Raw genomic sequence first — 235,510 nt, 5'->3', positions numbered from 1 at the left:
TAATAGATGGTTGACAGATATATGACTTTTCTTATTTTTAAAATGTTTACATGTCAATTGATACAAAATGCTGAAATTTTAATGCATTGAATTTATTGCAATATTCATTTAATGGTTTTTGCTTTTTGTATTTGCTTAAAGAAATACTCCTACCCTAAATTCACAAAGACATTCTGTGTTTTACTTTCTCTTCTTGACTCAATTATCCACTTGGAAAAGAAGTGTGTGTGGGGTTTTGTTTTTGTTTTTACCATCTGCACTCAGTCTTTCTAGGTATTTAGTAGGAGAATTTTCAGATTTGTCTCAGCCTTCTTTCTTACCTGAGCCAGAAACAGTACATGTCAATCCATAAACTACTCTGTGATATTTTTTTCATTACTTGTGATAAAAAGCTCCTTAATGACACAAGAGGCAAAAATACACAGAATTCAATAATGAATAAATTTAATTCAACAATTTAAAGTGCTACAGGAAACTCAAGAAATATAAAGTGGAAATATGTTAACTTGTCATTGGTGATAACAAATCCTGGGAGTTCTTTGCATACAAGCCAGATGTCAAGGAGTTGAAAAGTGTTCCAGTCATCAGTGCTATTTTTTTATTGTTTTCACCTCATAGTCTCCTAGAATCATGGTGAGGTTGCCCTTCCACTTCCCCATGTCACCATCTGACTAGTTTTGGCCAATGAATTGTGAGAGGAAGTCAAGTGCATCCCTTTGGGATTGAATATGTCATTGTAACGACATCCAGGGCTCCTTCCTTACGGCACGGCAACCAGCGAGTTTCATGGTATGCTCATTCATCTGGATGGGTCCAGGAGTAAGGAAACCTGCATAACGGAAAAGTGAATCTTTTTCATTATAAGCCATTGGGATTTTGGAATTTTATCACCACAGCATATCTTGACCCATCCTTATATAAATTAATACAAGAGGAATGTGAACTCATGCCCACAGCATAAGGATGGACTAGCTTATGCTATACTGACAAATAATGGGATAACTCAGCAGCTTTAAACATCAAAGTTTCATTTTTTTCTCATGCTACATGTCCAGCATGAGTTAACTGTAGGCTCTGCTCCACATTTTCCTCTCTCTAGGCCCTAGGCCAACAGAGCAGTCACCAGCTGGAGCACCGCCAGTCATCAGGGTAGAGGAAAAAAATAGGTGGCAAATTGCACATGAGCTCTTTAAGCCTAATTATGACACATGTCAATTCCACACGTATTTTATTTTAGTTTGGGTTCCCTAGAAATAGCCTCTGAGCTAATGGCTCATATGAAAGTAATATAAGTAATAAGTGTTCACAATTAAAACCAGGAAGACAGTGGGGAAGTGGGACCAAAGGTAAAGGAAGCCAAGAAATGTTGCAATGTCAAGCAAAGTGTCCTGAAATTTTGGCTCCATCATCAAGATAGCTCTGGAGACTGGGCCAGTCAAATTTGAAATTATCCTGACCCCGTTCACAGAACCTGCACTATTATACCCTGCTACTTGTCAGTTACTATTTTAGGGTTTCCATTGTGGTGGTACAAAATTCCAGACTTCTGGGGCTCCTGCGGCCCATAGAGAGTCGCAGATCTGGACTTTGGCAGTGAAAACACATGAATCTTTGTGCACAAAAAGGATGACATGTCCTAGGGGATGGGAAGGCACTGACAGCTCTGATATGCATTTCAAAGGCAAAGCACAACACACCTAAGCCTTAAGAAGGCAAGGAAGTGCAATTCTACCCCATTAGCAGAGGGAGAAAGAGCAACCACAATGAAATGAGACAGAAGAGAAAGACTCAGAACTGAAGCTTTCTTAGAGAAACATTTTTGGATGGAAACAATGAGGGCCAAATGAGGACCCAGATCATGAGTTCAAAATGAATCAATCCACACTGTTCCCCCTTCCACTGAGCCTGTCTAGTGCTGTTGTGCAGAAGGATGTTGTAAGGTGGAGCATGACGATGCAAGAGGGAAAATGGATTTGTACTTTTGGCCTGTGAGTAATGAAAGTGAGTCACTGTGTGGCACCATCTTGTAAAGAAACAAGAGAAGCCAAGAGAAGGCTGAAGGATAGGGAGCGTATAGGGTGTCGAGGGCTTCATTGGCCAGAGTAGAACTAATGCCATGAGAGCAAATATAGTTCCAAACTTTTTAATTCAGAGGTTCTATCATTCAGAGTGATAACAAGACTAAGTGTATGACATGAAGCTATCATCATGAAAATTATAGAATTAAGACAGGGTGTTGGGCACTTTATTCACATGTAGAACCTGACATAGGTGTTGGTTGAGATGATTAGGAGATCAGACACAGTGTTTTAATTTAGAGCATAAAATTCTGTAGTGCAAAATGCACAGAGTTAACTGTTGAGGCATCACTGATGGAATCCTAGATCTTTAGAATTAGTGTCTAAAACTATATATTGTGATTAATACTATCTGTCCTACCTATTTAACTAGTTGCTATTACTAATGGTTACTATTTCTCTTGAGCATTAAATACAGTAATGAAAGCATCTTATCTAATATGCAAAGTGTTGGGCAAATATTATGCTGCCAACCTAGATTGTATACTCAAAGTCTCATATAACAGCATGCATAGTACAGCACATCAGAGCTGTCCAGTGTGTGCTAAATTGAACTGAGCCAATATTTGAAAATGCCAGATAGCTTCACTTTTGTTTAAATGCAGTGTGATTAGGGAAAAAGAGGTACCTGGCCTCAGATCACATGGTATTGATCAATGTTCTCCTTAGATAAACAAGAATAATTTGATGTAAGTTAGTATCTGTCTTTGTCTAGGAAATACAATTGAAAAGTCAGCAGGAAAACCAAATTGCAACTCCATTTAAGTAATAAGAAACAGCAGGGTATGGTATTGTTACATTAAACACCCTGAAGTGAGTTAATGTGATTATAATGTGGCTTCTTTAAACAAACCAATTATAGCATGCGCAGGTAATAAATCATTATCAGTATTGGAATATGAAGCTTAATTTCATATTTCTGCTTACAGATATATAAAAATTTTAAATGCATCAATATAAAATATAAACATTCCTATTTTACTGTTTTATAGTTTGCCCAGCTAGAAATGTTTCACTACTCACCATATTTTTAATTCTTTCATTGATGTGTTTATCTTTTCATTCACTTACATAAAATGCTTACCAATTAAGGCTATAAAGGGGATTCAAATATGATATATGCTATATATATGTGTTTTATGATTCTTTTGTTTTAAAGAGTTACATGATAACCACATTAACTCACTGGGGGATGTGGAAGGAGGGGATTCTAATGTAACAATAACCTAGCCTGATGTGTCTTAATATTTAAAAAGAGATGTCTTCAAAGAGTTTATAATCTGATAGGGGAAAGAAATGTATTCAGAACAATAACTCAAATGTCAGGAATAAACTGTTTTAAGCTCCACAGAGAGAGCTGGAACATATGCATGGAGATTTAGGGGAGGGAGAAGTAGCTTCTTTGGAAAAAGGAGAGACAGTTTCTAGAGAAGAGAATATTTTGAATTAACCATGAAGGATAAGTAAAATTTCTTAATGAGAAGTGTTGTGCAGGGAGGGAGAAAGAGTATAGAATTGAGATCATGCTGAATAAGTTCATTAAGCAATGGGCTTTAAATTAGTGTTTGTTCTTTTTTTATGGTTCTATGATATTTTATGGTTCTTTAAATTATTTTTTTTGACTAAAATAAAATGGAATCATCTTCGCATACTCTTTCTATGAGTACGTGCAGACATACATTTCAAGCAATTCTTCAAGAAAAACATCAGTTCTTCACTAAGCATTGACTATGTCCATATGCAGCAGAAAGAGATCCGGGTGACCTGACTTAGCATATCTGTTGGGGAAAGGAGAGAAGAATAGGGTTTATCATTTATTCGAAGATAAAACTGACGAGCTTTGCTGATGGAGTGAAAGAAGGTAAGAGGAAAAGTCAAAAATAGCTATAAGATTTTAACTTTATCAAGTGAATGGATGGTGCTACTATTTATTAAGGAGAACAGGGACAGAGATCAAGATTTGTAGGCCTGTTTCACCCAAGACCTTTCTCTTATTTTAAAAATGCTATAATGAATGTTTCCTTGCATAGAAAGTTTTCCATAGCTAGGGGGCTATGGACTTGAATGGGTCTGTCTTTTTACCTCTAGTGAAGTAGGAACGGAAGTGAGCTAGTTCTTACAGCTTCTCTGCCATTCAAACAATCCTTCTTTCTCCAGTCTCCGTGCCATTCCTGCATTAGCAATGAGACAGGTCAATGTGCACCCTTTCTCAGTCTATATTGCAGCACATAAAAAGATATTGGCCAAATTTCTTAGAAATCCCTTCCTTCAGATCTGAGTAGTGAGGTCACCCATGGCTTCCTTTCTTTATACCTCTATAGGGAATGATAGCTTCTTCACAAAGTTTTTCTGATAAAAGGTGACTTCCTTTCTCTCACCAATTATCAAACCAGTTTGGTCACCCTTACACCTAAGAAGAAACTGGCACTCTCATTTTAAGAAATCAGCCTTGGTGAATTTAATAATTTTGTTTTCCCGTGATGCTTGCTATATTGTAAACTCTGTACTATTCAAGAATCTCTAAGAGAAGGAAAATATTTGTTATAGAATGGACTGGGTTTATTTCTCTGCTTTTAGAAAAAAGCAAATATCTCTGTTCAAAAGTTTACTTCATTAATTATTATTTACTAGCTACAATAATCACTCTAGACTACAGAGTAGCAAATTATACTACTTCCTCTTTTAAGGGTTGCTAGATTCATTGCTGTAGGCATAGCCTCCAGCTCCATTTACTCTCACATATTTAGAATTGATTATCATATCACCTTTGGCTATTATTTTCTATGTACACACATACATACACCAAAAACAAAACTTATTACTGGTTTAATTGAAGAAATCCAACTTGGTGAGATTATTTTTCCAGTAACTGCTACCAAGTGTGTTCTTTGGATTCTCTTTGGAATCACCCTTTCCTATGGGTTGTGATTTCTCATTTACAATATATCAATTTAATTGCATAACTTTTCAGTTTTATTAAGAAGTTTGAACTTATACTAGTTCATTCTAATACCAGTAGAAAGTTATTTATGAGTATTAAGCTAAGTAGTATTATAACATGTTTAATGCATTGGAAAATTACTCTGAGTCGATAATGGAGAAAGACCTACCTAGAAACATGGAAAAATGTTAGTTAAGAGATTTTTAAGTCATCACAGGGAGAGAGAACACTGTTATTTGATTTAATAATGTGCCAGAGAAAATGAAGATAAGTGGAAGGCTTTAAAATATAATTTTGAAGTAGGATCAACAGGAATTCAGGAATGTCTATGGTGTAAAGTGAGGGAAAGAGAGACACAAGGATGGTGCTGGGTTTCTTTGACAGCAGCCCAGATGATAATGTATTATCTGGGGCAGGATGTACACAAGGAGAACCGAGGGACAAACAGTTATCAGTTTTAATCATGTTGGACCTGAGCTAACTGTGATATATATAGTATTATTCAATTGGATATGAGTCTGAAGCTCATGAAAGAAATGGTGTCTGGCTCTCTAAAAGAAGGAATCATCAGAATTGATGGAAATTGAGTTATGAGAGGACGTATAAACTCTAATATTATAAGATGAGAGACAGAAGAGTGTTCTACAAGAAACCAGATAAACTGCAACAAGTTAGAAAGAGGGGAACTCTGGATGTATGGTGACAGGGAGGTTCTGTTAAGTGTATTTCCAGAAGGAAGGATATAAGTAAAATGCATCAGGGATTTGATAAAACTAAAAGTGTCCATTGTATTTCTTAAAAAAAAAAAAAATTGCAATATCATAGTACAAGTTTCAGGGAAAAAGTGAGGACTGAAGCCAAAAAACAGTCAATTGTGGCATGAATGGCAGTGGAAACATAGGGACACAAAGGAAGTAAAAATTTTGAAAGGTTTGGAGAGGGCTAGAATAGATGAGACCAAACAAAATGGTGAATATCAGGGATATGAGTATTTATATGAGCATTTATAAAGAGACTATAGTGGAGAGAGAACTTGAAAATACAGAGCATAGATGGGGAACAGGTAGTGTGGTTCCTTAGGAGCAGATGGTAGTCAATTTTGGTGGCCTTGTGCAAGGATTACCTTTAGTGTTGGAAAAACCATTTCTATTCCATTTTAGAGGAGAGTTGTAAAAAGAGCAAGATGAGTGAAATTATAGGCAACTGTTCAGTCCAGTACCTGAATTGTGGAAGAGAGCACATCTGACAATCCTTGTTGTATGTAAACCAGTAAGTCATCTCCAGACACTGACGAAGAGTGCTAGCAGTATCAGAGATTTAAGAGAAGTGAGGAAGAAAAGGAGAGGGAGCGAAGACAAATAGAGAGATTTCTAGACTGCCTAGCGGACCGAATTAAGGTTAAATAGCATGGATTTAGAAAGAAAACTAGCCACACAGTAGATTAGTGTTTTTCTCTCCTCTCTTTACCTTGAAGTGAAAGGTAACCTAGTTATTGGTTTATTAGCAGGTTGAATTGATTTGGCATTGGAAATTGCCCAGGTGGTGCTTCAAACAGCAAGGGAGGAGGATATTGGCCAGTGTTATAGAGGTGAACATAAAAAAATCAGAGATCAGATTTTACTTGTTAAGTAATAAAAATGCCATGTTATTGCACAAGGTATTGTTGGTTTTATAAATATAAAATGATACCTAAACTTCCCTCTAAGTGTGATCTAATTTTGCTCTCCTAATCTTCATAAGTTTTTAAAAATATCACATCATACGTATATTTTGCCCTAAAGTCATGTAAAAGCCTTACTGTTTGGCCTAAATTGACGATTACTTAAAGATAAGTTTTGTAAATGTCTAATGATTTTTCTTTGACAAGATACTAAGGGTTATGTCGTTATATTTTTTGTGCTGTATTTGAAATAAAATACATTTTGGAATATATGAACATTCATGCACAACTTTTTTGCCTAGTATTTCTACCATATCAAGTGTGATTAAATCTGTATCTATATTCCGGGATAAAATAATAATTATTAAAACATCTGCCACTTCCCAGAAATAATTACAATTTGCTTTGAGTAGATTAGTTTAGCAAAGTTTAAAAATCCATGTTACCCATCTTTGAAAGTGGATGGTTCTTGATATGTACGTATATCTAACACACACAAATAATTATTCTGTCAAATAACTATGTCAAACCATAATTGCCTTATAAAAACAAAGTGAGATGTCTTTTTAAAAAAATCTCTAAGTCTGGCCTTTTGTAATGCTAAGTGAGGAGCTGGTCCTTCCCTTTGATATGTAAAAGTTGATTTGAAGCTAAGCTTGGGTATAATGATTAGACAGAGCTGGATCCCCCAGCCAACAAAGTGAAAAGAATTTATACACTTTATAGTTCCAAGGAACAAGATCTATGAAATCTGACATACCTTTACCATTGATGGAGTAGTAGCCGGAATGACATTAAGAGGGGGAATATCTAATCTAATAAACTTTCAATAAATTTTTCACCAAAAAATATAGAAATAAAAAACTATAGAAATGAAAATATACACCTAAATTAATTTTCAAAGGACAAAAGTGTAACCAGCACCCTTGCTGGTTAGAACAATTACCAGTATCATTGAGCCCTTTCCTGGCGCTTCTAATCACTGATCAGAAATAACCACCGAGCTGAGTCCTAGCATAATGATGGATTTGATTATTTTGATTTTTGAAGTTTTTATAAATGGTATCAGTCAGTATAAAAGTCCTCTGTGTCTCATTTCCTTTGTCCATGTGGTTATGTGTAGTTTGCTTAATAGTTCCACAGCAGGGTTTCTTAATGTTGCACTATTCACATTTGGGGCCAGATGTTACTTTGTCATGCCAGAATGTCCTGTGCAAGGCAAGATATTTAACAGCATCTCTGACATCTAACCACTAGATGCCAATAAGACTCCCTGAAGTGTGACCACTGAAAGTGTCTCTAGACATTGTCAAACACCCCAAAATAATAATTGCCTCTAAACCAGAACCACTGCCTTATAGAATTCAAATGAATATACCAAAAATAGTTAATATTACCACTGATCGACATTTGAGTTGTTTCCTTTATTTTATTTGTTGTTTTGAACATTCTAGTATGTGACTTACATTAGCCATATGCAAATCTGTTGGGTATACACATAGGGTGGAATCACTGGGTCAAGAGGCATGCTTTAGTAGGTATGTTAGTTTTCCAGAGTTGGTTGTGCCAATTGATTCTCTCAAAAGTAAATGAGGGTTACAGTTGCTACACAACATTTGGAATTCTTGGCCTACTTAGCACTTCTGGAAAGTATGAAGTGTTATTTTGTGTTTTTCTTTTGTAGTTTCCTGTCAGTAATTAAATGGAGTGTTTTTTCATATGTTGAATGGATATTTGGATCGTGAAGTACACATTTAAGACTACTGTAGATTTTTTTTTTAAGATTTTATTTATTTACATGAGCGACACAGAGAGAAAGGCAGAGACACAGGCAGAGAGAGAAGCAGGCTCCGTGCAGGGAGCCCGACGCCAGACGCGATCCTGGGATCAGGCCCTGGGCCAAAGGCAGACATTAAACCGCTGAGCCATCCAGGCATCCCCCTGTAGATTTTTTTTTATTTCCTTGATCATCTCTTCCTTACAAATATGTGACAGTTTATATAATATATATATATATATATATATATATATATATTATATAGATATCCCATTTAAGTGGTATCATATAGTGCTTATTCTTATGTGACTGGCTTAGTTCACTCAGCATTAAGTTCTCAAGGGTCATCCATATTGTTACATATGACAGAATTTCCTTCTTTTTATGCTTATATTTTATTGTATGTGTATACCACATTTTCTTTATCCATTTATCTATTGATAGACATTTTAGTTGTTTGCTTATTATATATATTATGTTGGATATAGTTATGGCAAAAATCTTCTACTAATGTGTGACTTACCTTTTCACTTTCTAAATAGTGTTTTTTAATGACCAGAAATGTATAATCTTGATGCAGTGCAATCTATGATTTTTTCTCTATATGATTAGTATTTTTCATGTCCAAGTAACTGTATTTTGTTGACTGTAGATAGTGTCATATGTTTTCTTCTAGGACATCTATTATTTTAACTTTCTTATTTAGAAGCACAATTCATCTGGAATTAATATATAGCATGAGATAGAGATAAAATTTATTTGTTCTATACTGATGTCCAAATAATGTAATACTATATATTAAAAGACCACTCTACTCCTATTGCAATTCAGATGTATGCAATTCACTATGTTAGTATCCATGTTATAAACCAGGTGATCACTTAAGTGTGGGTCTGACTTTTGGTATATGTTCCATTGGTCCATTTGTCTATTTTTTTTTCTGATATCACACTGTCATAATTGCTGTAGTTTTATAGAAAGGTATGATACCTAGTCAAGTTCTTCAGGTTTGTTTTTTATTAACATCGTCTTGACTCTTTATATTTCTACAAGAATTTTAGAAGCACCTTTTAAATTTCTGTTAAATGGGACCTCTGGATGGCTCAGGCCACTGACCCTTGATTTTGGCTAGGGTCATGATCTCAAGGTCATATTCTCAGGGCAGTGAGATTGAGTCCTGCATCAGGCTCCACACTGAGCATGGAGCCCACTTAAGATTCTCTTTCTCCCTCTCCCTCTACCCCTCCCGGCCTCTCTCTCTCTCTCATAAATAAATAAATAAATAAATAAATAAATAAATAAATAAATAAATAAATAAATAAAATTTCTGTTAGAACTGCTAAGAACCTGCTAGATAATATGTTGCCCATCTCATAGCTGGAAAAATACTCACACTTCCAAGGAAATGGCCACTCATCTGCCCACAATTTCTACCTACAAAAATGAAGGAAAATCTTGTGAATTGTAAAACTGGAGCATTCTTTTTAATGAAAATATCTCTACTAAGATATAATGATATGCAAAAAACTGCACATATTTAATATATATAATTTGATAAGTTTGTTCATATGCATACACTTGTGAAACTTAAAGAATAATCAAAGTGATAAATATCCATCACCTCCAAAAGTTTTCCTGTACTCCCCATTTTTATGGTAAGAACATGTAACATGAAATCTTCTCCCTTAACAATTTTTTTATGTGCACAGTTTATTGTTAACCATAGATACCATGTTGTACAGTATATCTCTAGAACTTATTCATCTTGCATAATTTATATTTTATGCCCACTGAGTAACAACTCTCCATTTTACCTTGTCCCTAGACTCTGGCAACCACCACTCTACTCTCTGATTCTATGAGTTTGACTATTTTAGATATCCCATTTAAGTGGTATCATATAGTGCTTATTCTTATGTGACTGGCTTAGTTCACTCAGCATTAAGTTCTCAAGGGTCATCCATATTGTTACATATGACAGAATTTCCTACTTTTTATGCTTATATTTTATTGTATGTGTATACCACATTTTCTTTATCCATTTATCTATTGATAGTTGTTTGCTTATCTTGGCTATTGTGAATAATGCTTCAATGAACATGAAAGTCCAACTATCTCCTTAAAATCTTAATTTCCATTCTTTTGGATATATATCACATGAGATTATATGTATATACCATGTGGGATTACTGGATCATATACTACTTTCGTTGATGCAGAATTTTATATGCCCACCATTAGTGTATCAATTTCTCCAGATCCTTACCAATATCTGTTATCTTTTTTAAAAGTAATCATCATGAGGTGATATCTTATTGTAGTTTCAATTTTCATTTCATTCATGATTAGTTATGTGAATATCTTTTCGCATACTCGTTGGTCATTTGTATTCCTTGGCCAATGGAACAGAATGGAAAGCCAAGAAATTAACCCATATGTACACAGTAAACTGATCTTCAACAGGTTTACCAAGAACACACAACGACTAGTGGATAGGCTCTTCAGTAAGTGGTGTGCGAAAAATGAATATTCACATACAAAAAAAATCAAAACAAAAGAAATTGGACCCTTGTCTTACATTCCAAAATGGATTAGAAATTTAGACATAAGACCTAACACTGTAAAACTCCTAAAAGAGAACATAGAAGAAACCTTCTTGACATTGATTTGGGAATGATTTCTTGGATATGACATCAGAGCACAGACCACAAAAGCAAAATAAGCTAGTGGGACTATATAAATTAAAAAGGTTCTGCATAACAAAGAAAACAATGAACATAGTCTCCCTAGCATGCTAGATTTAGGATCCTAAACTTTTTGCTTATCAGCTCAAGATTCTTTAGACACGTTTTCTGAAAGACAGCCAGGTAGAAAATCTATAGGCTATCTGTCCTACATGAATAGGCATGGCATCACATCTACCATAATTTGTTGGTTTTTATATTAGTTTCCTAGGGCTTCCATATCAAAGTACCATAAACTGGGTAGCTTAAAAGGATAGAAATTTGTTTTTTCAAAATTTTGGGGGGCCAGAAATCCAAAGTCAAGGTGTTAACAGTGACATCCTTCCTCTGAAACCTGAATCCTTCCTTGCCTCTTCCTGTCTTTTGTTGGTTTTCACACTCTTTGATGTTCCTTGACTTATAGATGTATCTTTTCAATCCTCTATCTTCACATGGTATTTTCCTTGTGTGTATGTGCTTTCACATGGATCTTCTTATAAGGACACCAGTCACATTGGATTAGGGGCCCACACCAGTATGATTTCATCTTAACCAATTACATCCACAGTGATCCTATTTTAAATCAGGTTACCTTCTGAGGTACTGGAGGTTAAGACTTTAATAAATCTTTTTTTTGGGGGGGGAGCACAATTCAACCTGGAACAGTTGTGACAGTCACACAAATCTGCTCTGCTTCAAGAGGAAGGGACACAGACTTCAGCTTTTAGGGGAGAAATGGCAAACATATTGGAAGAAGGAAATGTGAGATACTGACTTAGTCCTTTTGGAATGCACATCTATTTCCAGAAGTTTGACCTCTGGCTTCCTCAATTTTGAATAATTTTGTAAATTATTTAATTTACTTTAATTTTCTTTGAGAGAGAGAATGTGTGAGAGCAAGTGAGCAGGGGAGAGAGGGAGAAAGAGAGGGAGGGGAGGGGGAGAAGAGGGAAAGAATCGCAAGCAGCCTCCTGCCCAGTGTAGAACCCAACCTTGGGTTCAATCTCATAACCCTGAGATCATAACTGAACCAAAATCAAGAGTTAGACACTTAATGGACTGAGCCACCCAGGTACCTCAATTTTGAATAATTTAGATGACATCTTTAAATAATATCACTTTAGGATATTATTAGGAAATCATATACATGCTCATATTTTTTAAAACTTAAATACATGATTATCTTTTTCATTTGCTCTTTAACATAAAATGACACAATAAGAACTTTTGAAAATTTCATACTATCAAAGGTTTCTTTCTTTTTCTTTCTTTCTTTCTTTCTTTCTTTCTTTCTTTCTTTCTTTCTTTCTTTCTTTCTTTTTGCTGGGTATAGTATACTTTATTGATGGTACATGACAAGGTAGGGCTTCCCAAGCCCCTCCCCTTCCTCAGGGTCTGGGATGTAAATTGGAGGTCAGGAGTTTCTCAGTGTGTTGGGGGATTAAGTGGGGGCAGGGACTCCCCAGCAGCTGAGGGCCTCTCTCTTCCTCTTATTCTTGCTGGGGCTGGTGGTCCAGGAGGCTCTTACTCCTCGAAGGCCAAGTGGACCATGAGGTCCACCACCCGATTGCTGTAGCCGAGTTCATTGTCATACCAGGAAATGAGCTTGACAAAGTGGTCATTGAGGGCAGTGCCAGCCCCCGCGTCAAAGATGGAAGACTGGGTGTCACTGTTGAAGTCGCAGGAGACAGCCTGGTCCTCAGTGTAGCCCAGGATTCCCTGGTGCCTGCTTCACCACCTTCTTGATGTCATCATATTTGGCAGCTTTCTCCAGGTGGCAGGTCAGATCCACAACTGACACTTTGGAGGTGGGACATGGAAGGCCATACCAGTGAGCTTCCCATTCAGCTCAGGGATGACCTTGCCCACAGCCTTGGCGGTGCCAGTGGAAACAGGAATGATGTTCTGGGTAGCCCTTCGGCCGTCACCCACAGCTTCACAGAGGGGTCATCCACAGTCTTCTGGGTGGCAGTGATGGCATAGACGGTGGTCATGAGGCCCTCTTTGGTGCTGAAGTGGTCATGGATTACTTTGGCCAGAGGAGCCAAGCAGTTGGTGGTGCAGGAGGCATTGCTAACAATCTTGAGGGAGTTATCTTACTTCTCATGGTTCATGCCCTTCACAAACTTGGGGGGCATCAGCAGAAGGAGCAGAGATGATGACCTTCCTGGCCCCACCCTTCAAGTGAGCCCCAGCCTTCTTCATGGTGAAGACCCCAGCAGACTCCACAGCATGCTCAGCACTAGCAACACCCCATTTGATGTTGGCAGGATCTCACTCCTGGAAGATGGAGATGGACTTCCCATTGATGACAAGTTTCCCATCTCAGCCTTGATTGTGCCGTGGAATTTGCCATGGGTAGAATCATACTGGATCATGTACATCATGTAGTTGAGGTCAATGAAAGGGTCATTGATGGTGACAATATCCACTTTGTCAGAGCTAAAAGCAGCCCTGGTGACCTGGTGCCCAATATGGTCAAATCCGTTTACTCCTTCACCATCGTGTCTTGGGGATGTGACTGGCACTGCACCAGAAGATGCACTGTCTGTCAAATGGGGAGGAGCAGAGAACTTCAAAGGTTTCTATTAGCTATTGATCCATTAGTGTTTTGATATTTAAATGTTTTGTTTCCCATTGATGACAAGTTTCCCGCTCTCAGCCCTGACCGTACCGTGGAATTAGCCGTGGGTAGAATCATACTGGAACATGTACACTATGTAGTTGAGGTCATGAAGGGGTCATTGATCATTGATGGTGACAATATCCACTTTGTCAGAGTTAAAAGCATTTAGGCATTTATATGATTTAGGCATTTATATGATTTTTAATCATAGGCCTTAATTTAGACATTTATATGATTTTTATGTCAGTAATTAAGCTACCTTTGTTTTCTCAGAAAATTAAAGGCTATTTTTAATTTAATTTTTTTTTCAGGGCAGCCCTGGTGGCTCAGAGGTTTAGCGCTGCCTTCAGCCCAGGGTGCGATCCTGGAGTCCTGGGATCAAGTCCTACGTCAGGATCCCTGCTTGGAGCCTGCTTCTCCCTCTGCCTGTGTCTCTGCCTCTCTCTCTCTCTCTCTCTCTGTGTCTCTCATGAATAAATAAATAAAATACTTAAAAAAATAAATATATATATTTTAAAGAATCTGGTTTTTATAAGTTTAAGTTTGTCAGTTGTGTCAGCATTTTGGTCTTTGGATGACTTTCTTTTTCTAATATCAGGAAATATTTTATATTTTCTTATTTTCATTTAGATTTCATTGATTTCACTTCAATTAGCAGATAATGTTTATTATTTGTGTTTTGTTAATGCATCATGTACATTCATGCGTGTTGGGGTTTGCCTCCTTTAGGAGCTATTATTACTTGAATCTGAACATCTATATTTTTTCATCCATAGCAATTATATTCCTTCCTGTTCTTTTTGCTTCTTTAACTGAATTTTTCACAATTTTCTTTCTTTGATTTGTTTGCTTTATTGAGCGTCATTTTTACTATTTATTGCCTCCAATGGTTTTTAAAACTTTTTTTATATTTCTCATACTTCTAGCAATTTCTTTTGCATCTTAGCTTCATTGTTCTGTGAATATAAGAATCTTTGCCATAGCATAAATAAATTGAACCTTGGAAAGATCAATAAGTTTCTGATATTTTATTTATGATAATATGTGATAAAGTATCCTCAGGACCACTCAGAAATAAGAAATCCTATTAATTTCAGCGATTTGCTGATTTTTCTTCACAATGAGAATAAAGAAATTAATAATGTAACAAGCATTTTTAATCAAGGTAGATTAAATCCATGATGTGTAAAATCTTAATTTAAACAATGTAAAATATTTTAATTGTTTGCACTGGGAATGAATGGATAACTTATTCCAATTCTAATTTAACTATATGATTTCTTGTCCTATTTAGAGAGATCTTTAAACTAGCTCTAATTAGTCTTTGCCATGGTCAGGGGTTTAATATAATTACATTATGAGTGGACATTATAATTTTACCACACATATCAGAAACTAGGAAATGCTAGGGGAGAAACGATAAGAATACCCTTCTCCTTGCAACAGCAATAGCCCAGAAATTTCCTGTGGATATCCACCAATGTCCTAAAAGCAAGCCTCTGTCATTTGTCTTCAATGGCTGCAAATAATGCTAACTCTGGTATAAAGATGTCTTGATATATTTGAATTGAGCTTTAATTCATAGGGACTTAAAAGAGTCACTTTGAGTTTAATTCATAGGACCTCAGGATATGTTTGAGTTATTTGAGAATTTAATGCATGGGAACTTAAAAGAAATGTAAAACCCTGACCATTTTCTTTAACCATTAAATCTGTATCTCAATATGATAAAAAAGAAGTTAGAAAACTGTTCAGCCCATAAAGGGAAAGTGTCCCTAATTTGGGTAGATGATAAAATATCTTGGAAATCTGAAAATCAATTAAATTAAAATATTTAGGAACCTCAAGCTAAGGAAGATTACCTAAATCTTGCCGTGATTATTACCAGATAGAAACTAATTTATTTAATAATAATTTTTAAAAGTATGTGTTATAGAAATATAGAATGATCATTTTGGAAGTGACCTCAAAAACAATTATATAGCCATTATTTTGTATCTGGAAAAAAACAAAAAAACAAAAAAACAAAAAAACCTGAGGCCAAGTCAAGCTCTTAAAAGATTTGGCTAAATTCATACAGCTGAAATTATAGCAGCCCTGTGCCTATGTCCTGGGTCTACAGCAAGTTAAGTTCTTTTAAGTATACCTATTTTAGCACATATTATTATATGGGATTTAGCACATCCCATTATATGAATGGGATGTATATTCCAGAGTTTCTTTAAAATATGATTTTTTCTAATTAAAGGAGTGTGAAGATTCAGCTGTCTCAGTGGGAATCATTATTTGTGTCGTAGCAAGTCATGTTACAATGTCTCAGGTTGTTCAATAAAAACATACTGAAAGATTATTTTTTCAAAATATTATTATAAGAAACACATCAATCTCTGGACAATCAAAAGAAATAGATGTATCATGTGTGTGGATCCTGAAAATACCTTAAGAATTAAAGAAAAGCATCCATTGTTCTAAAGTTTAACTCCTAAAATAAGATCTGTAACTACTAGTTTTTTCAAGTTAAAAAACAAAGAAAGATGCATAAAGGAATAAAATTAATTGACCATCCGGGATTAATAATTAATTGTGAGTCATTATGGGTCACTTTTACTTAAGATTAAAAAAGAAATTAAAAAACCAGATCATATTGTTTAAGTCACTTTTTTGTCTTCTCAGATCATCTACATTTATTTTTGTTTTTTCAAAAGGGGGAAAACAAAGGGTCATCTGTGTGGTGCAGTTGATTAAGTGTACTCTTGATTTCAGCCCAGGTAGTGATCTCAGCGTTGTGAGATAGAGCCCCATATTGAGCTCTGGACTCAGCAGGGAGTCTGCTTGAGATTCTCTCTCCATCCCTCTGCCCCTCTTGCTTCTGCTCTCTAACATAAAAATAAATAAATAAATAAATCTTAAAAAAAGAAAAAAGAAAAAGGACACCTTTTTCATGGTGGCTCAGTGGTTGAGCATCTGCCTTTCACTCAGATCATGATCCCGGTGTCCTGGGAGGTAGTCCAGCATTGAGCACCCTGCAGGGTGTCTGCTTCTCCTTCTGCCTGTGTGTCTGCCTCTCTGTGTGTGTATTTTATGAATAAATAAATAAAATCTTCAATAAATAAATAAATAAATAAATAAAATCTTCAAAAAATAAATTAATTTTTAAAAGGGAAAATAAAAAGTTGACTACTTCAGTAAAGTTTAATAAAATACTTTTAAACATTTGTAATAATGGCCACTGAACGACCTTATATATAATTTTTTTATAGTGCAAAAAGAGATGGAGAGGAACAATAGAGGGCCACAATCTGAATTTCCAGACTTTGTTTTCACCCAATTTAAAATAGCCCCATGTGATTGTATCATTAACCAGCACAGCAAATCGTTCCCATCAGACTGCTGCTCAATTATGTCTAAAGTACACTGGGTACTCGTTTTAAAATAGGTGACTGTTTTAAGAGGTACAGGGACAGCATGCAGAAATGGATACAAGAGAAAACAAAACGGAAGATTTAAGCATTGGTCGCTATAGACAGGAAGAAGAAAACTCAGACCACAGCTGCACCAGATTATTTTCTTCAGACCGACAAAAATCTTGGCTAAATATTGTGGATACAAAAATCAAGTGAATAAGTGCTCATGATTCTTTCTGTTCCAGTTCTATAATCACTATCCAATAGTTAAAGTCAAAGTTTATGTCCGGTGCAAAGACTGCCATGAGACTGTGGGGCAGTAGGTGTTTAGCTCTTTTGATGGGGGAGAGGAGAACTGTAATTGAGCGGTTTACAAAATAACGCTCTAGAATTTTTGGGTTAAAATATTGTAAAGGTATATAAAGGCATATAAAATACTGAAGGATTCTTTTTCTTTTAAAGATTTATTTATTTATTAGAGAGAGAAAGAAAGAGAGAATGAGCAGGAGGGGCAGAGGGAGAGGGAGAGAGATCTCAAGCAGACACTGCACTAAGCCCAGAGCCTGACTCAGGGCTGGATCCCAATACCCTGAGATCATGACCTGCCTGAGCCAAAACCAAGAGTCAGATGCTTAACCGACTGAGCCACCCAAATGCCCCAAATACTGAAGAAGTCTTTTAACTTCACATATTGGGAGATTAATTGCACAGTGCTGGATGTAACTGACAAGTAAAAATTCTTAATCCCTTGTTATCTTTCCTCAAGAAGGTAATTATAGAGTACCCACTGACTCTGTACATCTCTTGGGAGACTAGAGATGAAAATAATTTTATCTCACAAAGTCAAGGAAGAATTTTTGTGGATCAAGTACTCAAGAAAGACATGCACAGAATATATCGATTGATATTACATTGATGATATCTTCATAGATTTAGGAAATATAATTTTATATTTTCAGTTAAGTAACATCACAGAGATAAAAGACGAGGCATAATATTGCACTAGATATGAATATGGATGTTTTAGCTCAACACTGGTTTAATAAAACAGAGTATCTTTTATAGTCACTCTTGTTAAAATTGTAACTCCAGAGGCCCCTGGGTGGCTCAGGTCATGATCTCAGGGTCTTGGGATTGAGCCGCTTGTCAGGTTCCCTGCTTATCAAGGAGTCTGCTTCTCTGTCTCCTTCTGCCCCTCCCCCTAGCTCATGCTCTCTAACTCAAATAAATAAATAAAATATTTTTTAAAAAATAGAATAAAATTATAACTCCATAATCACCTTTAGGAAAAACCCAGAAAATGTATTAAGTTTTTTTTGTAATATGAACAATATGATATTTTGTTTTCTACTTGTATATTTGTTTTATTCCTTTTTGTAATCCTTGCAAAATACTAACATTTAATCTTTTTCAATAACATTCTAAAGGCATGGATTTTCATAATAAACATTTCCAAAGGTGCTTTTGTATCACCATCATATATTACTATTGTAAATTTACCTTCTTGGATATGTATTCTATAGATGCCAGTTAAACTGACAAGTTGGTATAAATGAAGCAGTAAATGAATTAATGACACATTCTCCAGATTGTTTCATTTATCAGACTAGACAATTTGTGTTCATTGAGCAGCCACCATGTGTTTGTTCCATGCTTACTATTTTATAAATATTACCTGATTTATTTTCCCTTACAATTTCAGAAAGTATATAATAATATTCCTATTTATTTTAGGTTGAGGAATTGGGGTTCAGGAAGGTTAATTATTTAGTCCAAACAAGCAGAAAGTGATGAAGCCTTAATTTTCATGTAGAAATTCCTTTAACTACAATTTTCCTTCTTTTTTCCATAGGAGGAAACAAATCTCTTAGAATGTATAGTCTTCAGAATGTATCTGTAACACCTGTCTCCTAGCATAAACAATTGATAGAATTTGATCCATATGCAAAACAAACTTGGAAGAAATCATTTATTTCAGTTGAAAAACAAGCTTCTCTTTTAATTTGCTTCTTCAGAAACATTATGGGTTCTTGGTTAATTTTTTTTTCATATGACCTGGATTTTAGTTATTCCTTTCTGGAAATTTCCAATATCTGTCATAGCGTTTTTGTTAAATAGTTCAATTTGGGAACTTTTAGCAAAAAAAGCTATTTATTTAACTTTTTTTGCTAAGTAGGAAAATGATGAGGTGAACTAAAAGAAAAAGTAGAGCAGATTAATCACCTTAAAACTTTATGTTCTATAATGACTGATGAGATTCAAGAATTTTCTGAAGCAAAGAGTATAGTTTCTCAAAAACCTGACTACTAAGAAAAAAAAAAGATACAAAGCTCAGTTTTTCAGCTTCCTCTGTTATTCCTTTTTTTTTTTTTTTTTTGTTATTCCTTTTTTGATCTGGCACTAGCTAGTGTCCCTTTTTACTCCATTCATATTTGTTGAAGATTCCTGTCCCCTCAGGGAAAATATTCTGCTAATTGGAAAGAACATTGTGATTATAGGGTTTAATATATTCTGTGGAAATATTTTCGATTATGTTTTGTAGGCACATGTTGGCCATACTCAACACATTGTCATGACCATGTGGAGAGGTGAGTGGGGAGGATGGAGGACAATCAATTAAATGCTTTAGGGATACCAGACATAAATTAATTGTTTGAAAGCCAGTAAGTATTCCATAACATGTTAATCAATAGCTATAACATCAAATTTGACTTTCAAATATCTGGTATGGTATTAATTAGTATTCCTTTGTTATTTAGTGAATTATTTCAGAAAATACACCAGCATGATCTGTTTTCAAGTTACAACACAGCCTAGGGAAGGGCGATGGAAATTTACCCAATTAAATGCATTAGAAAATCGTATGTTTTTTATGTAATTGCCCAAAATGATGACAGCACAAGGTCCATTTTACTCTAAGAGATATGGATCCCAGCATACTTTGTAAAGTAGAAAACTCCACGTATTTTGTATCTTGTTTACAAAAGTTATGTAACCTCTTTTCACAGTTATTTTTTGTAATGCCCTTCTCCATTCCATTCAGCAATATATTACATATTCCTTGAATGCATGTACCTTCAACATTTATATACCTTTCTACAGAAAACAAGAGTCAAGATTCTTCAATATATGGTTTAGTCTCCCGTTTGGAGGCTGATTTACTAAATATCATTGAAGGAAGGACTAACCATAAATAAAATATTTTAACAAATGAAGCCAAAAATATTTGTTAATATTGGCTTATTAAAAATCTATTTAAGAAAAAAAATCTATTTAAGTTAGCATAGTTTATCAATCTTTATTGTGCATTTCAAGTGACTCATCTTTAAGATCTCATAGAGGAGTAGTTTTGCTCAAAGTTCGGCATCCACTTACAGTTTTTTTGCTTGATGATTATTCTTGCTAGTGACTATGCTTTTATTTGGATGCATTGCTAAGTTATGCCTTTAGCTGTGCTGCTATTATAATTTTCCAAAATTACACTATGATGGTCTTGGCTTACAACAGTTTCTTTTTCTAGTATAAGCAATTAATAAACTTTTAATGAATATCTAGCTGATGATGCCTATCTTATATAGGCTATTATACTTGAAGGTATATACTATCTTCTGTAATACTTTACCTTCCATAGGTACTCAAGAAAATTTGTTAAAATATATTTCATTCTTTTTATATTTCATAGTTTTTCACAATTAGCTTTTCCTGTGCCTTGAATCAATATATTAAATAAGTGTAAGGAAATTCATAAATGTATACAAATTTGTGAACACTGATTTTTATTGATTTAATCTTAACCATTATATAACCCATAACATATATAATTCTGTTCAGCTATGTAACAATATACACTTGTTCACATTTTTTTTACACAAGTTCAGTGTCCTCTGAAAGGTTCCCGCTCAATTTATTCATTTTGTCCTATTTTTACTTGCACTATTTATTTTACTACCCCATTATCCTTTGGCCCCTATGCCCTTGTTTTACATTTATGAGTTTCTTTCTTCCAGAATAAGTTTAAAAAATTCCAGTACCATGAATAGTCTGTTGTACCTAATGGTTCCAAACCATTGCTGCTTTATTTACCAACTTTTCCATTACCCTTTAGGCATTTCCTCAATAGTTCACAATCTCAATGGTACTTTTGTTGCATAGCTTTTTTTTTTTCCCCTCTAAGCACTCTACTCTGAAAAGCAATTCTTCCATATACCGCTGCTTTGTTTTCACCTTTGAGATTGAGTTGAATTTGGTATTAAGTGACGAGATAAAGTTAACACTAGAAAAACATATAAATACACTGTGCAAAAGAAAATCTTCTCTTTAAATATTGGTTGAATTGCTCTGTTCATATTAATAAAATACCTTCAGCCAATTATTATTTGTGTATCAAGTCCTCTGTTACACATTGTTGAGGAAATACAACTAAGAACATTTCTTCCCAACTGCAGAAAAATGCTCTGCAAAGGTAAAAGAGAAAGAAAGCACCTTTTTTGTTGTTGTTGAGTGAGCATTAAAGTAAATGCTACCCACATCATGGGCAAATGACTGAGATAAAAGAAATCCCAGGCTTTATATCGCTGAGCAGAGACCACCCATCAGAGACGTGTTTTCAAGATAAACAATCACTAGTCCCCAAGTAAGAGGAATTACCAGCACCATTTGTCATGCAAAGTTCATCCTAAATTCACCTGTAAATGGATGACGATCTGTGTTACCTAATTGGTTTTATTCAAGGGGAAAATAAACTCATATCATTATGACAAGAGGTAATTTTGGAGCAAGAAACTCACTGGAGTTAGGCTCTTACCCTCCTACAGAAACTGAGAGAAAGGGATGATAATATTTCAAAGAGATGGCTCCCAGGACCTTGAAAAAGACATTTCTGGTTTGTAAAGCTGACAAGAGGCTTATTTAGGTTTCAGAAAGATTATACACATCTCCAAGGGACAGAGAAAGAATTTGCAATTATAAATTTTTTTTTTTTAATGAAATGCTCTGAAAGAAAAGGGGTAGGAAAAAGAATCTCCCTTTTGGTGTCAGGGAATTTTTTTTTTTCTGATTTCTATTTATCCTTCCAACACCCTTGGGCTCTATATATGGTTCTTGCCAGAGAATAAATGTTGTCGAACTCACGTGGATGACTTTAACAACATTTGTCACACACACCTACATGTGTCTGCTCTCTCTCTCACACACACACACACACACACACACACACACACATATCACTGGGATCTATTTGGTGCTGGTAGATTATCTTATTTCTGACTTTTTTTTTTTTTACCTCTTTAGATTTGTTCATCCTAAAGAAAGAACCATTTATATACTCTACTTAGTGACACTTTATTTACACAAATGCATTTTACAAGTGTATTGGGTTTTTTTTTTGTTGTTGTTTTTGAAATTTCTGTTCAACAAAGAAAAATGGGAGCATTTCTTTGTGCAAAGTATTGTCCTAGATGGTATGGGCATGTTAGACTTCATATCAGTGTTATTTAAGGTATCATACAATTATTCTGAAGTTTGAAATAGATTTTTTAAAAGTCATGCATATACAACAAGTCTATTTTTACATTAGGAAACAAACAAATGATCTCTTAAAGAGTTTTTGAATAACTGTACCATCGCCTTATTAATGCAGTTATTGTGTAAGAGTTCATTTGTCCTGAGAATAGTTTAACATTTGTTCTTTTCAGTTTTCCTTTCTCCTTTAGTGAAAGTATACTTTTTAGTGACAATTAACAGTCAATGTCATTGCTACTTCTAGATAAATTTAGAACATCTGATGTAAAATAACTCACTACAAAGAACATTCTGATTCCTACAATCCATGTATTGTGAGCATGTACTGTAATTTCCTCTCTCAAATCCTGCAGGATATAGAAATCCTGGCACTGGCATATTTACTAAGATGCTCTTTTTACTGTAGTTTGGGGTATTTTTCTTGATAAATGGGTTGATTTATAAATTTAGACTCTCCATTTGTTAATATATTCAAATGTCCTAATTATAAATTAAATTTTGTTTTTCGATCTCCTCATTCTTTTTCACATCTCACGTCTTTTCCTCTCTTCTCTTCCTGTCTCACTCTTCCAATCTACCATTTAAACATTTAAAGATAGTTCTTAAGCACCAATGGAAAACTTGTATCTTCTAAGGGTTATTTTACAGTAGTCTTAAGAGGTTTCAAAATCCTATCTGCTTTGTATCTATTGCCACAGTTTGGGCTTTCATCATTACTTAATTCAGAGATTTAATTGGATTCCATATTCTTTGTGTGATCATCAATTTTTTTGTTCACTATTTAATTACATTTGTAGTTATCGGGAAAATTATTACTTAAAGTTATTTATTTTACTAAAAGGAGTCCAGTTGGGTGGGATTGCCACTATTATGGTATCAATGGAATTGGCTGCAATCATTCCTCCGGTTGGGAATTAGGAGGTAGCATTTAAAACTTTTTAAAATAGGTGAGAGGGGAACCCTGGGTGGTGCAGCAGTTTAGCGCCTGCCTTTGGCCCAGGGCGCGATCCTGGAGACCCGGGATCGAATCCCATGTCGGGCTCCCAGTGTATGGAGCCTGCTTCTCCCTCTGCCTATGTCTCTGCCTCTCTCTCTCTGTGTGACTATCATAAATAAATTAAAAAATTAAAAAAAATAAAAAAATAAAATAAAATAGGTGAGAACCTCAGATATTTACAGGCAGTAAATCCTAGAACTTTTGAGTAATTTATAAGAGGATTCAGTTAATTATGAAAACATTATGCCAAAACATAATTTAAAAATAGCAAGTCTCAGGGCACCTGGGTGGCTCAGTCGGTTAAGTGTCAGATTCTTGATTTTGGCCAGGTCATGATCTCAGGGTCCTCGGGCTTTGCGATGGGCGTGGAGTCTGCTTAAGAGTCTCTCTCTCCTGCTCCTCCCCACCCCTGCTCAGATACTCAATCTCTCTCTCAAAAGAAAGAGCGAGCGTCAAATCAAGCTAGACTCCTCCAAGTACTGGTACTTTTTCAAATTCTTGACTAGAGTAAGTTGTTTTATTCTTCTGAAAGAAAATAGTAGCATAGTCCAAAACAAAACAAAATAGTTATCAACTCTCCAAAGCAGTATTTCCAAAAAGATTATAGTTTTTATTTTTTGTTTTTTTTTTGTTTTGTTTTTTTTTTTGGTTAAAAGCATCACTAAATTGCCTAGGGCATTGGCCATTATTAACAGGTTCCTATGGAGTGTTGGTTTGTTTTTGTTTGCTTTTTTTTTTTTCCTACATTCAGATGCAACAAGTTAGGCAGAAAGGGGTAGACACTAAATAATAAAATTAAAATTACATGATGGACAATTCCCATATTATTCGAGACCCTGATACCTCATAGTAAAAACTCATACATTTTATAAGTCATCAAAATGCTTCCTTCTTTGGGATTTACAATCATAGTACTTTTTAAAAACATGTTTCTTTTGTCACCTGATGTCGAAGTTTTTACTTTAGTTCACTTCAAAATTATAAGACTAAGCACAACCTTCCATTCTGGTTAAGAACTGTAATTGATCCTACAAGATCCTACAAGACAAAACCAGGTTATTTCCTATGTGATGTTATCAATATCAGGGAAGATTCCAAAAATTTCTATGCATGCAACATTAGAGGCAGTACTTTTCAAATTTCACCTTACATCAGAATTATCTAGAAAGCTTATTAAAAACTGGGATCCAGGGATCCCTGAGTGACTCAGCGGCTTAGCACCTACTTTGGCCCAGGACATGATCCTGGAGTCCCAGGATCAAGTCCCACATAGGGCTCCCTGCATGGAGCCTGTTTCTCCTTCTGCCTGTGTCTCTGCCTATCTCTCTCTCTCTGTATCTCTCATGAATAAATACATAAAATCTTTAAAACAACAACAACAACAAAAGCAACAACAACAACAACAAAAGCTGGGATCCCAGGGCTTCTGAGCCTCAGTCCCAGAGGTTCTAAGTCAGTAGGTTTGAGAGAAGCAAGGCAATAATTTGCATTTCTGACAAGTTTCCAGGTTATGTTATGCTGCTGGTCTAGAAGTCACTCTTTGAAAATCACTGCATTATGAAACTGAGTGACTTGTCTTGAAGTGTCATTTGCATAGTAACTTCACTGTTATTAATTAGATAGCAACATTTTCATAAACACATTTTATTTATATTTTACATTGAGAAAATGTCAAATGCCCATGCTAATTTTTTTCTTTAATTTGAGGTGACTAGGGGAAATGCAGAAATAATGTGGGAAATGAAGCCCACTTTGAGGATAACTGTGGATCTACACTATAGTTTTTAGGGTACTACATCACACTAATGTTTGTAGAAAAAATTCATGTTTGATGGAGTTGATGGAAAAGTATTAAAGGAAGAGAAAACTATAAAAGACTCAGTAAACAAAACAGTTTTGGATATTATGGAGCTCATAAATTCTGAAAGGCAAGTGTCAGCACATTTCTTTATCTCTATTCTGACTTCTTTTTTCTTTTCTTTTTATTTTTTTCTGGAAAAGAAAAGAATAGGCTTTGCATTTTATGGGATATATATGATTTATAAACAAAATTCAGTGAGAATTTTTTTAAAAAAGTCTTTTTGTTGTTGTTCCAAGGAAATTACTTTTAATAGAAAATCACAATTTCACATTTTATCTGAAATAGATAGAAAGGTTGCACAAACCACAATAAATAAAACAATTTAAAGGAATAGTCTAGCTTAATGAAAAAAGCTTCTTCCTATTATTTTCTATAGTTATTCAATGATACCCTGGCTTTAAAAGTCAAGTCGTAAATTTACAGTAATTTTCAAGAAGGTTAATAACGTTAGAGAAGACCTTTCTGTGGTCTCATTTTTTTCCTTCACCTCTTCACTATAGATTCTGTACCTAGCTTTCCTACCATGCTACTTTTGTATTGTTTTGAATAATCATTTGATAATAATTGTCTCTCTCCATTTATAAATTCTCTAGTCTTGCTTTATTTATTATGTATGATGCATATAATGTTAAACACAAAAAGAAATCCCTTATGATTTAATAACTTGCAGCAATATTAACAGATTATTTTCTTAATAAAGAAAAGATGAGTGCTCTATACATAGATTACTAGTATGTATTGTTCCAAGGAACAAAAGTGATAGGCAACCTTTTTTTTTTTTGTTATTTGTAAAGAAGACATGGTACCAACCATGCAGTCATTTCAGAAATGGCCTGATTAGCAAACTCAATGCTTTCAAAATCCCCTAAAATTCATTCATTGTTTATTTATTTTTAAAAATATTTTATTTATTTATTCATGAGAGACACCTTTCCTTCATGAGAGAGGGAAAGGCAGAGATATAGGCAGAGGGAGAAGCAGGCTCCTCACAGGGAGCCTGATGTAGGACTCAATCCCAGGACCCCAGGGTCCCAGGATCACGCCCTGAACCAAAGGCAGACGCTCAACCGCTAAGCCACCCAGGAGTCCCTCATCCGTTGTTTATAAATATTTGCTTTAGGTTCCTCTGGATCAGAAGTTAGAAAAATCAAAATACATGGAAATAGTGCTTTTTATAAGATTTTTATTTATAATCTTGAAAATAAAATAATCTTACTAGTAAGGAAACTTAGAGCTGAAAGAAACGTTAAATACCACCTGGTTGAACATGTACTTGATCTGAGAATTATTTCTTTATCACTAATACATTCATTAGTATAAAAATATATTTTGAATTCCTACTGTTTGAGGGAAGGAACTGTTCTAGATACGAGGTCCATAAAAATTAATATATAGTTTGTTTCAGTGAATTTGCAGACATGTAGGACAAAGAGTTCAAGCAGATAATTCACTATAGTATAAAGTGTAAAAGTTATAGGGCACAGAGGAAAAGGTATGCACTTGACACTGTTCACTCTCCTCTTGTTTTTTATATGAAAACTCTACTTTGTTTAGTTTATATTGGAGATCTCCTGATCTTGAGGATACCTCCAAGGGGTGATGGTTGTGACTGATGTAGCTTAGTCCTGGTGATATGGTTCCCTTTGACCAGCCGTATAATCCAGTTAGACCAAAAGAAATCCAGGCAGAAATAAACTGGGTGGGCTTTCTAGGAAAACTCTTGGTTTCCTGATAAAATGAGAAATAACCAATTGGCATTGTCCCCTTTTGCCTCCTGCCCATTATCCTATTTCCTCTCCAAAATGTAGGTTGAAAAGGACCATTTTATGACAAGGGGACAAGAAATATCTTAGAGATTTGGAGATATATGGTCCCTGACTGTTCACCCATTGTATCAATCTTATAAGCTGGCTATCTCTGGACTCCTTGGTATCACATAACAAAATGTCTATCTCCTTAAAGTAACATTAATCAAGGTTTCTGTTATATGCAATCAAACTCATAATTCAAATAGAGAAATAAAGTCCAACATATATCCTGTAATCTCTGAATAAATGCTATTTGTTATGTCTTACTATGATAAGGAGCTATGTCTGTTCTAAAGATCAAATATTTTAGAGAGTTATTTCATTAAAATTAAGTAAAATCTGATGGCTTGAATATCCATTTAAAATATCACTGTAAATTCATAGCTTTTCAGAGCCAACAGTAGCTTAAAAAATTTAAAGATACATAACATCATAAATTTTAAAGATACACATACCATGGACTGGCAATGGATCTGGGTGGGCCCATAGGGTTTTAAGTTCAGATACAAGTAGCAGTAATCTTGTTTCTGTCAAAACCTATGTGGTATTTGAGACACTAAGTACTTATGTCCCCAAATGAAAAAATGGGAAATAAACATTCTCTCTGTACACAAGCAAGGAATTTCTCTAGATCATATACAAGAAGTAAAATACCTGAGTATACAGTGTGCTTATTTTCACACTTAAAAATTGTTGGTTACATTCCAAAGTTGTTATGATTTATACAGTGATCAACAGTGCTTAAGATTTTCTACTTCTCTATATATTCATAAATAGTTCATATTGTTAGATCTTTAACATTTTTTCCCTATCTTATGGGTGTAAAATTGGGTCTTGCTGCTGCTATAATTCACATATCTCTGATCACTACTGGGTTAGATAGCTCTTTAGTTGTTTATTAGACATTTATATTTTATTCTCTTTGAAATATATACATATTCTTGATTATTTCCTCACTTTTTATTATTGTTAATGTTATTGACACTAATATTTTCTCTATTAGATTTGTGGAAAATAGCTTGTTCCAAACTTCCCTTTTATTTACCTTTGCATAAGTAATATTTTGTTGTAAAAATGTTTCACACTTTATATAATCAAATATATTAATTTTTTTCATTTTGATTTTTGTTTTATATTTTGCCTAGATACCATATTTATCCTAAGTGTCCTAAGATATATATATCTTATATATATATATATATATAATTTCAACACTAATAAGTATCTGTATATCATTTTAGATGTTTATCCCAACTAGAACTTATTTGATGCCTAATATGAGAAAGGAATTTATTCTATTTTTTTACAGAAGGTTGTTACTTCAATTCAGTTCATTAAATAGTACACCCTTCCTCACAGATTTTTCTTTTACCAAGTTGACATGTATTTCTTTGAAAAACAACTGGCAATATTTACCCAGTGAAAAATTATCATATTCAATGATTTGTTATGAGAATATCTCAGGGCCTTCAATATCTTTTCTATTTTCAGAACTGTTTTGGGTAATGATGATATTAATTTTATACTTCTGTAAGAATTTTAGAACCAATTTATCAAGACTCCTCCTCCTAAAAAGCTATTGGGATTTTGATTGTAATTATATTATCATTATATTTAAATTTGGGAAAATTTAATACTTTCAATATTGGGCCTTACTATTCACAAACAGGAATATTTTTTTATTTATTCAAACCTTCCTTAATGATTTTCAATAATATTTTATAATTTGCTCCCTAGAGTTCTTACAGTTAACAATTTTTAGCAACAATTTATTCAGTACTTAACTAATTTTTGTTTGATATAAAAATATACATAAATATGCAGAAATTTTAATGAATTATGTGATATTTTTTAAATAAAGTGTATAGTACCTTTATATAGAGTTAATGTAAAGACAGAGTGTGCACTCAAATCAAATAAAAAAACACCCAATGGTGGTTTCCTCTAGAGACAGAAACAAACAAACAAACAAAAAACCACAGGAGCTATGTAAGGAGAGCATAGAGGATTTCAGCTTCATCTGTAAGTTATTATTTCTTTGAAACAAGAGAACAAATGATCTGAAGTAAATATGAAACTTTTTCTTAACTTTTGAATAGTGGACATATGTGTATTAATTGTATCCTTGTAGTTATACCATCTTTACATATTATCTTTATTTAATTTTCCATATAATTAAAAAAGAAATACAGCGATGCAAGACTTTAAAAGAGACACATAATAAAATCAAATAAGCAAACAAGCCACTAGAAATAGAATATACAGCTATGTACTAGCCATTGATTTATCCAAGAGGAGTATTCCCTGGTCATCAGAGGAATCCTAAGCAAGTGCTGTACACTGCCAGGTGTCAGCAGATCTCCAGTCAACCTGATAATAGCACCATACTTCACAGTCTTGTAAATTTTACACAACTGATATTCTTATATGCTGGCCTATGCTTCCTCTCAACCGCCTCAAGAGTGATCTCTAAAACCCTTTACATTATAAAGAGATCCTCCTTTAACCTGATACTCTTCACAGAATTCTCCTTTCCTGTCCTTTCCTGAGGCTAAGACCTGACTTTTTTTTTTTTTCCCCCTCCCTGAAGCTTTCTTAAGGGAAAGAGGATGTTCATTCTCCCATACTTTATGTATCTCTGGACAAGGAAATAATCTTGTTAGTATTCTCTTAGTGTTTCATTGTCACTTTCAAGTAATTTTTTCCTTTAAAAAGAGCATGAAGGTTAAGTTTAAAGACTTTTGAGAGATCAGATTGCCTGATCCTGAAGTCTGGCTCCACTTTTTCTATAGTTATTTGATCTTGGGAAATTAGTAATTCTTTCTGTATCTCAATGTCTTTATTTAAAAATGAGAGATTAAAAAAAAAGACTTAACTTCTAGACTTGTGCGAATTAAATCAATTAATACATAAAACACATAGAAAGTGGTTTTTGAATAAACTAATTATAATTTTTTTCACATACATTCATTACTATAATGTTTACTAGAAAAGTCCAAACTATATCTTTTAATTCCCATTATTGCTTTTATGTATTACCTCTATAGTAGCACAAAATCTCAAATATTTCAATATTTTTAAAATAAAATTCTGATATTTCCCTTTAGTTTTCTCTGTGGAGAATTCTAGTCATTTATTTCATGTATTCTCTTATGAGATGATTCCAGACAACTTGTAAGCTTATCTGCTCCATATTTTATAGACGATTGATAGTGATTCCCTCCCAAATTTTTAAAAGGACATGCAAATATAAAAATGCTGGCTGGATGTACGTAAGTGAACTAAGAAAAAATATCTCATAAAATAACAGTTTAAACTATATAGCTACTAATTTTCAAATGTATTGAATCCAAAATAATCAAGACAAATACATTTAACAAGATATGAGAAAAAGTCAGACCTAGATGCATTGCATTACAGGTGAACACCCCATGGCTCAAGTGAATTAATTTACATATTGGTCAACAGGATAGAATCTCCTCCCATGGGAGCTGTAGCATACTGAACAATTTTGGTGGTCTCGGAGCCCACTAAATCAGAATAAAGACCAAAAATCAATGAAAATATAATTATGGCTCTAGAGATTTATATCTACAAATTTATTCTTTACTACAAATAGCAAATGCTTTAATAAAAGTTGAAAAAAATCTCATTTATTAAGATAAGTAGCTTGGTCTAAATCTTGATTGCTCCCCTTTCAATGGTATAATGAAGATAAAGTACACATTCAAATCATTATAGAGTTGAAACACTTGCACAACTTTCCCCAATTCTTCAAGCAAGAATTCCAGGCTTAAAACAGCCCTAATTGGCACTAATTCCATGACCAAAACATGAAAAATTAAGTTGGGCCAATGTGATGTGTTACATTTGTTTTGTGAAAGTCCAAATTTGCAGACTGATGCTCTGAGTTTCTTTGTCATTGACCACTTTAATAAAAAGTACTCTATCCAACAGTACAATAGCAGCATTAGTCTTCAAGTCTTTCATAATTTAAAAATTAACATTAACACTTCTCAAAGTATAGTCTATAGACATCTAGGTGGCCTCAATACTGTTTGTTCTAGGTACATCCAGGAGGATAAGACAATTTTCCTAACGATGCTATTTGCTTTTTTGCCGTGATGGCATATAGTTTGAAAGCAATGGCACATAAAGCTCCAGGCCTTTAACCATGAGTCAAAGTAATGGCCTAACAGTGCCAGTAATCATTAAATTCTTCACAGCAACAAACCTGAAGTAAGAAGAAACCAAAACAGAAAAGAAAAAAATCATTTTAAGAATATCTTTGAGCAGTGAAAAGTATATTAAATGTCAACTGTCTAGCAGTATTTTTTCAATATTCTATATGATGAAATGGAAAGTAAGCATAAAGCTTTTTAATTCAGATTTGAATCACTGTGGTCATCTGGAAGAGAAGCAGTTGTGCAGTTGTTTGAGTTGTGAGCAGATCCAGCCTTTTTTTTTTTTTTTTTTGGTGACATACCATTTTATTTGAAAGAACTATGTAGAAAGACCAAGTATATTTGTTCAGTCTCAGATATTCAACAAACATTTTCTTCAATATGAATTAAACAAATCTATTCCTTCAAAGACAACAATTGAACTTAATGGTCAATGATAAAATTTGAACTTTTCAGTAAAACATTAGGAATTTGGAAAACAGAGAGCTATCATCATGAGCTCGATGGCTTCCCAACATAGAGACTTTTCTGATGAGATTAGTAATGATAAAAAATGAATGATTTAATTTTTAGTATTTTTGAAAAGAAATATGTCATTATTGGAAGATCTGCATCATTCAATGAAACATTATCCAAATGATTAATCACATAAAAAGTTACATTCAAAATACAAGATGGACCAATGGGTTTCAGTGTAATAGAGCATGAAAAGTTCAAAGATGTGACTTCATTATCAGCATTATGACTAACCTTTAAGAAAGTACCACTTCTCCAGTTTGAGCATAGTAACAAAGAAAAATATTCTTAATTATATAAAAAAACTATCAAAACACTCTTCAGTTTTCTAACATTTGTGTTTGAAGCTGGATTTTCCTCATATATTTAAATCAAAATAACATACTCTGCAACAGATTGAATGCGGAGCAGATATGAGAATCCAGGTGTTTTCTATTAACCCAGATCGTATGCTGATTTGCAAAACTATAAAATAACATCAATAATATCTTTAAAGTTTTCTCTTGTTTTGGAAAAATAGTTATTTTTTGTTTTTAAAAAGTTTTTTATGTTAACATATGGCAGGCTTATTATTATTCTTTTTAAATGAAGTAATACATTTTTAAAAAATTCTTATAGGATGGATATCAATAGATTTGACCTTTGTAAACAAAAGCTTTTTAGGTTCCTTAATGATTTCTAAGAATGAAGAAATCCCGGATCAAAAACTTTGAGAAACACTGATCCAGATCAAGGATCAGTCCCTTTCTCATCTGGGTTTCTTCTCTTGGAATAGGAAATTTCTGTCATTCTCTGCAGCAATATTAGGGAAGGCAGGTTCCTTTACAATCTGCCACAGCACTGCCTCCTAGTGTCTAATTTATCATTCAACGAAATGATTTTCTCAATACCTCTCTGTTTTCTTTCATGGTAGGCCTGGCTCGTCAAAATATATTTTTCATAAAACATTTTCAGCCACATTCCTGTAATAAAATTGCTACTTTAAAACTAGTTTAAAATTTTGTTTTCACTTCTATTAATATCCACTTTAGATCTGGTTCATTGTTCAAATCCATTAACATTTTGTAGCTGAATTTTCTATTGGAACATAACTCTGTATCACCTGAAAATTTAATTTAGAACTCCTAAACTTTATTAATAAAAAGTATTTGATAGAGTACTGATGACAGCAAACTTTTTTCACTTTATCAGAGTGTGAAAGATTATCAGTAATTAACCAATGTTATTGGTATATTTTTAATCAATAGTAGAGCCAATAACAATGTTATTATCAATTTCATATTCAATCATCTTATGAAGAAGAAAAGAAGAAGAAGGAAGAGGAGGGGGGAGGAAGAGGAGAGGAGGAAGGGGAAGAGGAGGAAGAGAAGAAACAGATTTCTCTGTTTCTATTTAGAGAACACATGATGGTTTCCTTGTGATCTCTGTTATTATTTCTGAATTCTTCAAATATTTTAAGAGGCATCAATGTCAAGCTTTTCAGTATCTTGTTTCTAGGAAACTTCTATACTTATTGCATACTTTAAAAAAATAGAACATTTTCTTGTAGCCTCCCTCCAGAACCTCCCATTTTAATTTTTATTTCTTAACAATTAACAGTAATAATTTTTACAGCCTCTACAAACCATTCAGTAAACTTGGATATAATATTTAAAAGAGTTTATAATGTTCATGTTCTTATTTCTTCCAATTTGGTCAGCCAAGTTATCCCATTGTGACTTAGTATGATGTCATTTTAAGTCTCATCTAAGAGTATAAGGCAATCACTAGGGTAAAGAACTTCTAAGATGGTCCCCAATAACCTTTCCTTCCTGATATCCATGCCCTGTGTAATTCCTTCTTCTTGTGTGTAGGCTTGACTTAACTGTATCGCTTGTATTGAATAAAATGTAGAAGTGTTGGAATATCACTTCTAAGATTAGCTTATTAAAAAAAGACATACTGTCCCACAATTTCTCTTGGATTGCTTACCCTTGGGAAAATCGATGACCATATTATATGACAACCCTGTAGATAAACCTACAGGGTGAAGAGTCAAGTCCTGCCAACAACCACATGAGTTAGCTTGGAGGCAGAACTTCCTCCTTGTGATGAATCTTTCAGGTAAGATCATAGACACAGCTGACAGCCTGAGAACAATCTTATGATAGACTTTGAGCCTATAGTTCTCAGCTAAGTCACATCCAGATACTTGACCCACAGAAAACTGGACAAAGACGATAAGATATCCAGGCAGGAAAATATAAAATTCTCTATGCCAAGAACTACAGCATCAATAGTGTTGAAGTCATGTCTTAAAATTTATATATAAGGGTATTAGTCAAAGTGATTAAAGGTAATACCTTAAAGTAATTAAGGGTAATAGTCATTGAAGCACATACAAATGCTGCAGGGGTTATTTTAATATAGTTTTATCCAATTTCTGAATTTTCAGTGGCTTCTTGTCCTAATGGATACGTCATGGGAACACTAGACTGAATAATATTTAATTTATTAAATATTATTTATAAGGATTGTTTTTACAGAGACAATAGTGTTTTCTTGGAGTTATTTTACTAATGACAAAACTGAGTCCTCAAGAAATAAATATTGACACTACTGCTATTTGGTTTGAATCACTGTTTATAGCCACACTAACTACACTGATATATGTGTCTCTTTTACTATCCACTCAGTAACCTCTGAGGTAGTTACCATGGCCACTTTTTTTTTTTTTTATCATGGCCACTTTTTAAAAAGATATATTAAGATTCAGAGAGATTTAATAGCTTTTTTGGGGGGGAGAAATATCTCAGCTAATAAGTAGCGACCTAAAGAGCTAACAGTCAGATTTCAAACCTCATTTAAACAATAAGATTACAATCCATAATTTCAGATTTATTTTTTTTCCATTTTTAAATTGGGTTATGTGTATTCCTATTGTTGAATTTTAAGAGTTCTTCGTATATGTTGTATACAAGTCCCTTATCAGATATTTATTTTGTAAATATTTCTCCAGGTATGAGGCTTGTCTCTTTACCTTCTGGACAGTGTCTTTCACAGAGCAGAAATGTCTTATTTTAATAAAGTTCAACTTGTTGCATTTTTTTTCTTTCATGGATTATGTTGTTGCTGTGGTTTGTATCTAAACTCATTGCCAGGAGCATTTGAGTGGCTCAGTTGATTAAGCATCTCCCTTCAGCTCAGGTCCTGATCTCAGAATCATTGCCTGGGCTCTGTGTTAGGCTCCCTGCCCAGCAGGGAGTCTGCTTCAACATCTCCCTCTGCTCCTCCTGTGCTCCCCCTTTTGTACACACTCTCTCTCTCTCTCTCTCTCTCTCCCTCTCTCCTCTCTCTCTCTCTCCCTCCTCTCTCAAATAAATAAATAAAACCTTCTAAAAAAAAATAAACTCACTGCCAAACTCAAGGTCACTTAGATTTTTCCTATGTTGCCTTCCAGAAATTTTACAATTTTACATTTTATATTTTTGCTTTAGTTTTTTTATTTCTAGAATTCCCTTTTGATTCTTTTATAGAGTTTTCATTTATCTGCTTATGTTATCCATCTATTCTTGTATACTGCCTACTTTTGCCATTACATATCTTAGCATGTTAATCATAGTTATTTTGAAATTATTACATCTGGAATTTAAAATCTTTGCCATATGTGGGATTCTAATGCTGTTCTATATCTTCGCACAGTGGTTTTTTATTTTTTTTTTCATTTTCCTTTTTGCCTTTTAGTATTCCTTATAATTTTTGTTTAAAGCTTGGTATGATGTTCCAGGTAAAAGGAACTGAGGTAAACAGGCTTTTGATGTGAAGTTTTATTTATCTGGCCAGAAGTTAGCCTGTGTTTACCTTTGTTGAAGCTATGTCAGAAACTAGAATTTCCTCTGGTGTATTAGTGTTTGTCTCCACTGTTGTCTTTGGGCTTCTCTAGTGACTTCTTAAATAAGGTCTAAGATTTGTAGTTCTTTCAGTTTTAATCATCTATTATTGTACAGATGCCCCACTGATGTGGATATAAGTGTTGGGAGGGAAGAAACAAATCTCTAAATTTTTATTATTAAACCTTGGCCTTTTAGTGTGCCTATATCCCTGAGATATGACTTTCACAAATGCTTCTTTGCTTCCTCATTCCCTCCTGGGTAAGAAAGAAAGACTACTGGGGGCTGCCCTTCCCCCTGCCAGTTAATACTTTAGGAAAACTTTTCACCTTGAGGTCTTGTCTCTGTTACAGGAATATAATGAGGGAAAGAATACTCTAGACTTATTTCAAAATGATATCTTTCCCTCCCCTGTTGGACACATGAAGATTTTCTGCATTGTTCAGAATGAGAATCTGGTTAGGTTTCTGGAGATAAAACATAGAGAAGGCTGGGACCTCTGGAGTTTTCAATTCTTGAGCTAGTCCACACCGAGTCTCCAGTAATTCCTCAATTGCAGGAAAACATTTCCATGTTATTGGCTCCAGGGGTATGAATGTGTGTGCCTATTGCTGGGTTCCTGAACATGGAGAATTGGTTCCTGGGCCATGGCTGAGCAGGCTTACAGCTGGGTCACAGGATTGCTACAGGATATACAGTTAGATTGAAGCTGGTGAATTAGCCAGAGGCAAAATCTTAAATGTAGATAGAAGAAGATATATTACCTTCAAAAAAAAGATTGATGCTTATTTTTTCAGTATAAATGTTCAAAAACTAGACAATAACCTATAATTTAAGGGATTGAAGGAAAATGATACAAAATTCTAATTCAAAATTCTATAACCAACAAAGATATCCTTCAAAAATAGAGATGAAGTCTTCCAAAGCTAGCTTTGATGGGTAAGGAACTTGGAAGCCATCATTTCTATCCTCATAAAAAGAAAAAAGCTGAAGAAACTGAAAAATGATAAATCTTCTTAAATCCATCAGAGAATTAAGGTCACAGGACAAACTAGTGAGAGAAGCATACATAAAATAACAGCTTACCGGGAACAGAATTTGAACACTGGAGCCAATACTGTCACTAATCAACATCACTAATTATGAGGGAAATGTAAATTAATGTAAATGTAAATTCAAAACCACAGTGAGATATCATTCATACCTGTAAGAAGGGCTGTTAAAAAAGGCAAAAGATAACAAGTGTAGGGAAGGATATGGAGAAAAGGGAACCCTTGCACATTGTTGGGGAATATGTAAATCAATGCAGCCATTATGGAAAACAGTATGGGGGTTTCTCAAAAAATAAAAATAAAACTACCATATGACCCAGCAATTCCACCTCTAGATTTTATTTGCAAAGGAAATGAAATATGTACCTCAAAGAGATACCCATAATACTGTATGGCATACTTGAAATTTGCTAAGAGGGTAGAAGTTAAGTATTCTTGATATGCACACACACAATGTAAGGTGACAGATTTGATGATTAGCTTGATTATGGTAACATTTTACTATATATATATATATAAAATCATCACATTGTGTAGCTAAGATACATGCACATTTTGTCAGTTATGCCTCAATAAAGTTGAGGAAAAAAGTTTTGCCACTGATTTGATTTTTAGCAGTCTTATGATGTTTCTAGATTGATTATTCTTTATATTTATCTTGCTAAGGGCTTCAGAGTTTTTTGAATCTGGATTTATTAAATTTTTAAAAAATGTATGCTCATTAACTTTTGTTTCTGTCCCATTCTCTTGCTTTTGTCCTGATTTTCCCATTAACTTCTGTAAGACTTTTCACTTTCTCCCACCTTAATCTAATGCTTTCAATTTGTCCTTTTAGTTCACTTATCTGTGCTTCAGTTTGTATATTTTCTATTTTCTGTCAATTCTTAATTTTGTTTTGTTGTTCCCAGTCTGCTGTTAAGTCAAAGTAACAAGAGTTTCTGATTTTACATATTATAATTCTCAAGTCTAGAATTTTAACTGTTTATAGTTTTCTAATGAAATTCACCAGTTTGTCTTTTTATTATATGTTTATCTATTTTTAAACATAACAAATATAGTTATTTTTAATTTTTTAAAAAAATCTAATTTATATTTGCATATCCATGGTGTTTCTATTTATTTATTTTTTTTCTCATACTATCTTTTGATATATAAATCTGATATAAATCTTCTGATAGAATAATTAATATGTTGTTTAAAAATGTCAGCTTGACTGAGTTCTTATATTAAGATTCTGGGGAAGAATATATTTGTAAGTTCATTCTTATTGACAGAATTCAGTTCCTCATGGTTTTAAGACTGAGGTCCCCATATTCTTGATGGCTGTTGGCCACAGGTCAGTCTCAACTCCCAAAGGCTGCACTCCCAACTACATGCATCTTGACATTGGCCATGGCATATTGAATCCTTCCCTTGCTTAGAATGTCTCCAATCATCCCTTCTGCTCCACCCATGATCTCTTTAACAAAGGATTTTCCAGCTACATCTTTGTTCTTCTCTCTAGAATATGCCTTTTTTTTGTAATATAAATAGTATTTCCCAAATCTTCAAATTCCGTTTCCTTGAACTTATCTCTTTCATCTTGCATTTTACTAGAAACAGTATGGAGAAACCAGGCCATACCTTCAACACTTTGCCTAAAAATCTCTCAGTAAGGAGGGTCTTCAGAAGGTTTGTTTGTTATTTCTGGGTGGTGATTATTCTTTTTTTTTAATAATAAATTTATTTTTTTATTCGTGTTCAATATGCCAACATACAGAATAACACCCAGTGCTCATCCCATCAAGTGCCCCCATCAGTGCCCGCCACCCAGTTCTCCCCACCCCCCGCCCTCCTCCCCTTCCACCACCCCTAGTTCGTTTCCCAGAGTTAGGAGTCATCCATGTTCTGTCTCCCTTTCTGATACTCTTATTTAGTTGTTATAATCCAAGAAGAAATATTTAGGCTACTGTTTTGTCTGCCCAATGGTGACACTATCTTATCCTCTCTCCCTTCTTGTCTTGTTAAATCCCTTTTTTACAGAAAGTTTATATTTCAGATGGTGTAAGGATGTGTTTCAGGCTAACTGGAGATTTTTCTATGATCTAGGGTTTTTAAGAAAGATTTATTTATTATTTATTTGTTTGTTTGCTTGTTTGAGATAGATAAAGAGAGATAGAACACATGTGAGCTGGAAGGAGAGAGAAAAAAAGCAAATCTGAAGCAGACTCTGTCCTAGGGCTTAATATTATGACCCTGAGATCATGAACTGAGCTGAAACCAAGAGTCAGCCACTTAACTGACTGAGTCACCCAGAAGCCCCTATGATCCAGGAATTTTAACCTAAGAGTTTTGAGATTCTACTCTTTGTCAATGATAATAAGCAACAGTATAGTTCTTTCCCCATCACTCCAAGCAAACATTCTTTTTCTTATTCTCACAGATCAAATGACTTCCCGATTATGGTTGTAGATATTTCTCATTTAGTCCTGTGTCATCTGCTTCTAGCCAATTCCCTCTTGACACCATTGTTGTAGTAAAGATATTGTTTTTGCACCTTACCTTAAGTATTTTGCTTTTTCCTCAAAGACTGCTTTTTTGCTGGACCTTGTGAGCTGCAAGTGTGGTATTATCTGTTCAATACCTTTAAAAAAAGATTTTATTTATTTATTTATTTATTTATTTATTTATTCATTCATTCATTCATTCATTTGAGAAAGAGAAAGTGCACACACAAGTGGGAGGAGGGGCAGAAGGAGAAGCAGGGAAAAAAAAAAAAAAAAGGAGAAGCAGGGAGCCCAATATGGGACTGGATCCCAGGATGTGGGATCATGATTACCTAAGCCAAAGGCAGATTTAATCAAATGAGCCACCCAAGTGACCCCATTAGATACCTTTTAACTATTTTCACCCTTACATGCCATCCCTGATGAATATCTACTGTTATGGACATTCTTTCCAACCATTTTGTACTTTTGAGTGTTAGCTCCTCCAGCTTTCATTGAATATAGAGTCTGTGTTCATTTCTCATAAATCATGTGGCTATGGGATGATTTCATGGAAAATAATGGAGGAAACTTCTGAAACACTGAAGTTTCTTAGGAAATGATTTCATCTTGAATAATTTATAGGAAAAAATTCAACATGTTAACAAATAAAACAACAGGTAATTGTTATATACTTGAAACAAACTTGAACAGTATGTATGCTACGATGTACTTGAAAATTGATATTTGTAATTACATACTTGGATAAATCATTACTCTGACTAGTTTTTTGAACTATAAAATGTTTTGGAGAGACCTAACATTTCTAAGGTCACTTTCTCTTCTAAATATTTAGGGCTCTATTACTTAATTCATCAAAGTTCTGGCTTGCCAAAGTTTAATTATAGTAAGACCAGTTTTGCAAGTAAATGCTCCCTTTAGAGTAATGAATTTGGATTATATAAATATTATGTACAGGACATGTTTATGTTAAGAAAGTTAAATTTCCAACTTATTTCTTAAAACCTCTTAATTTACAATAGAAAAAGTACTTATATTTTCCAAAAAAATTATAACATATGATTATTATTATAAATGATTCAAACTCTCTTAACATGAAAACACTACTGTATTTTCTCTTTGCTTTGGTATGTTAAAAGAATGGAATAAAAATTTTTTCTCACTTCTACAGAAATTTTTAATATTAAATTTTCCCTTTTCCTCAAAGAAAGAAGGACTGGTTTTAGGTTTCGGATGTTTCCAAATTTGGATTTAATAGATCATACATAGGATGCCTGGGTAACTCAGTGGTTGAGTGTCTGCCTTTGCCTCAGGGTCTTATCCTGGGGTCCTGACATTGAATCTCGTGTGGGGCCCTCCATAGGAAACCTGTTTCTCCCTCTGCCTGTCTCTGTGTGTCTCTCATCAATCAATAAATAAAATCTTAAAAAAAAATAATATGCCATACATGTCTCTTGTCAAACAAGAAGAAAATATATTTTAAGAAAAGATAAAATATAGGATTCTCCTTAGAGAAACAATAAAAGAGGAATACTTTCCCCTGTAAAAAAGCAGTTCAGATAATTGAGAAGAGAGCTGCCTAACCAAGGAGTTGATTGTGGTGAAGTTCCACAGGACTCAGCCTGGAAAGAGTTGAGTAAACAGACCAAATAGCCATTTTAAAGAGCTTTGTGGGACAGCCCTGAAGCCCTGCTGGAATGGAAATGTTGCCCTAACACTTCTCAGTCTTTACTTTAGAGAGAACTTTTCATTGTCTTAGTCCAGAAGATTATTATTATCTTCAAATAGTCATTATCAAGACCCACTGAATAAAAAACTACTAATTATAGCATATTTCCCAAATAACTTTACTAATACATTCACTCAGATTGAATGCACTTTAAATGTACAAATTAAATCAGGACATCTGGAACTTTCAAGATTATTGCCTAGGGATCATGTATAATAGCTATTTATTCAGCACATTATTACTTTTTCAAGGAACAATTAAGCTCATGATCTTATTTACTCTCCATAATAAAAACTGACAGTGAAGTACAATTGAAAAATTCTGGCCCAGGACTCAGAGATCTAAGACCTAATTTGGCTCTGTTTCCAAAGTCACTTAATTTCACTGTAAAAAGTCACTTAATTTCAATATGCATCACTAAATTCTGCTTTTTTCGGTAACAAAACACCATTTTTTCAATCTATTAAGAGTTTATGTTGTTCAGATGAGACAAGTGCCTCCACTGGCATAGGAGTTGAAGCCATTGCCTGAATGTCAGTGATTTATTCATTAATGGACATAGAGACCAATTATGAGACAGCAACACTAATTCCTGGGACTTTTGTTAGAAAAGAGACTTTCGGGGTACCTGGGTGGCTCAGTGGTTGAGTGTCTGCCTTTGGCTTAGGGTGTGATCCCAGGGTCACACCCCGGGATCAAGTTATGCATCAGGCTTCCCACAGGGAGCATGCTTCTCTCTCTGCCTGTATCTCTGCCTGTCTCTGTGTCTCTGATGAATAAATAAATAATAGCTTAAAAAAAAAAGAAAAAAGAAAAGAGACATCCTTTTCTGGGGATTACTAAACTGGTAGAATTAAGGCCTGGAGGTCTAGAAGTCCCTGTGTTAGACAATCTTCCAGCAAACAAGGCCAATGCAGAGGAAAATAAAATAAATACTGAGAAAGACAGAGACCTCTTGATTCAACATGAGTTTGTGTATTCATTCAGCCATGTTTACCCAACACACTCTTCTTTTTTTTCCTTTAGTCAGTTTGTGTTGGAGTTTTGACATTTGCAAGAAGACAAGTATGACTCATACATTATCTTTAACTATAAAATTATATAAGTAACTACATTATAATTTCCAAAGTTAAATCACTATAATGCAAAACGTAAGAGGAAGTAATTAAATACAGACTCTAAAGTCCCTAAGTGCAGGGATCTTTTCTTCCAATGACAATTCATCAGCGGCAAGAACAACACTTGAACATAGTATGCATTCAATACATATTTGTTGAATGAATGAATGGATTTTAATAATAAAATGGGGAAGCCATTTTCTAGTTCTATCCCCCTTATTGGTCCTACTGGAAGAAAGAAAGTACAATATCATTTACTTGCCATTGAGTATGGTGCAGTTCAGAAACGCTGGAACCTTTTTTGTCTTCACGAAATTGGAAAACACGGGACTCTCCACAATTCTTACTTGTATGGCTGACCATGAATACAGTTATTGTATCCATGAAGATCTAAAACATCTATTTTATCATAATTAAATCTTTATTTGAACATACATTTTTCATAGGTTTATATAATGAAAGAATAATTCCATGATTATCAGGTGTTTTCTGATCATTTACTATGTGCTAGGAATTGTGTTATTACAATATTATGGTAGAAATAGCAAAATAACTCCTAGATGTGTTTCCCATTAGCTATGAATAAAATGTTTACCTCATAGAGTTTGTGAGGGTAAAAAGATAAAAATGTAATTCTACATGTGAAAATACATTATAAGCTAGAAAAATTAATACGTACATCTAAGGTGTTTCTTAAGGGCAACCCAAATTAGTACTTAAAATTGGGTCAAAGATCATGGACGTGAGCAGTTGCCCTGAACCATGTCTATAGAATACAAAAAATATAGAATAATGTAGAATAGAAAGTAGAAATTGGCAGAATGGTCCCTAGAACACAACTCTAGAAAGCATCATTCATACTAATCATACAAAGTTGCCGCCCTAGGTCACGAGTAGAAATGGCCCATTTATGACAATTGGTCTCTCATCTTGCTGTCAGTGACACTTCAGTCCCTGTTAAAGTATCTTAAAACATACCTTTATTCCCAAAGTTACTTTATATATACTCATGGCTAAGGCCTATAACCAACCACATGGATTCTACATTCTACCCTCCTTTCATCTCCAGATTCAGCTTCCCACAGGGATGCCTACTGCCAAGACCACTCTGTTGGAAAACTGTAGGAAGGCACTTTGATTTACATTCTGTTCCCCACGGATGCACTGTCTCCATCAGGCATTGGCAAGACTTTTTCCAATCTCTTCTGCTGCCGCTGGCACTTTTGTTGGGCATTGTTGCTGCTTCTTCCTCTGCCAGAAACTTGCATCCCTGCTGAAATGGATACCTCAGAGAGCCAATGTGGTTCTTTGTGGGAGAAGAAAAAAAAGAGCCATTAGCTCAAGCTTTTTATTAAAATATAGAAACCTGGAAATAGCCGTGATGGTTTTGCGGACAGCAGGACACTTAAAACTTTACTAGAAAATTTGAGGATGGCCAGGCGAAGTCCATTTTTTGTTTCAGAGAATTTCCATTGTCCAGATTCTTGAAAGGATTAATGAATCGAAGCTGTGTTAATCATAAAACATGATTCAGGGCCCACAGGACTGAATCCATGGTTTATCAGCAACTCATCAACTAACTGGATTTAGCAATAGGTAGGGAAAGAACTGCTGAAAGCTAAGTCTTTTCCAGAGTCAGTGGAATTTTTTTATTCCTTCAGCATCTCTAACATTCTGAACCCAGTGCATTTTCCACAGGCACTATGGCCAATGTCGAAGTATAAATGCTTCCTTCACTTCTGCTGTTCTGTTTTATCATAGGGCTATTATAGCACCTCATAGTCTTAATCTCTCAAACCCTCCAGAGGAATTCCATATAAATCTATGTGCATCTGGGTCAGGGACTAATTTTTTGACAAGTACAACATTGTGCTTAGAATCAGCTCTCCTATTGGGAGTCGAATTGTATCACCCCCAAATTTATATGTTGAAGTTCTAACCCCAAGGACTTCAGATGTGATTGTTTAAAGGCTTAAGGTAAAATGAGGTCACTAGGGTGGGCCCTATCCCAATACGATGGATGTCCCTATAGGAGGGGGAAGCCTGGTGACAGACATATACAGACAGAGGACCACGTGAAGGCACACGGAGAAGACGGCCGTTTACAAGCCATGGAGAGAGGCCTCAGAAGAAATCAACCCTGATGGCATATTGATCTCAAATTTTCAGCCTCCAGAAGTTTGAGAAAATAAATTTGTAGCATTAAGCCATCCAGTCTGTGTTACGTTGTTATGGAAGCCTTAGCAAACTAATACATCTCCCATTTTAGAGCCAAAGTTTTGTTAATAGAGGATTCCAATTCTGGTGTCCCCATCATTCCTTAAAATAAATTCTCCCTCAGAAGCCTCTCCAGTCTTCTTCCTCCTGACATATATAGCAGGTAGAATCCCAGTGCTGTATGCAGCTGAAGCTTGAGGTGAGCCACACAGGCCTCCTGCTCAACCCAAACACTCCTATTTTACTTTTAATGAACTGTCACAGCCCTATTGTTGGTAGCATCAGTATAACAGATGCCCCTTTTAAAAAGGTAAGAATTACTTTGCCATACATCAGTCTCATTAAAGTTCACAAATATGAACAGAGAGCAAAAGGCAAATTCTACTTAAAAGAGAGTAATGCATTTGTTCATCTGCTTCCACTTTGTAATAACATCTTTAGAAGAACCTCCCTATTGCTCTTCTATTTACAAGTTTTGGTCAATACCTGAAGTAATGGTCTTGTCATTAGGCTCGCTTAAACATAAAAGGTTTGTGGTGTCAGAGAGAACTCTCATTGAAAAAGGAATTGACTATATGGCACACTTGAATGTGCTTGCACTTCTAAATGAATTTGTAAGCTCATCCTGATTGATGACACATTGAGCAACATCTTGCAGGGTTGGAGAAGAAAATTAAATATATATAGATTGCACACTGGTAAAGGATGAGTGTTCTTTTCTTTGCTCGATGTGAGTTAAAATCTTGTTATATGTTAGAATAACTCATTTTTTTTCTCATTATAAATTAATAGGTAGACTATAAACACATGAGTTAAATAGATATGTATTTAAATGCTTATTTTTCTACTTAATATTATAAGACCCCTCCATGTCAATAGAGATTAGAACGTCCCAACCTGTAAACTAGGGATAATAATGCCTGTTTCACAGTAGTTGCAGGGATTTATTAATGCATAGTGCCTGGAAATTCAGAAATGTGCAATAAATGTTTGTTGCTTTCTTTTTTGTTTAAAGATTTTATTTATTTATTCATGAGAGACACACAGAGAGAGGCAGAGACACAGGCAGAGGGAGAAGCAGGCTCCATGCAAAGAGCCCAATGCAGGACTTGAACCCGGGAATCCAGAATCACCCCCTGAGCCAAAGGCAGGCACTAAACTGCTGAGCCACTCAGGCGTCCCAATGTTTGTTGCTTTCAATAATGTTTGTCAGCAGAAACAAAAACTTCAGCATTACCATAAAATTAAGTTGACTATAAAAAAATGCATATATGGCATGTTTTGTTTGAGAGAGTATAATAATTTCCTGGGGATGCCATAACAAAGTACCACAGACTAGATGGCTTAAGACAACAGAAATTCATTCTCTCACAGTTCTGGATGCTAAAAGTGTGAATTTAAGGTGTTGGCAGGGCTGGTTCCTTCTGGAATTACTGATGATGGGGAAATGGTCTCATGCTTCTCTTCCAGCCTCTGGTTACTGGCAATCCTTGGTGTTCTTTAGTTTCTAGATGTATCACAGCAATCTCTGCCTCTACCTTGACATGACTTTCTTGTAACTGGATTTAGGGCCTACCCTAATCCTATATGGACTCATTTTATGTTTACCAATTATATCTGCAAAAATCCTACTTCCAAATATTCACATTCTTAGGTTCCAGGTAAACATGAATTTTGGAGGCAGATGCTACACAACCACATATAGTGTGCTCTCTGTCTTTCCCATATTCACATCTATCCCACATGTAGACATTCATCCCATCCCAACATCCCTGAAATTCTTAACCCATTCCTGAATGAGTACTACCATCCTAAAATATCAACTCAAAAAGTTTCAAATCCCATCATTTAAATAATCTGGATCAAGTATGGTTGAGACTCTAGATATGATCTATGCTGGGGCAAAATTCTTCTCTAGTTGCGGACATGTAAAAATGGAAGATGAGTTGTCTGCCTCCTGTAGGCAAGACAAGCTCCAATAGACAGTCCGATTCTGAAAGGAAGAACGTGGAAGGAATAAAGTGCTCACTGGTCCAAAGCAAGTTCACAACTCAACAAGGCAAGTTCTATTAGGTTTCAAGGCCTGAAAATAATTCTCTGTGTCCAGATGCTTTGCTCTCTGGGTTTGTGGAGGTCTCCCACTGCTCATGGTCTCTGGACCATGCTTAGAGTCATTCTCCCTTCATTTCATCCCATCTCTGTCCCTTTCAGTCCAAGTTGGTTAAAAAGATCTCAAAAATGTCATTCTTTCATGCACGTCAAGAGGATCCATACCATTAGCAGGATTTTCCGCAGGTCATTCCTTTTCTTGGATAGTTTTCTACAGGTTCTTCCTGGATAATCCTGTCTCTCCTCCTGGCTTCTTAAGAGAAGCCATTGAACCCCTGAGTCACACACCTACTTTCTTCCCAAAACATTCAGCCAGTCCTGGAGTTCTCTCTAGTGAATCCTTCTTTTTTTTTTTTTTTCTTTTTTTTTCTTTTTTTTTCTTTTTTTTACAATAGGAGTAGGCTGAGGATTTTCCAAATCAAACACTGGTTCCTTTTTGCTTCATAGCTTGTTTCTCAACTTACCTCTTTCCTCTTGCATTGTACGATATATAGTGGGGACAAATCAAGCCACACTTTCCATATTTTGCTTGGGAATCTCATCAGCTAAGTACCCAAGGTCGTAGCTTGCAAAGTTCTACCTTCCACCCAACACTAGGACACAATTCAACTAAGTTTTCTGCCCCTTTATAACAAGAATCAGGAATCATCTTTCCTGACAGGTCCACTAACATGGTCCTCATCTCCTTCTGAAAACTCACTAAAGCACTTGGAATATTCATACATCTACCAGCATTCCCTTTATGATGAGCATTTTCATGTATTCTCTAAAATGACAGACGCTTTCTTGCCCGTTCTTTTCACTTTCATCTGTGCCTTCACCAGAACTACCCTTTTCAGAGGTCTGAATTCAAGGTGTTTGACAAGGTTAGTTTTTTCTGAAGACTGTGAGACAGAAAATGTCTCATGCCCCCCTCCTTCCATGTGGTAGTTGTTCCTGTTCTTTGTCTTAGATACATATCAGCAATCTGTGCCTCCACGTTCACATGGCTTTCTTTTCAGTACTTCTCCCCATGGCCTTCTCATTTCCAAATAAGGTCAAATTCTGGGGTTCTAGATGATGAATATTGGGGAACATCATTTAACCCAGAAACACATATCACAGGATATGTGTTTCAAATCAGGACATTGATCCACAGTTAGTGTCCATGATGAATGGAGACCACTTAATAAAGCATTGATTAGATCAAAATTTGCCAATAAGAGGTATTATTTTTTCTTCTACTTCCTGCATAAAAGCATTTTTTCAATATAGTATGCTTTAATAGCAAAATTTAGTTGTTAGTTCATAGGGTTTTCAGGTTTCCACAGAAAGCTGGCATGTGACATAAGTCACAAATACATATCAAGCAAATACAAAACAACAAAAATTAAAAGCATTTGTTTGCCTTTAATTTCAAGACTGGTAAAGGCAACACATGCTAAAGTAATTTAGAAAAACAAAATTAACTATGGAGGCTGAAATTATCACTCCATCTAATTCTTCATGTTTTGCTTCAACCTTAATGTAGTGTTTACCTGATAGGGAATTAATTAATTTCAATTTGTTTATTGTTTGATTTTCCAAACTAATAATCCTCCAAGGCTACTGTTTGTTTTAAGCCCTAATATTATGCAGACTTAAGGTGCAAAGGGACAGTGGAGGACTGTGCTGCTCCTGTGGAGCTGGGCAGCTTTGAAGACACTCCTTCAGCTGCCTGTTCTGGATCTCTAGCAAGCAGCACTTACTAAGAAGAAGGGCTCCAGTGGCTCTTGGCAGCCACAGTCCTAGGGCAAAATGACTTTGAACAAGGACTCAGAAGAATAGTATGACCGAAGCAAGGAGCATTGGGGTGGGTAGAAGAGTGAAGATGAAAGTAAAATAAAGTTGAATAAGTAGGTGGGAGTGGGGAGCTGATGAAATATTTAAATGCCATCTGTTTGTTTCCTGCAACTCCTACCACTAGCCATTCCTTCTTCACTGAAGGGGAGTTATTCAGAAACAACTCGTGTGGAACCGAGCATTTGGCTTAGAAACAATAATATCCTTTAATTTATCTTGTGCTTCTTTTGCCTGTAGGAGACATTTTTTTATTAATTGTATTAAAATCCTCTAATATCTCAGGACTTGGCCCCAAGCATGGGCTCCCAGACAATTCTGACATACATTTGTTATTGTTAAAAACTACTTGAAAATACTTTGCTATTTTATGTGCCCTACCATGACCTTCTATCCTCTGACCACACTAATGCTCAAGTAACACGAGCATTAATTTTATCCTTCAACTTGTTTTTGCAAAACCTCCAGTCTCTTGCCACATCTTGCAGAGGTAGGGTTATAGAGGGATTTCACACATGCTCATAAACAGTCTTGACAGCATTAAGATGAATTCACCTTCTTACCATTTTCCTGCTGAGATCCGTCTTTTGTGGAACCCACTGATGCATTTTTGGATGCCTAAGTAAAGCTACCCTATCATCCAGCCCCATCAGTCTCCATGTGGGCACATTTGTTGCAAATGTGCTACAATGTGCTACAATGGAGAAGCCTCCCTTCTCGGCACACTCAGTGTGCCTCTGCCCTCTGTCCACCTTGCAGAAGTAGAAAATGTTCTCTTGCTCCCCTCTAAGTTTATTGTGCTCCATTACAGTTCCCTAGTGAAACCATTAATGTTCCAATGCCTTATAGAGTTTTTAGTGAAACAAGCTCCCTTTTCAATTTCATTAAGATGAAGGGAAAGTAATAATAGTAATAATAATAGTAATAATAAATGTGTATATGTGGACAAAGAATTCAAAAGGGTTTGTAGCGGAAGGTACTTCTGTCTTCAAACCATTTAGTTAACCTCAGTAGCAATAGCTCTTACAGAGATCTTTTGAATAACATATCTATATGCTTTCTTGCTAAAATCATTGTATGAAAATCATACCACTGTGTAATCACTTTTAAATTTAACATACCTTGGACATTAGGACAGATCTTACTATTTATAACAGCTGCCTTCAAATATGTCCCTTTTTACTGTACCACATAATGGATATTTTAAAGATTTTAATCATATGCTATTTCCAGAAATAGCCAAAATGAGTAACCTCATACATATATATTTTTCCACTTATGGGAATATATCTGGAAGACAGATTCCTGGAAGTAGAATTCTTTGGTCAAAGCCCATATATGTTTAAAATTGTAATATTTATTTACATGGAGCCATGCTGCACTCCATTGAAGCTACACCCAAATAACTCTACAACAATGTTGTCTCCTCACAGATACACTACTTTTTAATCTTTGCCAATCTGAAAAGTGAAAAACAGAATTTCCTTAGAGTTTTAATATGCATTTATGGTAATATAATTTATGTTGAGCTTCTTTTCATGTATTTTATAGCTTTTTTCATTGTGAATTTACGTGTGTGTGTGTGTGTGTGTATAAAACACTTTTCCAATTATTTTTTTCTCATTGATTTGTTAGGGCTTCAATATTTAGGTTAATAACATTTTGTCTATGATGAGCAATCAAAATATTGTCTTACTTTATCACTTTTCTTTTGTCTATTGTTTTCCATTTCAAGTTTTTAAATGACTTTGGGTCATCAACTGTCCACGAGGGATCACCAGAAAAATCTTCTGATCAAGCAAAGCTGAATTTAATTAACTTACTATTATAGCAAAGGAGAACATGACCTTGAGAAACCTTGGTGGTGTCTCAAAAGGAGGATGTCAGGAAATGGTATTCAGAAGGTATTTTGGCTTATACTCAAATGATGTAAGGTGTGTTTTTCAAAGAAGAGAAGTGGTCAGAACTGGGCAAAGTCCATAATAGTATACAGCAAAGCAAAAGTATTATTGAAGCAGGTCTTGGTGAGCAAATTATTGCCCCTCTAAGTAAGTTGTTCATTTAGGTGAGTAAACTGTTTGTTCAGATGAATTGATTTGCAAGAATTTCCAAAAGCAAACAGTGAAGTTATTTATTGATTTTTAGTCTTATCTTCTTGAGTCAGAATTTCATGGAACAGTTAAATTATGTTGACACAGGTGATCTTAGTTTTCAATCCTAACAATTAATTATACTCACACAGGTGGTCTCTGTTCTTGTGATTTTTATGTAATATTTATAGAAGTCTTTCCCATTCCCAAATTTTGTTTTTGAATATAAAAAAAGAAAAGTCAAATTTTCTTCTAGTAACTTTATAGTTTTTCTTTCTCTTCCTTTCCTCTTTCTCCTTTTCTTTCCTATTCCTAATCTAATTATTTACTTCAACTGAAATTATGGTATAAGAAATGAGGTTGTTGTACAAGTTCATTTTTTAATGTGTCTAGCCGATTGTCCAGCACCATTATTAATCTACCTTTTCTCCACTGATACAAAATGACATTTTTATCATGTACTAAATACCCATACATATTTGTATTTATATCTGGATTCTCTTTTCTTTGTTATTATTCTATTTATGAATCAGTACTACATTATTTTAATTATTAAAATTTTAATTATTAAGACTATTTAATTATTCAGATAATGTTTATAATATGCTTGAATATCATTAGGTATCCAAGTCCACCTGATTACTCTTTCTTTTCAAAAATTTCCTATCTCATTTTAAACATTCATTTATCCATGTGAATTTTAGAATCAGTTTATCTAGCACTAATGAAAAATATCCTATTGGTACATTGCAGGAATTACCACTTGCACATTGATTTAGGATTTGTTGAGATTATTCTAATATTAAGTCTGTTTATCCAACAAGAAGGCCTTCCTTTCTAAAAATTCAAGTTTCATTTTAGATCCTTTAGTAACATTATGAATATCTCTTCATAAAAAGCTCCTGTATTTCTTGTTTAGATTATTTAGAGGTAAGAGAGTGTGGTTACTGTACATAAACATTTCTTCATTATCCTTTCTAACAACCTTTTTATAAATATTATATATATATATAATACATATATTATTTTGGTATATTGATTTAGCCACCTTACTAAATCTCTTATTGCTTGTGATAATTTCTTACATGGTTCTTTTGAGTTCAGTAGATATTCTACTATATTATTATAAACTATTTCAACTTTGTCTCCTCCTTTCCAAGTTTCATACTTCATTTCTTTCTCATGTAAATTTCAGTAACTAGTACATTCACAAAATTATTAAATATTAAGTGATAGTAGTCAATTTTCTTATTTGTTCTCAATTTTTATACTCTTTTTTATTATAAAAGACATATTGTATAATACACAGACATGTTTACATATTACATATATATACATTTATATACACATGTAAAATATACAAATATAAGGAGGAATTACCTTTATCTATATAACATATTAAGAAAGTACATCTCTTAGCAATCTTATCAGGTATAATGTAGACTTTGATCAAATTAATTTTCAGTAGCAATAGATATAATTTTTTCTCTGTAACTATAGTAAATTGTGCTTATTGATTTCTTGATATTGAATCAATCATCTTTGAACTATTGATATAAATTCTAGTTGGTTTTCTGGTGTTATCCTTTCAATTATTTAGAATTAAACTAGAAAACACATAATTGCATAGTTTTCAAAGTGACAGGATTGACTAAGGGACCCCATCAAAAGAGGCAATTTATCTACTCATGTCTACAAGGAGCAGTACCTTTTGTTGGAAGAGCAGGTTGCTAATAATACTGCCTACTCGGTGAGGATATTGTCAGGTCCTTCAGAAGTATTTCCTCCCTAAACTCCCAAGTAGGACTTCATAATTTCCAGAATCCTTCAGACTCTTCTGGAGACTGTGATTTGAATATCTCTGCTTATAATATACATGTAACTGACGACATCCCATGCTTACATTTCTAGGCATTTACTGAGAACTTTGGATTATGGATCCTCAATTTTCTAGGAAGATGATCCTTTGTAAGGATCTGAGGTCTAGTTCTGAAGCTATAGATCAACTAGATACACTTTATACATAACATAATTTTGGACTTCTAAAGCTGTATTTATTTTTGGCCTACTTGAAATGTCACCAGCAAAAGAGATAAATTAATTAAAATATCTTACTCTGAAAATGTTATTGAATATTTCTTTGTAGTTTTTAGTTCATGAATTTTGTATTTATTCACACATTGTTATATGTGACTATAAAATTTTTATGAATTGAAACTCTTAGTATTATAATGTTTTTGCCCTGAATCAATGTGATATTAATACCATATTCTTGGCTTCTTTGTGGTTGCTGTTGGTCTGTTTGCAGCTTTTTAAATTTTTTTAACTTTCACTTTCTCTATCACTTACTTTTAAACATATCTCATAGACAGCATCTTGTTCAATTTTACCTTGACATCCCGATTTTTTTTTAGTTCTTTATATTGGTTTAATTTTTAAAAAAATATTTTAATATATACATTCATTGCTTAACTTGTCAGGTTTAAAAAGCATCTCTTGGCTTTCAGCTATAAAACAAGAGGAAATGATCATAGTTTATAATACCTTCTCCTTTTTCTTCCATTTATTTTTTATTATAGTGATGGTTTGATATATTGATGGTTTGTGATAATCTGTAACTATAATTTCCACAAATGGGTAGATTTTAGTCCTGCAATTAAATGAACACAATGATCATTCTTTGTGGATTGTTTGCTTAGTGTCTATATTTACTACTATATAGGTCAATTTGTTATCTAGAAATCTCTTTCTCAGAACTCGTGAGGAAAAGATTCCCTGTGTTCGTGTGTGTTTGAAATTGTGTATCAGGAACGAAATTGTGTAACAGGAATGAGATTTTGACCGAGTAAAAAAGACTCCGGTTTTCTTTGCTTGAGAAATTGAAAAGAGCTGGGGATATGTGAGGTCTTCTGTTCTTTACCCACTATAGGCATCATTATCCTTTACCTCAAAAACTAAAGGATTATTCTTTCACTTGGAACTCCAGGAAGTATAATAGGCATTGTTGTAGTTTTACCTTAGACATAGTTTTCTCATTCATTGTATACATCAAAGTTTTTCTTATCAATCTCTAAGGTATTTTTAGAGTTCTAGAAACACATTGATTTATTTATTGAAATTCTTATTTTCTTTCAGTTTATTATTCAAGTATATCAATTAGATCTATTTTGGATATGCTTCCAGTTATTTATCAACCTTGTGCCAATTCCTTTCTTTTCATTCTCTTTTTAATTCCATTTAGTCTGTAATCCCAGTCTGACTTTCCACTCTCTTTCCAGCAGTCTATTTATTTCCCTTAGGTATTTTCTGTGAATATTTCATTTCTCTGAACATTTCATTTTCTGTTTTTCTTGTCTCTTGACCTCTGTAGGTTGATGCATGCATATCTGCATGTATGCATATATCCAATGTCCTCCTCATTTCCTTATTTCTCAGCTTTGAGCTTCTAAATTATTTATTTATTTATTTATTTATTTATTTATTTATTTATTTATGATTTTATTTATTTATCCATGAGAGACACAGAGAGAGAGAGAGAAAGGCAGAGACACAGGCAGAGGGAGAAGCAGGCTCCATGCAAGGAGCCCAACGTGGGACTCCATCCCAGGACTCCAGGAATACACCCCGGGTTGAAAGCAGCGCTAAATTGCTAAGCCACCAGGGCTGCCCTGAGCTTCTATTTTAAATTGTATATTTTCCATTAGTTTATTCAAAATTTTGTATTTTCTCCAAGGTGTCATTTGTTATGTCTTCCTAATTTTTCACCTCCTTTTTTGTTTGTTGCTTAATTTTTAACTTGTAAAAATATTTGTGGAAGTTTAGTTGAATTAAAAGTATTAATTAACTGTGATTAAGGTGAATTCTGTCTATACCACAATCTCTTGGTAGGAGGTTTCTGGCGATAAGAGTGAAAAGTTGATAAATTACCAGGATATCTCTCCAGTCCATGGAGAAATATCTTATGACACAAGGTTTTGAGTTTGTGTGTGTGTGATTATGATTTACATGTGGACACATACACACACACACAGAAATATACAGAGAAGGATTATTTAGCTTTTACGTCTCTCAACTGAAAAAATAAACAGTTGCAGGGCTGCTTACAGTTGAAAGGCTTTCCTTTATCTAGTCTCCCTGGAAGATTTTTTTTCTGTACATTTGCCATATTTGTGTTTTCTTCTTCAATCTCATCTCTGTATTTCTCTGTGATGATAAACAAAGTCAATAGAAGTTCCCATAGCCCATCTACCGTTGAAAACACATAATTATTAGTGACATTTTATTCCTCAGGAAGATCACCTACACTGGAGGTTCTCTGTGCCAGCATACCTGACAGTGTAACTAAGGTTTTGTTTTGTTTTGGTTTTTTCTCAGCCTTTTCTTGTATCTTATTATTGTAGGTAGGCATTCTTCATATATTTTTAGGGTTACAGATAGTTTCTAGGGTTATCAAAGATAGAGCTATGTTTCTCATCTCTTTCTTATAATTCTCATTGTCTTAGAATGATTTCAGAGAGAAGAGGTGAAGGCAACAGAGAAGTTATTATTATGCTTTGTAAATCACAAGTCAATTCTTAAAATTTTGTTGCTACCTTTGATGTCCATTATCAGCTGTGGGCTCAGTCAGTCATTAGTCTGCTGAAGGTTAATGTGGGGAGAAATCTGAGTAACATTGATATCACACCCTCACAAAAACTTAAAGTATTGCCTTTGAATCAATCAAATATCTTGAAGCATACCTGGGATATGCTTTTATCAGGAGACTCCTGATAACCTGGTTCCAGTATGGCATTGGTCATACCAAAACAGGAGTTCATAGTTCAGTTCAAAATGAGAAGATTACTGTTCTAATATAATAGACATGTGAGAGAGGAAATGTTAGAACAATGAAAATCACTGGAGGGGAGAATGAGGCATGGCAAAACAAACTAGAGTTGGAAGAAAGGTGTTTTGCAGAGGAGGGACTTCTAAACGAAGTAATGGGTGAGTTGGATCTTGAAGGATAAGTAAGTACCTACCAGGTAGACATGAACTGAAATTAGAATAATGAGTGAAAAGGTAAGGAGAATTAAGAAAGCATAATGTATTCGTGTTCTACTGCTGCATAACAAATTACCACAAATTTAGCAGCTCATAACAACAACGCCCATATATCTCACAGTTGTGTAGGTTGGAATTCTGGGTGTGTCTTGGCTGAATTATCTGCTTAATGTTTCACAAGGCAGCGATCAAAATGTCCGCCTGGGTAGGGTTCCCTGGAGTTTTGGGTCTGCTTCCAAATTTAATCAGGTTGCTGGCTGAAATTAATCCCTTGTGGTTACAGGACTGAAGTCTCCTGTGGCCAGAAGGGCGTCTGTGGCAGCTTTGAATATCTCTAGATTCTTCTGTCACTGACCTCCACATCCTCTTTTAAAAGAGCTCACCTGATTGAGTCAGGTCTACTCACACTCAAAGGGAAGCATTATACAAAATGTTCATGCCAGGAAGTAGGAATCTTATGAACCATCTTAGAATTCTGCCTACAATACACAGTTTGTTGAAAAATATCTGAGATTTTAGTTTGTAGTACATATTAGAGGCAGACAAGCTAGATAAGTAGGGAGAGGCCTGATGTCTACACACAATAGAGTATTAATTTGCTTCTGTAGGCAACACTGCACCATAGACAGATTTTTTTTTTTTTAAGATTTTATTTATTCATGAGACACAGAGAGAGAGGCAGAGACACAGGCAGAGGGAGAAGCAGGCTCCATGCAGGGAGCCTGATGCAGGACTCGATCCCAGGTCCCCAGTATCACACCCTGGGTGGAAGGCGGCACTAAACTGCTAAGCCACCCAGGGATCTCCATAGACAGATTTTAAGCAGGTAAGATATTTTCTGCTCTAACAGCAATATGGAAGGTGAATTGGTAGACTATGAACTGTAGAAAAAGATAATAGGGAGTATTAAAGCATTCCTGGAAAAAGCTAATAAACTAAATAAAGCTGTAATAATAAATGAGCACTGAGAAGCTCACCTTTAGATATTTAGGAAACACATTAGATAGATTGAATGTATCCATAATATATTTCTAAATATTCATTCAATATGCCAAACAATATTCCAGGCATTGGGTCAGAAATGAACATATAACAATGTTCTTTTTTCTTAAAATGGAGGAAAAGAAAGATTAAAAAAAAGGAAATGCATAAATAAGCAGGGTAATTCCAGATTTTATTGTCTGCAGTAGGACAACTGGTCAGAGTAATGAACTAGAAAACGTATCAATTAAGCTACTTTGGTCTGCAATTAACATGAGACCCAACTTTAAATCTTTAAGTGACTTAAGTAAGAGTGAGATTTATTATCTCATGTTAAAAAAAACAAACAAAACCTCCAGACCTCATGTGGTGTGAGAGTTATCTAACTCAACAAGGTCATTTAGATTCTGATTCTGTCTTTTTTTCTCTGTCATCCTGATGTTGGCTTTTATCCTCAGGTTTTCACCTTCTTAGGCATTAGAACCATACTTCACATTCTTAAGCAATGCCTGGCAGATTGTTGAAATGTTAGATCTTCTTTTACCTCCCTTTTAAGACAAAGAACATTTCTCAGAATCCCATAAATAATTTTTCTTGTGTTTTGATTTAGCAAATTGCAACCTATGGCCATTCCTGCACCAAATCACTAAAAATGTACTAAAAATACCATAGCAGATTTAAAAAATGTTTTTTAACCTCAGAACAATGGTATGAAGATTTCTGTGTGGGGGACTCAGTCCTGGTTGAAAACTATTGGGTTAGACTTATAAAGATTTATTTTTTTTATTTTTTTTTATTTTTATTTATTTACTTATGATAGTCACAGAGAGAGAGAGGCAAAGACACAGGCAGAGGGAGAAGCAGGCTCCATGCACCGGGAGCCTGATATGGGATTCGATCCCGGGTCTCCAGGATCGCACCCTGGGCCAAAGGCAGGCGCCAAACCGCTGCGCCACCCAGGGATCCCGACTTATAAAGATTTAAACCCATTAGATTTAGACTAGTGGGGCTGGAAACCACATCCTCTGAAACATGTTGCTATCCATGGTGAGTCTAAAAACTCAGAGTGTTAGAAATGAATAGGGTGAAGAGTTGTCTGTTATAGAGAATGACATTGAAGGAGAACAGATAAATTAAAGCTGGTATTTCCTGTAGAGGTGATATTTGAACTGTGACCTAATGCTGAGAAGGGAACCAGTCAGAAATGGGCAAAGCAAGAAGAACTGAGGTTCTACAATGACTCTTTAATTTTTTGAGGAACCTCCATACTGTTTTCCACAGTTGCCACACCAGTTTGCATTTCTGCCAACAGTGCAGGAAGGTTCCTTCTTCTCCACATCCTCACCAACACTTGTTGTTTCTTGTGTGTGTGTGTGTGTGTGTGTGTGTGTGTGTTTTATTTTAGCCATTCAGAAAAGTATGAGGTGATACCCTATAGTTTTGATTTTCTTTTTTTTCTTTTTAATTTTTATTTATTTATGATAGTCACACAAGAGAGAGAGAGGCAGAGACACAGGCAGAGGGAGAAGCAGGCTCCATGCACCGGAGCCCGACGTGGGATTCGATCCCGGGTCTCCAGGATCGTGCCCTGGACCAAAGGCCCGCGCCAAACCGCTGCGCCACCGAGGGAACCCTAGTTTTGATTTTCATTTCCCTGAGAATGAGTGATGTTGAGCATCTTTTCAGTTGTCTATTGGCCATGGATGCCTTCTTTGTAGAAAGATCTGTTCATGTCTTCTATTTTTTAATTAGAAAAATAACTTTTTTTAAAAAAGAAAACGTTGGAGGAAGATCTCAATGTATCATTTAAAAGAAACAACAAATATAATTAATGCATGTAAATCAAATTTGCAACATGACAAAACGACACACAAGTCTCTAGGTTATTACAAATCTAAAGTAATTTTTAAAAACAATCCCAAAACAAATTATGATGAATGCCAAAGATAACAACAGAAACTTGTATTGGTTGTTTCAAGACTAAAAAGTATCTAAAAAGTCCACAACATTTTAGGGAGATTGTTAATAACATACTCCATAAAACTAGTTAAGAATTCACCCCATATTATCAAATACAGAAGGTCATTTGTGATGGAAATATGAAAAACATCGCCTGGAGAAGAAATCAGAGAAGTTCTCAGTTCCATCCAACTCATCATCTTCCTTCATAAGCGCACTACTCCATATTCATGCATTATGCCTAACTACATTAAGATTATAAGGAAAAAGCAAATCAGATTGTACTCTATTTTCTTGCCAAGTGAACACTGTGAAATATATCGACCTCTGCCTCTAGCAACTTGTTGGCTGAAAGTAGGAAAAGTTACTAAAAGCTTATTTTTCTGTCAGTAGCTAACTTGGAAAAATTAGGAGTAATCATACAGTGGAAAATGTACTTTTTAGTTTCCGATATAGTGGCAATATCTGCTAGTCATTCAGACGTAAAAGGGTACCCATGAAATAGTTTTTTGCAAGCCCATTTTCACTAACTAAAAAAATAAAATACCAAAAACGTCATGCTCACAGAGGTATACAATAGCTGTTTACAATTAAAACAACTAACATATTCCAGGGCCTTGTCCTATGACATCACAATATTCCGTTTCAAGGGGTAAAAAATTTTGGATTTCATTCATTTGGTGAATATTTATTGAATGCTTATGTCCTACAGACTCCATTCTGGGTACTAAACAAATTCATAAAATTGTGTTCTCATATAATTTATATTCTAATGGTATAGAATGAAAAATAAGTAAACCCACAATGAAGAAAAAGAAAAGAAATATCCAACATAATTTCTATGTGGGAATTAAGTTAATGTGGTCAAGAGTAAATTTAGGTCTTCAGGGAAGATCTCTGGTCTGTCTAATTCCTTAATGAAAAGCAAAAATGAGACATAGAGGTACCCGGGGAAGCATTCTAGGTAGAGTGAATAGCCTGTAGACCTCAAGGCAAGACAATATTTCGTGTATTTAAGGATCTGAAAGAAAGCCATTGTGGTTGAAATGTCATGGACAATGCAAACTGTTATTAGTTTCCTAGGGCTGTCATCACGAATCACCACAAACTGATGCCTCAAAGCAAAAGAAATTCATTCTCTCATTGTTCTAGAGACCAAAATATCTGAAATCCAGCTTTCAGCCAGGTCCTGTTGTCTCAGAATGTTCCAGCTTTTCTTAGGTCACAATCCTAAATTGTGGGCAATCCTTGGCATTTTTGGCTCTTTTCTTGCCTCCCTTCCTAGCTCGTTGTGGTTGTGGGCAATCCTTGGCATCTTTGGCTGTAGTTGAATAATTTCAATTTTGTCTCCACCTTGCATGGCCATCCTCCCTTTGCATGCGTCTGTTGTCTGTGCCCAAACCAGCTCTGCTTATAAAAACACTAGTCATTGGATTTAGTGGCTCCCCTAACCCACTGCGACCATATCTTGAATTGATCACATCTACAAAGGCCCTATTTTCAAATAAGGTCACATTCACAAGTACCAAGGGTTACAACTTCACCTTATTCTGGGGAATTCAAATTAACCAACAACAGGAACTAATAAAAATCTTGCACGAACTAAATACTAAATGATGACATTGATCATGAGAATGTAAACATATTCACAGTTTTCTTCTGTGATATTGTAAAAAATACTTTTCTCTAAATAAAAAGAGTGATCATAAAGTCATACTATAACTGCCATCTCATGGGGAGCTTACTCCTATTACAGGAAACTATGCTCCCTATAACCCTTTGGTAACTTATATATCTCTGATCTATCATATTTAAAAACATGCATATTCGCTATTTTTATATATCATTAAAGGCAAATCAAAGACAAGGAAATAATCAGTTATATGAGGCTCTTGCCAACAAAGAGATAATATTCCTGTTCAAGAGACACATTTTCTACCCCCGGAGTTGCTATGTAAGCAGCTTCTCACTTGGAGATTCATACTGAGGGCACTTAAAGTGGATATTACACTCACTGTTGAGGTTTACATTTCACAGCAAGGTTCAATGCTTGTTTAATAAAGCAAGTCCAAAACCTGAGTGAAAAAAACTATTAGAAGATTAAAAGATCATATGATCCAACCTTACTTACATCAATGATTCTAATCTTTTTCTATCTCCATACTATTCACATTTGCCAGAAAGTCCTCTAAGATCTCTCATTAGAATGAGAGTTTCTAGACTTGCATCAGTACACACCTGGGATGCAGGGTGTTTAAATTCATAGGCCCCATTCTATGGCATCACAGAGCTCCTGCATTTCCTCATCTCTAAAAAAATAGGAATACAAAATAAATTTCATATTTCAGTAAAAGAAATTTTAAATAAATTATAAATATGATTATAAATTAGAAGCAACTTATAAAATCAGGATACTTTGGTGACTGTCGGTTAAGCATCTGCCTTTGGCTGGGGTCATGATCTCAGGGTTCTGGGATTGAGCCCCATGATGGGCTCCCAGCTCAGCTCTGCTCCTTTCTCACCCTGCTTATGCTCTCTCTCTCTCTCTCAAATAAATAAAATCTTTTTTTTAAAAAAGTAAATTATAAAATATGAATATAAACACTTGGCACAGTACCTGATGTGCAAATAATCACTAAATGGCTTATGTCAGTTTTAATAACCTATATATATATCAATCAGAAATAGGTTTTGGCCTTTTTTTTTTTTTTTTTTTTTTTTTGGTAAGTAGGCTCCATGCCCACCATGGAGCCCAACACAGGGCTTGAAATCACAACCTTGAGATCAAAACCTAAACTGAGATCAAGAGTCGATGTTTAACTGATTGAGCCACCCAGGCACCCGTTGGCTGATTTTATTCAGTACCAACTCTTAGGGTACTCTTTAATAGAAAATAGAAGAGTCTTATATTGAGATTAAATATAAGCATAAATTTTTTAAAGTAATTATGTATTATTATAAATGTATTATAAATAATACATTAACATTTTAATACAAATATAATACATTTGCCTCTCGTTATGGTTATGTTCTTTATCCTTACTTATGGTGCTCCTTTCTAAGTCCTGGAATTAATAACTTTTCCTGCCTACCAAAATTTAACTGTACTTCCTCATTTTCCTCCAAAACAGAACTCTTCTCTCTGCTTTTCAATTTTGATACTTAGTAAATCTGATGAAAATGTCCCTGTTAATAGTGTGATGGCAATGCATTCCAGCACCTATTTCTAGATCCAGATAATACATAACAGTTCCAAAAATACATAGCATGTATTTGGTAGCCTCCCGGAGACAATGATTTCACATCTGTTGTAGTTTCCAAAAGAGGGATTTCAATGGTGTGAATTTAAAGCCAGGAAAAAGAGGAAATGATGACAAGGTACGATGAAAAAGGCAATTCTCAGGGATCCTCCAATTTCCTCTCTATAAGTTCTTCCATTTTAGCAATAATCATATCTTTACACAAATGTGATAAAGTTCCCTCATACTTCAAGCATTGTCAATATAAAGTTTTTAGATCTTTAGCAGCAGATGACAGAGGTGCTTTTAATCACACATATAGACACACACACTTCACATGACCAGTATTTATTATGTATCCATTCAAACATACACTCTGAAAAGAATCCATGTGACTGCCACAGTGTTCAAGGTATCATAAGTTATTACATGCTCCAGACTATAATATACACCCTATGGGCGTGGAGCATGTCCAATTGAGAAAATAAAAGCAAAAAAATTAAAGTATTGACTTATGTAGACAGATATTAAATTATGTAACTCACATTTCCAGGATGCTAGATCGCTATCAATACCTTAAGTTTGATATATCCAAATGCAAATCCCATCACATACTTTATAAAAGATCATTTTACTTGTATCCTACATTTCTGCTCTTCCATTTGTGTTCCCTTCAAGTTCTCTTGCCTTCCATCCTTCCATCACAACTTGATCATCAAACAACTCCAAATTCAACTTCCACTATTCTGATTTTTCCTTTTCTGATCTTTTTATATTTTCTTTTTTTTTTAAATTTATTTATGATAGTCACACACACAGAGAGAGAGAGAGAGAGAGAGGCAGAGGCACAAGCAGAAGGAGAAGCAGGCTCCATGCACCGGGAGCCCGACGTGGGATTCGATCCTGGAGACCCGGGATCGCGCCCTGGGCCAAGGCAGGCACCAAACCGCTGCGTCACCCAGGTATCCCTGATCTTTATATTTTCAATCGAATCTCAAAAATCCACAGGCACTCATTCTTTCACAATGAGGCAGTAACTTTATATTAGTTTCTCTTCTTCAAATACATGTAAAATTCTTGAAGGCAGAACCAGGTCTCTGATCTTTGAAATATAACGAAGAACATCTTACCAAGTGTGTGTGTGCATACAATGCAATTTTGATAAACACATTAATTGAAAAAAAAATCAAAGAACAGCATTTCTTTTAGCATAACTGGCAAGCTTTAAATTAACTTTATGTCTCATGTTGCAATATTTTATTTCTCTTTTGGTAGGAACCAAAATTCACTCAAAATATTAAGGCTAGATTTTTAGGTTCCATAAGTTATCTCCAAAGGAGAATTTATTATTATTTGACTAAACGATATAAAATACATTTAGACTGAAGAATAAGAGCTTAAGTAAAAATGACTCATATCCATAATAAACCAGATTCCGCTGAAACCAAGTAGTAACCTAATTCCCACAGGTAATGAAGCACGTTCATATATCACACTTCAATGAAAATGATTGCAATCAGAATAACATGCAATTTAGCTGGCTTTGCCCAGATGATGACTATGGCTGACTAAATTTCACCAGATTTCAATGGATGGCCTTAGGCAAAATGTTGCCACCACTCGCATTTTCACATGTAACTAGAACATATTCATGTTGTGTGATATTTTCATTCTATGGCTTTTATTCCACAAATGGTATTTTAATAGAGGACTATTGCATTAGTAAATAGACTAGTCTTGCTGACACATCCTTCCTTCTAAAATATACTTTGGCTGAATTGTAACAAAACTATTTTGAATGCAAAGGGGATGCTTTTCAAGCCAGATGGTTTATCTAATAGGAATGTTTTCTGATTAGAGAAACAGCAGTAGACTCATGATCACAGCAGGTGCCAAACTGGTCCTGTAGTTTACATGAATTTGCAACTGAACAAGTCATGAACTAAAGGGAATCTATTTTATAATGTGCCACAATCTATTCTGAGAGGAAAGGGGAATGTAAAAGATGCTATCATATCAGATGGAGTTTCTTCTATGTATCATATATCATTTCTTGATATGAATGTGGTCATTATTACATTGTGATAACAAAATTTGCTTACTAAATTTCCTGAGTCTCTTGTGGAGACTATTAAGAAAATTCCAAAAGAATTAGGACTTGCAGAGTGATCTATGATAGGATAATCGAAAGCATATTTTTTGTCAAAAAAAGTAGGAATCTCATTATTTAAAAATGTATCATTATTTTTCATTCTTGTCCTTATTCCTTGCACCTGCATTTTCCCTTTGTTTCAGTAAGTAATTTTTTCATGTACTGGTAATCAGGGAAGCCTAATATTATTAGTATGATAGGCCCAGCTATGCCTAAGTGTGCATAAAAGTGAACCTCCTAGAGCTGCCTGAGTGGCTCAGTTGGTTAAATGTCTAACTCTTGATTTTGGCTCAGGTCATGATCTCAGGGTCCTGAAATTGAGCCCTGTGTCAGGCTCCACACTCAGTGGGGAGTCTGCTTGAAGATTCTCTCTCTCTTTCCTTCCCTCTGTCCCTCCCCCCTTACTTTTTCTCTCCCCCCCCCCCACTAAATAAATAAATCTTAAAAAGCAAAACAAAACAAAACTGAATCTTTTGGGCCCTGCAGAGATGGCTTGGGGATGCAACTTCCTGAATAATGGAATTACTGTCTTTTAGGATAATGTAATTTGCTTCTGGGTACTAACATGACTGTTAGAGGCATAAAAGGCAGTGAGCCCATAAATCTCCACTTTGTCTTAGCAGAATCTCATTTCTGGTGCTTTGCCAAGTCCACCAAACTTCGAAGCACCTTTGTGATGAGCAAGAGGCAAAGTATGTCACCATATCCATCTACTTTCCTATCTACTTTGAATTAGCTGCTCTATTTATTTGCTGCTTTCAAGGAAAAGAAAAGAAAAAGTAACCTAGAATTGAGTCCAAGTCATCATTCTTGTCATCCTCACATCAGACAAGTTCTATAGTCTATTCTGGAACAGTTGGCTAAACAGTAGAGATTGTTAGTATTTGGAACAAAATCAGAGATGCATCATCCAGAAGAATCATAATTTGCAAGTTGTTTTAAAATTCTATAATCTTGTAAATAACTATATAAGTTAAACATCTCTAAAGATGTTAATCAGCATCAAAATATGCCTCAGTTTAAGTTAAAATTTGATACTGACCCATTTTTATGAAATATAATAATTTGACCAGCTTTGTTATACATGGATTTGGGATTATAGTAATTAGAATTACTGATTCCGTGGCTCATTGTTACAAGAATTTTTGCTATAGCAAATTCCTTTACCTTATATCATGTTTTTCTAATTAATCAAACTTCTTCAGAATCTTAAGTATTGATTATTTTTGCCAGGTGTTTTCAGAGTTATTCACATATAGACTTGAAATCCTGTACTACATTGCCATTTAATGTAGTAATTTTTGTATATTTTTAAGGTTGGCAATAAGCATTTATAGTACAGGAAATATATCTTCCGTATTGTGTCCAATTCCCTCATAATTCTGTATAATGCAGAATTGACTGTTAATGTGCTTATTTTATTAAATTTGTTAGGTTGCTTATAGCAGGGTGAATTTTGTTGAAATAGACTTATTTTTGATTCTCTGCTTAAATTTTAGAAGTCTGAAGTCATTAGTTCCTCCAGTATTAAGTAACATTATAGCATCATCCATCCATGCTTTTCTGAATAACTAATAACCTGCAATTCCTTTCCTTTGAAATACTTTCACCATGGTGTGGGTCATCATTTCTTAGAATAAAAGTGTGTAAACATATTTGGCAATCTACAAGTTCTCAACGAGGATAGTTTAATTTTCCTTTGCATTCATTTACATGTAGTTTCAAACTACAATGTAGTTTCATTACATTTTAATATGTATAAAATAAAATATATAGTACAATAGTATACATACTTAGTTATATGCTTGTGCAGATATATAACAAAAGTAATTTAAGTCATTATTCATGGTGTAGGAGGATATTTTTCATCCCTGAGATTATTTACATATTTCAAATATAAAAAAATGCCACCACAGTCTATGTATACTCCCTATGGTTTCTAGGTATTAGTTTATACAGTGAAGGGACAGATGCAATTAATTAATTAATTAGGATCAGGAGTGAGCAAATGTTTTCTGTAAAGGTCCAGATTATCGGTATTTTAGGCTTTGCAGCTCACATAGTCTGTGTCGCAGCTACTCAATACTGAGTATTACTGTTGCAATACTGGTACAGACAAGAAGGCACAAACAATATGCAAACAAAGGCCAACAAGTCCCAATAAAACTTTATTTATAAAAATAGGCAGTGGGCCAGACTGAGTTGATGAATTGTAGCTTATCGACCTCTGAACTCCGAACTAGCTGACCCAGGATATGTTATTAATAAAATATTTCAAGAATAAGTTACCTATTACTCCAGCTTCTTAAAAGGGTAACCTAGTATCACTGGCATGGTACTCAAACAAATACAACCCTGAAAAACCACATAAAACTTTCCATTCCTTTCTTGCCTTAAATTAGAAATAGTTTAGTATTTAAAGAAATTGAACAAAATCTACCTGAAGTAAAAAAGATAAGCTTTGTACAGCTCAAGAAACAAACCAACCAAAATACTCACAGTGGCATACATGACCCAGCCTGCTAAATGTTGAAAAAGAAGTAATCACCATTCCAAAAGACAGTGTTTCATCTTCCTCTTTAAACACAAATTTTCAGAATTTCAAGGCTATGTTTTTATGAATGTGCCTACTTTTCTTGGATGAAAAAACATGGTAAGGTAGTGCATTTTAGTAACGGGAGTGAACCAGTTTTCCCTTGTCAGCATGGATTCATCTAATCATTCTAAGGATCCTGGGATCTGGACCACACGTTTCACATCTCTTGAACAATGATTACCTTGAGAAAGAATAAATGTAACCTATAAGGTACTGACCATCCTTGCCAACTAAAAGCTACTAATTGAAAAGCAATACATAAATAACCAAGGGAAGTGCACAGTTTTTAAAAAATAAGTTTTCATATTAAATTCGATTAGTCCAGATGTTATGAAAAACTGATAATTCAATTATTTCAGCAAAATAGTAATTTTTCTGCTCATGGTCCATCTGTAATTACAAGAAAATCCTAATGCTTTGAAGAAATCCAATGAATGAAATGTTATTATAATTTAATCAATTTTATAGCAAAGTTAATTTGTTGTATTTAATAATGTACATGATCATGTTCCACTTTGCTTGCAAAATAGACAAAATAGAAAATAATTTCCACCAATAACAGTTATTACTCCTGCCCAATTAAATTTCGATGCTTAGCTTACTCATCTTTTTATTTTAGTTTTCTGTCCTTCACAGGAGATGGTAGCTTTGTAATTACGTCATACTCCTTTTTATTTAACCCTCTGTTACCTTATGTTATTTTTCATTCATTCTTTCTCCTGCTAAATAATTTATTCACTCATTCTTCTTTGATTCATCTATTTGTCTAACATTTATTGATCATTTTACATTGATTTAAGCATTAAGAATATTTTGTGATCATAATATCCCTCCTGGCAATGGGTTACATAGAAAGCATTCATGTATAGAGTGATAAATGATACAACAGCAGGAGCATCTAGCCTTACTGAGGCAGGGTGTGGAGGGTCTCTGGCTTCTAGTAACACTGGCCTACAAATTAAAATAAGTGGCCTTAAAAAGATTGACTGCTCATTGAAAATATGAGATGTATAAAGTAAAAGTAAATTCATCATACCTATCCCTCAAAGAACTTACACTAACTAGCTATAATCTGTGAATGCACTGAGGTGTACAGTTGAAAATGTGTACATGCGAGTGTATATTTGTATTTTCACGTATACATCTATGTGTGTATAGGAAAAATACACAGGAATATATTTATTTTTACAAAATGAAACCTACTGAGAATACTGGTCTGCAGCTTTTTTCTCATCCCCACAAACAAAATGCCGTGGGTGTCCTTGCACACCAGAACATCTCATCCTTAGAGCAGCCACATACTCCAAATTGTAAATGTACCTCCTTTTATTAAACCGTTGTCATATTAATAAAATATAAAAAGCACTTCATTTTCTTTCTTTCCCCAAAATGATCTAATAATGAGCAGCTAACTGGGGAAATTTCTATATGCTTAAATTCTGCAAGTAGAATTTTTGAGACAAAGCATCACATTTCAAATGTTGGTAGGGGAAGGTACTTTGTCCTCCAATTTACTTTTTACTAATGGTGTATGTTTCCTCATATGGTCACATTCACTACTCGTTGCTTTTTTCTTTTTTTTTTACAACACAAAAAAGTTAACCTATAGAGAAATTTTGAATTTCATTGTTTCCAAATATATTTCTTTATCAACAAGGTGACTTTCTTCATGATCGTTGCTCTTATTTCTTCTTCTCTGAATTACTTTCACTTTTTTTGTTCATTGCTCTGGTAGGTTGTTTAAATATTTTCTCACCAATTTGATGATTTGCTAATACATAATGACCACTCTTCATAATGACCATTCATCCATACTTTACTATATTTTTTTTTGCTATTTAGCAACTAAGCATGGCTGTAGTTGTCCTTAAAGAAAACTCCTTCTTTGTATTATTTTAATTAACATAACTGTATAGCATGTTTGCTATCTGCCGGAGACATTCCGCAACTCTGAATAATTTGTTTCCAACATTTAACATATTCGTGGTTTTCCTTACACATTCACTCTTCCAGATAAATTCTGAAATATCTAATCAATTTCCATGTCACATTGTGCATGATTGTGATTAGAATTGTATCGGATGTATAGTCATTTGGCATATAACTGGTAACCTTGAACTTTTGCCTGTTTTATTTTAGTTCTTTAAAAAAGGTTTGTATTTTTCACAAAAATCTCAAGCATTTCCATGTTTAGAATATTTCCACATATTTTGTAGTTGTTTTTTCATTAATTGGACCTTTTCTCTTCTAATGTTTTCCTGAGTATCACACACACAACACCCACAAAAGATCGGTATGTATGTGGTAGTATTCCAACTAGGTCTAATAGTTTATTTAAATGTCTTGTATTTCCTACGTAGAGATCATATGATCTACACTTTACCGATGTTAGGTTTTTATTCCCTTTCATCTATATCTAGTTACTGATTGCACAGCCTTTACAATATACTTGATGAAGTTCTGGTATTGTTAGATTATTTTTAAGGAAACTTTACAATTTCATTAAAGTCTTCAATATGTAGAATGAAATTCCAAACTGAGTCATTTCAAAATCATTGCGGATCTTTGGTGAGGTCCCTTTGTAAGTAGTAAATAATTTTTTCCTTTTGTTTTTAATGAGAATTATTAGATGTTTTAAAAAATATTTGTCAAGGAATTTGTCTTTTGTTTTCAATTTCAATACTTTTATTTGAACATTGCTAAAATTAAACTCCAGACTTATTTGGAGTTCATCGGTTCTACTTTTAGTGTCTTCTTACTGTTCCAGGATTCAAACCAGGACACCCCATTGCATAAAACTGTTTCATTTCTTTTTAAATAACTTGGGATCCCTGGGTGGCGCAGCGGTTTGGCGCCTGCCTTTGGCCCAGGGCGCGATCCTGGGGACCCGGGATCGAATCCCACATCGGGCTCCCGGTGCATGGAGCCTGCTTCTCCCTCGGCCTGTGTCTCTGCCTCTCTCTCTCTCTCTGTGACTATCATAAATAAATAAAAATTGAAAAAAAATATTTAAAAAAAATAAATAACCTATTAGTGTTATTTTTTTTCTTTTTTTAAATTTTAATTCCAATATATCACATACAGTGTCATATTAGTTTCAGGATACAACACAGTGATTCGGTAATTCCATATATCACCTAGTGCTCATCATAAGTGCACTGCTTAATCCCCATCAGCTATTTCACCCATCCTTCCACCTACCTCTTCTCTGGTAACCATCGCTTTGTTCTCTATAGTTAGGAGTCTGTTTCTTGGCTTGTTTTTCTTTCTCTTTTTTTCCCCTTTGCTTCTTTTGTTTCTTAAACTTCACATATAAGTGAAAACATGGTATTTGTCTTTCTCTGACTGACTTATTTCACTTAGCATATATGGTCTAGCTCCATCCATGTCATTGCAAATGACCTATGGCTAGATAATACTCTATTGTATATATCATATTTTCTTTATCCATCCATCTATTGATGGACACTTGGGCTGCTTCCATACTTAGGCTACTGTAAATAATGCTGCTATAAACTTGGGGTGAATATTTCTCTTTGAATTAGTGTTTTTGTATTTTTTGTGTATGATACTGGATTATAGGGTAGCTCTATTTTTAACCTGATGATGATTCTCCATACTGCTTTCCAGAGTGGCCACAACTGTTTGCATTCCCACCAACAGGGCAAGAGGGTTCTTTTTTCTCCACATCTTTGCCAATACTTGCTTCTTGTGTTTTTCATTTTTTAGCCATTCTGGCAGGTGTGAGGTGATATCTCATTGTACTTTTGATTTGTATTTCCATGATAATAAGTCATGTTGAGCATCCTTTCACGTGTCTGTTATCCATCTGGATATCTTCTTTGGAGAAATGTCTGTTCATGTCTTCTGCCCATTTTTAATTGGATTATTTGTTTTTGGTGTGTTGAGTTGTACAAATACTTTATATATTTTGGAAGTTAATCTTATATCAGATAAGTCATTTGAAAATATTTTCTCCCATTCAGTAGGTAGCCTTTCAGTTTTGTTGATTGTTTCCTTTGCTGTGCAGTAGTTTTTGGTTTTGATATAGTCTCAATAGTTTATTTTTGCTCTTATTTTCTTTGCCTCAGGAGACTTATCTAGAAAAATGTTGCTATGGCTGATGTCAGAGACAATTCTGCCTGCATACTCTTCTAGGACTTTTATGGCTTCAGGCCTAATATTTAGGTCTTAAATTCATTTTGAATTTATTTTCATGTATGGGGTAAGAAAATGGTCCAGTCTCATTCTTTTGCATGTAGTTGACCAGTTTTCCCAACACTATTTGTTGAAAAGACTGCCTTTTTCCCTTTGGATATTCTTTCCTGCTTTGTCAAAGATTAATTGATCATATAATTGTGAGTTAATTTCTATTCTGTTTTCTATTCTGTTCCATTGATCTATGTATCTATCTTTGTGCCATTACCATACTGTTTTGATAACACAGCTTTGATATATCTTGAAGCCTGAAATAGTAATACTTTCAGCTTTGCTTTTCTTCAGAATTGTCTTTTGCAGTTCCAAATACATTTTAAGATTGTTGGTTCTGAAAAGTACTGCTGGTATTTTTATAGAGGATTGCATTAAAGCTACAGTTTTAAGGGCAGCCCAGGTGGCTCAGTGGTTTAGTGCCTGCCTTTGGCCAGGGCTGATCCTGGAGACCCAGGATCGAGTCCCACATCGGGATTCCTGCTTGGAGCTTGCTTCTCCCTCTGCCTGTGTCTCTGCCTCTCTCTCTCTGTGTGTGTGTGTGTGTGTGTGTCTCTCATGAATAAATAAATAAGATCTTAATTTTAAAAAAGCTACAGATTTAAAACTATTGTATTTCCAAGGGATCCTCTGATTTGGGAGAGTTTCCCAGTCTTTCTTAATTTTCATGACCTTGAAGGCCTTGAGGCATCCTGTTGAACATCCCCAGATATAGATATGTCTGTTATTCTCATGACTGAACGAGGGTTTTGGGCTTGGGGAAAGAATACCACAGAAGAAAGTACTCTTTTTATCACATCATATCAGGGGGTAGTGATGTCCACATGGCACCGGTGATATTAACCTTCATCATTTGGATAAGATTCTTCCACTGTAAATTTACCATTTTTCCTTTTTCCTATATACTTCTTTGAAAGATATTAGTCTAGCACATCTTTAATGAGGCTATATAAGGAAGGGACAAAAATTAAGCCTCACTTCCTGAGGGGTATATCCATAAATTTTTTGGAATTCCATGAAAAAGATTTGTCACTTCTAGCTCATTTAATTTTTTTTAATATTATGTATTTTCTTTTTCTTCCTCCTTTGAATGTTAACTTTCTAAATTGCCTCCAGAAATATCATCCATCAAGCAAAGCTTAGCTTATTAGATCTAATGCAGTAAAGAAGAATACTACCTTGACAGTATACTAGTATAGTGTCTGTGAAAGGAAAAGTCATAAGGAAAGAGGTATATTTGTTAGGTTTAGTGCCTGAACTGGATGATATTAAAATGAGTCTTGCTGGGAGGGAAACTGGTTGGAATCTGGCAGAGTTTAAGAAATAATAATTTTGGATTGATGGCCACCATGAAGTGAGGGTCTTGAAAGAAGTATTGATGAACAAACTATTAGTCTCCATTTAGTTGGTTCATAGTCTTATCTTCTAAGAGCAAGTAATTCCTAGAGCAAATGACTGACTTATTTTTGCCCGTGCTCTATATGTTTAATAGAGAAACAAGAAAGTATATTTAGATTCAGTTTATTTAACAAACTGATGACACATTGTGTTGGTTTTGGTTCACTTTTTCTTTTCTTCTTAGTTTATTTTGTTGTTTTGCTGGCCTCTTGGGGTGAATGTAAATTTTATTATCAGGCTTTTTAAAAAGTATTTAATGCGATAAAATTTATCTAGATTATGATTTTAACATGTGATTTGATATGCAGTGAGGTTAATTTTTAAATAATCTATAATTTCAGTTCTGATTTCCTTGTTAATGCAAATAATAGAGAAAAGTATATTTCTTTATTTTCAAAGCATTAATTTTGGCCATTTTGCTTTTAACTTCTACTTCTACTTTATTGTCTTCCAGCACTATAATTTACATAAATTTTGCTTGCATTTTATTGATTTTTAAGCTAACATATTGTATGAATATTTTGGAAAAAAAGTCCTATATCATTTGGTTACTGTAAATATTTCAATCTATTATTTTGTTAAATTCTATGTCTAATGGTTTTGCTTTATATGATTTGTAGCTATGTTTTCCAGACCATATATGCTTATGATGGCTACATACTCCTGGTCAATATGTTTTTTGCCTTTTTTGTTCCAGCGGTTGCTCTTCCAGCTCCATATACCACCTTGGTCACCTAACTCACCATGGCTTATACCTAGTGTCCCAGAAGGACTCTCTGGAAAACAGGTTCTTTGCTTTTGGTATTCAGCCTCTAATTTTCCATCAGTGAGTCCTCAGAATTCTCCACAGGGCAAGCTATTGTTTCCTAGAACAGTCAAGTTCTATTAACAACAACAGCAACAACAAAACCCCCAGAAGATATCAGTCTGTAGAGATACTACAGACTGTTCCATTATTACACAGAACATTTTTTACTACTTTTAATGAAGAGTCCAGAATAGCTTTTCTGATAGGGGAGTCTACTTTTTTACTTCTCTAGGTACATGGTTCATTCGAGTGATTCTCTAGAATGAAAGGTTCTGCCATAATGAGGTATCTGCAGCCTCTATTTCAGAATAGAAACTTGCTATTTCCTTTGAAACATCACAAGAGTATTGCAGGTTCTTCTTCCTTTCAGGTTTCAAAGAATCTAGGGGCCATTCAGAGTTCATTTTCAAAGCAACCAGTCATACACTCCCAGAGGTCTCTCCAAGAAAGAAGCTTGCCCCAAACTGCTTAAGCCCATGACAACAATTTAATATAGTGAGGTCATGTAGCATCTGGTCAAGTCCTTATTTTTCTGCCAGTCAGTGTCAGATCTCAAGCAATTTTCTTAATTTCTTTACAACTAAACTTATTTAGATTCAGAATAGGAATAATACTAGAACTTGCCATATACCACCTTTGCCAGGATCAAATGAGATAGGATCTCGAATGTGTTTTGCAAATGGTTGGCATAGAATGAGGACTGAACACAAGATAGATATTATTAGTAATGGAAGCTTAATCCTGAGATGATAAATATATGCCTGGCTTGCTTATCTTGTTCCAGGGATTATTACCTTCCCCCTGGGCAGAGATCACTGTTACACCTAGAAGCAAGGGCCAAGGATCTGTCAGTATCTGGGAAAGCACACAGAATAACAGAAGACAGGGTATAGGAAGCAGGTGCTGAGTGATCCACTTAATTCTGATGGATGGCATGTGTCTGACCGAGGGCTATTTTTAACAGGCCCAGCAAAACTGTGGCAGATTTTACTCTGTGGCCTCTTAAAGGTGATGCCAAAACCTGCCAGGCTCTACAACCAATGAGAGCCTTTGCATAAAGGTATTTGCCATTCCTTCTGGCCAAGAACTGTTTTTTATTATGACTTAAATCCCTTTCCACATTATTTAATAATATGCTTCATTTTCACTATCCATCTATCCATTATAAAACAAACAGTAAAAAATATATCACTAGTGTTAGATATTCATATTCTTTTCTATGCTTCCTAACTTTCCGAGAGCTGGCTGCTGCCTCACACCAGCAAGGTTAATCAGCAAATCAGTGACCACATGTGTGCTCTGCAAAAGTATCTCATTCCCTGCATTATCCTTTTAAGAATAAAAAAGAATATGGCTGCTGCTTTACTTTTGCCTTCCAAATCTAATGCAAAATGTTTTTTATGACCCATCTAGAACAATTCTAGGTTAGCTTAATTGACACACTACAAATCTCAATAACCTCTAATTGCGTGTCTTTAGGCATCTCAATTCAGTATCTCCAAACACAATCTCTTGATTCCTATCATTTTTTCTGCCCTCAACTTTATTGTCTTCCAGTATTCCCTATGAAAGAAAATGGTGCCACCACTTACCTAGTTGCTCAGGATTAAAAGTCTGCAATTGCACTTCATCCTTTTTGTTTTCTTAAACCTCATATCTGATCCCTTCGGGAGTAGTAGTCAGAGAAAGGGTAATCAGAGCTATCTGGATCGAATGTTCTTATTTTCATTCCTCTCACCCCCTCTATCTCCACCACCAATAACCCACTGAAGTCATCATCATATCCAACATGGACAACTTCTGCAGTCACCTAATTGTCCCATTGCTTACGTCTTTCATCCCTAATTCTATTCACACAGCAGCAAGAATGCTATTTCCAAGTGTAAACCAGATAATGTTACTCTCCTACTCAAAAGCTTTCAATGATTTCCCATCACACTAAGAATGAGTTCCTCAGTTCCTGTTATTGCTTATAACTCACTGCTTAGCCTTATCTCTAGCTTTCTCTGTGTCTCCATTTCCTATCATTCTACTAGTTACCTATTTCACCCTAGTCACAATGGTTCTCTTGCTATTCCTTAAATAATCTGAGCACACTCTTGTCTCAGGGCATTTGTACTTTCTATTCCCCTACCCCGAAATACTATCTCCCCGCATATTTGCATGGCAGGCAAATTTAATCACCTATTCAGATTTCTGTTTATATATCTTTTTATGGAGTAGCTTATCTTTATTTCCACTCTTAAGAGAAGTTTGTTGTTTTTTTTTTTTTTTTTTTTCTAAAACAGCATCCATTTCTATCCTATTATCCTGCTTTATTTTCCTTTGTAGGACTTATTACTCCCCAGTGTTTTGTCCTATCAATTTTCATTTTGTTATTTTCTGCTCCTCCTCATACTAGAATATAAGGCCTATGAGAGTGGGTTTCAAGCTGTACTATTCACTTTTGAGTTCGCAACATTTATAACACAGCTTGCCTACAACACAGAAGACAGTCATCAAATAAATTTTCTGTGTCTTGGCAGGTATAGGTTTATTTTCTCTTTGTAGTAATTAGAGTTTGTTCTGCGGAAGATCCTTAGAAACTCTGCTATATGAAACTAACACAGAATCATTAGATGTATTTTTGCAGCTTGTGCACTTCAAAATGCCAGAGGCACCCCTTGGATTTGTATCACATAGAAACTCTGTAGCTCTGGAAGGGGGGAGGCCCTGGGTGGCTCAGACATTTAAGCATCGAACTCTTGATTTCAGCTCAGGTCATGATCCCAGGGTTGTGAGATGGAACCTGCATTCAATGCAGTCTGCTTGTCCCTCTCCCTTCCCCTGCTTATACTCTCTCTCTCTGTCTCTCAAATAGATAAATAAAATATTTAAGAAAAGAAGAGAGAAGAAAGAAGAAAGAAAAAGAAAGAAAGAAAGAAAGAAAGAAAGAAAGAAAGAAAGAAGAAAGAAAGAAAAAAGAAAGAAAGAAAGAAAGAAAGAAAGAAAGAAAGAAAGAAAGAAAGAAAGAAAGAAAAGAAAGAAAGAAAACTCTGTAGCTCTTCACATTGGCCCGTAAATAAGAAAGAAATGACTGGACAGAGACCTAACCTTGAAGCTTAGCAAAAAGGACCAGGATAAACTGATAAATTTTAAGCAAATGGAATAATATCACCCTTAAATCCACTGTTGATATTATCATGCAGATGATAACAGGAAGGACATGATTTTTACAGAAGTGATCTTCTATTGAAGTCACTTCCCCCCTAAATACGTAAAGCATCAAATGCATAATTTTAAGCACTAGATTGTGTGTGATTAATATTAAATAAATAGGATGTGTCAGCTGAACAATATCATGTTAGCTAGATAAGATTAAATACATGAAATCAAATTTATTAAGTGTATTTGAGAGATAAAGAGAAGTGATAATAACTGATAAAAAAAACCAAACATGCTTGTTGTATTTTTTTTCCTCAATATCTTGGAAATTTTATGAATTTGAGAAGCTTCAGGAAGAGTTAAATGCTCTGTATGTGTTTTTTTCATCCATCCCCACGCAATGAGGTGATAGAGATTTCGAATTGAAATGTACCTTGAAGTTATCAGGACTGAGGAGTCATCAATTTTAAGATCTTCCCTCTTTTTATATCTACTGTTCCTCAGGTCATTTTATGCCCTGGACCATTTAACTCCCTTTTTCTTAGGTCTCTATCACTCATCTCTGCTCTTGCAAACTTCTCTATTCTGGCATTTCACCTCTGCTTTCCTCCCATTAAACCCACTATAGGGCCCACAAATCATGGCCTCTGGGGAATTATATATCTTCCATACTTCAGTTTCATCATCTATAAAATAAAAATACTACCAATCTTTTATGTATTTTACAAATATAGTATGGCATAAACCAAATAATATATGTGGAGAATGATGGAAGATGCTCAGACTATCTGAGGGTGAGGGAAATGGAGGAAGCTAGATCAACAGAGGATATGTCACTAATAGAGGAACAAAGCCAAGGAGGAGTCTAAAGAAAAAGATAAGCAATCAAAGGTTGGAAGTAGGTGAAAGGGAAAGTGACCATGTGCCATAGCTAAAGGGAACAATATGGAAATTAATGGGACATTGTGTGAAATCATAAAATAAGATCAAGTGAATATAATCTTTTTGCTCATCAAAGAGAGGCACTATGATAAGCTAAACATATGTTACTATTTGCATGCATTGGAAATTGATTAATAAAAGTGTGAGCTGGCTTATTTATAATGAGTTAGGAATTAGAATTAAGTAATGATTACTGCTACTCTGTTTGTGCTTAAGTGGAATTGCATTATGATTAGGCTAATAGAGTAAGACATAAATACAAAATCTACTGAAGGTTCAGCCTCCCACTTTTACAAAGGAGTAAGAAAATGGGCAAGAAATAAGAGCCAATTAGAATCTACCAACTACTAATCCCAAGAGATTCAGTGTAAGAGCCAATAGTAGAAGTTGTTCAGAACAGGGACATGTCTTTAAAAAAAAGGGGGGGGCACCTAGGTGGCTCAGTGGTTGAGCATCTGCCTTTGGCTCAGGGCGTGATCCCATGGTCCCAGGATCGAGTCCCGTGTCGGGTTCCCTGCGTGGAGCCTGCTTCTCCCTCTGCCTACGTCTCTGCCTCTCTCCGTGTCTCTCATGAATAAATAAATAAAATCTTAAATCTCGACATGGATGATCAAATAGGTTGTCTGCTGGCCTAAGGCTCTGACTTGCTCTTCCTACTCCTCAAATCTGAAGGGATCTGGTAGGCTGTATTTGAAGGAAATCCCGAGGAAAATTGAGGAAGGCTAAAAACATCACGTTAGGAGATAAGCAGATCCTCTGATTCTTGTAGAATTAGGCACTAATAAGACTATACTACTGGCCCTCCCCAGGGAAAAATATCACTAGGGTAATTCCTCTTATTATTTAGGGACTCTGAAGAGGTGGCTTGATGAGAAGAATTATTCTAACTATATTTGTGCACTCAGTTATCTCAGCCTCAGAGTGCAAAGAAGCAAATTTCAAGTAAATAAAGTAAAATCATTTTTCTATTTTGCACTTTGATTATATAAGAAGCTATATTACTATTACGCCAGGGATGCACATCCCAGATTCCTGAAAACTGGAGTTCTTTTGTTTTATTAACTATTACCTATACACATTTTCCTCTCTGGAAAAGGACTTGTAAACAGTTTAACAGTTAAAATCCAAACATGACATTAAAAAGTGAAAATCTCAGATTATTTTGTTTTGCAAGAACTAAATTATTCATATCAAAAGGAAAAAATCAAGTAACTATGTGCTTTTATCTGAAAATTTTATTTTATACTATTTATTGATATGGAGGAACTTACAGAGATGACGCAGGTGGTATAGAAATCAACTTATTTTCTATAGTATCACAAGATTGTGAATATTTTCCTAAGTCAATTTGACAGATTTAATTAAAAAAAGAAAGCATTAGTTTTTCTAAGAAATATATATTATATTAAATCTTAGGTTTCTATTTTTCTCTATAGTATAAAACTGAATTAATATTTATTTTCATTAGTTTTTTTCACTCAACAAATATTTATGGAGTGCCTGCTATTTGCCAAGCACTGTTACAAGTAATGGAGATAGGAGAGAAAACAAGAACAATGTCCCTGTTTTCACAGAACTTGTTCTAAGAGTGGGAAGGATAAGATGACAGATAGATAATTGATAGATAGATAGATGATAGATAGATATAAATGTCATGAGAAAAATAAATAGGTAAATAGGCTGGAGCTCTTGGTAATTCATAAACTTCAACCTAAATTACAAGAGCTACAGAAAAAAAAAATCCTATCTGAAGAGTGACAATGACAAAGTCTAAACACGGGAACTAGCTAAACGTAATTTAATTTAATTTATTTTTTTAATTAACTTTTTTATTTTAGAGAGAGAGAGAGGGCAGAGGGAAGGAAAGAGGGAGAAGTAGAGAAAGTTTCAAGCAGACTCCACACCGAGCGCAGACGTGGTAGCTGATGTGGGGCTCAATTCCAAGACCTGAGATCATGACCTGAGCCGAAACAGAGTCAGACGCCTAACCAACTGAGCCACCTAGGTGCCCCAGGAACTAGCTAAATTTTATATAACAGGAAAAAGTCAGAATTATTGGAACAAAGTGAGCACAGTGGAGAATAGTACGATATAAGGTTGGAGAATAGACAGAAACTAGATCATACAGGGCTTCATAGGACAGGATAGGAGGTTGATTTCATTCTATGTCATGTATCAATTGTTGATTCTGTATAACAAGGCCCTCTAAAACTTAATGACTTAAACCAAAATACTAATACATTTTGCTCAGAAATCTGCAGTCCTCCATGCAGCATCAGCATCAGCTGGAAGTGATTCCCTGGATGGCATGGTGTCTGAGTCAAGATGACTTCCTCACATGACTGCTGAGTTCACAGTGGCTAGGTTTTAGGAGCAAACATTCCAGTGACCGAGGAAGATATATCGTACTTTATGACCCATTCTCAAAAGTCAGATAGCATTCGTTATCACAATCTTGCCCAGATTCAAGATTAGGAAGAGTATCAAGTCATGATATAAGAAGAAAATGTGAGACAGGACATCTTGTTACGGTTATCTTTGAAAAATATAATCTGCCACAGTTTGTCTTCAGGCTACAATAATTTGTATCCGTTTTACATGCAAAATATATTCATTTCCTTTCCCAGGACCGAAAAGTCTCATTCCGTAACTTCATCATCTCAAAGTCAAGAATCTTATATCTAAATCAGATCTAGGTATTAGTGATACTCTTTATGTGCTGTTCTTCAAATACAGCTCTTTGAGCACTCTTTCTTATGATGTGATGATATTTGACACATTTGACCTAACAAGATAATTTTTCTAGGTCTCCAAACACTCAAAATAATATGGTGGGACAGTGGTTGGATAACTACGATAGCAGAAAATGGCAGGGAAATGGAAAGAACACAGTAGTCACTGATCTATATCAATTTTGAAATCCAGCCAGACATATGTTGCCAGTTCCTTGATTAGAATATATCCCTACTCTCTGGAAGTTAGTCTTTATGGCTCTTGCCTCAATTCAGTGAGCTTTTCTTGGTCCTTCTCTCTGAATCTACCTTCTTTTTCCCTAAGCCTCCTTAAGCTTATTTTCTGTTTCTAAATGTTTGAGGGTTCGCCCTTCTCAAATTGTACTGTTTCTTCTCTTTTTATTACAAGTTGCTACAATTCCTTTAACAATTTTGGTGTGCTTACTGTGTATTGATTTATAATTCACTCCATCAGACAAAACACTCTTAACCATAAAATAACCATCAATTTTTTCCAGATCAGCCATTCTCTTCCTTGAACTCACCATGACACTGCTGTGGAATTATGCCCTTAATATTCTTATAAGCCTTACTGTAAAATGGACAAGACTGTAAATTATACTACAATAATCCTTAAGAGGGTTTTTGTCTATTTGAAGGGCTTTATGAGGAACTACCTCAGATCTCTCTGAGATCTTAATATGGGTTTATATTGTACAACTGATCTTCTCCCTTAAGCCAGTCCTTAATATGAGCGCTATTTGCCACCAAGAGAGATTTGGGAAAAGAAACGAGATTATTTTGAAACTAAGAAAGTTCTGGATCCTTTATATTGAAGAGTTCATTTTTAGCTGACTACTCTCTTCTCACATTATATCATAGACAATGAATAAAATCCAGATGACATTTTGAATAGTCTGCCTAAAAATTCCTTTAGCTTGATCATTGAACTCATTGGAACATTTCCTATCTTCCATGTTACTTCAGGTAATACTGTTGTCAGAATTTCCATTACTACAAACATCTTCCCATCACATTTTCCTTATTTTCCCTTGAGCTGTCAGAGACAAATTCCTCAATACTCTTTAAGCTTTGCTAACATTTTGCCAAGGCTTCTAGCTTCCTCATATGGCCCATTCCCAAAGCCAGTACTGCATGGCTTAGGGTTTTTATAGCAGTGCTGCATGGCTTAGGATACCCACTTTCAGGTACCAAAATTGGATTAATTTTCCATTATAGTATTAAGTAAGAAACAAACAAAAATCTATCCCAATACGTAGTGACTAAAAACAACAACAACAATTTCCTATGTTTATGATTCTGTAATCTCAGTAGAGCTTGGTACGGACAGTCCACCTCTGTTCTAGGTGTCAAGATGACTCTCACATAGCTGGCAAATTAGCACCTGGCATTGGTTAGAAACTTAACTGACACTGGGGGGCCTCAGTTACTCTCCATATGGGCCTTTCCGTGGGTAGCTTGGGCTTATTCAGGCATGAGGACTAGGTTAAAAAGCAAGTGTCCAAAGACAACTAGGCATAGTTTTATCTGTTTATTACCTATGGTGTCACTTACACTGGAATTATAGGGCTATCCAGATTTAAATGGAGGGTACATAGACTCTCACCTTTAAGTGGTAGAAATATCAAATTACAAAAGAATAGGAAAATGTGGGGGATACCTAGGTGGCTTAGTCGGTTAAGCATCAGACTTTTAATTTTGACTCAGATCATGATCTCGCTATCAGGAAATCCAGCCTAACTTCAGGCTCCACACCAACTCTCTCTCCTTCTTCCCTCCCACCCCCCACTCATGCACTCTCTCTATAGAGATAGGTAAATAAATAAATAAATAAATAAATAAATAAATAAATAAATAAATAAAAAATAAATTTAAAAAAATAAGAATAGAAAAGAAGAGTACACTAGGGAAGCCATCTTTAGAAAATAAAATTTGCCCATATGAGAAGACATTGATTGGCTCTGAGCCAGACTAATAATGTCATCTGATTTTTGTTGAAAAAAACACTCATCATTTTGAAGACAGATTATTACATGGTAAGACTGGACAGAAGGAGACTGTTAAATAGGTTATTTCCATAGTCTAGAAATGCTATGATGGCAGCTTGCACTAGGAAGAAGTGGAAATGAAGAAAAGTTTGGAGATACATCATAGACGTATAATCAATGGAAATAGATTAGATGCAGTCATTAAAAGAAAGAGAGGAATCAAAATTTACTTTTGTGCTTGAAAAATCATGGAAACTATAATTGTATTTACTGAGATAGGGAAGACTAGGGAATGAAAAAGTTTTATGTTCTGTTTTACAGGGAGGAAAGATCAAGGGCTCAGTTTTGTGTTAAGTTTGAATTCTTATTAAATATCTCTCTGTTGATGTTAAGTAGGCTATTTTGTATACATACGTAGAATTTAGAGGATCCAGAGGAGACATCAGAGATAGAAATGCAATGTAGTGGGAGAGAAGATGTTATCTACACATAAATGCCATGGACTATGATGAAATAAAGTAATTTAGATAGTGTATATAGAAGAGAATGGACATCCCAGGAGCCTGGAAGGCTCTGATTAGAATGCTGGTCACACAGATGAATGGAACTAGAGGGTATCGTGCTAAGTGAAATAAATCAGTCAGAGAAAGACAATTATCATATGGTCTCACTCATATGTGAAATTTAAGAAACAAAACAGAGGGTCTTAGGGGAAGAGAGGGAAAAATTAACAAAATGAAATTAGAGAGAGAGAGATAAACCATAAAAGACTTTTAATCATGAAATGAACCAAGGGTCACTGGAGGGGAAAGGAACGGGGGATGGGGTAAGTGGGTGATGGACATTAAGGAGGATGTGATGTAATGAGCGCTGGGTATTATATAAGACTGATAAACCACTGACCTCTACCTCTGAAACCAAAAAGTACATTATATGTTAATCCATTGAATTTAAATAAAATAAATTAATTGAAAAAACAAACGAAGAATGTTAGTCATAGATATGAAAGCCAATGAAAGAGAATTAGAAGAAACTAGTGAAGGTAGGGAAAGCCAAACTACCTATTATTGTAGAAGTCAAAACAGGTGTCTCAATTACTATGACTCTGTAATAAAAATACTCCCAAACTTAAGGCTTTAATTTTATCTTGCTTTCTATAAATCAGCTACCTGAGCAGGGTAGCTCTACTCCATTTCTCATTTTACTAAATATCAGCTGGGGCAGTTTGGGGCAACAAGCTAAAATCATGTAAAAGTTTGTTTCCTCACTCATGTGTCTGGCGTCTGTACTGTTAAGACTCACAGTGGGGAGCGGATTTACTAGATCATCTTTATCATTTTTTTAAAGATTTTATTTATTTACTCATGAGAGACACAGAGAGAGAGAGAGAGGCAGAGACACAGGCAGAGGGAGAAGCGGGCTCCCCACAAGGAGTCTCATGTGGGACTTGATCCCAGAACCCCGGGATCACGCCCTAAGCTGAAGGCAGATGCTCAACCACTGAGCCATCCAGGTGTCCCTTTCTCTATCATTTGATGTAACTTTACATAATCACTCCAGAATGGCTTCAGAGCAGCTGGACTTCTTACATATCAACTCAGGGGTCCCAGGATATGTATCACAACCGTGAGAACAAGGTGGAAGCCACATCACCCTTCATTATGTAGCCTCACAAGCCATGCTGCATTAAATCCACCACATTTGATTGGCCAATACTCTTTCAAAGATCCACCGAGGTTTAAGAAGAGGAAACACAGACCCTATTTCTTGATGGAAGTGAGGAGATATAGACCTCTCTCAATGCCACTTTGTTGGAAGAGCACATGAGAAATATTAATGCAGCCATCATTGGATAATATAATCGGGCACAAAAAGTAATGTATATCAGGTAAGGCCACCAATATTTGATTTCAATTTACTAGGCAGCTAGTAAATTGGGACTACAAGAGTGAGCCCTGGATGTGGCCACTGTTAGAGGTCACTTCACGCATAACCGTGGCATGAGCAATGGCAGAGGAGGTAAAGGGATGAAAATCAGACTAAGGAAAGGTAGAAAAGGAGGAATAGAGAGAAAGTGAGAATAATGACTCTAGATGACATGCTTGAGAAAGTTGGCTTTGAGGGAAGTGACAAAATACAGCAGAAATTGGGAAGATATATAAGTCCAAGAGAAGTCTTTAAAGATAGAATACGTTTCATATGTTGATGCAAATGATTTAGAGACATTGATGATGCAAAGGGAAAAAAAAGTGGATACAAAGTATTTGAAAAGGAAAGCAAGGCAGGGGTTCAGAGTTTAGTTGAAGGAATTAGCATCTTTCACGGGACAGCGAACTCTATACCTGAGTGAAGTTAAAGAAGAAGTAAAGATGCACTATTTTCCAGTAGAGTGAAAACAAATTATGGTTTTGTGAATACAGTGAAAGAAAATCCAGCCCAAGAAATTAGCAACACCATTTTTGTTTCATGCGTTTTTATGTTTAAAATTAAGGTAAGAGCCATCATAGGTAAAATCATACAATTATTCCTTCATCTTAATCATGTCTCTCTCTCTAATGATCTGAAATGAAACTCCACTTTTCTCTCATTTGACTCATCTTCCCTCTACTAGCTCTTTAGTTCCTGCATTTCTGCAAAATTTAAGCTGAAGGAATACTACTTGGAACTTGGCCAAATTAGATTTTGGTTTTCAGCCTACTACTGATTTCGTTAGTGTTGACAACTCAATTTTGTTGATCTTAAGTTTCTTCTTTTGAAATGGGATGCTTCGGCTACATTTTAATAGTGATAAAAATATCTTGCATTTTATAAAGCAATGGAAACTTTTAACGTTTTTAGAAATATGTCTTTTGCTCTAAATTATTATGCCCTAAGAGAGGGTGTAAGTTTAAGATAAGACTAAACTCATATTTTTTAATTCTTTATATTTTGACCTCCTGCAATGTATTTTATACAATATCACTTTGTAATTAATTTGCGCTTTGTGTGACTGTGCAAATATTTAACTTTCATCATTAGATTGCAAGTCTCATCAAACTAGAAAAGCTCTCTCTCTTTCTCTCTCTCTTTTTCCCTCTGAAGTCCCGAAGCCCACAGAAGACACATAATAGATGCCACCCTCACTAATGAGGGTAATGAGGCAATGTGTCAATACACAGAGTTTCATTTTTTTTTTAATTTTTATTTATTTATGATAGTCACACAGAGAGAGAGAGAGAGAGAGAGAGGCAGAGACACAGGCAGAGGGAGAAGCAGGCTCCATGCACCGGGAGCCCGACGTGGGATTCGATCCCGGGCCTCCAGGATCACGCCCTGGGCCAAAGGCAGGCGCTAAACCGCTGCGCCACCCAGGGATCCCCAGAGTTTCATTTTTGATAATGGTGATATCACTTTGTTTATATCCAGTACTCTTTTAGGTATTTAAAATACATTAGTCTATTCCATGCTAACAAAATATGAGAAACCACTATTTCCCCTCTTATTTTGCTTATGCTAATTTATTTTGCAATTCGGCCATTTGCCATTGCCATAGTCCTAATTAATACAGTATGAAATCAGACAAGCTGAGGCGCCCAGCAAAGCAGCTGACAGTCCTAAAGTTAAAGTGGTATAAAGCTGAAAAATCTAATTACCAGCCAAATTCAAAGACCTAGAAAGATCTACGTCTGGAGATTAAGGACTAGGTCTTGGATCCAGGAATTCAAAGTGGGGGCCACATACATCAGGATTCTGGGCATTACGGAAAGAGGAGGATGCAGCCCCTGTATTAGGAGATCACAGTTAGCACTTCCCTGAGACATTAGCTATCAGGAAGTGAAAGGAAATGCCCACACATTTTTAAAATACAAGTGACAGGAGGCTGTCTTCATATCTACCTAGCAACGACACAGCAAATCCATCTGCAGAGAATGCAAGAGGATCTGGAATTGCACTAAGCTACTGTGATTCACTTATCTGTGGAAAAGAGGTAGCACTGTCAGTAAACACTTGTGCATAGTTCTGGGAAAGAGTTGAAATAGTAACAGTCTGTTATTTGTTAACATATATTAATGATTGCGTATCATTTAAAAAATAAAAGCAACCATCTTTGACCTCCGGATTGAGATTTTAAAAAATTCTCAAGAATATCATAAGAGCCAGTTGAAAATATACATCAAACGCCTTTGAATTGATCTCATTTTGGCAAACCCACTGGTTGTGAACGTGGCATAAAAATAATCTATATGCACTTACTTCAAAGCTGATAGACTGCTTCGAAATCACCTTTTTTTTACTTTCACTCTGATCACCCATAAGTCTCCTAAAAGCCTGATTTTGGCTCTTAATTCCCTTTTCTTGCTTGGCTCTATTGGATTTTGTGGCCAGTGTTCACCCTTCACAAGTATAGTAAACGTCAACTCTCTACCATGCTTTCTTATTGGGTCATCATCAGTCCTGATTCCTTACCAATTCAGGAGGCGAAGATTAAGTAAATGTGAATACAGATTTATAAAAAAGAATCCACACACAATACAAAAGCTGGAATTAGAGCTGGTGATTAGCAAGTAAGACATTTTTCCCCTCTTGCAGATAATAGCTTGAGAATCTACAAAAGAAAAATCAAAAGCACACAAATGAGACTATGCAGGGAAGGCAGCCATAGAGACAGTTCATGCTGTCTTTTCCTTCAAAATAAGCAAAGTGAGTAGAAATTGCAGCTGATCGCTGTTTATTTAAATTTAGGACTTTAAAGAATTAATAAGACACCAACAACATACTCTTGCTACCGGTTAAAATGCTTCTACCGGCATTTTGAGTTGTGTTCACTTTCAGTCCCTCTTGGAGATTACTGAAGAAAAGCAATGTATCTACAAGCTTTCAGTAGGACAAAGAGTGAACCTGTCACCTCTACCCACAATTTTAGGAATTGGTGCCTCTGATCATCAATTTTCCTTAGCTGTGCTCCTGACTCACAAGAATGTTAAATACTCAAGGGATTAAATTCTAGTCCCTTGGGGTTCTGTACACAAATAGGCTGATTTGGTCTAGTAATCAAATGAGATTTGCTCTACAAGCAGAGATGAGCACAATTACTGAAACTCAATACAAATAGGGGAGAAAGTTGCCAACCTAAAAAGAGTGTCAATGTTTTATAACAGGGAGATAAAGGCGATAATAGGGCATCCACTACGAATGAGACAAATATCTGCCCAATTCTAGAAGAAAATCCTTTTCTTCAACATAGACACTTTGTCAAGTGCAGTGCTACACTCCTATTGGAATGCAACTTTTTTTTCTTTATTCTCTACTAACAAATATAGCTATAGCTTAATTCAGTAGTATAGAGACCCCCAGAAGAATTTATAAGGAATAACAGTACATCCCAAATTGAGAATTGAGAATATTGGAGCAATATAAATAGCTCTTGTTTTTATTCTAATTATTTTCCTAATATCTTGTATTTGTCTAATTTATGTCCACATCTCAGATCTGTTGGAGGAGGAATGGGATAAGGTTCTATTTAACCACTTTGCACATGAATCTCATCCAGAAGCTAGATAATGTAATGTTAATTTATTCCTTATATTAGCCTAGTGCTATGTATATTGGAGGGTTTGTAAAATAATATATAATTTTATACGTGTAGTTTATAAACAGGCATACCTCTTTTTATTATACTTTGGTTTGTTGTGCTTCATAGATACTGTTCTTTCTTCTTTTTTCTTTTTTCCTTTCTTCTTCTTTTTTTTTTTTTTTTAATTGAAAGTTTGTGGCAACCCTTGTAGAACAAGTTTATTGGTGCCATTTTTCCAACAGCATTTACTCACTTTGTGTTTCTGTGTCACATTTTGGTAATTTTTGGAATATTTTGAACTTTTTTGTTATTTTTACATTTTTTATGGTGATCTGTGATCAGTGATTCTGAGTCACAGAAAGCTCATATGATGATTTTTTAGCAATAATATATTTTTTATAATACATACAGTTTTTATTTTATTTTTAAAATATTTTATTTGAGAGAGAAAGAGCTCAAGCAGAGGGAGAAGGAGAGAGAGAAGCAGACTGCCCACTGAGCAGGAAGCCCTATCCCCAGACCCTGAGATCATGACCTGAATCAAGGACAAATGCTTAACTGACTGAGTCACCCAGGTGTCCCTAAAGTATGTACAGTTTTTAGATATAATGCTATTGCACACTCAATAGTAGAGGGTAAATGTACCTTTTATATGCATTGGGAAGCAAAAAAAAAAATCATTTGATTTGTTTTATTGCAATATTTGTTTTATTACAGTGGTCTAGAACTGAACCTGCAGTATCTCTGAGGTATGCCTCTACAAAAGTTACATAAATAGTAATAAATGATGAATCTAACAGCATCAAAGTGTTTAATTTATATATATTCCAAACAAAATATAAATTTAAACATTCTTTTAATATATTACTATTACAATGAATTAGAATATAAACAGAAGTTACATATCTAAGATATATAGAGGAATTAGTTTTTCTTAATTTCTCCTCAACATTCTTTTAGGAATTTCGAAGTGACTATTTCTTAAACTCTGAAAATGAACAAAATCCATTCTAGAGTTTCTTAAAAGGGAAAACTTTAAAGAAACATGCTATCAATTTTTAAATCTCAACCAACAGCTCTACAAATATCTTTTGAAATTTGCCTTTTCATCCTTCATGATTTCAATTAGTTGTTCTTGCACACTAATAAGCTTTATTTACTATTTTTAAGAAATAGTTTCCTAAAACTTACTTCAAGTTTTCTTTTGGATGATTTAAAAAAAATATATTTATTTATTATAGACAGAGAGAGAGAGAGAGAGAGAGAGGCAGAGACACAGGAGGAGGGAGAAGCAAGCTCCATGCAGGGAGCCCGATGCGGGACTCGATCCTCGGACTCCAGGATCGCGCCCTGGGCCAAAGGCAGGAGCCAAACTGCTGAGCCACCCAGGGATCCCCTTTTTGGATGATTTTTTTTTTTAAAGAAATTTTATTTATTTATGAGAGACACACAGAGAGAGAGAGAGAGAGAGGCAGAAACACAGGCAGAGGGAGGAGCAGGCTCCATGCAGGGAGCCTGATGTGGAACTGATCCCAGGACTCCAAGATCACGCCCTGGGCCAGAGGCAGGTGCTAAACCACTGAGCCACTCAGGGATCCCTTTTGGGTGATTTTTAAACAAGTTAGATTCCTAAAGGCAAGGTTTGTCACTTTAAACTTAAATATATGTCAGTTTTGTTTTGTTTTGTATAGGTAACAAGCTTATATTTTTTTCCAATAAATTTCATGGTAACAAAACTTTCCAAACTTTAAATTAAAAAATGTGTATAACACAACTTTTTTTTTTTTTTTCCAAAAACATCTTAGTTTTGCACTACATTGAAAGGGCAGACTGTGATCATTTTTCAGAAAATATTTTCTACCTATTATACAACAAAAGCTACTTTCTGTGATATAAAGATCAGCAGATCTTAAACAATTTCATTTGTGAATTAGTAGCTCATTAAATTAGTGGGAAAAGTTTTTTGATACATTTTACCAGCAGACATCTAAATATCTACAATTGCCAGCCCACATTTATGCACTCAGCTGGCTGTTAGGGTCCTGATCCATCCATCTCATCACTAAGAATTCTTTTACTATTTAAGATTGTAGAACCTATAAGGTTATTTACTGGACAAAATTCACTAAAAGCCAATCAACCTTCTTTTGTTGTGGAATGCTCACTTTTCCTTCAGGCTAATCTATTTACTACTTAAAGGTATCATGCTGGGTCATCTGATAAATGGTCTAAGAAAGAGCCAATGTCAATTGGCTTGAGCCAGTGTCAATGTCAATTGTCAAGAGCCAGTGTCAATCCTTGTAGTCCTACATATCAGTAGGTATAAATGTTTCTTATTTTAATAAAAAATGAACAGAAATACTAAGACATTTTTTCTAACCCAATGGATTTTCTTATATGGAGACCACTAAATTAGAAAAAAAGTTCCAGGCTAATGGAAGGAAGATATACTAGAGAAGAAAAAGCAAGAGCTTTAGAAAAGTAAGAGCTGAGCAGAAAAAGAGAGAAAGAAAAAAGATATCCTGAATATATAGGTGACATTTTCTTAGTACCAGGCTTAATACAATATTCAAGTCCAGTACATAAAATTGGTGCATAAATATCGGAAATAAGGTTTATAAACAAAGGAGAAGGCAGGGACAATCACATTTGAGGAAAAAGGAAACAAAACAAAACAAAGCATGATATGGATCTTATTCTATCACTGTGATTAGATATGACACGGGTGGGTACATGCATATGTAAAATCCAAGCTAGATTTATTTTTATCCAGCTATAAATTCTCTTTCACTTAACAGGATGTTTTTGAAGTTCATCCACTTTGTTTTATGTATCCTATTGGTGTTGTAATAAATTACCACAAATTTACTGGCTTTAAACAACAAAAATTTACTATTTCACAGTTCTGGAGGTCAGGAGCCCAAAGTAGTCTTAATGCCCTAAAATCGAGATGTCAGCATAAATGGTTTCTTCTAGCGGTTCCACGGGAGTATTTATTCCTTAATGCTTTCAGAATCTAGAGGCTGCCAGCATTTCTTATCTTCTGATTATATCTTCAATCTCTGCTTTTGTGTGCACATCTTCCTTTATGTCTTCTTCCTTTCTCTGATCTTCTGCTTCCCTCTTATAAGGACCTCTGTGACTCTATCAGTCCCACCCAGAAAAATCCAGGATAATCTTCCCATCTCAAGAGTCCTAATTTAATCACATCTTCAGAGGCCCTTTTGCCACATAAGTAAACATTCATAGGAGATTAGGATTTAGACTTCTTTGGGGGAGACAGAAGGCATTATTTAGCCTGCCACATTGCATGTAACAGTGGCTAGTTCCTTTTAACTGCTGAGCAGTTTTTTTAGTGTATGGATTTACCTCAAATTCTTCATCCATTCACCTGTTGACAGAACTTTATGTTTGTTCCAATTTTGGGTTATTCTGTAAAAAGCTACCATAAACATTAGTGTATAAGTCACTATGTGGATATACTGTTTTCATTTGCCTTGGTTAAGTACCTAGAACTGAGGTTCCTGGATGGTATAGTAAGTATACATATCATTTGATATGCAACAGCCAAACTGCTTTCTATATTGACTGTACCATTTTCTGTTTCTCTTAGCAATGTACAACGGTTCCACTTGCTCAACAATTCAAATTCTCAGGGACTTTTTCCCGGTCATTTGTTTCCTTGCCACTCCAATTAAAGTGTGGTGGTATCTCATTGTTTTTTTGTTTTGTTTTGTTTGTTTTCTTTTGTTTTTATTTATGATAGTCACAGAGAGAGAGAGAGGCAGAGACACAGGCAGAGGGAGAAGCAGGCTCCATGCACCGGGAGCCCGATGTGGGATTCGATCCTGGGTCTCCAGGATCGCGCCCTGGGCCAAAGGCAGGCGCCAAACCGCTGTGCCACCCAGGGATCCCTCATTGGGGTTTTAATAGCATTTCTCCAATGGAGCTACTTGCACTCCATCATGCTGGGTGATATGCAAAGGACGACTGCTTGGAAAAAGCAAAATCAATAAAGATGAGAAATAGTAATGCAGAGAGAAAATGCTCAGAATTTTTTTCTAGCCATCTCCACCAAGACACATGTTTCAGCCTACTACTTCCCTTTCACTAAGAATTCTCAGTGATTTAGTTAAAATCAGTTGCTATAATGAATAATTTTTTTTGCTTGTGTTTCTTTGTATAAACTAGTTTATTGCCAGTTATGTTTCACCAAGAGCCCCCAAAATAATACCCCAAATTAGTATTTGTAGGGGTCAAATTATCTTAGTATTTAAAACATTATTTTGGTGGGAGATTTTTGATTACAGATTTAATTTCCTTACTAGTCACTGATCTGTTTGGATTTTCTATTTATTTATGATTCAGTCTTGTAAAATTGTGTGTTTCTAGGAATTTATCCATCTACTCTGGAATCAAAAGGAATAAAATGCTTATGAATAAATTCAAGCAAGGAAGTGAAAGATCTGTACAATGAAAACTATTTAAAAATTCATAAAATAAATTGAAGAACACACAAATGAATGGAAATATATTCCATGTTCTTGGATTAGAGGACTTAATATTGTTAAGATGTCCATACTACAAAGTGATCTACAGTTTCAATTCAATCCCTATGAAGATTCCAATGGCATTTTTCACAGAAAGAGAAAAACAATCCCAGAATTCATATGGAATCTCAAAAGGCTCTAAATAAGCAAATAATTCTTGCAAAGAATAAAGCTAGTTACCACACTTCCTGACTTCAAACAATACTATAAAGCAAAAGTAATCAAAACAACATGGAATTAGCATAAAAATAGACACATAGATCAACGGAATAGAATACAGATCCTAGAAATAAATCCACATTTTTGACAAAGGAGCCAAGAATAGGACAAGAATATTCTCTTCAACAAGTGGTGCTGGGAAAACCAGTTATCTATAGGCTAAGAATTAAATTGGATCTCTATCTTACACGATACACATAAATAACTCAACATGGATTAAAAACTTAAATGTAAGAGCTGAAACCATAAAACTCCTGGAAGAAAACAGGGTAAGAAGCTCCTTGACATCAGTCTTGGCAATGATTTTGTTTTATTTTTTATTTGAAACCAAAAGCAAAGACAACAAAACAAAAATAAACAAATGAGGCAACATCAAACTAAAAAGCATCTGCACAGTAAAGGAAACCATCAACAAAATGAAAAGGGAAACTCTGGAATGGGGAGAAATATTTGAAAATGGCATACCCATTATGAGATTAATATCCAAAATAAAGAAAGAAGTGTATAACTCAATAGCAGAAAAAAAAAAGAATAAGCCAATTAAAGAATAGGCAAAGAGCCATAGAAGACATTTTTCCAAATTAAAAATACAAATGGCCAACAGATACCTGAAAAGGTGGTCAACATCACCAATTATCTGGAAAATGCAATTCAAAACCACAGTGAGATATCACCTCATACCTGTGAGAATGTCCATCACCAAAAACACAATTGTACATTCTTGTTTGGCATGTAGACTGGTATAATCAAAATGGGAAATAGTACGGAGACTTACCAGGAAATTCTATTAAAAACAGAATTAACATATGACCCAGCAATCCCATTTCTGGGAATATATATCCAAAGGAAACAAAAGCATTATCTTGAAACAATATGTATAGTCTGTTGTTCATTGTAACATCGTTCACAATAGCCATGCTATAGAAACAAGCTAAGTGTCCACCAACAGATGAATTAATAAAGAAAATGCAGTGCATATATAAATAATTAATTTATTAGAGAGAGAGAGGGAGAGAGAGTGCACAAGTGGGAGGAGAGGCAGAGGGAGAAAGGGAAGGTCAAGCAGATTCCCTGCCAAGTGTGGAACCCAACATGGAGCTAGATCTCTTGACCGAGATCATGACCTAAGCAGAAACCAAGAGTCGGTTGCTTAACCAACTGAGCCACCCAAATATCCTAACGTGGTGAATATATGTAATGTAATTTTAGCCTTAAAAAAGAAGGAAATCTTGCATTTAATATAATATGGATGAACCTGGAAGGCAGTTAGCTAGGTGAAATAGACCAGATGAACACAAATATTGCATTATATCACTTATATGTTGAATCAAAAAAAAGTTGAACTCATAGAAACAAAAAGAAAAATGATGGCTGACAGGGACTGAAGCATAGGGTATTTTGTGAGAAGTCAGTAATTTTCAGTTAGAAGATGAATATGGTTGAGAATCTCATATATAATATGGTGACTCTAGTTGATCATAACTGTATTGTATAATTGAAATGTGTGAAGAGAGTAGAACCTACATGTTCACACAAAAAGGAAAAAAGGTAAATACGTGAGGTGATGGATAGGTTCATTAACTCATGTGGGAATCTTTTCACAATGTATACATATATCAAATCAAAACATTGTGCACTTTAAAATTTTGTCAAATACATCTCAATAAAGCTGAAAGAAATATTAATAAGGTACTCTAAATTCCCTAAATTTTACCTGTAAGATATAATATTATTTTACCTTTTGATTTTAAGGCTGTGAACCAAAACTCTGGTCACAAAGAAAGTAATAGGCTGAATACTGCAAGACTTTATTAATGATAATAGATAAAGAGATAACTCATTCTATAATCCCATATATTAAATATTTCCCAAGTGGAAGCTGTGAGGAACTTTGGAGCAAATATTGATGCTTTCAAGCAAATAGATAAAGATGAAATACATTGGAGTAATGTTTTCTTGAATATAATTTTGAACTGAAGTTAATGGTTTTAACTTTATACTTTTCTGCGTTTTCTTGTTTGCAATAAACACAATACTTTTTAAATAAAAATAGGCATACACACATCAACGCCTTTGTGGACATACACACATACACATGCGCGCACACATGAATACGCCATTAGCTGGGTTGCTATTGCTCTAAAAAATCATGAGCTATTATTATATGAACAAATCTCTAAGGCTCTTCACAATGTGCTACTGGGAGCTGCCCTTATTGCAAACAGTGCAGTTCAAAATCAGCATCTGCAATTTTGAGCATCTGCCTTTGTGTCTTTGATTTGGGGAGCTCAGATTTCAAACTCCTACTTATTTTCTCTGTCCCTGATTTTTTTCTCCTTAATTGAAGTATGATTTTTAGCAAGATGCACAAATCATAAAGTAAACATTTACATGAATTTTTGTATATTTTTCATATGTTTTTATTAACCACAAACTAGCTTTTTTAATATTTTCAGCTTCCCTGCAGCTGGGCTCCCTCACATTCTTTCCCAGTCAGTAACACTACCTTACTCTTGAGATAACGGTCATGCCATTTTAACACATGCTGTCACTCTTCCTAAATAGAAAAGGTTTCTTTGCCTCATATTTGGATGTTCACGTAAATGAATGACTGCATTTTGAGGTGCTTCCAGGCTTACCCTTCAAAAAAATTTTGTATACTTCACATAGCACATAATTTAATTCACAGCACTCTAAAAATATTCACTATCTCTAAAAATATTCACTAAATTCGATAAATATTTAGCTTCATATGTCAGTGCTATTGGGAGATGACTGTCTCTTCTTTAAGGATATCCTCGAGCTTCAAAAAACAAAATTGGGGTATGCTAACAGCCAGCTTTGAGAATAGCCCATCCCAAACATTCTCTTCAAACTCAATAACAATATATCAAGTTGATTTCTTTTTTTTTTAATTTTTATTTTTTCAAGTTGATTTCTAACCAAGTGATAGCACATAGTCAAGTTTACAGACACGATATATAATATGTATGTTATATTATATAATAGTATAAATATTATATATTTTATTAATTTTATTATATCTATACTATCTGTAGAACAGAAGTCAATCTGCAAAGGATAACAATTTCTCATAGCAAAGTTGAAATGGTAATAAAGTAATAAAAGGATTTAAAATCATCATCATTACCATCATCTGAAACTGAAACATGAGCATTTTAGGTTAGAAATACTTAAACATTTCTCACAGTGAGGACTGCTAAATATATAGAACCTCTCTTTTTAGAGGTCTATACAAGTAGAAAAGATACCAATTTGTTAGAAATGATTTAGTTGCAGTACTTTCTGGAAACTAGATAATGATCTCTAAGGATCATTATCCCTAGAATATCTCAGTTCATTTTTAATTAAATGTTTATATATACAAAAGTTTATCTTTAACAGCTGATATTTCAAAAATCAACTTATGCAATATTGAACTTTTTTTGCCTTGTTAGTACGGAGTTCATACTCAATTTATATGGAGCTACAATAAGTCAAAATTGGAAAAAAATCAAAGATTCAGCTTTTGCAAAACAAGAGAGATGCTTTTATTTGATAAAAAACTTAAAGTCAGTATATTATTCAAAGAGTCATACTTCTTATTAAATTTAGTAAAATAAACATGATACCCTTTGGGAAAGTACATATGATACTATTGTTTTGCCACACAAAAAAGTTTTATACAAAATGCTTTAGTAGTTATTGATACTAATAGATAGTAATCCTTAATTATGTAAGTTATTTCCTACAACTTTTGCAAAAAGGGTCTCAGTCATGATCTCAGGGTCATGGGATCCACTGCATTGGCAGCAGGCTCTGTGCTCAGCAGGGAGTCTATTTCCCCTCTCCCTCTCTCTCTGCCCCTCCCTCTGCTCAGTTAAATAAATAAATCATCAGGAAAAAAAAAGAATTTTCCTTTCCAATCAGAATTGTAATCATACAACTCGAATGTAAAAACAATATTCTTCAGACACTACTTAGCAATAAAAATGACTTAAGATAAACTGCATTTTTTTACTTAGATTTCAGAAGTTTCATACTGTTTGTGTGTGGCTGTTCCTCTGAGTTGTCTGTTAAGAGTAGAATTAATACAAATATATCCAACAACTAAAAGTCTCAATATAAAAATACATTAAGAGATATAAAAATATAATAAAAGAGAAACCAAATATTATGATATTCATCCTTACTTGGTTGCTAAAATATAGAATAGGAAAGCATTTAATGGATTCTTGGTATTATATGGTTCTCAATAGTAATTAAAATATAATAATGAGAAAAAATAATTCAGATTTCCACTTAGTATAAACTCTTTAAGGAAAATATTTCACATATTTGATAAGGCAGCATTGCAAAGAAAGACACATTCTTGGAAATCTCACTGGAAAAAAGAGAAAGAAACTGATAACAGAGGCTAGAAAACAAAAAGCAGAATGAAGTACCTAGCTTAAAGTCACATTGGTAGTTAATTACTAATCTGATAGTAGATAAAATGCTATCCTATTAATACTAATTTGTGATTGAATAATCATGAGTTACATATTTTACATATTTTGTAGCTGCAGGATAAAATTATTATTAAGATTCAAAATATGGATAATTGCATTAAGATTCAAAATATGGATAATTACAATAATGATTTCAATTGTAATATAAAACCGGTTTATGAAAACAGATTACAAAGAAAGAAAATGAGTAAATAATAAAGTTTGTAAGATAGATACATGCAAAAAATGTGTCAAAAAATTTCAACAAAACCTATTATACAAGTGTATTCTTATGCGAAGAAACACTGTGTAGCTCCTGTCACTGACCAGAGGGCAACAGCAAGACATCCTGAACCCAAGGAATAAAAACTAATTACAAAACTTTGCATCAAGGACTGATATGGCAGCATCAGAAAATGCCATCAGAAAAAGCACAATTTTCAGACAACACACAAAATAGAAATGATCACCTTATATAAGTATCCCTACACCTGGTAAAGTGGTCTATTAATAAGGGAATTGCCTGGAAATGTTCTATCAAAACACAACTAAAGTCACCTCTAATAGATGGACCTTCTGATAAATTCATGAACTGGAGGGAACTCCGTACTGAATGTATGTGTTTATGGGGATGCAGTTAAGGAACAGACTTATAAATGGGCCCCTAAAAACTGAAACTCTATATCCTTTGTGGATTGTTTCTGGGACTCCTAAAAAACAACACTTGTTTAATAAATATGAACACAGAAATAATTATATAATGGTTATTTTTGATGTATTATCTGTATATATCTTATTATTCCTAAATTGTATTCTTTAGTGTATACTGTACTAAGTATTTCCAGTAACTGGTGGTTCAACCCAAAGCCATAAAATCCTAGATTAAACATTTTCATTGACCATTCTGGGTTCGGTCAGTGTAGGGTTATAGGAAAGTATTAAAAGTTAACCTTCAAGGAAGATTGACGCACCTTCAAAATTAGTGGCAGTTCAAATAGGACATTTCACATAGTGAAGAAAGACGATACAAAAAAAAAAAAAAAAAAAAAAAACAACCCGTATTTGTCTGAAAGTAATGCTTTTAAAATTACCATTATTTTTATATTAGGAATCTCTGTATGTATGATCTGATCCTTAATGAGTCCCACATCATAGGAAGGTAGGCCCAAGGAACACGCTATACCCCTTGGTTCACAGTATCATCAAATTCCGTATGTGACATGGCCAATGATAGATGACTCCAAAGAAAATGCAGAAGCTCCATAATTCATACAATTTAATAATGCTAAACTACAGGGAAATTCCTTTTCAACTAAAGTTTATGCAGTAATCCCTGGAAGCAGAATTCTTACTCTATCCTAACTATAGATACAATTTTATTTTATATAAACCTTTCATCTCTTAAAATATTTTGTCTTAATAATATTAGAGTAGCTCTCAAGGCTCAAAGGTCTGCTTTAATCTTTCTAAGCAACATTCTATTCCCAAATGGTGAATTTAACTCAGATCTACAGAAAACTCTACCCTAGTAACAACAACAACAAAAATTACAAAGAAAGAAAAGCCAGAAGTGCTTTAAAGGCAAATACAATTATAAAGTATCAACTGTGAAACACAATATATATAATACATTAAGTCACATTTTTAACCCTATAACCACTCTAGGCATTTACAGCATTTCATGATAGATTGCATTGTTAACTTCTAGATATACCCTAATACTGAAAATGTGTAAAATTTGAATCACCATCATCAAAACAAGTTCTAAGTATTTTGAAGTACATACAAGAAATAAATGAACATTATTTGTTATGTAATATTTTTAATTTTTTTAAACCTTAGTAAGTTCTGAACATCAGTTAATTTATAGTAGCTAATTCACATTAACAAGATTGATAATCACATTTGCCCTACCATGCTTATCCTAAGATTTTTACAGTAGTAAATGAGCATCTTAAATTTATACCATTAGGCATAATGTACTTTCTGGCCATTAGTCCTGAAGAATGTTTATTATACAGCATCAGTTACAATGTAATACCCAATTGACTAGATCTACTCTACTCTGAATGTCAATATCTGACATAATCGTGAAACCAACTTACACATTTCACAATAAAAGCTTATACACTTTTTAAAAATCAAGATACCTGCATGATCACCCCTATTGACTAAACTTCTATTTTTAATATAAACAATTTAATTATATTTGACATTTGTAGGAGTTGCCCCTTGAAGAGCTGCTGCAAAAGAGCTAATCACTAAATTCTGTCAGTGGTACTACCACTACTGCCAACACACCAGTAACCCAGTCTTAATGGCATCGACCCTAGATATGGAAGTTTCTTAGATTAGGTGATGTGATGTGATGTTCTGTGTCTAAGACTAATATAGGCACATCTCTATTTGTCATATGAGCAGAGGCTTCCTAGTCTGTTGATTCAGTTTTTCCATTCAGTTCTGAATGTCTGTCTTTTTTTCAGTTGTACAAGGAGTCCTTATACTTTCAAACTGTTCAACATAAACCTTTAAATTTACAAACCCAAATTTCCCACAAAGATTTTTATTTTTATATTAAACTACATCTAGAAACTACAAATGTCAAAATTATTTCTACTCTGCTGAATCAGCCCAAGAGTAAAATTGCATTTTGGAGACAGAAAATTAAAATGATTCTTTTCTTTTAATACATTTGAAGTATCTTAAAATATGTTGAGTATATATACACATATATATATACACACATATATATAATGCATTCAATATGTTTTATAAAATCTAATTCACCCTTCAAATCTTCCTAGAATAATGAACTGACAAGTCATGTAATTTTCATTTTCATAATTTAGCTCTCTTGAAAAATACACATATCAATACTTTCAGAGAACTAACTTTTCAAATTGTAATCTTGGCAAAGTATATTTAAACCGTTTACTTCCCTACATAAACATGAAGTTTATATAAACATGTGAAGACCAGTTGAAATGTCTCAACTATTCTGACCAGAAATCAAAAACTATAATTAGCTCAGATCCCATGATAATATCTATTTGCGAATCAGAATTATATATTGTAATCAGAACCCTAGTATAGACAAACTACATTATACAAGATATGCTTTCCTCTTAGTTTTTGTTAGAGTGTATTACTAATTAATTTTGTATGGTGACAGATGGCAACTAGACTTATGGGGATCAGTTTGTAATGTATAAAGATATTAAATTGCCATGATGTACACTTGGAACGAATAGGATATTGTATGTCAATTATACTTCAATAAAAATATTAAAAAATAAAGTACAATACTATTTATTGGCTACTCTGATCAATGTCTGTTGTTTCTTCAGATTGATGCTCCATCCCCAGTGTCCTTGTTCTATCACACTTAGAGCTAAGTAAGTGGTTGCAAAGAGAACCTGAAAGGCATTTTTAAAAATACCTTGGCATCTAAAAAAAGGGTGAAAACAATGCAAAATTTAGAAGTGAATAAAATAGACACAGTGTTTCCTTAACAATTTTTTTATCCTGTGGCCCTCCCTGAACTGTGGGCTTTTAATTTGCTTCCCTGATTCTGGTTTCTTATTACAGAAAATCTCCCACAAATGCCCTACCTAAAACCACCATACTTAAGGTATTTCCCATTGTATTTGTTAACTATCATTATATAATAAATTTCCCAAAACTTCATTGTTTAAAACAAAACCTAAAAAATAAAATAAAATAAAACTTATTTATTATCTCACAGTTCTTTGAGGTCAGAAATTTGTGCACTACTTAGCTCAGTGGTTCTTGACCAGTGGCTCTCAAGAAATTGCACTCCTGGGCTACAGTCATCTCAAAGCTCCACTGGGGCAAGATCCCTTCCAAATTCAATTATATGGCTGTTGTCAGCCCTTAGATCCTAAGTGACTCTTGGCTGAAAATTCCAGTTCTAGGCCATATTGGCTTCTCACACATGGCAGCTGGATTCCCTCAGAGCAAGTGAGTGAGTGTGCAATAGAGAACATGCAAAACAGAAGTCATAGTCTATAACCTAATCTCAGATGTGACAACTCTTCACTTTTGCCTTATCCTATTCATTAGAAGCAAGTCAAAATATCAGCCACACTTAAGCAAAGGGAACTACACACAGCACAAATACCAAGAGGTGGGTGTATCATTGGGGGTCACTTTGGAGGTTGCGGATCAAACTCATGTTCCAAAAAGTAGGTTCTTTTTTTTAATATTTTATTTTATTTTTTTATTGGAGTTCAATTTGCCAACATATAGCATATCACCCAGTGCTCATCCTGTCAGGTGCCCCCTCAGTGCCTGTCACCCAGTCATCCCCACCCCCCGCCCACCTCTCTTTCTACCACCCCTTGTTCGTTTCCCAGAGTTAGGAGTTTTCATGTTCTGTCTCCCTTTCTGATATTTCCCACAAAAGTGGGTTCTTATTCCACTTTTCAATTAAATATTATCTTAGAATTGAAGTGGAAAATTAATTTATTGAGTGTCCACTATGTGCTATGTTTAGTTTTTAGTAAAATGGTAGAAATAAGTATAGCTTTCATTCTAGAGTGCAGAGAGCAACAACAAAAAAATCAGAAGCCAACAACATAAGTAATATAAAGAAAAGAAAAAATAGAGTAATAGATAAAAACTAATAGAATGAGCAGCTAATATTTTAATTAGGAAAATTTATCTGAGGAAGTACTTTTGAGGTGGAAATTGAATGGTAAGAAGGAAACTCTTGAGAGGTGAACACTAGGCATACAAAGAACAGACTGGTATAGAAGAGCAAAATCTGAGATAAAAGGTACAAATATGTCATCCAAAAAAGCCCAGAGAAGAGCGTGTATCCATATGTGGGGAATGTTCAGCAAGTTGAATGCTGCTAGGAGTTTTGAATACAAGGAGGACAAAGATGTGTGTTCTTTTGGCAACAAAATAGTTATCAGAGGCAAGTGGACAGGTTAACTGGGAGACTTATTTGAGCAAGATATGGCATAGATGAGATGGTAGGCAGAGAAAATAGGAACTATAAAGAGATTTTTTTTATATTAAGCTTTGCTATTAAAGGAGCAGAGAAAGTGGGTGGTAAGTTAGAGAAGTTAGAGATCTAAGGCAAGAGATATTTTTTAAGATGAGAATATTAAAATCATGATGGGTCACCTGGGTGGCTCAGTGGTTGAGCATCTGCCTCTGGCTCAGGTCATGATCCCGAGGTCCTGGGATCGAGTCCCACATGAGGCTCCCCGTGGGAAGCCTGTTTCTCCCTCTGCCTATGTCTCTGCCTTTGCCTGTGTATCTCTCATAAATACATAAAATCTTTAAAAAAAATCATGTTTATATGTTGATAGGAATGACCTAGAAAAAAGTGAGATGCCGTTAATAATGCAAGTTCGTTATTCATTTTTCAGCAACCATTTTAATTGATTAATTAATCAATTAATTATTTGAGGAGAGAGAGAGCACAAGGTGGAGAGGAGGCAGAGGAAGAGAGAGAGAGAGAGGATTTTCAGCAGACTCCCTGCTGAGCACAGAGCCCAACACAAGGCTTCATCTCACAGCCATCAGATTATGACCTGAGCCAAAATGAAGAGTCAGATGCTCAACCAACTGACCCACCCAGGCACCCCTTTTGGCAACTATTTATTGACTATCACACATCAGGCACTGTTCTGGTTTGAGGAGATATGAAAGTTATCTTTTAATTTGGATTAAAAAAGTAATAAATAAAATATATGATACATCAGTTTACTAAAGAGAAAAATAATGCAGGTAATCTTAGACAGGGTGGCCATGTAAGGTCTCACTGAGAAAATATTTGAGTAAAGGTCTGAAAAAAGGAACTACGTCATGTAGATATCTGAAGGAAGAAATTTCTAGAGCTGCAAGTGCAAAGGTCCTAATTCAAGAGCATGTCTTACATATTTGATGAAGAGTGAGAATGTCAATGAAGCTGAGGTTGAGTAAATGAGAGCAAAAATAAAACTTCAGAGAGACAGTAGGAAGCCAGATCTTACAGGCTTAGCAAGATCATTTAAAGATTTTAGTTTCTAGTGATAAAGTAAAATGGAAGGGAAACCATTAGAGGATGTTAAACAGAAGAACAGCTTAATTTTAAGATATTTTGAGAGTTGTTAATGTATCAGACATAGGCTGTGAGAGAAACGGAGTCCAGTATGTTGTATGGGTTTTTGACTGAGTACCAGAAGAATGGATCTATCACTTACTGAGATACAGAAGACTGAGGAGGATCCACTTGGGACAAATGTCATGAGATCAATATTGAATATACTAAGATAAGACACCCATTAGACTTTTAAGTGGCAGTATTGATTAGGCAGTTCTGTAAAGAGTTCTATAGTCCAAAGAAAATGTCCAGTATGGAGGTATAAATTTTGGAGCCATTAGCAGAGAGATCTGTGAACCTGGGTTTTTAAGGGCATAAGTGCAGATATTAAAAAGGATTCCAAAGCCCAAATCCTGAGGAATTTAACATATATATCAAGAAAATGAAGAGGAATCAGCAAATGAGACTGAAAAGAAGTTATCAGAGAAGGAGGGAGAGAACGATGTACTGGAAACAAAATAAGGATTTGGTCAATTATGCAGGATGAATGGACAGAGGGTCAAGGAAAGACAATGCTTCAAAAAGAAAGTATATAATTGTGTCAAATGCTGCTGATGGGCTAAGCTAAATGAGGAATGAAATCTGGCCATTGCTTTTAGCAATGAAGGATGCCACTGGTGATCTTGAAAAGAGTATTTGTACTGGCTTGTTGGAACAAAAGCCCGACTTTCAAGAGAGAATTGTAAGAGAAAAACTGAAAGCACTGAGAGAAAATTACTTTTTCAAGAAGTATTGCTTAAAGGGATGGGGGGAAAAACTGTGGCGAGAACTGGAGGAAAATGAGGAATGAGAGTAGGTTTAATGGAAGAAATATAAAACATTTGTATGCTAATAGAAATGGCCCAGTAGATCAGGGTCTCCTTTCTATACCTCCACCCAAGTCTTCTCAGTCGCCTTTTTGGTTTACTGTTTCAACACTATGACTTCTAAATACTGGAGTGGCCCAATGCTCTTTTCTTTTCATCTTTCACTAACTTCCTAAGTGATCTGCTCCAGACTCATGTTATCTATATGATGATGGCTCCCAAACTGATATGTCCAGCTCGATCTCTTCCCAGAACCCTAGACTCATAGACACAATTTTGTTTTCAGCACTACTAATTGGGTGTGTAAACAAACACCCCAAACATAGCGTGTCTTACTGAATACCTGATGCACCCCCATCCTGGATAACCCCTTACCGAGCTGCACCTTCCATAGTCTTATTTCCAATTATTTAAGTAAATAACCATTCAATTCTTACAGTTGTTTAGGCCTACATACTTGGAATTATTCTTGAAGATCTTGTTTCATAACCTTTATTCAATTCATCAGTGAATGCCTTTAGTGCTATTATTCAGTATATAAAACAATTATAAACTATTTCTACTGCTACCCTGGGCCCAACCGCCATTTCTAAATTGAATTATTACAATAACCTCCAGCTGGGCTCCTTTTATTCACTCTTACTCAGTGACAATCTTTTCTCAACCAATAGCCAGAGTAATCCCACTAAGACAAAAGTTATAGGGGATCCCTGGGTGGCGCAGCGGTTTGGCGCCTGCCTTTGGCCCAGGGCGCAATCCTGGAGACCCGGGATCGAATCCCACATCGGGCTCCTAGTGCATGGAGCCTGCTTCTCCCTCTGCCTGTGTCTCTGCCTCCCTCTCTCTCTCTCTGGAACTATCATAAATAAATAAAAAAATTAAAAAAAAGACAAAAGTTATATAATTTTATTCCTATTTTCAAAATTCCCCAATGGCAACCTATCTCATTCAGAGTAAAAGCGAAATAACCTGCAAAGGCCTGCAAGACCTTTCATGTTGAGAACTCTACTATTTACTATATCTTTTCCTCCTACTGCTCTCCTTCTCCCCTAAACTGGTCTCCTTGCTGATGCTGAAACAATCTACACATGCACACAACATAGGGTCTTTGCTGTTTCTTTTTCCTGTAATATTCTTTATCCAGATTATCTGTATGATTTATTTTTACACTTCCTTTGGCTCATTGCTCAAATGTCACCTTAACTAGAGATGCTCCCTTAACTACTTTACATAAAACAGTACCCCTGCTTCTCTTGGCATTATGTTTCCACCTGCTTTATTGTTTTCTATAACATTTCTCACCATCTCAGCTACTACATATTTATTGATTTTTTAAAAAAATATCCCACATTAGGATGTAGATTCTTTTCTGTCCTGTTGTCTGTTACAATTCTAGTACTTAGAAAAAGCCCAACTCAGAGGAACTCAATAAATAATTGCTGAATGAATGAATGAATTGCTCTCTTCAAATACTATCTCCATTACTTTGCCTTAATTGAAAATTGGCTTTCTGAGGAACTTGCTGATAAATTAAATGACACTCCATAGGTGAATATCATTCTTGACTGTTCTGTCTCATTTGGTACTGGTTTTGATTTTTTTCATTCTTGAAAGTCTTCTCCTTCCCATATTCCTGATGTATCTCATAACTTTCTCTTACCCATCATTCTCAGTTGCCACTGAGGGATCAGCCAATCTATTCAATCCTCTTCTTCAGGGTTCTACTCTTAGCTCTCATTATTTCCTACTCTGTCCAGATGAATTCATCTAATCCTCACAGTTTTGAGAGTATTATGTTTCAATTTGTTAATATCTTCTGTAAAATTTGTATAAACATGACTCAGGCTGGTCTATAAACTGCTTTTTGGTTCTTGGACATGGGCCTCTAGATTCAATGATTTAGGGAATACAGCTCTGAAAGGTCCATTTGAACAAGGTCTAGTGCTTTTATGCACACTAGGATTTAAAAACTACTGATCTATATCTTTATATCTGACTTCTTTTCTGAGCTTTACAATCAAATATTCAACAGACTGTTCCTGATATTTGGATATATCTAAAGCAGTCCAAATTCTACATGTCCAATACTAAACTCATCATCTCATCTACCTTTCCCCAATCCCTCAATTCTCTTCCCGCTACACTCTTATCTTGGTGAGTGGTAGAGTTACCTACCTAACTCAACTTAGCCAGAAATCAGGATATTATCATCTTCTTTCTTTCTTTTACCCCCACATTCAGTCACTCACAATTCCTGTTGTGTTCTATATTCTCATAGTATTTAAACTCCTACATTACTCTAAACTAAAAATATTATTATAATATTTAATATTATATAAGTTATTACTTCCATGGCCTCATTCTTGTCCACATTTATTTTCTTTTCTCCAAGGTGCCGCTAATTTGATTATGTCAAATTTGTTTCTAAAACCATTTATAAGGAAAATACCTGTTCCATGGAGGATACAATCTATAAGGAGCATTGTTTTTTATTTTTAATAAGGAGCATTATGATAATTCAACTGCATTATATCAGTTAACAACCCAGAATTCTTTGCATAACTTTCAAGAGAATACCAAAAGGTCTTATTGTAGTTTATATTGATCTTTATAATATGACATCAGCTGTTTCTTGCTCACTCCTTCATCTCTTCCCATCTCACATTATCAAAATTAAAATAAACTGAATTACTTATTGCTCTCTGAATGAGAGATGCTCTCTGTGGATCTTTGTATAAGCAGCTTCCTCTAACTGCACCTCCTTTTTAACCTCTCCTAGCTAGCTCCTAATCAGAACAGACCCCTCCTTTCCTGATGTCCATGATCTGTGTTCAAAGACCATATGGAATACTTTAATATTATCATCTATCTACCCATCTTGCTCTGAACTAGGAAATAAATGAGTAGTATAATGGCTTTTTTGATATGTCAACTTGCTATAGTCCCTAGTGATTCAATTAAACACTAATTTAGGTGTTGCTATGAAGCAATTTCTAATCACTTGAATTTAAATAAGGGAGGTTATCCTAGATAAACTGGGTAAGCTTGGCTGAATCATTCGGAAGGCCTTTAAAGTAGGCCTGAGGTTTCCCTGAAAGGGAAGAAATTCTCCAATGGAGAAAAGCTTCAACCTATACTCATGGAGTTGTGATCACAATCATACTTGTGATCTTTCCTACTGTCCTGCTTCTCTGGTTGAACCTTAACTGATATGCAGAGGTACTACCTTTTTTGTTGTGTTGTTATGCATGTCCTGTGCAAAATCCAGTGCCTGACTAATAATATGTACTCAGTACACTTTTAAATGAGTAAAAATGGAAAAAAATCAATTTTGAAACAATCAAGACTTCTCAATAATTTGACCACTGAGAAACCTTGGAGAAAATCATATAGGTCACTAATACTGCAAATCCACAGATACACACACACACACACAGACATGGTCTCTAACTTCAAGGGGGTTGTAAAGTTGCTTGAAAAATTTTTAACTGTCTCTTAACTGCTCCCTCTCCAATTCTGCTCAGTGAAAGTTTGCTTCATTTCTCTTATGTTCCTCACCAGTCTGTGACCCTTATTTAAACAGATAATTTAGCCTTCTATTTCACACACACAAAAAAATGGAGGACTCTAGGGCATAAAATCCTTTACTAAAAAAAGATATATTTTTATACTCAACTGCACTTCTTTGCCCAAGTTTCAAAGGATGTACATGTCTCTCTTTCAATTCAAGCCTAAATCCTAAACTTTGTCTTACATTACCTATAATTTCATTTTCTATATCATTTTGTTTCCTTTCTTTTTCTGATAATCTATTTTTCTACTAAAATCATGAATAATTGGCTCTTTTTAACTTGTCTATCCCCTCTATTACTTCACCAAAGTCTCTTACTGAGTCAAAAACAATGTCCCAACATGATGGACTTATTTCAAAAAAAAACATATGATTAGTAAGAGAAAACTCATTTCAACAAACATTGCACAGTATGTTCATTGTAGCATTATTCACAGTAGCTAAGGGGTGGAAGTAAATAAATATTTATCAAAGAATTAATGGATAAAGAGAATATGACATATACAAACAATAGAATATTATTCAGCCTTAATAAGGAGAAAAATTCTGTCATATGTTAAACCAAGGATGAAATTTGAGGGTATTAGGCTCAGTGAAATAAGCCAGTCATAAAAAAAGAAATACTTCATGATTAGATATGATGTATCTAATGTAGTCAGACTTATAGAGACAGAAAGTAGGATTAAAGTTGCCAGGGCCAGAGGGGAGGCGGGAAGGGGAAATTGTTCCATGAGCAGAGAGCTTTGGTTTTGCAAGATGAAAAAGTTCTATGTTGTGTATATAGTTAATATCGTATGCTTAAAAATGGTTAAGATGAGAAATTTTGCGATGTGTCTTTTTACCACAATAAAACAAAACAAAACAAAAACAAAAGAAACTAAGTCCTGTATTGTTTGTTACCACAATAGTTGATGCATTTAGAGAGGCATATTAATATGTGATTGTAGGTATGCAAATAGGAAGCTTTTAGTGTAAGAACAAATGTACTATTAGTAGCAGTTTCTTTTTGCTTAGTATCCTTCCTAGAAGTGATAAACCACCTTTATCACCTATTACAACTCTTGTTCCAAAAATTAATACCATAGATACTTAGAGGTTGAGATCTACTTCATTTAAAAGCCACGGTGATCCACACTCGATCAGTTGTCCCAAGTATCCTAATTTCCTAGATTATACCACTTCTTGAATTCTCCTATTTGTACCTGTGTTTAGTCAGTCGACTTCTTGGAGCATTATTCCTCAAAATATCACTCCATCTCCAGAGTCAAATCTTCTTTCTCATCTTTGGAAAAAATAATTAAGGCAACATAGCAATCAAAAGTGAGGATGTTGGGAGCAAATTCAGAAAGTGATGGCGATTTACCCATTGGTCAAGGACGTACAGCCTCCTTCAATTTCAGGCAAAGGTATTAACCAAAATTAGGCTCAGATAATTAATTACTATTGAAGCCTACCTGCATGTCGGTACACCAAAGGACCAGAAGAGCAAAGTATTTGAAAGAAATCCAAGCTTCAATAGCCCGTGAACAATAAATATGTCTGCACATAGTGATACAAGTTCTTTTCCCTTTCCAGTTTTACAGTTTGCATGCACACAATTAAATATACTTATTTAGAAGATTTTGGTGTAAGGTAAAGCAACATGTCTCTAAAAGGAAAGTATTTGTTTGCCTTTGTATTTTTAAAAAGTCTTTAAAATTGCTTTGATTCTTTACAGTCTAGAATTTTTATGATTACTTTCTCAAATAATTACTAGAGGAAAATTTTATCCATTTTTATTTTTGCCTCTGTTCTTCTGGCAATACAAGTATTGCTACAAGCTTCTTTTCCTGATATTTTGGATATCTCTGTGTGTGACTGACAACCCTCTCCACCTTGATCAATTATGATAAAGACTAGTAAAAACTGTTAGAATTCTTTTAAAAAATTCTTTATATGTGGCTCTGAGGTCTTTTTACTATTTACTGAATTCTTGAAAACTTAATTATATACCAAAATATTTAGAATCGTGGCCTAAAACTTTATTATATCTTCATTATCTCATTTTCCATAATTTCTGAAGTAAAATTGTTTTCTAGTAAATAATAAATTGTACTAGTGTTGGTTTATGTACATTTTGTGATAAAAAGAATAAATTCTCCCTAAAACAAGCTAAAGATGATTTTTAAAATTAAAAACAATTTAAAACCTTAGTTTATTTTTAAATAATAGGCAAAGAAATAAAAATTCTCAAAAAATATTTGATTGGCTTATTTTTACATTCTAAATGCATAAATTTTATGCTTATTCCAATTAGGAGAGGAATGCATAATAACCTTAATTGTAGATCTTTATGGTAAGTTACTCAACTGGATCATTGCTCAATCCTTGATCAAACTTCAATCAGTAGTAAAGATACAAGAGAAGGAATTTGTAGAAAGTTCATGAGGTTAGACCCAGGCTTCTAATTTAACTGACAATAGAACAATAAATACACACAGGCTTCATATATCCTAATACATGATAAATGTTCCTGATGAAAGCAACAGATTTTACATTTTTTTCTGAGGAACTTGTTTCAACATAACATTCATATAGCTGTGTAATAGTAGATCTCATCTGCCAAGAAGAGTTCATAAAAGGGATAGGAGATTCACTCCAAATCCCATACATAGTTCCTTTGAGACACAGTGATCAGTGATCATAATTGCGTTTTTATAGTGGCACTGTTTTCTTTTTTCTTTCTTTCTTTCTTTCTTTCTTTCTTTCTTTCTTTCTTTCTTTCTTTCTTTTTCTTTTTTTTTTTTTTTTTTTTGGCAGATGAAACTCAATTTTTCAAAAAGTCAGTGTCCATTCTCTAATCCTAAATGTAGGGGCAGCTTTATCACCGACATTTGGCACACAGGCTCTACACAAAGCTATTTGGCTGATTTAATTCACTTTAAAAAGGTAATTTTCTAAATACTCTCTTTTGGCCTGAAAGAGTTAAAGTTCTGCCAGTTGGGTAGTTTTTAGCCCTTTCTCGCTGGCACAAGGACACAAATGAGATCTTACTGCAGATTTCCTTGGACACAAACAAGCACAAAACCTAAATTTGTAGGCTTCTCAATCTCTGTAATCAGAATATTAATTCTAAAATATTTCTGTTGTAGTTAACAATCAGGATTTTAAACTGCCTGCATTATAAAGTATCACACACAGAAAAGTACACACAAAAAACCTACAGGACAACAAGCTATCAGAGGAAAACTATGGAACAATCATCCAGATCAAGAAATAGACCACAACTAGAGAAGTCCATTTACGTATCTTCACTCCCTTTGGCACTTTCCTCTTCCCCAAAAGTAACCACTAACCTGACATCTGATATTTTAGTTTAAATTTGTCAGTTTCTGATTTTTTTAAAATAAATGGAATGATACAGTATATATTATTTAGTATCTAACTTGTCTACTTAAGATTCATACTTTTTTTAGTAGCCATATTTCGTCCATTTTCATTGCCGCATTGGTTCTGTTGTATGCGAGCAGCTATGAATATGTTCTATGCATGCCTTTCTCTTACTTTATACCCAGGAGTGAAATTGTTGGTATGCAGATCTGCACCACTAGATGATGATAAATTGTTTCTCAAAATGTCTGTCCCACAAGGACCACTTGATAGCTCCTGATACTCTGTATCTTCTCTAATATGTTGTATAAGAGTTTTTAAAATCTTACCTATTCTGGTGGGTTAAAATATGGCAATTTATGAAAATCTATTTAACAATTTTTTCCTTCTCCAAATATCACGAAGATACTCTACTCTCTAACTTTCAGGCCATCCCTCTTGCATGTAATGATTAAGTATCAAAATAGACCTGTGATTGATTTCGGGCTATGGTGTGATACAGGGATCAGGTTTAATTAATTTATTTTTTATCAACTTGATATTCAATTGACTTACAAAAGAGATTACCCTTCCTCTACTACTCTTAGGTAATACCATAAATCAAGAGTCCATGTGTCTGTAGACTTTATTTCACTGATCCTTGTCTCTAACCTTGCCTTAACACTGTAGTTCCTTACTGTAGTGTGATAAGGAGACTTGCTAAAAGTCCTCCAATAATGTTTTAATTCATCAAGAATGTCTTTTCTAATCTTGGCTCATGGCACTTACCTACGAATTTTAGAATCAACTTGTCAATTTTCACAGAAATATCCATTGGAGCTTTCATTCAGGTTGTAGATTATCTATATAAAAATACGTGGGGAATTTGACATCTTTACCATGTACAGTCTTCCAAACTATGAAGAGAGTACATATTTATCTTTCAGTAATACTTCAAGCTATCTGGGTTCCCAACTGGCTTGTTAGTGAGGGTTCTCAACTATCACATCTGGTTTTGACTAATTTCTAAGTATTTGTTATATTTTACATGTTAAAAATTCTTTCTTTTAAAAGATATTTTATTTGGTCATTTGTATTTGGCATATAGATACACACTTTTATCTATTCCAGGTATTTTAAAATTATTTTTATTAATTGTAATTTTACTGACCCTTTGGCTGAATGAAAAGATTTCTAAATATCTAAATATCTATAATATCCTTGTAGTTTGGCTATTCTATATTATTCAAATGATGACTTTGTTAATTTCACAATTTTCATTTCTCTGGCTATATTTTTTTCCAGTGAAATCCATTTTAGGAATGTGATTAAAAATCATAATTTTAAAATTCCTTGTTTCAAACTAAAATACTAATTTGACATGTTAAACATGTATCTATTTGCATTAGTAAAGCTTTGATTTTAAACAAAAAATTTCCATTGTTGTCCACTGTTCCACAGTAGTTTTTGTGATATTTAGAATGGACTCCAGTTTCATATATTTATAAGTTTGTAGTCAAAGTGATATTTCACATAGCACAATGAGTAAAATCTTTATACTTACTATATCCCAAATAGAACAATGCAAATCTTTTTTAAATTTAACTTTAAATAAAAATTTGCATATATTTTAGGTGTACAACATGTTAATTTGATATACATATACACAGAAAATGAGGACTATTGCCATGCTAATCAATATACAGATAGTTCATGTTACCATTTTTATGTATGTGTGATTAGAGCTTCTGAAATTTCCTCTTTTAGCAAGTTTCCACTATTCACTACAGCATTATTAACTATAATCATCATGCTACATTTTAGGTCTCTAGACTTATTCATCTTACATAACCTGCTACTTTGTTTTCTTTGAGACACATCTCATTTCCCGCCCCCCCCCCCACTGTAACTATTACTCTACTCTCTGTTTCCATGTATTCCACATTTTTAGCTTCACCATAATAGTAAGATCATGCAGGTATTTTTTTTTTAATTTTCCTCATAGGGTCCAGCTCATTTCATTTAGTATAATGTCGTCCAAATTTATCAAATTGTTGCAAATGGCAAGACTTCCCTTTTCAAGGCTGGATAATATTCCATTGTTGTATTTTTTTAGGTCTGTCCATTTAGTCTAAATTTTAAATTTATTTATTTACTTGAGATAGAGTGAACGAGTACATGAGTGGAGGGAGGGTGAGAGGCAGAGAGAGAGAGAGAGAGAGAGAGAATCTCAAGCAGAGTCCATGCTCAGCACAATGTCCAACACAGGGCTCAATCTCATGACCCAAGAGATCATGACCTGAATCAAAACAATAGTTGGATGCTTAACCAACTGAGCCATCCTGATGCCCTTATTTTGTTTAAATTTAAAAATTTAGAGCAAAATTATGCATGATATCCTCTTGGTGTGTTAGTGTTTACAGTTTCTGATATACATTCTTTTGAGTGCTATTTCTCTCTCTTTCTGATTCTCCAGAAATTTTACTGAATGTTACCTAGAAGTGATTATCTTTTCTCATTTTGTTTGGCATTCATAAGGTCTCTGTGATTTGTTATATGTTGTGATCAGTTCTGGAAAATTCTTGAGAATTATGTCTTTCAAATATTGTTTCTGCTTCATTTTCTCTATCCCTTTCTGGGACTGCAGTTACATATGTATTTGATCATCTTGCTTTGTCCCGTTTATCTCTTCTGTATTTAACATATTTTATTTCTCTTTGCTTCATTCTGGAAATTTCTTACTAACCTATTTCAAGTTCTTTAATTATTTCCTTAGTATGTCCATTTTATTATTAAACCAATCTATTACATTTCTAACTTTAATGTTTTTTAAGTTCTGGAATATTCATTTAACTATGGACATTTTTTTCTTGCAGGCTTCCAAAATTTTTAATCTTATCAATTATCCCCCAGAATATAATAAAAATGATTGTTTAAACTCAAAAACACCTAAAGGTACTAGGTATCCAGAACTACTTTAATTCAGTTTGAAGTTTGAGATGATTTGAAATTAAGCATCAGTTTGTAGAAGAGCTACACTACACATTGCTCACCCAAGTTTTCCCTCTAGTCTTAAGAGAAATAAGACTGACTGCTTAGAGTCTAAAACACTGAGCTACCTCTTTCAGAGTAAGCCAATGTTCCTCAGGAGAGAGTGGCAACAAACACCAGCCATCTTTAGATATTTACCCTTCAAATCTTGACCTTGTAACTTTTCATGGCTTTGTCAGCTCTACATGTTTTTAAGCAATTTTTTTATTTCATCCAGTTTTTTAAAGCTGTGTTCAACTATGAAAATAGGGTCAAATGACCTAATCTGTTATAACCAAAACTGTAAATTTGAATCATTTTAAAACTCTCTAAACAATAACATCAAGACAAAAGATCTTTATAAACCTTTCTAATTTTCAGATGATACATTTCTAATAAATGGAAAAAAATATTTCTACAGAATGGAAAAAGCATGAATTTTTTGAATAAAATTTTAAAAATTTTCATCAAATAACTCAGAGGCTACTTTAAAGTGATAGCTTTTTCCCTGTTTACAAAGATGCATATTAAAATACAACTAAATATCAATATAAAGTTGTACCTCTTTGCTTTATTAGGTCTTGAGGCCTAAATTGTCAATGTAGCAACAGAACAATAAAAAACCTTGTAGTTTTAAGTAGGCTCCATGGGACTTAAACTCACAACCCTAAGAAGACCTGTGCTAAAATTAAGAGTGGAAGCTTAACTGCCACTCAGGTGCCCCACGAAAATTTTTATGTAAATTGCAGGGGATCCCTGGGTGGCTCAGTGGTTTAGCACCTGCCTTTTGCCCAGGCTGTGATCCTAGAGTCTCGGGATCAAGTCCCACATCAGGCTCCGTGCATGGAGCCTGGTTTTCTCCTTGCCTTTGTCTCTTTCTCTGTGTCTCTCATGAACAAATAAATAAAACCTTAAAAAAAAAAAAGAAAAAAATAATGTAAATTGCATACATTAAAAATATTGCAGTCATGTGCCCAAATGTATCTGTAAACATAACTTCTTTGTAATATCTATAATACACACATTTTAAATATTACATATTTATTAATAATTTTCTAGTCTCTCTGTGTCTGCCTAAAAGCTCTAGTAGTCACTAAAATTCATGAACTAAAAAAGTCTGAGGTTTTCCATATTCAAGTGTCAGAATCATGTGAGAGTATAAGCCTCAATCATTATCCTTTCCAAGGTATCTGGTGTGTCCTTGTTGTCTTTTGAGACAATAACTAAATAGGGATTAACCTTTGCAAAGTATATAGTCCTTTTATGGTTCATAGAAAAATCACCTCTGGTTGTGTTCAATTCCATCTTGGTCACCAACATACTGAGTCAAGCTGTGTTTAGTAATATACTCAGTGGCCCCGGCCTATTGGACAAAGTTCCTATGTTAGGATTTGGTAAAAAGGCCATACTTGGAGAAATGATGCTCAGCGTCTTTCACTTGTGGCTCTAGCCCTTGAAAGGAAAGGTATTGTTTCCTCTTTCTCTTTCAATGTCTAGGTTCTCTTTTTCCTTTTTTTTCTAATCAGTCACTCCATGTTCTCTTCTATATGCAGGTCCACTCTTATCTTAGGCTGCTCTGTAAGCATATGGCTGAATCTTTCATACTTAAATGTAAGCCTTTGTTTCTACTTATCTACAAACATACTGAAGGGAATAACATGGCTTTGGAAGATAATATGAAGAAGGTGAGGAAAAAAACAGAAAACACATATTAATATTTAGAGATATAATCCCATCATGGACCATATCATATTTATGCACCTAAAAATCAAAAAGACAGAAAAATAACCTTAATTTTATGCTTTTCTGTGCCAGACAACATAGAAAAGGTATTCACATTTGTAAGAACCACAGTCTGTTAAGACAGATGTTTATAGATGAGGAAACTAAACTTCAGCGAAATTCATTGATTTGCCAATGTCATGTAGTAAGTAAGAGAAACAGTCATGTTTTAAATCCAGGTCTTGCTGGCTTCTAAGCAACCTCTTTCTTCTATTTCATTCTTATACTTCTGTAGGAGATATAAAAATCCACATGTCTTAATCTTTGCCTTTTCTCATTTTAGATGTTATATATGACTTCCTTCTCACAGACTAAAATAATTCTCTACTGGCCCAAAAAACTGAAGATAAAAATTTTCCACAGGCAATTAGTTAATCTATAAAAAATTCAATAAATATTAGGTATTTAAATTGGGTTACATTAGGACTCTTTTTTCTTATCCTATTCCCTATGATCCAGCTATAAGAAGGCTAAATATGGGTTGGTCCTTCTCCTAATCCACTATGTCCATCATTTCAAATGATTACCTTCACCAGCATACCTAAGTTGCTGTATAGATGTTATTTAAATAGGATTGTTGGACAAGTAAGAAGAGAAAGTCTTGTGTAAAGGAATGAGCTAATAAAGAAGAATACTGATCATATTTACATTAATAAGCATTGATTATTGGCCAGGCAATTTCCAGAAAGCTATATGTGTATTACCTAATTAGTAATGATATAGGTCATTAAATCTTTGCCTTAATTTCAAGAAATAGGTATCATAGTGTTTTCACTTTATAGATGATAATAAAAAATGGAAAAGGCAGAAGAGTAGTTTTCCTGTTGTGACAACTTTAAGTAGTTTAAAATTTTAATTTGGCTACTTTCCAATTTTAATTGTTTGTGCTTTAGATGAGCGCTTCCAAAACCTCAGGGTACACCTGAATCATCTGGGGATCTTATTAAAATGCAGGTTCTGATTACCAGGTGGGATCTGAGATTCTGTATGCAAACACACTCCCCCAGACTGTACTTTGAAAAACAAAGCTTTTTGGATTACTGATTTTTCCATCAAAGTGTCATTCGTAAAGGGCTGACTTTATAACAGTTGAAAATTAACTGAGTATTAACATTTAGTTTATTAAATAAATGTTGATGACCAGATATATTCCTAAATCAAAAGACTGTTTTCACAAAGGCAAATGTTCAATGTAGACAGAAAAATTTAAGAGGACATAACTCCATTTCCCCCTCCCTTGGTATGTTTTATATGTACAAAAAGTACACTGGCATATGTACCCTATCTCAATAAAAATGGTCATTGTTTATAAAACATTTACTATGTGCCTCAGACTATTCTAAGAGCTTTAAGTAAGTATATTATTTTATTCAGTGCTGTAAGTAATATGAACTGCTATTATTATCCGAATTTTATAGAGAGAGGAATAGAAGCAACAACAGTTTAACTGCCCAATGTTGCAAGCACTGACTAATTTCAGGGTTTTCTGATTCAATCTTAATTTTGCATTTCATGTCATCTCTCTGAATTTTGCCTTATACCACTCTCACTGTGTATTCGTGCTCTGTACTTTGCCTCCGATGTGAAGCCTAGAGATCCTGCAGAATTAGTATCCAGGCTTGGAGGTCAAGGTGAGGGTTTTACAGTGTAGATTCAGACAAAGAAAAGAACTAGCATTCTGCAGGAACAGAATCAAAGTCATAGGCTCAGACAGGATTATGTCCTATCTAAGGTGACAGCTAAGAATGCCTTGGCAAAGGTTCAAAGAAGCAAAAATAAAAATAAAAATAAAAGAATGAGTGACAGGAACAGAATATGGCCGAATCCAGAGTGCAGAAAGGTCGAGTACATGAAGTTGGTTATAATAAGAATCAAGACACAAATAATAGAGTATCGGTGGCCCGTGTGAACTGGCTGCTGACTCTGTAATCCAACAGCACACCTGATGATTGATAACAGACTATAAAAGAATAGATAATTATGAACTCTGTACTTCATGACTATGAATCTGGCTTTCTATCCTATCAATATCTCCAGGGACTGGCTTGACGTTCTGGCTTTATACAAATGCTGGTCAATGTTCCCAATCAGACACTGCCCTATGAACTACTGAGTTGGTTCTAGCCTTGTCTTAGCTCTCTACAATCACGAATTTAGTGGCTTTAAATGCTAAACAAATGTATTACTTTACAGTTTTATAGGTCAGAACTCTGGTGGGATCTAGAGTCAGATTCCTTTTTCTTGCTCATTCAGGTTGTTAGCAGAGTTCAGTTCCCTTCAGTTGTAGAATTAAGGTATCAATTGCTTTGCTGTTTGTCAGCTGAGGGTCATTCCAAGCTTCTGGAGATTACCTGCATTCCTTGGCGCATAGCCACTGTCTTTCATCTTCAAAGCCAGTAACAGCAGATAGAATTAGTCTCATGCCTCTTCTTTTCTCCTAGCTCTGTCTCTCTATATACCTGGACCTTGCCAGGAAAAAGTGTTGCTTTTAAGGACTTAATGTGATTAGATTGGGCCCACCTGAGTAATCCAGGCTACCCTCCCCATTCCAAGGTCTGTAATCTTAATCACACCTGCAAAACTCCCTTTTTACTGTACAAGTTCGTGTATTCATAGGTTGCAAGAATTAAGACATGAACATTTTTGGGAGACAATTATTCTAACAGAAGCCTACTATGTAACATTGGCTTATTTTAGTTGGGTTTATTAGTTGCAAAAAGAGAATAAACTAGGTACATTGGAGTAGGAATTCATTAGATGAGATAAACTAGACCTCGGAAGTCCCAGGAGGGCCAGACAACTGAGTTTATAGAGTAAGCCAACAGAAACAATATCCAAACCACACCACCAAACTACTCACAGGTCTGATTCTAACAGAGGCATTTTAAACCATGAACATGAATTCTTACCCTTGGCAATCCTGTCACAGGTGCTTCTCAGACTCAATGTCTTTGCCAAACCCTGCCATACTCACCAGGTATGATTTCCTTAAAAAAAAAAAAAAAAAAAAAAAAAAAAGTCTACTTTTTCCCTGCTGAACTGAAGCATTGTGGAGATATATTTCACTAGGGGCATCTTGGTCAAATGTCTGTCTCTTAGCAGCCAAGAAGGTGGGGAAATTCAATCTTCTAATCTTTGGTGTCAGTTGTGCCAAGTATGGGGGGGAGGGGAACCTGGGCCACAAATATGACCCTACCCTACATACTACAATGATCCTTTTTCTCAGATGAAACCTAAAAGGGATAACATTGATACTTCCAAGGTAAAATGAAAATGTTTATCAAGGCCCAAAAATGCCTAAGGAGAATTCCATCTACACTGTGCTAATAATTAATCATGGTTGTGGTTTGAAAAGATCCCATCATCTAAAGAATCAAAAAAAAATCATAGAATCATAAAAGTTAAGTCACAAATTTTTTTTTTTAATTTTTTTTTTTTTATTTATTTATGATAGGCAAACAGTGAGAGAGAGAGAGGCAGAGACACAGGCAGAGGGAGAAGCAGGCTCCATACACCGGGAGCCTGACGTGGGATTTGATCCTGGGTCTCCAGGATCGCGCCCTGGGCCAAAGGCAGGCGCTAAACCGCTGCGCCACACAGGGATCCCAAGTCACAAATATTTAAGAGCTCCTATAATTCTGAAACAGAGATAATTTTGATGTTTTTTATATTTCTAGGATTTCACATTATTCAGGATGTTTTCCCCCCAGTTGCAGTACTCTAAAGCCTGGATTAAGTGGCACGAACATATTTAGCTTACAAATCACATTAATCCCACTAATATTTTCTACCACATTTGATGTTTATAAATACTATGAGCAATAAAATACTTATCATCATTTTTATTTTACTGCAGAATATGCACATAAGTGTATAAGTTGAGAATACCCAGGTCTGAATTCCCTCTGTAAGTCATTTTCCTCACCTCAAATTGGGAACTCCGTATCTATTTCATAAAATTGTTTTAATAATTAAAAGAGAACATATGTACATAATTTGAGTGCCATTAATTTAATATAAATTCAGAAACAAGAAGGAGTTTCAAAAACATCTAAGATAACTCATTAATGGCAGATCAATTGATCAATTGATGATTCAGGGTTGGAGATGGGCAAGGGCTGAGATTAGCTCACATTTGGTGCAAAATTTTCCCTTCAGACAGGACAGGCATTTTTCACTAGAGTTAGAATACAAACTCTGTGGGAAAAGAAAGTTTCCTTGGAAAATCTCATTTTCCCTCTGAGAATTAAATCAGTTGCCCTAGCCATGAACTATCTGGAATCCTGATATGCCATATAAACTGTAACTTAAAGGCATTTCCATATAAAGCAAACCATGAAATCATCTCACAAGAACAGACCAAGTGACTTGGTCAAGCTACTCAATATAACATAGCTTATTCAATGGTGATGTTTGAATTCACTAAGAAATACATCTGTGAATTTGATGCTTGTAACCTGTCACTTACAAATTCAAAATAGTCCCTAAAGCACTGCGCATGGAGTGAGCAGTTTAGGCCTGAATTCTCTTCCTTTCCAGTTACTAGCTGTGGGCCCATGTCAACCTTCAGTGAAGGTGCAATTTTTTTATTTCGAGATTGCCTTCTGTCTTATCTAGGGGTAGGGGCTATATCATTCACAAAGCATATATCATCTCAGTCTTCACAGAGTGCATCATCCTGAGGATGCAGCTATTCAACAACTCATTACACAATTATTCAATTATAGTTTGAATTAAAGCTACTAAAATTAAATAATACATTCTCTACAACAAATCTATTCCCAGCTGCAAAATCTGGAAAATACGATTTTCCCCAAAGGAAATCATGTCCTAGGCCGCTCATTGTAAAAGGAATAAAGTAGAAACTATAGTTTCAAAGTATATGTAGTATATTAAATTCAGAGGTGGTTTAAGGATGCCAAGTAATGATGAAATAACTTACTTTCCAATATTTTACTAGTGAGTCCTTTTCTTTAATATCACTTTTATTTTGAATGTAGCTTCTTTCAATTTCTCCTAGCTGGGTCAGAATTTATTCCATGCTGCATCACTACGTGACCTAAAACAATAGCTTCATTGAGAATGTGCAGTAAAAACTGCTATCTGATCAGCAGTGATCTATGAGAGCTGGACTCATAGTGTTATTGCTGGTGTTTCAAAGTTGAGTGCATCAATACTGATATATTCCAAAGAGCACAAGCCAATTAAACCTTTGGTGAATTTTATCCTATTTTGTGTGCTATGGATTCCATTCTTTTTCCAATGTCTTAAATCAGGGTCAGCCTAAAGCAAAACCATAGCAAATCTCTTGTCTTTGCTTCTGTCTCACTCCCTATTGAGGGCTGCCCTTTTCTCCTACCCTTCTCCTGCTACCATTCTGTGCCTCAGTGCTACACCCTGAGACCTTGCTCTCAGCTGTTTGATGTGTGATGGTTTGACCCCCATATGCTGAGAGCACACAGCAAGCCATGAAACAGTCTTGGATAAGGGGCAGGACATGACTCCAAGGGTTCATGCTTTCCGGACACCACTGAAGTCTCTGTGTGAGTTGGCCACAGATACTCCCATAAGATCTCCAGCATTGGGGCACCTGGGTGGCTCAGTCAGTTAGGCATCTGCCTTTGGCTCAGGTTATGATCCCAGGGTGGGATCGAACCCTGCTGAGCACAGAGCCTACTTTTCCCTCTCCTTCTCGCTCTCTCTGTCTCTCTTTCTCTCAAACAAATAAATAAAATCTTAATTAAAAAAAAAAAAAAAAAAGATCCCCAGCATTGGTTCTGCTTGCTTGGATTGCATTGTTTTAATTTCTCAATTGTTAATATATATCTCTTTTATCTACCTATCTTTAAGACAGCACTGCAACTTAAGATGCTGGAAGTTAACACTCTTAAATAAATAAGGTTTAGGATGACATCTCAATAGCTAAATTTGGATACTTTTGCAAAAGTAAATATGATTACTTATACTCCATTTAGAGTACTTCCACTAACTCAAGTTTTATTTTATGGCCTAGAACATTAATCAGTATACCCCAAATTTGTATTTATTAAAAAATAAGTTATCTGAAAACCTTTTGGGAAATTTTAATCTTTTAACTTTATTATGAGATTTTAGCTAAGTCCCTGAGTAAGAATGCCTGCTTCTTTCAAATTAAGCTGCTATTGTAAAAATCTAATCATTCATGTCATCACTTGTACTGATTCAACACATTAAAACTATAGTTCTCTGGCACTGACACCAAGAATCATATGCTCCTCTTTAACACCACAGCGTCTCCTTTTGAAGCTGTTACAATATTACTGGAAATGATTTAGCTTCTCTATGTGATACATTTTCATTAAAAATATCTCATTTGGAATAAATCATAGGGATTCAGCTGATGTCTGCAAAAGACAATAATGCACACAGCCAATGAGCATTAATATTATTTTTAATGCAGGGTGTTTTACTTTGCTGACAAAAACTTCCATTTATATTAAAGAAAAAGTGCATTATTATTTAGTGTCATAAATATTTTGCATAATTGAAGATGTTAAACACACCTTTATTTTAAAGGAATAAAACACTTGGCACTTGTGATTTTCTTAAGCATTCAAAATGGAATGCTTTTTCAAAATGGAAAACTGATTTAAGATTCAGCAAGCTACAAGAGAACAGGGTTAGCTTTATAAGGACATGTGAGAAAAAGTATTTTTTTTCACAACCTGGGATTACACAGAACTATTACACATACTTATTTAATTGCTGCAGATATTAGAGAAAAACAGTTAAAAGAGTTTTCTGTCACAGTAATCATTAATGATGAAATCTTCATCTGCTTAGCAATGGGAGTCTGTCCAATTAGTTTCTATGTCTCTCAAGTTCTGCATAAATATGATAAAATTTGCTTGTTTCCATCGTGATTTTTCTGAGGCTCTCTTTCCTGGGCGAATCTCCAGATTGGCAAACTCAAGCAGATTTTAAAATATCCTTTCCATATATCACCCACACTTGTCCTGCTTGCGGATGGATTGACGTCTAAGCTCAGAGGGTTGTAACTAAGCTGCTTTTCTCGGCAGAAAAGTTCATTTTGCTTCAGCTGTTGCAGATACATCCCTTACCTCCTACTAATTCAGTGTTTTCCAATTGTTCCAGTTGGCCTCCAACTGCTCAGGCTCACTTTTCAAGGGTCAGTGAAGAATGCCTCTTTTTCAGAGGGCAGGTCCAAAATCATTCTTCTCTCTTGACACATTACATAACTTGTCTACATGGATAAGGTATGATAATGTATTTTATTTGTCATTTCAGCTAAGACAGGGAACAATTGGTTGGTTGAGTTAAGGTGGTTTTTTTTTTTAGAAATTCAGACACTTAATTTCTTATTAAATCCTTGTAATAAAGCGTGAATAATTTTAAAAGATAAGTAAATTTTAAAATTTACTCAAAGACCTCTCTCTCTCCAGTCCTTGCACTTTAGTTCTTTTCTAAGAGCAAAGGTTTTTAGAAGAGCATAGAGCAGGAAAAGAGAATTTCCAAATAGAAATTAAACATTGGTTTTCAAATCCAACGATATCTGTCCCGTATAAAAAGCAACCTAATGTATTTCCTTTGGGCCTAATTTTGACGATTAACACACCACTAATGAGGCCCATGTCATAGAATCATAGAAGTTCAAATAGACCTAGAGGAAGGGATCCCTGGGTGGCGCAGCGGTTTGGCGCCTGCCTTTGGCCCAGGGCGCGATCCTGGAGACCCGGGATCGAATCCCACATCGGGCATCCCGGTGCATGGAGCCTGCTTATCCCTCTGCCTATGTCTCTGCCTCTCTCTCTCTCTCTATCATAAATAAGTGAAAATTGAAAAAAAAAAAGACTAGACCTAGAGGAAATCTTCAAATTTTTCTAGGTCAAAACCCCAACTTACCCACTTTAAAGGACAGGGAAATGATTCTCATCAAGTAAAGTGACTTGGCTAAAGCTAAATGGCTACTTACAAAGAAGAAATTAAACCCTAGGCCCCTGACTTCTTTGCTACTGCACTTTCTTCCAAGAATGATTATTATAACCTATACAATCCCTCATACTGAAAATCAACCCCATGAATATGTCCTTTAACAGTAGATCAATACCATCATCTTCATATTTATTTATTTATTTATTTACTTATTTTTAAATAAATTTTTATTTATTTATGATAGTCACACAGGGAGAGAGAGAGAGAGGCAGAGACACAGGGAGAGGGAGAAGCAGGCTCCATGCACCGGGAGCCCAACGTGGGATTTGATCCCAGGTCTCCAGGATCACGCCCTGGGCCAAAGGCAGGCGCCAAACCACTGCGCCACCCAGGGATCCCCATCATTTTAATATTTAAATATCAAACTGCCTTCCTCAAAAATTGATCAAGCATCACACTGAAACATGATTTTCTAAGTGATCACTAAATCACATCTAATAACCATCCACTGTTCTATGTTCATGGACAAAACAAGAAAAGCAGTGAAACAGTATTTGTACAGTCATAAGTCTCTGACAAATGTGCATGAAAATGGCTTAAACGTGTATTTACCTGTTTTAAATAGTAAGTAGTTAGGTGTTCAAAGTATATTTACTCTACAGAAGAATATAATGGTTGAAAAGACAATTATGGAAGCCAGAGTGAGTGGGGTCAGATTTCAGTTTCCTCCTATGTGAGATGGGGTAATAAAAATACCTACCTTGTGGGATTGTCTGGGGGTTAAACATATGTTTAATATGCCAATGTTAATAAAACATAAGTTAACATGCCTATGCTGTTGACATTGCTGTCATCGCCTTCATTATGATTATTTTCTTCAAAGATTTGTGATAATAAATTATTTTAAAAATCATGGCTATATTTTGTTCATAATAGTCTGTTCTCTATAAAGAATACATTCCTTTTCATAAAACATTTACTAGAAAATTGCATCTGAGGCGTTTTCTGAATTGAATTTAGATCCATGAGCAATAAGATTTCAACATTAAAAATGTATTGTATATAAATGACTTTATACTGAGTTCCAACTAAAACTAATTGCAGATTAAGGTGTTAAAAATGTAAAGTTAAAAAGTTATCTCATATATATCCTCTATTCTTCAGTCGATTTCATATTCTCTTCCTCAGTTTACTTGTATGGAGAAATAGTGTATTAGAGAAGATGACCCCTAAAAAACCTCTAGTCTTAAAGCTCTATGATTATAATTTTTTATTCTCTCATTTTCAAAGGGAGCTTTTGTAATCTCAGTACTAAGTAACCAACTACCCCAATTCTGGCTAAGAAGGATTTAGCTTCAAATAATAGGCTGATCATCTTTTAGATTATCTGTGATATTTTTACATCTTTCTGAAAGTTTTGGAGACCTAAGTCTTCAAAAAGAACACTGAAGTAATTTGCCATAAGGAATAGCTCTGTTGAAAGTAAAACATAGGGAACCTGCATAAAAACTAAGTAAATTTAGAATTCTAAAACTTGTTTTAAAATAGAGTATGAACTAAATATGGGTGTAAAATTCATAGGAAACAATGTTTACCATGAGATAAGTTGAAAGTGTCAAGATTTTTTTTTTTTAAGTGCATATACAACAACCTTCACAACAAATGACTAGAATTTATTGGTTGGAAAAGAAATGCTAGATGGAGATGCTACTTGTATGTAGGCAGTTTCCTAGAATATATAAAGGACAGCCTAAATGTAGAATTGTAGTAGATGTTGTTTTCCTACTCAAATCCCTTGAGATTGCTTTTACTACTTCCCAAGGGTGCTTCTACCTAGGCCTCACACTGACTGACATTTTCTGGAGGTTTCACTTAGGTTTAGAATCCATCTCTCACTGTAGTAGCTCGAATTCTATAGAGAAACAGAACCAATAAGGGAAAAAAAGAGAGATAAAGAGAATGATATATATATAGAGAGACACATATAAACTAAGATTTCATAAGGAATTGGCTCAAGCAATTATGGAAGCTGAAAAGTCCCATGATTTGCAGTTTGGCTAGCTGAAGATCCAAGCATATTGATGGTGTAGTTCCAGTCTTAGTCTGAAGTCCTGAGAACCAAGAAAGCCAATGATATAGTTCAGTCTGAGGACTGGCAGGCTTGAGATCCAGGAAGAAATCAAAGTTTCCATTCAAGGTTGAAGGTGGGAAAAAACTGGATGTTCCTACTGGAAGTCATACAGGAGGAGTTCCTCCTTATTCATGGGAAGGTGAGTCTTTTTGTTCTATTTAGGCCTTCAACTAATTGGATGAGGTTCACCCATGATAGGGAGGGCAATCTGATTTACTCTACTGATACTTAAGTAAATCTCACCCACAAAGATCCAGAATAATGTTTGGCCAAATGTCTGGGGGCTTGTGGCTCAGTCAAGTTGACATATACAATAAACCATCACACTTACTTTCCTAAAAATAGCTAGGAGTTAACTGGGGCATCCTACCCTCCCTCTGCCTTGCAAGTCACAGTTGATGATAAGCTGAGGTGTTGGAGATATACAAAAGCCCTGGTTCCTGATCCCAAATGATGACAGACCATCTTGACATTTATTTCTTAAAGCTCCTAGGGGATTAGAGAATCTAGACTTTATCTGGAACCACATCTTATATAGTGCCTTCTCCTTTTCTAAACTGCTTCTCTCATTTCCTTACTGATTTCTCCTAAAAACAATTCCTTAATAAATCAAAAACATAAAATTTCCCATTGCAGGTCAGCTTTTAGGGAACCAGACATTAATAACAGCTTTGCAGCCTTTAGGGAAACCTTGAGGGAAAACTGAGAAAGTAGATGGAGTATCTAAACTTTTTTCAACTTCTCACCCAGTATTCACCTCCCAATTTTTGTATTTATAAACCTTAATTATGAATATATATTACAGAAAAACAAATTAATGTTCACGGAAGTATGACAACTATTTATACAAATTAATATCTAGTATTTTTTAATTAATATCTAGTATTTTTTAAATATTTATTTATTTATTTGAGGGGAGGTGGAGAGAGAATGCATGAGGGGAGGGGCAAATGGAGAAAATCTTTCAAGCTGACTGCACACTAAATGGGGAGCACGATGACAAGGGGTTTGATCCCATTACCCATAAGATCATGACCTGAGCTGGAGCCAAGAGTTGGATGCTTAACTTACTGAGCCACCCAGGGGCTCCTAATATCTAATGCTGATAAACTATTTTGTAGTTATACTTCTCTTCTGTTTTATTTATAGATTTTTCTAAAAGTGGAAAACCATTAAAAAGCCCTTAAAATCTAAGATTATGTGAACAAGGATCATATGCAGAATCAAGTTGTGTAGTTGGATCAATAGGGAAAGAAATAAAATCTGACATTCTTTAAATATTACCATTTAAAGAAGAATCTTCTAAGTCTAAATTCAAATGATCTTTATAATCTCCTGTCTTCTGCTATGTCATGTTTATCTCATGCTGCCTCTCATATCCAATGTCATCTACTTTGTTTCCCTTTTTCACTTTGCTGAAGTAACTTTCTTTCCTGATAATGTTTTTAGTTATTTAACATTCCACAACCATGTCCATTCAAAGTGGAAAAGAGCAACACTTTCAAACTCATTTTATGAGGCCAGCATTTCCCTGGTACCAAAGTCAGACAAAGATACCACCAGAAATCCCTCAGCAAAATACTAGCAGACCACATTCAACAGCATATTAAAAGGATCATACAATATAACCAAGTGAGATTTTTCCCTGGGACATAAGGATGGCTCAACATATGAAAGTCAATTAATATGATATATCACATTAATGGAATTGATAAAAATCACATGATCATTTCAAAAGATGCAGACAAAGCATCCGACAAAACTCAGTACCCTTTCATAATAAAAACTCTCAACAAACTACAAATAAATAGAAATTATCCCACCATAGTAAAGGCATATATAAAACCCCCATAGCAAATACATACACAAAAGTAAAAAACTGAAAGCTCTTCCTCTAAGATTGAGATCAAGGCAAGGATGCTTGTTTTCACCACTTCTATCGTTCAGAGTCCTGGAAGTTTAGCCAAAACAAGTAGGCAAGAAATAGAGATAAAAGGCATACAACTCAGAAAGGAAGAAGTAAAATTTCCCTGTTTTCACATCAAATGGTGTTTTATAAAGAAAACCCTAAGGACTACACACACACAAACTGTTAAACACAATAAACAAATTCTGTAAAGTTTCAGGATATAAAGTTAATATACAAAAACTAGTTGCATTTCCATATACTAATAATGAACTATCTGAAAAGGAAATTAAGGAAAATAACTCATTTACAATACTACCAAAAAGAATAAAATACTTAGGAACAAACTTAATGAGGAAGGTGAATGGTTTATATGATAAAAGCTAAAAAACATTGATAAAAGCAATTTAAGAAGATAAAAATGAATGGAAAGACATCATGTATTCATGGGTTGGAACACTTGTCATTAAAATGCTCATACCACCCAAGGCAATCTACAGATTCAGTAAAATTCCTATCAAAATCTTGAAAAGTTTTTACATAAATAGAAAAAAAATACAAAAATGCATATAGAACCACAAAAGACCCTTAATAGCCAAAAACAATCTTGAAAAAGAACAAAGCTAGAGGCATCACACTTACTGGTTTCAAAATATGCAACAAAGCTACAGTAATTAAAATAGCATGGTGCTGGCATAAAGACAGACATATAAACCAACAGAACAAAATAGAGCCCAGAAATAAATACATGTATATGAGGTCAACTGACCTTCGACAAGGGTATGAGGAATATACATGAGGAAAGGATAGTCTCTTCAACAAATGGTGCCATGAGAACTAGATATCCACACACAAAAGAATGAAATTGACCTGTATCTTATGCCATACACCAATATAAATTCAAAGTGGATTAAAGACTTAAACATAAGACCTCAAACTGTAGAACTTTTAGAAGGAAACATAGAGAAAAAGCTTAATGACATGGTTCTCGGCAATTATTTCATCAATATGACACCAAAACCATAGGCAACAAAAGCAAAAATAGATAAGAGAGCAAACATCAAACTAAAAAATTTCTGTGCAGCAAAGGAAATAATCAGCAGAGTGAAAAGGCAACTTATAGAATGGGACAAAATAGTTGCAAACCGTATCAGATAAGAGTTAATATCCAAAATATATAAGGAAATCATACAACTCAACAGCAAAAAACCCCAACATCTTACTTTAAAGTGGGCTAGAGACTTGAAATAGACATTTCTCCAAAGATGATATACAAATGGCCTACAGGTATGTGAAAAGATAACATCATTAATCATCATAGAAATGTAAATTCAAATAAAAACCACAATGATTTTCCCCATGTTAGGATGGCTGTTATAAAAAACACATATACAAGTGCAGGTAGGATGTGGAGGAATTGGAACCCCTGTGCACTGTTGGTAGGAGTGAACAATGTTGCAGTTGCTATGAAAAACAGTGTAGTGATTCTTCAAAAATTAAAAATAGAACATCATACCATCCAGCAATTCCACTTCTGGGTATTTATCCAAAAGGAATGAAATCAGTATCCAGAAGAGCTATCAGCACTCCAATGTTCATTGAAAATAGTCAAAATGTGGAAACAACTTAAATGCCCATCAAAGGATGAATGGATAAAGAAAATGTGGTAGATACATACAATGGAATATTGTTCATCTTTAAAAATGAAAGAAATCTTGCAATATATGAAACATGGATAAACCTGGAGGACATTATGTGAAGTAAAATAAGCCAGTAATAAGAAAAACAGTGTATGATTCCATTCATATTAGATATCTAAAATAGTCAAACTTATAGGAGCAAAGAGTGGAATGGGGGTTGCCAGTAACTGGAGGGAGGCAAATCAATGGACATAAAATTTCAATTATGCAAGGTGAGATCTGCTGTACAGCATTGTCCCTATAGTTAACGATGCTGTATTACACATATAAAAAGTTGCTAAGGGGTACATTTCATGTTGTGTTCTTACTACAATAAAATAAAACTAAAGACAGTGGAAGAACCACATACAGTATCATAGAAACCAGTAAGACTATCAGGTCAGAAGTTTGCTAAACATAAGGTACACTCTAGTCCAGTATATCTCAAAGTGTGACCCACAGTACAGTAAATCCCTCAAGAAGTCTCATAAAAAAGAAACATTTTCTTCAGGTTGAAACAGATTAGGGAAATACTGCTTAGTGTACTTCCATTTTTAGAAAGTCACATTGCACACTGGCATATTAAATATTCTAAGCTGCTTTATATTTAAAATAAAGCAAATCAAAACCAAATGAAAAACAAACAACAAAACTTTAACTTCAACTTTAACCAACCATTACCTACATTGGACCTGGGACATTATTTTCAACTAATACGTATTTACAAAAGGAACAGTTTTGGCTATAAAGTTTTGGGTAATAAGCAAATTGAGTAATAATTTTTAGTTTTATACTAAAGAACTAAAAATGATTAATTAAGGATTATAGTATAACCATTTGTTTTTAGATAAGAAGGCCTACTAATAATTAGGACTAGAATCTCCTTGATTCAAAGAACTAATTTAACAAAACAGTAGACAGGACTTGTTCTCAGGTAGTTTTAACATTAGGTAAGGCAAATTCATAAAGCCAAAAAGTTTTTTTCTTTTAGTACGTACTTGCTTCAAATAATTGGGTATTCCACACAGTATATACTATTTTTAATTTTTTAAAGATTTTATTTATTCTTGAGAGATGCACAGAGAGAGTCAGAGACATAGGTAGAGGCCTAAGCAGGCTCCCTGCAGAGAGCCTGATTCAGGATTTGAACCCAGGACCCTATGATCACAACCTTAGCCAAAGGCAGACCCTCAACCACTGAGCCACCTAGGAACCCCGGTGTACTATTTTCAGACATTAATTTCATGAAATGAAGTAATGGTGTTTCTGGCTTTTAAATAATTATTTAAACACAAAAATTTCTTAAATAACAGTAATTTCTGATGCCTTAAAAAACCCTATTTTATTTTTAAAAAGGCAGAAGACCAATATGCAATCATATTTCCTCAGTTAATTTTGTATTTTCAGAAAACTCACTTGACCTTGGACAATTTAGCACGTACATTTATTAAAAGATAATACTTGCTTTATGCATCTTCAGAATTATTGCTGAATCAAATAAAATACAGAATATATTACTGAAAAGTATTCTAAAATTCAGTATAATGGAAAAAGAGCACATTTAAATTGTGGCTTTCAAGCTAGTGAATGGAAGAAGATAAATCCAATATGGGGTTAATCCCCAAAATATATAAGGAACTTATGTAACTTAACACCAAAAAAAAAAAAAAACCCCAAACAATCTGATTAAAAAATGGGCAGAGGACCTAAACAGACATTTTTCCAAATATATACAGATGGCCAACGCACACATGAAAAGATGCTCAGCATCACTAATCATCAGAGAAATGCAAATCAAAACTATAACTAGATATCACTTCACATCAATCAGAATGGCTAAAATCAGAAACACAAGAAACAAGTATTGGCAAAGATGTGGAGAAAAAGGAACCATATAAACTGTTGGTGGGAATGTAAATTTGTGCAACCACTGCGGAAAACAATATGGAAGTTCCTTGAAAAATTAAAAATAAAAATACCATACATTCTAATAGTTCCACTAGTGGACATTCACCCAAAGAAAATGAAAACACTAATTTGAAAAGATTTATGCACCCCTACATTTATTGTGGCATTATTTACAATATTCAAGATATGGAAGCAACTCAAGTGTCCATGATAGACAAGTGGATAAAGAAGATATAGTATATATTTACATATATTTTGGAATATATATTCTTTCCCTGCTAAGGTTTATATTCCAGTGCAGGAAATATAGAGATCCTATCTTCTTGATAAAGATTTTGAGAAAGAAATAGGAAAATAAAAATATGAAAAAAAGAAAATATGTAGCACATTGCCTGGCATGAAGTTGATGTTCATTAAATGGTAACTAAAAAGCAATTTTTGTATAAATTAGGCATATTTCATTATCAAGAGGAAATTTTACTGCTAATACTGATGTACACGCAAGATGAATAGTTTTATTAGTCATGAATTTAACACTGTATTTATTCAAATGTTATTAAGATTATTGGTGTAAAGCAGGGAGCTATTAGGTGAATTCATCAAAAACCATGTAACATTTTGAAGTTATAAAAAAATAAAGTCTTTTACCAACTGAGAACTTTGTGAATGGCAGCCTTTTTCTCACTATAGGGTTGGTGAATAATGACTGAGCGGAATGCATGGTGAGATCAACCATCCGCAGCAATGCAGGCAACATAACACTGCATCCAGGAACATACCAGTTCTGCAGAGCAAATTATTAAGAAAATGTGTTTCTGGTAGAAATTTTATTTGTATTGTCCAAGACACTGAAAAAGACCACTTTCCAAACATAGGCTGTTTAATTCCAGCTCTCCACAGGTGGAGGGAAAGCCCTGAATTACAGAATTTTCAAATTTCTGTGGTGTTCTGATTTTGTACTGTTCAATTATTCTAATGACTTACTTATTCAGCATTGCCAGGGAATGAAGCAAAATTATTACTGAAATGTAGATACACTTAAGAAAATATTTCACACATGCAGAAAGATAAAGACTATATAATGAAACATTCATGTATCCATGTCCTAGATAGAAAAATGTTAACTTTCTGCCCTATTTTCTTCAGTTAAGTATATATTAGGTTTTGGAAACTATATTCTCATAAAACAAAATAATTCATTCAAGGACATTGAGTCCCACATAAATTAGTCCTACAAATATATATTTTTTTAAATCAAGAAAAAAATATAACATTTGGAAATATCCTTATTTTGTGTAAAAATAATGTAAGCCTTAAAAAAAAGGTAATTTCATGTGATATTTACTTTTGCCTATGAGTCAAAAGGATAATAAAAAAGATATATTCTGCATTTTATATATTTGTATGTGCACATATATTTCTTGCTTATGAAATAATCTCTGATACCAACTACCCAGATTTGGGCTAAATCTTGCAAAAGAGTGCCCTTCATCCAATACCAGCTGCAGGTTCAAGGGTCTCCAGGTCTCTCACTCTTCTGAATAGTTATCTACAGGTTCAAGGGGTTCCACTACCCCCTCAGATTCAATAATTCACTAGATTGATTCACATAAGTCAGGAAAGTGCTACACTATGATTAGAGGTTTATTATAGCAAAAGGACACAAGTCAGAACTAGCTAAAAAGAAGAGATGCATAGGGTAATAATAAGCTTCCATTGTCCTTTCTTCATGGAATGGGGACATGCCACCCTCCTGGCACATCCATGTGTGACCATATACAGATTACTGCCAAGCAGGGAAGCTCACTTGAGCTTTGGTTCCCGGAGTCTTTATTGTGGTTTCATGACATAGGTGTCATTGGCTATATGGTTAAATACAATCTCCAACCACCCTCTGTTACCCAGAGATTGGGTTGATATCCTGTGGCTTAAAACACCCAACCTTATAATTAGTTAAGTGATTGGTCTTTCTGCCTTGGCCACCCCATATTCTGAGTCATCTCAATAGCACAAACTATGTAAGGGTCCCCCACTAGTCTCCTCCTCAGCATAAATTTATCATCAGGGACCACCATGAATAACAAACATACTTCTATCACTAAGGAAATTGCAAAGATTTAGAGACTTTCCTAGGAATTGGGAACACAGGCCAGACAAATTCTTTATTGGATAGGAGTTTATTTTGGACTTTTTTCTCCAATGAGTATACTCTAAAACATATTATTCTTCAATGCTATGTCTATTATTATTATTACTATTATTATTAATTGAGTATTGAGAAAATCAGAAACACTCACCACTACAAAGGTTATTTGTAGTGGAAAACCTCTGACTACATAGTCCATTGCACCAAGTTTATGATTCGAGATGGTAGAAAAGACAATGTGATGTTCAAGTCAGAGGTCATTGGTCTGAGTTCTGGGTCTGCTATTTAGGATGCTCTTAAATTAAATCATAGTGTTTTGGGGTTTCAATTGACTATTGTGAAATAGAAATAATAACAATGCTTGCTCTGTCTGAATAACAAAGTTGGTTGTGAAGTTTATAAGAAATAGCTAATGGATATAAAAATAAAATTGTAAAACTCTTTATAAATGCTTTCTCACTCTTTTTCCTGTCTAACCTGATGAAATTGATAAAGAACAAAGGGATATGTGGATGCCCTATGACCATAGAATCTGATTGGTTCATTTAAATGTACTCAATTTTTTTAAACAAACCTAACTGGAACATATGATGATCTGCATTTTTATAGTTAAAGGAAGTAAAATTAGAAAGATGAAATACCTTTGCTGAGTACACACAAGTGACTGCTAGAGTCTATTCAGGTTATGCTTTTCAAGATGACCTGTCTAAATGGTGGAGTTGAACTACATAATCCCTAAAATCTATTCCAGCTTTAAAATTCTGACTTCTTTTTCCTCACAAAGGAATTACAGACCATGTGGTCAAAACATACTTGAGAGGAGGGCCAAGGTTCTGAGAGGGGTTAGGAAACCTATAAGGCTCTGAAAGCAAATACTGTAATTGTTTTTTAAAGAAAGTAGATAAAGACTGCTTAAGAGGGTTATGTCACCAGTTGATATGGGCTAAGTTAGGCTAGGTTATATTATGGTAACAAAGTACATTAAAATCTCAATGGCTTAATATAACAAAAACTGATTTTTCACTCCTGCTCCATATAGAACAGAAGGGTTTCCACTCCTATATGTAGTAGCCCAATAAAGCTCAATCTTAATTCGAGCTTTCATGGAAAGGGAAAGTGGAAATCATGTACTGGTTTGTAAAGTTTCTATTTTGGCCATTTGTTTAGCTTCAAAGAAACAAGGAAGGACAATTCTTTTGGATATCCAGAAGAAGGAGAGCTGGACATATTTATTAAACAACTGTAATAATTACTATTGTCACTTACTTTCTGTTTTATGATATTTTATAGGTCACAAATCATTCTCTCTTACACATGATTTCATTAATGATGACAATAAGAAGCTATACTGGTAATGGCTCAGAAATAAGCAAACATCCCATATTGTAATTTTAATACCTACTTCCCTTTCTATTTCAGTACTATTCTCCTTGAAGATTAACTAATTTATCTGATCATGTAATTCAGAGTAGGCACTCAATGTCTTGACCTAAGTAAGTTAATGACACAAAAATTAGGACATTAGGTTTAAAAAAAAAAAAAAAGCAGTATTTTGAGGTAGAAACTGGTCATATTCAAATAGGAAACCATTTAATACAGGGTTCAGGAAAGACATTTAAAAACTGAAGCAAGTTGGACATTTCTTTATTTTTTCTCACAAATACACTTAAATGTAAGTAGAACCATGTATTTTAATTGCCCCGGGGCACATTTGGTAGTGAAAGGAGATATTAATAGTTGCAGTAGAAAAACAAGTATAAAGCAGAACTAACTGCTCCATATAAAGTAAAATGTACTTTATCCTAAAAGTTCAGAGAGAAACTAAAATTCAAAAAATTAGTTTATCTTTTCTTTTCCTTCCATGCCATAACTATAACAGAATAGTTCCTTTGGGAATGCATTTTGTCCATCTACTTGCTTATTTGATAAATATCTTTAAGTATACTCTAAACCAGGTGTTATTCTACTACAGAAGAGAGAAGTAATACATGAGAATTACAAAGGAATTCATAGTTAAGAGGAATTTAGCTAATATGTTTTGTAATACTTAAACGTAGGTGATAATGTCATAATTTAGTGAAAAGCTCTAAAACTCATGTCCCAAACCTTAAGGATAAATTATTTACTTCAGTTTAAAAGTAAAAACTAGTTTCAGTATAAATTTGAACCTAAGTATATATGTACATGTAATATATGTTTTTATGCTTAAAACTAATTTAAATATAAATAAGTTGAAATTTCATTTACAGATTTTGATAGTGATCCAAGTTTCATTAACTACTTTTTAGTTATTTTAAAGACCTAAGATTTATTGGGCACCTGGGTGGCTGAGTGGCTGAGTGTCTGCCTTTGGCTCAGGACGTGATCCTGGGATCCTAGGATTGAGTCCCGCATCAGGCTTCCCACAGGGAGTCTGCTTCTCCCTCTTCCTGTATCTCTGTCTCTCTCTTTGCGTTTTTCATGAATAAGTAAAATCTCTAAAAAAATAAAATAAAAAAATAAAGATAAAGATTTAAGATCAAGAACCATGCAATGAATAAGAACCACTTTTACAAAGTTCAGTAATGGTGGAATTATTTCATATTCAGATTTGAAATGTAATAACGTACATTTTAAGGCAGAATTTTACAGCTCCACCTTTCTTAAGTCTATGATACAGTTTTTTGTCCTTTTTTCTTTTTTTTTTTTGAAAGATTTTATTTATTTATTCATGAGAGACACAGAGAGAGAGAGGCAGAGATATAGGCAGAGAGAGAAGCAGGCTCCATGCAGGGAGCCAGATGTGGGACTTGATCCCGGGACTCCAGGATCAGGCGCTGGGCTGAAAGCAGGTGCTAAACCGCTGAGCCACCCAGGAGTCACCGTCCTTTTTTTCTTTTGAAAAAGTAACATTTTTCTTAAATTATTATAAATAATTTCATAAAATATTTTAAATTATTTCTGAATAATTATGTTTAATTCTAGTGCTGGTATTATTTGATGTAGTAAATATTTGAAAAATATTAGTCTATTTTAAAAATAGGAAGATCAATTCTTGAAAAAATAGTTTTGAGATTAAAAATGATTGTGATTTTTAAAAAAGACACCAGAATTTGGAATATTTTAATAATAAATCAGTTTTAGTTGGGCAGAGGAGAATTTAAAAGTTATCTATGGGAAAGAAAGAAAGCGAGAGAGGGAGAGAGGGAGTGAGAGAGAGAGAAAAATAATAGGCTCAAATGGAGTCACTTGGCTCCACAACATCAAATCAAGACTTGATTGCAGGACTGTAACCTTTAACCACTCAATTTGGAATTTCCTGGTCTGTACCAAAGATATAATCTGCATTTTATAAGCCTACTCCTCCCCCAGAATGAAGGTGACTTTGCCTCAAACAATCCTTTCTATTCTTTTTCCTGCCCCATTTCTGCCTAATAAAGTCTTCCATTTTGTAAGTCTCTTGGAACTCCTTTCCACCAATCAGATGGCATACTGCTCAATTCATGAATTATTGAATAAAGCCAATTAGATCTTCAAATTTACACAGTTGAATTTTGTTTTTTAACCTTTAAAAAACATGCTAAAGATAAATCCAAACACAATAACCATAGTGATTCCCCCCAAATAAATAGTATATATGAGATATTTTAAAAGCTAATCTAAAACAGCAATAATCGCTTGGCTATTCATTGAGAAATTTCTGCACTTAAACTTGAAACCAAAGGACCCAGCAAATATACAGAAAACCACTAGCATGTGAGATTCCCACAAATACAACTCCCAGCACACAGCTAAATATTAAACAGCACATGAGGAAATTCTCCTCGTGAGAGCAGACACCACAGTTGATTTTACCTTTTATCTGAAAATTATCTTTTTAATATTACCCTAAAAGATATTACAAAACCATTTTCAAATAGCTATTGAGGTGATTTGATAGCCAATGATAAGCAATCTGGAGAGATGACATTTTTTTCCAGAACAAAATTTCCAAGAAGTGTGACAAGGATGAGAGACATATGTAAGTCATAGGTGTTTGTGGTACAAACGGCACAAAATGTCAGAATGAGTAGAGGTCAGTAAAACAGGGAAGAAAACAAAGGGAAAGAAGGGAAGGAAAAGGGATGCTATTCAGTAAGATATTACAAAGAGAAGATAAAAGGAAGCTACAGATGTAGAGACTATGAATTAAAAAGAACGTTACCAAAGTGCCTGATAAGAAAGACAATAATATGTCTGTCAGTGACAACAAATGCCTCTGAAAGTTCTAAAGACACAGAGGAGAGTGAAGGACGGTGATAAGGCTCAATTTCCCTTTAAAGATGCAAGACAAGGTAACCACAGAGAAAACACCAGGTGAAGATGAATAGAAAGAGAAAAAAGTCACATTTCCTTTATCATTAAAATTCTTTCAGATTGCACTCAAACTATCAAATGTTCCCAATGCCTCTTCATCCTTTATCCATCACTTTTGCTTTTACTTGCTCCTGACTAAAAGGAGCATTTTATTTTCCCTGACATCACTCCACTTTCTTCATCCTTCCCACCGCTTTCTCCCTTTTTCCCCCATTGTTCTCCCTCCAAAAGAGATTCAATGCCAGTCAGCATTGCATTTTCATGCAGCAAACCTTTAGTTTTAGTAGTAGGAGTCTGAAAAAAAAGTAAAAGAAAGTATGAAACGAAGTCTAATACTTTAATAAGGTAGTTGTTTTCCATATTTTAACATTAATACAATCATGATTAACACAAATCATGAAAACAGTCCCAGGACTTGAAATAAAACTCAGCTGATACATATGGATTTGAGTATTGTTATATTACCTATGGTAATTTGCCTTATATAATGTTTAAGAGGACACATTTTAACACTTTCTTGGCTCTTACATTTAGAAGATAATGGTAAATTTTAGTGAAGTATAAGTACAGTACATTATTACAATAGTATTAGTAGTAATAATAAAATTAAAAAACAAGAAAATATCCAGATATTCTGCTAAGTGTTTGATTCATAAAGAATACAAGCAGAAAAAGTTAAACTCAAGTCCTTATTATGGTCATCATTCTCTTCTTAAGAATTAAGCTTTGGGATCCCTGGGTGGCGCAGTGGTTTGGCGCCTGCCTTTGGCCCAGGGCGCGATCCTGGAGACCCGGGATCGAATCCCACGTCGGGCTCCGGGTGCAAGGAGTCTGCTTCTCTCTCTGCCTGTGTCTCTGCCTCTTTCTCTCTCTCTCTGTGACTATCATAAATAAATAAAAATTTAAAAAAAAAAGAATTAAGTTTTATTTAAATCTGGTAAATTTTCTTTAAAAAAACATGGTTTTAAATCATGCATTAAAAAATTAAAATATCACTATTTCCATTGTGCTAATAAGAATTAGCTGGCTTTTAATTCATTTATAACCATTATTTCATATTTTCAGATAAACTGAGAAAAAGAATATTGGAGGAAATTTTCCTAGAATCTGTTTGTATATTTCTAATAATTTACTAATTTTATCTGTGTATGTCCTGAACAATTACTTTTGTTTTCAATTTTCATCTCTATCCTCAGAATTTATATGTTTTTGTTGTTAAAATTCAATCCAACCTAATTAAAAAATTGTGAAATGTTATATAAATCATCTGCGGGGACTCACTTGGACTCCAGAGTTAGTTTAAAAATTATTATAAAGTGAAAACATTTGACTAGAGGGTACAAAAGGAAATCTTATCTGAACTTCTTTTATCTGACTAAAGCAGAGTCTTCTGAAAATACAGCTGCCATTAACCCTCCTCTGAGGGAGTTTCCTGTGAATTCAGCTGCCACACAGACATTAGCATTAAAAAAGCCCAATAGAACCTTTCATATCTTCCCCATTGATGCCCTAAACCCTCCCCTCTTTTGTTAAACTTGATATATAAACCTTTATCTCTGGCTTTTCAGTGAGTTACTTATTACTGATCAACTCTCCAAGTGCAAGTGTAAATAAACTTTTCATTTCTCCTGTTAATCTATTTATTGTCAGTTAATTTGCAGGTCTTCATTAATGGACCCAACAAGAGGACAATTTGTCCTCCCAATAGTTTTGTTGGCATAAAATAGGATGGTTGGGACGACTTGCCTGCCCTCAGGGACTGTAGCTGAGATCTCTGGGCCTCTGAGCAAATCAGCAAAGATAAACTTTTTACTACTCAGACTCCTGGATCTCTGCTTGGGATCTGGATGAACGAGGGCAGTTCAAGAGACTCTCTTTTTCTTTCCTAGAAGGCATTTTTCAAAATTCAGATTTACAGCACAAAACTTGGCTTAGAACTAGTTCTTTGGGTATTGTGACTGATTCGTTATACGTACCATTGTCCCGTTTGTTTCTACCTTTTGTGTTATTGTTTGTCAAAAGGAGAATTCTCGGGTTTAGGTTTAGGTCTTATTTATAAGCCTGTTGTTGAAGCCCACCTCATAGGCTGGTGAGTTTGTGGGTCCCCAGTAAAACTGGATGAAGTTTTCCTTACATTTTTATTTTGTGTCCTAAGATTTTGTCTTGGGTCCAGAAGGAGTGTTCTCTAGTTTTCTGCCTGCCTGAGGTGGGGTTGGGGGCGAGAGATTGCCGGATCTGTGACAGCAGGCCAGCTTGGGGTCCCATGAATTTATAGCCAGCCAGGCAAAAATATGGCGGCCTGGACACCCCATTTGCAAGTAGCATCTTACTGATAATTCTCAGGACATTCATTTGAGTCTAAAAAATGGTCTCAACCCTTAAGTACTCATCTCATTCCTGTTGCCTTTGCTTACTGCCTGCAACAATAGCAGTCCTTGCTTTCTTTCTCCCTAGTTATTTTTGGGTATGGAGGCTGAAACTTCTGTGCCTTGTTTGGGGATACCTTTGTATCTATGATTAAGCCATAAAAAATGTGATATATTGATCTGGCTCACATTTAAAAGGAGTATACTCTCTGAAACTAGGTTATGTAATTCCAGGCTGCTTTGTTTGAAAGGTACCTCTATGGATAATTTAGGACTCCTCTGAAAAAATATAAATCTCCCAAGCTGGCTCCACTAAAATCATCCCTTCCTCCTCCAGCCCTCACCTTTCTGTAGTTACTGGATCTTTAATATCCCCTGAGGGTGTGACCTGGAGAGGATCTGAGTTCCACATCAGGCTCCTTGCATGGAGCCTTCTCCCTCTGTTTGTCTCTCTGCCTCTTTCTCTCTCTCTCGTGAATAAATAAATAAAATCTTAAAAAAAAAAAAATACGCCCTGAAACTCTTGAGGGGCTTAAGAGACTCAGAGACCTTCAAAAAAAGAAAAAGAAGAAAAAAGCTAATTGGGAACAAAATTTAGTCCACAGCCTCCGTAAGATTATATAATAGGACAAAAGAAAATCTTAAAAGTCTCCACAAATATTGTTGGAAAGCTTTAACCCTCATGTTCAGCAGGTAACAATGTGTTCCATCTGCCAGGAACAATTCAGATAAAAATATAAATGACAACTGGTGAGTTGTGTACTACTTTGCTTGATTCAATGCTAAAATTTTATAATGACATCCATAAAGATCTCTACTTGCATCTGTGTATATGTATGTATACATGTTATATATTGTGTGTGTGATATTTTCATATCTTTGGATGGTATGCTAAATTAATAAAGAAGCTCTATTCTTATATAAATTAAAGATTTCTAAAACTCTCAGAAATATAGGAACTGATCTCAGTTGTTTTTCAAATTTATATGATTTCAATAAATCTTTAGTGAATAAGAGTAGTTTGATATTGTTGCTTTTTTCTTAAAGGTTCATTCATTTATTTTATGAGGGGGAGGGGAAGAGGGAGAGGAAAAGAGAATCCCAAGCAGAACCTCCTCACTCCACTGAGTATGGAGCCCGAAGTAGGGCTCCATCCCAGGACCGGGAGATCATGAACCAAGCTGAAACCAAGAGTTGGACGCTTAACCAACTGACCCATTTAGGCACCCCTGATATTGTTGGTTTAATAAAATAGGCATGTCTTCAGAATTGTCAGCATCAACTATAATACTGTAATACTATGGGCTTATGAGTCAAATAAGCTAATATTATATCTATTAAATGTTTAAGAATATAAAACTCACAGAGCTGATTGTAATCAAATTGGAGTCATTATTCTGACAACTGAATTTCAACAATAATTTTGTTTTATATGTCTGCCTAAGAGTCGCTTCCAAAATCTTTTGGTAACTGGAAACCTTAGTTATTCTACATTAAGTAATTGATAATCAATAAGTAACTAGATTATTTCTAAATGAGACAAAATACTGTAACATTCATTACTAAATATAAGTTTAAATATATATATTTAAAAAAAATATATATATATATACACTTCTTCTGACAGAGAGACTAAGGATATTTGGGTCAGTTAATAAACTTGCTCTCTCTATCACACTAAAATATATACTATAAAGAAGTATATGCCTCTAGAATATGTGAAATGATACTTTCACAGAATTTGTTAATCTACTAAGAATGTTGGTATATGACAGGTGATTCATAAGTTTTTACTTTCTAGTTTTCTCTGTAAAACAAGGGTTACTAATGGCCAAAAATTATATATATATATATATATAAAATAACTACTATAATATACTATATATATTATATATAAATAAAATAACTACTATAAACAGTAAGGGTGAAATGAAAAAAAAACCTTGTATGAAAAGAATATTAATTAGTCAGGGTTCTCCAGAGGAAACAGAACCAGTAGGAGATTTCTGTCTTTCTCTGTATGTATCTATCAAGTTTATTATAAGGAATTGGCTGCTGCAATTATGGAGGCCAAGAAGTATCATGATTTGCATCTGCAGTGTGGAGCTCCAGGAAAGCCAATGGTGTTTGTTTTTCTAAATAGTATTAAATAATAAAGTTTATTTATTTGTTGACTGGCATGGAAAGCATTGTCAAAAAAGAAGAGATGCTTAACCTTCCTTAAGTTGTATTTGTAAGGGTAGATATTATCAATATAAATATTTTAGGAATTATATAAAATTTCAAGAAATTCTTCAATGCCTTTACGGTCTACTATGCTGCTGATGCTGTTTTGTCTGATATTAGAAAAATATCAATTGCATTATTTTAATAAACTCTATTCAGATCTTTAACCAGTCTCTTGTTATCCACAGATAGTTAGTTATTGTTTTACTCTGAAACCTTCCTAAAAGCTTTGCAGTCAACTATAAGCCAAAATGCTTCATCTTCAACAAAAGGAACTGTCTCAGAAACCCATGGAAAGGACTAAGACAGGTACTCTGTGGTAGAGGATTCTGATAGCATTAAGAGCTTTTAAATCCTACCCTGGACTGAATAAGGATTTCAAAACTCTGGTGGAGAAGATGATGCATTTGTGAAACTACTAACTCAAGATCAAGTGGAACAAGAATTAATTACATGGAATTAAATGAAGTGATAAATGACTATTGTAATTTTTTAATGAACTTTTTTTGAGAAACATGCTGGTTCTTTAATGTTCTATTTCTCAGATTTAAGGAACTCATTTTCTCTTTCATCTTAAGCTATCCATAACTTATAGAAATTTAGTAGATTATACTTTTGTAAACAGAAATGAAACATTTATCTTTTCTCCCTGCCTGATCCCTCTAGAATTCAGAAACTCTCATTAAGTATTCTTACATGGCAATACACTTATTAGCATAAATTCAATGAGAATCTGTTCTCCTTGTAACAGGGCACACTTGGGAAAATTGATCATATTATCAAGGCTTTAACTGGAATGTCATATTTGAGAATGATGTGCACAGAATCAGATGTAAATAGACAGTTTTAAAGAACTAAGATGGACTTTATGAGGCAATGCTTGATTATTCCCATACAGAAGCCTAACTTTGATGTGTACCATGTACCCACTGCATCACCACCTGCTTAAATGAAGCACAACCATTAAACTAGACTGATCTACCTATTTCCAGGTCTGAGACACTGGCTCAGACTGGGATTTAAGAAGTTTTTTGGATTTGTCCTTTTTCTGCTTATTCATCCTTGTTTTAATCAATGTTTGTTTTCCCTTTTGCAGATTTCTTACTTCATAATTTTTAACCTAAATCTCTCTCTACACCAATCAGTACAGCTTGGGTGTGTGGGTGCACTTGTGTAACCTCTAGGGAAGTTTCAAATGGCAAAAATGTAGGGACTCACTTGGATTCTAGGAGTTGGTATATAATCCTTGTAAAGTGAAAACATTCGAGCTATAGAAGATGCAGAAAGAAATCTTATCTGAACTTTCTTTATCTGACTAAAGCAGAGCCTCTTGAAAACATGCCTGTCATTACCTTCCCTTAGAGGGAGTTTTCTATGGATTTAGCTGATAGGGAGACAGATTGTCTACCATTTAGCATTAAGAAAAAAGCCCAATAGAACCTTCTATACCTTCCCATTGAAGCCCTTATTCCTCCTCTCCATTTCTGTTAATTTTGATATATAAAAGTTTCTTTCTAGCTCTTCAATAAGCTACTTATCACTGAGCAACTACCATTCACAAGCTTGAATATACTTTTGTCTTTTCTCCTATTTAATCTCCTTATTGTCTGTTAATTTACAGGCTCCCAAATACTGGACCTAATTAGAGAGGGGAAAACTTTTTCCTCCCAACACAGTTAACATATAGTATTTCAAAGATTTGCATGCAGTAAAAATGATATATTATTAAAACATATGTGTTTCTATTATTCAACTGTACGTTTAATAGTTTTATTTCAATATAATTCATAGAGCCTAGTCAAAACAAAAATAAGTGTTAGGTTATAGCAGATTAAATTCTGTTTGAAAATGCAGACTAAGCACAAATGTTTCCTACTTTCCATTCTTTTTATTTAAATGATAAAAAGATGTCGTAAAATAATAAATTAAAAAGTAATGAAACCACAATAGCACTGGGAAAAGGAGAATTACCATTAGAGGACTTGAAAGATAAAAGGCATATATATTTGGATGATAGAAGAATCATGACAATAAAATCTTAACCTGAGAAAAATAAGGTATGTACTAAGTCAGTTTTAAGAGAGCTCTGGGGATGCTGCAACCTCAGAATAAACAAATACACATAAGCAGGACTCTGAGGAATAACCAGCACTCAACTCAGAAAAGCTGATCAAGGTAGGTTTTGGCCCTGTTTCCTTCCAGCCACCAAAAGGAAGGAATGGACATTTTGCCATAAAGCCAAACTATGTTGAAGGAAGACTCCACTTTTAGAGGACTCCTGGTTAGAGCTTCTAGGCAAGAGGAAAAAATGGAGCAGAACCAAGTTACTAAATCAGTTTGGGGTGGGGAGGGGAGAAGAAAAAGAAAAAGAAAATCCTAAACAAAAAGCAAATGCATCCAAGAGCTAATGACATTTAAGAATACCATCTCACAAATCCATTTTAATTTGGAAATGATGAGTGTCAGTAACTTAATTATCCTTTGGCTGTCCACATATTCTATAGGAAACCCTATAGATTATAAAAATGTGCGATCTTGGGACGCCCAGTTGGCTCAGTGGTTGAGTGTCTGCCTTCTGCTCAGGGCTTGATCCCAGGATCCCGGGATCGAGTCCTGCATTGGGCTCCCCACAGGGAGCCTGCTTCTCCCTCTGCCTGAGTCTCTGTCTCTCTCTGTGTGTCTCTCATGAATAAATAAAATATTTTTTAAGTGTGCAATCCACTTACACAGAACATACAATCACCATGCCATGCAAAAACAAGATCTATTAAGGAGATATTCCTAATGTCACAATAAAAAATGCTGGTCCCCTACACAAATCTATACATTTTACCCATCAGTGTGAATGAAGAATCAAGGATATTTGGACTGGAGAAAAAAATCAAGAAAATTAGTGTGGAGGATAAAAATGAAAATGGAATAAGTGACACTAAGAGTACAAAAGATAAAAATTCTGATTACTATACTCAGTGAGATTAAGATAAAACCATAATTAAGAAAATGAATACTGGAAAAGGAACAATCTGAAATAGAAAGGTCCTGGTGAAGAAAATCACATAAAATATGTAGGTAGCCAAGATAGAACACGGAGATTTTAAGTGTTCTGCAGGGCATTATGAGGCATGACCATCCAGAATTTATATTGATCGGGCTCTTTTACAACTCTAAAGGGTCTGAAGTTAATGTGAATTTTTGACTGGTAGAAATGTAATTTTTTTTTCTGTTAAATATCTCCCCAAAGCTTAAGGTAATGGGCATTAACCAGTTTCAATCAAACCCATTAATTATATGCTATCATTTCCTAAAAATTCTAGCTTCTGAAAAACACCCCTTTGCATGTCTTTAGCATGGTGTGGGTTTCATTTTTCTTTTTCTTTTCTTTCTTTCTTCTTCTTTTTTTTTTTTTTTTTTTGGTGTGGGTTTCTTAATAAACAATTGGATTGAGTAAATATTTCACACATGTTTATATTTTGCATGAGAACCATGTTTTTTTTAACCTTTAGCAATTGTGGAGGTCATTTACTTTGATGCCCAAGTGCACTCGCCTGATGACATCAAGAAAAACTGCTGCCAAGAAAAACTGTTGCCAGAAAAGCGCACTTCATGGGCTGTTTAAGCCCAGCAACTCTTTTTGACTCAAAGAGTGAAATCCAGAACTTTGTATTTCTTGATGCTCCAGGGATGCTTTTTTATTATTTTTTTTTTATTTTTTACCCAGTGATATTGTGTTTTGATTTTGTGTCCTACTTGCAGATGGATAAGTTGTTCTCTTTGATGGCTGCATTAATTGGGAATTTGGTTTTATGGTTGACCATCCGAACACCTCATCAGATGGATGATGGTAATCTATTTTTGATGAGGAATGACAAAGAATGTTTTGCTACTCTTATTTTTTTTGTTGTTGTTATCTGCTTATAAAGTCAAATTTCTGTACCTACTGGGAAGGGAAATAACTTTTTGATATCTGAACTAATGGGTTTTGTTTATGGTTTACCTCTTACCTGTGACTGATCTTGCAGAACTAAAACCATAAGCTCTCTGTAATTCAGAAAAGCTTTTACCTTTCCTGGTGTGAGAGTGACATCTTTTCCTACCACCAGAGGGCATTAATAAATTGGATGATTAGGTTTCTTAAAGTAGCTCAATTCCTTTATGTTTTATAAACATAGATATACATAAGCCATAGATATACATCAGCCTGTTACTGAAATTCACAGAAAATAAGGAAAGTGAGCTTCTAATACCTCAAGGATGCTAGATATCACATCTTAAGAAAAATTATTTGTATGGAAACAGGTATCTCAGAAACATTAAAAAATCCAAATTCATGTAATTAAAGTGATTCTTTAGACAAATCAGGTTCATTCAATACTTTAAAAATATAAATAGCTCTATGTCTTTGGCTTGGGTTTGCTACTATGGGCATGATGTAAAAAACTGTTTTACTTTTAAAAGATGTGGATCTGTTTTTTATGAACAAGCTAGTTCATGTGATTTTCCTGGGGTCCTCTGGGAAAATTGAAAAATATAAACTTATATTGAGTTTTTGATCAAATAAGCTGATATTATTCTTACACAATACTTAAGATTATAAGCAATATATTCAACTAAGTTGAATATGATTATAAACTTTTTATAAATTATAAATAATGTGATTCAACTAAATTGATTCATAATTATACTTTTTTATAACAGTAATTACATTGGTACTATGTCAGACTAACCATAAATTTCAAGATTCTTTTTTTTTAATTTTTTTATTTTTTATTTATGATAGTCACAGTGAGAGAGAGAGAGAAGCAGAGACACAGGCAGAGGGAGAAGCAGGCTCCAAGCACTGGGAGCCCGTTGTGGGATTCGATCCCGGGTCTCCAGGATTGCGCCCTGGGCCAAAGGCAGGCGCCAAACCACTGCGCCACCCAGGGATCCCAAATTTCAAGATTCTTAGGCAACTTAAACCTATGGATAATTGTTGGGATGTTAAATTCAGAGCATGATTAAATATTGAGGTACTAAGAATCATTTTAAAATTACATACATTTTTCTCATTTTTATACACTATTTTTATATACTACAAATTTATATACTTTATCTTTGGGTTATGATCATGAGTGAGTTCATGTTTGCATCTTTAAAATGGTGTCAAATGACCTGTATGACTTCATCGAATCAGTTTTGGAGGTCTGGCAAAATGCTTACCTATGAGCGATCTCAATTATCAGCTTCTCAGTTTGCTGTGTGAAAAAGAAATTAGTTACTTTTGTTAAAAGTTGTAATTACTGTGGGTGGTTGACACTACACTTGGGACAATAACAGTCGCATGAATGTGTAGACAAGGTAATGGAATGTTTTAGTTCATCAAGATAAAAAAGAAAGTAGTTTCATCTTAAATGGTCTCCAGTTTAGAATGTGAAAGGGGACAGTAAAACACAAAACTGGAATAGCTGTAAAAGGTTGTAGTTTGCAGAAAGAGAATTTGTATTTGCCTGGTTTAAAATATCTGCATATGTTAAGGTCTGAAAAGAAGCAATGAAATGTGTTAAAATTTGCCAAAGATTGCTCTGTTTTGATGGACTTATTCATAAGGGGAAGAAAAGCTTATATTCTTTACTCCAAAATATTACATCTTACTTTACCTCTTTTAAAATGATAAATTGGTCTCAAAGTTATTAACATAGACTGGTAAAAATTACTCTTTGCCTTCTGTGTAATTTACCCAGATGGACATGAGGTTTCGGATCTCTTTAGAACAATTTTCTCTATTTCGTGTTAACATTATCATATTCTTAATTACTTAAAGATAATACACACACACAAAACAAATAATAAATATTTCCCCTTTGTAAAACCTTATAACACTGTTTTTTTTAACATTATTTTTTTTTAACATTATTATTTTCATCTATGTTTATTTTAAAACATTCCAACACTTCGATTATATAGGTAAACAAGTATTGTTACTCAAGCACTTAGGAACTTAACTTTATTAAATGACCTCTGATCATTTGACAATTCTTTTAGTTTTGCCTTGCCAAGATCAGAACCTAAGTTAAAAGCTGAAAATAAAATTTCCTGGTTTTCTTTTACAGCTAAAACTGTCTTTCAATTTTCCCAGAGAACTCTAGGAAAGTCACAAAAATGTATTATTTCACTCATAAAAAGGGGGTGGGTTCTAGAATGATTAGGTTATTTAGCAGGCACCAAATATTTTTATTAGCTCAATACCATTTTAAGAATTCCATGGGAAGAACCATCAGATTAGAAGAAATACTTCCAAGTCTCCTAAGTAACCTTTCCTAAGTTTACAGGAAAAATGTTATTAATGTTAATATTTCAGAAATTGTATTCTTCTTGAGAAGGCCTTGGAGTTTTGCTAATGTCCTCACTGTCCATAAAATATTCTTGTCTTTCATTTAAAATATTGGTCAAACTCTTATAAAACACTTACTTGCTATACCTCAATAGAGAAGTTTACTTTTCTCCATTCTGATATTTTTGGTTATTATAATAAATTAAGAGACTCATTAACAAACAAGTTTTTGCTTCCTGCTATTTGTGAGAAGCCTGTGCTACATATAAGTTGCACACTAGAACTAGTGTCTTCAACAAAGAAAGTTTCAACACCTAATAAAAAAAGAAAAAGACTATGCTAGATATTCTGAACTATTATTACTTCAAGAGCTCAAAGAATATACTCTTGGAAAACAGTTTTAAGCACCTACTGCTTAGAAAACCTTCAGATTGTACTAGTGGACTGAACCAGGTGGACCCTTATCAGTCTGGAAGTAGACAGACATGCTCCGTGAAAGTCCACTGCTAACTCAAGATTCAATAAAACAAGAAATTAATATAGGACTAAATAAATGGACAAAGAGGGTTTTATTGTGGTTATTTGTTTGGGATATTGTTAGAATTGTATTAATTTATGTGCTTTTATGTATATATAAAAAGGCCCAGTCACTTTATCCTTGATTTATTTCTAACCTTCAGTTTAATAGTCCACACTTCTGTAAACTGAAAAGACCCATTTCTAAACGGTATCTGACTCTGTCTCCTCCGAATCCAGAAATACATTCTTTTACTGAGTCTCAGTATTTTGCAAGGTAATATAATTCTTTGTGTAAGTTCAATAAGATTCTGTCCTAGTTTTCTGCCCAGGATATATTTAAACAAATTGACTGTGTACCTACGGCCATACCTGGAGTAATCAGTGGTTTATTGATAAGTGGATTCAGTCAAAGGTGAAGAAAAGCAACTTCATTCTTTTGCTCTACTCTCCCTGAGTATTTATTTGTGGACTTTTGTTTCTGCTTCCTGAATGTGGATTTTTCCATAGGTTTTTCAGTCACTTAGTGAAAATTATGTCTAATTTAAAACCTCCAAACTTTCATGTAATTAAAGCTTCTTACTTTTGCCAACTCTAACCTGCCTTAGATCAAATCATCTGTGATGTGAAACCTTGGGTGATTTTTTTTTTTTTTTCATTTTCTTCCTTTAATGTATTCTCGTTTCACTAACTGCTGTTTTAGGCTTTTCCGGGATTAGAAATGGAGCCACCATGAAAACTTTATAAAGATATTCCCAATGGGCCTTTCAACTTTCTTTCTTTTCTATAATTCAAGATGAACAAAGATCGAAAATTAGCTAAAAGGTCAAACAAGCTCTTACTACGCCCTGTATAGGTGAGTTGGCACCTGACTTTGGAATAAGGAGCCACTGATATCTACTATCACCTTATATTTTTTGTATATTTTTTTATTGGAGTTTGATTTGCCAACATATAGTATAACACCCAGTGCTCATCCCGTCAAGTGCCCCCCTCAGTGCCTGTCACCCAGTCACTCCATCCCCCCGCCCACCTCCTCTTCCACTACCCCTTGTTCGTTTCCCAGAGTTAGGAGTCTCTCAGTTCTGTCTCCCTTTCTGATATTTCCTACCCATTTCTTCTCCCTTCCCCTCTATTCCCTTTCACTATTATTTATATTCCCCAAATGAATGAGACCATATAATGTTTGTCCTTCTCCGATAGACTTACTTCACTTAGCATAATACCCTCCAGTTCCATCCCGGTTGAAGCAAATGGAGGGCATTTGTTCTTTCTAATGGCTGAGTAATATTCCATTGTATACACAGACCACATCTTCTTTATCCACTCATCTTTTGATGGACACCAAGGCTCCTTCCACAGTTTGGCTATTGTGGACATTGCTGCTATAAACATCGGGGTGCAGGAGTCTTGGTTTTTCACTGCATCTGTATCTTTGGGGTAAATCCCCAGCAGTGCCATTACTGGGTCATACGGTAGCTCTATTTTTAACTCTTTGAGGAACCTCCACACAGTTTTCCAGAGTGGCTGCACCAGTTCACATTCCCACCAACAGTGCAAGAGGGTTCCCCTTTCTCCACATCCTCTACAACATCTGTTGTTTTCTGTCTTGTCAATTTTAGCATTCTCACTGGTGTGAGGTGGTATCTCATTGTGGTTTTGATTTGTATTTCCCTGACAGCAAGTGATGTGGAGCATTTCCTCATGTGCTGGTGACATGAACAGAAATTTCACCGAAGAAGACAGACACATGGCCTACTATCACATTCTCGTCCCTAGAGACTGTTACCTAAATTCTGAGACCATAGAAAAGTGACAGAAACCTGTCACCCTACTAGATATTAGTACTTTTAATAAGCCAAGCATTTTTTTGAATACTTTATGTGTATTAACTCATTTAAACCTCAATCTATAACTAAATTGAAATCATTTAATCCTCAATTTTACTAACAGGTCACATAATTACCCCCATTTAAATACAATCAAACTGCAATGAAGAGACGTTAAATAATGTCTAAGTTGGGGCTGGGTGGCTCAATTGGTTAAGGGTCTACCTTCAGCTCAGGTCATGATCCCAGCATCCTGGGATTGAGCCCTGCAGCAGGCTCCCTGCTTAGCAGGGAGTCTGCCTCCCCTGTCTGCCTCTCCCCTACTCCACCCCTTTCAATCTCTCTCAAATAAATAAATAAATGCTTTAAAAAAATAACATGTCTAACTTAGTAGTAATGTTAAATTAAAACTTTCCCCTATTCTGAATATAAGGATAAGTTACCATATAACAGAAAAAGAAAAAATAAAATGCATCTATCATGATCTCCTATGGGCTGATAGAATAATCTTAAATATTTGAAATACTGAATAAAATTGGAACAAACTTATAATCCAAAACATAGTGAAAGATTTTAATACATGTCTTAGGAACTGACAGACTGAATACATTAAAAAATTAGAATACAAACTATTTGAACCACACTATTAACAAATTAGATATTATAGATAATTATAGGGCATACTTTCCTTTTTTTCTTTCTTAACCATAGTCCAGAAAGAATTGGATTCCAATTATAAGAAAGAATATATGTATGAGGAGAGAGAGAATAGGGTGGAGAACGGCAGACTTTAATATACTTCTGATGTTTTACTTTTTAAACAAGAAAAACAAAAAGGAAATAAATATGATAAAAATCTCACCGTGTGTTAAATCCAGGTGATGGGCACATTAAATACTGTAACCTCATGCTTTTAATTTTTTGACTTTACTATATATTTAAGATATTCACAATTTTAAAAATAATAATTTAAAAAATCTCCCAAGGCAATCATATTATCTTCAGTATTTCTGGCAGCAAGAAGAAAGTTTTAATTATAAAATATACTGCTTTTCTTAGACAAAGTGCATTTTGTCTGCTTGCTCAGAAAAGTTATAAGTTGCTAACAGTTGTTGCCCATGCAGTGGTCCCGAGGAAACTAAGGCTTTTACTTCTTTATTCCTAGTCACACAGCTCCCATTCAATGCTTTGGGTCCCACAGTAACTTCTCAATTTGTTGTCCTTTTTGCAAAAATAAGGGCATGTTTGTGTGTGTGTGCATGTGTGTGTGTGTGTGTGTGTGTGTGATTGGAAGGACAGATGTGCAGAGAAGGAAAACAAAATTACTCATTTTTGTATTTTTCTTACATTATACATGTAGGTATATAATAACCGATTCAAACTAGATTGTGATAAGTTAAAGATGCAGGTTTTTAATCCATAGAAAAATATCAATAGCTCAAAAGTCAGTAGAGTAGATAGAATGAAATACTAAAAGACACTCAATTAGCTCAATTAAATCCATAAAGATAAAAAAAAAAATAAAATATAAGTGAGACAAGTAGAAAACAACTAGAGGTAAATTCAAACTCATCCATATCAATAATTACATTAAATATAATGACCTAAACCTCTAAAAGACAGAGACTGACAGACTAGATAAAAAGTAAGACCCAACTATATATGGTTTACAAGATATGACTAACAATGTAAAAACTTCGATAATAGAGAATAAGAGGACGTGCAAAAGAGATATATTATGTAAACACTAAACATAAGCATCCTAGTTTAGTTATAATAATATAAAACAAAGTAGATTCAAAGGAAAGGATTATGAATGGGAAAGAGTCCTTAGTATAATAATAAAAGCTCAATTCACCAAGAATAAATAACAGTCCTAAATATTTAACTTTTAATTACAGAACTTTAATATAGAGTAGTAAAAACTGAACAAAAGAGAGGACTAAAGGCAGAAATTTACAAATCCACAATTTTTGATAATTTTTAAACATTTATTTATTTATTTGGGTTGGGGGTGCTGAGGGAGAGAATCTTTCAGGCAGGTTCCCATTGAGCATGGAGCCCATCACTGAGCTGAATCCCATAACCCATGAGGTCATGACCTGAGCTGAAATCCAGAGTCAGAGGCTTAACTGAGCTACCCAGGTGCCCCAATAATCTTGGCTATTTTTAACATCCCTCTCTCAGTAGATATCATAGGCCAAAAACTCAGTAAAGATATTGACAATGTGATTAAAAACTATCAAATCTCTTGACCTAAGTGTTATAAGGATAGCATATATAAAATGTTCCACCCAACACCAGAAGAGTACATATTCTTTTCAAGTGTAGACAGAGCACCCATAAAAATGAGTTCCTGGGTGGCTCAGTTCATTAAGTTTCTGGCTCTTGGTTTCAGTTCAGGTCATGCTCTCAGGGTCCTGAGATTAAGCCTCAGGGGGCGTTCTGTGCTCAGCAAGAAGCCTGCTGGAGATTCTCTCCCTCTCCCTCATCCTCTCCCTCCCCATCTGCTCCTCTCCCTACTCATACTCTCTCTCTCTCTCTAAAATAAATAACTAAAATATATATTTTTTTAAGATTTTATTTATTCATGAGAGACATAGAGAAAGAGAAAGAGACAGAGACACAGGCAGAGGGAGAAGCAGGCTCCATGCAGGGAGCCCAGGTGTGGACCTCGATCCTGGCTCTCCAGGACCACACCCTGGGCCAAAGGTGGCGCTAAACCGCTGAGCCACCTGGGCTGCCCAATAAATAAAATTAAAAAAAAAAAAAAAAAAGAATGACCACAAAAAGCAGCCATATGGTGAACCATAAAATCTCGATAAACTTCATAGCTCTGCGGTATACAGAGTATGCTCTCTGATCACAACAGAATTAAATTAGAAATCAAGAAAAACAAGACAGAAATCCCGAAATGGACATGATTTTTGCAATGTACTTATAAGAAAGAAGAAATTAAAAAGACCAGAAGTAAGTTTGAATTTATGTTCAACAGAATGATAATGAAAACACATGACAGGGCATACAAAGGCAAGAGTAAAGTAGAAATCAGTGCAATAGAAAACAAACCATGGAGAAAATTAACAGTGTCAAAATGCATCCATTAAAGGATTAATAAAACTGGCAAATTAGTAGAATAACTGAAAAAGGAGGAAGAGGAAGAAGGGGAGGAGAATAGGGAGGAGGAAAGTGGGAGGGGGGAGTAGGAGAGAATAATGAGGAGGAGGAAGAGGAGAGATTTACCAATATCAGAAAGGAAAGAGGAAACCTTCTACATATATTGAAGGAAGAATAATGGGACATTACATAAACTTTTTCTGATAAATTCAAGAATTTAAATAAAATGGACAAATATCTTGGAAAATGTGATTGAAAATCAACACAAGAGGGAGAAAAAGAGAAAATCTGAGATCCCTGTGCATGCTGAAGATATTGAAATTGTAATTAAAAATCTTTTCCAAAGTAAACTCTAGGCCCAGGTGATTTGACTGATGCCTTTTATCAAACATATAAGGAGAAATTGAAATCAATATTACACAGATTCTTTCAGGAGAGGGAGGAGACTATTTTCTAACTTTTTTTTTTTTTTTTTTTTTGAGGCCAGACTAACTCATATCAAAATCTAACAAGGATGTTTCCACAAAGAAACATAACATATCAATATCTCTCATAAGCACTTATGTAAAAATCCTCAACAAAATGTTAGTAAGTTAAATGTAGCAATACATAAAATAAATAATACACCATTAGAATATAGGTATTAATGGAGGGATGAAAGGTTGGTTCAGAACCTGGAAAACAACTAGTATAATTCATCACATTATCAGAATAAAAGTTAAAAAATTATATGATGATCTTAATAGAAGCAGAAAAAGCATCTGACATAATGTAACATTAATTCTTTAAAAAAAAAAAGTCTGTGTGATATGTTTTTATTTTTTTATTTTTTATTTTTTTAAAGTTAGACTTTATTTTTCTTTTTTTTTTTAATTTTTAATTATTTATTTATGATAGTCACAGAGAGAGAGAGGCAGAGACACAGGCAGAGGGAGAAGCAGGCTCCATGCACTGGGAGCCCGATGTGGGATTTGATCCTGGGTCTCCAGGATCGCACCCTGGGCCAAAGGCAGGTGCTAAACCGCTGCGCCACCCAGGGATCCCTGATATGTTTTTAGAAGGAAATTTAATCTATGAGGACACCTCTAACAAATCTACAGTTAACATTGAATAATAATTCATAAATTATTTTATGCTTCTACAAAAGGTTGGAAACAAGACCAAATATTCACTCTCATCGTTTCTATTTCACACTGTTCTGGAGTTCCTAGACAAAGCAACAAAATTAAAAAAGAGAAAAACTAAAATTTGGGAAGGAAGAAGCAAAACTGTTTTTATTTAAAGATGATATGACTTACACATAGAAAATCTTAAGGTATGTAAAATAATTAAGTGAATTTAGCAAAGTCTAAGGATACAAAAGGATAAGGATACAAAATCAGTATTAAGAAACAAATTGTATTGTTGTATGTTAACACTAAATTGGAATATAAACATTTAAAATACCATTTATTAGCATCAAAACCATAAAAAAAGAATGTTACGAACAAATATAATGAAAGTTGGACAAAGATTCAACAATGGAAACTATAAACTCTGCTGAGGATAATTAAGGTAGACCTAAATATGTCAGCAGATATATACCATCCTCATAGATTTCACAACTCGTCTTGTTAAGATGTCAATTTTATCCATGTTGATCCACAGATTCAATGTAATCTTACTCCTCTAAATCATAATAGGCTGTTTTTTGTTTGTTTGTTTACGTTTGTTTTTTTTTTTTTAATAAAAAAAGACAACCTAATTCTAAAATTTATATGGAAATGCAAACAAGCTAGGATAACTAAAACAATCTTGGGATAACAGAACAAAATAGGAAGATTTAGATTACCTGATTTCCAAAGCTACACTAAATAATAAAGAAGGCATTTTGGTATCTGATATGAGGATAAACAAACTGAGCAATAGAACAGATAAGCAAGTCCAGAAATAGATAAATATATATAAGACACGGCAATTTGGAAAAGAAATTCAAGATGATTCCATGTTGAAAGGAAAATATTTTCAACAACTGGAACTGAAATAATTAGATATCTGTACAAGAAAAAAAAAAAAAGTATATCAAGCAAGGAAAACCCAGTCTTTCCCTTCTGTTGTAGGGAAAAACCTTTAGTTATCTCCTGTGTGTTTCTTTAACTACTCACAAAGATTTCACTAGGACACTGACACTTCTGGTCACCAAGTGTGTGGGATTCTCCCCCACAACAAGGATGCCTCTGACACTAATTGGGAGTCCCACAATTTTAACTCAATTCTTACACTACCTGCCAAGAGATAGCATCAGACCCTATATATACAGGTTCAGTTCAATAACACTGCTACCCCTCCATCCCTACCTCAGACATAGTTGCAAGCCCACATTAACATCTGTGCTTCTAACTAACCAGTTTTAGATCAGATTTTGCAATGACATCTTCCTCAGATTTGATTAATTTGTTAGAGTGGCTCAAAAACTCAGTTATGTTTAGTAGTTTATTAAAGGATATGATAAAGGATATAGATGATCAGCCAGATGAAGAAAGACATAGGGAGAGGTCTAGGAGGGTCCAGAGTAGAGGAGCTCCTATCCTTGTGGAGTCTTGTGGAGTTGGGATATATCACCTTCCCAGTGTGGATGTGCTCATCAGTCTAGAACCTCTCTGAATCCTGGACTATGGGGTATTTATGAGGTTTCCTCATACAGAATGATGGTGAGTGGAGCCGAAAATTCACAAGCTTAAGAACATGGTTTGGTCTTTCTGCTTACCAGTCCCTATCCAAAAGCTACCCAAGACCCACTTAGAGTCAACTCATTGGAATAAAAGAAACTTCTAGTGCTCTTATCACTTAGGATTTTTTTCAAAGATTTTATTTATTTATTCATGAAAGACACAGATATAGAAAGGCAGAGACATAGGCAGAGACATAGGGAGTCTGATGTGGGACTCAATCCTGAGACTGCGGATCACGCCCTGAGCCACGGGCAGGTGCTCAACCGCTGAGCCACCCAGGCGTCCCACACTTAGGATTTTAAAAGAGTTTTAGGAGCCCTGTGTCAAGGGATGAAGTAAAAAACAAATAACATAACAAGAGATGCTCCAAGGGCTCTTATCACTTCGGATGTCACAAAGGTTTTTGGAAAACCTTTGTGTTAGAAACCAGCAGCAGATATCTATATCTAGATATTGATATCTATATTTATATATCTATATAATACTTATAATATAGAGGTATTATATATCTTATTATAAAAATATGAAGGCTTCCTCATGTAGAATGAGAGTGATATTATATATATAGATACAATATAGCTATATAATATCTATATATGATGTACATATTACACATTTTATATATTTTATGAAATATACATATTGTATATTTTGTTATATATAATATATATCATATATCTTATGATTTCACATCAAAATGTACTGCTCTTTATACAAACATTAATCTGAGATGGAGCATATGCTACATGTTAAAACTAAAGCTATAAGCCTTCTAGAAATAGGCATAACAGAATATCTTTGCAAGTTTAAAATTGGCAAAAAAAAAAAAACACAAAAAACTAAGGCACAAAAACCACCAACCAAAAAACAAATTGATAAACTAAAAATCCATAACAATTTGAAAATTTTGCTTGAAAAACGCATTATTAAGGGAAAAATTTCAGAGTACACAAAAATAAAATGACAGATCAATTTCATTTACAAATCTTAATGCAAATTTCCCAAATATTATCCAGTAGCACACTATAAGGTTTATTATCATAACCATGTGCAGTTTATGTCTATAAAGAAAGATTGGTTCAGTACTATGAAGTCTATTAAAGTAATTAATCAGATTAGCAGATATAAAGAGAAAAATCATATCATCTCCATAAATGGTAGAAAGAAATTTGACAAAATTTAAAGCTACTCTTGCTAAAAATATTGTATAAAATAGGAATCAGTGAGTGTATCTTTAACATCATGTCAGCCACAAAGGCAGGGTTTCATATAATGCAGAATGCTCATAAGCATTGAATTGGGGATATTAACCAAAAAATTAAAGAAGAAAAAAATATTAAAGTTATAAAAACTGGAATACTCTCAATATTAAGGAGACATAATATTCTCATTATTTGCATATGCTAACACTATGCTTGGAATATATCAGAGAATAAACTACTCAATTATTATAAGTGATAAAATAATATGATAAAGTATTAGGGTACAAAATATACAGAAATCAAAAGCCATCTTATCACAGGAAATCATTATCAAAAGGTATACTGGAAGATACAAACCTATTAAAATAGACACAAAAATAGGTAAAATACCTAAAACATACTTAACAAGATAAGATACAGATAACTTCATAATGAAAACATTAAAACATGAAAGGTATAAAAGTACATTTGAACAAACTGAAAGTCATATTCTTATATAAGACCCAACTTCATGAAGATCTCAATTTTTTCTTGGTTAATTTTTACATGTAATATTATTCACCAAACATACATACACATGCATATAAATTTGAATAAACTGCATCTAAATTTCACACAAAGAATTAAATTAGCAAAAATAGTAATATTTTGAAGATGACAACTGAAGAAGGATGTCATAGCCCACTTTCAATATGGCGCCCAGTGATCCTTATTGTAGAGGCTGTTTTTAGGCAGACAGGCTTGACCGATGGAATGTAGAAAGGGCCCACAGTGACCATGTGGCCGAATACAGACAGGCCCATCAGGCAGCCCGCCTCAAGGTATCCATAGGCCCTAACTGACCAATGGGCTACTTACAAGTAGGCAAAGTTATCAAAATATGGAATATTCCATATGTGTCGTATAGCCTCATCTTCCCCCTTTAAAAACAGCCCCACCCACTGCCTCATTACACACAGCCTCTCTTCTGCTGTCCTGCCCACTGCTCCCGTATGATGTATTCAATAAACCTCTCTTGCCTTTGATCTGCCTTGGGTGAATTTTTTCACCTCCTGTGCCACTGGCTTCCATCTCGTTCTTGCCCCATTTGGGGACCCCCATCCAATCAAGCAACACCCCTTTTAGGCACCATACTTATATCTTGGTATTCACGCTATTATGAAGTCCTCTCCCACACTGTATATGTATGGCTAATCTGTGCTATCAATCAAATATAGAGTTATAGTGATAGTCACATCCAAGGATACTTTAGGAAAGACTGCTACTTTCTGCTTGCTCTCCCTTGGATCATTCTCTCCTGGGAAAGTCAGCCAGCCACCAGTTCTAAGAGTACTCAAGCAGCCCCAGTGAAGTACAGGTGGTGATGAACTGAGGAATAACTGGTACCAACTTCCAAGTTATATGAGAACCCACTCGAATACACACACTTCACCCTTAGTCAAACTAAGAAATCTGTAGTATTGGCTGAACCTTGAGGGAAATCTTTTGAGACTCTGAGTCAACTAAGTAGCTCCAGAATTTCGGACCCATAGGAATTATGTGAGATGAAAAACAACAACAGTAAGCAAACATGTTCATTGTTTTAAGTCAATATGTTTGGGGACTAATTTTCTATATGGCAATAGACAGTTGATAAAAAATAGTCGGGGGAGACCTACTACAAATACTTTGCACCATCTCCATAATTAAAATGGTTTGGGATTTGCTGCAGCATTTCATAAATCTCTGAAATTTTTACATGGTGGAACAATAACAGTAACAAAAACAAACCCCAAACACTAAACAGTCAAAAAACAAATGATAGGACTTTGGGATTTAGCTCTGATATGTTTTAGAAGTTGTCACCCCCATCCTTACAATTAAGAAAAAATTGAAATGAACAACATTGATGACTATGTTTGGACCCATGAGAGAAGAGGTTGCTGGATACTTGCCGCTCAAAATCGGGTGAGGCAGATAAATAAAAAGAATCACAGCTGAGACTAGTTTATGTCGAAGAGAAGTGGCTGGAGCCATACTATAGTAAGAAAATAAATACTTTGACAAATCGTTGAAGGCCGAATGTGGAGTAGTATGAGTGGAAGAAATTTCTGGGGGCCACAGTTTTCGGAAGACCCCCCATGCTCAAGAACTCCACAGGATTAGCAAAGAAAAGCCAAGAAAAATTCCCTCAGGTCTCCTGCAGGAATGGGAGGGAATCATTAAAATATACCCAGAGCAATCTCCATAACAAAGTCCTTCTCTTCAGGGGAAAAGATTTCAGCAGAACCTCATTTTATCTGAGGAAAGGGCATTTATTCCATTCCAGCCCCTCTAGCCTTCTTGTCTCCCCTAAGGGGGAGAAAAGATCAAGAAATACTTGCAAAAGTCACAATGCAGTGATACAGACTCAGTAAAAGACAGATTAAGTCACAGTCCCATAGAATGCTTTCCTTCTGCCTTTCTTTCTGTGTATCAACAGTGGATTACAATGGAAAGATCTACAAGGCCAGATTACATTTAAGGAGGATTTCTTTTAGAAACCCAGAAACAACAGGAGAGACAAAAACAGGGACATTAAAAGAATTTGAAGCTTCTGGCAACTATAACCATAGCAAACATTAAAAACAGCCCACCCTTAACCAGATTAACATGATACCTTACCCTAAGGGCCCAATTAGTTTAGTTCCTGTTACCTCATAATACATCATGTTTGGTTTTCAATTAAAAAAAAAAATCAGCTATGACATAGATTTGGGGATTATCAGGGCAATTTTTTAAAGTTTTTTTTTTTTTTTTAATTCATTTGAGACAGAGAGAGCTCACAAGTGTGAAAGCACAAGCAAGGCGGAGGGCTAGAGGGAAAAGGAGATGCAGACTCTCCACTGAGCAGGAAGTCCAATGCAGAAATTGAACCCAGGACTCCAGGATCATGACCTGACCTGAAGGCAGACACTTAACCGACTAAGCCACCCAGACACCCACAGATAGGGATAAAAAAATATCATTAATATGTTACGGAATCTGATGGAAAGAGTTGACAACATATAATAGGTAATGTAAACAAAGACTAGAAATGCTAAGAAAGAATCAAAAGAAAACACTAAAAACCAACTCAAAATGATTGCAAATATAAATGTAAAATAGAAAATGATATATATCTTTTAGAAGAAAACATAGGAGAAAATCTAGGTAACCTTGTGTTTGGTGATGGGTTTTTAACTACAACAAAGAAAGTAAGAGCCACAAACATAAAATTGATAAATTAGACTTTAATGAAGTTAAAAACTGCTCTGTAAAAGATCCTTACAGAAATGAAAAGAAAAGCTTCCAACTGGGAGAAAATATCCACAGAATAACATCTGATAAAGGGCTGTCACCTGAAATATATGAAGAATTCTTAAAACTCAACAATAAGAAAACAACTCAAGTTGTAAAATGGGCAAAAGATCTCAACAGCTATTTCACCAAAGAAGATATAACAATGACAGACATATGAAAAGATGTTCAATACCATTTACAGTGAAGGAATTTCTAATTAAAACAACAGCCATAGAAAGCTACACACTTATTAGAATGCCTAAAATTAAAAAAATTAATAAATAAACTGACAATGCCAAATCCTAGCAAGGTTTTAGAGGTACTCCTTTCATTGCTGATGGGAACACAAAATGTTCTAGTCACTTTGGAAGATAGTTTACAATGGCAGTTTTTTACACATTATTCAGCAATAAAAAAGAAGTGAGCCACCAGGCTATGGGAAAACATGGATGGACTTTATTTGCATATTGTGAAGTAAAGAAGCCTGTCTAAGAAAACTGTATGCTATTTAATTCCAATTATATAACCTTCTGGAAAATGCAAAACTATTGTGACAGTGGTTTCTAGGAATTCTGGGGAGGAAAACAATAAACAGGTGAAGTTCATGAAGTTTTTTAGGTGATAAAATTTTTTAATGATGATATTTTGTATAATACTGCAATGTTGTATATAAAATTATGTATTTGTCAAAACCCATCAAACTTTAAAGCACAAAGGTGAATCTTAATGTATGCGAATTAAAAACAAAATCATTTAGGAGGTTGGGGAATCTCAGGAAACAAAGCAGATCATGACAAGAGACTCTACCATATTACAAATGTGTGAAACAACCTCACTAAAGGAGATGAGAAAAAATGTTGACCTAAGTAATTCTGGAAATGAATCTACACAACTAAAGGCAAAAGAAAACTATGCATAAGTGGTATACTTTAGTCCTTACAGACTGCTTTTGATAGCTCTATTGGAATTGAATGACCGAGCAAATGGAAGACGGATTGTGGAAGCCAAGTTTTTCACTGTGGAAGTGGGAATTTATAGCTAATTGAGGGGAGGGAGCTAGAATGATCCATGTGGTAATGAATTAGAGTTGGAAATACCTGTATGAACTCATGTTAAATTAATATAGATACAGAGGATTATATATAGAAATCACACACACACACACACACACACACACACACACTTGCCTGAGACTGTATACATGCATGTATTTTCTTATTCTTTCCCCCGATAAGGCCTGAAGATAATAACACCACATTTTTACCACAAAAATGTTGACTATTATTATGATTTTGCTGTAAAAAGGAAATGAAGACATTCTCTGTATCTTGCCGTGGAGTGACCTCCAAGATGTAACACTGAGTTAACACAAATAATATATGAAGCTGTGAATGGTCACAATTAAAGTATTAAGGGAAAAATAATATACATTAACTTATACTTGATAGTATTGCATTAAAAAACTAGAAGCAGGCATATATAGACAAGCAAATAAATGTGGTTATCTACAGGTAAGGGAAAGGAGATCATAGGGGTACTTTTTACTATATTGTTTCTTACACTGCTTTGACTTTTTAAAAACTATTTGAATGCATTACCTATTACAAAATTAAACTCAAAATATAAGCATTTATAAATATAAATATATGTGAATATATATAAGGCAGATAGCAATAAGTAGCCAGACACTTGAAATTCTGTATGTCATTTAATATTTTTACCAATCCAATGAGGTAGGTTCTATTTTCCCCTAGGTTGCTAAGGAACCGAGACACTGGGAATTAAGGAACTTCTCTAATGTTACAAAAAACAGATTAGGTTCAGGTCTAGATCCCTTTGACTCCAAAGTTTATGTTCTTAACCACCACCCTCTTCCTGATTTGAAAGGTACACATATAACAAGTCAGAATGACAGATCGGGTCACAGAAAATGCCCTGAATTAAGCTGGAAGTTTTGAAACAGAGGATCTCTTTTATCTATAATCTCTTGTAAACTCTATTTTTTGAGAAATAAGTTCCTTGACAAAAATCTTATGGAGAGAACACTAAGCCACTAACTTCTTTTGGAATATATATTGTCGCGATAGTGTTGTCTTATTAAATATCAAAATTTAATATCACAGGTCATATTTAATATTTCTTGATTTTAACAAGATTTCCAATTACTATAAATAAAACATTTAATGTGTATTTCTGAGTTACAATGCTTAAACTTTTAAGACAGTGCTATTTCAAAATGAATTTAACATAATTTAATTCTACTTAAGATTAATTGCAGTTATCTGCTTAACTAACTGCAACATTCTTAATTGTTAATTCTAGTTACTTAGAATGTTCAGGTAAAAATTTCTATGGAATATGGATCTATTCTGAAACAAATACCAGTATTTCTCATTCAAAAGGTACTTTTTATAAGTGTAGGTTCTGAGTCCTAACTCCTTGAGATTCTATTTCAGTAGGACTAGCAATGAGATTGAGGATTTTTCTTTAACAAATGATCTATATAGTTAGCCCTTGGAACAGGCTTTGAGCAACATTGTCACAGAATGCCTCAAAGATGGAAGCAGCCCAACAAACAATTGATATACTTCCACTTCAATATATGGTAAAATAGGAAGGTTTATAATTGTGCATCACATGAAATTATTTACAACATTGAGGTGTCACAACTAAAACCAAAAATTAATACTAAACTAGACATTGGTGTCTATCAAACCAGTTCTCTGGAGCATGATTATCCCTGGCCAGCTGATATTTGTATAAATAAAAGTCTTTCCTTTTTTTTTTTTCTTATATGATGTCTCACTTTCTTTTTTTTTTTTTAACAGTCATTGATTTTGTTTGGGTTGTTATTTTTAAATTGAAAGACAGATGAGGAGTCATATTGGATTGAGTGCAATTTCTGAATTCAATAGTGTTATAAATCAGATAAAAAAGACAAAATAAAGATTTCCGTTTCTCAGCAGAGATATATAAAACTGGATATTCAAAAAACCATAGTATATCATGTCAAATATAATCCACAAGAAATAGTGATTTCCATTCATATTGTCTGTCTTGTCTACGTTTTGATGGAGCTGGTAGACAGTAAAATATGTCTAATGGCACCATCAATTACTGAGAGATTAAAAAGAAAACTTTGTAAAGTTGAAATCTATCAACCCTCATGGCTGTCTGCTTTGTTGCTTTAATATTTGAGTCTTAATCTTTACCAAGGATTGTTGAGTGCCACTGTATACTGCCTTTAGAACTTTGAATTACATCACTAAAAAGAAAAATGAGAGGACTTACATTATAAAATGTTTTTTCAGTAAAGGAATTTAGCTTCCATGAATTTATATCTATGCTATATTTAGGTTTACTGATACTCTAAGTCCCTCTTTGCCAGGAACTTCAAAATGTAAGTTGAGACCCAAAGGTGGATTAAGGAGCAACCTCAGTCATTACACCGTATTGGAAAAATTAACTATATGAGATTTTAATGCTTTTTATTTTCAGATTGTATTTAATTCCTATCAGTTTATAGGTAACTCCTAGCATACAGGAGTATTTTCAAAATAATAGTAATAATAATATAATGCATTATAATGATGATTACTACTATTACAACAAATATATGCAACAAGAACACAATTTAGTAATCAAAATATGATTGAAAGCAATTTAAATCTTTAATGCAATTTATTTTCTCTTTTTTTCTTTTTTCTTTTCTTTCTTCTTTCTTTCTTTCCTTTTTTTTTTTTTTTTAAAGTAGGCTCCATGTCCAGTGTGGAGCCCAACATGGGACTTGAACTCAAGAGAGAAGCCCTGAGATCAAGACCTGAGCTGAGATCAAGAGTCAAGGGAATTTTTATGACATGTTGCCCTACATTTAACAAAATATTTTTTCCCTTGTCTTCTTTTATTGCTCTCTCTTCCCTCAACACAACCCCTCAAAAACATTTTCCCAAACTGCCTTGTGCAGACTCTAGCTAGTTTCTCTAGCCTTTTCCTTCTTTCTCTATTTGATGATGATGATGATGGCAGTGATTTTCTCCCACTTGCATCTCCAATGCAAGTCCATCTATTATCTACTCTGATGTAGACATAGCTTAGAATTAATCAAGTAAAGATGAAACTCTGCAGCTCTCTCCAGTCCTTTGTGTGGTGGGGCAAGCTAACAAGAGTTCCTGGTATAGAGAAAAGGAATGAAAGATAGAAAACCCGGAATAGATGAAAGCAAAAGTCTCCTTAGTGGTCATGGGAAGGAACAAAGCACTGAATACACGTGTGAAAACTGTTTCTCCTGTCATCTTTCTCTGAGTCAAATCGTTACAATACTCCATAAAGGGGATACAAGGCTAACCCATGATAGTGCTCATTTCCATCTGTAGACCAACACTGACTCCTTTGCATATCTTTTTCTGTGTGTAGGGTAGGATTTCTTTCTGATAACTTAGGGGATGATGTGTGGCTTCCCTTGGTTACATGTGTCCTTCAGGAACTTTTCTGGCTAATCTAGTTAATTCTGAAGAAACAGACACTTGGAAGTTAATTTATATTTCCTAGTCCAATAGGATGTGTCTATATCCAACCCGACTTAAAAAAAAAAGAAAGTGGCAAATTTTTCATCACTTCTGTTTCTCTTGGTCAATTCTAATTTCTTTTTCTCTTGCCTTCATTGGTTGGCTTGACATGCCAAAAACTGCCAGAGAACTCCACCTCCCTCTTCTCACCACTTCCATCTTGCCCTTCCCTCCTGTCTCCTCCTTTCTTCTCTTCTCCTCCCCTCCTTCCCTTTCTCCCTAGCAAAACTGAGGGGATCCCTGGGTGGCTCAGCGGTTTGGTGCCTGCCTTTAGCCCGGGGTGTGATCGATCGAGTCCCACGTCGGGCTCCCTGTGTGGGGCCTGCTTCTCCCTCCTCCTGTGTCCTTGCCTCTCTCTCTCTCTCTCTCTATCATAAATAAATAAATAAATAAATAAATAAATAAATAAATAAATAAACCTTAAAAAAAAAAAACTGAGTGGAAAGTCCAGGGTTCCCTCACACTCTTCCCCCACACATGCACAGCCTCTCCCATTGTCAACATCCCCTACCAGAGTTATATATTTGTTACAATCAGTAAAGTACACTGACGTATCACCCAAATCCCATAGTTTGCTTTGGGATTGTACATTCTATGGGTTTTGACAAATGTTAATGACACATACCCACCACTATATTATGAGTTCCACTGCATTAAAAATCCTCAGTGCTCTTTCTATTCATCCTTTTCTCTCCCCAAACCTGGCAACCACTGATCTTTTTGCTCTCTTCTTTGTTTTGCCTTTTCCAGAACATCATAGACTTAGAATCATAAGTTTGCCCCTCTTAGATTGACTTCTTTTACTTAGTAACATACTTTTAAAGTTCCTCAATGCCTCTTCATGGCTTGATAACACTATCATAAGCTGTAGTACAAATAGACAATGAATTATTTTACCCATTCGCCTACTAAAGGATATCTTGTCTGCTTCTAAGTTTTAGAAATTATGAATAAAACTGCTATAAACATCTGTGTGCAGGTTTTTGTGAGGAAGTAACTTTTCAATTCATTTGGGTAAATACCAAAGAGCATGACTGCCATATCATATGGTAAATATATATTTAGCTTTGAAAAAACTGCCAAACTTTCTCCCAAAGTGGCTTACCATTTTGCAACTGATCAATGATTAATAAGAGCTCCTGTTGCTCCTCATCCTCATCAGCATTTAGTATTGTCAATGTTCCTGGTTTTAGCCATTCCAACAAGTGTGCCGATACTTCATCATTTGCATTTCATTATTTTAATGAAAAATGTTTATTTGCCATATATTTATCTTTTTGGTGAGGTTTCTATTTAGATCTGTTGCCTGTTTTTTTTTTTTTTTTTTAAATTGGGTTGTTCATTTTCTTACTGTTGAGTTTTAAGACTTCTTTGTACAACAGTTCTATATTAGACTCTTGTTTTGCAAATATTTTCTCCCAGTCTGTGGCTTGTCTACTCTTACTTTTGAGAGACATTTCTTTTTGTTCCCAGTAAAAATCAGTTTCTCCACAAGCCAGAATTCCAGCAACTACTAAGGGAGCTAAAGAAGCCTAAAGATCTTTTCCTTTTTTTTTTTCCCCTTCTTGTTAATTTGTCACTATAAGTTATCCAGCATTGATGTCATTGATGTCCAAAAGCTTGTATTTCTTCCAACTATCCTCTTACCATCTGTGCTCCAGTCTTGCCAGGTCTCTCACATGGACAGGCCCCTGTGGAACATGATCTTTTCCTGCTAAATGCATGTCTGAACATTTTCCCCCTGTCTGTTGATGTATAGTTATGAATTCAACACGTATACTTCAGGTACTCTAAACTCATGTACTTTTTTTTCTTTTTCTTGTAGAGAAGAGAGAGAGGGAAAGTGGGACAGGGGAGAGGGTAGGAAGAGAGGGAGAGAAAGAGAGAATCTTAAGCAGACTTCATGCTAGACGTGGGGCTTGATCTCACAACCCTAATTATATGACCAGAGTGAAATCAAGAGTCAGGCACTTAATCTACAGCCACTTAGATACCCCTCAAGTAATCTTTTTTAAATGTAGTTTCTAAGCCTATTCAATTCCATTCTTCTGATCATTAAACTCCCAGTGACAGTAAATGAGTAGTAAAAATGGGCAGTGCAGAATTTAAATAAGAAAATTTATTTCTTCAAAAGCGGCTTGTGAATTCTTTATGAAATTGCCTATATTTATTATAACGTAGAGGGAGAGATTTTAATACATTATTTCATTTGTTCTCAAATGGCCCCTAGTATATTGAGTGTTTAAATGATATACCTAAGATATATTTTATATATTACTTCTCCACTTTTATAAATTGACTCTCACAATTATTTTGTGTATGTCTTAAAATTATGTCATCTCAAAAGCTTTTTGACAGTACAAATGGAATATAAGATATATGATGTATTATAAGCTAAAGAGGTATTTTCAGTTGTTCTTTGGTATTTTTTATTATCTGATAGTTTTAATTATTTTGACCAAAGGACCTTATTTTATAAATGAAATAATTATGTTCACAATGAATTAACCCATTCTAGTGAAAATTAATCCCAAGTGAAGTCATTATATCCATTGTAATTGACTTGGTTATGTGAATTTGCATTCAATCATATTTATATATATATTACTAATAAAATATCATTTACAGATTATAATCCATGATGCTTTAAGCATATTTAAATACAATGACAAGGTATTCCAATTGACTTTTGTAAAAGGTAATTGGGGACACCTGGGTGGCTCAGTGGTTGAGTGTCTGTCTTTGGCTCAGGGTGTGATCCCGGGATTTAGGATTGGGTCCAGCATTGGGCTCCTTGTGGGGAGCCTGCTTCTTCCTCGGCCTGTGTCTCTGCCTCTGTCTCTCTGTGTTTCGCATGAATAAATAAATAAAATCTTTTAAAAAAGGAAACGGTAGTGGTATTCAGGATGACTTTAATTCACCTATGGATTTATATTTACCTTTGGTGATTTTTTAAATAAAAATATATTATGATAAAAATGAAGTATACTAACATTCTAGGTATTGAATGTTTATGTGTAATATTTTATATAATGTGTCTATGTTCAATAATAAAGAGGGAATAATAAACTGAGAATACATTTTATTTCTGAAAGGTGTTTTCTACCACAGTTGTTTAAAATAATAATGAAAAAAGGAACCCAAAGACACAGGAGTGTACTAGAATTATTTTTATTTCCCATAAAACTAGCATTATTTAACTGTGATCAGGGAAAGTAAACCCCAGACTTGAAATATGTTGTCTTTACTAAAGCTCTTCCACATTTTAGTTTGGCCTAGTTTAACTATTTAGCTTTTGGTAAATAAAAACACCAATTCATTTTTTATATTCTAAAGAAATAAAATTTACTACTTACTACCATAGAAGCAATAAAAAAAGACATTTAACATGTAGTATACAAGCCATAGACACATTCCATACGTGTAGTATAGTTAAGAATACTTTTCATTCATCACACACTGAAATGTTAGAAGGTGAAGTCTTAAACTCCAAGTGTAGATTATTTCCAAGTGTCTTCTAAAATTTATCTCCCAGATCTTAATCACTTACCTAGAAATTGATTTTGTAAGTCACACAGTGATGAGAGCTATTATATCAACCAAGCAGAAAAGAAAAATTTAAAAAAAATCTACTTTAAAACCCTTGTACAGTGATTCTTTTGATTTTTTCAAATTTAAAATATTTCACATGTATATCTATACACACACATACACAATGGAATACTAGTCAACCATAAAAAATAATGAAACCTTGCCATTTGCAGCAACATGGATGGACCTAGACGGTAGCATGCCAAGGTGCATAAGTCAGAGAAAGACAGATACCACAGGATTTCACTTATATATGGAATCTAAAAAGTAAATGAGCAAACCAAACAGAAATGGATTTATAAATATAGAGGGCAAACTGATGGCTGCCAGAGAGGAAGCGAGTGGGGGGAATATATGAAATAGACGGAGAGGATTCAGAGGCACAATCTTCTAGTTATAAGATAAAAAAGACACAGAGATGTAATGTACAGCATAGGGAATACAGTCAATAATATTCTAACAATTCTATATGGTGACAGATGGCAACTAGACTTATTGTAGCGACCATTCATAAAATAGATACATATTAAAACATTATGTAGTCATGAGCAACTAATACAATATTATATGCTAATAATTCTTCAATTAAAAAATTAAAATAATCACTTTGAATGCCATTAGCAAGATCTACATTTTTGGGACAATCTCAGAGTTATAATACTAAGACTAACCTGAATATATATAAAGAATTATGCAGATTTTTGCTGCTTTTGATCATTATTTCAGCTAAATTGAATCAAATTTTGTTAAAACATTTTAGAAATTTCAGTCACTACTTGAATGTTTTGACATCAAAAACTTGATCATGCATATTCTGAACCACAGGAAAAGGAAGATAATTTGCTATAAATGTTAAAAGTGAATAGGAAATTAATGAATAATGATAAATAATGAAATGTCCATTTAAAAATACTAATATAATTTCATGGAAGTTGATAACATAATAAATAATAGTCTATAAAACCTATTACCAAAAAATAAAAAGAAAAAATAATAAAAATCTCAAAATGAATAGCTGGATTGAAATTTTTAAAAAAATATTACAAAAAATAAATGTGAAAAATGGAGTTAAAAGAGTAGAAGACCACTTTGTACATTTAGTGTTCCTTATACATGTATAAAGTGATTTCCTAATTCCATAAACATTAATTGAAGAAAGGCATAGGGTATTGTGGATAAAAATATTTAGGCTACACAAACTGTGCTGCCACAGAGAATAAAAAGAACCAAAATTTTTCACCTTAAATGTTCACTTACCTTATAATACTTAATTATACATTTTATAAAGGAGTTGGAGATCGTTAATTGATTATTCTTATTTTACAGATAAATAAAATGAAGGTTCTAAGAAGTTAACTGTTTTCAGAATAATAAGGCACTGTGGTTAAGAAGGTAGATTCTACGATCAAACAACTTGATTTTTTTTAAACATTTTTTAAATTTTTTATTTATTTATGATAGTCACACACAGAGAGAGAGAGAGGCAGAGACACAGGCAGAGGGAGAAGCAGGCTCCATGCACCGGGAGCCCGATGTGGGATTCGATCCTGGGTCTCTAGGATCGCGCCCTGGGCCAAAGGCAGGCGCTAAATCGCGGCGCCACCCAGGGATCCCAAACAACTTGATTTTGAGTTCCAGATTCTTCCGTTTATAAGCTGAGAAACTGTTGGTACATTTCTTTTAATCTCTTTAAGCTTATTTCCTCACTGGTAAAAGGAGGGTAACAGGAGTGTTTTTCATACGGCAGATGTATGGAAATCAAATAAAATTCTTAAGGCAAAGTGCTGAGCATATTGCCTGAACAGTTTTAAGTATTTAGCAAATGTATTTTTAGCATTAATATTATATATTAGCATTTATATTAGCATTTATATTAGCATTAGTATTATTAATATTATTGTGATTTATTACTATTGTTATTATTACTATTAGAACAAGAGTCAGGTTCTCCTAATGCCAAAGCCATTAAATTGATATCTTAGTCTTAATTCTGCAATTAGATTCAGTGGATATTTCCACTAAATATTTCCACATTTAAGAATCTATGGTCCAGGGGCACCTGGGTGGCTCAAGTGATGTAAGCATCTGCCTTTGGCTCAGATGATGATCCCAGAGTCCTAGCTAGGATTGAGGCTTGCATGTTGGGCTCATTGAAATCCCTACTCAGAGGGGATTCTGTTTCTCCCTCTCTCTCTGACCCTCCACCCTACTCATGCCCTCTCTCCTCTTTTTCTTTCTCTCTCTCTCTCTCTCTCTCTCTCTCTCTCTCGTAAATAAAGCTTTAAAAATAAAATAAAATAAAATCCATGGACACTTTATATCAAATATATCTTGAAAAAGAAAAGCAAAGTTGGAGGTATCACAATTCTGGACTTCAAACTATATCACAAAGCTGTAGTCATCAAGACACTATGGTACTGGTGCAAAACAGACAACACAGATCAATGGAACAGAATAAAAAACTCAGAAGTGGACTCACAACTATATGATCAACTAATCTTCAACAAAGTAGGAAAGAATACTCAATGGAAAAATGACAGTCTCTTCAACAAATGGTGTTGGGAAAACTGGACAGCAACATGCAAAAGAATGGAATTGCACCACTTTCTTACACCAAACACAAAAATAAATTTAAAATGGATGTAAGACCAAAATGTGAGACAGGATACCAGTAAAATCCTAGAGGAGAACAGAGGCAGTAACCTCTTTGACTTTGGCCATAGCAACTTCTTACTAGAGACATCTCTGGGGGCAAGGGAAACAAAAGCAAAAGTGAATTGTTGGGACTTAATCAAAATGAAAAGCTTCTGCACAGTGAAGGAAACAGTCAACAAAACTAAAGGGCAACTGATGGAATGGGAGAAGATATTTGCAAATGACTGCAATGCAAATATCTGATAAAGGGTTACTATTCAAAATCTATAAAGAACTTATCAAATAACATCCAAAAATAAATAATCCAGTTAAGAAAGGGCAGAAGACAAGAATAGACATTTTTCCAAAAAAGACATACACGTGGCTAGCACACTTGAAAAGATGCTCAACATCACTTATCATCAAGGAAAGATGGCTAAAATTACCAACATAGGAAACAACAAATGTTGGTGAGGATGGGAGAAAGGGGAACCCTCTTACACTGTTGGAGGGAATACAAACTGGTCAGCCATGCTGGAAAACAGTATGGAGATTCCTCAAAATATTAAAAATAGAACTACCCTATAACCCACTAATTGCACTACTAGGTGTTTACCCAAAGGATAAAAAAATACTGATCTGACGGGGCACATGCATCCTGATACTTAACAGTAGCACTATCAACCATAGCCAAATTATGGAAAGAGCCCAAACGTCCATTGACTAATGAATGGATAAAGAAGAGGTGGTATACACATATAATGAAATATTACTCAGCCATGAAAAGAATGAAATTTTGCCATTTGCAACAATATGGATGGAGCTAGAGTGTTTTATGCTAAGCAAAATAAGTCAGAGAAAAGTAAAAGAAGAAAATAGGGAAAGAAAGAAGAGAGTGAGGCAAATCATGAGAAAACTCTTAACTATAGAAAATAAACTGAGGGTTGTTGGAGAGAAGGTGGGCAGGAGGATGGGCTTAGATGGGTGATGGGTATTAAGGAGGGCACTTATGTGATGAGCACTGCGTGTTTGATGTCAGTGATGAATCACTGAATTCTAGTCCTGAAACTAATATTATAAATATATGTTAACTAACTAGAAGGTAAATAAAAGCTTGAAACATTAAAAAAAGAAAAAGAATCTATGGTCCCTTTATAAGTTAACAAAACTACCAAATATTTCTTTTTATTCTTCTCTGATTCTGATAACTTAGTTATTTTGAGGGTTTATATTTTAAAAACTAAGGCCTCTATCTGAAATGTTGATGTAGTCAGCATTTGGTAAAGACAAAAACAAAAACAAAACCCAAAACACAAACCAAAAACCCCCAAAAGCTATGTATAGTTTTATTAAACAGATTAAGTTGTTGCAATTAAAAAAACTATGCAATAAGAATGTATGAACCATCCAGAAGGATCTATGGATCCCTCTTCAAGCTATTTTACAAAAAATGCACTAGTTTACATTTAAATAAGTGTCAAGTAGACATATTTTCCTTAAAGAAATGAATAAACCTAATACTGATAAAGCATAGGTAGATAGGTTAGTAACGATGGATAGATAGATGGACAGATGGATGGACAGACAGATATAAAAAGTCACAATCCAAATTATGGCTTATACATGTTTACAATGGCAAAGCCACAAGCACTGTTAAGCCTACATATATTACTATTGCCTCTAAGGGAACATATTTTTAGGGAGATTTTTTAGAAGAAATCGTTTCAGTAAACAGTGGGATGTAGGAAAAACTCAATTACAAGTATATAAAATCATGGATGATTTTGAGTTTTCACTTCTTCACGAGCATAAAAAAATTAAATTGTTTAGACAATTTTTTTAAAAGTCTGAAATTTCAAAGAAGAAAAGATAGACCTTGTGCCCCTAATTTTCTGTTTCACATATTTAAATTTAACTTAGATTATTTTCAAATTTTGGCACTGTTCAAAAATGTTTTTTAAAACAGTATATTAAGATTAATATACCATTTCCATGACAAATAGTATTTGAAATTTATAACAATTATATAAATGCCTTTTAAGCGTATACACTGTAATATTAATGCATATAGCATGCTATGTATGGAATTTAATAACTAATGACATTTAAAGTAAAAGTTCTTTTATGATATGCAATAAAGAAGTTACATTTATAGACAATAAAATTTATACTGTCTTCTGAATCTCTTAGGGATTAATTTATGCCCTTTTTTTTAGTTAACAAGTTTTAGTTATTCCTGAAAAATTTGTCTATACACACACACACACACACACACACACACACATACTCTACTAATTTTAATGGGAAAGATATTATGCATTCTATTCTAACTCAACATACTAAAATAATTTTTCACAGTTAGAAGAAGTATCAATTGAACAGTGAAAACATATTTACATAAATAATAAATCATTTGGTTGTAAATACAGTTTGCACATAAAATGAAATTTACTGTGGAATAAGATTGTTTGGTAGGTGGTGGCTGGTGGAAGAGGGGTATGAAGGATTCATCTTTAGAAGGTGATGGATAGTCAGGTGATCCACCTTCTGGCAGGCATTTATGATTCCATTTAATGTCAGAATCAGATGTAATTGATGGTAATAGAAGTAAAAATGACATTCATTCCTTATACATTTTTTTAGTGAAAAATTTATTCAGAGTTAAAATTTTAGCTCTTGGCTTTCTGTTAATAGACATTACACAGAAGCAATGAAAAATATAATTCTAAATAATCACATAGGCAAACATCTGTCAGGCGTGTACGTGCCATATTCATAAACATTACTGTAACTGTGAATTGATGATATGCTGGTTATACATTTTATTTTATTTCTGCTATTGTGTTGGGAAGACTGTGAATTCAATGCAAATTTTTCCCAAGTAAAGATTATAAGGGGAAAAAAAAGACAAAAAGCTACTGAAACAAAACAAAATATTCATAGCCCCAGGGAGTTCTTGATTCAATACAGATGTCTCTTGGGGATTGGTTCACCCAGCGCTTTGCAGGAACAGTTTGACATATGTTCTAAGCATACTGGTACACAGTTTTTTAAAATTTCACAGTCATTATACCAGTATTGACAGACCAAAGAAAGGGATTTAAATAAGTGGTGGTTTAGTATAAAGGTTAAAGATATACTGCATGTGTAGTAATGACACTGAAAGACAAAAGGAGGTTTTTGCTGTTTGACATCCTTTCTCTGACCTTAGCAGTATGCATAATGAGATGGTTAGCTAGGGTGTAATAAAGGGTCTGGAAGAGATAAAAGAATCTGCTCCAGGAATAAAACTCACTTTGCCCAAGGAACTTCTTCAACTGGCCAGTATAAGAAAAGAAGAAGGGTGATACATAAAACAAAAGAACAATTAAGTAACTTATCCAAGGTCAGGTAGCTAATGGATGGTAGATCTGAAATTTGATTCTAGTCTCCCTTCAATAAGTCTTCTCCTTCAGAAAAAATGGTTACTGCATATGCTTATGCTTCTTGAACCTATTAAATTGTGTGTACAAACATATACACACCACACACACACATCAACTGAACAGTGAAAATATATTTACATAAATAATAAATGATGGTTTAAGAATACATTTATATAAATTTTCATCAACCATTAAATCTTCCTGAGGTTTAGAATATTAACTAGCTTTCCCAATGTCACTAAACTAATGAAGTGGCAGGCACAAATTTGACCACAGGTATTTTTAACCCCGAAGCTCATATATTCCCATCTCTTCAGACTACAAATAATACAAACAATTGAGGGTTTTAGAATATAGAATTATGTTCTCTCATTCTAAGCAATCATTTCAATACACAAAACTGAAGGCCTACGTCAGGGCAGGCCAAGAGAGTTGTTTTGTTATTCTAAATTATGTTGAAATGCGTTTTTCTACAGTTAGAGTGTCCTTGGACAGTACAGAGAATTTGACAAGAAAAGAAGCTGAGCGGTAGAAGGGGAGAGGTTATGAAATGCACAGAGAATAGCCTCTTTCTGCTTTTCCGCATTTATATTCCTTTACTTATCTCAGCAACAGCATTAATAACTCTAGATATGCTTCCCTTTCTGTATTTATATAATAAAGTAAAAGCTCTATGTTAGAGAAAAGTTAGAGTTCAAAGTTTACAAATAAGTGCTAAATCACTTAACTTATTTCTTCTGTGGATAGCACCAAAATCTTGACGGAAATTTACTATTTTCATATCTACTGGGTTTTTTTTTCCTCATTAACAGAATTCTAAAACTAAATATCTTTGAGATTTTTTTGAATAATTTTCTAAACTGCAAAAAAGGAATAGAATCACTTGATCCCATTTATATTTTTAATAGAGTGATAGTTGGAAAAAGACCAATATTATCTAAATCTATGTCCATAGGCTTCCAAAGCAAATTTATAAATATATAACAATGGATATTGTGTGAACTTTTAAAGAGAATATTAATTTAGCAATGTATAACAAAGCTGGAGAGAGAGAAATGAACTAGAGAGAATGAGACAGAGGGAAAATTTAGCCTGGAAATTTTGCTTATAGTAATTTATCCTCAGAAAGTAATTGGAGAAATTCACAAGAAAATATTTATATTGATAATTATCACAATTCCAAATAATAGTAAAAAAAAAAGAGGAAATTTAGAAATAGTATAAATAAGGGGCACCTGGGTGGCTCAGTCAGTTAAGCATCTGCCTTTGGCTCAGGTCATGATCCCAGGGGTCCTGGGATCCAGCCTGACTTCTGGCTCCCTGCTTAGCAGGGAAATCTTCTTCCTCTCTCTCTGCTCCTCCCCTTCACTCGTGCTCTCTCTCTCTCTCAATCAAATACATAAAATCTTTAAAAAAAAAAGAAATAATATAAATAATTCAAAATAAGAAATAGTCACTATTGGTATATTCATAGAAATATGTACTGATTAAGAATGATGTTAAAACTATGTATAATATGAACTGTATAAATAATATGTATAAATAGTGCATATAAAAAGTATGTATAAATAAAGAAATAATGGCAGAAAGGACACAAATGAATTAAAAAAGTAACTAGTAAATATTTTCAAGAACAGGGTCTTTAAAATTAATTAAGATAATAACATAACAATGGCGATTATGATTAGAAGAATGAGAAAATTAAATAAAATTAAGAAATGGACATAGGATAAAATAATGAGAGACAGAAACGATACTTTTAAAATCATAAAGTATATAATTCTGCTGTAATTTTGAAAATTCAGATGCTACTTAAACTTTCTATGGTATATAGAAAAGTAGAGAAATCAATTTAATCCATTTCCAGATAAGTATAGTAAAAGAAAGAAATGTCTCCTAAGTAAAATAGGTTTAAAAAAATAGGAAATAGAAAGCTATCAGATGAATTATATAATACATTAAAAGATTTATCAACCTGGGATGCCTGGGTAGCTCAGTGGTTGAGCATCTGCCTTTGGCTCAGGTTGCGATCCTGGGGTCCTGGGATCGAGTCCTGCCTCAGGCTCCCCTCTGGGAACCTACTTTTCCCTGTGCCTATGAATCTGCTTCTCTGTGTTTGTCATGAATAAATAAACAAAATCTTAAAAAAAAATTAATTAACCCAACCATTATAAGACTTAGTCTCAGACCACATGGATAATTTTTAAATTAGAAAAATACAGAAGGCCTTTTTAAAAATAACAATGCTATAATCTTAATGCTGAATAAGCGTTTGATAAGTTCAAAACTCACTCCAAGTATACAGGTTTTTCAAAATGGTGAATAATTTATCAGTGAGTATATAATTTCACAGAAATTTCCTTAGAAATTATATACTAGAGTATATAATATAACTATAAAATAAAAGAAATTGGTTGCACTTTGTTTAGAAATTTTATTAAGGATCCTAGATTTAAAATAAATGTGAAAATATTTTTAAACATTTTACTAATGGGTTATTTAATGGCTTGATCATTCATGCTAACAATTACAACACAATATAGGTAATTTTTAAAAAAAGATCTTATTTGTTCATTCATGAGAGACATACAGAGAGAGAGAGAGGCAGAGACACAGGTAGAGGGAGAAGCAGGCTCCATGCAGGGAGCCAAACATGGGACTCAATCCCAGGTCTCCAGGATCAGGCCCTGGGCTGAAGGCGGCGCTAAACCGCTGAGCCCCCCGGGGCTGCCCAATATAGGTAATTATATTAAAAATTCTTGTGCCAAACTTTTAGGTTGCTTCTGACTGAATATTTTTTAAAAATTCAAATGCACTTAACCATTATCCGCGTGCAAAACCAGGTGTACAAATGAGAGCAATCTGTGAATCAGTTGGTTCAGCCCTGAGTGAATTCACTAGGTTGTTTCTATCTACTCTGTCTCCTTTTTTTTTTTTTTTTTAAATTTATTTTTTATTGGTGTTCAATTTACTAACATACAGAATAACCCCCAGTGCCCGTCACCCATTCACTCCCACCCCCCGCCCTCCTCCCCTTCTACCACCCCTAGTTCGTTTCCCAGAGTTAGCAGTCTTTATGTTCTGTCTCCCTTTCTGATATTTCCCACACATTTCTTCTCTCTTCCCTTATATTCCCTTTCACTATTATTTATATTCCCCAAATGAATGAGAACATATAATGTTTGTCCTTCTCTGACTGACTTACTTCACTCAGCATAATACCCTCCAGTTCCATCCACGTTGAAGCAAATGGTGGGTATTTGTCATTTCTAATAGCTGAGTAATATTCCATTGTATACATAAACCACAGCTTCTTTATCCATTCATCTTTCGATGGACACCGAGGCTCCTTCCACAGTTTGGCTATCGTGGCCATTGCTGCTAGAAACATCGGGGTGCAGGTGTCCCGGCGTTTCATTGCATTTGTATCTTTGGGGTAAATCCCCAACAGTGCAATTGCTGGGTCGTAGGGCAGGTATATTTTTAACTGTTTGAGGAACCTCCACACAGTTTTCCAGAGTGGCTGCACCAGTTCACATTCCCACCAACAGTGTATGAGGGTTCCCTTTTCTCCGCATCCTCTCCAACATTTGTTGTTTCCTGCCTTGTTAATTTTCCCCATTCTCACTGGTGTGAGGTGGTATCTCATTGTGGTTTTGATTTGTATTTCCCTGATGGCAAGTGATGCAGAGCATTTTCTCATATGCATGTTGGCCAAGTCTATGTCTTCCTCTGTGAGATTTCTCTTCATGTCTTTTGCCCATTTCATGATTGGATTGTTTGTTTCTTTGCTGTTGAGTTTAATAAGTTCTTTATAGATCTTGGAAACTAGCCCTTTATCTGATATGTCATTTGCAAATATCTTCTCCCATTCTGTAGGTTGTCTTTGAGTTTTGTTGACTGTATCCTTTGCTGTGCAAAAGCTTCTTATCTTGATGAAGTCCCAATAATTCATTTTTGCTTTTGTTTCTTTTGCCTTCGTGGATGTATCTTGCAAGAAGTTACTATGGCCGAGTTCAAAAAGGGTGTTGCCTGTGTTCTTCTCTAGGATTTTGATGGAATCTTGTCTCACATTTAGATCTTTCATCCATTTTGAGTTTATCTTTGTGTATGGTGAAAGAGAGTGGTCTAGTTTCATTCTTCTGCATGTGGATGTCCAATTTTCCCAGACCCTACTCTGTCTCCTTAGTGTTGACTTTATCTTCATTTGTATGCTTGGAAAACTTATACTGACATATAATATAAAACACTGACAAAATACTTAGTATATGTAAAAGAAAATATGATCTTAGTTTCAGTTATGCAGTATATGTGTTGCTAGGTAACCTGGGGAGACCCCTGGCCCTGAGGCATCTGCCCGACCCACTCCTGGATGTCACCAGAGGCTCCTGGTCTCCTCACAAGATAGAATTCAAGGAGGGACCAGACACAGTGGTTGAGCCAATGCAAGTGAAGAGTTTATTAAAGTGAGAATATGCTCTTGAGGTGTGAGAATGGGTGAGCTAAGGGAAAGGTGTGCCCCATGGGGTATGGGTCTCTATTTTTTATTTACAGTTGCTAACTAAGGAGTAGAATATTTATTACTTGGAAAGGGGATTTCTTGGGGTGCAGGGTTTTGTGTCCTTTCTCCCTTGGTCAAAATCTCTGACCTTCTCTGTCTTGAGCCTATATCTGGTTCGATCTGGCTTCTTGTGGCTTTGTTTTGGAGTGCTGTCAGGATGGGCCTCTGACTTTCCCCATCGCTGACCATGATTTCCCCTTTGCTGGCTTCCAGGCATCCCATTAAAGCCTAACTAATTACCTACTCTAACATATGGTACACTTGGTTATTGTTGGGCACTCTCAGGCATTACAACATTTAGAATTACTAGACTCCTCCATTGACAACATGACAACAGCACCCTGCCATAACTGTAACCACTAAAATACATATTTCTCCTACATATTTCTAAAATAATGGTACTAACACTACTGCTGTGACATACTGATACGGAAAATCTGAGTCTGGATGGCAAAATTAACAAAGCTGGTCTAAAGGACACAGTACAGGGCGCCTGGGTGGCTCAGTGGTTGAGCATCTGCCTTTAGCTCAGGGTGTGATCCCAGAGTCCTGGGATTAAGTTCCACATGTGCACAGCCTGCTTCTCTGCCTCTCTCTCTCTCTGTCTCTTACAAATAAATAAAATCTTTGTACTTCCAAGTTTGTGCCTATTAGAATGGTTCAGCAAGTTTTCACAACTGTCCCCCTCAAGATAATTCTGTATGTCTATATTTGTAAAATCTTTGACTTAGAATAGTCAAAAATTAACCATATTAGTGGAAAGGAGATTAGTAGTTACCAAGGACTGGGGAAAGCACTGACTACAAGGATGATGTAGGAACTCTGGTGTGATGGAAGTACTCTCCATTTGGAGTGGAGTTAAAGATTATATGGTTGTACATATTTGTGAAAACATACCAAATTTTATAGTTCAAGTGGGGGAACTATTATTCTATATATATATACTCAAATATATTTGGTTTACAACTGTTGTATTTAAGTTGTCTAACTCTTGGAGCACCTGGGTGACTCAGGTCATGAACCCGAGTCCTGGAATTGAGCCCCATGTACGGTGCCCTAATTAGTGGAAATCTGCTTCTTCCTCTCCTCTTGCCCCTCTCTCCATCCCCAGTTTGTGTACTCTCTCTCTCTCTCATGCTCTTTGTCTCTCTCAAATAAATAAATAAAATCCTTAAAAACTAAAAAAATAAATTTGTCTAATTCTTATATTCTTACAGTAGTTATAAAAAAAATCTCAAAGTTATAAAATTTTCCAACATAAGAAATTAGAACAGCAGCAGAATAAACACAAAGAATGGAGAAGCAAAAAGACAAGAACAGAAATTAACAAAATATAAAGGAAACATATAATAAGGAGGGGACCCTGGGTGGCTCAGCAGTTTAGTGCCTGCCTTCAGCCCAGGGCATGATCCTGGACACCCGGGATCGAGTCCCATGTTGGGCTCCCTGCATGGAGCCTGCTTCTCCCTCTGTCTGTGTCTCTGCCTCTCTCCCTCTCTCTCTCTCTGTCTCTCATGAATGAATAAACAAATAAAATCTTTAAAAAAACACATATAACAGGGAAAAGACTTTAAGCAGACAAATCACTAGCAAGATTAAGCTAAGCAAAACAGAGAAGACACAGAGGACAAAACCACAGATGCTATGGAGATTAATCAGCTGAGAAAATTCATAACAAGTACATTTGAAAACTTAGATGAAACTAATAAGTTCTTAGAAAAATCTAATATATTAATACAGACGAGAAGAAATCAAAATCCTGGATAATCATAACTATTAAAAATGTAATTAACTAGATAAATGTCTTGCTACCATGAAGACACAAACCCAAACATATTACAAACAAGTTCTATCAGCATTCAAGAATAGTTCATTCTACTTTGTGCCAGTTAAGATTTAATCAGAGAAGTTAGGGTTTAATCAAAACAACTAAGGGTGACAGAGAATAAGGGATTAATTGTAGGAATTAGATAGGGCCAGCTACATAATTTGAAGGAGCCAGTACAAAATGAAAATGCAGAACTTCCTATTCAAAAAGCAGAGGAAAAAAAACAAAACAAAACCTTTTTTTTTGTTACTCTCTTATATTTGTTGTGATGTTTTTATTTCCTACTTAATGTTATACACCTTTGGGCAAAAGAAACACCTGTGGGTGAGTGTAGACCCTCACAAGCACCTGGGGCTCGCCCTGTGACTAGATATCGGGAGTGTATGTACCCAACCTCAATCCTTCCTGCACTTTGCCCAGTGGCCTGCTGGGTCCAGAGGACAGCAGCAGTCATCTGGCAAGGGCCAGGGAATGAACAGCCAAGCATTCCTCTCAGAAAGGTAGGTTCACCTGTTAGCCAAGGATGCAAGCACCCAGCTCATACTCTATTGTTCATCAGCCTTTACTTATACAACACATATTCAAAGATAAAATTGTTAAGAATTTCAAAATGGCAACAATTGGGCATGAACTCTCTTCTAAGTGTTGGTCCCTAAGTGCAAGGGTACAAGCTCATGGAGCAGACTCTGGAATCAGCTCTAACACAGCTGTAGGAGAAGATCAAATCATTTGTGGAAATGGAGAAGACTATGCATGTGTGGGGGCAGGGGATACATAGGAAATCTCTGTACCTTCTGCTGTGAACCTAAAATTTCTCTGAAAAATAAAGTCAAAGTACAAAAAAAAAAAATGGTTTATGGAAAGCTGTTACCTCTGCATCTTCTGGTGGGCCTAACGTCATTGTAAATCTACATTGGTGGCAATTAGATAACAGCTGGACATGAACAGAGAAGAATAAGGATCCGCTGGAACCCATGAGGATATCTCTCACTACCCTCAATTACCCACAGAAGGAGCTAGTGCCCTTAGCCCACATGCATCTGGTTCAAGAGTCAAAGCTGAAAAAGATCAAGTACAGAAGCAGGAAAGTTGAGGGCCTGAGATGAGCAAGTGAACCCATAAAATATGTGCAAGGTGCAATGGTACCTACTACTACTCTACACTGACCTTCAGAGAATGGTAACTGCTGCTTCATCTTCTGTTAAAGTTCACACAAATGTCTCTCAGGCTTGCTCTTTCATGGAACTAGAAAGGGAACAGAGTTTTGAGAAACACAATTCCAGCTTAACTAAGTTGACAAAATATAAAACTACCTCAGAGTATTACATTAACACTGGGAGAATTGGCTTAGAGGGATTACACCTTAACTCCTTAACTTGTTTTCAAACTTAAACATAGTAAGAGAAAGGAAATTTATCTCATGCATGAATACTGAAACAAGAATCCTAAGCAAAAAATTTACTAAAACAAAAGACAATCTTTAAAAGAGACCATGTTACATTTGTCCTATGAATGCAGTCTTATTTTAATATTAGAAAAGTAATTAATCATGTTAGCATGGTAAAGGAGAAAACAATATATTTACAAGACAATAGCCACTCCAAAAAACAAAACAAAACAAAGAGAAAAAGGAAGAAAAATAAATATATCTTTTAACTATAAATAGGTACAAACTTCTTTAACCTAGAGTGCATATAATTCTTAAGTAAAACATCACAAGCTTCCAAATTACCTGCAATATTTTTTATTTTTTCTTAACCTGGGAGATTAGTACAAAAAATATTCATTTATTATTATGATTTAAACTGCATAGATATATCTTCTTATTTATTTCATAGTAAAAAAATAAATGAGAGAACAGAGACCTAAAAGACTGATCCAGGAGGCACAATGTCTGACTAAATGAAGTTCCAGAAAAGAATAGAAAAAGGAAAGTATAAAACATTGTCAAAGAAATAACAGAATCAACTGTCTAAGAACTTCACAAGTATATGGCTTGAAAGGTCACACAATACATCAAAGCACATCATTATTATTCAAAATACCAGAAATAATGAGAGTACCCTAAAATTTTTCAGAAAACACATGTCAAAAACAAAGAAGTGAGATTCAGAATGGCATCAGATTTTTTACTAGCCATGTGACTCTGGAAGCTACCAAAGATATGAGGGAAAAAATAATTTTCAATATCCAAATGAAACTTAAATCAACAGTCATAAGGTACAATAAAAACATAAAACATAATTAGCCACATAAAGATCCATGAAAATACCCTCTTTTGTACCTTTTCTAAAATATCTTACTTAAAGATATATTTTGAGGAAACAAGAGAGTTATCAATCAACTAATCAATCAATGAATCAAATCAAAATACAGGATTCAAGAAATGGTGGATCTTATCAGGGAAAAAAGTGAAATAATGAACCAAGATTACAGAAGAACTACCAGCTAAGACCACAGTTGGAAATCGAAGGCAAGAAGGAATAAGTTTATGAAAAATAGGGACACTAATGAGTAGATCTTATCAAACATTTTAACAAATCAATTATATATGTAAAGAGAACATTATACAATTGAAAACTGATACAGAAAGACAGAGAAAAAGAAATGTTCTTGTACTGAACTACTTAGATTTGAAGTGGTCTATATTGGCAGTCATTTTGATTTAATAATGTGCATTGGGAAAATGTGGTAGAAAAGATATCATGATAGCACCTGTAAAGGTGGTTAATTAATAAATAATATTAGTTCATAAATAAAAATTAGAAACGCCAATAAAACTCATCATAGATTATCATATGTATTTAAATATCAGGGAATAGGAAAATAATTAAAACCATTGTCTATGGAGAAAGCAATTATTGGGTAAAAGTAAGGTTTAAGACTAGATATTTTTCAAGTAACATTTTTAATATTTTCAAAATTAAGATTTTTAATATTATGACTGATGTCCCATGTTGTTTTTTTTAAATAAACAAATCACAAATATATGTTTAAAAAATAGAGGCAACTTCCAGGTTTTTTTTTTTAAGATTTTTTTTTATTTATTCATGAGAGACACAGAGATTGAGAGAGACAGAGACAGAGACACAGGCAGAAGGAGAAGCAGGCTCCATGCAGGGAGCCTGATGCAGCACTCCATCCCAGGTCTCCAGGATCAGGCCCCGGGCTGAAGGTGGCTGCCCAACTTCTAGTTTAAAATATCCAATTCAATACACTGAGATGTTCTCATTCTATAAAGAAGTAAAACTAAGTACTTAACAATTGCCTAATAGGAGCTTTTTCTTCCAGTAGAAACAGGCATCTCTAGTAGAAATAATCATCCAAAAAAAAACCATAACCAAAGAAGACTCACACATCTCTTTCCTAAAAGACAAGTGCTGAATCACAACCTGGAAGAAACAAATGGGCCATCCCAAGCTCTCAGGTTGTAAATAATATAATAATCTGACTCTCTGACATATATCTCTAACCCTCACATATATGTATTTCATGGTCCCTGGAGTACTATAAGGATTCAGTGATTTCTGTTTTCTGCAAATATGTTTATTGGATTTCCATGTACAAAATCTTTCATTTATCTTTACAATAAACCCAAATATCTTAGCTTGTTATATAGGCTTTGCCATGCCCTGGGCCCTGTCTCTCTCCAGTCATAGTATTTGCCATGATTCCTCGCATAATCTATACTCCAGTCATGCCATGTGGCTTTTGATTCTCTATGCTATGTTATGATTTTTTGCCACTGCCCATTCTAGTCCCTCTATTTAGAATGCTAGCTCCTTAGGTTGCTTCTTAATCCATAGTCACTTTTCCCTGCTAGCCTATCTCATCTTTTAAGACATTTAGTGTTACTTTCTCTGTGAAGTCTTTCCTGACTTTATAGATAAAGCTAACAATCTTTAATTTTTATCCTTTTGTGCTTTTAATGATGTCTAAGAGGGAACCAGTTGATTATTTGGTATATATATATATATATATATATATATATATATATATATATATATATATATTTAGCCAAATTTACTTATTTCTACTACTGGACTAGAAGTTCCTTGAAGGCAGATACCTTATCTTAATCTCTTGTACATCTATGATACTTCAAGCAGTACCTTATATATAATAGGCACTTAATAAGTGTTTTAGGTTCAGTGTATGATACATGAATGAAAAATAAAAGTTCCAGGGCACCTGGGTGGCACAGTTGATTGAGGTCCAACTCTTGGTTTCAGCTCAGGTTGTGATCTTGAAGTCCTGAGATTCAGCTCTGCATTGGGTCCCACAGAGTCTGCTTATAATCATTTCCCTCTTCCTCCGCCTCTGCCCCTCCCCTCTGTGTGCTCTCACTCTCTTATTCTCTATCTAAATAAAGTAAATAAGTAAATAAATCTTAAAAAAAGAAAAAAGAAAAAGAAATGTTCCTTTAAAATGTCATCTGCATTTTGCAAAGTTGTCAACTTGTCAGTATAATAACAGGCTGACTATCATTGTTTCTGACTTAGGATAAAAACCGTGTAAGCACATTAGGATGAATGACACTGCTCTGTATCAATAGAAAAAATGACTGAAGAAGGAAAGTTGGGGGAAGTGATTGTACTTGATCTAAACGAATAACTGGATTAACAGAGACAATTCCCAAACATCTAAATGTTTCTTCCCCTACATTAATCCAACTTTAGTGATTAGTTGATGATATTGTATAGGAAAAAGATCAAATTTCAGGTGAGAAATTCATACTCAACATTTTCTCCATTATATGTGTTTTCATTTTTATTGACTAGACAAATGTACAATTCCCTGTACTACTGGGAAAAGAAGTATGGCTTTTAAGTAAATTAGATTTGAAAATTTATTGACAGGGTACCTATTGATATGAAACATTACATTACATATGTAATATATATAATTATCATATTTGAATTAATAGTAATTAAATAAAATATTCTCTTTGCTATGATAGCTGAACTAAGTCTGTAGCTACTTTAAAATATCAAGCAAGGAGGGTTTTGAGCAGAGACAGTAGGAAGCACCAGCAATCTTTCTCCACACCTACACAAAAATTACACTAGCAGAGTCTGTCTAATGTAATTATTTTGGAACTCTAGAAGCTGTCGAGGGTTTGCAACAGCCAGGGAAAGGCTTAGAGGCAAATTGGTTAACTTCAGTAAATTTCAGCTTCCAGCACAGTAGCAGCTATGGATGCTTCACCCCTAGCACCATGGCAGGAAGCTATGCAGGTGTTATTGGAGCAGCCTATACACAGTTTGCAGAAGCTAGGGGGAGGTGAGGAACAACCCTGTCCTCCAAAAATTGGGGATCTGTGTTCTCACAGCTGATGTTTGCTTTTAGTTTCAGAGATACAGACAAAGAGGCATGTGGTCATTGTTGTACTTCCAAACATCATTGTATGACCCTTCACTTCAGGCTAAAGTGACTTCCAGGGAACTTCAAGAGCTAATGGCTTTTTTCTCCTCTTTATTTTATCCTTTTAGAGGTCAGACATCAGGATTAGGATATTGAAAAGCAACTGAATATATGGGATAAATTAGAACATGATTATGCTTGGCCTGAGAAAGGCACCAGGTCAGAAAAGACCTTAGAAGACCTTCTGTTTCCACCTCAGGGTGGTTCTCAGTATGGAGACAGCCTATGGAAATTAAACAAAAACAAAAATGAGAAAATTCTGGGGAAAGTGGAGAATCAGATTTCTAAAGTTACTGCATTACTAGATTCAAATATCCAGTTTTCAACAACAAAAAATTATATGGCATGCATAGAGACAGAAAAATATACTTCATTCAAAGGAAAAACATATGGGGATCCTTGGGTGGCTCAGCGGTTTAGCGCCTGCCTTTGGCCCAGGGTGCGATCCTGGAGTCCCGGGATCGAGTCCTGCGACAGGTTCCCAGCAGGGAGCCTTCTTCTCCCTCCTGTGTCTTGCCTCCTTCTCTCTCTCTCTATGTCTATCATGAATAAATAAATAAATCTTTTTTTTAAAAAAGGAAAACATAAGTTAACTGAGACTGCCCCTGAAAAAGACCTGATGGAAGATCTACTAGATAAAGGCTTTAAAACATTTAATTTTAAAGATATTAAGAGAACAAAGTAAATGTACAGAAAGGCAAGAAAACAATGTATGAACAAAGTGGAAATACCAATAGATAGAAAAGGAAAAAAAAAAAAAAGAAACCAAAAAGAAATTACAGAACTGAACAATAAAAATGACTGAAATGAAAAATTCATTAGATGGATTCATAGACAGATTTGAGCAAGTAGAGAAGAGAATTAATGAACTTAAAGATAAGACAATAGATTTTATTGATTCTGAGGAACAGAAGAAAAAATGATAAAAAGCAAATAGAACTTAAGGGACCTATGGGACACCATCAGGTCAGTCAACATATCTGTTGAGGAGTCCCAGAGAAAGAGAAAGGGGCAAATGAAATATTTGGAGACATAATGGCTGAAAACCTCTCAGACTTGATAGAACATGAATCAAAACATCTAAGAAGCTCAAGAAGCTCTAAGACATACTAAAAACCCATATTAAGACAGCACATTATGACCACTTTTCCATAGACAAAGAGAAAATCTTAAAAGCAATAAGAAGGAAGATGACCACAGTTGATAAAACTGTACTGTATAATTGTTATTTGGTAAGAAAGTAAACTTAAATGGTCTCACCAAAAGTAAGCAAACAAATAAGTAAATAAAGTGATGGATGTACTCGTTAACAAGATGGGGAAATCCTTATAATATATATCATATATATGATATGATACATATATATCATATATATGTAAAATGTATACACACAATATTTGATAAATATATATATATCAAATCGCCACAGTGTACACTTTAAATATCTTTCAATTTTTATTTTAATTATGCCCCAATAAAGCTGATATTAAGAAATAAAAAATATCTTGTATAAAAAAGAAAGATCTCAAAACTTTACAGCTTACGGAACTAAAAAACGAAGAACAAACTAAACACAAAGCTAATAGCAAGAAGGTAATAAGATTAGAACAAAGATAAACAAGGTAGTAAATAGAAAAACAATAGAGAAGAGTCAGTGAAACCAAAAGTTTGTTCTGTGAAAAGACCAACAAAACTGACAAACTTTTAGTTAGATGGATTAAAGAGAGAGAGGAGGAGAGAGAGAGAAATCATTCAAATTAATAAAATCAGATATGAATGTGGGGACAGTATTACAAATGCTACAGAAATAAAAAAAAATATATGTGAGTACTATGAACAATTGTATACCAACAGATTAGATAAGTTAGATAAAAGGGACAAATACCTAAAAACACAAAATCTACTAAGAATAAATCACAAATAAATAGGAAATCTGAATGGACCTAGTATTGAATGGACTTAGTATTAACTAACATTGAATCAGTAGTCAAAAATCTCCTGATGAAAAAGAAGCCCAAGATCTGTTAAGTTCACTGGTGAATTCTACCAAACATTTCCAAATTTGTAGAAAATTAATACTAATCTTTCTTGAATGTTTCCAGAAAACTAAAGAGGAGAGAATACTTCCTAATTTATTCTATGAGGTAAACATTAGCCTGATACCAAAGACAGACAAATGCACTGCAAGAAGGAAAACTACAGACCAACATTCCTTAGAAGCATAAATTAAAAGTTCTCAACAGGGGCCCTTGGGTGGCTCAGCTGGCTGTGTCTGACTTTGGTTTCAGCTCAGGTCATGATCTTGGTTGTGGGATGGAGCCTCATGAAGGGCTCTGTGTTCAGTGTGGAGTCTGCTTTGCCCCTCCCTCACGCTCCCCTCTACTCCTCCCCCTACTCATGTACTCTAAAAATAAATAAATAAAATCTTTTTAAAAAAGTCCTTAACAAAGTACTAGCAAACCAAATTCAGCAGCATATTATTATTATTTTTTTTTAATTTTTTTTTATTTATTTATGATAGTCACAGAGAGAGAGAGAGAGGCAGAGACACAGGCAGAGGGAGAAGCAGGCTCCATGCACCGGGAGCCTGATGTGGGATTCAATCCCAGGTCTCCAGGATCGCGCCCTGGGCCAAAGGCAGGCGCCAAACCGCTGCGCCACCCAGGGATCCCTTCAGCAGCATATTAAATAGATTATGTAACATGACCAAATGGAGTTTGTTGCTAAAATGCAAAGACATCTCAACATATGAAAATCAAGCAATATACTATTAACAGAAGAGAAAAAAAATGATATGATTATCTCAATTTTTGACACGGAAAAAGCACTTGACAAAATTCAAATGCATGATAAAGACACTTAACAATTTAGAAATAGAAGTATTAAACTACTTCAATATAATAGAAACCATATAGAAAAAGCCCCAGTGAACTTCATGCTTGATTGTGAAACACTGAAAGATTTTCTTCAAGGCAAAGATACTCACTTTTGCTACCTGTATATCACATAATACTGGACATTCTAGCTAGAGAAATTATGTAAGAAAAAAAAAGAAATAAAAGGCATCCAAAGTGGAAAGGAAGAAGTAAATGTTCTTAGTTCTCAGATGGTATGATCTTATATGTAGAAAATCAAAAAGATTACACATACACGCAGCCACACACAAGTTGTTAGAACTAATAAATGAGTTCAGCAGTATAAATATTAGAGCAGAATATAAAACCAACATGCAAAAATCAGTTGCATTTCTAAACGCTAAAAAGAAAAAGGAAATTATAAAAATAATTCCATTTATAATAGCATCAAAAAGAATAAAATACCTAGAAATTAACTTAAGCAAGATAAGAGATCTGTAAAATGCAAAGCACAAAAACATTGCTGAAAAAATATTAAATAAGATATAAATAAATGGAATCACATCTATGGATGGGAAGACTTAATATTCTTATGATGTCAGTACTATCCAAAGCAATCTACAGATTCATGTAATTCCATCAAAATTCTAATGACATTTTGTGAAGAAATAGAAAACCCATTCTAAAATCCATGTGGAATCTGTATAGTCAAACAATTTTGAAATTGAAAACATACTTGGAGAACTCACTTCCTTATATGAAAACTTACAACAAAGTTATAGTAATCAAAAAAGTGTGGTATTACCATAGAGGTAATGGAATAGAACAGAGAACCCCAGAAATAAACCTTCATATATATGATCAAATGATTTTTTATAACATGCCAAACAATTCAATGAGGAAATAAAGTCTTTTCAACAAATAGTGTTGGAGAAACTAAATATCCATATGCTACAGAATGAAGTAGGACCCTTATCTAATACCCTATGCAAAAATCAACTCAAAATGGATCAAATACCTGAATATAAAATTAAAAACTATAAAACTCTAGGAAAAAACATAGGGGAATAGCTGCATGACATTGGATTTGGCAATAGTTTCTTAACACCAGAGGCACAGGAAACAAATGAAAAAAAAAATTGTACCTTATGAAAATTAAAAAAAAAATTACACAACAGAAGATACTACCAACAGAATAAAAATGAAAACCAAAGAATCAGAGAAAATATTTGTGAACTATATATCTGATAAGGGATTAATATACAGAATATATAGAAAATTTCTAAAAATCAACAACAAAAAAGAACAAACAACTCAATTTAAAAAATTGACAAAGGGCTTGGATATTTCTCAAAGAAAATATACAACAAATGGCCAATAAGCACATGAAAAGATATTCAACATCACTAATATTAGGGAAATAGAAATCAAAACTATAACGAGATCCTACCTCAGACCCATTAGAATGGTTACTAATCCATAAAAAAGAGAGAAAGAGACAGAGAGAGAGAAAGAAAAGATGTATTGGTGATGATGTGAAGTTGGAACCCCTGTGCACTGTTGATAGGAATGGAAATAGCAAAGCCACTGTAGAAAACAGTATGTTTGTTCTTTAAAAAATTTTAAATGAAAAAAAAATTAAAAAATTAAAAAAATTAAAATGAAAAATGATTCGACAATTCTAGAAGCAGAGTCTTAAAGAGATATTGGTAGTCATGTTTATAGCAGCATTATTCATAATAGCTAAAACGTGGAAGCAACCCAAGTGTCTACTGACAGATGAATATATAAGCAAAATGTGGTATATACACATGATGAAATATTATTTAGCTTTAGAAAGAAAGGTTATTCTGATATAAGCTACAGCGTAGATGAAACTTGAGGACATTCTGATCGTGAAACAAGCCAGTCGCATACAGATAAATACTGCATGATTCTACTTATATAAATATCTGAAGTAGGCGGACTCATAGAAACAGAAGGTAACATGGTGGTTGCCAGGTGGCTAGGAGGAGGAATGAGGAGTTATTGTTTAGTGAGTATAAAGTTTCAGTTTTTCAAGATAAAAATAGTTATGTAGATGGGTTGGTTGGTGGTGATGGCTACACAACATTATGGATATATTTATCACCACTGAACTGTACAGTTAAAAATGATTAAGATGATAAATTTTATATGTATTTTACCGAAACAAAAAGAAATGGAAAATATCAAATACGGTTTTCTTAAAGTTTCTTTTCCAAACTGAATAATATCCTCAAAGGGACTACAAAGGCCCTTTTCCCCAATCTCCGATGATCAGAAGCAATCTTTAGCCATAAGGCCATCTGGAGGGTTTAGGAACAGCAGCAAGGGACCATAGGTTAATGGGAACACATGTTTCTCCCAGCTGGCATATCAAAATTAGTATAACAAAAATAAACCAACAAAACTATCTTTTCATTATCTACCCTCTTTTCATGTGTTTCCTCTGGAGCAATATGCAAATTTACTTTCCTGATGAAATCTCCTGCCCCTCTCTTCTGTTAAAAATTTATCATCCCCATAAACCTGCCCACCCTTTAATATATTCCTTATTCTCCAATATTCATTTTTCTTCCAAAATCTCCAAAGAGTTTTTTTTAAATGTAGAATTATATTTCAATAATCACCCACTCTAAATTTTGGAATTATCAAAAAATATTGCCACTTAGGTAAACCTGAGGAGACTGCTGTCTCAACCTTTATGGAGATAACCATTTCGCATTGCTTATCAGGTCCTGTATTTACAATTAAGAAGGCTGTTGAAAGGTCATGGGGTTATGGATTTATTCATGAGATCTAAATAGAAGATATGACCTTTCAATTTAGATTTAATCCAATGAACTACATCTCTTCCATTGTTTTAAATGGCTCTTGTCAGAGCCCTGAGTCATCAATAAAAATGCAAATTGTTATTAGTATATCACTAATGCAAACAAGAATATATTTTGTAAATACAACTATTACATCTATGGATAAAAGATTAAGTCTGTAAAGTGAAGTGATCAGGGACGCCTGGGTGGTTCGGTGGTTGAGTGTCTGCCTTTGGCTCAGGGCATGATGTCCTGGGATTGAGTCCTACATCAGCTTCCCTGCAGGGAGACTTCTCCCTCTGCCTATGTCTCTGCCTCTCTCTGTGTGTCTCTCATGAATAAATAAATAAAATCTTTAAAAAAAAGAAAAAAGCTGAAGTGATCATATATACAAAAATTCTTACAAGACTAATAATTTTATATTACTAACATTGGAAATTAGATTTTGTGTGACAGTATTAGCTAAGCTTTTGTTCTATAGTATGTGATTAGATTCCTAGGTTCAGTTCCCATCTTTGCCACTTATATTTGTATGACTCTCACCAGTTAAGCCTTGCTGTCCTAATCTGTAAAATGTGTATTACACTTGATTATCTCACAGAGCTTCTGTGAGATAAAATGAAACATGATTTAGGAACTTAGCATAGTGTCTGACATAAGTGAGTGCTCAATGAGTGTTGGCTACTATTATTTTAATGAACAAAAAAGACATTTTAAGTCCGTAGTTTTCTTATTGAACATAAAAAATGTTATATTTTATGAAAATTATGATATGGATCTTACAAAAGTGTATAATTATGGAATTATAAAAGACACAAAATATTTCTACATTACTCTTATTTGCCTGGTATGTGGATGAAAATGAATAGAGGTGGCTTTAAGCAAAACTGTGAGGTCTCATACTCCCAGTTCTTTCTACAAATCTTGCTTTATGGCTTATCACACAGATTTAGTCTCGGACTCATTATTTTTCTTCTCACTGGTCGTAAAACAACATGTAAACCTGTTTTTCCTTCTTCAAGTTTATTTTTTAAAAAAATTGGGATCCCTGGGTGGCGCAGCGGTTTGGCGCCTGCCTTTGGCCCAGGGCGCGATCCTGGAGACCCGGGATCGAATCCCACATCGGGCTCCCGGTGCATGGAGCCTGCTTCTCCCTCTGCCTGTGTCTCTGCCTCTCTCTCTCTCTCTCTGTGACTATCATTTAAAAAAAAAAAAAAATTATAGGGCAGCCCAGTAGTGCAGCGGTTTAGCGCCGCCTGCAGCCCGGGGTGTGAGTCCCATGTCGAGCTCCCTGCGTGGAGCCTGTTGCTCCCTCTGCCTGTGTCTCTCTGTCTCTCTGTCTGTCTCTCTCTCTCTCTGTGTGTCTCTATGAATAAATAAATAAAAATTTTAAAAAATTATAAAAGGCAATATAGGTACTTAATTTTATTCTATCAAGATCTTCACAGTATTTTCTTGTTTAATTCCTTGCATTCATCTCTGTCTGTCCCTCCTCTTCATTCTCTAAATCTGCATCAAGAAGTTTTAAACTGTGAACTCAGTCTATATCCTTACAGAAGTTCAATCTGACTACATAGGAAGCTATTTTCCAGCATTAAGGACTTGTGTCTGTTTTTTTTTTTATTATTATTCCTTTCCTTTCCTTTCCTTTCCTTTCCTTTCCTTTCCTTTCCTTTCCTTTCCTTTCCTTTCCTTTCCTTTCCTTTCCTTTCCTTTCCTTTCCTTTCCTTTCCTTTCCTTTCCTTTCCTTTCCTTTCCTTTCCTTTCCTTTCTTCCTCCTTCTTTTCTTTTTCTTAACAGTTTATGTATCAACTATGAAGTTCTGTTTCTTGGCAAATGCAATCTGCTTAATAATTTCTTATGAGGAATCTCTGAGCCCTCTGGTCTTTGTAGAGCTGTCAGCTATCAGTATTCAAGTATTCTCATAGATCAATGAGTAATTACATCTTTGTGTTCTCCTTACTGCAGGTGATATTAGAAAGTCCAAAGTATAGAGACTTTTTGGGGAGTGAAGACTGCCACATTTGTGAATGGATAAGGCCAATCCCACTGAAAAGCTCATGCATACAGGTACTCTGAGAGCCTGGAAATGGGTGGTCATCTACAGTGGTCAAAAAGAAGAAAAGACACTGGGTTAATACATACAATCAAACAGCTGAATCCTAGAATAAAAAACAGGGACGAGACTATGCCAACTTCATCTAAAGTTGCACTGAAAGAAGAAAGAATATGGATAGAAGTAAGGAAAAAGGACAACTGAATAATACATAAGTTGGCTTGGTTAAAAGCATAATTTCAAGAAGACCCTGCAAAGCACTGTATTAGTAAAATAATTATCATGACACTGACATAGGGTGATAACCCAGTTTTGTAAGCAAATTATTATACTATGTGCTAAGGATACAAATATGACATGATTCTTATACTTAGTATGTTTAATGTCTAATAGAATGAATCAGCAAGTCTATAAAATTTTATTTAATTTTGGAAAATTGTATCTTCTAAGTTAATGACAGCAAATAGGAATTAAGCTGAGTAAGTCAAAGATGATTTGCTACTTTGATGACCAACAAGACATTGGTGATATGAGAAAGAGTAAAATAATTCCACATGAATTCAATTTTAAAGTAATAAAAATAGATACGTTACACATAGAAGTATGTATTAATCTGAAATATAAAAAGCACTTCTAAGTATAGAAGTATTTGAGGATACCAGAAAGATCATGATGACTACTGTGATAGATAAAATTAAACCTTCTTAATTTCTACCATTTCTTTTTTTTTAATATCTACCATTTCTTACACATTAGTTGGATGCAACAAATGAAAAAATTTATCACGAATATGACAAATGCTTAATATTAACTCATTAAGAAGTTTAAAAACATTGCAAACTTTATACTAATTTATCAATAAAAAAGTTGCATAGATATTCAAAAGACAATTCACTGAGTAGGAAATGAGATGTCTGCTAAACATTTAAAATTTTAATCACAGAATTCAAGAAAAGTGAATTTAAAGAACAGTGATGTTTTTTCCCCTATCGATTTACCAAAACTGAAAAAAGAAGGGTTAGCCATTGTTCAGGATACAAAACAGAATCAATAGAAAAGGATAAATTAAAGATAATAGGAGAAAAGTAAATGATGACAAACACATTTTTAAGAGTAAGCCTCAACGTGAGGCTCAATACCAGGACCCTGGGATCATGACCTGAACCAAAGGCAGATGCTTAACTAACTGAGCCACCCAGGCACCCCAAAGTTATTTGCTATAAGGTACTTTCTTTTCCTCAGATCTCATGGAAGGATGTAAAGCTCTGCATGTCAAGGCAGTGATCCAGTGAAATGAGGAGGTGAAATGAGGGAGCCTAAGACAAGTGTCTTGTTTTGGCTAAATGATATGCAAGACTGACAGCTAGAAATAAAGATATTGAGAAGTCAGAAATGGGAAATCCCACAGCAATTAATAAAAGGAGGCTTCCAGAGAGGAGCAAGAAGGAAAGTTCTATTTGGTTCTTGTAAATTTATGGTGAGCCAAGTTTGTTAGTGTGCCAGGCCTTCTTCTTCCCCTTATCTCCAGCTGGTCTGTCATAGATATGTATAGATCAAATAATTAAGTGATTAGAGGTCAGTAATGTCAGGGAAAGGCATTAATAAAGTAACATATCTCAGAGCCCTTGGATGGAAGAGTCCACTGAAATGAAGAGAATGCTAATATTTAAAGAAAAGGTGTTGAGCCCATAATGGTTCTGGGTGAAACAAAAATGAAGTGATTTCTAAGGAGACCACCATAAGTTGAGACGTACACAGTTGGGGATTCTGAGACGGAAGTAATGTCATAATACCCTTAAATCACATCATTTTTTTTAAGATTTATTTTTATCTATTTATGATAGACATAGAGAGAGAAGCAGAGACACAGGCAGAGGTAGAAGCAGGAGCCATGCCGGGAGCCCGAAGCAGGACTCGATCCTGGGACTCCAGGATTGTGCCCTGGGCCAAAGGCAGCGCGAAACCGCTGAGCCACCCAGGGATCCCCTAATCACATCATTATGAACTGGAATAGGTCTTTTAATGTCTTCATTTTTACAGATCAACCAAAACTTGAACGGGTTTTTTTTTTTTTATTATGCTTCTTTCAGGTCTGTGGGAGGCTAAAGTTTAATGATGCTTATATTTCTCAGGGGTACTTATAAAAAAATCTAAAGGTCTATGCTTATTACAAATATACTGCAATGCTGGGGAACTGCTCAAGTTCAAAACCTTAACGAGTTAAAAGGCCAACCAATATCCCATTTCTTCTGAGCCCTTTGGATCTGATGTTTCCCCAGCTGCCACAAATAGTTCCAAGTACAAATACTTTGCTGAGCCACTTTAATCACACATAGATTTCTATCATTGAAATTTCCCAAATTTTCTCAAGTTGTTTGCCATTCATACAGATTCACCTTTCAGTCTAGTTTAACACTCTAAAGGATCTCAACTTGCTAATTAATGGATCCTAAATTTGCCCTTGTTACTTATTAGTTGTGTGACCTTAGGAAAAGCATTTCATGTCTTTGCACTTCAAACTTTTGGCCTGCAAAAATGAATATTATAAATGTATCTTGGATAATATCTATGAAGGTACCCAACAAAAGATAGAGGCTTGGTAAATAGTGGTGTCCTTTCTTCTTCTCCCGCTCACCAGACCTTCACTACTTAGAATCTCCTAGATTTTCCCCTCTCATCACTCTTCTCCACCTCTTGCCCCAGGCCCACATACAGGTATCCTCTCAAATCACAAAATCCCTTTCTTGGAACACTCTTCCATTCCAACAAGTTCGTCTTGGATCCTTCCCCATCAAAAATGTTTTCCCCTGATTTCCTCACCACCCTTCACCTTTTAGAATATAACCTCTTTTGAAAGAAAGATGTCAAACTCTGAAAGATTACCTTATTTCCTCTTAGTTCTAGGACACAGTCAGTCTGGCACTCACCATGTGAAACTTCCTTCCAGAGATGCTGCATCGGGGTAGTGCTTGTGGCTCCTTATGGTTTGCTTTGGCTTCCAGGTGCCTAGAATTAGGGGCTAATTGAGGCTGAGAGGCACAGAGTAGTCAATAATTTCACATGAAGTCCATTTGGTTTGTTGCTGTGAAATGGAGAAAAGCAGGAATAAATAGTTTGAATGAATATGGATTATAATAGAGCAAAGTTGAAATACAAAATAAAATTGAGCATTTAATTAACTTAGTGTGCAGCTTTCAAGAATTTTAACTATTTATTTGTAAGGAAACAGCCATTTCTCTATAAGATAGACTGAAACTCATACACATTCTATACTAGTGCTAATAGAAACGCAATTTTAACTTCATATGCAATTCCAAATTTTCTAGTAACTATATTGAAAAAATGTTTTAAATAAAATCCTTTTCATAACATATTTTATTTAATACAACATATCCAAAATGTCATTTCAGGTTATAAAAAATTCTAAGACATTGCACTACTTTTTTTTGTACTGAGTCTTCCAAATTCAGGAGTGATGATAGAGAGGGGATGAAAAATTTCAACACTGATTTTGGTTAGATAGATATAAGTAATGATAGGCCTCCTACTCCCACAGATATCCACATCCTAATCTCTGGAACCTACGAACAGTGGTTACTCCACACGGCAAAAAGGGCTTCATGGGTGTGATTAAATTATTCTGGATTATCTGAATGGGATTTCGATGTAATCACATGTAAGCTTATAAGGGATGCAGAGGGAGATTTCACCACAGAGGAAGAAAGGTAGACAATATGACGAAGAAGCAGTGATTGGCATGTGGCCACATACCAAAGAATGTTGGCAGCCCCCAGAAGCTGAAAAAGGCAAAAAACAAATTCTCCCATAGAGCCTCCAGAGAGAATGTGGCCAAACACACACCTTGCTCCAGGCCCAGTGATACTTATTGTGGACTTCTGGCATCCAAAACTGTGAAAGAATATACTTGTTGTTTTAAACCATCAAGTTGGTGGCAATTTGTTACAGTAGCTACAAGAAACCAATTAGAAGAAGCCATTTAGAATAAAGTGATACCATTATATTCCCTCCTCTGTTGTCAATGTCCAGACAAAGACCTCTCAGAAACTGCTCAACAAGTATCAGGGCTGAAAATGTCTTAAGTAATCTTCCATCTCACATGGTTTCAACTACTACTCATGTGCCGGAAACTTCCAAATTCGTATTTCTATCTTTCACTATGCTCTTGTACTCCAAAGCAATATTCATAAATATTTCTTGGGCATTGCCAGCTGTGTGTACCACAGTCATCAACAACTAACCATGCCCAAGTTGAATTCATCACTGCAACTTAAAACTTTCTCTTCCTTCCCTAGACTAGTTAATGAACCAGTCACCCATGTCTAGGTAATGTATTTTACACTGAATATTTATAACTAATTTTTCTTCCATTGCTGGAACTTTCATTTTACAATAAACTCTTTTAGCAGCAAAGAACCAAAAAAATTAAAAATCTAAGAAATAGGTGTTCTACACTTGAGGGACATAATAATTTGTGTTCTGAGAAAAACTTTTAAAGGTTCTTCTTTTTTTTTAACTGAACAAATTAATATTCTGTAATAGAACAGGATGAAATTGAGACAGCTTTTGTTTATTGAAGCATCGTAGTTTGATGAGATAGTGAAAGGAATCATAGAGACATCTTATTTGATGAATTTTGTTATACAAAAATACTTGTTGAAAAAAATTACCTTGAATAAAGGAAAAGAAAACAATGCTGGTAAAAATACTTGAGCTAAAATTTTTATGTATTTCAAAAAAAATGGAATAAAGATGTTTTTATTTTGCATAATTAACTGAGTTTATATGCACCTTAGGAAAAATACAGATTTTTCTCAATTAAAAATATTTCTGGCCTACAGAACCTTAACAATAAAAGCAGTCAACTACTTCAAATTTATTAACCATAAAATACAACTTTGAAAAACACTGCAAGCAATTTTAGTTTAAAAATCCTCTGAACACATTAAAAAATACATTCTATAGTGACACAGTTTGACAGACAGTTATTGCTAAGAAATTGATTAAAGCATATAAATGTAAACCGAAGATAGTAATCCTACTTACATGATTTTTCAATGTTTTGCCTTGCTTTGACATACACAGGTACACATTTTTACTTGTACAAATATTTTTTTAAAAAAGATTTTACTTATTTATTCAAAAGAGACACACACAGAGAGAGGCAGAGACACAGGCAGAGGGAGAAGCAGGCTCCATGCAGGGAGCCCGACGTGGGACTCAATCCCGGTCTCCAGGATCACCCCCTGAGCCAAAGGCAGACACTCAGCCACTGAGCCACCCAGGCGTCCCACTTATACAAATAATTTTATTTTAAAAAATAGTTTTGAATAAAAGTACTCTACTTACAACATAAAAGAAACAACCTTGGGCAGCCCGGGTGGCTCAGTGGTTTAGCGCCACCTGCGGCCCAGCGTGTGATCCTGGACACCCGGGATCGAGTCCCACCTGGGCTCCCTGCTTGGAGCCTGCTTCTTCCTCTGCCTGTCTCTGCCTCTCTTTCTCTGTGTCTCTCATGAATAAATAAATAAAATCTTTAAAAAAAAAAAAAAGAAACAACTTCATTAAGATATAAAAGTTTGATTATTTTAGAATATTCTTTCATTTTCATAAATTTTCTGATTTGGATAAAAAGTGACACCATCTTCCTACCCAAACTGAAATCAAAGAGCCATCTGGCCAATCTTCCTTCTCTCTCCTGACCTCACACGTAATAGATTACTATATCCCTATCAATTTTTTTCACATTTCCTTTCTCTCTTTCCTTTCACTCACACAATGTGTGTGTGTGTGAGTGTGTGTGTGTGTTTAATTTTAGTTTTTGCAACTATAAGCAAACAAGCAGAAGTTAACACAGCATTCTACATCTCCAGATCAGTTTTCTTACACAGGTGACCAGTTTACCAGGTGCAGACTTAGGGATTTCTGAGAACCTCTCACCCAGTCCTGCAGCTCACCCAGATAGCCGTGGTGTTTCCCCACAAAACACCTCTCCCTATTGTTTTCTCCAGTGCTGCTCTTTAAAGGAGTCAGACTGGGACACTGACTGCAGTAACGAGGCTGAGATGTAGTACAGTGGAGTTTGGTGGACACGCCAGCCTCTGACTGTCTTGGTGAGAGACATGGACATGAAAACACACCCCAGAAGGGTCGTCATGCACAACTCCAGACTGAGGCTCACAGAAAGGATTTCTCTCTCTCTCTTTTAAATCTCTCTTAAAGATTTGTTGATGCTCTGCTCTATTACCATAGACCTGGTCTTTTGACCTGCATTTTTTTCTTCTTTAAATTCTGGATTGCTACTCTTTTCACAAATTGATGATCCCATGGTAGTATCAAAATATCTCCCCAAATGGAGTTCAAATTTGATCAAAATATAAGTCAACATGTGACCTTCTAGAATTATAAAGGATAAGTAGAAGGAAAAGTCCCTAAACCACTATCTGATTGCTCAGGCCTTGCTGGTGAAAATGGTAAATGGGAAGGGGAGAAATCTACATACATCACTGAACTTGAGAACACGGCTGGAGACCTCTGGGATGGCTTCTGTGTCCTAACATTCCTCTGCTTCCCAAACATGTCAACCACCAGAAAAGGGTGCCATTCTCTGTATTTGGAGTCCTTACTGCTGGGCGTTTCCAGATCTGTCATGACCAAGTAGAGTTTCCCAGATCAGGGCCATGCCATGCAACACTGGTAGACCAGTGGGCATCAGCAATTTGCCCAGCTCATCTATGTCCACCCTGGTGTATCTGACCTGCAGCAGATGCTGTAGCTGCTCATCCACTTACAGCAGGCTCAAGAGCTGGGACCATTTGCTGAGATTTACCGGCATCATGGGCAAGTTAGACAGACAGCTGGGAAGAGTCCCGAGAGACAAGGCACAGGCCTGCAGTACCAACTCCAAGCAGTCCACAAACTGTTTCACCACCTTTTCTTATTTTCACTTCACTGGCTTAATTTAGATCCTCATTATGCCTTATAAAACTATGTGGTAACCTCCTACTTCATGTCTTTGTCTTTACACACTTTTAATTCATTAGACTTACTGCTTTTAAAGGAATTTTTAAAACCAAAAATCATATTTTGTTATTCAAATGCTATATTAGCATCAGGGGTACAATATTAGCCATACTCTAAACTCCAGATTTCTTCGATGAAATCACAAATTATTCTACGATTTAGTTTCTGCCTTTATCTTCACCACATATCTGGCCTCACCTCATTCAATTCAAGCTATATGCTACTCCTCTCTACCATTACACATGATTTTTTCTTCCTCCTAAAGTAAACACTTCAATCTTAAGGACTTAAAAATCCTTGTTAGCTTTGAAACCTAGTTCAAGTGATTTTTCCTATGTAAAGCCTTCCTGGTTCATGCTGCAAATTTGAAATTACTCTTGTCTTTGTCCAACACTATATATGCTGTTTTTGTGTGTGTAGCAGCATGTCATATCATACCAGATTTTAATCATTATTTTTAAGGAAGCCAAGTGATGACATTAGTTTTGTACTTACAATGCCAATTAAAAATAGATAGTCAGACGTCTTTGTTTCCTCAGTGGATGGACAGATAAATGAATGATTAGACTATTCATAGGTTATTCAAGCTCAGTTATTTATGTTTTATCATGTTATGTGTTTCTTATGGACATACAAAATTCATAAAACCAATACAAAGCTCAGAAAAGATACAATGCAAAAACTAAACTGATAAAAAATGATAAAGGATTCAGATTTAGTTGCCCAGATATGTGTGCTTTTTTCTTTGTTTTGCTTCTTAGATAGGGAAGTTTGTCCTCAACAATGCTGATTATTCAATCTGTCAAGAACATTTGAATTTGTGTATTTAATTAAAGAATTTCTGGATTATTTAATTAATCTAACTTTCCACTGGACTACCATTGAGGAGCATGCATGACAGAGAGGGCATAAAGTTTTGTATGTCAAAACTAATTTTTATGTTATATTATAATTTATTTTGTGTCATTCTTTTATAAGAACTCTAGCAAGTGTAATTTCTTTGTCAGTTTCTATAACTGATATAATCGCATCACTTAGGACATAAAGTGGAGGGGTTAATTTGCACATAAATGTAGCCTCAATTTATTTGTGATTGCCCAAAGGCTTTTCTGTGATTTCAATTTGGACATGAAACAGCCAAGGAGTACCTAGTAATTTCTTTTACTTGAATTAAACATTTGCATTTTCTAATTTATGCTTTCTGCATCTCCTTTTATTTGTCCAGACAGCAATTTAGACATTTTGACAGGTACACGTATAGAAAAGATAAAAAAAATCAAAATCATGTTTGTTATTTGATTGTGTATTAATTCTACATTTTCCCTTTTACCCCATAAATAGTGGGTTTAGTTTGTACCTGTGTGATAATAGTAATAATTCTTTGCATTTCTTTACAAACAGCACTACTTCATAGTTAGGTGCTATTCCACTCACATAATTATCCAAAGAGGTAAATTTAGGAAAATTGACTAAGTACACACTACCTGGAAGAGGCAGGTCACTTACACAGGTCAAATTTAATGTTCTTTCCATTACAAATGGGTATAATTAATGAGACTATTTGATTACATTTGGATGCTATAGGAATGAAACTAATTTCCTAATATGATTTTTTTTCAGGATAAACATTTATAATTTTGAAGTAGTCTTTAGTATCAATTTCTTCTTTGAGTGGTGAAAGAGAAAAATTCAAGCATTTTGAAAATAGCAGATATTCCCACTTTAAAATAATATCATTGAGCATTATCCACTAGGAGGACAATAATGTGGATCCAGAGAAAGAAGCTATTTATACATATCATCAACTCTCCTGAATTTAAGAACACATGCTGCATTTAGAAGCATTTGGGCAATCTTAGCCAATTTGGGATTTTAAGAATTATTAAAGCGAAGACCTTTCCGAATAGCATGAGACCATGACCATGAGACCAGTATGAAGATCAGAGAGCAGAGATCCAGGAACCATGAATATATAGAGAAAGTTATTTAAAAAATTATTATCTTAGTAGTTGTCTTACAGAACAAAAATTTAAAATTTAAATGTTCTGCAGCAAACTAAGATCAGGCCAGTCTGTTTGTAAGTAGTGCAAATATGAATACCATTCTGAATATTAAGATCTATAGCAAAAAAAAAAAAAAAGCTCTAAATTTATATTCTTTCATTTCTATTTCTAAGTGAATTATAATTTGTTAAAGGCTATTTTTTTCTTCCCAAGTAGTTTGCTTGAGAAATTCAATTTTGTGATTGAATATAATCCCCAACCAGCTACAAATGACATCAAAACAGAGAGATACTATGCCTAAATCACAGGCTCCATTTCATTGCATAAATAGCCAACAGTTTTTCAGTAGAGAAACCAGTAATGATCATACAGTTAAATAATAGCTATCTACCTGCCAGATTACTGTGATTTTTGGCATCCTTGGCATACACTCTTAATTTGGCCAAACACTATTTCAGTTGCTGCCATGTCATTCCCAGAGGTGTTCTTTGGCTTCTAAATTGATCTGACATTTGCAGTGTTTCCAGGAATGTGGTTTAAAAATATAACAGTGATTCTGTGGATAGGTATACAGAGACTTAGGAATTCAAATACAAGTTGTTGTTTTTTTTTTTTTCCACTTGGGAGTTACAATATGTCTCTTATCTATGACAAGCTTTCGTATTTGATCTTCATAAGCTTTAAAGCAAAGTATAAATATATGATGAAAGTTCAAAACACTGTAGCCATGTTGGTAAAATTTTATGTAGCTAAAAACAGGATTTTTTTTAAAGAGCAGCTGTTAAAAGCTACCCCTCCACATTGTGGTTAATTATAAATTTCACAGACTTATTCCTCTTAATTTAATATCCCTAATCTCTCTTGATCTAACTTCAAACGTCTGGTCACTTTCTTTAACTATAACCAGGATATTCATGTTTATGTTACCACAACTTTTATAGACTTTATAAAGAACAAGTTTGATAATTATACTTTTAAGAAATACGACTACATTCTGCTCAAAATTTCCCAATATTATTCTTCTAAATCTGATACTATTTTAAAGCATCTATTTTTCCTTTTTAGTTTTGCTATTGTTATTCTGTGGTTTTCTAATCTTACTTAACTGCTATTTACCAACTTTTCTCTTTAGTATATTTTTGTCCCTTCTCTCTGTGGAGCCATTTTTAATTCCTACAAAATTTTCAAACACAAATATATCTTTGTATATATTTGTATATATATTCACTGAGGTTTTATTTTAAACAACTTAAAAAAAAACTAAAGAAAAAAAGGATATTACCCTATTGTTACCTTAATTCTCTTCCAAGTTGACATTGTGTTGATTTAGATCAACAATTCCAAAGGTCAATGTTCAAAAGGGAGGAAAAGCACTTTCTACGGCCAATTAATTTTAGGATTCGTTTGATCAAATATGATTAAATAAGATTCTTTACTATAAAATTTTATAGAATAATAGAGCGTAAAATTCTATAAATTTCTAATGGAATCCTTCAAACTAATTTGTCTAAAGAGTCCTTTTTGCCCAAAAATCATATATATCAGTATTTACCCAAACCAGTTTAGGGGGAAGTCAAGCACTTCAGTATCATATTATATGTAACTATTTCTCTGTCTTTTTCTCTTCTGTGGAACCCTACCCACCTAAGGTACAAACTTATATGTTCTAATCATTCTTTTTTTTTTTTTAAGATTTTACTTATTTATTCATCAAAGACACAGAAAGAGAGAGAGAGAGAGAGAGAGAGAGAGGCAGAGACACAGGCAGAGGGAGAAGCAGGTTCCCCACAAGGAGCCGGATGCGGGACTCAATCCCAGATCTTGGGATCACGCCCTGAGCCAAAGGCAGACACTCAACCGCTGAGCAACCCACGCATCCCTGTTCCAATCATTCTTGTAGGTGTGAGAGATAGAAAAAAGCATAGAGAGGCCATAATTAAAAATAGAGGAGAAAAATTTAATATACAAGTAGGACAAATACTGGTGATGATGACTGCTGTGCACAAAATAAACCAGTGGGTGAAACTCAGGAAACGAGGTAATTCTTTAGACTGATTTTCAGTGAAGGTTTCTCTGAGGAGATGGCATTTGCGTTGAGACCTGAATGCAAACAGGAAGAACAGCATGAAAATCAGAGGGCAGAGAGCTCCAAGCAAAGGGAAAAGCAGATGCAAAGCCTTAAGAGTGGAAATAAGTTGGTGTTTTCCTGGAACTTAGATCATCCTAATGTGGTTAGAGCAAAATCAGTGAGGAGGAGAGAGAGATAAGCAATCAGACTGGCGAGAGGGGCATTGACCATATCATGTAGAGACATGTACAAAGCTTGGAGTTTATTCTAAGTGCAATGAGAAGCCATTGGAGGATTTTGAGCAGAAGGGTGCCATGAATTTTAAAAGATCACACTGTCTGCTGTGTGGAGAATGGCTAATTAGGGAGCAAAAGTAGAGCCAGACAAACCATTAAACAGACTATTGAATTAGCACAGATGAGCAAAGATTTCTTGCAGTTGGGTAGGGTAGTAGCAATGCAAATGAGATGTATTTTGGAAAGAAGCAACAAGATTTGCGGATGTGTATGGTATGGGACCTGAAAGACAATTAATGATAACTCCTGGGTTAGTTTAATCAACAGAGTGGAAGTGATGCTATTTATTGATATGAGAAAGACTAGAGGAAGAGGATGGGAGGGCAACAGGAAGAGAGGAAATTCTGTTTCGAGACTCAAGTGGAGAAATCAAATAAACACACACACACACACACATATATATATATATATATATATATATATATAGACAAGAAGACATAAAGACTGGAAAATCTTTGCTGTAGATGGCATTAGAATTTATGGGACTGGATAGATCATCTAGAGGGGTAAAGTTGACAGGAAACAGGGATTACTTAGGACCAGACCCTAGGAGATACATATATTTTGACTGTTTTTAGTTTATAAATTATGTTTTTAAATTACCCCATGTCTCTAGAAGTGTTCATATTCAGGAAACTTCAGTATCCTCTGAGAATTCATAGATCACAGTTCTGGGGGAAACCAAAGGACAAAAGCATCTGATCAGACCAAAATCAGATTTTGCAATCATGTTCTCAATCAAAGGAACTAACTCTGAAGGCAAAAATCTGAAGCTGTATGATTCAGAAGTACAGCTGGCATATATTGTGTCCCTTTATCATTTTCTATAAAGAATTACCATTTATATTAAGGCATAACACTTGATATTCTGAGAGCAAAACTGAAACATCATTAATACTGATCCAGGCAAAGAAAATCAGCAAAGTTATCCAGGTCGTGCACTAAGCAAAACTTTACATTAAGAGATCTATTAGAATAGATGCTTCATTGCCTCAGGTATTTAGGGACTTCTTTTAAAATGCTACTACTATTGCAAAGCATATAATAATCAATATATTCCTTTGTTTAAAAGATTTTATTTATTTATTCATGAGAGACACAGAGAGAGGGGCATGGACATAGGCAGAGGGAGAAGCAGTTTCCCTGTAGGGAGCCCAATGTGGGACTCGACCCCGGATCCCAGGATCATGCCCTGAGCTGAAGGCAGATACCCTACCACTGAGCCACCCAGGTGTCCCTAATCAATATATTCCAATCTGAAAATGTGTTTCAGCAGTTGAAACAATTTAATAGAAACCCAGTAAATCCACGATAGTGAAATTCACCAGCATAAAAATATCCAACTACATATCTACACAGCTGTGTATTCATCTATCTTTCTATCATCTAATGTACTGATATATTACTTACAATCGATTATATTTCCTCCAAATTTGATCTTTAAACAGCTTATACATCTTCAAAATATTTTCTTTTTCTTTTCTGAAGAAAATATCCTACTAGTGTTATTACATTGTTCCCAAGACAACTAAAAAACAAGCATAATGAAGTGATTCTATTTAAATATCTGCCTAAATTAGGATAGCTCTTGGGGAAACTAAAGATATTGTCATAAGAAAAAAAGATCATAAATATTTAGTGAGTCATTAAGAAATTAATTACTAGATCCATAATAGTATACATTATGGTGCTATATGTGTTTCATACTAATATGCTTTTACTAGGAAATAACTAGTGGGTTAGGTTGCCAGCAGTTCCTCTTATAAAATATGTGTAATCACATTCTGAAAAAAAAAATCACATTCTGGCTTTGCGCTCTATAGATGATGATAGACTGTACAGCCATAGCTATGGGGATTTGCGAATGAAGAATGGATTTCTGGAGCCAAGGAATGTTTACAAATTGTTGCAGACTCTTATTTAAGCCTAAATCTGCTTAGCGCCGCCTGCAGCCCAGGGAGTGATCCTGGAGACCCTGGATCGAGTCCCACGACAGGCTCTCTCTGTATGATGCCTGGTTCTCCCTCTGCCTGTGTCTCTGCCTCTCTCTCTCTGTCTCTATGAATAAATAAATAAAATCTTAAAAAAAAAAAAGAAGCCAAAGGCTCAAGGTACACAGATAAAGCTGGAAAAGAAAAGTCCAGAGTGACCATCCCAGGGTGGTCATGGGAACACACATGACCAGGAACACAAATCACTCTGTGGCTTCTTTAAAAAAAAAAAAAAAAAAAAAAAACAAACCTTCAGTTGTGATCATTCTTTTGAACAATGACCTAACATAGTGGTGAAAAGGAGGGTAGTAGAGGAAAAGGTAATAGAACTGAGACTGAAAAGATCTGAGTCATTGCAGCAGGTTGATAAAAGGGGATCCAGTATCATCAATAACTGATCAGACTTGGTCTGAAGTCATAACTCATTTGATAATCAGGCGCTATGACAAAAAAAAAAAAAGGTTTTCTGCACAAAGAGTTATAAAGAAAAATTAAAAAAAACCTTTTTGCTTAAGTTTATCTATGTTTTCAAAGAACACACCATTGCATCATCTCCATTGTTTCACTCTTACCACTTTTTTCCTATTTAATGAAATGCATAATTATTCTCTATATTATATTATTACCTAGAAAGAAACCATAAATTTAATTCTTGTGCTTATGTTTTTAAATACTAGCCACATATACTTTAGTGTTTATAATCAAATCAGATTAACACATTTTGAAGATTTTATTAGGCATAGTACTGTCGAAGGTTATTTGGCATGGTGAGAAATAATAAACAATGGTCCTGTCTTCAAGCAGCTTGAAACTGGTTTGGAAAAAAAAATAAAACTATGTGGAAATGTAATTCCAACAGAATAAGAATCATATTGCAGTTTACATAAATATTTTTAAAATAAGTAATCATTAATATAATATGAAAGGTATAGAAAGGCTAAGAATCATGTCAGCAAGATAGTGAAATAGGAGTTTCAACCCTCAACCCCCAATAGAAACACTGATTTGAATAACTACTCACAGATAAGAATAAGTTTATGGGAGTTCAGAGGTTCAGCTGAGAGATTCAAGCACCTCAGTAGAGCAAAACATCCAAGAATAAATGCAGGAAGAAGTTACGAAAAAAATTCTCATTTTATCTGTGTCACCATCCCTGAATGTGGCACAGCTCAGTGGCAAGAGAGATCCCCCTGACCAGTGAGTTCTCCCACAGGGGTAAGTGAATGTTAAGTGGGTGTCTGACCTCCCCAGTCTTGTGGAGAACTGAGTAGAAGGCACAATTCTATTATATAGCATAATGCCTATAACTGTACTCTACTTAATACTTAAAAGAGGGTAGAAGTTATGTTGTGTTCTTATCACACATGCACACACCAATTCTGTCTTTTCCTACCCAGTGCATGGAGGGAAACAGAATACATCCATTATTTGGGGTAGCGTGCAACCGGGAGGAAAGGAGAGAACACTCTCAAACTTATTTTATAAGACCAGCATATCCTGATACCAAAGCCAGCCAAGGTAAAGAAAGCAAAGCAAAGCAAAGCAAATGATTATTACAAGATAATATTACTGATATACATCCAAAAATCCTCAATAAAATGCTAGCAAATTGAAATCATCAGTGCATTAACAAGATCATAAACCTTGATCAAGTGGGATTTATCCCTGATATGCAAGGACGATTCATCATTTGTAAATCAATAAATGTGGTACATTGCATTAACAGAATGAAGTATAAAAATCATGCAATCATCTCCATAAATGCAGAGTACTTGACAAAATTCAACATTTGTTCTTGATAAAAACTCTCAACAAGTTTGCTATGCAAGGAATATAATTCAACATAATAAAGGCCAGATACTAAAAGTCCACAAGTAACATTATACTTAACAGGGAAAAGCAGATGCTTTTCCTCTAAGATCATGAACAAAATAAGAATACTCATTCTTGCCACTTCTATTCAGCATAGTACTCAAAGTCCTAGCCAAAGCAATTAGACAAGAAGAAGAAATAAAAGTCATCCAAATTGGAAATAAAGATGCAAAATTATCTGTTTGCAGATTACATGGTTTTATTTATATAGAAAATATTAGATTCCTCTAGAAAATGTTAGAACTAATAAACAAGAGCCATAAATTGTAGGATACAAAATCAACATGCAAAAACTAGTCACATTTCTTTGCACTGACAACAAATGTTCAACAAAGAAATTAAGAAAACAACCCCATTTATAATAGCATCAAAAACAGTAAAATATTTAAGAATAAAATTAACTGAGGAAGTGAGATATCTGTACATTGAAAACTAGAAATCACAATGAAAGAATTTGAAGACACAAACAAACAGAAAGATATCTCATGTTCATGGACTGAAAAAAAAAATATTCCTGTAATGTTTATACTACTGAAAGTGATCTACAGATTATTCAATCCCTATCAAAATTCCAATGGCATTTTTCAGAGAACTGGAAAAAAATCTTAAAATTGGAACAGCAAAAGACCCTGAATAACCAAAGCAATCTTGAGAAAGAACACAGCTAGACACATCACATTCAAATTATGTCACAAAGCTATAGTAATCCAAACAATATTGCACTGGCATAAAAACAGACATATAGACCTATGGAACAAAATAGAGACCTCAGGGGAAAAAATGACATATGGGTTTCCAATTGATCTTTCACAAGGGCTACATGAATACAAATGGAAAAGTATAGTCTTTTCAATAAATGGAATTGGGAATACTGGACATCAACATGCAAAAGAATGAAAGTGGACCCATATCTTACCATATACACACACAAAAAAACAACACCAATGGATTAAAGACTTAAATGTAAGACCTGAAACATTAAATTTTGGGGAAAAAAAAAACAGGGAAATTAGTTCCTTAACATTGTCTTGGCAATATTTTTTTTTATATAAGATACTAAATCACATCAACAAAAGCAAAAATAAAGTGATTACACAAAACTAAAAAAAATTCTGCACAGCAAAAGGAAACTATCAACCAAATAAAAGGGAACCTACACACTGGGAAAACATATTTGCAAACCATATTATCTTATAATAGGTTAATATCCAAAATATATAAGAAAATCATACATCTCTGGGGAAAAAACTCCAATAATCAGATTAAAAAATGGGTAAAGAATCTGAATAAACATGTCACCTAAAAAGACATGCAAATTGCCAACAAGGGGTAGGATAAGGTTTTCAATGTCACTAACCATCAGAGAAATGCAATTTGAAACCATGGTAAGGTTTTACCTCAAAATCTTCAGGATGGTTATTAAAAAAAAAAAAAGTATTGGTGAGGATGTGAAGAAAAGGGAACCCTGGTATACTGTTGGTGGGAATGTAAATCATTGCAGCCATTATAGAAAAACAGTACAGAAGTTTATAAATATAAATAGTTCTATTTTTAAATTTTAAACATTTAAATTTAAATTTTTTTAATTTAAAAATAGAACTACCATATGATCCAGCAATTCCATTTCTGGGTATTTATCCAAAAGAACTGAAATCTGAATTTTGAAGAGATTCTTGGTCTTCAAGAGAATCTTCAAGATCACTCCCAAGTTCACTGCAGCATTATTCACAAGAGCCAAGACACAGAGACAACTTACAGGTCTGTCTATGGAATGAAGGGAAAAAGAAAATGTAATTTTTGATACATCTTTTTATTTATATATATATATTTATAGATATATTTATATGGATTTAAGTTCTTATATTTACATTTACATGAAATATCATTCAGTCTTATAAAAAGAAATCTGCCATTTGTATCAATGTGGATTGACCAGGGGGACATCATGATAAGTGAAATAAGCCAGACACAAAAAGACAAGTACTGTATGATATCACTTATATGTAGAGTCTAAACTAGTCAAATTCAGAAACTGAGAGTAGAATGTGGCTATTAGGGGCAATGAGAGGAGACAGTGAGGAGATGATTGTCAAAGAGTGTTTCAGTTACTCCAGTTAAGTAAATTTTGGAAATCTACAATTTGGTATAGTGCCTAAAACTAACAGAACTGTACTTTTTTCTTTTGAATAGAAGATAAAAGTTAGATTGTATTCTTAATACACACACACACACACACACACATACACATGCATGCAAAAATAATAAGAATAATAAACAGGATGGGAGGAAAGTTTAGGAGGATGGATATGTCCATTGCCTTGATGGTGGTGACAGTTTCATGGATGTACATTTATGCCTAAACACACTGAGTTATATACATTAAATATGAACATGTTCCTACATGTCAATTATACCTTAATAAAGTTGTAAAAAATGAAAGTAAAAAATCTTGACATATTTCACTCATATAGAAATGTTTATGTAGAAAATGGCTACATGAACTCTGTTCACTTCCAGATCTAACACCTTTTTTTTGTCCACGTTTCTGGCTTTCTTTCCTTATGATGCTTCATAGTGGAATAAAAAAAAGGAAATCATACCAAGAAAAAGGTTTCAACAAATCCATTTATAATTCAACTGACAGAAACATCAAATCAATTAAATTCAATATGTACGCACTCTGTGTTCAGTATGTGCAAGGCACAATGCTAGATATTTTTTCTTATTACTAAGTTTCTAAATAAATTTCTTATTTTACCAACTCACAGGATCAACCAAATATAGAGTATTGGAACTGTGAAAAATAGTAGGCTGCCAGACTGACTTAAGCCAGAAAGGTTATTTATTTGTTACTCTCTATGAAAATGTTCAGACTATTTTGCATACCAAACAGCCTTGAATTGGAAAGAGTTATTAATTCCACAGAAACAGGGTTAAAATGTGAACATATTACAAATTGAAGCTCACCATCGTTTTCTATGAAGGCGTATAGACAAAGTATCTGTAGTTTGCAAATTAAGCACTGGTTTGAAAGTTTAAGACTTTTTTATTAAAAGAAAAACCATAAAAATATGAAAATATTTAACTTTATGTAAAAAGGAGCCCTAATCCCACTCTCCTAACTCTTTTTATACTTTTGCAAACAAAAACATAAATGGGCTTCATCTTAGGAGTTGAAATGATAGTGTATATGCTGTTAAGAATATTTCTATTTGTCTTGAATATTCGCCCATAATACACTCACTCTCTCCAAAATGACAGCAGCTTGCCACGTGTGGTTATTGAGATTGGAAAAGTGGTTAGTCTAAATTGAATTAGGTTGTAAATGTAAAATACGCAACAGATTTCAAAGGCAGCAGCAAAGAATGGAAAAACTCTCACTGATAAGACTTTTATATTAATTGTAAGTTGAAATAATAATATCCTGGATATTTTGGTTAAATAAAATATATTGCTAAGATTAATTTTACCTTTCTTTTTACTTTTGTAATGTGGCTACTAGAAAAATTAAAAATACATGTGTAGTTCACATAATATTTTATTTAAACAGTGCTGGATTATCTAATATTTGTGTTTTGTTTTTAATGCTCAAGTAATATTCCTTTTTAAAAAATGATTTTTATTTATTTATTTGAGAAAGAGAGAGAGCATGCACTCATGAGTGGGAAGAAGGTGAGGGGTTGCAGAGGAAGGGGGAGAGTCAGGCTCCCTGTTGAGCAGGAAACCCGATGCGGGACTCGATCCCAGCATCCTGGGATCATGACCTGAGCAGAAGGCAGATGCTTAACCCACTGAGCCACACAGGCACTCATCAAGTAATATTCCTATATATTAAGTCATGGCAGTATTATGCATTTAATCATTCTAACATTCTGGCTGCATCTATCAAGTCTTTCCAATTCTAGTAATGCCACAATAACTACCTTAGTGTTTATAGCCTTCTATTCCTATTAAATTATTTAATGAGAATAAAGTAGTAGAAATATATTCAGCTAAATGCCATTGCTATAGGTTTTATTACATGTAAGTATAATGAATTTTATGAAAGGGTTATATACATTTTTAGTGTTAATGGTAATAAATTAGCACACCAGGTTTACTAAAACCATTCTATAATTAGCTGTTAATATGTTTAAAAACTGCTATTTTAATGAATATAAAATGTACTCTCAAGGTTACTTTAATTTATATTTTTAGTTTTTACAGAAACTGATTATTATTTATATTTTTAAATTAATGCATTTTCTTCAAATTGTCCCTTCCTATTCTTTGCTTATTTATATTTGAAATTTTACATAAGTCTGATTTTCATAAATCTGAAGGAAATGCTTCCATTTAGGTAGAAGCGGTAAGAATATGGGGGAAGGTTGACAATTACTGAATGCCTACTCTATTCTAACTACTGTTTATTAATTTTATATATTACCTTTGCATTTAATCTTCATGTTTATCTTAGACATAGGTATTTAATTCCATTCAAGTAACTGAAATAAGGAAGTTTCATAAGTTTCACCAAGAATTGCAAATCTGTTACAAGAAAACTAAGCAGATCATCTTCAAAGCCTGTATTCTTTCTACCATATAACTTTACCCCTATATGATAAATAATGCTTTTTATTTTTATTTATTTATTTATTTATTTATTTATTTATTTATTTATTTTATTTATTTATGATAGTCACACAGAGAGAGAGAGAGAGAGGCGGAGACACAGGCAGAGGGAGAAGCAGGCTCCATGCACCCAGAGCCCGACGTGGGATTCGATCCCGGGTCTCCAGGATCGCGCCCTGGGCCAAAGGCAGGCGCCAAACCGCTGCGCCACCCAGGGATCCCTAAATAATGCTTTTTAATATTTGATGTAACTATTTTCTACTTTTTTTTTTTTTTTTTTTTTTTTTTTTTTTTGCTGCCTTTTAAATATCCATTAAAAGGTTTAGGGAAAAATTCTTGTAAAAGAAAATAGAGATAAAAAACTAGATTTTGGAAAAAGACTATGAGAAAAATGAGTTAAAATTAAATTTGAACAAAATTCTATTATGTAGGCATTTTTTAGAAAAATCATATCGCATTCATCTAGCAAATATTTACTGAATATATAAGTAATCCTGGTGCTGGAGACATGAGGCAGAGTGCCTCCTCACCCACGTGATTTATTCAAGTGAACAAGAACTAGATAATAGGAGCAAAACAAATGCTGCCTAAATGTCACAGGATGATTCTCTCGCTCTCACACACACACTATATATGTATAATCTCTATAGATGAGGAGGAATTGATTTAGGAACCAAGGCAGAAAAGGACATTCTAGATATAGGAACTACATGAACAAATAGATAAAGCACTAGACATTTGGAAAATGCTGAAAGTCAAAGTTTTATAGATGTTTAGATTACTGGGTTAGATGGGAAGGGATGTATTAGACAGATCTTAATTACTATTTATTGAATACCCCCTGTGTTCCAAACAGTGTGGTCGTGTTTTGCATATATTTTCTCTGATTCTCACATTTCTTTAGGATTCCATTTAAAGATGGAGATTCTGTGCTTCAAAGAAATAAATATCTTCAGTTTACACAAAACTAGTTAATGAGGTGCTAACCCAAATCTATCTATATAGGGTTCTACTTTTTAAATATGACTCTAGATTTATGAGGGTCATCTAGATATTATGATGTATTTGGGGGGCAAATTACATTTAAGTTAAGATTAATATTTTAAGAAGACAAGCCAAATTAATGATACTGTTTGTGGCCTGAAGACTTGGATAATACATGGCCATTTAGAAGATGACTGAGAGTTCTGACAAGAATCAATGAGGATCCCAATGAAGGCAATGAATGTAAATGAAAAGGAGGGGAAGTTTCAAATCTACACAGAGTTGGAATAAATAATACTCAGATACTACCTACAGTAAGACAATGAAGCAGAGAGATAGAAATTAAGAGTGACTACTGTTTTTCTAGGTTGGAAAATCAGTTGATGACAATTATGGTGTTAATGTGAGAAGAGAAACAAAAGGCAAAAATTGAAGACTGTGGATACAGTTGTCTGATTTCGAATTTTTGGATCCTGGAGAATATAAAGCTGGAGACATAGAAAAGTCAGTTGAAAATATAAGTCTGGTATTTAAAAGAGAGGTTAGAACTGAGCGTGCACATCATAGTCATTGGCCAGAAACTGTTAAAAGCATTGGAAGAGGAGACCAAACATTCAGCCAAATGTGACCACAGTGAAGATATGATGGGAAAGAAGACCTGGAAATCCCAGCTAAGGCTCCCGCTGGAAGGCAGGAGTGTAATGATGGTGCAGGAGACCAAGAGGGAAGGTAGGAGTAGGGTTATTCAGTAAAAGTACAAGGAAAGAAGGAACATCAAGAAGCCACTACAAAATATTTTTGGAAGCAAATAAATTCCCAGCCATACGTTAAATAAAATCTGGGGATCTGATGCACAGCATAGTGGCTATAATTAAAAAAATACTGTTATTATATACTTGAAAGTTTTTAGAAAGTAGACCTTAAATGTTAGTACCACATGCAAAATCTTAATAATTTGAAGAGATAGAGATGTTAACTAACCTTACTGTGTAATAATTTTATCAATTATGTTAAGTATATCACATTACATTGTGTATCATGTATGTACACACATAAACTTACATGTAATATTTCAAAAGTACCTCTTTAAAGCTAAGGACATTTTCTTTAAATAAGTAAATAGGGTCACCTGGGTGGCTCAGCTGGTTAAGCAATGGACTCTTGATTTCGGCTCATGTCATGATCCTCAGGCTTGGAGCTGGGAGGGGAGCCTGTTTAAGATTCTCTTTCTCCTTCTGCCCCTTCCCATTCCCCCTAAAAAAAAATTAATAATAAAAAATAAGTAAGTAAATAGATTAAATGCCACAGAGAAACTAAGCAGATTGATAATGATGATGATAGAGAAGCTATGGAATTTAATAATTAAATGGTAACTTAAGGAAAGTATATTATGTCTAATGTATGGAGAAAATTCATATTTAAGTTATTTATACTTAAAATAACAATAATAATCATAGTAATAACATTACTTGTATGGTATTTTACAATTTCCAGATATAGCTATTGATATATTCTTTTTTAGGAATAATCATTCTCTTGGGAAAAATTCAGGCAATTGGAGTGCAGTGAGAGATTAAGCCTCCAAGCTGAGTCCTCTAACTCCAGACCTGAGAATCTTTCAGATTCATCAGAGAGTCTCTTTTATTCAACTGAACCCCAGTTATTTTGGACAGTGAGTGAGATGCTGATGTTCAGCAGAATAAACTCAGGATTTGACATCTGGACTTGAATAAATCCTGGACCTGCCATGCACAAGCTGTGTGAGCCTTGTTGCCTCATCTGAACCAGAGGATAATAATACCCTTCCTTGAGTATGGCTGTGAAAATTAAACTTGAACATGTGATAAGGAGCTGTCACTAAATAAATATTTTCCTCTTTAAGTTCTGTAAAATAAGTGCTGTATTCATTCTTATTTTAAAATATGAGAAGTTATTAGTAACATCTTAAATTAGTTAACCAAGTGAAATAAATATTGCTAAAACACTGAGAATTTTTTTTAATAATTGAAGGAATGCTCACAATCAGAAAAAATATCTTGTTATCTAGTCTCTGTAATTGCTCAATAGGCAATCATGTACAGGAATGGGCATTTCACATTTTAAATCTCATTTTAAAAATAATTTTAGGTCTGAAATAAGTTGCTGATGTTGCTAAGTATTCCATAATATTTTTTCAAAAGCTTTCAACATTTTTCCCCATTAGAAGTACATTTTGCAGGAAAACTTATAAACATTTTTCTATAGATAGAGATGATTATATTTTCATTTTTAGTATCTTGTATAGAAAAAATTATTTAGGAAGCAATGATTTTATAGAAATATTTACAACTTTTAGTTAGTGTTGCCTAGTATAAATGGAAAGAACTAAAATCAAGGATTATATTCCAGTTTTCCTCCCAAATAGTTTTGTGACTTCTGACAAGCTACCAAATTTTCTTTCAGAGGTTTTCTCAGATATATAGCTCAAATATAGTTATTAAATACATTGTTATTAAATATAATGTTCTAAGCATGTCAATTTACATATATTAAATCACTTAATCCTTTGAAGAGATATGTGAGACAACATTTTCTGGATGTGAAAATGAGGTACATTTGTTTAATTCACAGTGCTAAAAAACGTTAGGCCAGGATTAAAACCACGGAATTGACACAGGAGTTTATGTCTGTGACCACTGCTGTACTGCTAACTAGGATAGCTAAAGCCATAGAATTCTAAGCTCTAGAAGAGCATCTAGAGAATACATCAGCTGCGCTTGTCATTTTATACACTAGGGCAATGAGGCGTAGAGAGGTCACCTTATCTGTCAGATTAGATCATAGTTAGATCTGGTTCTATAGCCCAGCTCCCCCAACTTTCTAATACCCGTTTTACTATATACCACCTTGATCCCTCTCTTCTGAGCATAAAATCTTAATTTTATAAAACCAGTTTAATAAGGGTTAATCTTGTAAATGAAGCTTCTAAGTGGCACAGATTATTATGAATAATTATTGTACTTTGACATATACAGTGAAATGTCATGGAATGGGTCTCAGAGATTTTCTGATCCAAAATCGTTCCATTTGTCTTAACAATACAGTTCTTTTATGAGTTTCAGCAGATTCTGAAGTTCAATCAGGTAGTCAATAAGAAACTATTCTTATGTGCTCCTCTAGATTTCCTAGTCACTCCTGTAATTATGTTGGTCATGTGACTGCAGATATAATAGACAGACGAGCTATAAAAAACCTCACTGCTCTCACCATTTAGAATACCCCATCAAGCCTTATGACCCACTCTTCTACCATCGTGGCCTTAGAAGCCATGGAAACATCTTACATCCTTGAGTCAATGCTTAGAGGAGAGACACTCAGCAGAGATACCTGGTGTGACAGTTAACGTCTCTGTGAAAATAGACATTTAAAGTGTTAAGCCATTGGTATATTGAGTTTTATTTGAGTCTTTGGCATACTCCTACCTATCTTAAGGAATACACACATTGGTTTTGGAAATGAAACATGACCATAGTGAAAAGCCTACCATTTGTGGTAATTGGTTTGGCAAATGAATCACAGGCTATAGAGATAGAGACAGTAACTTGAAAATCTGTCCATATCTTATCAAATTCTCTCTAAGGTTAGATTCTTGAACTCTAACATCTCTATCATTTCCACTATAGGAAGTTATGGTGGAGTTTTCACTTAGTCACATAATTAAATTCTGAAAAGTATTTATAATCCTTATAAAATGGAGATTATAAAAGTTACTTCTCAAGGTTGAGGAGGATAAATGACAGAGTGTCTGAAAGCACTACACGCTAGTTAATATTTAGGTGGTCCTGACGAACATGAGTGAAAGTAGAGGGAAAACGCTGAGAAGCAAACATGAGATGAAATACAGTTTATTCTGAAAAATATAAGATACTTTAAAATGTATTCAAGATTCAACAATATGAAATTAGCTAATAGAACCAATATCTCGAATTATAATTTTAACTTCAATTTCTAAAATTAACATGAAAAAGTAAAGCTATAAAAACCTACCTCATGTACTTAATTGTTCATTCATACTATATTCATAATAAAGTATATTGTTATTGGCTCAACGCACAGATTTTGGAACCCACAGGATCTGAAATTCAAATTCGTTTACTACCTAAAGTATATTCAGTAACTTAACCATACTAAGCTTCAGTATTTCATCTAGAAAATGCAAATCAAAAAATCACTTAAATTATTATTTTTTAAAACAGATGTTAATGACTTAGTATGTCTTCTGGATCAATAAAAGTGATAAACTATTGGTATCTATTGTATTGTTTAAGCAAAAACTGCTTAAAAATAATGATTGTCATCACCATCTTTACATACGCTCATTATCTTTCACCAAAGATAACAGTCCTCAGATATGGACTCACCAGGACCCTTACCTCAAATCTGAAACAATGGAGTTATCAGAAATACATGTGTAATACTGAAATATTTCCCTCACAATTATAAAATGACTCCATCTTTCAGTGTGATAGTTGGTTTAACTGAAAAGGATTTTCAGGAGTTTAAAAGTGCTTTAAAAATGATTTAAAAATCGGATGTATTGCAGAAAAAAATCAGTTGTGTCATTATTGTCATTCAACATTAATATGAAGGGTAAATAGACTGTTTATGGAAAAAGGTGAATGTAAATTTCACAATTAAACAAAGAATATCACCTTTAATATCCAATAGAACCTCAAATATCATTAACCATCAGTCATTATCTGTACTATTCTGTCCTCTTCAATTAAAATTTTAGATTTTTAAATGCGAAACCTTTGTGACATTCAGTAAGGTTGCAGTTTAGTTCTGTATTTAGTGCTGGCAGGTTGTCACCTATTTTTTCTGAATGAGCTTTCATTAATTTGAAGCATGAGGTTGGTAATCTGTTAGTTTTTTTACAATGCGGCTGAAAACCCTTTTGGCTCAATTTATGACACCTTTTCACAGGAGTTTTCATTTGGAGGCCTCTCAAAATTCTTAACTGGCCTCATTATTTCATTTAAAAGTTTTGTGAGATATTTTTAAAAGCACTCAGAAACCTCATGAGTTGACAGAAGGTAATCTCAGAATACCTAAGCAGTACTAGACAGCAGGGAAAGAACGCTGGGCAGGGAGCACTTTGCAACAGACTGTATAGTGAGCGTCGACAATTCCTTTTCCGCTCAGAAGAACTTCTGAACTGCCTGAATATAAGCCGCTGCCTCTTGACTTCATGACACACAGTTTATACCAGATCATACCAAAATTTTTGAGGAAATATATCTGTATACATGTACATTAATAGTTTTTCTATTTTTCTCAAAAGTGAGTTATTATCCATACTTTAAATTGCAAAATAGTTATGAGGAAAAAGAAAACACCCCTCTCTAAACATTAGATTTTTAATCATATGAATGCATAATTAATCAGAGCAAAGGTACACAAACCATCTTTAAAAAAAGCAGAAAGGATCCGAGGTCACAAGACCTGATTCTATCTTGACTAAATACATTAAAGTATATAGAGAAAGCTTTGATCTTAAGAGGAAGAATTAGCTAGACATGAAATCTAAAATCATTGAGCACTTATTACATTCTAGGCAGTATCCTAAATTCTTTAGATTATCTTTCATTTAATCTTCATATGAACTCTATGAAAGAGATCTGTTAACATAATAAAATGGAGGCACAGAGGAAAAGGAATCCGCTGCCCAAGGTGATGCAGTTGGTAAGTGATGAAATCAGTTTAGGAAAAGAGTCACAATGGGAACATTTTCAGGGCTCATCCTAGCATAGTTCAAAGTAAATACAGTCCTACGCAGTGGACTTGGAGTGTTTCATTCCATAGGTAAAGCAATTCCCACTGTATCAGTGGTGGATCAGGTTATACAATCTGCTGTCATTAGACATTTTCTTCTAGTGCAATCCACTTGTTCAGAATCCATACTTTCTAGGCAGTTATTAACTGGGTTTTCCTATCTACAAGGATATAGCTCAGTATTGAATTAAGTATTTTGATAGTTTGATAATTAAGTTTCTCATTATGAATTTATAAAGTGCCATTTTGAATTTATACACAATTGCTGAAACAAGCTATTTTCACCCAAAAGTAACAGAATACCAGACCAATAGCGGCTACAACACATGAGTTCATTTTTCTCTCATAAGAAAACTGATAGATAGCCAGTTGCTGTTGTTGGTTTCAGTCTTGCAAATTCCAGGACCAGAGTCTCAGAGATTAATCTAACCTTCTCCAGGTGATCACAAGATCATTAACCTCAGCTCAAGGTATAATGTCAGTATTCAAGGCAAGAATTAAGAGGAAGAGTAGATGTCCCTAATATTTGGACATTTTAAAAGGGAAGAAAAAGCTCTCCCAGACATTGCTTAGCAGACATTGGCCAGAGATCTTAGCATGGCCACCCCTACCAATAAAAAGATTGGATTTATATATTTCACTTTATATAGGGTGTACAGTAGTGAAGAGAAAAATAGAAGGTAATTGGGAAATGGTGCTTTAACCAGAGTAACACTCATGAAGGAGAGAGTACCTCTAGGGTTACTGACACATTTGGGTTGTGAGTCTGTAAGCTGAATAGCCAGACCCCATGGTTGCTTCTTGGCATCACCTATACAATATATTTTCATCCGTAATGAAATTTCTAAAATTACAATTGGAAATCCCAAGTAACCAACTAGCAACATGATAGAGATGTCTGTCTTGTAATCATTATCATGTCCTACCACGTTCATTTCTCCAATATCCACGTATCTATAGTTTCAGAGTGGGTTCCTAAAAAGAGAACACACCAAAACTCTTGGCCGGTCCAAGACTCATGGGACACCATGACCAACCAGGATTATATTTACACAAACACCTGTGAGTCCTGTGGGATAGGCAGTAGGTCCTAAGGTTGATGAAGCACACCACCAAAACTTTAGGGAAAAAACAGTAACTCTTAATAAAAATCCTGGGAAAGAAACCCCACTTGAGACAGAGAGCCCAGATGCATGGTCTGACAATGTTGGTGAGTGCCAGGAAGGACAAATGATTCTGAGAGTAAAAGTGCATAAGCATAGAATCTGCGGTCTGATTCTGTTTCCCAGAAACTAGGGCATTGTGATCAATTTAAAGAACCAATGAAATGAAAATGCTCTGTGAATCAATACTATTCAGTTCCTTTTCATTCTATTTGCAAAGTAGGGTTTCAAGTTGCTGGAAAATAGTAGTTACTTAATAAATGTTTAATATGTGTGCGCATACACACACACACACACACACACACACACACACACACACACACCAGTGCTCTTGAATTCAAAGCTCAAAGAAGTCTCTTGAATCTGAGAATGATGATCTCTCTACAGTCCTGAGACATGCTCAGGGGAGGACAATGGTACTGCCAAATGGAACAACGGCTAGACTGAAGGCAAAGGCTTTCAGCTTAGTGGGTGGGTTTCAGGCCCTGCAGAGGAGAGGAAGACAAGGGATTTATAGCATAGTAGTTAAGAATATAGGCTTTGATATAAATATGATTAGTTATAATCTATTTTTTTGCAGTTACTTTGTGATCTTGGTCAAATAGTCTTGTCATGGACACAGAGTTGCTCTGCCCAGATACACTGTCAAGGAAGGATTTGCTGCCCAGATGTTAGAAGCACTGTTGGCAGAAAGTTTGCAGCTGCCAGTACTTAAAGGACATTTGAGCTGCAGACCGACCTCTCCCCAGGTCACATCCGTCCTGGAGGCCACATGAGTGAACTGTTGGAGGCAGGGCTATAAACACGGAGACATTTTACCTTCAGCCCAACCTGGGGCAATTCTTACAGTTTTGATTTTAGCTCCAAAAAGCTCCCTCTGAGGTTTTTAGACTGTCGAGCCTGCATCAAAGCTAAACTTCTTTCTCTGCCCGGTTTTTCTCCCTTCCACAGATATCAATTTCAGGAAACATTCCTCATATATATCTTGCACCCCGAACTTTGTCTCAGAATCTGATTCCTGGAAATCTTAATCTGTAACATACCACACCCAGGGACACTGTTTTTCTATCAATTGAAAAATGAAGATTGGTAACAATACCAATTTCCAGTTTTGGGGCCTTACATTTTGTTAACAACTCCATGAAAGAAACTTCCAGGCTAGTTAGATGTGAAATGGTGTGGAAAAATAAATTATATAAATAAACGTTAGTCTAATATCACGTGAGTAAATTGCTCAATGTTTAACTTGACATAGATGACATAGTGATATAATAGATACATGTGTTTATTTTGCTTTAATAATCTCAAATATTAACATCTCATTTCATTTTTCTTGGCATTTATACCAGGATTTTTTTTCAAGATTACATTACAATGATATAAATTATTACTAAATTTTTCTTCCAGAAATATATTCTTTTAGGTGAAAAGAGCTTCTTTGTTGTAGTGTTTTCCAGTAACTACTTTATTGTAGGATCCCTGTTCACCTTTAACTGTAATTGATGTTTTCCATGTTTTTAAAATTTCAGTATATAATTCTATTGCAATTGTTTATGACATTCTAAGAACATATTCTCCTTTTTAAACATTCTATGAACTAATTTTAGATGTTTGTGATTTACAAAATATTTCTATTTCTTGGAAGAGACACATAAGTCTTCGAGATTACTTTTTTTTTTTTTTTGTCTTCGAGATTACTTAAAAGAATGGTACTCCTGGACGCAAACTGCAATTACTGCTATTGTTACTGCAATTCTTTTTATCAAACATCATCATAGGTAGTAGACAAATTTAAACATAAATTCACCAGTGGGTTATTGTAACTGTCATCAAGGATACAGACTATCTTTAGTGTATTTAAAAACTTCATTCCTTGAGCTAAGGAGATATATAAAGGAAATGAATGATACTATATTAATAGATTCAGAATATACAGTAAAATGTGAAAGATAATATAGTTGAATAAATTAAAAAGAGACACAGGCTCAAATAAAAGAACTATGGTCAGTATAACAGCAAATCTTCAAACAAATATGGGAGCTTATTATTTATAAAATTCCATGCTAAGCACTTCAGAGAATACAAGATGAGTAAGTTTGAAATTTAGTAGCAATGAAGAAAAGTACACAAAAATCAGGAAACTGTAAATATAAGAAATGAAGGATTGTTAAGGATAAAAATATTGAAAAATGCTAGTGAGGATCAAGGGAGGGAAAGATCACATATGTTTGGTTGAAGAATTCGGAGAAGAGTGGAGAAAATACCTCTCATAAGTGATATCTATGATTTCAATATTTTGGATGGGGGACAGGCAGGTTGGGGAAGACCTATCAAGCAAAGAAACAGCATAAACAGGTTGCCTGTGCTCAGGATTTCACAAATGAGATATTTGGGAACAGATATAGTAAAATTAAAAGTTCAGAATATATTTAAAGAAGTAGATGGAGAATGCAGAAGAGATAGGAGATAATTATTGAATAAATCTCTTATATTTCTAAATTTAAAAATTTATCCTTTCTCAATAAATACGTGTAACTTGGTCTGATCGTATACATAGACATACTTAGAACAAGAAAGCATGGAATATGAAATGGTTTTTTTAACTCATCTTCCTATTGGCTTCCAATATTATTTAGGAGACCTATTACTAAAGGGGATGGAGATGGTAAAGGTGAATTCCCCAAATACAAAACAATAACTTCTTCATGTTCACCTTGCCTGTTTCATCCTATTTAAATCTGTAATACTCCTTGTAGATTTGGGTGCTTGCTATTTTGAAAGCTCGGCTTCTCTCTGTAGCCTCAAATTCAGGTCAGGTTGTTGTGATCCTTCTAGAGATTTTGTAATCTCATCTACCAAACACTAGAATCCCACAGAAATGTGACTTCTATAGCTAAAACAAAATGAACACCTGGATCATTTTTCTCCTGTTTCCATGTTCCCCATCATCTTTTCAATCCCATTTTTCTCTCTTGTCAATCTATCTTCTATCTAGTAACTTCTTTCCTTAACACCTCTCGTGTTCTTCAAGCCCCACATCATACTCTCATCAGCAAGAACATCACACACCACCTCTCTATCTTCAAAAACTCAAATTAGATGCTTTCCTTCTATTATTATAAACCATTTACCATTTCTTTCTTTCAGGTTCACTAAATTTTCTTTTTGTTCTCCATAGGAACTCCTCTCACTCAACTCTATCAATTTATTCAGTTCTTTAATCTCTAATTATAATTGACTAGAACTCATCACGATATTTGTTTCCACTACTGCACCCATCCCTAGAGCTTATTGCCTTTTCTCTGCTTCCAGGTCATGAATTGTTGTTGGTTAAAGATTTAAATACATGAAGTCAAATCCTCATTAAAAAAACAAACAAACAAACAAAAAAAAACAAAAAACAGCATTCATCTTTTACTGGGAACTCACTATTGCAAAACATTTTTGAATTCACACATTTTTTTCATTCCCTAGCATATTCCCAAGAAAGCAATACCAAAATTTACACATCCCCGTATCTTTTCAAATCCCCATTCACACATATTTTAATAGCAACTCCCAGCATGAACTTCCTCAAATAATATCCTCCCAAACTCAGCAAATTACTTTTATCATATTTATTTCTTATTGTATCACTTGGTCTCAGAGAGAGAGATCTTACAGAAATCTCTTTTCTGAATTTCAGTCCCAACATCTATATTTTAAAATGCTTGCCTTTGGACACCTGGGTGGCTCAGGTGGTTGAGCATCCGACTCTTGATTTCAACTCAGGTCATGGTCTCAGGGTCGTGAGATCTAGCTCTGCACTGAGCACTGTGTGGGGCTCTACACTCAGTGAGGATCTGCTTCTCTCCCTCTCCTGCTGCCCCTCTCCCCTCAAATAAAAATAAATCTTAAAAAAATAAAATAAAATACTTAGCCTTGCCAATGTTTATTCCCCCAAACTGAGTTCTACCTGAATATTACACAAACCCTATCGAGACAAAAAATCTAATTCGTCATTTTGTTATCCTCTCTTTTCACTTATTTAATATAGTCAACGACTCTTACTGTTTAATTTTTTTTTCACTTGCCCTCACATCAGTTGCCAAGTTCTTTAAAATCTAGTTGTATAGTATATATATCATCATCTTGTACCTCACTTCTTTTCAGTACTGCTCCCACCAGCATTAAGAATATCAGACTGGAGGGCACCTAGGGTGGCTCAGTGGTTGAGCAAGTGTCTTTGACTCAGGTCATGATTCCAGGGTCTTAGGATCCAGTCCTGCTTTTTCTCCCTCTGCCTATGTCTCTGCCCCTCTCTCTGTGTGTCTCATGGATAAATAAATAAAAATCCTTAAAAAACATCCTACTGGAGTGATATCTTAACTTCACTGTTGCAGAAAAATCTTAACTAGTTTGATTCTGCTCTTATTTCTCTTTCATATATTATTTTCCAGTTACTTTTTTGAAAACAATGCACTGCTACATTGTTTGCTTTGTTGACAATACATCATTTGCCAAATAGTCTCAGTTCATTAGTCTTAAACTTAAAAGTCTCCTGAATTGATCAGCTGTATTTTTATAATTTTACATTATTCCTCAAAATGAGCTTTACACTCCACTCAAACCCAGTGCCCTAATCAGATACACTACTGAAATGAAAGAAAAACAAGACAAGACAAGTACTAGGTGGACCAAATTCAGGTGAGGGGGCTGATCAGATATTCAGCATCAGAAGCAAAAATAGGAACTTTTCTCCATAAAGTTCTCAATTTAGTGTTCTTTCCAACTACTTTTATTTTATTAGAACCTCTTCCTTTTAATCTCCATTTGGCTTATTCACCCACAGGTATATACATGTCCATGTGCTTTAAATCTCAAGTTACTTTTCTATTAACCAACCAAGTGTAGTCTTTTAGGTTTTAATTCTTGTAAATCCTACTACAGTATTTGTTACCACTGATCAATTCTCCATTCTTGAAAAAAGATCTTTTTGCCTAACTGCATGTTCTTAGAATTCCTTCTACGTGACCAGTCATTATCTTTCTGACTGTTAATTTTCTCCTCATTAACCTCTCAAATGTAGAGGCTCAAAGAAAGCTCAAAGAAAAAGTTGATTCTTTGTCTACATGTCTTCTCTTGTTGACTTAATCCTCATTAATGGCTATAGGTTGATAACACTAAAAATATATTTATCTCTGATTTTTCTTCTGAGTTTTGTCATAAATCTCCAACATCTTTCAAAATATAGGTATTGAATATCTCACCATATTTCTAAATTTCTTACATATAGAACTTAATTTAAAGAGCCTTCCATCTTAACTTTCTGGCTGTTACTTTTTTTTAAGTTTTTCCCTATAGTACTACATTGGAATATCTATCCTCCAGGATTTTTTGTATATGGCAGGGTCCTAACTAAACTGAAATTTGAATTCCATGAAATAGGCACATAATCCTTCTCCAAGGAATTAAAGAACAGGTTAATAGACTACCAAAAACTCTCTTCTCAATCAGAACTGTGGGAAACTGATGACACAGTGGTAAAAACACCTTAATATCAAAAATAAGGAGTACAATAATTATACTAAATACAAAAGAGGGAAAAGTTTCCATGTAAATTCAATGTAATCTCTGTATTTATTTCAGACATCTTTTAATGTTATTAAACAAAGTAAAGTTTCAAACAAAAAGAAATATGCTACTTTATCAATTTTTTTCTACATATTGAAGGCTGATGGTCCTTGTACCCTGACTTCCCTGATCTTCACAATGTACAATATATGATTTGTTTTCCAAGTAGGTAAGAGCATGCAGAAAAATTCAGTGATAGCTTTCCTCACGTCCTGCTTATAATTTTTATGAAATACTTTGATATCGAGGTTGTGCCGTTTTACAGAATAAACTGTATTTGTAAAAATATCTACTTCCAGGTTCTGTTCCTAACATTCAAAATTCAACATAAAGGCAGACATAGGAGATATTAAATGAAGGAGAACAGAAAACAAAAGAATTGTTTGGAAAAGACATGATACCTGTTGCATGATACCTGGTGGGATATATAGCATTTAATGAGGAAGGTAGAGGTTGATCAATAGTTACAAGATAGTAAAGAACCTAAGCAAAGTATTATTTTTTTTTTTAAAGATTTTATTTATTTATTCATGATAGTCACAGAGAGAGAGAGAGAGGCAGAGACACAGGCAGAGGGAGAAGCAGGCTCCATGCACCGGGAGCCCGACGTGGGATTCGATCCCTGGTCTCCAGGATCGCGCCCTGGGCCAAAGGCAGGCGCCAAACCGCTGCGCCACCCAGGGATCCCGCAAAGTATTAATTTAGAAAGAGAAAGACACAAGCATATTTAGGAGTAAAATAATAAGAATAAATTACCACTGCTACGAATGAAAGAAATAATTACAGCAGTGAACTCAAAGGATATGGCATTTAATACATTGTGGAATATGTATATGAAGATATTTATTTAGAAAATAGGAAAGATATAGGATTCCAAATCATAAAAAGAAGTATAAGTTACATTCAGAATCACCTAGTTGCTTAGGTAGAGGGTTACTCATTGCAAAAAGATGTCTGGCAAAACAATCAGCACAAAAGACAGTGGTGTGTAACTGGGTTACATTTCTAATTCCAATAACATAAATTCTAGGTAATACCAAATATCTAAATTATCTAAAGATTATATATATATATATATATATATATATCAGTGTATATATATATATCAGTCTACTGATATATTCAGTCTACTTTATTGATTCATCAGTCAATGAGCATTTGGGCTCTTCCTATAATTTGGTTATTATTGATAATGCTGCTATAACATCAGGATGCATGTGCTCCTTCGAATCAGTGGTTTTTTTCATCCTTTAGTAGTGAAATTGCTAGGTTGTAGGGTAGTTCTATTTTTAATGTTTTGAGGAACCTCCATACTGTTTCCAGAGTTGCTGCACCAGTTTTAACTCTCACCAATAGGTCAGAGGGTTCCCCTTTCTCTGCATCATCGCCAACTGTTGCATCATCTGCTGTTTCCTGTGCTCTTGATTTTAGCCATTTGACAGGTAACAGGTGGTATCTTGATTTGTATTTCCCTGGTGATAAATGATGTTGAGCATCTTTTCATATGCCTGTTGGCCATCTGTATGTCTTCTTCAGAAAAACATCTATTCATGTCTTCTGCCTACTTCTTAGTTGGATATTCATTTTTTTGGTGTTGAGTTCTAGAAGTTCTTTATAGATTTTGGATACTAAACCTTTATCAGATATGCCATTTGCAAATATCTTCTCCCATTCCATAGGCTGCCTTTTAGTTTTGTTGACTATTCTCTGTGCAGAAGTTTTTTTTTTTTTTAAGATTTATTTATTCATGAGAGACACACAGAGAGAGAGAGACAGTCAGAGACATAAGCAGAGGGAGAGGTAGGCTCCCTGCAGGGGATCCTGATGTGGAACTCGATCCCAGGACCCTGAGATTACACCCTGAGCCAAAGGCAGATGCTCAACCACTGAGCCAGCCACCCAGTCATCCCTTTCCTCTAGCTTAACCTCACTATAATAATCAACCTTTAAAAATTTGATCACAAAGATAGTTATAATTTCACCTATTTGTCATCAAGATTTTGTTATATAATCATTCCCTTGAGGGTAATATGAGAAATTGTCTAGTGACTTACTGAAAGCAAATACAACAAAAGTAAAAGTGAACTATTGGGACTTTATCAAGATAAAAAGCTTCTGCACAGGGTCACCTGGGTGGCTCAGCAATAGAGCGTCTGCCTTTGGCTCAGAGCATGATCCTAGGATCCAGGATCAAGTCCCACCCAGGGATCCCCCAACACCATTTTTCTTAAGAGACTTGTTTGTCCATTGGATATTCTTTTCTGGTTTTCTGAAGATTAGTTAATCATATAATTATGGATCCACTTTTGGATTTTCTGTTCTATCCCATTTATTTATGTGTCTGTTTTTATGCTAGTACCATACTGTCTTGATGACTGCAGCTTGAAGTCCAGAATTGTGATGCCTCCAGTTTTTTTTTTTTTTTTTTTTCCTGTTTCAAGATTGCTTGGTTATTTGGGAGTGGCAGTGTTAGTAGTAATCACATAGATTAAGTTTAATTTTTAATTGAAAATGTATTTTACAAAGTTCACTCAAATTGACTAAACCAAAGTTTTCATTTTTATTCTGTCAAAACTTCTCTTCTATATGCTGTATGATTGATTTACAGCTTCCTCCAGGCTATCCTGAGTCCACAGCATCAGGTCCTTTTTTTAAGCAGCCTTATCTCTGACTTCATGTTGTGTATCTTTTGGTGTTTTTGAGGTTAAATTTTCAAGGTCAAATGTAAAGGCACATGGCAGAATGAAATCAACAGGTTGCATCATTCACTGAATCAAGGAATGGAGTCCTGGGCATCTGGGTGGCTCAGTGGTTGAGCATCTGCCTTTGGCTCAGGTCCTGATCCTGGGGTTCTGGGATTGAGTTCCTCATCGAACTCCCTACATGGAGTCTGCTTTTCCCTCTGCCTATGTCTCTGCCTCTCTGTGACTCTCATCAATAAACAAATAAATAAAAAATCTCAAAAAAAAAAAAAAAAGTAATGGTGTCCTGATTTTATTTCATGAATTAGTACAAAATATACCAAAGAAACAAATACAACATACCCACTCATAATGACCATTATTTTATTTTTTAAGATTTTATTTATTTATTCATGAGAGACACAGAGAAAGAGAGGCAAGGACACAGGCAGAGGGAGAAGCAGGCTCCATGCAGGGAGCCCAATGTGGGACTAGATCCCGGGTCACCAGGACCACGCCCTGAGCCTAAGGCAGCGCTAAATCGCTGAGCCACCCGAGCTGCCCCCATAATGACCTTAAAGATGAATCTTTTTCACTCTTTCTAGCCCCCAAAAAACCATAGGATTTCATAGATTAATTTCCAATGGGAAATTGGAATGGGAATGAGGACAAAATGGTGATCGTAAGGGTGCATGGGATTCTCAATGACCAACATTCATTTTTTTCTCTCTCTCTTACTTAAAAGGCACCCAGGAAGAAGTTGGTTATATTTCAAAGCAAAACAGCATTCAGGATTTCAGGAGGATCCTATACTTCTATACTATGAAAGACATCAGCTGTACAAGTTCTTCTAACTGAAATGCTACTGATTGGAGTCTCAATGTGGATATAAAAGTAATCTATCAGGTCCTGTCTTCTCTCCCCATAGCTCTGGAATCATGAAAATTCTAGTTGCTTGCTCAGCCTGACTCTGCCACCAAAGCCCTTTCTAATCTTAGCCAGGGAGAATTTAAGGTGTTTAGTACAACCTAATGAAAATCACTATGACACTATTTTTCCTGCTAGTCATTCATTTCTTCATTAAATAATAATTCGGAAGAGGATTAACTGTCTGCCAAGAATGCCAGGTGCTTTGGATACAGACATGACTAACACAAGTAGAGATATAGCATGTGCTGATAGCATATAGATAAGGTTCTGACCCAGGTTGAGAGGGGAAGAGAGAATTTAATGCTAAGGAAGTGGCATATAAGATGAAATCCAAAAGGTGAGAGAGAATTAATTACGCCCAGGGGCAGAAAGAAGACCACAGCTAGGAAAGACGAGAGAGAAGAGGGAGGGAGGGAAAGAAGAAAGAAAGAAGGGAGGAAGAAAGAGAAAGAAAGGAAGGAAAAGTGTGAGGGAGGAAGGAATGTAGAAGGAAGGAGAGAGAGGAAGAAAGAGAGTGCAGGGAGAAGGAGGAGAAGAAAGAAAAGAAGGAAGAAAAGCACTATATGCAATAGCCCTAAGACCAGAAGGAAATAACCCATTCTAGAAATCTGAGGCAGATGGGTGTAGCTGACTCTTATAGAACAAGTGAAAATGAGATGTAATAAATAAGATTCTATAAAGGTAGGCAGGGAATAGAAAACAAGGGGACAAATCAGCCCCCAGATTTTATCCTAATGGAAACTGGGAACCACAAAGGGATCTAGCATGGCAGAGACATATATTTGCCATTTTTAAGGTAATTCTGGCTGAAATATGAAGATATTATTATGCAAGACAAAGATAAGGACTAAAATAAGGTCACTGCAGAATTCCAGACGAGTCTGGAATACCATAGGACCATAGGAAATAGACAAAACAAAAATCACATGAAAAGCTTTTCCAGACGGATTCAACTACAGTTGATGACTTAAAGGTAGAAGTTAAAGGTGAGAGAGTTATCAACAATGACTCTTGGGTTTTCCATCTGAGAAATGTGGATAAGTAAGTTACTGGCATCCAATGTGCTAGCTTTTAAACCTGGGTGCCATTCCATGCATAAATGCTTGTCTTGGTAATCCGTCTCAAACTCCAGTCTTTCAGGAGTAGGCTGACAGACATTCTGAAGATGACTGTCTCACTGCTAACTTGGACATCACTTATTGTCCGTTCTTGGATTCCCCCTCACATGTGTATTACAGCATTATCCTATTTCCAATTTTCTGACATTCAGTGACTGTTTGGCTACTATATTATTTCCCTTACCCTTTGTATATATTTATTTTACACGACACCATTAAAAATTTAAGATTACCTTTCAAATACCTGCAGTTAAATCCCTAAAAATAAGGACTGAAAATGCAGATATAGATCAAGTAAAAGCAAGACTAGACTTGCAAAGGTCATTAGGTTTATGAAGTTATTTTTAAAAAGGGTTGCAAATTTGAAATCATACCACAGTAGTCAAGGCAAAACCTAGAACATGATCTGCCTCACAGTTCACATTATTTATAAAATATAAACATCAATTATTTGAGGAAAGCAATAGATTTATTGGCACTTACGAATGAAACATCTCATTTTAGGTGATGCAAAATCATGTAGGAATGCATTCCCAACAACCTCCTTGTAATAAATGCAATAATGAGTTTTATATAATTGTTTCTTAAAATATCTGTCAATATTTCAGTATGAGAAGGTAGTGCAGAGGTACTATAAACATAATTCTGAATGCTATCCAAATATATTATTTGATTCAGGAGTAAGTTCTAGAATATAGAAAATAGATTTACACTGGTAAATGGAGATAGAATAAAAGGGAGATGTGCTTCACCTGGGAAGAACCTGATATGGGGAGATCAATTTCTAACTACATTTACTCTTCGCCTCTGAGAGTAAAATGATTATTAAGAGAGTATTATCTCTGCTATGCATTAATGAATCCATGAAATATAGTGTATACTTCAGTTATGCTAGAGGAAAAAAGGTGAGACACACTGGTATTGAAATATGGGCAGAGGCCACATGCATCAAACACCACCCCATTTCCCACCACAGCACATATATAGCCTCCCGCCCCCAACACACACACACACTCTGCACAAAATCTCACAATGTCAACTGGACTTCTGATAAAAATGTGAGGCAGATAGTTCAAGGTCATTTATGTAAAGCAGAATAATCTATCTAGATTTGATCTTGGGCAAGTTAAACAATCTCCCTGCAACCCAGTTTCCTTATCATAAAATTAGAAATAATACTGGTAACTATATACCAAAATTTTGGAAAGGATAAAATACATTAATTTAATAAAATGCTTGGAAAATATGAAAACACTTCATAAGAGTCTGGAGGATCAATATTCTATATTGTTCAATTACTGGTTTATTCAACAAATATTTCCTGCACATCTATTGTGGCAACCTCTGTACTAGAATACGTTAAGGCAACTGTGAATATGATAGATTTCCATCTGGCAAGTGCCAACCTCCCCAAGCTATTTAAGTTTTAAATCTAATAACTGATTTATCTCTGTCTTTGTCTTCCTCTTTTTTCTTTTCTCTCATTTATTTCAAAAAATTTTCTCATTAGTGAATGGTTCAATAAAATAGTGCATAAATGACAGTATAGAAAGCTGACCTAGTTACATTGTTTAGATGTACCTACTTTAAAGATTAACTGAAGAGACTGTAGTGCTTATTTTTTGTAACACTAGATTGAGGAGCCCAATCCAGAAGCCCACTTGTATTCTGGGATGACTTTTAAATACTAAGTACTGTCTGAAGACCTGGACTTAATTCTAGAGCATACAGCTAAGTCTGTTCATTCACGGAGGAAGGTTTGTTCTAGGCTCAAGTTTACTCCGTTTTACTCAATCTCACCATAAACCAGGATAACATACAACCACTGTAAGCTCTGATGGATCCAAACACGATGTGTATTTCTAGAAGCATTTAACGTGACCAAAACTAATGCTTCATTTCTTAGACACAAGTCATATGTACTTATGTATGCACAATTTGAAATCAAGGTATGTTATAAAAATGTCTTTTATTAACATGCATATTTCTTGGGCTCTTAGATTAAAAGTATATATCTTTGAATATGTGACTATCCTTTATGCATATCCTGAAGGCACACTAGAAAGCTAAAATTTAAATATTATATTTTCATTTCTTGGCAGAAGAGCCAATTTTGATCTAAAGTCTCTTTCAAATTATTGGTAACATTGTTATTTTCACTAAAAAAAAAAAATGGAAGTAGAGACATTCTGAGAATAAATGATATCATTATTTTTCCTAATTGAAAAACATTAATTTCAATGTCAGAATTAAAATATTAATGCCTTATATAGGAAAATATTTTTACATATTAAAGATATGTAATGTTTTAAGATAGTTATGTAAATCATTCAAAAAATTGAAAAAATTTTCACTCACTTTACCAAAAGGCAGTTTTCAAGAAGTTGAATTTGAATTAAAGAAAAATTACAGGGCACCTGGGTGGTTCAGTGGTTGAGCATCTGCCTTTGGTTCCAGTCATGATCCAGGGGTCCTGGGATCAAGCCCCACATAGGGCTCCCCGCAGGGAGCCTGCTTCTCCCTCTGCCTATGTCTCTGCCTCTCTCTCCGTGTCTCTCATGAATAAATAAATAAAATCTTAAACAAAAAAAGAATCTGATCAAAAAGCAATAGCATTCTTTAAAAAAAGAAAAGAAAAGAAAAGAAAAATTACATTTATACTGTCCAGACTGGCAATT

General features: G+C 34.5%; 2 long non-coding RNA genes across 5 annotated transcripts; both read right to left on the bottom strand.

Annotated features, from left to right (window-relative positions):
• Positions 1 to 427: 427 nt before the first annotated feature.
• LOC111093825 lies at positions 428 to 133,708 on the bottom strand. 3 transcript variants are annotated; one of them, XR_005383935.1, is made up of 7 exons: positions 133,604 to 133,708; positions 131,465 to 131,600; positions 43,493 to 43,655; positions 39,558 to 39,639; positions 9,850 to 9,890; positions 4,161 to 4,249; positions 428 to 829 (listed from the first exon to the last, which is right to left on the bottom strand). It is a non-coding gene; the product is annotated as an uncharacterized LOC111093825 (long non-coding RNA). The 3 variants fall into 3 exon arrangements; XR_005383933.1 differs by lacking the exon at positions 9,850 to 9,890; XR_005383934.1 differs by lacking the exons at positions 9,850 to 9,890; positions 131,465 to 131,600 and having other exon boundaries at positions 133,604 to 133,706.
• A 48,936-nt stretch (positions 133,709 to 182,644) lies between these two features.
• On the bottom strand, positions 182,645 to 216,695 carry LOC119867517. 2 transcript variants are annotated; one of them, XR_005383943.1, is made up of 4 exons: positions 216,643 to 216,695; positions 206,659 to 206,726; positions 197,575 to 197,729; positions 182,645 to 182,723 (listed from the first exon to the last, which is right to left on the bottom strand). It is a non-coding gene; the product is annotated as an uncharacterized LOC119867517 (long non-coding RNA). The 2 variants fall into 2 exon arrangements; XR_005383942.1 differs by lacking the exon at positions 182,645 to 182,723 and adding an exon at positions 191,698 to 191,762.
• Between the last annotated feature and the right edge of the window lie 18,815 nt (positions 216,696 to 235,510).

This window comes from Canis lupus, chromosome 34, assembly GCF_011100685.1.
Source record: "Canis lupus familiaris isolate Mischka breed German Shepherd chromosome 34, alternate assembly UU_Cfam_GSD_1.0, whole genome shotgun sequence".
Classification (NCBI taxonomy): domain Eukaryota; kingdom Metazoa; phylum Chordata; class Mammalia; order Carnivora; family Canidae; genus Canis; species Canis lupus.
This window is presented reverse-complemented; position numbering and strand designations above follow the sequence as displayed.